The sequence below is a fragment of the Cupressus sempervirens genome, chromosome 4, assembly GCF_028749045.1.
Source record: "Cupressus sempervirens isolate cs-2001-9-10 chromosome 4, ASM2874904v1, whole genome shotgun sequence".
Classification (NCBI taxonomy): domain Eukaryota; kingdom Viridiplantae; phylum Streptophyta; class Pinopsida; order Cupressales; family Cupressaceae; genus Cupressus; species Cupressus sempervirens.
Window position 1 is genome coordinate 577,502,038 of NC_143121.1, and position 288,358 is coordinate 577,790,395.

Consider the following 288,358-nt stretch of genomic DNA (forward strand, 5'->3'; position numbering starts at 1 on the left):
CCAATAACTCTAGTCACAGAACAAGCCTGGATAGAGTTTTCTATATCTGATTTTAAGGACAAAGTCCTTTGTGATGTAGTTGAGATGGATGCCTCACACATCCTTTTAGGTAGGGCCTCAAAATTTTATGTTGATGTCGTACACCATTGTAGGAAGAACACCTACTCCATCACCAAAGATGGGAGGACCTTCGCTATGAAGCCCCTACCTGATAACAAATCTAAAAAAGATCCCACTATGATTATCATAGGAGAAAAAAGAGACGTTAAAAACCTTGAAGGAGTTTGATATGGAGCCATTTATTCTAATTTCAAAACCCAAGGATAACATCAAGTATGATCAAAAGGAGCCCATACCAAATGAGATTATCAAATTTTTGCAAAAGTACAAAGATGTCACTACTAGTGACTTGCCGATTAGCCTTCCTCCCATTAGGGACATTAGCCATCAAATATACTTTATACCAGGCTCATCCTTCCCTAATAAGGCACCATATAAGATGACACCATTGTAGCATGTAGAGATTACAACACAAGTTACTGAATTGTTGGAAAGAGGACTCATTCAAAAGAGTCTCAGTCTTTGTGCCGCACCTTCAGTGTTGGCCCCTAAAAAGGATGGAAAATGGAGGTTATGTATGGACAAAAAGGCTCTAAAAAAAATCACAATAAGATACAGGTTCCCCATGCCAAGGATTGAGGACCTATTGGATCAACTAGGAGGTGATTTCTACTTCACTTCAAGATAGACTTGAAGTCTGGATACCATCAAATCAGAATCAAGCCAAGAGATGAATGGAAGAAAACATTCAAGACAAGGTTTGTTTGAATGGTTAGTAACAACTTTTGGTTTAAGCAATGCCCCTAGTACTTTTATGAGGCTTATGAATGAGATGTTCATAGATTTTACTCTCAAATTTTTTGTAATTTACTTTGATGATATAACAATATTCAGCCATAGCAAGGAATACCATCTCAATCACGTGGAACAAGTAGTAAGAAGACTCCATTAGCACAAGTTGGTAATTAACTTGAAAAAATGTATGTTTATGAAAAAGGAACTTGTGTCCCTAGGATTTGTAATTTTACAAGGTACCCTCAAGATGGATCCTGAGAAGGTAGATACAATCATCAATTAGCCTCCACCAAAGAATCCAGGTGATGTGAGAAGCTTTCATGGGCTTTCAAATTTCTATAGGGATTTTATTAAAAATTTCAATCATCTATGTGCACCAATGTTGGAAACAATAAAAGGTGGGAATAAAACCAAGTTTGCATGGACAAAGGGAGCAAAGGATGCATTCCAATACTTGAAGAAAAAAGTCTCTTAGTATCCTATCTTGGTTCTCCCTAATTTCAACAAAGTCTTCACTGTGGAGACAGATGCAAGCAATTTGGCTGTAGTTGCCATCCTAAGCCAAGAAGGCAAACCAATTTCTTTCTTCTTAGAGACATTAAATGAGGCTAAAATAAAATACTCTACATATGACCTAGAGCTTTATGCCATGGTCCAAGCCCTCAAGAAATGGAGGCACTATCTAATTCCAAAGGAATTTGATGTCTATATGGACAATCATGCATTGAGTTTTCTAAATTCACAAGAAAAAATTTCACTCGGGCATCTTAAATGGGTAGAACAATTGTAGGCCTTTAACTTCAATGTTAAGCATAAAAAAGGTGTAGCAAACAAGATTGCTGATGCTCTAAGTAGGAGGATTGGTATTTTTGAAGAAATGCAACTTCAAAGTGTTGGAATTGAGTCTCTCAAACACTTGTACCCAGTGCACCCTGATTTTGTAGAGATATATTAGATTTGCACAAAGATGGAAGGCATATATCTTACTGATTATTTTGAATATCTAATTTAGAATTGGATTCTCTTCAAAGGAGCACAACTATGCATACCAAAGTGCTCAATGAGAGCAAATATAATAAGAGAAAAACATTGTGGTGGCCTAGGAGGTCACTTTGGCATTGACAAAATAACAGATATGGTGAAAAGAAGTTATTTTTGGCCTAAGATGAACAATGAAGTCAAGAAATTCATTGAATGCTATACCATTTTCCTACAAGCTAAGGGGATGACAAAAAATCAAGGGCTCTACCAACCCTTACCAATCCCTTCAAGGCCTTGGGAATCCATATCAATGGATTTTGTCATGGGACTGCCCAAAACCAAGCAAGGTTATGATAGTGTATTTGTCATAATGGATAGATTCAACAAGATGGTCCACTTTGTGGCATGCAAGAGCACAAATGATGCATCTCATATTGCCAATCTCTTCTTCAATGAAGTAGTTAGGATTGATGGCTTGTTCTAGATAATAGTATAAGATAGAGATGTGAAATTTCAAGGGGTTGGGTAGAAATCTAACATATAGTTCTACCTGTCACCCATAGACAAATGGGAAGATTGAGGTGGTGAAAAGGTCCCTAGGCAATCTCCTAAGATGCCTAACTAAACAATACTCTCAAAGTTGGGATACAATTATGCCCCAAGTAGAATTTGGCTTCAATGACTCTATTAATAGGTCAATAGGAAAAACACCATTTCAAGCAGTATATGGTCTACACCCCAAGGGACCATTGGATCTGATGGAACTTCCTTCTGATTTTGAAATTTGATGTAGAAATTAGTTGTAAAGTCAAAAGTTCTTCAATTTTGAAACTTCTATTGATTTGGCTGCCACATAGGATGTTGTATAGGTAGTTAATTTCAATTGGAATTGGTTTGAATGAAGTCCCTTCACTACTACATTTGGACTCGAATTGCAATGACCACCCACTGCCAAGTGATAATACCACAAGTTGGCTCCTATCAGATGGGCATCAGACTTTTGTGATTGCAAATTGTAATGGCAAGGGCATCTATTGCAATTATGATGGATAAAGTTATCATAACTTGGAACAAGGTAAGGGACATCCATGCTATTGGATAATCGTTGCTCCAATAGTATTGACATCAATGCTGTTGGAGCGATGATTATCCATCGGAACAAGCTGTCACTATTGTGATAGTGTGCTGAATTATAACAAATTTTTTTTTTTTTTGGATATAGCTATGATGCTCTAGGGAAGAAAGAGGAGGAGATGTTCTTGGATGTAACATGTTTCTTCATTGGAGAAAGAAGAAGTGTGACCATTGTAGCATGGGACACTAAGTTTTATGGAACACTTGGTTGGGGAACTCTTTTCAACAGATGTCTTGTTGAGAAGGATGAAGATGGTTGAATAAGAATGCACAATCACTTGAGTGACATGGGGAGGGACATTGCAAATGGACAGTTGCCATACTGCCTTTGGTATCCAAAGAAGGTTATTGAGGTGAAGTTGGATGAATTTCAATATTCTTCTAAGAAGCTAACACTCCTAGAGTATCTTAGTTTAGAAGGGTTCCATAACTATTAAAAACTAATCTAATACAAGGGACATAGATTTGACATGTCTCACAAATGTCTGTAAATCACTATTTGTAATCATTTCTCATACAGATGCCAAATGATATAAGTGTATCCTTTATAGTTGTAGCATCTGTGTGGATGCATATTTTTGTTATCAAATAAATTTATTTTGGTTATCATTCACATATAATTATGTATAGGGTTCTATTCTCAAAACTTTAAAGCTATTCGAATTACAATAGCATATTGAACTATGGCATCCTTCTGCATTTCTTGAAACCAATAGATTCACATAGTTAGTTGTCATGCAATCATAGGTTAATATTGAGCTTCACTTGGTTTTGAGAATATTTTAATATTCTCTACTAATCAAGGTGAACCACATGAACGTGGAAGCTCATTTGCCATTGCCCCCCCTCCCACCAACATCTAAATTCCTTGTGAACATCTAAAATTTATTCATTCTATTAATAAATTCCCTATTCACATCATATCATTGATTTGATAAACTTGTGAATGCCACTATGAATCGAGAATGCACGTGTAGCTACATTCTATATGCATGGAAAATAGGAAGAGCTGAAAAAAACAAACCACATTTACATTTATTTAATAGGTCTATGCAAACCTCTAACAAAAAATGCAATCCTGTTAGGTTTTTTCTAGCTCCACCTAATGTCATATGCATATGAATTGAGATTGCATATTGAACTGTGGCATCCTTTTGCATTGCCTGAAACCAAGAGATTCACATAGTTAGTTGTCATGCAATCATAGGTTAATGTTGAGCTTCACTTGGTTTCAAGAAAATAGTTTAATATTCTCTACTAATAAGGGCCAACCATGTGAAGGTGGAAGCTCATTTGGCCCCACCCCCCAACATCTAAATTCCCCGTTAACATCTAAAATCTTTAACAAATGATCGATCTTTAAAGTACAAAAAAAGGTTCCAGACCTACAAAAGTGACATCATTTTCCCATCTTCTGGTGCATGTCATTTTTATATCATATCCAAAATAAGATTCTACTATTGTAAATCGTGAATGCACATGCAACTATGTTCTATATGCATGGACAATAGGTAGAGCTGAAAAAATGTAACATGATTATATTTATTTAATAGGTCTATTAAGTTTTTAAAATTATAGACCATCATGAACAATGTTTGTGATGGTCTATAACTTAAAATACCTAATTAAAGACCTCAAAAAAATTGCAAACTTGTTATGTTTTTCAGCTCCACCTAATGTTGTATGCATATGAATTGAGATTGCATAATAAACTATGGTGTCCTTCTGCATTACCTAAAACCAAGAGATTCACATAGTTAGTTGTCATGCAACCATAGGTTAATGTTGAGCTTCACGTGGTTTTGAGAATAATTTAATATTCTCTACTAATCAGGGCCAATCATGTGAAGATGGAAGCTTATCCATGTTAACATCTAAAATCTTGAAGAAGGGATCAATCTTTAAAGTACCTGGAATGCCCTCATCACCTCTTGCTACTCTTGGGGGAAGTCCATCTTCATTTCTCACAAGCAATTCATCAGATGGGTACATCTAGGAATGTCCTCATTACGTCCTGCATAAAATGTATCCAATATTACAAAATGCCCCATAAGAAATAATAGTTCAAGTGAAATAAACACATGAAAAATGAGAGGGAAAAAGAGGAATCTACTTACCAATAGGCATTGCCATTGCATTTGTGGCCATATTACCTATTGAGTGAGTTTTATTATTATTTTGTTGTGTCAAGATCTCTCTATTCTCGACATAGTATATAAAACAATATATGTCGAGCATTAGAGACTTTAGATGTCGAGTAAGATAGTTTTGACATAGTTGTTTGTAATGGAACAAACTACTATGTAAACTATTTTTGAGCCAACTTAAAGATTGAATAATGATATTTTGGAGATAAAGATGAATCTTAATTTGGAATCCCTATAAATTGCATGCAACCAATCAAGAAAAGGGAAGGTTTAAGTGACAAAATGGATGAATCATAGCCATTGAGTCATACCTAAACCTAAGTCACTAAGTCTTTTTAAGGAGGACAAACCCTAAACTTCATATGTGCATGGAAGGAGTGAAGAGAGAAGTTTGCATGTGCAAAATAGAGCATTCATGGTGACTAAAGAATTGTGAATTATAATTATATTGTAGAATCAGTTAAAGGAGAACAGAGAAAGGGAATGGTATATAATAGTGAGACATCTGATCAAGAATACATTAGTATAGAGGTGATTTTTCATCAAGAAACCAAGTGCTAACCACAAGATCAATGCTAAGTCATTCTAGTAGGCGAATTAGTTAAATTTCTTAATAGAGTATTCCTAACAGGCTATATTGTAATCCTTTAATAGGGTGCTTACTTAATTGTGAGTTAAAATCCTTTAACAAGGCACACTTCTAACAAGGTGTTGAAATCCTTTAGCAGGGTAAGACCTAACAGTCTTTGTAAGCCTTTAATAGGGCAAACCTTTCATAGGGTAGATCATGTCTCATGATCAAACATTGTAACTTTCATTGGATGCACTTTATTACTACAGTAGTGAAGATTTGTGGGTGTCATCCCTACCCTAGTTTTATGTTCTAATTGGAGGATTTTTGGGTAATCATATCTAGTGTCATACATACATGTGAATGCTTACTTGTTTACATGATTTGGATGTACATGATTTACATGGTAGTTTAGTTTACTTATTGAATGTATGAGATGGATGTGTGGTGAATGTTTTATGGGTCAAAGTGTAAACTACAAATTCACCCACCCCATATGTTTATCTTTCCTACTATAATTATGACAATTGGTATCAGAGCCTTGTTCTCTAAAAGAGAAGATTTGCAGCTTTAAGGAAAGATCTTGAAAATGGAAGTCTACAAGTTGGGAAAGATTGTTGAGAGTTAGGGAATTGAAATACAACTCATTCTACATCAATTAGATGAAGCAAGAGAAGAATTAAAGAAATCTTTGAAGAGAAGGAAGGAAATTGCCATTGAGGAAAATGAGACACAATACAAAGAGATAGACACTACTAAGCTATTTTCTAATGAAGAATCCTATGAATTTGATGTAGTAGTTGTAGATATAATGGAAAAGAATAGAGCCCAAGCTAAGGAAATTAGAAATCTCAAGTTAGAGAAAGAATCACAAGCCATACTACTATGTTAGATGACTAAACAAAAGAATAAAGATATGTAAGACAAAGCCATGATTGAAGATGAGAAAAGAGTTTTGACCAATAGACTAGAAGAGAAATCATCAGAGCTAACCAAGATTTCCAACATGCAATTGGATACTTTGAGTCAAATGATGAATACCAACAATGAATTGAATGTCAAAGACATTGAGATTAGAACATTGAACTTGCAAAATGACCTAAAAAGGGAAAATGAATTTGCTAAAAGTTTCAATAAACCAAGTGAAACCATCAAATACTTTGAGCAATTATTGAGATCCCATAGATCCAATAATGATACACCATCAAATACTTTAAGCAATTATTGAGATCCCTTAGGTCCAATAATGATAAATTTGGACTAGGATACACAAGTACTAAAAAGGAGAGTCATCCAAAAGTGTTGAAGAAAGGAGAAAAAAGGTAAGAATTCTAATCCTACTTGTCATAATTGTGGTAAGAAAAGACATACTACTAAATTTTTGCAAGAGCAAGACTATAATTCAAAATGTCAAGAATAAGAGCATGGTTCATTGACATAAGTGCAACAAACAAGGACATCAGGAATATGAATGCAAAACTATGACCATGTAAACACAAAGATTTGAAGGATATTGTTATAACTGTTAGAAGTATGGACATAGAGCTTTTGAATGTAGATCCAAACCCATGTGGTCATCACATAGGAAAATAAAGGTAAAGAATAATGAAAACTCTTATAACTGGGATTGTAATACAAGATATAGCTGTCATTATTGTCAAAAGTATGGACATATTCCTGAGAATTGTATTAGGACACACTTCAAACGTGACTACAAAAGGTGGTTGAGTCAAAGCACATGTTTTAGCTATTTGAAGATTGGTCACATTAGTCGCTATTGTCCAAAGAGGTCAAAGGCACCAAGTTGTGATTTTGATAAAGGAAAAGGCAAGGCAAACATTGAAAATATCAGAAATAAAATGAAAAAGGCATGGAAGAAAAAGGAGGATTACAACACATCAAGTGCAAAAGGGATCACTTCACCCAATGGGTTAGGTGATCACACCTCATCAAACAAAGCAATTAAATGGTATGAGGGACTAATATTCATAAGTTATATCATACATCAGTTCCAAAAGAATTTAGTACTGAAAAGTCTACATAAGTATGAATAAAGATGCAAGATGTTATTAGGAATAAAAGAAAATTTTTAAGGTTTTCATATTATTGCCAAGCATGAAAAGTTTCCTATGATTGCCGAGTAAAATGCTAGAGGATGCCAAGCTAATAGACTGGCTAGTTGATGCCAAGCTTGTAATGGTTGCCAAATAATTGAAAAGACTAATGGATGTTGAGTAAGCCTAAAAGTTGTTGATGCTAAGCTTACAACTATGTAAGTGTATATGAGCAATGTTAGTATGCTAATATAAACCAAATTTAAATAAAGCTTCTACAAACTAAACAAAATTCATAAACTTCAAGATAGACTAAGATGAACTCTCAATTGAGAATATGAGCCATTAATGGACTCTCTCAATGAGAAGCTCTCTTGTTGAGTGGCTTTGTCTAAATAGATAGGATGTATGCTCAAGCTTATGCTTCAAAAAGGGCTTCAAATGGAGTTGAAATTTGGGTGTGAGTGTATGGTTTTGATGTAAAATGGCTTCTCAAAATGGCATTATGACTTTATTTCATGGATTGTGTTATTTTGAAAAGGGGAAGGATCCAATTTATAGGCAAGAGGCTTGAGGGATTGAGGACTAAGATGCAAGGATGGGAAAAAGCTCATGGAGGGCTCAGATTGCATGAGAGGAGAGCACATGGATTGTGCTTCCTTACAGCTAATTAGGGAGTGACACATGTCATAGGGTGAAAGGATGGAGGAAAGGGGAAGGATGAGTCAACAAAGGTGGCTCAAGGGATAAAATCTTCATAAAGACCCTCATAATGGCTTGTAAGAGCAATAAAAGGGCTTGGAAGAGTCATTTATGGCCTAGTGGGCTTCATAAAGTTTTATGGTTGGGATATTTTGAAGGAGATGAGAAGAATTTCGACTTGGGCTTGATTAGGAAGGTTTTAAGCTTGCTTAGGATTGTGCAAATGATTAGAGGATGGATTAGGATGGTTTAGGATTAGCTTAGGGATAGGCAAGTGGATGGCATTTAATGAGGGTGGGTGAAGGAGGAGATATTTGTTAACTTTGGCTTGGGTTAGTAAGTCTTAACCCATGTTTAGGGAATGTGACAAGGTTAGGAGGGGATTAGGATTAGGTTTAAAGACATCTTCTAGAAGACTCTAGACTTTGGATGAGGATAAAGACTTTCTAGAATAGTCTAGAACTTCCTAGGACGAGGATGAAGACTTTCTAGAAGAGTCTAGAACTTCTTAGGATGAGGATAAATTAGATTTTTAAGAAATAAATAAAGTTTTATTTATTTCAAGTGTTTGGGTTGAAGAGATATTTATTAAAACTTTTTTTAATAAACATGAGGATTAATATTTAATCTTAATTAAATATTTTGAGTTGGGATTAGGGGTAGGAGATGATGGGATTAGCCTTTAATCAAAATTAAAGAAGGATTAGAAGATTTTGGAAGAGGTTAGTGGTCTTAAGGAAATTGGCCAAGTTTTGGGCAAAAAATAAATTTTTTATTTATTTTGGAATTTTTGGTCAATTTATTAATTAAATAATTAATAAATAAGGAAATAATGTTTAAATAAGATTTAAACATTTTTGGGAGGGATTCCTTAATTAAATATTTTTAATTAAGATAAAGGGATTTAATGGCATAAAATAAATAAATAAATAAATTAATAAATGATGATGTCATCAGAAATTTTTCAGAAAATAAAAATACTTTATTTTCTAAAGGTTTTTAGGTGTCTACAGTAAGTACTTAGCTATCATGCCCAAAACTTACAAGGCAAAGAAAAAACACAACTACAAATTTTTTTTGACAACATTTAAATTATAAATCAAAGATTTTCAATGACTATGATAATTAGATAAGACATTCATATTGGCATAAGGTTAAGGTTAACTTAAGGGTAGGACTGATATGCCTAAGAGTGTAGGTATCGAGTTTCAAGGACATGCCGATCATTTATCGACCATCTTCTACAATCCACAATTGTCATGTACATCAATCTGGGAGGTAAGGAAACTTTACCTATACATCACTAGATAAAGAATGCTTCACTAAACCTGGCCATGATGTCAGAGTAAATCTTGTATGGTTTTTCATGAATTTGTCTTAACAACGATGAGTTCATTTATTGTCAGTAATGCCACAATTCACAATTTTCACCATAACTATAACATGGTAACGGTTGGGTTATTCCTCTATTTTCCATTGTTCATTAGATAAATTACGTATCCTTATTTTATTTTAATTATACGTTATAATCCTAATTGTGGGACACGGTAAAAGACTTTGACTCAATGACTTAAAAAGAAGATATCAATGACTTAAAAAGAAGATATATCTAGTTACTCAAATGACGGGTATACATATAATGTCCATACATACTTTTAAAGTTCTATTAGAAACATAGCTAGGACTCTACTCGAATATATCTATGTAAAATCCGAATGCAAGCAAAATTTACATATATAAGTATCATTACCACCATCTACTACTCCAACCTCTTGACTATTCAATGGATCCTCTAATCCCGCCATAATCTCATTTCTCAAACCACTATACCTGACATGCTTCTACTTTCTCCATCATAATAGCTAACCCATATCTTATTAAAGTATACTTAACCCCATTAATTAATTAAATTGTTGCATCACCCTAACTCTAGTATCGTCTTTTTTTTATCATTTCATTGACTCCTAACTAGTCACTTGTTTTACCACTATTATTATAATTATCATCATCTCATTTACTAATCACGTAAAGTTAGTTATCAATTAAATCCTTATTAGCCTACCTTTACATATATCTCATGTATAAAAATGCATGTCAATGATAAAGTGTGGTACTTAACTCTTTACACTCAAACATTTATGTCAATTATAAAGTATAACATTTAATTTATTATTAAATGATTCTCCTATACTAAATACATAATTTCCTAATTAATTCAACTCTAATCACACTAGCTACTAATTTAAGTTATCTAATCATGTAATTCCATGACTTGTAACATTTACCATACTTGCTTATTTTAATACTATTTCTAAATTTTAAAAACTAACTACATTAATTTTACACTCATAATATATAGTGCTAACCCCTAAATTACTACCTCTAATCACTCACTAATACTAACTATGCACTACGCCTTATACCAACTACCCTATACTAGCACTTTATACTACCTTTTTCCTTACCACACATTATTTCCAATCAACAATCCATCTTAAACCACGTGTCTACATACCCCTTGACTTTTCCCTACCTCTTTAACCCATGCGAATTTTATCCCTTGGCATGACTTTTTTTAAAATAAAACACCTCTTTACTCCTTTATACATGCTGCCCCGCCCCCCCCTTCCAAGATATGGGCTCCCTTAATTTTCAATTAACCAAGGTCATTTACTAGGGTGGGTGACTTTTAAGTGAAAAGGAGGAAGTCATTCCTAACTTTTGTCAAGTTTAGTCAGCACTATAAGTGCTTAGGAACTTTGGAAACTGTGGGGGAAGATGGTGATGTGGGACCCCTTTCCTCCCTCTTTCCCATACAATTTTCTTGAGCTTTGCACTCATAATGGCCACCTTTTCTTTATAGGTCAGCAAGCCCTTTAATTTGTTTATCATTTATATTTTGTTTATTATTTTATTTTCTTATGTCATTTTCAATAGCCTTGTTGACCCCTACTTGGGATTTGCTTCATTTAATATATATATATATTTAAATTGGTAATGTCCTATACCATGTAATTTCTCAAACTGACATCTATTATTATGAAGGTGATTTAATACTAGTATTTATGTTATATTGTAATTCAGATTTATATTATTTTACTGTGGAGTGAATATTATATTGAACTATATTGGGAGGGGTTTTTATTAGTTTTTGCCATACATTTTCCAGAACATAATTTGCACCTACAGGCCTTACTTTGGAGTTCTTGAGCTTTTGCTTCCTTTTTCTTCTAATTCCTCAAGTATATATATTGGATTGAGTTGATAATTTTATTTTTCTTTATGCTATCTATTTCATTTCTAACTTATAGTCTTAATGGTGTGTCTTATTGGTTGTCATGAAATTAATATCTCATTACATAGATTGTTTGATTCCAGTGCCCATACTATCTAATCCTAACAATTGCATTACCATATATTGATGTTGGTAGTCAAAAATTTCAAATACATGGATCATCCACATCTAACATTAGTTTATTATTGATATATATTAAATTAGATCTATTAAATGCTCATTCTATACCTACATATGATTCAAGATTGAACATATAATGCATCTAGTTATTTTCATGAGAATGGAGAATAATATGCTAACAAGGTGCTAGTTTCATTTACATCTTGCTAATGTCTACTATGATACTAAATCCATTTTCTCGATACATTCATATTCATGATAATAGATCTTCAACAAAAATACAATGGAATTCTCTCTACTATTTCTCTTTTAACATGCAACAAACTTATCACAATTGTACACAAGGTGGTAGACTCTTCTTGTCAACACTACATAATGTAAGATCTCTACACAAGATGACACACAATCCTTCTAGTGACAATGAATAGGAGCAATATCAACACTCTTACAATCATAAATAGAAACACATATCAAGATGGAGTTTGTTGCTCCATTATCAACCAACTACAACAGTATATCCTTCTCTTATGATATGAAATCTTTGTCACTTCCAAGTAAACAAGTGCATCAAAAACTTGCAAAGATCAAAATTATAGAACCATGGAGGCTCAACTCCCAACCTAGGCCTCAAGGAGGCCACCCACTGAGCTAGGGGAAACAAGTCTCAAATGAGAGACATTCAAACATCATCACAAGACAAGAACTAACATGAAAACAACATTTTAACAACACATTCACAATCCCCAACCAAGGTTTGCACAATGATTCACAAATGGAATCATAAACATTGGGTGAAGGTGGGATCTCCAAGGAGGAGAATGCCATATCCTTATGCATTAACCTTTTTTTTTATTGCAATTTCAATATGCCCAACAAGGCTTCCAAGAAACACATGCCATCCAAGGCTATCATTATTCACATTCCTGAACAAGGTTATCCATACTTGCTCCATTCATAGATTTTCACTTATACCTCCCCATAGAACAATAGAAAGGAAAATGGCTTTCAGTGGAGCCCATACTCCATGAAATCTATCATCTTTCCAAGAGAAGGACTTGTCAATTTCAATGTTGAGCCCAACTAACCCCTTCAACCCAAGGCTTCTCTTCCCTCCCAAGGGTGAGTGAAGCCTTCACACCCAACACAACACTCAATCCACAACCACAATCCAAGAAAACATAACCAAATGCAAATAGATTCAACATGCTCACTCACATACACAAACATTACAACATGCACCATATGAAAACACATATATCCTACAAGAAACACTCTTACAATTTCCATCTTCAACTTTCATGAGATGAGAGAAAACATGGCATGAAGCATTAACCTCTTTCCAAGCTAATGGTTAAGAATGGTGATGAAGAGCTTTCCTTCATTGGCTTCCAAGATTCTTCCCTCAAACCCTAAGAGTCTTTACAATTAGAGAGTGGGTGAAACACCACTAATTTTGGCACAAGATCCCTAAAAAGGCCTCCACTTCCATCCCCACCTACCCCTCTTACACCCTTGCACCTTTCTACCAATAGGAACTTAACCAAGTGGTGGGATGAGAAAAGAAGTCATGTGAGACTCTAATTTTCGAATTGTCTTGAAAATGACTAGTTTAGAGGGTCTCCTAAGTCCCCTAGGCCAACTTATGGTTATATTTAGACCCCCAACCTATACTAGTACCATGCGGGTGACTTATTTTCACCAAAATAACACTTGGGAACAACTTTTAGGCTCTTTAAAGTTCCTATCAAATTTAATTTGAATTGTATCATGAAGGTGACTCATCCTAACACTCTCTAAGGTTGGTTAACTTTATTTCATAATGAGATTAAGTTTAGGTTAAGTGACTTCATGCCCACAATCCCTATATGAAATTTCATTTACACATAGACAACACAAGTGTCAAATGACACACACACACATTAAAACACTTTACACATCACAACGACATGTCTCTAATTAATCATGATATTTAAACTTATAACACCCATGCACAATCACATTATGAAATAAACACAATACAATGAGGTTTTGAATCTTCCAAAGATTTACCTTGGCTTTACCATGTTTACATAGGTTTGAACCTTGTTTTCCTGAATAATTTCCATGGTTCAACTTTCCTGCATACTCAACTTAACCATCAGTAGCCCAATGAAATATTATAGAAATACATACAGATAAGTACAAAATGATCCAATATCATATAATTTGCATTAACATATACAATTAACTTTCATCAAATCATTTCCATAAAATATTCAAAACATTACAATATCAAAATATGTATATCAATGTTTATCTTTCTTAACATAATGAAATTACCCTTCTAACACTATTACAATACTTGTCTATCATAACCATGAAACACTGAAGTCATATCTATTACATCATTAAAACAAATAAATGGATCCTAGTATATTTCTTAAGTGGAGATCACTAATATGGGAACAAGTAACTAGTATCTTTTCAGTCAAATTAAACATCACAACATTCCTAGCAATATGCCTTTATTACATTACAAGGGTGTGTATATTCTAGGGTTAATCCGTCAAGCCAATAGAATGTTCCAAAATTATGTCATCATGATTTAAAAACAATCTATGAATGCAAGCATTTATGTTTTTTGTTGTTATACTCTACAACCATTGTAATTTCTTACAAGAGAAAATGTTAATTCATCTTTCCTAATTTGACTAGTGAATCATTCCATGAATCACTTGATTGGGTCCCTAGCTTGAACATATAGAGTTCCATTTCCATGTGATCTTATCTAGTCAACCTAATGCTATTGAATAGGTATTACATTTATAATAACCAAAATCAAATTTAGTCTCTAATAGGATCTCTTAAATCATCAAAAATATCAATCATAACCTAATTAACTCTTAGGTGGCCCATGATGTGATGGCAAGTGGGAGTGGAGAGAGTTTAGGTGGGAACCAAATTTTGAATTCCCCTGTACTTGGTGAGCAGTTTGGGGATTCCCCTGTCAAATTTGGGGATGGTGATTCTAGCGATGCTGATGATGGCAAGTTCCTGGCGGATGCAGGTGGGGGGCCCAAACAGAATAAAAAATGGTCTAGTTTGTTTGGGATTTGACCCACTGGAAAGTTTGCTTTCCCGTCACTCAAAGACATCTCTATGAAAGATAAAGGTAAGTTCTCTACTAAAATTCCTGATTAGATCATTGATAGAAATATCTCTTGTATGGATTCCACCTTGGTATGACGCTTCATTGGAGCATGATCTAATATTGAAGACGTGCGAGCTTTTGTTTAGAGAAAATGGTGTTTGAAGGGTCAAGTGGATATTTATGCTATGGCTAAAGGATGTCTTTCTTTTTGTTTCTCTTGTGATGAGGATAAGAGAGATATCCTGTGTAGTAGCCCTTGGATTATGGGGAAGCATACCCTGCTGTTACAAAAATGAGCCACTAATCTTTATTCTCTGGATGATTTAGCTATTCAAGCCCCTATGTGGGTATAGCTTCATGGTCTTCCTCTTGAGTTTTGGGTGGAAGATGTATTCAAGGGCATTGCTAATACTTTTGGGGAACTCCTTTCTTTAGATCCGGTGACTATTTCTAGGAGGAGACTAAACTATGCCACGTTTTGTGTTGGAGTTTCTCGTGGGGTGGATCTTCCAGAATCTATTGCTCTAAAATCTAAACTTGGTGTTTGGGACCAAAGGATTGTGTATGAATCTATCCCTTTTGCATACTTCCATTGCAAGAAAGCGGATCAACTAAGCAATGTATGTCTCTGAAAGGAAAAGCTAAGAATATTTATAAGAAGAGTAAGAAAATTTGGGTAAAGAAAGACCTTTCTAAAGAGGTGGTGGTGGAAGTTGAGGTGCCTGCTCCTCCATAGGACCAAGTCCAAATGGATAGCAGCCCTGTGGATGGAGCAGATGGTGCTCCCCACCAAGATCTTCCAATATAGAATGATCTCTCAAAGGATGTTGGAAGAATACAGACTTAAGAAGGAATGTTTGGATGGATACTGATATGAATGTTGGGGTGGATATTGATTTGGTTGTTCCCCCAAAGGAGCTTAATACTGACTCACCTTTGATGGTGACTGATGTGGCTTCCCCTTTTCAAGATCCTTTGGTGAATCCTAAGATTGTTTCTATAAAGAGGAATCAAGAAGCTATGGGGAGTCTTTCTATGAAGGATTAGATTCCTATTTTAGATGGATCTCAAAAGGAGACTTTAGCTTGGGTTCCTTTGCTGAAGGATAATTCCTTTGTCAATGGAGTTGTTGAGGATATTCTCACTATCTCCCATGTTGAGGAAGTAGTTTTGGAAAAGGAAAGTTCTGAGGCCTATTGGACAGTAGTAGAAAAATCCTCTAGGGGCAAGAAGAAAAATAATAAAAAAGAAGATGAGGACTCTACCCTAGTGAAAAACAATAAGAAGGGATCCAAAGCTGATTCTAAACCAATTAAGGGTAAGTTTGGTTCATCTAAGAATGGTGGAGCCATTATCAAGAATGGTGATGTTGGGTCTTCTCCATCTTTTGTTGGTAGACCTCTGAATCATCATAAAAGAATAGCTGAGGCTATAAAGAACATTGTAGATGGAAGTTAGAGAACCATCCTTGAATCTAAACATTTTGTTAAATTATAAAAGATCATTTCATGGAATATATGAGGGTTGAATAACCCTCACAAACATGATATTTTAAAAAATATGATTAGGGATAATAGACTTGACATTTTTGTTATTCAGAAAACTAAGATGCTCAAGGATAAGGTGGAAGGTCTTTCTATCTTTAAGGGAGGAAAGATTATTGGAAGTGATTCTGATGGAGCTTCAGGTGGTTTGGCAGTTTTTTGGATTAATAAATGGATTTAGGGGGAACTCATTTATCAAAGTAGAAATATGATGATTGTGCGTTTTGTTAATTCAAAAGACAACTTTAGTTGGGTCCTTACTAATGTTTATGCCCCCAACACCAAATGAGGGAGGAAGGCTCTATGGGAAGAAATTTCTAATTAGAGAAAGCTTTTTGCTAAGGATAAGTGGTTGGTGATAGGGGATTTTAATATTCCCTTAAAGGATTTTGAAAAATGGGGAGGCAATTAGACCAATCTGGACAATAGATTAGATCTTATGAACTTTATTGACTGCCATATGCTACATGATGTTGATTTACATGGTATTGAGTACACTTGGATGAATAGAAGAACTGGTAAGGATCTAATTCAGGTCAAATTGGATTGTGCTCTTATTAGCAGTGAGTGGATTTTGAATTATAAATGCTCACTCAATGCCCAGGTTTAGGTGGGTTTAGATCACTACCCTATCTTTTTTGCTGACCACTTTAATTTTAAGAAGAATTTTCCTTTCAAATTTGAAAAAATGTGGACCCTTCATCCTAATTTGGAGAGTCTCATTCAAGAGTGGTGGAACATTAATGTTGAGGTACAACTATGTTTAGAGTGGTAGCTAAATTGAAAAATGTTAAGAAACACACTAAAATCTAGAATAAATCCACCTTTGGTAACATTTTTGAGAACAAAAAAAAGATTGTGGAGGAGCTTAAAGACATTCAAGATAGGATTCAAGTTGATGGTTATGAGATGGTTTCTAGGGAAGAGGAGAGTGATAAGCTAGTTGAACTTCATGATCTTATTTCTAAGGAGAAAATGTTTTGGAGACAGCGATCCCGAAAGGTTTATCTTAAAGAAGGTGACAACAATACCATGTTCTTTCATATGAATACCTTGAAGAATAGGATGGCTAATAGAATCTCCAAAATTAAGATAGATGATGGTTTGATTGATAATTAAGAAATCATTAAAAGGGAGGCCATGGTTTTCTTTGGTAGCTTGCTACAACGTGACCCAGTCTTGATTTTAGAGAAGCAACAAATGTTCTTGGAGAATATTCCTTCTTGCATCTCTGAAGCCCAAAATTCTTTTCTTTCTTCCATTCCTTCTCTAGATGAGATTTCTAAGGTAGTTTTCTCTTTTACGGGTGATAAGGCCCCTAGTCCTGATGGGTTTCCACTCTTGTTCTTTAATAAATATTGGCATATCATTGGAACAGATGTTAGTAATGGTGTCAAGAAATTTTTTGGTTTGAGAAACCTCCTTAGAGACTTAAATGGAACCTTTATTGCCCTTATTCCTAAGAAGTTGGGTGCTGATAGTTTGGATCAATTTAGGCCTATCAGTTTGTGTAATATTTTTTATAAGATTATTTCTAAAGTTCTGGCTCTTAGAATTCTTTCTATTCTTCCGACTACCATTTCTAGACAAAACAATGGTTTTGTTCCAGGTAGACAGAGCTTGGACTCCATTATTTCCATTCATGAAAACATTCATTCTCTTGTGGTGTCTAAGAAGGAAGGGTTTCTTCTTAAGCTTGACCTTTCTAAAGCATATGATAGAGTTGACTGGAACTTCCTTCTTAGCGGGTTGGAAGCATTTGGCTTTAACAAGAGATTTAGGGATCTTATCTATATGTTAATTTCTTTGGCTTCATTAATGCTTGTTAATGACTCCCCTTCCTCCTTTTTTAAGGCTTCTAAGGGCCTGAGATAGGGAGACCCAATTTCTCCTATTCTTTTTATTATCTTGGTTGAATGCTTGGGAAGATATGTGAATAATATGGTTGTGAAAGGAGACTTTGTGGGTCTCAACCCTTCTTCCTCAGCTCTCATGTGCTCACATTAGCAATTTTTGGATGACTCTATTGTCATGGGGGAGGCTTCAGTGAGAAGTGATAGAAATATTAAGAAGGCTTTGATTGATTATGGGGATGCTATTGGTAAAACCATTAATTGGAATAAAAGTGTGATTTACTTTATCAATGTTAGTGAGGCTAGACAATTGAAGATTAAAAGGATTATTGGGTGTGAGAGTAGTTCCTTGCTAGGTACTTATCTGGGGTTACCTTTGGATTTATCTCCTCCTGATAGCTTCTAGAACTCTTTGATTGATAAGATCCATGTGAAACTTGCTGGCTGGAAGGGATCTCTCCTAAGTTAGGTTGGGAAGGTTATTGTTTTGAAATCTATCCTTCAAAGTGCTCCGCTTTATGCTTTGAGTGTCTTTAAAATCCTAAGAAAGTTTGTACTTGCTATTGAGAAAATACAGAAGACCTTCTTGTGGACTGGTATGGAGACTAAAAAGAGACTTCCTCTTATTGCTTGGGAGAATGTTTGCATTTCCAAGGGGAAGGGAGGGCTTGGGCTACAAAGGATTTCTACTATGAATGAACTCTTACTAGCTAAACATCTTTGGAGATGGCATAAGGAAGAGGGGGAATGGAGGAATATTTGGGTTGAGAAATATAACTGGGATAACTTTGATTTTCAACATTTCCTTTTTTCTGATGTTGATCAAGGGGGATCTTAGATACAGAAGAATGCTTAGAAATCTAAACATATCTTAAGGAAAGGAGTTAAATGGAAGGTAGGAACTGGATCGAAAGTCCTTTTCTGGGAAGATATATGGATTTTGGATTACCCCCTTTGTGAAGACCCTAGATGGAATGGGTTTATGGTGCAGTGCAAGAATTAGTTTGGTACTCTAGTTAGCGATTATTGGAAGGATGATCTGTGGGTAAATCTTCTTAGGGTGGATCTAAAATTGGCAAAGCTTGTTAAATTCTTAAATGCTTTTTGTTTGAACCATGAAGAGGATGTTCTAATTTGGAAAGCTGATCCTAGTGGTGTGTACTCTATTTCATCAGCCTACACTTATTCTTTTGAGGATCATGATGTACCTTGCTGGGCTACGACTTGGTTGAAAGGTATGATTCCTAAAGTTAATATATTTTTTTGGATTCTTCTACAAAATAAAATTTTAACTCTTGACAATCTTAAGAAGAGGGGGTTTTTCATTGTTAATCGATGTGTTCTTTGCAAGAATGACAGGGAGTCAGTGGATCATCTTATGCTCTACTGTTCCTTTACTAAGCAGGTTTGGGATAAAATTTGGAGTTTAATGAACATGGACTGGGTCTCTCATGCTACCATCTAGCTATTCTTCTCTTGTTGGAAAGTTCCTTCCAAGAATTCTTTGATAACTAAATTGTGGGATTTTATCCTTCCTTATCTTTGTTGGGGTATATGGAAGGAACGTAATGACAAGATCTTTAGAGGGGTGGAATCTAATCCAATTCAAGTTTTCCATAAAATCAAGGTCCTTTTGCATGAAAATATCAAAATATGTGGTATGGGATAGCAACCTTCTAATGAGTGGGAGGTTGGGGTGATTAATAATTGGAACATTAGGAATCTAATTTTGAAAACAAAGGATCCTAACCCAAGGGAAAGTGCAAGATGGGACTACCCTCCAATCCTCCAACAAACTAGTTTAAGATTAACTTTGATGCAGCCTCAAAAGGGAACCCAGACATCATTGGTTGTGGAGTGGTGATTAGAAATTCTAATGGTGGCTTTTTTGGTGGTATGGCTATACCTTTGGGGTGTCAAACCAATCATGTGGCTAAAGCCTTTGCTACACTTTATGGTCTTTTTTATGCCAAAGATTTGAATTTGAAGAACATTTGGATTGAAGGTGATTCCCTTAATATCATAAATCGCTTAAAGAAAATTAATCCACCTTCATGGACCATTAGCAATATTATTTCGAAGGCAAGTTATATTATGAATTCTTTCCAAAATTGCATAATATCCCATAATTATAGGGAAGCCAATGGTTTTGCCGATTGGGCTTTGAATGTGGCGTGTTGTAATGATCAAAAGATAGTATGGGAGTCATATGAGACTTTACTTGCTGATGGCCATGAGCATGTTAAGCATGAAAAATGGAAATCCTAGCAAAAATTCCTTAATAATGATGCTGTTAGTGAATTATGATTTTAACTCCTTTGAAGTGAGGTGGGAAATTATTGTTAGAAATTTGGGTAGTTTGCATGGATTATGGGTTGCTTCTTTCTATCCATGCTTAGGTGTTGGTGATCATAGAGTGTTTGGGGGTTTTTAGTGCGAGCAAACCACTGCATCTGTAGTAGGGATAATGGGGGGAAAGAGGAAATGGGTCAAACTGCCTAGCTGAGTAGAATGGAAGAATAAACCAGAGGTTTGGGATATCCTTAGGCATGGCAATTTTACTGGTTACATGGAGAGACTCAAAGGTAATAACCCTGCAATCACGCACCAGTTTGTTAAATCTTGGAAGGACGGTTTGGTGTTGGTCGAGAATCAGAGGATGGAGGTCACAGATGAGATCATCATGGAGGCTACTGGTTTGGATTTGGATGAGATGAATTTTTATAGGGAAAGGAAGATCTCAGATAGGGCGATTGATGACTTTGTTGAGACTGAATAGGAAATAAATTGTCTGGTTAAGATAGGTAATTCTTATTTTAACCCGACTTCTGTGTCTCGTCCGTGGTAGTTTTTGTTCTTTATTATTATGGAATATTTGACTTTGGATGGTAGATATACAAAATTGTATGGTTACCACTTTGTGCTGGTAAACCATTTTTGTCATGATATTAGGGTGAATTTTCCTTCCTATCTGTTGCAATCTCTTTCCATCTCTACCCAAGCCATCCAGCGTGACCTGATTGGAGAACATGTCTGCCATGAAGGTTTAATGGTATTGATTATGAATGTGCTCAGATAAAAAATAAATCCCAAAACCCAAAAATTTAAAAGGGGGTGATCAAGATAATGAAGGGATCATTCAAGAAAAGGGCTACGACTCTGATATGCAAGATGAGGCCGAAGGGGTTCTGGTTAGCCCAAAAAAAGGTTCAGGTGGCAGCACTAAAAAAAAGAAAAAGAATGTTGAGAAGGAAGATTCTGACCGGTAGAGGGAAAGTGATTATGTTGAAAAAATTTTTAGAGAGGATATCAAAAATAGGGGAGGTAGCAAAGGAAAGGGAAAGGGTTGTCATGATGAGAGGGCTTCTCCTCATTTCGATGATGAGCCCCTGGCTCAATGCTTGGAGAGAAGAAGGAAGTCTGTGTGGCGACAAGATAATAAAAATGTCAATAAGATGAATAAGGATGCTGACTATGCTAATGATGGAGAATAGGGGTCTAAATTTGAGGGGGTTGATTTTGCCGATGGTGGGCTAGGGTCCTCTAAAGACTTATTTGGTAACCCTGGCTCTATTCAGAAGGACATTGGCATCCTCAAGCATAAAATGGTGTTGTTGAACAAGGAAATGGATCAATTGAGAAAAATGGCCAAAGGGGAAAGAACCTTAGGAAAACACATTGATAGGCTCTCAGAGGTCATAGGAAATGCAGAAGAAGTGAACAATCTAATGTACAAGATCCCTGTGATGGAAGCTAAGCAGAGGGTCATGGACAAGGACATTAGTAGTATCTAGGGGAAGGTATCAAAACTTGAAACCAGGTTGGGTAACATGGATAAATGGTTTAAAAAATTGGTGGATAATATGATTAATTTCTTGAAGAAGAATGAGGTAGATAAAGGCTAGGATTTTCGCCCAGGGGCTGATTCTCAAGGACTTAGCAAGCATACTTGGGCCCATTTGAAGAAGATTGAGGAAACCAGTAAGAAAGATGAGGTGAAAATTGCTACTAAAACCATGCATTCTTTGGTGGACCAGGCTGTGAATTTGATTAATACTCCTTAGTTGGTCAGTTGCTGGGCTTTTGCTATCTTTTCCAGCACTGCCTTCTGTGACCTCTTTTTTATTTTCTGAGGTCTGTTTCATGTTGTTTTGGTTTCTTATCTTTGTTGTTCTTTTCTCCTACTGCTCTCTAGAACATTGTTGTTGTAAGGTTTTGGGTCCTTTAAAACCTATTTTTACTTAATCAAAACTCTTAATCATAGTTATTTCATCAAGATCTATAATAGGGTACTAGTGTGGGCCTTACATCCTCCCCCTAGCTATTGACTTCCTCCTAGAAGTCTTCTGTAATGGGCTTAACTTGATTTGACATAAGTGTCCCACTTAGGGGCCTTGCCTTAAGATCACCTCCATTCCTAAACATTTCATATATTTGAGGTTTGACTATATAAACTACTCATACAGGGATAATTCTTCTTAAAATTGATTAACTCACCATTTTATTTGATTGAGTATCATCCCAGTTAGTGCATCTGTCAATACCTTATATATATATATATATATATATATATATATATATATATATATATATATATATATATATATATATATATATATATATATATATATATATATATATATATATATATATATATATATATATATATATATATATATATTTGTGTAACTTCTTCCTAGACAGGTAGGGTGGCTGTCATTTATAACTAGAATGTTTAGGCTCATTGCAACATTCCCAGTCTCTTGGTGGTTAAGAGTGGTTTTATCATGAATAATGTATTTAATAGCTATTTTTGTATTTATACCTTTTTGGTTGTTAGGTTAGTCCTTTTCGTGGCATAGTTTCATTACCTTGTCAACCTGTTTAAACGGTGCCATTTTCCATTTATAGGCCAGTGTTACTTGTCTACCTATTTCCTCCTATGTTGTACCTTAGTTGACATACTTTCTTGATTTCCCCTCTCTCATTTGGTTATTCTTATTTTAGGGTTTGCTTTCTGTGTTGGTAGCTTGTGATCTTATATACTATATCTTGTTTGGGCAACTATTCATTTACCAATGTCATCATATCCTTCATTAGTTCTTATCGACTGTCTTGCTCCTTATTATTTTTCAAGTCAGTCACTTAACTTAGCACTGACAAGGTCAATGATGATAGTCCAAGATCAACTTATAAGTGAAGGGTTGATATCTTCTATTAAACTCCAAGAATTCATTGGTTTTAGTTTAACATCAAGATCCACTTACAAGTCCTCAATTGTAGACACTCAATGGTTATAGTGCTCTTTTGGTTAAATGTTAATTGAGAAATCTAGTCATTACACTATTGGTTTAGTATATCTATTAGATATTAGTCAAAATAGAATTTCATATCCTTCAGCTTCCGACCCTTATAGTTTTATCGTTTCCAGTGCCTTTACCTAAGATCCTTAGCATGGTGTGCTATTAGGGTCTATTCATTCGAGGGTTAAGGTATTACCATGTTTATAGGGTTGAATGAAATCGTATCTTATGTTAATGAAAAGGATGGTATTCAAATTTCCTCATGATGATTGTCAAGAATTCTCCCTGATATGACCAACTTATAAATCATAGTATAACACATTTATAGAAAAATGCCTCATAAAATAACTTAAAACAAAATAAAATCATAAGTGTGGCCACAATGGTAAATCTTTCGCTAAAATAATCAAGTCCCAAGGCGAAGGGGACCATATCAAGAAATCATCATAAATGAATTCCAAAAAATTACTCAAATATGCAAAAATAAAAAACAACAACAATTCATAACAATGCAAATTCTCAAAAGCATTGCGGTCGTACCGGGGTCTTATTGATGGAAAGAAAAGGAAGGGTTGTCCTATAGTTACATTGTAAATCAATGGTATGCAGAGATGATTCCCTTGTATTTATAGTCCTTTCTAATAATAGGTCAAGAGAGTGTTCCACACCCTATTGCTTATGGTTTATCGAGTCTTAGAAATTCATTCTTCAATTACCTATGTTTCCTTACCTACACACTTGTTTCTGTCAAGAATTGTCAGATGTAGTCTAGGGCTAGAGTTTCCTCTCAATTTACACTAGTGGCCCTTTGGATAAGGACAATATTATAATTGGTGTCACTTACCTAAAAATATAATGTAACAGGTTGCTATTAGAAAGATCGATGGGGGTACCTCTTATACCTCTGTCACCCCTTCTTTCAAGCATCATTTGGGTGTATCGATACTTTTACGAATGGTTCTATCATTCGATCTCATGTTAGCCTGAGATTCCTTAAGGTATTGTTGATATGGTGAGAATTATTTAGTCTTTTCAAGCTTCCATATCTTTCAAGCTATAGTGTAGTCTAAAAAAGACAATGATAATTGAGTGATAGTTTGTCACCAAGTTGCAAGTGTTGTTGAGTAAGGACAATTTTTTGAGCGAAAACTTGGCTTACAAGTTCCATTGGTTGATGTTGGAAAACCTTAATGTTTCTATGGATCACCCTAGCTGGTAAGTGTATATGGTCATGTTGCCCATCCAAATATGATGGTGTCGTAGGTGGTGAAGGGTTCTCTTTTTCTGTGGAAGTAAATATTGTAAATGAAATTGGTGAACCATGTTATATCTAGCATTATCTGTTTTTGGTATGTGTTGTTCTCTCTATTATTTGCATATTGTTCCTTATTGTTCCCCTGCTTGTTCAATAGGAGACTTATCTTTATCAGGCATCACTTCCAATGGGATTCTTCCTGTGTGATTTCTATCACTTCAACTATAGGGTTTATATCAAGATAATCAAGGTGTAAGATATTACCTTATTGTATAACATATTAATCCTTGCACCATTATACTACATCGTGGGGGTTTCTTGTCACAATTCTGTAAGTTGCCATTCTTATCATTCTCATTTACCTTGATTAAGAGCATTTTCCCCAAATGACCAAAGTTCACATTTTACAAGGGTTTTTGAGTTCTTACCAATACCGAAACATCATCAAGATGAGGTACTACTCATTTAGTCTTGAATGTTGGTATGGTTTAAGAAAAAATATTTTCACGTGTGCTGAATCAAGAATCATTAAGTCTCATAGCTATCGAGAGGGGGTTACATAGAGATCCTTTTAAATTTGAACTTCCACAAGGTCAAGATAATATCCTATCATATCTTAATCCTTAGTAGGTTTAAATTGTTACCATGACTAATTAGTGTTATCCGTCTAGGGTTTTCAATTCCATTGTCAAATAAGTAATAATATTTATTATGAGTCAATTTTCTAGGAGGCCTATCTCCTTTTGAATTATAATATTATGATAACTTACAATTATACATTCATTAGTGGACTGATTAACACCCAATGTTGTATAACCTAGGCTCTAATACCAGAATGTCATGCCCAAAACTTACAAGGAAAAAGAAGAAAAAGAAAGTACAATTTTTTTTGACAACATTTAAATTATACATCAAAGATTTTCAATGACTATGATAATCAGATAAGACATTCATATCGGCATAAGGTTAAGGTTAACTTAAGGGTAGGACTGATATGACTAAGAGTGTAGGTATTGAGTTTCAAGGACACACTGGTCATTGATTGACCGTCTTCTATGATCCAAAATTGTCCTATACATCAATCTAGGAGGTAAGGAAACTTTACCTATACATCATCAGATAACGAATGCTTCACTAAACTTGGCCATGATGTCGGGGTAAATCTTGTATGGTTCTTCCTAAATCTTTCTTAATGAGGATGAGTTCATTCATTGTTAGTAATGCCATTACTCACAATTTTCACCATAACTATAACTTGGTAAAGGTTGGGTTGTTCCTCTATTTTCCATTGTTCATCAGATAAAGTTCGTATCCTTATTTTATTTTAATTACACATTATAATCCTAATTGTGGGACATGGTAAAAGACTCTGACTCGATGACTTAAAAAGAAGATATATCTAGTTACTCAAATGATGGGTATACATATAATGTCCATACATACTTTTAAGGTTCTATTAGAAACATAGCTAGGACTCTACTCGAATATATCTATGTACAATCCGAATGCAAGCAAAATTTACATATATAAGTATCATCATAACCATCTACTATTCCAACCTCTTGACTATTCAATGGACCCTCTAATCCCACCATAATCTCATTTCTTAAACCACTATACTTGACATGCTTCTATTTTCTCCATCATAATAGCTAACCCATATCTTATTAAAGTATGTTTAACCCCATTAATTACTTAAATTGTTCCATCACCCTAACCCTAGTATCATCTTTTTATTATTATTTCATTGACTCCTAACTAGTCACTTGTTTTACCACTTCTATTATTATTACTTCTTTAATCACTATTATTATAATTATCATTATTATTATTATCATCATCTCATTTACTAATCATGTAAAGTTAGTTATCAATTAAATCCTTATTAGCCTACCTTTAAAATATATTTCATGTATAAAAATGTGTGTCGATGATAAAGTGTGGTACTTAACTCTTTACACTCAAACATTTATGTCAATTATAAAGTATAACATTTAATTTATTATTCAATGATTCTCCTACACTAAATACATAATTTCCTAATTAATTAAACTCTAATCACACTAGCTACTAATTTAAGTTATCTAATCAAGTCATTCCATGACTTGTAACATTTACCATACTTGCTTATTTTAATACTATTTATAAATTTTAAAAACTAACTACATTAATTTTACACTCATAATATATAGCCCTAACCCCTAAATTACTACCTCTAATCACTCACTAATACTAACTATGAACTACACCTTATACCACCTACCCTATACTAGCACTTTATACTACCTTTTTCCTTTCCACACATTATTTCCAATCAACAATCCATCTTAAACCACATGTCTACATACCCCTTGACTTTTCCCTACCTCTTTAATCCATGTGAATTTTACCCCTTGGCATGAATTTTTTTAAATAAAACACCTTTTTATTCCTTTATACGTGCCCCCCCTCCCTCCAAGATATGGGCTCCCTTAATTTTCAGCTAACCAAGGCCACTTACTAGAGTGGGTGGCTTTTAAGTGAAAAGGAGGAAGTCATTCCTGACTTTTTAAGGTTTAGTCAGCGCTATAAGCATTTAGGAACTTTGGAAAGCATGGGAGGTGGAAGATGGGGATGTGGGACCCCTTTCCTCCCTCTTTCCCATACAATTTTCTTGAGCTTTGCACTCATAATGGCCACCTTTAGGTCAGCAAGCCCTTTAATTTGTTTATCATTTATATTTTGTTTATTATTTTATTTTCTTATGTCCTTTTCAACAGCCTGATCGATCCCTACTTGGGATTTTCTTTATTTAATATATATATATATATATATATATATATATATATATATAAATTGGTAATGTCCTATACCATGTCATTTCTCAAACTGACCTCTATTATTATGAAGGTGATTTAATACTAGTATTTATGTTATATTATAATTTAGATTTATATTATTTTACTATGGAGTGAATATTATATTTAATTGTATTGGGAGGGGTTTTTATTAGTTTTTTGCCATACATTTTCTAGAAAATAATTTGCACCTACAAGCCTTACTTTGGAGTTCTTGAGCTTTTGCTTCCTTTTTCTTCTAATTCCTCAAGTATATATATTGGATTGAGTTGATAATTTTTTTTTCTTTATGCTATCTATTTCATTTCTAACTCATAGTCTTAAAGGTGTGTCTTATTGGTTGTCATGAAATTAATATCTCATTACATAGATTGTTTGATTCTAGGGCCCATACTATCTAATCCTAACAATTGCATTACTAAATATTGATGTTCGTAGTAAAAAATTTTAAATACATGGATCATCCACATCTAACCTTAATTTATTATTGATGTATATTAAATCAGATCTATTGAATGCTCATTCTATACCTACATATGATTCAAGATTGAACATATAATGCATGTAGTTATTTTCACGAGAATGGAGAACAATAGGATAACAAGGTGCTAGTTTCATTTACATCTTGCTAATGTCTACTATGATACTAAATCCATTTTCTCGATACATTCATATTCATGATAATAGATCTTCAACAACAATACAATGGAATTCTCTCTACTATTTCTCTTTTAACATGCAACAAACTTATCACAATTGTACACAAGGTGGTAGACTCTTCTTGTCAACACTACATAATATAAGATCTCTACACAAGATGATGCACAATCCTTCTAGTGACAATGAATAGGAGCAATATCAACACTCTTACAATAATAAATAGAAACACATATCAAGATGGAGTTTGCTACTCCATTATCAACCAACTAGAACAATATATCCTTCTCTTATGCTATGAAATATTCATGACTTTAGAGTAAAGAAGTGCATCAAAAACCTAAAAAGATCAAAATTATAGAACCATGGAGGCTCACCTTCCAACCTAGGCCTCAAGGAGGCCACCCGTTGAGCTAGGGGAAACAAGGCTCAAACAAGATACATTCAAACATCATCATAAGACAAGAACCAACATGAAAACAAAATTTTAATAGAACATTCATAGTCCCCAACCAAGGTTTGTACAATGATTCACAAATAGAATCATAAACATTGGGTGAAGGTGGGCTCTCCAAGGAGGAAAATAATTGAGAACCTAGAATATAGTGACTACAAGCTAATGAAGAAGTGGTCAACAAATAAGTCTAGAGTTAGTACACCCCACCTTGTCCAACTTCCTACAAACATAAGGTTACATATATTAGCCATTATTCCTATAAGATGTGTCATCAAAAAAATAAAACTAGTTTGAAAAAATTGTAAGTGCAATTTTCATAGAACAAATTGACAAAATAACAAAATATGATTTTCAAGTACCTCAATCTTCAACAAAGATGTTATGGTTGCATATGTATCAATTTGATTAGATTGTCCTTCAACCAAAAAATAAAACTCTTTCTTATATTATGTTGAATTTTGAAAGTTGGACATCACAATTGTGAATGCAATTATCACAAATGTGGCTTTGAAGTTTGTGAATGTCTAATACACGAACTGTATTGGGTTTGTGCTAGGTATATAAAGTTTTCTTGATTATCTTATTGTCATTGGTTTTTGGTATATAGAGTACCTGTGTTGTTCAAACAACATAAAATTGCATATGTGGTATTAGATCCTTATTTTTATAGAGCTCTTACTTTCACTTGGTGGTTGACAAGTTCTGTTTGTTTATTTTGTGATCATTTCTCCTCAAGTTATTTTGGTTATGGAAAACATAATAGGGCAGAAAATGGATGTTTTGTTTGGCAATTTCATTGATTTATTATGAAAAAATGACTACAAAAGCTACTCCTTTAGCTTTCACACTATGACAAAAACTTATGTGAATAACAATTGCACTTTTATTTTCAACTTCCTTTAGCCCATTGCTTGTGATGTTAACTTTCTATAAACAAATTTGGTTGTTCCACAACAATATATAGCTATCAGATCATTTATGGTTTATAATATATAAATAAGGCAATTGAAGATTGGTATATGGATTTTCCTATTGTTTCATGTTAGAGCTTACTAAATATTGTTTTATAGCCCCTAGTTTCTCAAGAAAGGCTATTCTTGAATATGACAAGTTCTGCAAGCCATGGTTCGTGTATTCCTTCAAGAAATCTATATAGTTGTTTTTCAAAATACATGTAATAGAACACATAAAACACACAAAAAATGTAATTCACATCATAATACTTTCAAACTTGACACTAAAAAAATAGAATGATCCATTGAATCTATAATAAAATGTATGTGCATTCTAGATCAAGTCATTTATGAGGATAGGTAAAAAAAAATGCTCAGCGGTGCTAAACATTTTACATGTGAAATCTATGCACTTTGAAAAGGTACTTGGTCTGTGTTGACCAAAGTAGACTATTGGTCTTTGAGCCCAAGATATTATTAATCATAGTGCATGAAAGTACAATCCATGAACATTTAGAGAGAGCATCCAAAGATTGTTGGGTAGTTGAGAGGATTTGGAAATTGTTTACAAAGATCATCCAAATATTATTAGATAATTTAGATGATTTCCATTGCTTAGTAATTCCAATGATGCATGCAAGAACATTTAACTAAGAAGCTGATGTAATTATATAGCTATTTCATTCAAATAGAGAAATCCTAGATGCTCATCATCATGGAAAAGTTCATCAGCTAGAGTGATAAGGTTTTTATTCTCTTCTTAGCAAGTGAAAAGGTTTTTCTTCTCTTATCAATAGCTAGCTTGTGATCGTTGTTATGGGTAGGGTTGAAATGAATGGCTACTTCATATGATATAACTCATATATATACTCTTACTTAGATATGTTCTAAGCCAAAAATGGGAAACTTTGCTATAAAGCGAGTACATGCCACCTCTACAATCTCCATGTTATCACCTAGTTCCTGTACATGATTTTTTTCTTCTACTACATTTATTTTTAATATTCACTTTAAGGATGCATGAGTTTAGTTCTATATTCCATTATTCTATAGTAGTATATAGATCAATGTAGTTTTAGAGCAGTATATGGATCAATATCCAGAGTAGGTTCTAGCTTCCTTTATTCTATAGTCATCTAGATTTACTTAATAATTTTTTATTTCTACTTTAATTTGATGTGTACAAAAATTTGATTATGTTCCTTTACAATTCTTGTTCCATTTTGTACGATTATTATTGAGTCTATTTATAATTTCAAAAGATCTTTAAGAAATGACAATAGATTGAATAACATTTTGAACATTTATGTTGATCAATGAGATCTAACTACTAGATGGCTTGTAGTGATTCATTATCTAGGTCTCATTGTTAACAAGATATCATTACTCATTATTTTGACAGTAAATACTATACAGTTTCAGAGGGTAGTGTCATTTTTTTTGCATGTTTTTATTGTGTGAAATCAAGGAAGTATAAGATTTCCTTTATGATTATTTTGTTGCCATTTTTCGGTCCACACCATAACCCTGTTTTGTACCTTAGAGTTGGTCAAGAATCAACAAGTTTTCCTAAAATGGCTTTATGAGTGGTGAATAGGTACTTTCTAAGTGGTATATACATTTACATTAAAAATGTAGAAGGGCAAATGCTAGAGGCCATTCTCAACCACATCAATATAAATGCCAGGATTCCCTTGTATTGAATGATTTCTCAATATAACCAAGTAAGAAAAATTCATTTCTTTGATCTCTAGAGTTGTTCTAGTCTATGGAGAGTGCTAACAGGGCTGACTTAAACATCACATACTTAAGAATGGTCATACTAATACCATGTACAAAAATCAATGCAGGATTGGAAGGAATGTTATGGAGTGAGAAATCTATTTAAATTGGTAGGGAAATGCAAGGTTTTCTTCTGCTTTAGTATCTCCATCGTATGGAGGAATCTATTGTTTTGACAATCTATCCTCTCTAAAATACTTAAACTTAAGTGCCTGTGATGCCCTCATGATAGTTCCAATAAGCATTGGCAAACTAGAGTGTCTAATTAATTTAGACCTAAGTAGATGTAACAATCTTAGTACACTTCCGGAGAGCATTCAAAACCTATCTGCTTTGCAAGTCTTGGATTTATCTGGTTGTGCTAAACTAGCCAACCTTTCACCCACCTTTGGCAGCTCAAATCTTTATCATAACTAGATATAAGAAATTGCATTGAGTTTACCTCTTTGCCAGATAACTTGGGCAATCTATCCACTTTGCAAATGCTTATTCTGAAGGGATGTGAGAAACTAGTTGAATTACCAAAAAGCTTTGGAGCTCTATCTGCTATGAAGTTATTAGAATTGGGTGGCTGTGCCAACTTAGAGAACCTTCTAGATTCATTTGGTCAACTCAAGTCTTTGAAATATCTCGATGTTGGTGGTTAACAAAATTTGAGGATGCTCAATGGTGGTTTTGAGGCCTTAAATTCACTCATCAAACTAGATGCACAATAATGTAAATCATTAAATGAAGAGGCAATGGACATCTTAGTAGAGATCAAAAGTTTGTTGTTCCTAAAGATACATGGATCACCATCATTGTTTCAATGGTGGACACAAATAGGAAAACACTACCATTTGATCATGGATCACACTTATGTGAGTATGAAAAAAACAAGATATGGTGTGGTTATGAATATTATTTTCCTTGTTTAAGCATTTAGCTTGAAAGACATTTTTGTGAATTTAATTGTTATTCTCATATTCCATTGTTGGTTCTATCAAGATGATGACAATGTAGAAATCTTGCATACTAGTGAGCACACTCTATTTTATGTTTGAGAGCCTATGAATAGTTTTGATGGATGGGAGGACGTAAAGGGAATGGGTTATTACTAGATTCTAGAGTTTGTTATGGGAAATACCAACATCATGAGTAAATGGGTACTAAATTTGTGCAGGATGGGCTAAAATAACAAGGCTTCCAGGCTTGAAAATGTTTTGCATATTGAAAGAACAAAATATTTAAGAAAGAATTCAAAAAATGGATTTTATAGCATGAATTCGAGACACTCATTTGAAAAATTGTTTAAGAAAAATTAAAGAAAGAGCTTCAACAACTTGTATATAGGGCAACCATTTTAGAAAATGTTTCATCCAAAAGCACAACCAAAAAACAAGGGCTCTTAAGGCTCTAAAAAATCTAAAATTCCTTCCTCAATTTTGTAGTAAGTTCGCAAGGAAATAAACCTCTTTGCCTTGGCCCTTGACTTGTACAAAAGTGAGCATAAAGTCATTCATCCATACGATTATACCCCAGCAAAACCATAAATAAAAACAAAGGACAAAATCAAAACATCTACAACATTACTTTTTAAAAAAAATTAATTTACTTTAGGTTGGTGTTTAAAATTGAATCATATATCAAACTTTGAAGAGCATGTCACTATCAAAAATGGAAAACACAGAATTGTAGACACAATAAATATTGAATAGATTCAATATTGAAAAGACTAGAACAAAAACATAACCAAATATTGTTGTATACATGACCAAAAATAATATAAACAATTGCATTTGCTACATATTTTTGTATAGTCTTCCTTAGTTGAGTGCCTATTTGGTTAGGACATGCACATATAAGATTTGCAAAATATTATGAAAATGGTGGTTGCCAGGAAGGTCCATGTGGCAATAGACCAATCATTACTCATGCTCACAAAATTTGCAAACTACATAGCCCATATCCAAGATGTCTTCATCTTATTTCATACCTTGTACAACTTGTTCAATATACAAAAATACATAGAAAAAGTTGGCATGCTACAACCATTAGACTACCAAATACACGTTAAGTCATAGTTGGTAAGAAATATCATTATTATAATACAAAAATGCATCAATCCTGCCCAATATAGATAATTCATAGAACAATCTCATCTATTGGTATCCCAGCTAAGGTCAGACTGGAACATACCTAATTATATTTTTACCTTAACAAGCTAAATAATTGGAAGGAACATCTTAATGAGTACTCCAACATTATATGACATCAATATGCTGATATTTGGTAAACAATGGAAAGAGGATACTAGAGATGAAAATATTCCTGAAAAACTAGGAATCATATGACTTTAGAAAAAATAAGAATGACTACTTGTTAAATTTTGATACATCAACTTAAACAACATATAACCACCTACGAACTAGTTATAAATTCAAGGCCTTCACTCTTAAAGAGAGGGCATAGAGCTGAAATCTAGTCTCTTATTTAGCAAAGTGATAAATTTGTTAACTTTCTTCTTCTTTAACAAGTACGAATTTTGCAACTATTTGTCATAAATAATTTTTAGTTTTCTTCGCTACTTTGCAACATCAGTTAGATAAAATATTTGGTTCTCAAGTAGAGAGGCTCTTGTGGAAACATGTACTTGACATAGAAAATTTTATGAAACCTCCTTGTTAGGATTTTTAGAAACAGATTCATATCTAAAACTGCCAACATTAATATCTCCAAGTGAAGTAACCTACCCTTCAAAAAGATATCAGATTTGGTAAAAGGCTATTGGATAATGTGAAAATTGCGAAGGGTTGTATCAACTCTAATAGTGAGGAACATTAGAGACAATCCATTTTTATTATTATAAAACATTGCCTTCCAAGTCTAGAACTAACCTACAATCATATCCAACATAGGGATTACTTGATGAAAACCCATTGCGCAAGCTATATACACGATTGTCCTAGCCTACATGGAGCATACTTATAATCCACTTGTATTTATGGTTCTAGCACTGAGCAAACAAAAATAAGGAATTCAATTAACGAAGGCTCTTAAGCTTGTACAGTCACAATGATGGAGATATTTGATTAATCCATATAAATACCCATTTGTAAAAGTCTCAAAATATAATGCATTCAATGCTCAATCACCCTTCATTATAAGTCCTCCACCACAGGTAACATAGTTCCATGCACATCAATCAAGGTCATTCATACATTTGCACTCAAGTGTAATTTAGATCCCTTATACAAAGTACACAAAAGATAATAGAACATTGCATGATCTCCCATTTAAGCCGATGATCATCTCTTGGAATAATCACACCTTGTCTATTGCAGAGTATGTGATCCTTAATCTAGTCATTCCACTTCAAATGTATTGATCTTACAACTGGCTTAAGATATATTGATTGGAATGTCCATTTATTATCCTATATTTGAGATAAGACTTTGGAAAATGAACCAATACTGATCCATATTTAGGTCTATGATGTTTTAAGCAATCATGGTCCATGCAGTCAATTTTTTACAACTTGTAATGGAAAATAGACTTTATCATGTTCACTACTGACAACCAGAAGACTTCAGACTATAATTTCATAACAAAGATCATTCCCAATATAGATCTCTTCAATCGTGAGTGTTGACACTCGATAATACTTTCAATATCTCTTTCGAGGAAAAACTCATTAGGGTAATATCCCACTTTCACAATAAAATTGACTATGCTGAAATTCAACGCTTTTTTCCAAGCATTTATCTTCCTACACATACTTATGGCTTGTAAATCACTCTTTGAACTATATAGAGCATTTTCATTTGTACCTTATATAAGCATATTGAAAACCAAGCAACGTGGCATTGCACTTTGCAAGCATTGCCAAATTATGTATACTATAGAGAAATTTTAGGATGTAAAAGGGATCCCTTGAAACATGTTTTGACTTCAAAAATCCAAAATTCCTTCCTTAATTTTGCAATAAGTTCATAGGGAAATAAAAGCAAAGCTGGCAAAGTTTTGAATGAATCTTTCTCACAACAATAAGATGCCCAAAGAGTTATTCAACATAAAATTTGCACAATTAGCAGCACCATTAGAAGGAAAGATCATCAAACTGAATATAATGAGCAACTCAAAATGCAAACTTCTTACCTCAAATGGCTCCCATGCATGCAGAGCACATCCAACCAACTCCTCCGCCAAAAAAGAAAATGTGATTGCCACTTTTTTTCTTTTTTGCTATTGAACCTGATTTGGTCAAAATTTTGACCAAATCAAGCAAAAAAAAAGAAAAAGAAGAAGAAGAATTCATAGGCCAATATGGCCTTTCGTTGAAAATTTAGGTTAAAAAAAAAGGGGAAATGTACTAGTGGGGTTTTTTTTTATGTCTAGTTCGGGGCTCCTACCTAAACCCATATTTTTTTCAAATTGTAATTTCTTAGTTTATGGACTTACATCCTGTTGGTTGTGGCTCTAGTCAAAAGTCCTTAGAATTCACCTTTTGGGAATTCCTGAATTCTTGTCAGCCTACTTCTTAGACTTTTTATTTTTCTATGATCTTAATTGTTCTTTTGATTGTATGAATTCAAACCCTATCCCACTTTATATAATCAAAACTCCACATAATAATTATAAAACAAATACTTTTATCATAAATCACAATTCATCTATTCACATATATCACACAAGAATCTAGCAAAATCCATCAGAGTAGGCAACCTAATTGAATCTAGGAATAATTTGTTTCATATAAAGACATCTCTTACTCTATTCATACGAAACAACAAAAATAATATAAGCTATACATGTCTTAAAATTAATATCATTGGATCACTTAATATACAAATTTTTTATTTCGTTTACTTTCCACTTGTCTCCATGAGAATGGCCACAATCCATGTAACGAGGCAGCCTTTAAAAAGAAAGTTGAAAAAACACCTCATCAATCTGTCACTACATTGTTTGGTTATCCATAAAGTTATAGTTATCAAAAGTAGAGAAATAATATATGCAACAAAGATTTATTTTTTAATTGACCTATACTTAAAGTGAATTTGTAGGTAGTCAACATTTCTGTAACACATATAAAACAAAGTGCAATTGATATGATTTGCTAAACCTTCCTGAACAAGATCAACTTAAGTAATGAATTATGCCCAGGTTCTTAATATCTTTATATGCACACACTTTGATTTACATCACTATATATGTTGCTTTTAAACTATTGAACAAATGACGACTCCAATAATACTAGTATTTATGTTTTTGGTTGTTTTACTATCAGAAGATAATGCGAAATAGTTTCTTTTCCAATAAGCAACCAACTGCAACGGATGAACTACTCAACCTTAATAACAGATTTTGCTTGTTGTATGCATTTGTTTTATTTTATTTTTGCCCTTTAATTCTTTTGGTGTAGCATAGAAGTTTCATGCATTACTCAAGTTAGTGATCTTTTCTCTTATATAAACAAGGAAAATTAGTACAAGGATGAAAACTCTTATAAGACTATATTATTTGAAACTCAGTGGGAATGATGACTAAGGTGGTGAAAAGTCCCCTACTCTTCCATTCATTATTCTTCTCTTTCTTCTAATGGATAAGTACTGAAAGCAAACATTTTTGCAGATTGGATTTATCTTGGCTCTTACTCTTATTGTTTTCCTTGTGGATTTGTGCTGGGCTGCCCACAAAATTTATGATACAAATGCAGCAAAGAAAGTAAAGGTAGTAGATGTCATGGCATTTGGTGCAGTTGGTGATGGCTCCAAAGATGATAGCCCGGTAGGTTCTTATTATCATATTATCATATTAAATTTAATCAATAGAAGAAATTAACATTCATAAGACCAAAGTTAGCTTATAGAATAACATTTTATAAAATGGTATCTAATCGATCTAGCTATTTTAGCTATCAAACTTATTGACTTTAGCTGATGTTTAATATTCACATGCTGAAGATCTCTATAATGATTTGAAGTCAAAGATAATAAGGTATCATTCTAAGTATCAGACTTTGGCCTATATAACAAGAGATCCCATCATTCTAACTCTCAAACTTCTAACTTTGTAACTGAAGATTAGGCTTTTGAAAGAGCTTGGAAGGCAGCATGCAAGTTGTCATCAAATGGAAAGATGGTGGTGACAAGTGGAAAGAAATTCCTAGTCAATCCAACCACATTCTCTGGGCCTTGCAAGTGGCCTGTTTCAGTCCATGTAAGGAGATACATTTATTATTATCTGTTTAATATCTCACCCATTGCTTACTTATGTTGTCACTAGTGCCTTTTTTGCAACAGATTCATGGAACAATAATTGCTCCACCACAAAAATCTGCTTGGAAAATGGCAGATACAAGCAAGTGGCTTGAATTTTCAGGAATCTCTGGCCTCACCATACGTGGTGGTGGAATTATTAACGGGCAAGGTCAGATTTGGTGGGAAAATTCTTGCAAAGTTAACAAGAAAAATGTAAGGCTTCTGTTTAGTTCAACTATGATAAAAATTAAATAGTACAATTTTAGTTTTGATATGTTTAAACAGTGGATTAGAAATCACTTTTTAGTGTCAAACATTTGTCTAAGTCATTTAGATTGCACTTTTAATCCAACACTGTATTATGATGTGCAGCCTTGCACGAAGGCGCCCACGGTGTGTTTTCTGACTTGAGATCAATCAACTTATTCTGCTTACTTGAAATCCAAAAATATTGCTTTCATTAAATTCTAGTCTAAGATTGGGTTGCTTTGTTCTTCCTTGCAGGCAATCCATATTAGCAGTTGCAGGAATGTTGTGGTGACAAATCTGCAATTTGTGAATAGCCAACAAATACATCTGGGCTTCTTCTCCTCCTCTGCACTCCATGTGGGTAGACTTACGATAAAAGCTCCAAAAGATAGCCCAAACACTGATGGTATTCATCTACAGGGTGTCACCAATGTCAAAGTTTATAATTGTGACATTGGAACAGGTAATTATGAATTAGGTTCATTGTAGGCGAGAGTCTAGTTGAAATTTACTCAAGATTAATACATAATAGTAAAGACTTTAATCGACCATTTATTTAAATTTTGTAAAGAAATATCATTATTTTTTCATTTTTGTGAACATCACTTAAATAAAATGAATGTTAAGTAGACAATTCATGAGTGAGACATTGATTCATATGAATCACTATTTATGAAATATAAACATTTCTAAGAGTAATATTTAAAATATTAAAATTGAAAAATCCCCAAATCAAATATGGATAAATTATCACTAGGGCTGATTGCTTGCAACTAGAACACCCAAAGAAAAATGGAAATCTTGAATTGAACTCCTGTATGGTCCATTAATAATTTAACAGATTTATCTGATATAACCAAATAAATGTACGTAATATATTTTTGTCAATGTTATTAGCGAATTTTCCCATATTTGAAGGAGCCTTGTGTGCTTGTTAATTGTATAATGCAGGTGACGATTGCATCTCCATTACATCTGGGACGTCCAATGTTGATATTCAAAACATAAGATGTGGACCAGGACATGGCATCAGGTATCTCTTTCTCATTTAATCTGCTTGAATTCCATTACAGTAATGACTACTGGTTCGTATGATAGCTTGTTTTGATATTGCAGCATCGGAAGCCTGGGATACGATGGAGAGAAAGCAAGTGTGCAAAATGTAAGAGTAAAAAACGTTGTGTTTGATGGAACAGAGAATGGAGCCAGAATCAAGACATGGCAGGTGAATTCACTCCCAATAATCTTCTTCCAATTTCTCATATGTTTAGTTTTTTTTCAAATGTTTTTGAAGTTTTTTTTGAGTAAGGATGAAAGTTCAAAATCTTTTTGATGTTTTCTTAAATTTTGAATCAAAGACTGAGAAGTATTCATTTTGTTGAAATTGTCTATTAGTCATAATGTAGATCTTATCTCTTGACGGATGTTTATACTTCACAAAGAGTTGATTCCTAAGCTAAAAATGTTCAATAATCAAAGTTGACTCATTTTTTCAAGTCTACTTTTCAACTTCTTATATACTCATCCATGATCATCTATCTTTAATAGAAAACAAAAAATCTATTATGAATCTATATAAAATTTCAATATTAGATTAAAACCTACTCAACTTGCTAAGCTTGTATCTACAGGGCGGTTCTGGGTATGCAAGACAGATCTCATTTTCAAACATCAAGGTTAATAACGTTGGTTATCCAATTATTATAGATCAAAATTATTGCGACTCTTCTAAACTCTGCAAGATGAAGGTAAAAGAAAGATTCTAGTTGTATAGTTAAAAATCATTTATAATCAATTGATTAAGAGTTGTATATAAGATAAATTTAAACAAAATATTAGAAGTTATTTCAAATTTTTATTTGTTTATTCAAATACTATAGATTCTTATAGAAAAATTAGTGAAGTTTGCAATGAACCACGTGAATAATTCAAATTTATCTATCTAGTTAATGTGGTTTTGTGTGCAGAAATCCGCAGTGCAAATTCAAACTGTTTCCTACCAAAACATCAGAGGGACATCGACAGAGAAACAAGCAGTGAAATTTGTATGTAGTAAGAATATGCCATGCAGACAAATTGTTATGAGAGATGTAGATATAAAATCAACGCTGTCATCAGCAACACAATCAGTGTGTGCGAATGCTTATGGCTTAGCTTTTGGACATGTCTACCCACCCAATTGCCTTGGGAGATTGTGATTCATTATTATATAGCCCCTCACTATCTTTTATGTATCTGTAAAACCCAAAATGTTTGGGATACACTAGGCCACGCAGAGTTGTTGTATTAGAAATAATGCTTGCCAGCTTACTAGTAGTTAGCTTTCATTCTTTGTTGAACATTAATGTTCCACCATTCTTTAATATATTTTTTTACCCTTAGTCTAAGGGCACTACGTTTAGTTTTAGTTTTTAAAACTATGACATCATGGTATGGCAAGCAAACAATTGGAAAATGGATGTGTGGAAGAACATTGAAAGATGGCTTGGTGAGTGAAGCGTAGTAGTTTGTGGGAAAAAGGCAAAACAAAACCAGAAAGTTTTTTTTATACAAAAGTAAATCAACTGTGTGGAAAGAGGTTATGGTAGGTGTAAAAATGTTCCAAAAGCTTTTGGTTAGGCTTCAAATATATACTCCACATTTAATGTGGAACAGATGTATTTGTTATTTCTAGTATATTTAGAGCTTTATTTTTCTTTAGAGGTCAAGTTTATTTTATTATGCTATGAATTTCATATTGATATGTAACCTGATAGAGAAGAGTGACGTTTAAAGGATATCTGAGAATTTTTTGAATTTGGAATTCTAAAAGTGGTAATGTAAGTCAGAGTGGTATAAATCAGTAAGGATTTTATTTTATTTTATTTCAAATTTAATTAAATGAAAATATATTATAATTTCATGTTTTATAAAAAAATGTTTTTGTTTTCGATGCGGAACAAAGACCTTTAAGTCTTTCAAAGAACAAGAAAAGTGTGATATAAGAAATAAAATGAAATTAATTTATAGACAAAGTATATGATATTTGAATAATGTCTATATTAGAGATTTGGAATGAAAGAAGTGGTTATCTAAAGACAAAAGTTGATTCATTGTGGAAAAATATCTAATAAAGAATTAGGAAGTTATAGTGTTGCATAAGATTTGGAACAACTATGCAAAATATAGTCAAAAGAAGTAGAGAGTTAAAATAGAAAATGAATATTAGGTGATAGCTATTTATTACATACATGACATATCATCGAGAAGGGTATACGAATTGTATTATTCTATTTCTTTTTAATTACTTTAACTATATTCAAAAAACATGTATATATAAGTTACAAAGGTCCATGCCATGGAGGCCAAGAGTGACTAGAAGCTTAAACTATCTATTGAAAGCTTATTAATCTTGTGTTTAGTTCTTCATCTTCTAACTATCCTAGATCTAAACTAGTTGCTAGTGTGTCTTTGATGAGCTAGGGAATGACTTGGCATAAAACAAACTTCATAAGTTCCTACATTAATTTCAACATTAACTACATTATCTAAAGGGTAAAAAGTGATACTTAGGATGATGTATGATGAAAATTTATGAATTTAACTTTTCAAAATTGTAGAGTGTTTATAAGAACTATGATTATAAAAGGTATGTCTACCTTTGTACAATGTGATATGTGCTATCATTGAAGTCTGTGATAAATTTTTTGGACATTTTAGGTTGGTGTTTTTACTTTAATGGATACTTAAGAGGTGGGGTTTTGTCAGAATTAACATCTCAATGCAAACAAGAGCCACAAAAATAGGCATTATAACTTGAACTTGGTTTGGTAAATCCTCTTCAATTAGTTGTCCTTTTTGAAAAAATACTTCTAATCATGTTCATTTTAGGAAGAAAGTGAAGAGCCTTGACTTTTAGATATAACTATTTAGTGAGTCATTTATCTTAACATGAAAGTTAACCCTTTCTAACAATTTTATATATAACCATAGAATAGTACTAAGTAAACATGATTTTCATAATTTAAGATATCTTTAATACATCGTATTTTTCTTCATTTAAAATTGAAGGTACATAATTGTTGCATACATATAGTTTTATGGAACAACTTTCCCCAAACATGGTGTAGTAGGTGTTGAACATAAATTCACTTTAAGAATTTGACCCATGTCTTGTTACCAAATGTGACAATTATATGAAGAATACTCCCAATAAATTAAATCCTAGAATAAAAAAGATATCTCGGATATGAGAAGTGATATTGGGTGGTGACACGCATAATTTGGGAGTCGTAGGAACAAAGACATCCCTATTTGTAGGAGTATCAATGAGACCTTTTGGCAACATTGATCTGTCATGCCCAAACTACGAGGGCAAAAACACACACACACATTTTCTTTTTTTATAGTTATTAAATAAAGTGCTTAAAGATGAAATGATTGAGATAACATTTTACGTACAGGTTCTCTACAAGATGTCTAAGATTATAACAAGAGGACAATTACATTATTAAGTTTTGACACTTTTGTTATAAGATTGATATCGATAACTTTTGTTCTTACATTAACTAAAACAATAAAAAAACAATTATTTAAATGGCAATGTAAAAGCATTCGAGTTTAGATTCATTGAAAGTATATAATCAAAATCAAGTAATCTTTTAACTAATCATTACGTTATGATTTTCTAAGTTGATCAACAACTAAATTAATTGTAAAACTAAACTAACTACATCTAACATAATCTAATCTTTAAATTAAAAGAAGAATTAACCAAATTTCATTGACAAAATAAAAAAATAAAACTATACGAAATTAAAGCTATTAAAATATAAATATAAATACTTATAATACTCTAAACAATAATAACTACCTATCATAAGCAATGACTAACTAAAATACTAACTTAACTCTAATTTAAAATTTTAATCACTAACATATTTTAATCATTAAATAAAACCCAAATTAAATTAACAAACTAACTACTAAAACAACTAATCTAACCTAACTAACATCTAAACTAACCCCTTAACATTCTAACAAAATTTATAGCAAACTTTTAATAACCACTTACTAACTTAAAATTAAATTCTAAAACATACAAAACTAAATTGCATTTAAAACAAACTAAATTTCTATCCATACCTTTTACAAATAAAAAAACAAACATGCATACATAACAACCATAAAAAATAATTAATAAAATAAAACTAAACTACACATACTGCCCTATTCCCTAAAGTTTCTAACCGACCCCCACTGCCCATACTGGCCTAGGCGCTATCTTAGGCAGCCCACGTGGGCCCTACACACATCGTTTTCCCCCCCCAAGATTGCGTAGGCCTACATTTAAGGCAAAAAGGGAAGTGGTGAATTGCTTTGTCCAAGGCATACGTATGTTACATGGGCTTAAATGCTATTTTTTTTTTTTGAAATGCCTTCACAAGTGGTTGTCACATCAGTCCACTTGGATGGCAACAATTGCCAAACCATATGCAAGCCCCAACTATGCGCTGACCTAGGAGTTATGGTAAAAGATAATTAGGTAAGTCTTTTAGATATTAACTTTTTAAAAAATATATATATTATTCAATTTTATGCACCAAGGAGGTTAACATAAGATTTCTTTTATTTCTTTATTCTCTTAGGAAGGAATCTATTCAAGAATATGCTCTGTGGTCTTGGAAGGAATGAAATTTTCTCCTCATGTATTTTCTAGAGAGTTTTTACTCCTAGGAGTGCATATATTTTTTTGAAGCAAAATTTTAACAAGGCATGGTCATGTTTTATTATGCATTTCATTTATGTTACTTAGGATTTAATCAAATCTATTATTAACATTTTTCCTTTATACAAGCATGCCAATGCAAGGGAGTACATTAGGTATAGTCTATTAGTCTCTTATTTAAACATGTATGTTTTATATTAATTCTTCAAGGACATGGTATGAGTTCTAAATTCTTATGATTTTTTTTTTTTTTTTTTTTGATTTCAAGAATACAACCTCTCAATCCAATAGATCATATTTTGAAGAACCTAGGAGGTGAATGATACTATACACATAATTGAAAAGGTGGTGGATTATTCTAATTCAAATTTGATTATAACCACTATGAAATTTATCAAGAAATGAAATATCTTTGATTTTGTAATATAGGGTTTGCTCTCGATTTGATCTCGTCCTAATACTTATACATCATATTTGAAAATTTCATTCTATCAATTTGTTCTTGCTAACAATTTAAAAACTTGAAATATCACAATTCATGACATTATCCGTTATTCTATTTTTCTTTTATGTGCAACCATATTAAATTTAATACACAATTAAATCACATGATAACCAAATATGCTCAACACCAATTTAATTGGCAAACCTGATTCAAAGGCTCGGCCGAAAAAGAATCAGGAAGAAAACCCGGCTTCATTGCCATTTACAATAAGGTTTAAAATACAATTTATAATAGGACCTCAATCCCAAATTTCAACAATTAAATCAAATTTTTCCTCATGATCAAAATCAAGGAATTTGCAATGTTTTCTGGATCTCATTTCAAGAACCATGGAGGAAACCAATATCTAATCGGGTGACAACCAAGCAGAACCAAAAGAAAATCAAACATGCATAATCATACATGGGTTACACAATAGGATTCAAAATGAATCAAGACTAGGGAAAGGTGGATTCTTCCAACAGGAGAAGTCAAGCACAACACCAATTTAAATGCCCAATCGGGGCTAATAACCAAGAACTCCCGTTCTTTCATTTAAACATGCCATACTCATACCAGGTTTGTGCTGACGGGTAGGGGCCCATAACACCCTACCCTTTATCCCTCTTCTCATCCTGAGAAGAGACTCTACATAGGTTGAAGTCCAACTAAACAGACCTTTCCCAAAATTGGTCACTTCTACCCTCTCCAAGGGTGAGTAATACCAAAACACCCATGCAAGGGAAAACTCAAAATTTCAAACATAAACAAGAAAGGAAAACAACCAAAATAACATGGTTATCAAATCTTCCCAACATACCCACAACCATACAAACAGTGAAACAACAACATGGTAGCATGAACATGAAACAAAACATAAAAACTGAATAAGGGAGATGAGAATTTCCTACCTTCACAAAGGGGTAATGGCAATGAACAAATTTGAGTAGAGTTTCCACTTCCTTCCTTCAATCTTGAAGAAATCTCCTCTAAATGTAGAGATTGGGTAACAACCAACTAGTCCAAGGAAGGCCTCTAAATAAGCCTCCAACTCAACCACCCAAAAGGAGCAATAACTATTTCCACCCACTAGCAACTCTAGAAACTCCTAACTCAACCTACACTATGGTTAAACCCTAAGTGGAGATGAGGTGAGGTAACTCAAGATAACCATGGTCAATTTTTGCACAAAGGCAAAAAGGGACTTTTTGAGTGACCTCAAAAGTCAAAAAAAGGGGCTTAGGGGTTGGAAAAGACCCCTAACCCATACCCATACCCTTTAGTTAGAATAATAACATGTTTAAAAGCCTTAGGAAAGAGGTTTAGAGTCAAATAAAATCTAAGAATAAAATAGGTCCATCTAACTACTCTAACTTGCAAATTAAGCACTAATTTGGATTAGGGATGACTAACCTCTATTAAAAACTTAATAGAAATCTGACACTAACTTAAACCAACTTGGTCCAAAGGTTAAACAATTAACCCTAAACAACACACCAAAGCACATAAACATTTTACGAGTGTCAAGCGACACTGAAAGAACATAATTACGAACATTAACATTCACTGAACAAAGAAGATACATACATATATCTCACAATACAATACATGAATTACGAACAACAAGGTTTCCAAAATTAGCACATAGAGATCAGTTATGTTCCTCCGTAGGGTTTTCTCGACTAAATATCTGCACACTCATTGCACACATCAGTAGTCCCGTAAAATCACATGTACATAAATGTATATGTATCAGAAATTTACATAAATTAAAACATACATCAATAAAGGTTTCTTCATCCTACATAATTCTTAACCATTTAAACTATCTTAAATCAAAATCTCAATCCTACATTTACTAATTTCATCAACATACATATACATGAACATTAAATGACAATCATCAAATATATCTGAAGTAACATCATACAACATGAAATAATAAGGTATGTTCTAAGCATCAGATAATGTCTCAACATCTCGAGTCGTGAATATCAAAAAAATAATAGTAATGCATCACTATGCTACGATGGGTCAGGGCGAGGCCTCACATGATCTCTAAATATTTTATGAAGACAATGATGAGAAATTGTTCTTCCTACTAAAGCCATCAATCATGAAGTCTAATGGCAACCTTGTCACCAACATTTTTGTTTAAAAAATCCACTTTATTATGGCTTCCTTGAATAATATGATTATTTATTGTATGTCATTGACTCATTTGTTGGATTCGAGACTATGTTTTGTACATTAGCTAGTTTTTACTAAATCTTTTTCTTATTCTTCCTTGATAGAACTTACTATGTAATGGTAGGCCCCTCTCATTAAATTGCAATCTTGATTAGCATTAATCTTGTGCATTGTGAAATGTGGAATAATGAAATAGAAATATTATATTGGAAATTTGGCTAGGTTAGATAGTATGATGTTGTCATTTATGGAAACATGTATTTAGTATAAAGTGAGCAAGATGTGAGGATACAATTTTGGCAAATAAACTTAGAAAATTACCTAAGTGTTATCCATTTTTCCTGTAAGAAGAGGAATATAATTGATTGGTGAGCTTCACTAAGAAGAGGTCAGCATGTGTGCTCTTGCATGGAGGTAGTACAACTTGTAAGGATGACATATACATGAGCTCAACACTATACGGTTAGTACATACATAGATATTTTGATTTTACAATGATAGTGTTCAGTAGATAGAACAAGGTAAAAGATAAGGAATCAAATATTTTATATTAAGGAATTATTTTGTTTAGATCAAAATAATTACTTAATTATTTAGGGACAACATCCTAGATATTAACCCTAAGTAGGAAAGATCTAATTTTATATTTTGGCAAGCATGTAAAGAGATGAATATCGACAGTTAAAGAAATAAGGTATACAGGAAAAGATTTTGAATATGAAGTTGTGTGAACTTAGAAGTGAATGTAATATTATATTTATAATGCAAATTATGATGTATGATCAGAGCAATGTGAATTGTGATAAAGTTTTGTGAAGAGTAGCAAAGGAAAATATCAGATATTAAAGATATCAAAAAATTATACAAAGGTTTTTGTATCTACTCTTTGTATACTGAATTTTATTGTATATTGCATGGTTGGGTAGTCAGCTCATCTTGCATAATTTGTATATTTGTAATAACAACTCCTAACAGGATTGAGGCTTCTACCAAGGCCTAGTCCTCTAACAAGGACCGATACACTATACAGATGTAATAGAGTCCTAGTATGGGCAATGTCTTTCACAAGATACTTTTGATTAGTGGATCATTTTGTGGGTACTGTACGCAAATGAAATGAGTAAACTTCTCTAAGTCCTCGTATCCAAGAGATCTCATAGATTGAGAAGCTTGGATGCCAGCCTAGAGCTTGGATGTCAACCTAGAGCTCCCTAGTCATGATGTGCAAGATGTGTAAAAGGGATGTTATGGTTGTCAAATGAGCTTAGGACTACAGTCCTTGCAAGGTGCACCATGAAACGGGAGATTCCAGAACAAGAGCAAGAGTGCAAATTTCAAAGAACCTACATGCAATGCAATACAAGTATGAACTAAGCTAAATGAGATGAAAATGAAACTAGCTAACAATAAATGAGAATGTTGTAATCTGTAATGCCCCGCCCGGAGATCCTTGGAAACAAGGATTCAAATCAAGCCAAGATATTTTTTTTTTTTACAAGTATGAATGCACATGATAACATCATACAGGGATCACAACGATCGCAACGGAAGACTTCAACACAATCCCGGCAACCAATGAATCTCTGAATGCCACTACCCAACTGACACACCCAAACAAAAGCCAACAACCACCACAACAAGATAAGGGCACAAGAAATGACCACTCATCAACAAAACACCAAGCTGGGGTAAAATACAGAATCCCGAAATTTGGCTAAGCCTGAAATCCTGAAGCCCTGAAAATTAGCTAAGTCTAAATTTCTGAAGCCCTGAAATTTCCTAGAATCCATAACTTATCACTGAGAGGTTTGAAACCTATCTCAAACGATTTGTCGCATATATTAAAATATATCTTAAGTATATGTTGACGTAATTATACGTCAACTTATACTTAAACGATATATTTTAAACCCCGAAGGACTACAATAAAAACCCAAAAATTGAATTCAAAAGAAACCTCCTGAATTCAAAATGCAACAACATAGGCTCGAAGAACGGCCAAAAGGGTATCCAAATCAACTCTCAAAAAGATCGGATCACGAAGAAAAGTGCCCGCTGATGGCACGCGCAGGTTTTTCACAAAAATCGTGCGACACTTTTCACTATGGGAGCACGATACTTCTCCTTAAGGCGTGCGACACTCTTCCAATGTCGTACGACATTTCTCAAGAAGGCATGCGACACTTTTCAGCATCGTACGACATTTCTCAAGAAGGTGTGCGACACTCTTCCAGTGTCGTACAACATTTCTCAAGAAGGCGTGCAACACTTTTCAACATCGTACGACATTTCTCAAGAAGGTGTGCGACACTCTTCCAGTGTCATATGACATTTCTCAAGAAGGCGTGCGATACTTTACAGTGTCGTACGACATAGTTTGCATGGGCGTGCGATACTTTTTAAAGTGTCGCACCATGCTGAACAAATGTCGCCCAATAGAAACACGAAAACACTCCCAGAAGCAAAAAGGACCAAAATTAGATCAAAAAACCTCCACACCAGGGAGTACCGGATCCACCAAGGCTTGAGGAATGAACACTCGAGTGCAAGAACAACACAGAATGAAGAACACCAAACCATCTAAACTACAGCAGCAAAGAACACACTAAAAAATAGCATTGCAGAGAACAAAAGCAACATCGCAATGTACATAAATACATCTCAAGAACAAAACAACCAAACTAAGTACGCGGTTCCTCCCAAGCATCAATAGCATCATAAGACCATCGTGGGTCCTAGCCATCCCCTGCGCGTAACATCCCAAGCCACCTACCAAATCGTCAGTACTGTCGTAATAGGGATGTCACTACTAAAACATGCATAATAACAACATAAGAAAATCTAACATGCTAGTGATAACGCATAAGATAATCCTACAGTAAATAACATCACCTATCACATGCTAAACAACAGTAAGCAACAGATATGCTAATACAACAATTTACAGCATCTAATCATATGCTAAACATCATAATAAGGGAATGTGTCAAATAAAATAACATCATCTAAACATGATATACAAGCATCCCAAAGAAAGCATAAATCACAAGAAAGCATACTCCGGAACCCGAAGTACCAAGTGAAGACATCCAGCAACGGTCGCACTAGGACAAAAGATCGTCTCTGTACACCGATCCCTAGCAGTGGTGAAGGTAGCTACGCCTCCCAACCACGTGGCACCCATAGGTGCACACCCGCTGTGCTGATGGAGAGAATGATCCAACCACAAACACACAAAAGCACAACATCTAAGGCTAACACTCACGCCAGACAGTATGATGGCTGAACCAAGAACCTAAGACAATGCAAGGAGTACAGGTCCTGGTCAGACACTCAAAAGGCTACTAAGTAGGGGCTGACATCATGGAGAGTCACTTGGCATCGAAAAGCCCAAGCTCGGATCTGTGTAGCTCAACTCCCTCAACGGAAGGCTAATACACTGTGTAGCTCAACTCCCTCAACGGAAGGCCAATACACAAAAGTACCATTTTATTAACTTAAGTTTTATTACCAGTCACACATTTTATTTAGTTATCACTTATATAAAACTTCCTCTGCCAACCGGGAAGTAGTCACCAGGTTACAGGATAGAAGCCCCCTCCATATGCTACCCTACCCTACCCATGCTCATCCTATGACAAGTGCCCGTGGGCATGCATACTCCCATCCCAACCCCAATGATCATAACTTCTGGCAAATCCATGGAAGATCGGGCCTCGCAAGTCACCCAACAAATGTACGCACACGTACTCGTGTGTGGCGCACCACCATCACGAAGATCATAACACAAAGACAGGAATGAGAACACAATGCAAAGAAAACACCCAACTAAAAGCAACACGGGAAGGACAGATTCTACACGAATCCCAAAGCCAATAAAACCATACATCATTAAATCACTCAATCAGCCTCAATCCGAGAATATGGATTCTACACGAATCTCAATGATGCAACAAGACCAAACATCATGAACTCACTCAACTGGCCTCAATCCGAGAGTATGGATTCTACACGAATCCTAACGTTCACAAACAAAAGCAAAGGTCCAAAAGAAACCAAAACAAGTGTAAAACCACTCAACCGAACACAATGTCGGGAGTACGGATGCAACACGCATCCCAATGCAACAAAAAGTGCAAAAGTGGTCTGACTTATATCCAAATGGATCATCAAGGTCCACGAACCACAATGTGCCAAGAAAACTCGAGAAAACAGGGCGGCACGCAAAATGAGGTAAAAACCCCAAAAATTTGGAAAACTTCAAAATTAAAACCCATTTGGCCTTTGGGTTCAAAAACCCCAAAAATTCAAAAATAAATAGAATCGGACACCGTATGCAAAAACGGCCAGCATAACGACGTAAAATTTCAAACCCTCATCCCAAAAAACAAGAAAATGTTCATACCCGCCCAATTGGGTAGAACTAACATACAGAAACGGAGGGGAACACTAGTTCTCAGCCTCCAAACAAACGGCTACCAAAAACAAAAGCTGAAACGGAGCAGAAACAATAAAATAGGAAAGCCCTACCTCATAGCCAAAAGGGCAAAACGGGAATCTGAACCATAAAATAAATATCCCGCAGAAGTAGTTGAAAATCACGGCAATCCAAGGTTTCCCTGAGTTGGATCCAACGAGCCCAACCTCGCGACGATCCCACGCCCGTAGCTCCCAGAATGAACAAAACAGTAAATCCTCATGAAGAGGATTTTGGGTTTTACTCTCCAACTTTCCAATTTGAAAGTGAGAAGTGAGGAATTAAATTCCTCTTTGGATATTTATTCACTTTTCGGGTGAATAATCGATTAGGGCATTTAACCAGCCAATCTAGTTAAACTCCGAATCGACCCAAACGAAAACAGGCTATTCCTATAAATAGGAATTCATCTATGGCAAAGCTGCCAGAAATTAAAATAAATCAATTAAAAAGCCCGAAAACCCAAAAACACATAAATCTCCTTAACAACTTCGCAACAATGCGAACCTCTAAATGCACAGGCACGCTTACAAGTCTAATCACATAATGCAAATGAGTTCGGATTTAATAATCACCAAAAGGTTTAATTTAAACATTTAATTAAGGATACGTCGACCATACAAGGGCGACATTGGCAAAATATGAATGGCTGAATCACTAACTCCAAGTGCCACTGCCAGGGATATAATCCTGCACACTAAACAACACGATCAAGTGCAATTGCATATAATAATATAGCCGAAGCAATAAATGCATTAAATCACCTAATTTAACCATTTATTTAATTATATTAAAATAATCTATTTACATCACTCACATTCGCATAAGGCATAGCAACGCAGGAATGAAGTAAATAACCATAGCATTAAATCCATCACATAACCAAATTAGAGGTATTTCCAAATACCAGATAACCAACTATCATCATAAAACACACTGTCATCTCAAAATGGCATCATCATGCAATATGATTAACTGAACAACATAGTAGTCTAAAATCCATGATACTGGAAATCAAAGTGTAGCATTTGACCCTCGGGTCCTCTCAAATGTAAACATAACATGAGTAACAATTATCTCTCTAATCAGAAATATAACAAGGTAAATGTCCACAACACATAACCAAGTAATCCAACAAGAACAATCCATTCTAATTACTTAAGCATTTAATAATGATTGATTACTCTACATTAAAAAGGCATTTAAAACACATAAGCAAACACAGTCATAAACATGACTAACCACTGCTAAAGGAACCTAGTCGAGTGCAACATGGTAAAAGAACATAGTGCAATCTCTGCACACATCTCAAGGTAATCACGGAACAACCTCATGATACCACATCGATCCTGGTAACCACTGGCACAAACCTCAGTGAACCAAAAATCACATCATAATCTCATAGATCAGTCAAAAGAATAAACAAAGCAACTGATAAAGAAACATAAATCCAAACACCTCAACGGTGTAGACCACTCAGGGTCACAATCATGATCCATCACAAAAAAAGATCAGCAAGGTTGCATCCATTAGGATGACTTGCAGAAGTCAAATGGGAGAGGCACTACATAATCCTTCTAATCAAACTAGATGAGATAAACTAAAGCATAAAAGGAAACTACATTATGCAAGTATGAACTATGATGTTATTGTTACCATTTTTCATCACTATGCAAAAAATGAGTAGAGGTGTTGACCCGTCTTTTCCATCTAAGGTGGTAGCCATAGTTCTCGTCCTTTTATTTGATTCATTAAAAGGCCATGCAAATTAGAGGAGTACGTGACAAGCCATGCATATATTTCATATCCCTAAGTTTTTCCCTTTACCTTTTCATGTCTAGCCTCGTGTCTTAAGTTACGATATTGTGACAAGATCCTTGGCATAGCTTTGCTACCCGTTAACCATAAACAGTTCATGATGGTGTGATGGAGTGAGGTGGTTTCATTTCCTTCTAAGTAGTTTCACTACAGTTATGACTATTTCTCTAGTCTAAGGCACGATTTAGTGATCAAAGGTTTTGTGGTCATCACAACTTCACAAGTAAAATGATGTGGTTATATTTTATGTTGTGATTGGGAAACAAAGGTTAAATGGTCTATTTATAGTTTTTTCCCAGCATCGTAGGGTTTGTATGAAGTTTAGATTTTAAGTTAAAGTAGTGCGACTGCTTGCCATTTGTCTTGATGGGTCTCCTTTATAGTGCTATGCAAGTTGCTAGGTTTTTTTTTTTAATCATCAAATCTTCCTAGATTGATGGTGGGCATATGCCCACTTTTTGAAATTGATCAAAGTTTAGTGAAAGCACAGATATGCCTGCATGATACGTCTACTGGTGGGCCCAATTTCAGCAGTAATTAAATTTTTTTCTATTGCCTAGTTGCATGAGTTTATGCCTAACCTGAGGTTGAGGTTCTAATGCTGTGATGCCTTTGTCGCATGGCCTGAAGGGTTAAGGATGAGTTATGATTTTACGCTGTGACTGGATGATTAGAGTTGAAGTATGCAATTCTCACCTAGTCGTGTTGGGTTAAAGTTTATCTTAGGTAAAGGCAGTGATAATGTGATTCTTCCTTGGTCACAAGGTTAAACGCTTAATCCCTGTTATGATCGTGAAGGTGCAAAGAAGTGACACCTTTCTTATGGGCCCCATTTTGTTTAAGAAGAATAGATGCATCTTCCCAATCATCAAATCTTTCCAGATTGACGGTGGGTGTATGCCCACATTTTGAAGTGGATCACGATTTAAAGTAAGCATGGATACACCAATTTAACATGCAGATAACGTGGTACCTATTTTAGTTTGTGGGCCATTAAAAAAAAGGATGTTTGAGTGAGTTGGCATATAGATGCATTCCAATTGGTCAAGGAGACTGACACAAATAGAAGAGAGCTTCAATATTTCAAGGTCGTTAGATGATGAAGCTATCAATGATCTATGTATGCCCACATTTTGAAGGTGACTGATGGTTAGTGAAAGCAAGGATACACCTCTTTTACATGTGTCCTAGAGGGCCTAGATGGTGAAGCTAGAGCAAGAAGCAAGAAAATCAGATAATGACACGTTGCATGCTCTGGATGGTTAAATGATCAAAGGAAAATGGTTGGGTAGTTTTGAATAAATACTTGGTTTGTATTTGATCAAATAAAATAATATATATGTTCATCCAATATATTAATTCGAAAAATAGTTGACATTCAAGCTTGTCGCATAGTCGCATTAGGTTTAGGTTAACCTTAGGTTGACATAGCGAAAGGGTAATGCCTTGTCACATGTCTGAAAGGGTTAATGGTTGAGTCAAGATATAATTTGTGAACCTTTGATCTCATACCATTTTAATTAACAATCAACATTCAAGCTTGGTGCAGTGTCATAGCTAGAATCTAGCGGTTACAGAAAATGTTTTGACGTTGCAATGCGGTCAATGTTTTTGCTTATCACATAATCGTAGTAAAAAATGATGTTAAAGGTTTAAAGGTGGTGATAGAGTGATTGAGTTTTTTTTGTAGCATTAGGGCCTTGCATGATTTCATGGATGGTTCATTTTAGATATCGAATGGATTTTGATCAATAAAGCTATTGTTTGATTCATTTGACAAAACAATTCAGTGGTAAGTCACAATAGTACAACTTTCATATTTTTCTCATAGCATCGTGTTGTCATTGGGTCACAAGGTGGGCCTGTTTCCAATTATCAAAGGAATATTGATCAAAAGAAAAAGAATGCATTCATTCAATAACAATTAGCCGAAGAGAAAACATTACGATCTTATAAAGTGTTCTATTTCATGAGATTGCAAGATGAAAGAATCAAGTTGAAGATGCTACAATAGGATCTAGACTTCCAATGCTATGAGGGTATGATGCCATAAAAAATTCTTTGATTGTGTGATTAGAAAGATTGAATGAAGGGGATACAATGTCACACTATTGTCAAGAGATCAAAAGGATGAAAGATGAATGCTATGATCTTACGCTGAGTCATAAGATCGTCATATTGTGACATTAGGAGATGGATTCATGAAGACAAGATGATACGCTTTGTATCATGAGTCACAAGATAATGGATTTCATGCTATGATGCTACGCCTTGTTGTAGGGTCATATGTTCACGTGATCGCCCAATTGTAGGATCATAAGTGTATAATGGCTTGTGAAAATTTGAAGTGTCAATGCTATGACATACAGTTTATCATCAGATCGAAGAGGAAGATTTGAGAGGTCGTGACCATATGATGACTGGTTGTTTCGTAAGATCATGGGTATGATGTTCAAAGGGTAATGTTTTGATCTTATGACAAGAGAGGTTTTGTGACATCGTGAGGGTTAAAGTATTAACTGTTAGAGCTATTAGGTGGTTAGCTAACCACAATTGTAGGATCACAAGGGGATAAAATATATGTTTCGATGGCATGATAATTGAGGTATTGTATGATTGTAGAAGCCATTTCCAAGGCTTGAGATGCTACAATAAGGGATCTAATTGCTGACAATCGTAAGATCATAAGGCCAATACTCCACTCCAAAGATGATATGAAGGGTTTCTTCTCCAGCATAAGATCATAACATTGTATCATCATAAAGTCAACTTGGTCATAACAAAATATAGCTACAAGGATGCAAAAGGTGGTGAACCTTGCCTATCAAATGATAACACATGGCTCTTACTAGATAGTCAGATGGCTTTTTGGAATTTGACCAAAGGTGGCAGAAATCAATTGTAGAAGGAAATATGAAGATTGGATTCCAGATAAATGAAAAGTAGTTAAGGCTTTTCATGATTAGAGGGAGTGGAAGGAACATAATCACTTAAAGGGTCCCTATAATAGATATCACCTGGTGAATATCTTAAACAATCTCCTTGATTTTACCCAAATATGGAAGAGGTAAAAATGTAATTTCCTAAAAATATTTGTATTCTTCCAATAGTTTTTTGACATGTGCCCCTCCCATCAAAAGCTTTCTGCAATCCTTCTCTTTTTAACAATTTCCAAGATGTAGAAAAGGGGCTAGCTAGTCAAATTCTTGGAGTTTTATTCAAAATTGATGTTGTCATGATCTCTTCAGAGTCCTTCATAGCTTTTTCTACACTCTTGCTCTACAGTCAGTCTATGGGGAATGTTGTGGAACTACCTTTGAAATCTAAATAAAGGAAGAGTTATGAGGTCGTTATTGTGTCTCTATTGCTCAAATCATTGATATCATATAACTCTTGTAATTTATTCTAAACCCTTGAGTCTATTTCTTAGTTTTATGTGCAAGTAGAGCTTGGATATGTTCACACAGGTTACATGTCATGAATTTGTGCTTTAACTCGAATAGTTAACTGTGAATGTTAGCATTCCCCTTAACATCTTGTCTGAAGTGCTTTCCTTCTTATGAAATACTTATGTATGAGTTTTTAGTGATTAATATTGTGCTTATTTCAACTATTCAGAAGTGTTTCATCGTGTCAGTCCAGAAATATCCTCATATTAATGATTGGTGTATCACCCCTTGTTACTTTCAACATTTACTTTCAAGCAATCCTTCTATCCCTTTTCCCCTCAAGTTTAATTTCAATTTGAAGAAGTAAATAGGTGAACATCATAAGGAACTAGCCTGTAACTGAAGATTCACTCCTAACCTTGGTACACCCAATACCTAGGAGTGTTTCCATGTTATGAAAAGTTGACTGAGTTAGAATCCAATTTAGGTGCAACTTCTCGAGATAACAATTTTGGCGTGCCTAGTGGGACACAAGTTGATGTTTCAGTTCTTTTCAAGCTTTATATGACTACTATTTGGTATGGAAAATAGTATTTTTTGCCTTTGGAGGCAAGATTCTAACACATTTGGAAACTCTAAAGAATATCAACTAGTTTTATGCAAATTAAGTGCTAGTGTGTGAAAAATCAGACCTGGTTTTTTTGGGTTTTCAAGGATTTTAGCAATATTCTAGATTATATAAATGTTTCAACATGTCTTCTTATCATGAAAATTTACCTTATCATCATTATTTCCATGAAGATCCTCATATCACATCCTACCAACCATGTCAAGAAACATATTCTACTAGTTATCTCCAACATCAACAAATACCCAACAAGTTCCATATGTTTACCACCCACCCATCTCTGCTCAAGCCTCATGGTAGTCTACCAATCAGCCCCTACAATTCTATGGGGACCACCCACTTCTATTGATCTATCTGCCAGCTTTTCGCCAACCAACCCGGGGAGCCTAGATGAATTGACAGCTAGTTAAAGTTGACCCTGCCCATAGGGCTCAGTCGGGAACCACTAGTTCATCATTGGGTCAACCCTACTTTCCATGGGGGAGGGTTGGGCTTCTCCAATCCTTTTCATGTGTCCAAATCAGAACTATAGAGTGAGTGAACTTAGAAGCTCAGAGTGAACCTATGATTCTCAATGAACTACTTGAAGGTGGCGACTGGTAGGGTGCTACCTTCGACTGGTGGCTGATTGTAGGTTAGTTTAGTGAGGTTGGGTTACCTGCCAGACTGAGGTTTAATCTTTTTCCTCATGCCCAGATGACATTTGGCTTAACTATAAAAATGAAGTGAGGAATATTGGCAGGCATCAAGAGCACATCATGTAGCAGGAAGAGTGGGCTTACCAAGCTGATCAAAATCAATGGGTGATGGATTGGTAGCAAAGGGAGCATGAAGAATATTTTGAAAAAGGAGATAGCTGCAAAGGAGGAGCAATTGAAATGGTTATTTTCTCAACTTCAAAAGATGGAGGCCCAATTCACTTGTGCCCCTAGTTTCAAACCTTAGTCTCATGAGTTGTTTAACTAGCCATAAAGGTGGAAGCCCTTAAAGAGGTAGAGAAGCCCTTGCAAGCAACTGTAATGTCAGAGCATTTAGAGAGAAAGTTTCCTAGCTTTAGGAAAACTTTTTTTTCTAGAACCCCATTCTAGGCTTCAAGCATGCTGACCCCCTACAACTTCCAAATAGGCATCCTATTTTTGAGATCCCAAGCTTTAAGGGTCATGGCATTGCAAAAGAAATAGAACGTCCCCTACATGAGGCTCTAAATGAGAAAATTTGGCCAAATCACTCCCTTAATCCTCAAGCCAAGTCTGAACCTGATAGTCATTGAGAAACCATGGTAGTCATCTTGGACCGATAATCTTTACTTTTAAATGCCAAACCTTTTCAAGGTTGTCCCATCAAAGTTGGCCCAAGATTAGAAGGCTAAAAGAGAAGATAATCTTGTTGACCCTATGCTAGTAGAACCAATTCTAGAGGCTCAAAAGCAAGGACAAAATGATGATGAGGTTGTTGTTTTTTATTCCTTGGCTATGCTCCTTGTATATTCAAAGCAAGAGGGTGAGAGGATGACAATTTTTGAAATTTGTGACTTCCCATTAGCTGTAGTAATAGAAGATCAAAAGGAGGATGTCATGGCTTGGATTGGTGGACTGCCATCTTTTGTTGAGCTAGGTGGGGAAGTTGCAGTTAAAGAGGTAGCTTCAGGAGACATAGAGACCAACCAATGTATGGAGGCCCTTTTTTACAACATTATTGAAGATTTCTATGAGAATATGGAATTCCATATGCCAAATGCTTGTTGTGTGGAAGAGGGTATTTTGATGCCTGAACATTTGCCTATTAAGGATAAAAGTCATACCATGGAGTCTATTGATGATAAAAACATTTAGCCTAGAAGCTATGATGATAGAAGATGATTCCCCCTTGACCATAGAGGAAGGGTTGATTGTGCAAGATACCCATAATGAAGAGCCATAAAGAGAAATAACTAGCATCCATGTTTCTATTTTCAATAGCAACATGAACTCCAAGTTTATGTTATCAAGAGGTTGCCTAGTCAGATGTTTGTCTTAGCTTGAGGCAAGTGAAACAACATTAGTTATATCAACACCCATGTCTAAGGATGCTAATGAAAAAGAACAAATACAATGTGTTGAGTCATTCGAAGAAATCTATTTGTTCTTTTTGCTTGATGAAGTAAGTATTAAAAATTTTGTGCTTCATAAAGTATTGCACCAGATGGTCAAATACTGTTTATTTTTCCATCTTTTAATATTTTCCAATATGCACGCTTACAATTGCAAACTAAGAAGGAAGGGAAAATATTTCAGCCAACCAGTGAATGGTTTTGTTTAGCATTCATTGCTGCTTGTTAGTCTAGGGTAGGTTATTTTTGTTTTCCCTAAGTGTTGTTTCAGCACAAGTTTGTTTAGTTTTAGTTTTTTCCAATTTCAATAAAGTTCCTGAGTTCCAAAGGGCTAAGCAAACAAAGTGTTGCATCAATGCGAGTATAGAAGCATCCTTATTCATAGCCATTTTTGTAGCTAGTCATGACCCAACTACATGTATATGAGCATGAGTGACTTGTTTCAAAACCCATTAGCATATCTATTTTGAATTTGTACCCGATAAATTACCCAAGGCCACTGGTTTGATATCTAGTAGGCAATCATTCAATAAAGGTTTGCAAAAGAGTTACCATTTTTCATCACTATGTAAAAAATGGGTAGACGTGTTGACTAGTATTTTCCATCTAAGGTGGTAGCCATAGTTCACGTCCTTTTATTTGATTTGTTAAAATGCCATGTAAATTAGAGGGGCACATGAAAAGCCATCATATATTTCATATCCCTAAGTTTTTCCCTTTACCTTTTTACATTTAACCTCCTGTCTTAAGTTGTAACATTGCAACAAGATCCTTGGTGCAGCTTTGCTACCTATTAATCATAAATAGTTCATGATGGTGTGATGGAGTGAGCTAGTTTCTTTTCCTTTTGTGTGGTTTCACTATGGTTAAGGCTATTTCTATGGTCTGAGGCGTGATTGAGCAATCAAAGTTTTTGTGGTCATCGCAACTTTGCAAGTTAAATGATGTAGTTACATTTTATGTTGTGAATGGGTGACAAGGGTTAAATGGTCTATTTGTAGTTTATTTGCAACATCATAGGGTTTGCATGAAGTTCAAATTTTAAGTTGTGGTGGTGCAACTGATTGCCATCTATCCCGACGGGTCCCCTTTACAATTCAACGCTATGTAGGTTGCTAATTTTTTTTAATCGTCAGATCTTCCTGGATTGATGATGGGTCTATGCCTCCTTTTTGAAATTGATCAAAGTTTAACAAAATCATGGATACACCTATATGCCACGTATACTAGTGGGCCCAGTTTCAACAATAATCAAAATTTGTTCTATCGCCTAGTCGCATGAATTTATGCCTAATTTGAGGTTAAGGTTCTAATGCAATGATGCCTTTGTTGCATGGATAGAAGGATTAAGGATGAGTTATGATTTTAAGTTGTGGCTGAGCGATCAGAGTTAAAGTATACAGTTGTCACCTAGTTGCATCGGGTTAAAGTTGATCTGAGGTAAAGGTGACGATAATGCAATTCTTCTTCGATCACATGGTCAAAAGGTTAAAGGCTTAATCCCTGGTTATGACTATGAAGGTGCAAAGGAGTGACACCTATTGTATGGGCCCCATTGTGTTTAAGAAGAATAGATGCATCTTCCTAGTTGTTAGATCTTCCTAGATCCGCGGTGGGCATATGCCAACATTTTTGAGTGGATCATAGTTTAAAGAAAGTGGGGATACACCAAGATGACACATAGACAAGGTGGGACATGTTTCAGTTGGTGGGCCACAAATGAAAGGATGTCAAAGTGAGTTGGCATACAAATGCACTCCAATTAGTCAAGGAGACTGACATAGATAGAAGAAAGCTTCAATATTCCAAGGCTGTCAAATGAAGAAGATCAATGATCTATGTATGCCCGCATTATGGAGGTGATCAACAGTTAATGAAAGTAGGGATACACCCTTTTGGCACATGTCCTAGAGGGCCTATATGGTGAAGCCAGAGTAGGAAGCAAGCAAATCAGATAATGACATATGACATGGTCTAGATGGTAGAATGATCAAAGGAAAATGGTCGGGCAATTTCAAATGAGTATTTGATTTGTATTTGATCAAATAAAATAATATATGTTCATCTTATCTATTCATTCATAGGACAGTTGACATTCAAGCCTATTGCATGGTCGCATTGCATTTAGGTTAACCTTAGGTTAATGTAGCAAAAGGGTGATTGCCTTGTTGCATGTCTGCAAGGGTTAATGATTGAGTCAAGATATAAGTTGCGAACCTACAATCTCATACCATTTTAGTCAACAATAAACATTCAAGCTTGGCATAGTGTTGCAGCTATAATCTAGTGGTTACAAGAAATATTATGAGGTTGCAACGTAGTCAATATTTTTGCTTGTCGCATAATCATAGTAAAAAATGATGTTAAAAGTTTAAAGGTGGTGATGGAGACATTGAGTTTTTTCGTAGCATTCAGGCCTTGCATGATCACATGGATGGTCAATTTAGGATATTGAATGAATTTTGATCGATAAAGCTAATTTTTGATTCATTCAATAGAATAGTTCAGTGGTAGGTCACAATAGTACAACTTTCATATTTTTCTCATAGCATTGTGTTGTTGTCGGGTCACAAGGTGGGCCCATTTCTAGTTATCGAAGGAATATTGATCGAAAGAAGAAGAATGTATTCATTCAATAACATTCAGTCAACGAGAAAAGCTTATGATCTTATGGAGTGTTTTTTGTCATGAGATTGCAAGATGAAAGAATCAAGCTAAAGATGCTATGATAGGATCTAGACATTCGATGCTATGAGGATACGATGCCACAAAAAATGCTTTAATCATGTGATTGAAAAGCTTGAATGAAGGGGCTACAATGTCATGCAATTTTTGAGAGATCAAAAGGATGAAAGATGAATGCTAGGATCTTATGCTAAGTTGTAAGATCATCATATCATGACATTGGGAGATGGATTCATGAAGACAAGATGATACACTTTGTATCATGAGATCACGAGAGAATGGATTTCATATTGCGATGCTACACCTTGTCATAGGGTCATATGTTTGTGTGATCACTTGATCATAGGATCGTAAGTGTATAATGGCTTGTGAAAAGTTGAAATGTCGATGCTACGACATATAGTTTGTCATTAAATTGAAGAGGAAGATTTGAGAGGCCATGACAATGCAATGAATGGTGGTGTCATAAGAATATGGGTATGTTGTTCAAAGGGTAATGTTTTGATCTTATGATAGGAAGGATTTTGTGACATCATGAAGGTTAAAGTATTAACTATTAGAGCTACGAGGTGGTTAGCTAGCCGTGATTGTAGGATCGCAAGGGGCTAAAGATATGATTTGATGGCATGACAACTGAGGTATCATATGATCATAGAAGCCATTTCCAAGGCTTGTGATGCTACAATAAGGGATCTAATTTTTGATGATCGTAAGATCACAAGGCCAATACTCCACTCCAAAGATGATACAAAGGGTTTCTTCTCCAACATATGATCATAACATTGTATCATCGTAAAGTCAACTTGGTCATAAAAAATATAGCTATGAGGATGCAAACTATGGTGAACCTTGCCTGTCAAATGATGACACGTGGCTCTTGCTAGAAAATCAGTTGGAATTTGACCAAAGGTGGTAGAAATTGATCACAAAAGGAAATGTGAAAATCATATTCTAGATAAAGCTAAAGCAGTTAAGGCTTTTCATGATTAGAGGGAGTGGAAGGAATAGAATTAGTTAAAGGGTTCCTGTAGAAGATATCACTTGGGGAATATCTTAAACAATATCCTTGGTTTTACCTAAATATGAAAGAGGTAAAAATGTAATTTTCTAAAAATATTTGTATTCTTCCAATAGTTTTTTGACATGTGCCCCTCCTATTAGAAGCTTGTTGTAATCCTTCTCTTTATAAGGATTTCCAAGATGTGGAAAAGGGGCTGGCTAGTTAAATTGTTGGAGTTTTTATGCAAAATTGATGTTTTCATGATCTCTCCTAAGTCCTTCATATATTTTTACACATTCTTTCTCTATAGTCACTTTGGAGGAATGTTGTGGAACTACCTTTGAAATCTAAATAAAGTAATAAGTTAGAGGTCCTTATTGTGTCTTTGTTTCTCAAATTACTAATATGATATAACTTTTGTGATTTATTCTGAACCCATGAGTTTTTGTCTCATTTTTATTTGCAAGTAGAACTTGGATATGTTCATACAGGTTATAAGTTGTGATTTTATGCTTTATCTCAAATAATTAACTGTGAATGTTGGCATTCCCCTTTATCTCAAATAATTAACTGTGAATGTTGGCATTCCCCTTAACATGTTGTTTGAAGTTCTTTCCTTCTTATGAAATACTTATGTATGAGTTTTTCAGTGATCAATATTGTGCTTATTTCAACTATTCAGAAGTATTTCATCATGTCAGTCCAACAATATCCTCATATTGATGTTTGGTGTATCACCTTAGTTTACCTTTCAACATATACTTTCAAGCAATCCTTCGATCCCTTTTCTCCTCAAGTTTAATTTATGTCCAAAGAAATAAATAGGTTAACATCATAGGAAATTGACCTATAATCCAAAGATTCACTCCTAACCTCGGTACACCCACTGCCTAGGAGTGTTTCCATGTTACTCAGAGTTGACTGAGTTAGAATCTAGTCTAGGTGCAACATGTAGAGATAACAGTTATCTTGTACAAGAGATGAGGTAATGTAACAAGTCTTAAAAATCTCCAAAGAGTACCTAGAATTCTTGCAACATAATGTTAGTACGAAAATGAGTGATTGTGAGATTAGGAGAGAGCTCTCCCTTTCAAAGAGTAACAAATGATGGAGATCATGAGGCAAGATGGATCTAATCAAGGGTGGAGATAAAAGTGGAGTGATCCATGTGCACAAGAATTTCCACCAATTGTAATCAAGAGTTGAATTTTGTGCCCCATGTGAGACAAAAAAAGCTTTTTATTTTTAAAGTGGGAATAATACTTAATGTGTGCACAACTTATGATAAGTGGGGAATGGGGTGTTAGGATTAACCACAGATAGAAATAACAATTACATAAAAATATAACCAATATTAGAAAATAATATATTGCATAAAAAAGAATACAAGACATAGATTTAATGTGGTTCACCCAGTCCCTGGGCTACATCCACCAATAACAAGTCCACTATTATTATTACCCAATGATTACAATCCACAATCCCTTACAACTCAATACCACCGCAAGAAGCTACAATATCATCATACATTATGAAATCCCTAACCCTAATCCATTTTATACAAGATTTTTGCTACTTATAAAATTAGGGCTAGAATAAGTTGTCCAATAGGAAAATAGCAGGTGACACATTTTACAATTGTAGAGTCATTTTTAGCTTAGTGGGTGTTTCCCCTTGACCCCTCACTATACTACAATAGGGAGGACACTTGGGGCACTACCCCTTGACCTAGGACCTTGCAAGGGGTGCTGCCTCTTAATCCTGTCTTGGGGGATTTGCCCCCAAACCCCCATAGAAATAATCTGGGGGAAAATTGCATCAAATAAACTTTTGAGTCGGATTAGGATCCACATCACAACAATCTCCCACTTGGAGACTGACTAGACTCCACAACAATAACCTCCCACTTGGAGACTAATCATAGCACTGCTAAACCTATAGCTCCCACTGAAATATCAAACCACCCTGGACTTTGTTGTTCTTTTATTCTGTTCAATATAGAAGACCAACCAAAGATGAAGAGGAGTTCAACTTCTCCCTTGTGATTGCCTTTGTAAATATATCTGCTAGATTATCATATGTTGTATCTTGTACAGATTTAACTAGCCATCATCCAAAGCTAAAAGAATGAAATGGTACTGCAACTATATGTGTTTTTTCTTTAAACGTAGAGCAAAATAATTTTCAAGATGAATGACACTTTGGCTATTTGTAAACAGATAATTATCCCACTACGAGTGTCCCAATTTTTTCATGAAGAACTGAAGCCATATTATGCCCTTGGCTACCTCTATAGCAACAACATACTCTACCTATGTAGTGGATAAAGCATTAATTTTTTGTAACTAAGAAATCCAACTCACTGATGTCCCACCAATAGTAAATACATAGCTTGTAGTACTCCACCTAGTATCAATATTTCCTACCAAATATGATTCAACATAGCCTTGTACATCAGTAGTAGATCCCCCAAAATGTAAACACTTACTAGAAGTTCCTCTCAAATATCTCAGAATTTATTTAACTTCATTCTAATGCTCAATCGCTGGATGACTCATATACCTACTAACAACTCCCACTGCATGTGCAATATCTAGCCTAGTACATACCATAACATACATTAAAAATTTTACAATTGAAGCATAAGGTACCTTGGGCATCTTAGCCTCCTCTTTTGGTATCTTTGGATACATCTCCTTAGTCAATTTTAAATGACCAGGTAAAGGTGTGCTAACAAATTTAACATTCTCAATAGAGAAACACTGCAACACCTCAATATAATTAGCCTAAGATAATGCCAATTTTATTTTCTTCCTATATCCACGAATATTCATACAAAGGGTTCATTTTTCTGCCCCCAAATCCTTCAGAAAAAATGAATGTGTTAACTATTCTTTTAACCCCTTAATCTGATTACACCTAGCTACAAGCATATCATCAACATATAAACATAAAATAATGTAGTTGTCATTATCTAACCTCTTGAAATAAACATAATGGTTAGAATGACACCAAGTGTAGCTCATGCATAAAACTATCAAATTTAAGATATCATTGTCAAGGTTCTTGTTTCAAGCCATATAAAATTTTCTTTAATCTTCACATTAAGCTCTCCTTACCTTTGACCTGAAATCCCTATGGTTGTGCCATATGTATATCTTCATCCAAATAATCATCAAGAAAAGTTGTTTCAACATCAAGTTGTTCTAAATGCAAATCTTCAGTAGCCATAATACTTAAAACAATATGAATAGAAGTTAGTTTAACAACAAGAGGAAATATCTCATCAAAATCAAAGCACTTTTTTGTGCAAATCCTTTTACCACAAACCTAGCCTTAAATATTTTCTTACCTCCATCCTCTTCTTTCAACCTGTAAACCCATTTATTCTTTAAATACCTTAGACCTATACAAAACTTGCATGAATCTCAAGTCTTGTTTTTCAAAAAGGAGTCCATTTCTTTTGTCATTGTTGACTCCCACTAAATCTTTGTATCTACCTACACAACTTCATCATAACATTCAGGTTCATTAGCACTTGTTAATAAAATAGAGTACAAAGAGGGAGAAAATCTATCTGGAGGTCTACTTAGCATTGTTGACCGTCTAACATTCACTAGGGTGTGTGGTATTTGTTGTTGTGATTGTTGTGAAGTATGAGGAACTACTGGAACATCATCATTTTGAGTATCATCCAACACTACATAATCATCTTCTTTCTTCTCATGTTTTGCAACATATATTTGTACAAAACTTTCTCATTGAATATGGTATCCCTACTTCTTATAATTTTATGGTTTTCAAAATCCCAAAGCCTATGACCAAATTCATCAATGGCATGGCCAAAAATACACATTTATTTGACTTAGCTTCCAAGTTGGTTCTATTTTTAGAATCTATATGTGCAAATACTTCACAACCAAAGGTTCTAAGAAAAGAATAACTCACCTTCTTACCAGTCCATGCTTCCTCTAGAATACCACATCCCAAAGGAGTAGAGGGACCTCTATTGATCAAATATAATAGAGTTGACAACCTCAGACCACATGTTTAAGGGCATCCCAATATGCAACCTCATGCTCCTTGCACACTCCATTATTGCCTTGTTCATGTGTTCAACCACTTCATTTTCCTATAGAGTCCTTGGAACAACTTTTTGTGTTTGAATACATTAGTGGATCAACAATATTTAAATTCACAACTACAATGCTCACCACCATTATCAGATCTGAGACATTTTAATCTTTTACCAGTCTCATTTTCAACTAAATATTTTTGTTTCTTAAAATTTTGAATTACATCATATTTATATTTAAGGAAATAAACACATACATTTTTAGTTACATCATCAATGAATGTAACATAATAATGAGAGCCACCAAGGGAAGATACCTAAGCTGGTCCTATACATTTGTATGCACAAGGCCTAATTTCTCATTTTTCTTTTCTTTCCCACTCTTCACAAAACTTAGTCTCTTTTTTCCCATACCTACAACTTTCATAGAAATCCATATTGATACATTTTAGACCTAGTAAAAATTTCTTTGAATGAATTAATTTCATACATTTCTCGCTCATGTGCCCAAGTATGTTGTGCGATAGTGTTGTATCAGAATCTACAACAAATATTTGTCCCTGCTTAACTACAAAAACTATTTTTTAACATTCATTTTTCTCTAAAACAATTAAAGTAGAAGGAATAGTGTGACCTATACAAAGATATAAGGTTCCTACTTTCACACCTTTTTCTACTACCAAGGAACCTTTAGAAAACTTCCAATTTTTGTCATTGAAAGTATTTACACAACCCTCATCACCTAGTTGCGCTGTTGAAATTAAATTCATACTTAGCCTTCGAACATGTCTTACCTACTGTAGTAGCCAATGATTCTAGTTTTATAACTTAATCTTAATTTTTCCCTTTCTAACAATCTAACAGGATTCATTATCCCCCAAATAAACAAGCCCAAAATTCCCTTGGACATAATCTAGGAAATAACCTCTATGGGAGTAGCTTGAAATGAAGCCCCTAAATCTAAAATCTATGAATCATCAACACTTTCTAAAGAAAGAAGAAAAAAATCCTCTTTAGATTTATTACTTAACACATTTTCCTCCTTGTTCTCTTCTTTTTTATCTCCTTCATTGTTCTTTTGAGTCCAATAATCTTTCTTTGTGTGCCCTAGTTTTCCATAGTACCAACAATTTTTTGGTCCTCTTGATTGAGACCTCTTCCCCTTTGATTTTCCTCTTGATTTCCCATGATTTCTAGAATTATTTCACCTCTTAGTCATTCTACCTCTACTTTGTGCATTCAAAACACTTATTGATGTAGATCCACCTGAGATTTTTCTACAAGTTTCCTCACTTAGAATAACATCAATTACAACATCAAATCTTTGGGTATTAGACCTAAAAAAAAAATTCTAACAACCATGAACAAGCCATTCTAGTTTTTAGGTGAAGAACACAAAATTAAGAGAGCCTTATTACTTCATCAAATTAACATTCATAAAAGATAACTAACTAGTAACTATATTAAGCTTATTTAAATGATCTGCAATAGATCCACATTTTTCCATCTTCATATTAAATAAACACTTCATGAGAAATATCGTTGTTGAAGCAGAGGGCTTTTTATATAGTTTTTTTAGGGTTTGCATCAACTCTTCAATCATCTTTTCTTTTGTAATATTAAACATCACCGATTGTGCCAGGCATAAACAAATGCTTCCAAGTGCCTTTATGTCAAGAATTTCCTAGTCCTCATCTATCATAATGGTTTGTTTCTTAGCTCTTCCTTGTAATGACCACTATAAATCCTTCTAATAAAGATATTCCTCCATCTGCATCTTCCATAACTAAAATTTCTACCCATTAAACTTCTCAACCTTCAACTGAACCTCATCTTCCATTGTTCCCATTCAACCATGAGATTCCCACTCAACCATGAGACCTTACTATAGAGGATAACTAAGAAAAAATGATCACACCTCACTCTAATACCACTTGTTAGGATTAACCATAGACATAAATAATAGTTACATGTAAATATAACCAATATTAGAAAAATAATAAATCACACAAAATAGAACACAAGACACAAAGATTTAACGTGGTTCACTCAATTCATGGGTTATGTCTATAAATAGAAAGTTGACTATTATTATTATGTAGTGATTATAATCTAGAATCCCTTACAACTCAATACCACTGCAAGAACCTACAATATCATCATACATTATGAAATCCCTAACCCTAATCCATTTTATACAATCTTTTTGCCACATAAAAGATTAGGTCTAGAATAAGTCATCACATAGGAAAATAACAACCGACACCTTTTAAATAGTAGACCCACTTTTGGCTTTGGGGGAAATGCCCTCGAAACCCCTATGGGAGCATTGCCCTTTGACCCCACCCTGTACTATAATAGGGAGCACACTTGGGGCACTACCCCAAAAAATCACAAGGGGTGCTTCCCCTTGACCCTATAGAAATAATCTATGGGGAAATTGTGTCGAATAAACCTCTAAATCTAATTAGTCTCCACATCACAACATGGGGTCTTTTATTTGATAAAAGGGGGAAATGTTCCTTTTAATTAAATAACAACTTAGGATATAGTGGTCAAACTATAGGATAAAATCAAATAAATAATTTTTTTGGAGATTTGATCAAAATAAGTGATTTAACAAATTTAGTAAAAATTCTTGAAAGGGGGATAATAGTCTAGGTGACCATTTTTGGGTGATTAAATTTTCCCATCTTTGACTAATGTATGATCGATTTGGGAACACAATAAGTCAAAGAGTGAAGAAGTCAAGCAAATAACAAAAACTTACTTCGAAGAACAAATTATAGAAAAAGATAGCATATCTTGAATGCGTAGTTTGTTAGTTGTAGTACTAAATACTGAGGGGGGAGAGAGAGAGAGAGAGAGAGAGAGAGAGAGAGAGAGAGAGAGAGAGAGAGAGAGAGAGAGAGAGAGAGAGAGAGAGAGAGAGAGAGAGAGAGAAGCAATATCAGAACCTGAGATGTACTAATATATTAGGAAAATAATTAGAAAGATCAAGAACAAATGGTAAGGTCAAGCATATGCTCCAAAGAAGTAATTTGCACCAATGATAGAATATTCCTACCTCCTTGGGATCAAAATTGAAATGAGGTAAAGGAGATGCATAAATGAGCTAGATTAATCAAATCAAGATAAATAAAGGTCCATGATGATAGATAAGTGAGTAAGACCAAATAGTGACCACCAAATAATGAATATATACCCCAGTTTGACTAAATTTGACCAAGGTAGATAAAGCATTAGAATTAGGTCAAAGCGAGAAGAAAGATGAAATGCGATAAAATGGGATGGATAAAGAGACTGGAAGAGAGTAGAAATGATGAAGGAATGAGGAAATGATGATTCCCTAATGAGATGCAAAGATTAGGCCTCAAAAGGTTAGCCAACTACGTAGAAGAACAAAGAAATTTTAAAATGTGATTTTGACCATCAAGATAAATTTGGCTTTCAATTTTGATCTTGAAAATGGATCCAAGATGTCAAAATTAGCTAGGGGTACAATTTTTGCACAAATCCAAGGAGTTCAAAAAATAGGTCAAAATGAGGTCAAAAGGTATCAAAGGGGCCCAATAGTTTTGAGAACTATCGCACGATGCTTCTAGTATTCAAAAAGTATTGTACACCTATTAGAAAAAGTATCATGTGATCCATACCCATTAGTCATATGATACCATGAGAAGCATCACATGAAGAGAAAGTATCACACAACTATTGGAGAAAGTATTGCATGATACTTATTCGGCCAGTTTGTCATGCTTAAACAAAATCTTCAACATTTCTCAGTTTGAATTATAATTTTTGCACTGAGATAATAGAGTAGAAATGTTAGTAGTCTCATTTTTGTTCTCATCATGACAAGTACTAACATACAGATGTGTTTTGCAGATGGTGTTTTTGATGCTACACATTAGGGCACCTAAGGTAGTGGGATTGAGATTGGTGCATCATCTAGATGAGGATCAAAGGAGGACACTTGTGACCATGGGATTCAAGTATTTGTTATGGTTGCCCCATATTTGAGCAAACCATGGTCTCTTGACCTCATTGGTAGAGAGATGACATTGTGACCATAACACTTTTCATTTGCCCACTGAAGAGGCTACTATCACATTGGAGGATGTGTACTACATCCTACAAGTACCATGTCATAGGGGACCGATAAGTGTGATGATTAATTCTATTTTTCTTTACTTCATCTCTTGGTCTTGAGTGGTAATATGAGCTTTATCTATCACAGATGTATTATGATTAGGCCCCAACAAAGGGGTGAATGACACTATTGAAGGACGTTACCATCTTGGATAGGCATTTGACCCAGGATAAGATTTTGATAGGGTACAAAGAGTAGTATCTGATGGTGTGTATTTTATGTTGTATGCTCCCTAGTGGCATAGGCATCAATCGAAGATAGAAGCTAGAAGGGCTTCCTGTGTAGATGGAGGAGATTAGTTATGGACATGATAGGGAGAATACAATGGATGACCTGGGGACCAACTATCCTAGCCAATATATATCATGAGTTGCATGAGATTGTAGGGCCCATTTGTCGTTGCACCAAAAGTAATGACTGTTAGTGAACATGGAACACCACATAATTAACTACCTGTGGGCAGGGGAGCACGTCGCATCACCCAACAATCTCCCCCTCGACGTGAATACCAGGTGCTTACCCGGGTCGGGAAGGCACCGGGGAGATTTGAACCCATGACCAAGCCAAAACCAGGCTCTCAATATGTCCAACCTGTCAGCATAGTCAACCACAATCCTCTGCCATGACTGTACTTGGTAACAACATCTCATCCCTTCTACATGAAGATAAAATCATGTGACTTAGGGCATAGACAACCCAAATCCAAGCCACCAATCTGAATATGCATCAATATTGAAAGATCAATGGGCAAAGACAACCCATAACCAAGCTATAAATGCAACTTGTAAGTATAGACCGCTTACAACACTGCACAACTTGTAGACCCAACAAGTCATCATGCATATCCAAACCAAACACTGATAACCATATCATCATGAGACCAATCTGAATATGAACTGAGTATACAATGACATCAAAACTTAAATCTCCAATGTCATAAACTCACAATGTTACCATAGTTAAAATATACCTATAAACTATTCAGATCAATATATCAACAAATAAATCATGCCAAACCTGCACCAAATCTGAACCAATTTGTAGAGCTCTCCAAGAGCTTTCCGTTGACTACTCGAAGTCCAAAATCCGACTCCGTATGCCCAAGTTATGCCCTAATCCGTGCTCAAAATAAATAACATCTGACTTTAGGGCTCTTAAAACCTGACAAAAATTTCAAAATCATAGAACCAAACCTACACCATCTTGTAGTGCTCTGAATTAGCTTTCCAAGGCCTATAAGAACTCTAAAATCCGATATTCTGAGAGAAAGTTATGGTCGTTTTACTAAGACAGTCTTTTTACAATTTTCAGTATGATTTTTCATTTTTTATTTTTTGAGTGACAAAAATTCCAACGGGATTTAATTTGACGGCCATCATCGGCTGAAACCAAAAAACTCTTTCATTTCCTCTGAACATGGCCAAACTAGGGCATATTATATATCAAATTTTATGGAAATGTTGACCCAGATCCAATGGTGAGGTCTATTTTTACCCAAGAGGTCATTTTTGCATGCTACCCCCCAAAACCCTCATTTAAATGAAACATCCGAAAAATCTTTTTTTCCAACAATTTCACATGCCCAAATCTTTTAACATCCCATCATAACAACAAATCCAAAACCCTTAGATCTGCAATAAATCATTCATATATCTTGCCCTTTTCTTTTATCCTCTCATGCATTCCCATGGATTCAATCTAGGGTTACAATAATAAAACCATAGCTCTGATACCACTTGTAGGGCCCATTTGCCGTTGCACCAAAAGCCATGATTGTTAGTGAACATGGAACACCACATAATTAACCACCTGTGGGCAGGGGAGCGCGTTGCATCACCCAACAGAGATTGTGTACCACAGTGGGAGGACATGGGCATTCAGTGTAGCACTAGCATATATTTGGCCATGGGATCATATTGCAGTGATCTGACCATGGGTGTAGCCACAAGAGAGAGAGTATCCATATATTTACAAGTACTTGAGATTCATCTCATAGCCACATAGTGAAGATGTGATGTATTATCGATGACTATTTGATGGGTTATCGATAGTTGAGTGGAGGCCATATAGGGGGTGTAAGGGCTGGCAGGAGGTAGGAAATGAGCTAGGGTACATGCTTTCTAGTTGACCATTGTTAGGGTGACATCCAGGGATTATGGAGCAGTTCATGATTAGTTGGATGTGGAGCTAATTTGGATGTAGGTAGAGGATCCCAATGGACACCACCACATATGTCAGATATTATGGGGAGGAGGATTTAAGATGGCTATTGATGTTAGATTATGGAGAAGCTCTGTAGGAGACATAGGGTTTGCAAAGAGAGGGGTGGGACTACCTCTCGAGGGTGTCAGATGTAGGGGTATCGCTAGACTATGCGTGAGAGATGAGGAGATGTCCTTTTCTAATGTTCACAATGCTAAATGGACTACTAGAGGAAGTAGGTAGAGGAGGGGATGATGGAGATGGAGGGGATGGCAATGGGGGAGAGGTGAGATGGAGAGGTGGTAGAGGGAGGGAGAGGTTCTAGGGGTGTGTCCAATAGCCAAACACAATCAAGGAGTAGGCCAGAGATGGAGGTGGTAGAGGAGGAGGAGGAAGAGCCAAAAAAGGGGGAGAGGATGATTAGATGAAGTCAAGTAGCTAGAGACTAAAGGTAGGAGAAACCTATTATGGGATTAGGAGAGGATCTATGAGAGTGGATCAAGGTTTTGGACTCTGAGGTCCAGCAGCTAAGGAACACCATAGTTTTCAGGGATTAGTAATTGTTGTATGCACCAGCAAAGACAAATAGACAGGAGCGGGCTCTATGTGAGGATCTAGTGGAAACAAGGAGATAGGCTAAGTTGTAGAGAGCCCAAGAAACCTACTATCGTGGGGTTTACATAGTCGTAGCGCCAACTGGATAATGAGTGCCTCTCTACTTAGAGAGGGTAGGGAGATCAGAGGGAGTGGTGTAGCCCTAGATAGGACTAAGGCACCCCCTCCACAACCACCGCATGCTAGACATGAGGGGAGGGATTCATTCATAGGTCTAGTTCTAGATCTAGGTTTTGATGTCCATGTGATATTTGATGTATCATTTTGAGAGACATGTATTCAGATTTTGGTCTCACATTCTACCTATACTAACTGACCATGATATTTATGAGATACTGGATTCAATATAACATTGTGTGCTTTTCCCTTTCTTTCTCATGTGATGGATATTCATGTATATGTCAACACTTTTCTTAATTTTTCCTTGTGATGTTGATATGGATGCTCATGTTTATGTTTATGCTCATCTTATGTTTATATGGTCATGGATGTATGGATGTATCTCTCTCATAGATGTTTAAATCTCATGGTATGATTTGAAAACATAACACTTGGATATATTAGATATGATGATAGGACTAACCCATTGTAATGACAGGAATCAAAGAAGCGTTAAATTGATAAGATCAATAAGGAGAGAAAGACATGATCAAGAAGAAGTGAAAGGACATGAACACATTTAGTTGACATGTCCATGAAAGATAAAGAGATAACTCTCTCAACATGAAAAAATGTAAAAGCTAAACTAGGATGAGTCTTAAGATGAAAACTAGTATGAAAAAGGTGCAATTTCAAGGGACACATAAGTAAACTCTAGTTTTCCATCATTAATCCTTATTAGGGACACTGGAAGATCATACAATCATCACTAGAATAACTGTGAGGATATGAATATGATCTACAATAGATTGAGGTGTGGGAACCCAACCTATGCATCAAAGACATAAAGGTCAAGATGACTAGTGTAGTTAGATTCCCTAAGTTTAATATAGAAAGATTAAACTTTTATAAAGGCAATAGTGCCAAGATAACCCCTGAGTGTGGTCTTGTGAAAAAAATACAAGGATGATATGTTGTAGATCTCAAATGTCAGGTAGGACAAGCATGAATTCTCACAACATTTATGATAAAAAAAAGCATACCCATAAGAAGAAAACAAGAGAAAAGATGCCACATGCCCCCATCCTCTAGTTCATGACATCCTTAGGAGAGAACAATCAGCAAAGGAACCATCGTAGACAACACACAAAGAAATTAAAGTCAACAAGTCTACTAAGTTTGATGTTCAAGTGCGTGTGTAAAAGTCACATGATCATATCTTTAGGGCTCGAACCTACTAGCTAGAAATATTGCAACATCCTAGACTGTAGCTAAGGTATCTAATAAGTGTTGAGAAACATTCAATGTCAAGGGAAGTGGTGAAAAAAAATGTTGGGCAAGTTTCCAAAAAAAACTATGCACAAAGAGACCTTGATAAGCTAAGAATTTTGTGTCCCCTAGACCTAGATGAGAGTTAGTTCCAAGCTAGGTAAGGCAAAGGGAAAAATTAAGTGAAAAGAGTGCAAAGCAATATTGATAGACATAGATGCAAGGGTCTCAAGTAGCACCTATTTCTAGGTTTTCACCATTTGAGAGATTTTTTAAAGGAATTTTAATAAAAAAATTGTGTTTTTGAGATATTTGAATTTTTTGGGGATACATCAAAGTGCCTAGTGCTAGGTTTTCACTAAGACAATCATTTTTCTAGGATTTTTTCTAATTTTTTGGATTTTTTTAGGATCATAAGATACGTACCAATTGCTGAGTAGCAAGAGCCTTAAGCATATAAATTTTTTAGATGAAGGATATTTATAGGATCAAGGAGTTGTTCTCCATTTGGGGTAGATAAGAAATATGCACCAGATCCAAAAGAAATCACAATAATGTAGGGACTCAGCCAGTTAGGTTCAAACTTCCCCTTTTGTTGATTTTTCAGGTTTACATAAAGAATAAGATCTCTAACTTGAAACTCTCTGGGATGAACTTTCTTATTATAGCTTGTAGACATATGTTTCTAGTAAGCTCTCATGTGACATAAAGAAGCCTTGCGATATTCTTCAAGTATTTCAAGTTCATGTATATGCATAGCCCTATAATCCTCATCAGTGGTCAACCCTTTCAAAGAGGCTCTCAAAGAAGGAATCTCAACCTCTAATTTCAAAATAACTTCAGAACCACAAATTAGTGCAAAGGGGGTAGCTCCAATAGGAGTGTGTATACTAGTTTGGTAAGCCCGTAGTGCAGTATTAATCTGTAGGTGTCAATCTCTCCTTGATTTGTGCACAGTTCTATGCAAAATTTTCAAAAAAATCTTATTGGATGCTTCAACTTGCCCATTTCCTTGGGGATAGTAAATGGAGGACCAGTTCTGTTTGATCTTGAATTTCTTACAATTTTGCTTAAGGTCCTTGTTTTTAAGTGGGGAATGAGGTCTTTTATTTAATAGTGGGCACCAAAAATATACACACAAGAGAGTGCACTTCTCTAAATCCTTCTACCCAAGGGATCTCATGGATTGAGAAGCTTGGATGCCATCCTAGAACTCCTTAGTCATGACATTCAAGAGGTGTAAAAGGGATGTTATGGATCTCAAATGATCTTATGAATGCAACCCTTTGCAAGGTGCACCATGAAATGGAAGATTCAAGAACAAGAGCAATAGAGAAAATGTCCAAGAACCTACACGCAATGCAATCCACCTATGAACTAAGCTAAATGAGATGTAAATTCAACTAGCTAACAAGACATGAGAGTGTGTTGCAAACCATCTAATTAAATTAGATGAGCTAAAACTAAAACATAAAAGGAAACTACACTTATGCAATTATGAACTATGATGGTATGATGCGCAAGAGATGAGGTAATGCAACAAGTCTTCAAAAGCTTCAAAGAGTGCCTAGAATTCCTATAGCATAACGTTAGTACAAAAATGAGTGATTGTGAGATAAGGAGAGAGATCTCCCTTTTAAAGAAAACAAGATGATGGAGGTGATGAGGAAAGAATGGTATAATCAAGGGTGGAGGATGAAAGTGGAGTGATCCATGTGCACAAGTGTTTTCACCAATCCTAATCAAGAGTCAACTTTTGTGCCCCATGTGAGATTTAAGAATAAATATAAATAAAGTGGGAATAATATTGTATGTGTGCACAACTTAGGATAAGTGGGGAATGGGGTCTTATATTTAATAAAAGGGGGACATGCTCCTTTTAATTAAATAATGACTTAGGATATAGTAGTCAAACTATAGGATAAAATATAATAAATTAATTTTTGGACATTTGATCAGAATAAGTGATTTAATAAATTTAGAAAAATTGCTAGAAATGGAGATAATAGTCTAGGTGACCATTTTTGGGTGATTATAGGTACTAGCCCCACTGAGGTTTTCCTTTGCCCAAGGTTTCCCTAGTTAAAAAAATGGTGTTATGAGTTTCATTACTTTATGGTTGTGCTTACTATTTGGCATACTTAATTTACTTTCATATGTAGGTTATAAGTTTGGTAAAGAAATCCAATTTTTGAGAAAGAAAAAGTATGTAAAATACTAATCCCCCCCCCCCACCTCAATATTTCCTATTTCTAACAATTGGCATCAGAACACATTTACTCAATGAAGGCCTAAAAACTTGAGTAAGATCTCTATGGATATGGAACAATTATAGAAGAACCTAAAAGAAGCTCTTGAGAAGATTGATACTCTTACTAAAGAAAGAGATACTTTGAAAGACAAGTATGATGATGCAAAACACTATGTTGGGAAGTTTGAAGATAACGTCAATTATCTTAAGTTTAAGAAAGATCCTAAAGATAAGATCAAGGAAAGTGATGAAGTTTCAAGACTGAAGAAAGAAAATGAGATCGTGAAGCATGAACTAAATATTACAAATTTAAAGTTGAGCTTGAAGGATGATGACAAGAAGATTGAGTTAGATTTCAAATCTAAAAATGAAGATCTCAAATCCAACCTTACTAAAGTGACATCTAAGCTTGAGTGTACAAAGTTACAGTAGGAGAATTAACTCATTCTAAGCTATGTCTTGAGAAGTTGTATTCTAGCAATGAACATCTTGATGAACAAATATTTATAACAAGACCTTCTTATGATAAGAACGGTATTATATATCTTGGAGACAATTCATCTAAGAAGTGTGAATCTAGAAAAGAACTAGATCCCATGATTTAACAACTTGAATATAATGAATATAACCAGAACAAGAGTGAGTCTAATCAATATGAAGATGTACCTAACAAGTTGAGCGAGTTAATCATCTTGAGAAAGTTGAATCACCTAAAGAAGTGAGGAAAGAATTATAAGGTATATATTATGCATGCAACAAATTTGGTCATATGAAAAGAGATTGTAGAGATAAGAAATTTAACCCTATTTTTGGTTATTGTTATAATTGTCATGGTTTTGATCATAAATTAGTTAATTGTAGAAAGCCTAAATTTGATGGTAATAATAATAATAGAATGTTTAGAGGTACTAACCCTACAACAAATGGAACTATTGGAGGAACCAATCTTGTATGGAATGGTATCATGTGTTATAACTGCAATAAATTTGGACATATTGCTAGAGATTGTTGACAACAGATTGGTCAGTCATGGCTTAGATATGGAAACAATGTTATAGTTTATTAGACTTCTAAAACCATGGGGCAAACAAAAATATATTGTAGGATGAACAATATGAGGATTCCTAAAAACATGAGAAATAACATGAGAAACCCAAATACTAGAAGGAATATGAACAACAACAAAAGAAATGAGAATGATTGTAATAGTCAAAAAGAAAATGTGAAAGATCTTGTAGGCAATCTTAATGAATTATTTGTTAAAGATAATGAACCAAAATTTCATATGTTTTTTTGGAAAGGAAATCAAGTGAAGCATTTGATAACAAGTTAAAGTAAGTGATAGTCGATAACCAATCATTATCCAATTGATCAACTTATTCTCTAAGCAAAACATTAGGAATTTAGGATTGAAAACTTAGTTAAAACCTTAGAAGTTTGGAGACTTGTGAAATTAGTATGAGGTAGAGAAGGATGAAATGAAAACATGGTTAAGTGTGCATAAGATTTAGGTTTCACATGTGAGTGAGAGAAGCAAAATAAGTTTACTGGTAACCTGAAACAAATTTTTTGTTGATTGCTTACTTACATAATTAAGTAGGCAACATAACAGGATTTAAGGGTCTAAATTGGATTGAAGTGTACCATTTGATCGTGTAAGAAGTTAAGGAGAAAATTAAGTGTAATTTTAAATATTCAAAGGCAAAATTAAAGAGTGTTCATTAAAAAACCCTATTTCTACAATAATTAAGTTATTTTACAAATTTTTGAAGGTTAAATTTATTAATTGTGTTCAATATTTATTTAGAAGATGGATAATTCTATGATTCATAGTGTTGATGATATTCCTAGACCTAATTTGAAGCTAAATCAAATTCAACCCTTGGAAGATGACCCTGTGATCACATTTTCACAAACTCCTATTGACATTTTATACTTAGAGGACACCAATAGTAACACTAGGTGCAAACTTGAAACATTAGGAGATGGAAACATTGCAAAGGATGACATTATCTATAATCAAGATATGACTTTTAAGGAAGGTTGTGAACACTTGGAACAAAATGAGCTACTAAATTCTATCTTTTACTATGAGTTTGAGAATGAATAATGGAACAAGATTATTCTGAGTAGGATTCATGATGATAAAATATGGATGGGAGGAAATGTTGTGGAAATATCAACCAATTTGATACATGAATTTTTTGGCCATTTGGGCAATGAGGGCTCTATTCCTTTAAAAGAGAAGAATGTAAAGAAGGTTTTTCTTGAAAACACCCAGTCAACCTAGAATAGATGAGAAATCATAATTAGTAAGATTAAGCAAGATGATGTGAGACATGTGAGTAGGATTATGGCAATAAAGATATGTTCAAGCTCCAAGGAAGATGACATGGCAACAAGTTTTGTATGTGCATCACACAAACTTTGTGTGGAAAGATCAAATGTGATTCTCTATGAGATAATGAGAGTGCAATTAATTGAGAACTTGGTGAAGATTAAGAAAGTGATAAACAACCAATTTAGGTTTGAATCCTTAACCACCCACATGTTATTTCACCTGTCAAAAAGATTCCCATTCATGCCTATTTATGAATTTATAAGTAGTGACAAGTGTACAATGGAGAAGATAACCAATCTACACAAGAGACACTCAATTGATCAGTTTCATAGAAATGCAAACCTAATTATGAAAACATTTTAGAATGTGATAAAGAAAAGAGTTAGAATCCCACCATTTGTTGTAAGCAAGCACAAAGATGAGATTTTTTATGATTCACATAGAATTCACATTCATCAAAGGAGTAGAACCAAAAATGTTATATGTAGACCCTCAAGGATATGAGGTAATAGAGGATGAAGTTTGATAGCCCTTATTTCCACTATGTCAAAATTTTGAAAATGTCTTGAAAGTTTTATGCAGTTAGGGTTTGTTATTAAGTGGTTATCAAATTTCCAATAGAACTCCCAACCTGATAGGTTTCTCCCTAGTCATATTCAAAAAATTTTCCTTAAAATATGATCTTGCAATATCCTAAGAATCATGCCCTTTACCCTATCATTGAGAAATTTCCTTAATCTACGATTAGATTTGCCCTTTACCCTAGGTTTTATGTTCAAGTGGGAAATCACATGTGATTTTCATATTTTTCATCTTTTGTTACAATCTTACGAATAGGTATTTAGTGTCTAGTCATAAGTTTAAGTTTTCATTCTCCCTATGTTACAAAACAAAGGTTTTCTCATGATCGTAAAGGTAAAATTTTGGTCTCCAGATGTTATGCTATCGAATGTAATCATAACATCGTAGAAGTATATTATGAAGGTTTTGATCTTACGCTCATCCCAATTGCATATTGTCGTAAGTATCTTATGGTGAGTAATATTGATATGATCTTATGATAAATGAAAAATCATATAAGTGTAAACGTTTTTAAATAGACCGCTGACCATACAAAATCAAAGAGATCGTAAGATCATAAACATAAAGTGTTAAGGTTGTAAAGTGTTCCAATCTTACAAAGTGGCACCAAGTGCATAGGTGTAAAGAAATTGAACACATGTCAATAAACTCTTCCAAAGATACAAAGGATAGAGGATTGTAAGATCACAACAGAAAACCATGAAATCTCTCAAGGCTACAAAGCAAGAGATTGTCAAGCAAGAAAAGGAAATATTAGATGCTATGAGAAGTTGTGATCATAAGATCATAAACACTAAAATACATGTTGATGATGCTAAGAAAAGGTTTATAAAATGCTTAGCATAAGTTTGTGGCTCTAAAGAAGATATTGCATTCAATGTTTTGATCTTACAATAAGTTGTTACTCGTAAGATTGTAAGAAATTTAAAAGGCCTCTTCACAGATACAAAACATGATTGATCATAAGATCATAAAGATCAAAATTCCTCCTTAAGAGGATATGAAGGGCTTGAAATTCTAAGTGAATCATAAGATTAGAAACACAAAAATAAGACATGAAAATGCTTTTTTCACTTTTCTGAGTTGGAAAATGACATAAGTTCTTGACCAAAGAAAATTGAAGAAAGTATAGAAAATGAAAACATGGATAGTTATGTTGACGCTCTATTGAGGTGACAAAAAAAATTGAGTTTAAGGCTCATGCATGCAAGAAATCAATGCATAGAAATGGTTGATGAAGTACGCATAGCATAAAGACATTTTCTAGGCAAATAATAGATTATCATTTGTAGAAAAAGAAGTTTTCAAGAAGTTGCATAGTTCAGTATGAAGAATTTAGAGTTTTTAGTGCCAATTCTATAGCTTCCTGATTTTGATTCTTAGTCAAAATGTTGGATAAAGAGGTGGAAGAGATCCAGGCTACATACATGGAGATTTCTGAGTCATCTACTTCTAAGGGAGGAAAATTTGGCAAAGAAAGCCAAGTAAGTTCGTAGACAAATGGATAAAGATGTTCCCAGACTCCTCAAATGCCATCTCTACAAATAACCATGAATTCAGAGACCTGTATTCATTCTATAGAGATGCTACTTTCCCTGGTGTTAATGGGCATGAATTATTCAAATACTTCTGTAACAATAGGTTTAAGTATGTCATCCATGGAAAAAGAATTTTGCCAAGCTCATCTTCCCAGAAGTATTTGTAGATGTTGACTTGGTGAAGGCCTTGATTAATTCCTACAATCTAGTGACTAAATCATTCCATAGGAATTATGGGACCATTTTGTGCACACTAGATTGTGTTTTTTTCATTGAAGATTTTGGATTAGATGATCAAATAAGCGATCCACTAGACCTGGATGAACTTCAAGGAAAGTTTGAAAGGAATATCAAGGCCTACATTGGGAAAACTATAATGCAACAATCTCAATGGACCTCAAGAAGGTTGTGGATTACCCAAAGAAAGTAGATAAGATGATGCCCCTAGAAAAATTCAAGAACTATTTGTAAAGACTATGTATGGTGTTCATCAGGTGGTGGGTAAAGATGGGCCTGATATGGTGTATGATTAGTATACATTGTGGCTAGAGATGTAAGGGATGCATATCATGGTGGTGAGTATGATTATGTAGATTATATCCTAGAGAAGATGAAAGAAACTATTGATCTAGCACAGAAAGGAGAACTGGGGAATTTCAAGTTCCACCATTATTCATTGTTGATGCACTTGATTTTATACAAGAATGTGGGGTATATTAGCCCAGATTTTATTGATCAAACATCTAATGCCAATGGAGAGCTACCAATTCAACTGTGGACATGGGTATGGAACAGATTCTATCACTATTTTGACTTTGTTTCAATTTTATTAATTTTAGCTTTGTAATCATGAAGATGTTGGACCCTAGTTTCTTTAGGGCTCCTGAGGTATTAAAAGGTATTTTGAGACTAGCCTTTATACCTAATAATAATAAGTTAGACCATAATTGGGGTGATATATTCTTGTTCCCAACCTTTTCCGTCATGAGAGCCTATGGTTTCCCCCAGCCACCCCATATCCTGCCAAAATATACACGTCCTAGATTGGCCATCATTGAATTCATGTGGCAACTATTTATGGTCAATAGGGAATGCCTAGGGCCAAAAGTGCATAAGGGCACATTTTTGTGTAGGTTTTTTAGAACAGGGGACTTTTCAATTGGAAAAGAATGTTTGGACCAAATTCATGCTTTTTGCCACCATTATAATTTGTCAATTGTTCCTTATAGAATGTACGATCCAAAGGGCTATATGAGGAACACCTTAAAATAAATTAGGGGTTATGTGTTTCCAAACACTAGGGAGTCACCCTAAGAGGACTTAACTTAAAATATTTTAGCTGAGGGGGAAGCTATAGATAAACTAGCTAAATTTGATGATGTCCTAAGGGTTGAGAATGAGCTGAAAAGAACAGATCCCAACTTCAAAGGCTTCTACCTAGATGTCCCCTATCCATGCAAGCTTAGAAAGATGGTGGATGATTATACAAAGATCATGACATATATGCCTATAGGATCCATAGGAGAAGAGGAAAGGTTAAAGCCCGACTCCACTAAGCCAGATGTCACCTTGGAAATAGAAGAGGAAGAACTTGTTGAGGCATCATGGGTTACCAAGGGTAATAAAAGGTAGAAAGTGATCCATATACCTGAAAAGGTAAAGCAGAGGACACTTTAACTCATGCTTGGAAGAAATCAATATTTTTTTGACCTAATGAAAAGTTACTTACAAGACAAGGTGAATGTAGTAGATAATTCTCTGACTGACCTTGAGCTGGCAGTAGCTAGACTGGATGATAGAATTATCCAGGCACAATAGTTCATGGAGGATGATTATTTCCTCAAATCTTTTGAATTCAAGAGCTTCCTTTATTAGGTAAAGTAGAGTGAACTAGTGTTGAAGCTAAAACCAAGAGAATCTGAAGAGAAGATACAAGAATTGTTTGATAAGCTACATGCCTATGACCCAGAGAGTGTAATAATGACTCTTGTAGAGACAAGGGACTTAGTTCAAAGAAGTGGTATGCTTCTAGTGCCTTGATGGGATCTAGAATGAGCTTTCATGCTTGAATAGATAAGAAGATAAGAAAATATTATTTCCTATGAAGCATTTGGAGCTGGTCCTTTAGAGAGGGGATCAGGCTTCAACATTGATTCAAAATCCCTAGCAGTGTGGAGCATGGCTCCTAAAACTAATAAGCCCAAACTAGTGGATGTCCAAAACACTACTCAGGGAAAAATGATAGTTTGGACCTTGTAGAGCACATCTGGTGCAGAACTATACAAGGCCATAAAAAATTTATCATTCATGAATGAGGCCAAGGTAGAGGAGATAGAGACAAAACTTAATAGAAATTTCCATGACTACATAGACATCAGGAAGCTCTATGAAGAGGAGCATGGAAAAAGTTTTCTATAAATAGAGGATAGAAGAACTACAAGCAAAGGCTTAGGGGCTAGAGGTCAATGTTGCATCCTTAAAGGAGAAACTAAATACTGAAGATAAGAACAGGGCATAGGACAACAATGAACAACAACAAGGGTCACACTAGAAGTTTCAATTTAGACCACAGAGATGGAACAAGAGGAGACAAAACCAAGAAGGATGAGCACTGATGTTCAATCTCCACAACAAGGTGGTGAGATAAGGACAAGTGTCCTGAAAGGCATAACAAGCCATAGAGTCAATACTCTAAAGAAAAATTTTGAATGGGCACGTAGCCTTTATACTTCTTTACAGAGTGCAGAGCATGTTTGCAATGAAGCACTCTCATGGCTATTAACCAACTTCAATTAATGGGGGTCGCATATATAGTTTCTAGAAAGATTAATCATGCTAATGGAAAAGAAGCCAGGTTTACCTAACAAGATCATCATAGTAAAAGAAGGCCTGGAGATAGTAAAAGAATTATAGGGCTTCTTCACTGGAAAATTGCAAATAATACAAGGTAAAATGAAGGTCTTCTCAAAAGGGATTAAACTGTGTATCCCACCAATTTTGGATGTTGTTAAAAAATTGAAGGACAGGCAAGAATGGTTAGATTCTTTCAATTTAGTATTAACACAAGCAGGAATAACATTAGTTTTTAAGGACAAAAGTGATATTCCCTATAATGATTTAATTGATTCATTGTTTAAGGTTGAAATAGACTTGAATATTTTTTTTAGTAGAATCAAAGGCCATTATAGATGCTAGGTGGAGCAAGGTAGTAAAATACTTGGATGAAGTCAAAGGCACTAAATGGACCACTAAAAGGGAATTTCACATATGGGAGACAGTTGGAGAGATAAAGGCTTTACCAATGGGAAGCACTTAAAGAGCTACAACGAGATGGTAGAAAAGACAAAATAGAGATTAAGGGAAACGATAGTGATAGGTTGTTAAGAGTACAAAAAATTTCATGCTGAAGACACTTGAGAAAAGTGTCACCTGCCAGTTTCACAACTCTTTCCCCAATTTTTTTTGAATACAAAGAATGTTTTGTAAAGTAACAATGTAAAATATATATTTGCATTTTTTTTCAATTAAAATTTTGACATGTGTCCTCCCATCTGAATCTTGTTGCAATTCTTTTGTATAAAAGGATTTCTAAGATGTCGAGTGGTGGTCCGAGTCCTATATAGTTTTTAGAAGTCTATAATATTTGTAGTCGGTCCCATCTTTTGTGAAAATTGTATGTTATTTTCAAATTTGCACTCTAAGAATACTATGAATATTGAATGACATAAATTATCATGTCTTGAGTTATATTTTGAGTCTTACATCAATAATATATTATTCTTGAGGAATATTAATACAAGGAGGAAGTTCAGAATATCTGTGTCTCTGAGTTTTGTCTCCATTTTCATGTGCTTGTTATTTTGAGATTGAATGAGCAAAGTTCTTTCAATTTAATGTAGTTGGGATAGTTTGTATATTAGTTCATTGTTGCTCTTAATTCAAAGAATTAAGTAAATGCTTCCATGAACTGATAGGGTTTCTAGGCATATGGGAGGGATATCCTAAGAATAGAGTTTAGGGTTAACAAATGACAAATTTAAATGCAATTCAATTAAATAGGTCATTATTTACTGGTATAACTTTTTATGGAAATGGATAAGACATTGGTCACAAGTTGTGATGTAAATTGATAGAACCATTTAATTGTACAATACATTAAAATCAATTCAATTGTTTAATTTCTATAATAAGAACTATATTGTTGGTTATTCCCTTGTTGTAATAACTTTCTTTGAGTTTATAGTTAGCTTCTGTAACACAAAAAGTTGATTACAATATCAAGAAGATTGCTGATCATTTTTCTACTATAAGGGATATAATATTAGATGAAAAATATTAGTGAATAAGTAATAAATCCCTAGGTGCACCCGCTTTGGCCCTGTAGAGCTTAAAGTCTAGAGAGTCCCTTGTGTTTTGTTGAAGTTGGTCCAGATATGAGTGAATTCTTGCTGAGTCCTAGAGATAGCTAATCCCTGGGCATCTACCTTAATTCTATATCTTGGTGATGGTTTAGAACATGTAGTTTAAAACATGAAAAAAGTTGAAGGATATCTAAAAGAAATCCTAAAATAAGATAAGGATGAAGAGTTTCACAGAATTGGAACCTATGATGAGATTATGCAGATGAATTATCCCACAAAAATTGAAAATTCATCTAAAAGAAAAGTTGATAATTTGATAAGGAAGAGTATGGAGGAATCCCAAATGACTCTGCAAGAGATTAGTGCAGTAAAATAGGTAGTGTCTAGTATGAAGAATTTTGGACAAGAAGACATAATGTTTGTGTTGTCTTTAGGAATAGGAGGACCACCACCATCAACCTGAGCATTAGTAGGAGTGATAGTAGTAGTGTCATTAATGAAAACTCCTATAATGCCATATGCAATAGTTGAACAAGTGCAACTATAGGTTACACCAATCACTCCACCTTCTCAGTCTAGTGAGGAAGAAGAAAAAGTAAAGGTAGTGGAGGTGAAAAGAAAGTCAAGAAGATTAACAAAAGTGAAACAAGAACCTATAGAGGATCCAAGAAAAAAGAGAGTGAAAGAAATGGCAGCTAGACATGGTAAGAGACTTAAACTATTGATGACTTATGAAGGGACAAATAAAATGAGAGGATAGGTTGACATCCTTGAAGTCACATACCAAAGAGAGAAAGAAAAGAGCAAAGAAGTTAGTGCCAACAAAGGAAGTAAACTATGGAAGCCAATGGTTGAGACATTAACTAGCACAATTATAAACAGCGGTAACTTTTTATAGTTAAATAAGTTATATGATCTACATAGTACTTTTGAGAAGTTTTAACTTGAAAATGTTGTGATAAGATACTTGATATTGAGTGGAAAGAAATTTTTAGACATACAAAATCTTATTCCAAAAGATTTGTATGAGAGGCTTATTACAAGAAGAAAAGAATAGCAGAAGAAGACTAGAAAATTAGAGAAAATCAAATAAGAAAACTTTACAAAGTTACTAGTGACAAGAACTTGCAAAGTTTAGTAAGAAGTCTTCAACCCTATCTAAGGAGCAATACACAAGCTATTCTAATCATGGGAGGAATCTATGAGAAAGTAAACATAGAAATAGAGACCATAGTTGTAAAAATGATGACATGACATAAATTAGAAACAAAACCATTAAAAACACCAATCCACATACCTTCAATAAAAGATATGCCACAAGAAATGATTGGCACAGATTTTATGCAAGTGGATAGCACCAACATAATAGTGGACACAATTGAAGACCTATTCAAGGATTATGATCCTAACATTGTTGATAATTTGGTAAAATACCCAAGCTCTAATGAATAAGAAGAGAAAAAGAATGAAGAACTAGAAAAGAAAAAATTGGGATAAATAGAAGGAAGATGGAAGAAGAAAAGAAGCTAGAAGACAGAAAGAAGAGAGAAGAAGAAAAGAAGAATAAAAAAGAAGAAAAAGAAGAGGAAGAAAAGAAGAGAAAGAAGGAAGAAGAAGGAAAAGAAGAAGAAGAAGAAGAAGAAGAAAAAGCCAACAAATAGACAAAGCCAAGTGATCCTAGTTCCTCTCAGTCAACACTTGAATCTACTTTGGTGAATTTGTCAGAAAATAAGTTAGATGATGATGATCAAGTTGAATTGATCTCATCATTGAGAAAGATCATTAAGAAAAATAAAAAGTTGAAGTCTACAAAGCTCGTTGATAGAAGTCTCAAAGAATCTACAAAGTACTACATCTGTCAAGATCAATGAAGTAGACCCACAGATGATAGAAACATAGGTTATAAAGGCTTTCGATAATGATTTTACTCATTTATCTGGGGCAACAACTAAGGCACAAACCTTGCATGATGCAAAAATGTTCAGAATAGTTTGTTAAAACATCAGAGGAGATCTAAAAAATCTTGATGAGAAGATCAAGAAATTGAGGAAATATTTGGTAGAAGGAAAGGAAGTGTATGGTAAATGTGCCCCTTCACGCACATTTATCAAGGATATTTTAGATGGATTGAATGCTAAACTAGAAGAGTTAAAGGCTCTTGTAAATAAGTTTAAAAAATCCTATTGTGTAAATGGTAGACTTGGAGAACAAAATCAGCAAAATACATGATGAAATTGGGCTTTTAGACCTATACAAGGAAAGGAGATTGAAAATATTTTCACTGTTAAGGGAGCACCTTACACTAAAAATTGACCTTGTACAAAGAAATTTGGAGGAATGTCTATCAACCAAGGAAACTTATGAAAAGTGTTCTTATATCGACTTGGAGGCAGTAGAGATTGCTTCATATGAACTATGTGTACTACTTAACATTTTAGATGCAGTAAAGGACAAATGGGATATGTAGTTTTCCATTTTTAACACAAACTTTGTTGATTGCATCTTGCAAATATTTAGTTAGTGTCCATGAAGGTACAAGCATCAATACATTTTTGACTTGTATATAATTTTTGACACCTTTATCATTGATGTCAAAGGGGGAGTAGTATAGAAATTGTAATAGAGCGAAGGATTATAATCAAAGGGGTAGTTATATTTTAACTAGGAGATATAAGGAAAAGATGGTATAAATAATGATGATCCACAAAATTTGAAAATTTTGTAATTGCTGTGTAACTGATGTTACAAGTTTTGAAGTTTTGGTTTTGTGACTTAGCCAATTTCCCATATGTTGCCATCAATGCCAAAGGGGGAGATTGTTGGGAATTTGGCTAGGTTAGACAGTATGATGTTATCATTTATGGTAGCATATATTTGGTATAAAGTGAGCAAGATGTGAGGATACAAATTTGGTAGATACACTTAGAAAATTGTCTAAGTGTTATCTAGTTTTCCTGTCAACAGAAGAACATAATTGATTGGTGAGCTTCATTGAGAAGAGATCAACATGTGCAATCTTACATAGAGGTAGTAAAATGTGTAAGAACAATGTATGCATGAGTGCAACACTGTATGGTCAGTACAGACACTAATATATGATATCTCAATTTTACAGTGACAATGTTGAGCAAAAAGAACATGGTAAAAGACAAGGAATTGAACATTTTCTTTAAGGAATTTATTTTATCAAAATAATTACTTAATTAATTAGGGATGACATCCTAGATTTTAACCCTAAGTGGGAAAGATCTACTTTTTTATTTTGGCAAGCATGTAAAGGGATAAAGGCTGACAGTTAAAGAAATAAGGTATAAAGGAAAAGATTTTGAATATGAAGTTGTGTGAACTTAGAAGTGAATGTAATATTAAATTTTGTAACATGAATTTTGATGTATGATTAGACACGTGCAAATTATGATAAAGTTTTGTAAAGAGTAGCAAAGGCAAATATTAGATATTGAAGATATCAACAGAATATATAGAGGTTTTTGTATCTACTCTTTGCATACTGAATTTCATTGTATATTGCATGTTTGGGTAGTGGACTCATCTTGCATACTTTGTATATTTGTAATAGAAAATCCTAACATGGTTGAGGATTCTAACAAGGACAGAGACATTGTAATAATGTAAACACTCCTAACAGGATCAATATCTTTCACAAGATACTTTTGATTAGTGGATCATTTTGTGGGTACCATAGGCATACCCATCATGGTATTCCCTTGGCCAGGGTTTCCCTAGTTGAAAAAATATGGTGTTATGAGTTTCATTAATTTATGGTTGTATGTACTATTCAACATAATTAGTTTACTTTCATATATATATAAGTTATGGGTTTGTTAAAGATATCCAGTTTTGGGCAAAAGTTTGTGAAGTACTGATTAACACCCCCCCACCCCACAGTATTTCCTATTTATAACATATTAATACCATGAAACTACTAAATTTTACATTAAATGATCAATTAAATATAGCACGAGCTTGATGCATCAAAAAATAATGAATCATCTTAGCTTCACAAAACCTCATAATGATCCATTAGTTTTGTATGTGCTTGGTTATTTTAGATATTTCAATTGATCGTCAAAATAACTGATCCCCATAAATTATTATCATTATTTGGACATTGGTTTTAACCCTATAATTTCAAATTACATTATTAATTTTTTTGTACAAAATACGCTCTTTGCCATAACTTATTTAAACCCAAAATTAATAGCCACTACATCTTCATATGTACAACAAACCATCTTTCTACTTTTGATGTTATCATTAATGTTCCTCCACCTCTCCATCTATTCATAACTGTTAGAAGATAATCTATTGTAATAAGTTATTAATGTGCTTTTAATGGAGTCCAGAGTTAGCCCTCTGAGCTTTCTCTTTGATTTTACCATGAGCCAACACCCTCTTGTTTCTTTTTAATTTTTTTTTTTTAAATAACCTAGTGAAATAAAAAGGAATGTATAGTGTACATGGTTTCCTCCCAAAAAAATTTGATTCATTATGGGTTAAAAGATACTGTATAGATGAATTTCACATGATATCAATCAATAATGTCGAAGGATGTTTGAAAGAATCAATCAAATAGAATGATTGAGAGGACAAGAGGAATTTACACATGTGATGTATCTCTATGAAGAGATAAATCATTGAATTACCTGATTACATGGATGACTAAAAGGGATTTGATTCATGAGTTTATTGGAAGTGACTCTGAATGAACCATTGCGATGAATTTGCATGAATAATTATCAATAAAACTAAATTTTTTAAATAAAAAAAATCATGTGCATCTAATTGAATATCAAAAATATATACATTTTATTTATTTTAAGAAAAATAAATTGTATAAGTTGAATTGATCTATTTTAGTGTAGAGGAGATATTAGCTAATTAATTAATTAATCAATTAATGAAAAAAAGATGATATAGTGAGAAAAAAATGTGTTAGTTATTTTTAGGCATCTAAATATTTTCCTTATTTTTGAGATAATACAATGTTTGAATTATCTTAGAGAAATAACAATAGTACCAAAAAATAGATAGTAAAATGCCTCAGTGTAGTAAGGAAAGGTGGTTTAAGGTGCCCACTTGAGAGATTGACCAAGAAAAGTTTTGGATAGACTCTTGATAGGAAGGATAGTTGAGTTTTAGTGGATTCCTTAAGAGATTGACCAAGAAAAGTTTTGGAAAAACTATTGATAGGGAGGATAGTTGAGTTTTAGTGGACTAGGTCTAACATGCAAAATCTAACTACTAGATAATAATATGTAACAAATGAGTCCCATGGATTATTTTATTTTCTTGTAGCTAACATTAACAAAAAAAACTACTTTCTTGTTCACGTCAACATGATAGTCATCAAGTAAAATAAAATGCATTATATTTTTTAAAGTACCTTGACATTAAAATGAATCAATTGTTGCTTGGTATAAAAGGAATAACTTAATACCTAAATTAATGAACAAAGGTTAAGAACCTAAAAACTAAAAGAATTTTTTTTTTTTTTTCTCTTTCTACAACTTCTCTTGATTCTCATCCATATATGAGAGGGAGAGAATCATCAAAGTTTTTTCCTCCCAACTATTGACCTTTCAACCAACCTTGTACCACTAGTTCAAGTGATTGATGGTTACTACACCATAAGGACCACAACCAAGATTTTTATTTTCATGCACTAAATTGTATGTTATTAATATCACCACTAAACTCATATAAGATTCCAAGTGACTCTTCTAGTCTTTTGACCTATAGTGTCTCTTTGGGTTTAGGGAGTATGGAGCAATAATCTTCATACACCTTACTAGTGACCAAGCATTCATTTGATAGTGCTTCATAGTGGAGAATCCATCATTTTCCATTGCATGTCCAACATTACTCGAGGAAACATTGCACTAAGAAGGAATCAATGTCTCATTCAAGATTATGTCCTTTAAGACATCATGGAATAAGAAGACAAGTTGTAACAAAATCAAAAGAAAACATTTAGATTTCTAAAGGTATGGAAGAATTTTAGCAACATTGGGTAGGTGCACCAAGTTGCTAGTCAATTAAGTAGCCACATGATGAACAAATAAAATTGGACAAAACTCATGAGTGTTATTTAAATTTGAATTTCACGCTCGAGCTATGGCTTGGGTGGTCCATATGATTTTTCCTTACCTTTCCTCTAATATATTATTCTTGTTGAAGGTATCTACCGCTCTTCTTCCACACTGGTCAATTCAATATGAGTTGAGCATTTAGGTTCTTCAATAGCAACAACTTTTGTGCTAGATTCTACACCACCAAATTTTTTAGTTCGCATACTTATCATTCCTTTTGAATTTCTTTGTATCACGAGTTTATTTAATTCCATCTGGATCTTAGAAAATATTTCTTCATATTTTCTAAACCTTGGAGCAATGACATCAATAGGTTTAGAAAATAACACTTTTGCATATAATATCACTTGATTCTCATCTATTTCATAACTCGTGGATGGTAAGTAAGATCTTGGTTGAACGATTTTTAGATAACAAGTGCCAATGTCTACAAGAAAACATATCTCATCTTCGTATTGCCTAACCATATTGGCAGAATCCTTTCTATTTTGTGCATCTTGGACTGAAAATATTTGAAATATCCCCAAATGCACTATGAAAATTGTCTCCTAGCTCTCTAATGAACTCACTTATTTGTACAATCAGTAGTTTATTAGCTAGCCATTATGATACACCTTTTCCAGCAAATAAATTTTGTATATAGAAAAATATACATACCAAGATTGATCCAAACTTGAATGGTTGTTTCTCGTCCCTCTTCACTTTGTCTCTCTTTGTTAAGAGTTGAATCCTAAACATATCACATGAGTCACACACCACATATCCCTTCACCATTTGGTAGGCCATATGAATTTATCCACCGAGTATGTCATTCAAATGAATAGATTAATAAGCTATGAAACCAATCACCGTAGTTGCATACCTTACTTCCATGCCTCCTATATCACTAATTCTCATGTCTCGAGAATAAGATTTAGCTTTCGTTAGACATGTAACCAAATCTAGAAAAACCATTCCTAAGGTAGATAACTCACTAGTATTACATGATCCAATGACTATGTGAATGATTTCCTTATGATTTCCTTAGTAATTTTCTGTGGCATATCCAACCACAAAAGTTCCTCATGAACTCTTCTCAATATATATCAAACTCATTAGTGATGAAAATTGTTTAGTATCGATAAGTAGAAGATATTTTTCCATAGCAAGTCAAATTGTGATATTACTATCAGGATTTAACTGTGTAATTTTTGGATCAAACTCATTGACTTTATGAGTGAAACATGGGTCAATGAGTTTGACTAGAAAACTACCAAGTTAAATCTTGATAGCAATATCATATTTGTTTAGTATGTAAATAGTATATGCAAAACCCTTCATTTTCAAATGTCAGTGCTTGGTCTTAACCAAATCAAGTTTTTTTTAAAGCTTCCTATCTTCCTTTTTGATATAATCTACGCCTAGTTATTCAATATTTTAATGAATGTATGATCAAATATTTTTGACCAATAAAACTCTAGAGGTTTCAAAGATAGGGCTCCTATCATATCATTTTCACTCTCCTTCATAGGATATAGCTTAAATATAGGTTGAGGCTTCTCAATCACGTAAACTTGGATATGAGTATCCACTATTTTGTGACGTATTATTTAATATGGATACAAAATTTGAGACCTCATCACTATTCATAGAAATGACTCCACCTTTTAGTTCATAATTCAAACTCTACATGGTATCAAATGTTTTGTTTGTATATGATTGCTTCACAAGTGCACTCGACAAAAAAAAGTGACAAATGAACTCAACTTCCCCTGCTTTATTCTTGAAACTACTCATTATACCTCTTCTAATGATAAATGATACTTTCTATTGGTTAGTATTGTTTGTTGTTATACCCTTTTCTTTACTAGTTAAAGTGTAAACCTTTATGATACAATCTCTTGAAAATTATTTATCACCTTGACAACTCATTGTACTTTGTTCCAAACATAAAATTACATCTCATTATGCAAATTTATATGACTTCTTATAAAATCTCACTTGCATCCTAATCACTCCCTAATTTAAGTCTAATATCACTCTAATCATTTGCATAATCCTAAGTTAGAGGATTAAGAAATCCACACCCAAGCCCAAGTCAACTTCTGTCACATCCTCCCACTCCTCAATCAAATACATTTATTGTCAACCTTCAATGCACGTATACATCCCTTACACCTTTATCCCCCTTACATCCCACAAAATGATCATATTCCCTCTGAATTTCAATCCTCTCTCCTTGTGAAACTTATTGCATTAAGATTCATTTGAGAAAGCTCTCTCTCTCTCTCTCTCTCTCTCTCTCTCTCTCTCTCTCTCTCTCTCTCTCTCTCTCTCTCTCTCTCTCTCTCTCTCTCCTGAAGATTAAATCTAAACTTTCCATTCAACCTCCCATTTTCCTATAAGTTAAACCCTTCTCCCTTCACAATTCATCCACCTTCATATGAAAAATATATCTATGAGCTTGTCTCAAGATTAAATCTAAAATGTCTAAAATTGCATTATAGTCACCTCCAATGATATAATTCCATGCCTTATTATTCTTGTAGAAAGACTTTATATCTTTCCATAAATAATTTTTTCCTAGTGCACTCTTTGGATCGTATACATTGATTAGACAAACTTACAAATTGCTTTTAATACTTTTAATGCAACACAACATCTAATTTATCCTTTTTAAGATTATTTCAGCATTGATTTTTATTTGATCCCATCTAACTACTAATCTTCTCAAAGCTTCGGCTGCTTGTGACCCCTACTTGCCAAATTCCAAATTTATTTTGAAAGCTATTTATTTTTTCATTATGCAATTTAGTTTCTTGAATGAGAGCTAATTTAGATTCTAATAGACTTAAAGCATGTGTTAATAAAAATTGTTTATTAGGGGCATTTAAGCCCATTATTCTATGCTATAATTTTTATTGTGTCAAGGAAAGGAACTACCCCTTCCCTAATTGTAATATAGTTATTGACTTATTTTGGGTCTCATCTTTCCCATCCATCTTCCTCAGGGTAACTAATGTTTTCTCGTCTCTCTTCTTTTGTTCTTTACCATAATTAATATTGTCCATTCCTAATAATGTTGTAGAAATCTCTAAGCATTCCTTAGAGAAATAATTGTTTTTCATGACTTGATCCATTTTCTAGTATTTTTTATTTTCTTCTAAATCTCCAATGATCTTATTTTTATCTAATTAGATAAAATCCATTTTCTATCCTATGCCTCTACATCTGCATCTTCTAAATCATTTTCTACATTCATGCTTTTTGCAACACCTTCCTCATTAATTTCCTCATTATCTACATTGTCTAGGTCATGTTGGATCCCCATCATGTTGCAAGCTACTACAAACTCTATAGGAATTTGACCAAATTACTTGGGAGAGATTACATGTTTTGGAGAACCTTCAATGCTCCCAATATTGCAATCTAAATTGTTGTTGGGACATTGTTGTGTTCTTGTAGCACATGCCATTTTGATAATTCCTCTCTTAGCTCTTCACGTTTTCTTATAATATCTTCTAACAAGCCTCCTAATGATCCCAAATTTGATTCCAATTTCTTTACAAATGCTTCATCCTTATTATTTTCATGTGTAGTGCAATTAGAATCTGGATCAAAGATAATCCCTATGTGTACTTGATTTTGTGTTGGAACAATTATTGGTGCTTTCTTAATGCCTTTATGATCTAAACATTCATTACCTGAGTCTATGTATTCTTCTACCTATCTATCCACAACCATATTGAGGATTTAATTGAAATCTCTTTTATTATTGGATCTAATGTAGTGTGTAACCTTATTAGAGGTTTAAATTTGGGCTCAACCTAGGCCAGGTTTTATGAACTAGTGATTGATCTACCCCCAAGAACTATTTTGTGGTGACCTTTAAACATCACACACTAAGGGAAGAAGTAAGCTTGGAAAAAAAAAAGCCGACTTTGACTATTTAACACTTTTGGTCTAGGAATTAAGCTTAGTGTGTGATGTTTAAGTCATTCCCTATTTTGTTGGTGCTAGTGGCAAATATGGTAAAAATTTAGAGCTTTGAATTTTTCTCCCTTTTTGGGGAATTCTTCTACATGCCTTTCACCTCTCTACCACTTTCTAACTTAAACTGTGAGGATTTTCCTCTAGGTTTCCTTGCCACCCTTTTCCCTCATGAATTCCCACCACAAATTTCAAAATAATACTTGCTAGGAGTTGTATGTTCTAGAATTGATTATGATTTCGTTTAATCTGATGTGGATGGATCCTTCTTCAAACCTCTTCATTTTCATGCCCTCTTGGTTGGTGATATGTGTTGTTTCTAATGCCTTGAGGTGGAAACTTGAGGGATCCAAATCTGCCTCCCTGTAAATTCAATATTATGAACCAATTTCCTTAGATTGTAGGAGTGTTACCCTGTCACCACAAAAGCTTCCCTGGATTGTTCAATTTTTATAGTTATGCAAATTTCCTCAGATAGAGTGACCCATCTTTTTAAATTATTTTTTATTATAAATTGATTTATATAACGAATTAGATATTATTAAATATTTTTACAGTAGGATTAAAATGGTTAGTTAAATTCATTCTCCATAAGGTCTTCAAACCAAAACACAACATAAAAATGAGGGTATTACAAAAGCATCCATGCTCTGCTAAAAAGTACAATATATTTGATATATCATACATAGAAAAGGTATAAATATAATATTTTTTCCAATATATTTATTTTCTATTGTATGCCTAATAAATATTTAATTGAACATTCAATTTACTTTGCAGGATACATAATAACAAAGAAATTAGACTAGAAAAATTACCCCTTTCATTATGCAACAAATTTTTTTCTCATAATCATTCTTTTAATCAATATTCAATAAATTGAATTAAAATAATCTATTTTCTAAAAGTAAAATAACTAAGAATAAATCCAAATTATTGACAATTTTTTCTTGACAAAAACTAGGTGTACTTGAGCTCTAATCTCGCAACAAGAGCTCTTGACATTACAAAATAGATTAATAGTTTCCTAGATGTCACCGATATTTTTCATGGTACATTAAAAAGATGACCTCAAGTTTTTTTACATTATAAAAAAAAGGTTAAAGACTTACCTAAATGTGACCCACATCTGATCTAGAAATATGACCCCAATCCTTATGATCTAGAGTACAAGGAATTGCTCCAATAAAAATAAGCTTGGATCTTATCAATCAGGTAAAGAAAATCAATTAAGACTACATACCTAAGATCACAACGTGTATTGTTATTAATAGAGGTAGAGGTAAAGGATGTGGGTCTTTGGTTTGATTGACACTCAGAATTGTAATTATCCAAGGAAACCATTGTTCTTCTATGTTAGAGAAACAAAAAAGATACAACTATAGTTTTCTTCCTTATCTAACTAAAAATAATAAGTTTACTTTCATTGTTTATTGTTGTCTTAATTTTTTATTTATAAATGCTATAGATATTGTAGAGGTGAAGGATGTAGATATGTGGTTTGATTTACACTTATAATTGTAATTATACAATGAAAACATTGTTCTTATCTGTGTTAAAAAACCAAAAGGATAAGACTGCAATTTTCTTCTTTATCAAATTAGAAATGACATATTTACTTCAATAGATTGTTGTCTTTAATGAATGATTTTTTATAAAAATGTTCTCTCTCAACATCTTACATCTTACATGTATGAATTTTATTTATAAAATATATAGGTGTGCTAGTTTATAACCACTTAGCTTGCAAAATGATTTGAGCCATCTACTTGCTCAACAATTAAAAGTGTACATAGAGGACGTAGTTGTTGGGATTGATAATCCGCTTCCTCCTCACAACCGCCCAACTGTATGCTCATGTTAGGTGGCAGTTAAGTATAGTAGCACTCAATTTTCAGAAATTGGATATTATGTTTCTACACCAATAAGTTCATCCAAGAGTCGAGGCATCTCATAAAGCACTAATTCTAAGGTCATTTTATTCTATTTTTCATTTTCTTGATCCATTCACAATTGAATTTCCTTGTATTTTTATTATCTTCAATCCATCCATTGTGTTGGAATCAAGTTTGCTAAAACATTCAACATCCATGTTAATGGTCCTCTTTTTTTGACTGAATGTTAATTAAAACTAGAAATGAAAGTTACATACATTAATATGTTGCTTTATTGCTTCACAGTAAAAATCTAGTATATATTTGAATATAATCACCTCCTTCAAGATAGTGAGAATTCTTTTCCTATGCCATCCATGATGCACATGAGGGTGTTGTTTCTGTATCTCCTCTATAAAGCTCCCATTCTCTACAATATTTGCATCTGGAATTGATTCAAATCTCACATCGTTTCATATGCCAATGTTAGTGAGTGTCTTTCCCATGCCTTCTATAGCAAGGAATTTGGCCTATGTTAAAACATTGTAGGGGTTGTGGTGTGATGACCCATTTTCTAGTTGCTTATTTTAGGTTTTTATTTTCTTGTTTTCTTTCAAATTAGTTCTTTTTCTTAATTTTTTCTCTATTTTGTAAACGTGTGCACTAGTAAATGGTTGTCAATAATCATATATTCTTTTAGGTAATAATAACCTTAGTCATTATGATTAAGATATTTTTAATATTTAATTAATTCATATTATGTAGTCTATGTTTATATATTATATCTCATATTAATATTATCATTACACATACACACATATAATATTTAAATACATTAGATATATAATATTAATTTATATGTTTTCATTTTTTTATTCCATCCTTAGATCCATTCATTATATATTAGACATATCTTCACTCTTACATCATTATATTAATAATGTAGATCATATAACCGATCAAAATAATAATGTAAATATAATAATTGTATTATCCGTTTGTTTGATCTATTATTAATAATGGTAATACTTTACTTTTATTATTGTTATATATATTATAGAATTATTATATAAGAGTGTGTGTGGGTGGGTGTGTGTGTGTGTTCTAACTTCAGCCTAGTTAAGTTTAATTTTCAAGTTATATTCATGTAAGGGCTACACGAAGAATACTTATCCATTTTTTATCTTTGGTGCCCAATTGAAAAGGTTTATTTAATCTAAAGACAATCTTGGGCCTCATGGCCCATATATATATATAGTGAATAATAATATATATTTATTATGCTATTTTTGGATTTAAATATATTTAATAATAATATGTATTGAGACTATTTCATATATTTAATAATTATTATATAATTAGGGTTCTAAGTGGAGGACATGACATGTGGATACTCCTCGAACATGCCTTCATGTACTTACATGTGATGCATCTAAATCAAAACCTCGAGATGTTAAGCTCTCTTTTTCACCCCATTCAATGGCTTATGGTTCAATATCTATTGATGTTGATTTCCCTAGTCTTTTCAATACCTAATGATTTCCTTACTCTAAGATTCTTCACATTTCTCTTATGTAAGTTATAAGGCTACATTTCATTGATTGTTGGTACTATGAAGTCTAGCACTGTAGGCTTTGAAAGCCGAAAGGATTCAAATTGTCTTCTTTGGGACGGGGCCTTTTGTGGCATTGTTCCCTAAATATTTTGGGGATGGTATTTGAAACTAGTTAAAATTTGACCAAGGACTTGTAAGTTTCCATTGAGCTGACAAAAATCTCTCCTATGCAATTACTACTACTATCAAGAAGGATATTACTTTACATCTAATTACCAAGTTTCATATGCTAGCATTGTTGGTCCTGGAATTCATCATCGTCCTTAGAAAGTTAAATTGCACACCCTTCACTATGCAATATGTGCAATGTTCTCCTATGTTTTTTTGTGTTCAAGATGTAGAGAATTAAAAACATCATTTGATAAAGGGTTTGGTTTACAAATTCAAGAATTTTTAGGTTTCCTTGCTTAATCTTCATAACTAGGTTTTTCACTCTTTGAGGCCTATCATTGAACGAAAGATAGAGATCTTTTCCCTTGCACAGACATATTATTTCATTGTGCATTTTGATTCTTCTAATAGAAAGGATTTGATGCTCGATGATGGGGTGGTTGTGAGGAAAACACTCTCCCTCAACTAAGACTCATGTTTGATTTTGTTTTTGTTTTTGTTTGTTTGTTTTTTTTTCGTTTTTTGGTTTCTTTTGAATCTTCTTAATATAACAACACATGTGAATTTTCCTATCAAGAAACTCTATAACATATTTCTTTAAGGTTTATTCTATGACCTCTCATATTGGTCCCTCTACTTTTACCCATTATTTTAGTGGACATTGACATCTCCAAGGCTTTTCATTGGGATGTGGTTTTGAGGATAGAACTTGCACTTGATTACTTGACAATATAGGCCTTCCCTTTCTGTGCAAACAATATTTTTCCATTGGCCACCTAGTTGTTGATTGTCCACTCTCTCGATGGAAGGGTGCAAAGACATGGTTGAAAAATGCTCATCAAGATCACTTCATTGTTTGTGCCTCCAACAATCTAGTTGATGGCCCTCTCAATATGATTTGTCATCTGAGGTTTCTGTTCTCAAGTACCTAATGCAACTCGAGCACATCCTACTACATCAACTCCCATTGGAGAATTCCATTCACCTTCTTCTCCAGTCAATCGATCTGTTATGGCAGTTTGACATTCAACTTGTCTGCCTTGGTGTTCCATTATTGGGTAAAAGCATAGATCTGTGTCACCATTTCTGATACAAAAACCTGTTTTGGTCAAATCTCATTTCTCTATCAAAACTCAATTTTAAAAAAAAACTAAAAATACCCTTTTATAGATCGCAAATTCAATATCATCATTATATAAATTTTTGAGTGTTTTGATTAGTTATAATATGTTATAATTTCAAAATATTATAAGTCGATATTTCAACATTTCAGAAGATGGTCTCTCAAAAAATGAAAAAAAATAGTAAATCATATCAAAAAAATAAATAAATTATATATATCACTAGAGGAGAGAATCCTCTTCACGAATATGTAATTTTTTTTCAAGAAGGTATAGATTTGATAGGGAAGTTTTGATAGGAGGAAAAAACTGTTGGATTCTGACAAGGTCGAACTTGAGTACTTATAACAAAAAAAAAATATGTCAAAAATAATTATTTCTTTTTTTGTTCACTAGCTATACATGTCATCTATAAAATATTTTCAAATTATAACAAAAAAAGATGATTTGCACATACTTGTTTGACGGGAACTACATCCTATATTTTTTATAGTTAAAAAAGGGACTTCAAAATAAAATAAAATGAATAAATTTTCAGTCAAAAAATTTATAAAAATTATAGGCATAAAATTCATACAATTCTACACATTTCATTAGTTTACAGCATCTTCATATTTTAAACACAAATACCATTTTTTTTTTCATTAATGTTGAACTGTCACATTCTGATATCACATTTCTTTATAAAAGGTGACACAGGTTTGTGTTTTTACCCTATTCCTTCAATGCACATTAATGGGGCCTTTGTATAATTCCCACCCATTTCTTCTAATTTTGTGGACTTGAATGATAATATTTCATGGACTATTGTGCAAAGACAGAAGAAAGGTCTTCCAAAATGCATCTATCGATCTCACACAAGAGTGAAGGGTGTGGAATTGAATAGGATTGGGGTTGGAATTGATTAATCTATCCCCAAGGTCCCATACTTTTGCATTGATTGTTATTGTGTGGGGTAGCCGTGCTGCAACAATATTGCTTTTATTTATCTTGTGGGGTTGTTTAAATTGTTCCACATCTCATGGTATTTTGTCTTCTTTCTAGCTACGCCATTATAGAAAGATTTGAGCCCTTTCAATCCCACTTTATCAAAATCCACATCATCTTCAATAAATCCTGTAACCAATTATTATTTTTGTTTCATGAAATTTGTAAATGTAATAATCCATAGTAGAACTTAAATTTTATTACATTTTTCAATATCCACTACTAGTATACCTCTAGATTATTTTAATAGATTGTTGACCCCATTTTTTAAACTTGGATATTTAAAACTTCGAGAAAGTATGATGGCTTTATAAAATCCATTCATAAAAATTTCTATCAGTAAGACCTGTCCAAGGACCTCACAAAATTACAAATACTCTCAATACAAAGAATATTGATTTTTGTTGACTTCTCAATAATTTATTAGAATTGACTTGAGGTTTATCAAGAAGTCAATTAAGTCTATATATCCAAAAGTCGGTTGATGTTAGTTGTCTAAATTTGTTAAATTGTCAATAGAGTAGTGCCACAAGATTAAAATTTCTATGTTAACAGTAATTCTTCATATCTAGTTTAATAAAGAAACATAATTTGGAGATTTTAAATAAAATATCGACAGGGAATAATGTATGTCAGTTTATAGTTATCGATGTTTTTCTTGATAAGCACACCTTACCAAATGAGGAAAATAAAATTTTATGTCAGTGATTCACTCCAGTTTCTATAGTTTTGGGAAAAGCCGACAAGTCCAAGGTAGCAGTTACTATAAGCCAAACGAAAATAGTTAACTACCCATGAACCGCAAGAAAGAACTATCAAGTAAGGGCATGCATTTCATCACACGGATGGTGAAGGCCTTATCGGATGAAAACCGGAAATGATGCACCCATACAATTTCACAAAATGCAATTGTCATCAAAGAAATGTCATGTCAAGGGATAAAAGAGAATGGTTGTGGAATGCGGGAGACCTTAAACAACATATTGACATCCATTCGAAAATTCAAACCATGGAAAGTTGACGAGGAATATTATTTATGAAGAAGAAATTTATTATAGGGAAGGTTTTGTTGTCAGTGGATTGAAAAAGTTGTGAAATTTGCTTAAGTTTTTCAAACCTCCAGCCATCAGTTACAAAAGGGAGCTTTCAATCTTTTTGAGTATGCCAAATTCTGTCATAAATATTCTCTAAAACAAAGTTTTCCTTTACATGCTCGGCGAAAATAATGAGTTCTCAAAGCGGCCTAAAAGCCCAATAAAATGTATACGAGTGATACATTTGGATAAATTGTCCAACTTTTTGAAAAAGGCGATGAGCACAAAGTGAAGGAGGTTCGACGAAGTTTCGAATGTTTCTATTCAAACTGATACTCGTCACTTATCGAGAATCCCATGAATTTTAGCAAGTTAAATACTTGATGATAGGTCTAAGTGGCATATATAAAAGTAACGAGTTGCTCAAAAAATTTTAAGCTTTTTCGAGCGTCGGCAAGGAAGTATTCTTTTAAAAGTTGTTGAAGTACTCTTAGAAGCGAATGCAACATTTAATCGAGATAATGAACAAATTATCAAAGTTTGCACAACCTTTGATAAAGTACAATGACTTGTATGCAAAGGTGATAATATGTTATAAAGAGGTGATGGGCAGATGACAAATGGTTATAATAACTGCTCCACCAGCTCCCCTGCTTTATAGCAGAAGCCTAGCTATTTTCTTGTAAGAATGTGAATACATATGTGATGCGGGTTGTCCAATGAAAACTTACACAAGACACCATTGTTGGAGGATATGCATAAAGTAGACTTGTCAATAATGAAAACTTACACAAGACGCCATTGCTGGAGTATATATATAAAATAGACTAGTCAATAAATTTACACAAATATCATTGTTTCGGCTGTCATAGCATAATATAATGAATCGTCTAGAATTATTCGAGCTGAATCTGTGGTTGTAAGAATGCCTCTAGAATGTGAAATCATACAAAATGGATACAAATAGTTATTGAAGCACCAATGTCTCAGGAAACTTTGAAATGTACTTAGTTCAATAAGTGGGAGAGACGTTGAGAGGATGTGTTCATAGAATGGTCAATTCTATAATATTATGCAAGTATATAAAAGCCGCCACCTTTGCCAATTTCCTTTGTGCCCACGCTCCGTAAAGAGTCGTGAAGCAGCCATGAATATCCACTAAAAAATGAAATCTAGTATGTTTCAATTGAAAAGTGACTGAGGAAATCTATATGTACAGAAAATGTGGAATCATATACACTTCACCAAAGATGTTTGATAGAAGGCCTCATAGAGATACTGTTCGCAAGTCATGTAATGGAATCATAGACAAAGATCCCAAATTATTTGTCAAAACACCTCCGAATGCCATAATGTGAGTCATCTCACAAGAGTAAAATCAAACAATGGATAACGTGATCAAATCGGATTTAGGGTAGCTCTTGTGATCTTTGAGTTACTAAAACACTCTCAGTACATGCTAAGGAGCCCTTAGTCATTGCCAAATGCACGGAATGGATTTTTCGTTTTCATCTAATGTGTACGGCAGATGAAAATCTGAATTTCTACGACCTTGGGTGGTTTCCTTCCTACCCACATCCCAAGATAAAAGCTTTCAACTTGCAGAGAAACATGTAAAAGACACAAAGTGTTACATAAAATTTGTCAAAGACAAGAGACCAATCAATGTGCCAAATTGTTCGATGTAATGCATCAAATGGAATTTCAAAGGAATAAATGAACTAAATGCACAACATCCGGCAAAATGGACTACTTAAAAAATATTTAGGAACTTCTAAAGAAACACACTTGGCAAGTTAGTCCACAACAAATTAGGAACTTGAGAATAGACATGACACCATAAAAGAATACATGGTTAAAAGCTGAGGTTTGGTAAATGTTCTGATCGACATGCAAGGAATGTGAACTCGGCCTAATTATCAAATTCTTTTTTAAAAAATGATGTCAAAAACTCCCAATGAAATTGAAGATATGTTTGCTGATTACATAAGAAAAAAGTTTATCATGGAATGTCACCAATTTGACCATCATTTCAGAAGTACTACATGTAATCATTTAGAAAATGTTGTAAACTTGCATGAGATTGAGAGACTAAGTGTTTGTGAAAGGAAATAGTATATTACAATGTATATCTTCAAAGTTCAAGTTGTTCATGATTGCAAGAAGATGTTCTCACCTCTAGTTTACTAATGACTTTCTCTTTCTCTAAATGTTATACATCTCGATTTCTCATTTGTAGAAGTGACTCATGTTACCTATTGTATTGAAAGTTATTTAGGCTCTGTCATTGTAAAAGATGGGTCAATCCTAACTTATTTTGTAAATGGTAGTTACTCTAGAAGTCACTTAGGTAGTTTTTCTAAGGAGTTGTCTCAAGTAGGCGGTTATTTAAGTGGTTACAAGTTGGTTGTCAAAGAGAGTCTATAAATTCAAGATCATTTGTAATGTAAAATGGGGGAGGAGCTTTTTGGACCAAGGGGAAACTGTGCAGAATTTTCTTTCGAGACTTTTGGATTGTTTTCCATGCATAAAGTGTCTATGAATTTGTACATCTTCAAATATATAATTTAAGAATGCATTTAGTCATAAGTCTCAAACGTGTTCATGATTTGATATTAGTAAGTTTTTGTATGTCAGTTTGGCAGTTTTATGATCTTTCTAATTTATGTAATTGGTTTGGCAAAATGCATTCATTTCCTAGTATCTTGATGTGAATGTATTAGAATATCTTATCTTTTCTTGTGTCAAGGTTTGTTATTCTTATTATATCATCATTACATTTGTACTTAAACCCCTTTGCAATCATATAATTTGTGAATCTTAACTAGTATTTGTATGCCTACTATTTGAGGTATCTATTTTCTTTAGTTCTATTTTGTCTCCTTTTGTACTTTCTAGTGAAAAGTACACAAATCTCATAAACCCCAATCATACAAGGGAGCTGCCCATCTCAGTGCAGAGGAAGGTTGCAGTTTGATAGTGATCAAGCTCTGATCTATCCAACTGTTGGTGTGGTTGTCACTGATCCTCAGGCGAATAAGGTCATTTTCAAAGAAACACTCGCAGTGACAAATCTGTTTGCCAGCATAGATTAACATAAGCAAAAATACTAAAAGCATGAGAACTCCGGCATAATATCCAACCTTTTGTCAACTAGTATATAAATATCAAACTCAATATTTCAAGCTACTGTACAATATGCAAGGACATAATTCTTTATTGCGAGTGCAATCATTTTAAATTCTTTCTGTACAAGTTATTCCCAAACTTAAGAAGTATAATAAAATCGGATTGATTATTGTACCCTGGATCGTATCATAATCTAATGCAAAATTCCATCCACTCCTGCCAAGAGAAGATGTGGTATGAATGTTACAGATAAAAAATAGCCTGGCACTTGGGCAACTTCCTTGGAAGCTCAAAAATTCCTCGAGAGGACCTTGATCATTTGACAGGTTCAATGTGTAAACACAGAAGAACTTATAAAATACAATGAAATCTACTCAGACTATTTATATAGAAAGTTTGTACTAGCATTCTCAGCCACCTGAATCCCACCGATCCAATATAACGTCAATGTGGGGAATCCTTTTTGTCAGGGCAGATGCCATGCATTGAAATGAGAAATGGCCAAAATTCTCTGGGTATTATGCTTCATCTAATTGAGCAAACTTCACCTGTGGAAAGTAATAATGCATGTTAATAACAATCATCAAATACGTTTTTATTGTCAAAAAAAAACCATATAAAACTGGAAACTTCTTATGGCTTTACATCCTCTATCCCTTTGAGTAATCATGATCATATTCAGATAATATTTTTTCTCAATCTATACAAATTCATGAAAAGCTCTATTTTTGGAAAGCATGATGATAGCCCTCACTAAGAGAGCTTATTTCAAGAGACTGCAGCAATTGCAAATGAAACATCTTGGCTGCTGCTTCAATTTGCTTCCAGTTAGTTATGTAAAAGAAACTAGAATATGAAGAGCCCAACATAATTACCAAGATGGTACTTCAGATAAGAAAACCTTACAAGATATGGAAGGCTAGTGAAGCGTTCAGAGTGGAAACACTTACAATACCAGAGAAACCCCAACAAAAGATATAAAAAGAAAAACTACAAATCTTTGGAAAAAGTAAACAAGTTCAGTTTTCATTCCTTTCTCCATCTATTATTTTCTCATTGTGTATACATGCTTTCATAATCTGAAAATTGGGTCAACGTTCTGGACCATGGGGTCAAAGTTGCCACTTTCAATCAACAAGATGCCTAGAAGCCTTGGAGACATCAGTTTGGTTTGTTTTGTTGTCAAATAGTCTGTACTTCTGTGTGAGGTGTGATTGTGGTGATCCAGAGCATTGCATACATGTCTTGTACTAGCAGTGCAGATGATAGAATGGAGCTGAAAAGGAAGTTTGATGAAACAACCTTGCACGGACCACAAAATCATCTCAACTGTAGCAATTGTGAAATCACTTGCTGGCTCCTACCAAAAACAGCAATTTCATTGGAACCATACCATTTTTTGAAATTGATCCTGGTAGAAGTGGTAAATTCATCATTGTGCAGACGGAGCATGGAATGTTGAGGGTTATTGACGTTGCAAATGGATTTTCTGATGTTAGATCTTCCTTTTGAGGCCAAGGATTTTGGAGTGTACATAAGCATGTTGCAGGTGTGAGGAGCTCATTTTGATCTCTATCACGGTTCCATTTCACTCTAGAGGCTTTGTAAACATCTACTTTGGTCTGTCAATAGTGGAATGAAAAGCCTAATGCTCACTCTCAATGAAAAGTTTTTCCCCATTTAGGGTTTCTCCAAGGTAACTTTGTTATTGTTACATCCCAATTTTTGGCCAAATTTTAAATGCTCCTCTATAATGTTCGTTAAATTTTCAAGTTCATCGAAGACGATGAAACACAAGGGGAATGGTATATTACATCCCAATTTTTGACCCAACTTAAAATGTTCATATAGCTTCACGTGAATTCAGTTGATAGTTAAAATTTGTTATAATCATGTGAAATGGTAAGATGGTTAATCATTATCATTTCATATGAAGATGACATGCTAGTTAACTGTTATGATGATATTTTAAATTGTTTTGGGAAGTTGGTTATTTATTATGAATTCATAAGAATTGAAAAGACGATTAGTCGTTATGATCGTATATGATTAATAACTTGTTACGGTAATATGATTTAATTGTGAAAAATTTCCTTGTAGGGAGCACATCAAAGGGGTGGAAGCATTGTCTGAAAAGAATTGGGCACAGGGGCATCACCATTACTGGGCAAATAGGTATTAATCTTCAATCACCATGGCTAAGGGTAAACGACTAGACAAACAAGAGTGTACGTTAAACAATACCATGAGCTACTTGGACAACATATAAAACATTTATATATTTAAATATAATCAAAATTCGTACCTTTGATGATTTATGTTGGCATCCTCATCTTTTCATTATATATATATATGCACATATGTATAAATGTATGATGTCACCATGGTATTAAATTATCCAAGCTCGTCTCTAGTAACAAACGTATATATATATACATCAAGAGGGTAATGAGGATAAAATAAATTCTTCAAATTATGCATGTATATAGATATGCGCATCCTAATAGACATAACCTTGGGCACAATAATAGTATGATGACACCATTCGAAAATTATATATATATATATATATATCTTTTAATAAGGAGTCCTTCGAACCCTTTCTTTTAAAATTGTAAGTCTCTATGAGGGACAATGAGTACACTTGGTGATATTCCTTCTTTTGAATCGGTACACCAAGAAGCCAATAATCTTTTCTTGCAACTTGCATCAAGAGCAATGGTTTTAATTGAAGCCTTCTCTATTGTTTTACATTTAAGCTCGATTGTGAATTAAAATATGACTATTAAATAGTTCATTTGATCAAGCTTACCAAGTTATCTGACCATGTTCAAGTCTGAAATTGAATGAATATGTCATGTTTATGTTTTCACTTTCAAATCAACTTGTATTGTAATTCAGAAATATAATCCTCTAATTTTTCTTGAGAGAAGTCCTTGAGTCTCAAATGTTAGTCTTTCATTTATGTGAATAATGAATATGAGTGTATCTTCTAACTATATGTTATTACCATAGTTAGCAATGGAAAGAGAAGGGATGATACAATGGTATTTGATGCCCTAAATGATACAATGGTATTTGATGTCCTAAATGATATAATGTTATTTGATGCCCTAGATGATATAGTGGAATTTGAAGGTATTCGTCATCACGATAAAGTGGTATAGTTATTTGTTCCTAAGCGGTATATATGGACTAACCTGGGTTTTGCAGAAGCATACCTAGACGGATTTCGGTTTTGAATTCTACGGTATGTAGATTTTAAATTCCTTATTAAATTCATTGATGATGTCTTCAATTGTTAGTTATGAAATTTTCCGTTTAACTGATGGTAACCATTAATCTCATTCAAATGAACATAACTGATATAACTGTCTTCCTATGAATATGAAGTAATAATTGTATTTCCTTGATATGCTAATTGTTAGTTAAGACCCAAGAAAGATGGATGTAAAAGTTATCTTTGAGTGAATGTTTATTTTTTGTGATCCACATATCTTATATTTTATTTATTGTGTTGTGTAATAGATATGAACATGATAAACTGTAATTGTTCCTTTCAGAAGTGAATGTGTGTGTAAAGTTTATGCAAATTCTGTGTGATCAAACTGAAATAATACCTTCTCCAATGCTTGCTGAAGATTATCTTTATTCAGACTTGTATAAGAGATGTCAATAATGAAATTATTATTTTGAACTCTTTTATTTCTAGAAGTGATCGAATATGGCAGACTTGCTTAAAGGAGCAGACTTGATATTCTTTGTGTGTCCTTTAACTACAATCACACCCTACATAAATACCATACCAAAAGGGCATGTCCCTTTAAGGGACATGACCCTATCTAGATCGGCCTAGAATGCTTTCTTGTGATTGTTGCCCAATCAAGGTATTGAAGATGTAAATAGACTTTTCTAAAACCAATTAAGGTTAACACAATGATTTCAAGAAGGGATGTCGATCATGCCTAGAAAGAGTAATATAAATCTTAGGCATTCATAAGGTATTTCAAGAATGCTAAGGTCTGTGCAATCTGCACAGTCAGATCAGTATGTGATCAGAGTTACGGATTTAACACTCTCTTAACTAGATAATCATACTTAAAGATAACATATCTAGCAGCATCAATTAAGATGAATAAGCATAAATTGATACCCTATATCTATTTGAATCTTCTTAGCATGTGGTATCATCGAACACATGATACTTATGTCATATTATTGTATCTGTGATATGACTTATCACTAATACTAGTGATAACAGTATTGCAAATAATACAATATATAGGATAAAATCCGAAGAATGATTAAATTATTTATTTATCCAAGTTGTGACTCATAGGTACTGGCAATCCTATATCACAACATGATCCTGAGTTAAGATCTACCAAAACACAGGATAAAGTTTGAAGAATAAATTCTTCCTTTATCCAAGTTGTGATTCATAGGCATAAAAATGTATGTCACAAATAATCATGAACTCATCTAGATCTGATAATAGTTCTCTACTGTTCAGCACATTATCTAAGAGATCGTCATCTCTCATAATGTCTTTCATACAAGTGTTCATTATCTCAGAGATCATCAGCTCTTAAATAATACAAACGGGGGAGCCCATAACAATCAATGGCCTGACAATAAAATTATTTTATTAATAATTTAAAGAATACAAAAAAATTATAATTCAACCATACCAAGTCTTTTTTTGAAGTGATCTATCTTCACTCGAGAGAGAGGTTTGGTAAGAATATCTGTTGTCTGATCTGCAGTAAAAATGTATTCTAATTTTATAGTATTTTTGTCTACCATATCTCTAACATAATGGTAAGAAATTTCAATATGCTTGGACCTGTCATGGAAAACTAGATTCAGAGAAAGTTTGATGGAACTCTGATTATCAGAATGAATAATCATAGGATTCATGGCTTGACCAAATAATCCCACAAGTAACTTTCTAAGCCAAACTGCTTCCCGCGAGACCATCGCTATTGCAATGTATTCGGCTTCTGTGGAACTTTGTGTTATTGAAAACTATTTCTGCATATCCATGATATCATTGCTGATCCTAAAGTACTTTTTCTATCCTTAACACTTCCACCCTAATCTGAGTCTATGAATCCATGAAAATCCAAGTCAACTTTCTCATATTTGAGCCCAAGGTTAAGAGTGCCTTGTAAGTATCTCATAATGTGTTTGACTGCAACTAGGTGAATCTCCTTTGGCTCACACATAAACTGACTTAAAGCATTAACAACATAGCAAATATCAGATCTTGTATTTATCAAGTACAAAAGGGACCCAATCATCTGTCTGTAGAGAGTAGAATCTATGGAAAGTGATTATGTTGCTACTTCTTTAAGTTTCTGTAGATTAGTCTCCATTAGAGAAGACATAGACTTGCAATTCCACATTCCAAATCTCTTCAAGATATCTAATTTATAATTTTCTTGATTAAGTATAATGCTGTCAGAATTTTGCCATACTTCCAGCCCTAGGAAGTAATGAAGAGGTAACAAATCTTTCATCTCAAATTCTCAAATTAGATCTTTCTCGCATTGATCTATGAGATGATCATCACCTGTTATTAGTAAATCATCAACATAAAGTATCAAAATTACCATATCATCTTTATCCTTTTTATAATGTAGATTTGGATCAACTTCATTCTTGGAGAATCCTAAGCCAGTCAGATACTTATCAATTCTTTCATACCAAGCCCTCGGAGCCTGTTTAAGCCCATAGAGAGCTTTCTTCAGCTTGCAAACAAAAATTTTAGAGTCATGAGTTTCAAATCGTTCAAGTTGCTCCAAATATACCTCTTCTGTAATCTTTCCATTTAGAAATGTTGTTTTTACATCCATCTGATGTACTTTCCATCCCTTTGATGCTGCAATAACTAGGACTGCTCTTACAGAGGTGTATCTGGCAACAGGAGCAAATGTCTCTTCATAATCAATCCCTCCTTTCTGAGAGAATCCCTTGGCTACAAATCCGGCTTTATTTTTTTCAATGCTACCATCAGCAACATGCTTTATTTTAAATATCCACTTGGAAGAAACAACAGATTTTCCTTCAAGTCTTAGAACAATTTCTCAAATATCATTCTTCATAATGGATTGGTATTCTTCTATCATGGCACACCCTTCCAAGCTCTATGTTTAATAGCATTTGACACATTGGTTGGTTCTGATTTAGACAAATCATTCATGTTTGCTACATAACTAGAAAATCTGTTGGGTCTTTTTCTTCCTCTGATTGTTCTAGATGGTGCAGCGAAGTCTTGTGCTTCCTCTACTATCTTAATGGCCCAAAGTGGTCTTTTCTTAGAATTTTGTGTTTCTTCAAGATTGAGATTTTGAATTTCATCTTCAATTTCTTCAATGTTCTCCCTCTGAGACTCATATTCAATATTTTCTTCAGAACTAGGTAAGGGAGAGGGAACTTAGGGCTCTTTTGAATGCTAAATCTTCTTCAAAAATTACATCTCTACTAAGTTCAATATTTTTCTGACCAGGTATGAAAACCCTATTTGCTTTAGATATTTCACTATACCCTACAAAAATACCTTTCCTCTCGGAGGGTTCTAACTTAGTTCTCTTTTCTTTTGGAACATGTATGTATACTAGGCACCCAAAAATCCTAAGATAACTTATATTAAGTTTCACCTTAGTAAAGACTTCTTCAAAAGTTTTATCTCTTAGGTAGGAGTGAGGACTTCTGTTTTGAATATGGACAGCAGTACAAGAGGCTTCTGCCTAAAGATAATATTCTAGATTTTGATCAAATATCATATCTCTTGCAACTTCTATAATTGTCCTATTCTTCCTTTCTGCTACCCCGTTTTGTTGTGGGTTATAAGGAACGGTATACTCCCTCTTAATTCCTATTTTTTTACAAAACTCTTTAAACAAATCTGAGGCATATTCCCCTTCATTATCAGTCCTAAGATTTCTAATTTTATGTCCTGATAAGTTTTCAGTTAAGGTTTTATATTCTTTAAATATCTTAAAGATTTTTTCTAATTCTTTACATTTTAAGAAGTAAATCCAAACTTTCCTAGAGAAATCATCTATAAAAAGTATATAGTACCAGAGTCCTCCAAGAGAAGGAACAAACATAGGTCCACATAAATTTGAGTGGATTAATTCCAAAACATTGTTAGTTTTTCTAGTGCTATCATGAAATGGACTTTTGGTGTTCTTACCTAGAGCGTGTCCTCTGCATACACTTGACTGATCTTTATTTAACTTAGGTACACTAGTAACCATCTTCTCCATAGTAGATAAGGTTTTGAAATTTAGATGTCCTAATCTTCTGTTCATATTTTGTTTATATCAGCAGCTTCATGAATTAAGGCTTGAATGGGTCGACTGGGTTTTGAATTTAATTCATACAAGTACCCCTTTCTTTGACTAATCAATTTTGCTTTCTTAAATGAGGAGTTCTTAACCCATGTCATTACTTTATTGTCCATGAATGCAACATTATGTCCATCATCTTCAAGTGTTGTAACCGAGAAAAGATTCCTTTTTATTCCTGGTATATAGAGTACTCCTTTGAGAAGAAAAGAACTACCTAACTTTAGTTTCAAGGTGCAATTTCCAATTCCTTTGACGAAATGTGTTGAATTATCACCTATGGTGACTTCACCATTAATTTTTTCTAATATAAAGTCTAGTGCTTCTCTGTATCCTGTAATATGTCGAGATGATCCACTACCAACCACGAATGCCATACTTGAGACTTCATTTGATAGTGCCAAATACAATACACGATTGCCGGGATCATAGTTATCTTCTTCCCTAGTAATGTTTGTACAGTTCACTTGCTGTTTCGAATTCTCAGGGCAATTAGATCTATAGTGTCCAAACTTTTCGCATTTGAAGCATTTTATTTTGGATAAATCTTTCTTAGGTTTGTCATTCTTTTGATTACCCTTTTTCTTCTTGAAGTGTTTCTTCTTGCCTTTATAGGAATTTGTGTTAAGAACATGAAGTTCTTCAACTTCCCCCTTTCTTAAGTTTTATGGATTCTTCCTGAAGACAATCTCCCTTAAGTCTATTGAAGTCAAGAAGATTGTCTCTGGCACTTACTCCTTGTGCGGATGTTTCCCATGAATCTGGTAATCAATCTATAGCCATCACTGTTAGTTTTGTGTCATTAATTATGGTTCCTATACTTGCAACTTCATCTCTTAGACTAGCAACCCTAAGGAAGTAAGAATTCTATATGATTTAGTTGCCTTTTTAGTGTGAGAACACTAGTTGCATTGTTAACGTCATATGCATTTAATAATGCATTCATCATATCAAATGTTGTTTGATGTTTCGTTAGCATGGGTATTATTTCATTTTTCACTCCATCTAATATGATCTGTATGGCTTTCCTGTTTCCTTTACTCCAGATAGTTTTATGAGGTTTAGCAACAGGTTGTTTGGATGTTGAATCAACAAATTGTTTTACATCATTTTCTTCAAGAATCATCATGATTCCGAATTTCCAAGCATCAAAGTGTTCTTTCCCATCAAACCTGACCTCGGGTTTGATTGTATATGCCATTGAAGATAGAAGAATGATGCTAGATATATATCAAGTCTGATAAAGCCTAGGTTCGATTACTGTAGTTCTGATACCATGTAAAGTTTCTGCAAATTCTATATGATCAAACTGAAATAAGACTTTCTCCAATGCTTGCTGAAGATTATCTTTATTCAGACTTGTATAAGAGATGTCAATAATGAAATTATTATTCTGAAATCTTTTATTTCTAGAAGTGATCAAATAGGGCAGACTTGATATTCTTTGTGTGTCCTTTCACTACAATCACACCCTACATTAATACCATACCAAAAGGGCATGTCCCTTGAAGGGACATGACCCTATCTAGGTCGGCCTAGAATGCTTTCTCATGATCCCCACCCAATCAAGGTATTGAAGATGTAAATAGACTTAACTAAAACTAGTTAAGGTTAACAGAATTGTTTCAAGAAGGGACGTCGATCATGCCTAGAAAGAGCAATATAAATCTTAGGAATTCATAAGGTATTTCAAGAATGCTAAGGTCTGTGCGATCTGCACGGTCAGATCAGTATGTGATCAGAGTTATGGATTTAATAGTGTTAAGTTGTTTGTAAGGCTGACAAACAAAAATCTTCAAGTTAATGAGTGTTAAGAGAGTATCTCTGTCACTATACCAATCAAGTGGGCATCATAGCAGGTTGTAGAGGACTTTACTAGTGTTTGACAGATTATGCCATCAAATAGACCAAGTGGAAGGGATAATTTAATCATTTTTGACTGAAATTAAAACTAAAAAGTGGAGAAATCTAGCTAGGTCAATGGCAAGAGAAAAGGATGATGGAGAAGCTCAGAAGATGAGGATAGAGAATAATGTTGCATTAATCCCCATCACATAGGGTGAGATTGATAGGTTGGAGAGCATCAATCTTGCATTGACAAAGATTTTAGGAATCTAAAGAATATTTGAAGGAACCTGAGAATACACAGCTATTTGACGGTAAAAAAGGGGTTTGAAGTCGGAACAATAAGTTTCACAAAAAGATGTGTATTTTAGTCTCCAAATGTTGTTCCCTCATTCCAATTGCATTTGTAAGAATTAAGCCATCCAGACATGCTTTCACATAGTATTTAAATAATGCTCATTCTTTAGAGCATCAGAAGGTACCATCAATCCCAAAGGATTATGTTGGGGCACTTACTTTAGGCAAAGACAAGGACAGAGTGTTAAAGGATACACCAGTGAGTTTAGGAAAAGAGCAGTTCAGTTGGGGAAATTATTCCAACGGATTCTGGCAATTGACAATATGTTCAGGGGAAAAGCCATTTTCTTTAATCAAGTAACAGCATTATATAACATGCAGAAATAGCAACCAGATGTATTACTGCATAAGATAAGTCTAGCCCTACCCTCAGCACAGCAGAAACGCCTTTCATCAATATATTCAGCATCCAAGCCTATCATCCACGCACCAACAGATATATCCTCATGTGCATATGTTTTCAAATAGGCACTGCAAAATAGTAGGTCAATTGCAGAATATATTAGCATTCTTGTATCAAGTGTGTTTGAAATCCAAACCAATAAAAAAATGTGCTTTACCAGACTCAGCAGTGCATGTTCAACTTGGTTTCACTCGGTCAAACTTAACAAGCAACAAGTTGTGTCCACTTTAACGTTATAATAATATACCAATGACAAAGCTTCCTAAATATAAGCTTGTTTCTAACCTAATTGTTCTTGGAGATGAGAAAATGAGTGTTAAAATAAATTTAATAGAACACAAATTCCATGATGATAATTTTCACAAGGCAAGATAAAGAGTGTACTGGCTTAGCTTACCTGTTGCTGTTAATATGACGTGCAATATCCCTAGAAAGAACATAAAATGAAGCAGCTGCATGACGCAAATACCTGTGAAGCACAAATATCACCATTTCTACATAAATTTATCAACAATGTAAAGATAAATAACAATTCAGTAACTAGCAAAAATTCAATCAAAAATCAATTATAGGCATAGGATATTATTAGTCAATGGCCAAGAACAAGCCCAATAAACCAATTGGGAATGCTTAACAATTAATCAAGCGATTTTTCAAGCAATGACCTGCACCCTGAAAGAACACTTTAAGCTTCTAAACCCTCCTCTTGTCAGGACACACTTGATGATAGTGCTTATAAGAAGACATAAGTTTCTCCTCAAATAATGAAAAATAGCAAAAAAATTGAGTCAAGTGGAGCCCATAAGAGCACCAAATTAATTTCAAAGCAGCAGCAGTTGTTTGATTCCAGTTGCAATTATAAATTGCAGGGAGCCTATGATGGCCATAGTATGATTCAACATGACCAGTTTGAATACCGTCCAACTTGTGATGCTAGGATCATCTAGTGCATTATATTTCCAACAGATGGAGACACAAGACATCCAATTGAGTCTCTAGTGGATGAAGGGTCATATCTCTGAATCCCATCCTATCAATCTGACAAAGGATTCTGAAAGGGCCCTTGCTAATATAGGAGCCCAACCGTAGCAATGTTGGATGGGGAATATCTCCCTGGTTCAATCATCATTTATGGAAACAACAATTTTTTTGAGCCAGCCAAGCCAGAAGAGAAGAAACATTAAGTAATGGGTGAGGAGAGGATGGAACAATGAACAAGACAAATAGGAGAGGAGCATCTTCTTCCCCCGATGCCTAGCAACTTTGAGAAAGCTACACAACCACTGCCTCTACAATGCCCATAGGCAGGCAAAATTTATTGTAAGATAACGATGGCTGCATATATATTAGAAAATATTTTGAGGAACAACATTCCTGAAATCCAAAAATATCATAATAGTCAAAACAGTTGAGCCAAATCCAAAGTCTGACAATGCATTGAAATTTGACTAGACATTCACAAGATGCTTTCGAGTTTCAACCCCTTTTCTGACGGTTGGACATCTAACATGATTTGTCAAGCCATTCATACCATCAACAACTTTCTAAATATTTGCCCTATTTCCAGACGATCAATGACTGTATAATGTGCCCTTCCGACGAGTAGCGGGAAAGACCCTTTTAGTCTATTTAATTCCCACATGCTGATTTTGATGTATCAGAGAATAAATTTACTTAAGTTTTCCACTAAAGTCTACTGAAAACTTTAATCAAGTTAGTATTAAGATAATATCTTATACTTTCTATAATAGTCAACTACTTGTCTGTAGTCCGTCTTTCAGTCTAGATAGGAATGTTTCCTATCCCATCTCTTTTTTCTTTAGTCCAGATAGGAATGTTTCCTATCCTGTCTCTAGTTTTGTTTCTAATTCCGTCTTCAGTCTACGTTGTTTCTTTTAGAAACAACGTCCTTGTAATTCTTTATAAGGAACACATTTGTTCCTCTGTTAATTAATCAATCATCCGGAAATCCGTTAATCTGCCAACTCTTCTTGAATCTTGTAACATGGTATCAGAGCCATGATAAGGAATTTTTCGAAAAATTTATAATTTCTTTTGAAATTATCTGCACACCACAACAGTCGTCTCTTTTTTGCAGCCTCCTGGTCTGCAAAATCTGTGCCTGTATCCTTGGGAAAGCTCGCAATTTTTTCCTGCAAATCGCGTCCAAATCACACGCGTTTGAAGCAACTCGCGTCCATATATTTTCTAGCTCATTTGACAGCAAAATCGCGATTGTAGGGTCAAGGATTAGTTCGTTTTGTTTGCATTCTTCATCATTTGCGCTCTCCTTGGAAAAAATCTGCCATTTTTATCAAGAAATCTGAAGTTTTTTCAAGCCTTTTTCAGCCAGGGCCGGTTTTTTTTAAAACCCTAATTTTTGGGGTCAAAAAAATATTTTGTTTGCAAATTCTTGTTGGGTTTTTCGAGAGCTCAACTGGGTTGTCATCCGTTTTTTCTGGGTGCCTTGATTTTTGTGCCTCAATTTTTGAGCCAGCGGGTCCAGAAAACGACAGCAGATTCCTTCTAGGTTTTTCGAGCTCTCTTCAGGGTCATTCTCTGATTCTTCTGGGTCTTTTGTATTTTTTCCTCGAAGAATGTGCCTTCACAGATTTTCACAATTTTTCATTGGAAAACGTGCCATGGCATCTCTGACAAATATTTTGCTCGAACATAATTCCAAATTCAATGGTCGCAATTATGGAACCTAGAAGCAGCGCATCATCGCGATCTTTGAATATCGAAACACCGATCAACTTGTTCTGGGTGTTAGGCAGCGTCCGACTTCTCCGGGTCCTGATCAAGGTGAAGCTGCATTTTTTGCCTTCTGAATTTGTTTCTGTTTTTCTGGGTTTGTTGATTTTCTCCTCAAAAATCATTTCAAGTTGTCTGTAATACGCAAGGTTGTGTGAGATTCTGGGTTTGTTGATTTTCTCCTCAAAAATCATTTCAAGTTGTCTGTAATACGCAAGGTTGTGTGAGATTCTGAGTTTTACCGTTTTTTCCACAAAACCGAAGTTTTGTAAATGCAACTTATTTTGAGTCATAGCACTCTTCTGGCAAAGCTTCTTGGTTTCAGCATTTTGTAGATCCAGGGAGGGTCTCAATTATCACAGAATGTTCCGACATCCGTACGTTGACCATTAAAAAACGTGCCATGGCATCTCTGACAAATATTTTGCTCGAACATAATTCCAAATTCAATGGTCGCAATTATGGAACCTGGAAGCAGCGCATCATCGCAATCTTCGAATATCGAAACACCGATCAACTTGTTCTGGGTGTTAGGCAGCGTCCGACTTCTCCGGGTCCTGATCAAGGCGAAGCTGCATTTTTCGCCTTCTGAATCTATTTCTATTTTTTTTGGGTTTGTTGATTTTCTCCTCAAAAATCATTTCAAGTTGTCTATAATACGCAAGGTTGCGTGAGATTCTGGGTTTGTTGATTTTCTCCTCAAAAATCATTTCAAGTTGTCTATAATACGCAAGGTTGCGTGAGATTCTGGGTTTGTTGATTTTCTCCTCAAAAATCATTTCAAGTTCTCTGTAATACGCAAGGTTGTGTGAGATTCTGGGTTTGTTGATTTTCTCCTCAAAAATCATTTCAAGTTGTCTGTAATACGCAAGGTTGCGTGAGATTCTGGGTTTGTTGATTTTCTCCTCAAAAATCATTTCAAGTTGTCTGTAATACGCAAGGTTGTGTGAGATTCTAGGTTTTACCCTTTTTTCCACAAAAACGAAGTTTTGTAATTGCAACTTATTTTGAGTCATAGCACTCGTCTGGCAAAGCTTCTTGGTTTCAGCATTCTGTAGATCCAGGGAGGGTCTCAGTTATCACATAATGTTCTGACATCCGTACGTTGACCATTAAGGGAGGGTATTAAGATAATATCTTATACTTTCTATAATAGTCAACTACTTGTCTGTAGTCCGTCTTTCAGTCTAGATAGGAATGTTTCCTATCCCGTCTCTTTTTTCTTCAGTCCAGATAGGAATGTTTCCTATCCTGTCTCTAGTTTTGTTTCTAATTCCGTCTTCAGTCTACGTTGTTTCTTTTAGAAACAACATCCTTGTAATTCTTTATAAGGAACACATTTGTTCCTCTGTTAATTAATCAATCATCCGGAAATCCGTTAATCTGCCAACTCTTCTTGAATCTTGTAACAGTTAGTGGAGCAACTTCAAATGAAAATTAAAAGCATATATTGTAGGCTAATTTTGGGGTATAAAGGAATAAATTTAATTAATTAATTAACATTCTCCAATAAACTTCATGTTTTGTAAAACATTATTTCAGCTAGGCTAACAAAGTGACCTAGGTGAAAAAAAAATATTAAAAGCTACTTTATTAATGCGATTTATATAAGCAAGTCTTAGCTAAGCCAAATAGAAGCTGCAATAATTAAACACAAACAATATAGTGCAGCTTTTTCATTCAATACATATTACTTATATATAGGATTCCATATCCTATATTATAGGAAACCTCCACCAACAACTCTTAGATAGATTGAATTGTTTCAAAAACTAATTACACAAACATTCATACCACTAATACATTAATGTATTTAACAAACCTAATAAATTATTGATTTATGCATCATATGATGCAATATTTCCAACACCCCCATATTGCATCATTGTCCAAATGGGGATTGTGGACCAAAAATAATCGATGACTACATTCAGTAGTTCATCATAAGGTATGAGTAGGAATATACACATCTACTCATAACAAGCAATAGTGGAGCTAGTCTCACTATACTTTCATCCAAGGATAGGGACTAACACAACTATCCAAGATCAAGATTACTAATAGGGACATCCACTTCTGCTTGCAACTATTCTGATTAGGGACACATCCAATCATAATCACCAACTCTTATGATTGGTGACAGGCACATCCAATCATTTCCATCATCTTGTGAATGGTGACAAAAACATCAAATCACTTACATTATCTTGTAAATGGGGACAAATTCATTCATTCACAAATAGCTAACAATTGTAACTGGGGGCAAACACATACAGTCACAACTACAAACTTTTGATCTCATTTAGAAAATATATTCCTCCTCACTATTTTGTGTGGAGGGTTTCCACTGGCCACCTTAAAAAGACATTCTCCATCATCATTTGGAGCCAATGCCTTATTTGTATTTAACTTGCCATTAAAGGAGACCCTTGGTACACTGAGCGCAATTCATAACAAAATGTCAGTTCTTGCAATAGTAGCACAAAATTCTATTCTTGAAGAGATGACTTCCCTTTAATGTAGAAGAACTAGTGTAATGTCCCTTTTTCTAGTCATTATTTCTAGAGGCATCATTAGCACTTTTCACCATGGTCCCATGGGCTAACCAGGACTTTGCAGGGATTAGTGTGAGATTCAACACTGGAATCTGCAATTTCAGGCAGCAAGGAGCTGAGATAGTAGGGTTTGCAAATACTCTCTATTTATTGTAGGTCAACAAGGATCTGTCTTTCTGGTTTTTCAGTGTTGGACTTGGAGCGCCTTGTCGAGCCTTTTCTGACAAGCTATCACACATGCTTCTCAGAGTCTGACTCGTTATTTATTTTAATGCCTGAGGATTACATAGTTTTAATAAAGTTTGAAGTGCATCTTCATAAGTCACTTTATTATTATATGATTATATTATTCTCTTAAGTGGAAAAGGGACAAATCAAAAGGAAAAGAGAATAGAAATGAAGAGACGAGCAAGGAAAGAGGAAGAGTCACCAAATTATGCTTTAAAAAGGGAGGAAGAGCTCATTTCAAGATGCTTGGATATTGTTTTTGTTTTGAGTTTTCCTCCTCCAGAAATTTGTGAAGTGTTCAGCTTCATGTTCAGAACCCGAGGACAGAAACCTTCAGGCTTGCCAGATCAGACGTCAACCCGGTTCAAAATTAGAGGTGGACTCCCGTCAGAGCTCACATTTGGTGTTACAAGTTCTTTTCTACGCATCTCCAATCTGACTTTTCAAAGATTGGATTTTTCTATGCATGTTGTTGTATTGTTGAGTTATAATACCATAGCAAATTGAAGTTGTTTAAACCCCAGAATCTTTATGAGCATTTGCTGGTTTATATTGCAGGTTTTATTTGCAAAAAGATATCTCAATGGTATCAGAGTAGTGCATTCTGCCAGCCTGTGAGGTTTCACAAGTAACAAGTAATAAAGTATTTGTACATGTCTGCAGATATTTCCATGTTGGTTACAAGATATATGTTTTGTCTCTGTAGAAGTAGTGTTGGGAGGCCAACTTTGTTGTTTCAGAGGAAATAATTTTGGTGATTGAATTAAGTTCTAAGAATTAAATAAAGAACAACTTTATTGACATTAGTAGCAAGCAAAGGCGGATATTTAATTACCAATAAGTGGAGCTATCTTTTACCGCCAGTGATTTTCGAAAGTTCTATGAATCAACCAAAAATATTCATATTCCATGTGTTTAATATTATGTTTCAGCTTAAATAAAAGTATTTTTGATTGATATATATATATATATATGGGTCCAAACTATAGTCAAATAGGCCAAGTCAAAGCTTCATTTGGCTTGAATACAATCGTGGTGGAAGAATATTTATCGTAGGAAACTTATGAGTTGGTATTTATTTAAATACATTTATTCCAACCTCAATACTAGATATGTTGTGGGAATTTATATCTCTAGTTCCTAATATTTGCTAGATGCGTCTGTGAGAAATAATATCCGGAGCCAGCAAAGACTTTGGTATTTCTAAAATTTTGAAGAGAAGATTTTTTAATAGTGTAGGACCCGAGTTATATGAAGGAAATATTATTATTTGGCATCGGTTATTCCTGTTGGTTCCCAAAACCGTAGATTGGAAATCCAAGAGCCTACCACTTCGCCAATAGGACTTCTCAATCAGTTTTGGCCAACGAACGAAAATTGCCTTGATTCACCGGCACTTCAGGCTCCGCTACACCTAAGCGGATAAACCTTCTCCTTGAACTTGATCACTTGGTTCAGAGCTTTTCTATAGTGAATTTAAGCTTTGGAGTTCTCTGACTGGCAAGGTCGTCGAACTCGATCAAAATGAAACTGGATGTTGAGTACTTGATAATTAAATGTTTTGTATAAAGTTTGTCAATAATGGATCTGATGTTTGTAGAAGGAATATATAGATTTTCTGGCTTCAATAATAAAAGACCAGTACCTTTGCTCATTTGGGCAATAGAGTCAACTTCAGTGAATTATCACATACAACTTTATAATGCTTTACACACTTTACTGCCAACAATTAAATAATCAAGACGCGACAGATCAAATATTTATGCAATCCTAAATTAGTCCATATTGAATTTTAACTCCTCTGATAGGGAGACAAACTGGACACAGAAGCGGAGACAATTAAATATTTCACACTATCTGTGATGATCAAATTTAAATGCTAGATGACCATGTCCACTTATCTGACACTTAAATTGTATACATAATTCAAAAAAAATTATAAAAGATGATTCACCTGTAGTTTAAATTTCCATGTCTTCAATAATAAGCAAAAAACATTTTATTTTATTATAAAAATTAAAATAATAGAATTTATTACAAAATCATAATATAGCCCTTATCCCTCCATACAAATAATATAAAAATACTTCTTTGAGAATGTAGATGTGTATGTCCGAATATTGAATCTTCTCTTTTACAAATAACTTGTCCCTTATTTATATCTTAGATATAAGGAGACGTGACTTTTACAATGAAGTCATAAATTAATTACACTCTTTCATCTTTAATAATTATAATTTAATTTATGGTTATTAGCTTTCTGTCTATTGTGATTTTTAACACAACTCTTCATAACCGATGATTATAATTTCCTCCTTTAATGTATAATCACTTTATTTCATTTTATTTATCGGATCTGTTTAGATCAGATATAAGGAAACTATTATTATATATTCATAAATTTACTTGCACCCACGATATATGTTTTTCAAGCTCCGACGGTTCCTCAAAGGATGACTTCGATCAAAATGTTGGACTTTCCTTCCTGCCGTTATTTCCATCGCACATCTCAGTCGTTGTTCAACATATTCTTGTGCCGTCAATCTCCATCGCTATGTACATTTCGCCGCTGAGAAGCGAATAGGGAAGTTGGTTGATGAGAAAGAGTTTAAAATAGTGAACCAGTTGTTTCAGACGCTCCTGTACAGTGACGTCTAATACCTGCGGGCCTTTATCTGACAAGGAAATTTCCATATTCGAAGGTGTATCTGTTGCTTCCTGTCTCAATCATTTCCAGATTTATCTTCATTCCTTTATTTCGTGACTGTGGGCGAATTATACAGGCTGCTTGCAGTAATGCCAAAGCTTTAGAAGACTCCGATTTGTCCATATGTGATTGACTCTCCCCAATCACCAAATCATGATTCTGAGACTTTCCCATGCATGTTTCTATGTTTGATGGATTTCAAAATCATCGTTATTCTTAGATTTCCCAAACATCTTGTTACAACTTTGTTCTTAGAAGATCATCAGGCATATCATATAAATTTAGTCTGTGCTGGCTTGACGTCTTTGATTTCCTTATGAAAGTTCCCAATGCCTGTGTGTTCACTGAAATTTTATATATTTATTTGAATCAAGGTTTCTTCGATTAAGAATTTGCATACAATTCCAAATCTGTGAGATCTCCAAGAGGGAAATGGGTTTTTTGATGCACCACTTTGTCAGATCAAACTTCATGCTTATGCCCCACAGGATGACAAACTTTCAATCAGAAATCCCTCTATGTTTAATCGGAAATAAGCAGATCCATCATGAAATTTTAAAAGCTTATCTAACTCGGCCACAATCAATATATTGGTATCAACATGGGCATGAGCCAAAGAAGCATTGAGTAATGATGGATGAGCTACGCATATTAGAAAAACATTGGCAAGTATACTATTTATGGAATTCATCTCTGCGATTAGAGCAGGAGCAGCTTGCCCATTTTCTGCCAATCAGAGATACAAGTTCACCAATTTCCAATAATTCATCATTAAAATGATCACAATCTAGACATCTGAAATACATGTGGTAGACCCTCTGCATCTTCATCTATAATTAGAATGGACTGTTTAAGAAACTGATAATAGGTTTTCATATCAGTGCACATGCTGCTTTGTTATACAGGGAGCAACTGGTAATATGTATGCTCTGTCCAGACTTACTGTAACAACACCAATTTGTTTTTCATCATCTAGTGACGTTGCTATGTGAGACAGTAAGCAAAATAGTAATATCTTATTCCAGAATTATTCATTAATGGATAACTGTTCAGAGGTTTTTCTCTCATAAGAAATTGTTGTTGTCCTCTCAGTAATATGCAAGTTTGACTCCATCTTAATATTTTCATCTTTCCATCACTCTTATAGGTGACAAGACTTCATCAAGATTCCAGCATGGCAACAAATTTGGGCTCCATCAATTCCTATACCCGGTTGCATGACAAATAGGATTATACAGAAAATATTATAAGAGCCGATGTTCAAATATTTGGCATTTGATTATTAATAATTTTAAGGCTCTAAGCGGTGGCTTCATTATTTATGGCAAAACATTTTTGAATAAAGTTGGGTTCTATTAATATTTCATGAGCAGTACCTTGGACTGAATGAAATTTTGTGCAAATATTTGAATATTGAGCATTCTTTGCGATTTTTCCAGGTGTTATTGTGAATGATCAAACTCAGAGATTCGAGTGTTACCAACAGATGACGCTAATCACGTGGCTCCAGGCAGATAGTGTTTCCCAAGGCTAGTGCATTCATAGAAGGCAAAAGGTGGTTACAGAAACAGCGATGAGTTACAAAATTGATTAAGGAATTCTGAAATATCCATATTTCCAATTAAAGGCATTAGTATTGAGTGTCCTAAGTAATTTCTGAAGTGGAATATGGTTGACACCAATATTGGGGAAACCATGGCATGGTAATATATGAAGGGAGGGAATTAATTAATCCATACATTGCGGCTTATTGCAGAAGTTTTCAAAAGATTAAATATTGCCACGAATATATGCGAAGGATAATATTAGAAAACAAGCCCATATTTTGTCGTGATTATTCGCATTAATAGTCGGCATTATTATCATGAAGACATATTTTGTTGGGGTATATGAAATATTGTTAAGAACTAAATCTATCATAATCCCAAGGAAATATTTTGCAAGGTTCATATATTTGAACGGGAAGAAATTTGCAGATAAGGAAGCTTCCAGCATTTTTTCAAAGCTTCTTGGTTGAAGCAAAGACTTGGTTTTGGAATTATCTCGTATGCTAATGACTGGAGCAATCAGACTGGAGAAAGGAAAGTTTACTGTTTTTCACTTGCAGACGATCTCTTTGTAGTGAGCAGAGAATCCTCTAGCTTTTGAGGGAATTGAGCTAGATTAGTCTCTTCCCAGATATTCCTTCCAAATATTGTGAGTTCTGAATTAAGCTCTTCCAACTTTGAGGTCCTATTTGTAACAAAGCTGTGACCAGAATTCACCTAACAAAGGAGTTCATCTTGCATTTGAGGTTGTTAATTTGGGAAGGCAGATTGGTGGCAAACAGAGAAAACATCTTACAATGGAAAAGCAATCTTTTCTCAAAAGAATATAACAACACTTTTAATCATGACCGGCTAAGGGACTTGCAGAAAGAAAAGGAAGTAGGAAATTGGCTCTAAATAATTAGTTTGCAACTAGGATCCATGAAGTCTCTAGATTCTCTTCTTCCCAAATTGGAAGAATTGGAGACATGTTTATCCAAAGTAGACCAGGCAGATTGTAGGCTTCTTACTTGGGGTTTGCATCCCTCAATGCTTGCTTTGGTCCAGCACAAATCTATGGAACATCTACATAGAGATGTTAGGCTTGCAGTGGCTTCATGTCTCAATAAGATTACTTGGATAACATTTCCTATAGCAGCTTATAGTCATGACGTATTCATGAAAGTGTTGTAGCTAATTGTAAAGAGCTTTTAGGGGTTACATGATGACAAAAGGTCTTCCTTTGTTAAGTAGGTTAAGATCTTAGAAATTATGACAAAGGTTATATCATTCACTATTATGATTGAACTTGAATGTAATGATCTAATTCTTCACATATTCCAATGCTTCTTGGCTGAAATAAGTAAGCATCACTCAGATAATGTGAAGGTTTGCATCCATACCGTTATATCCTTAATCCTAGATGAAAATGATGATATATGTAAACAGTTGCAATCATAATTGTTGGCCATTTGGAGGAAGGAGCATGTGGTATCACCAATTGCTTAGGAGTTCTTAAAAAAATTGATTGAGCACAAAATTGAAAGTTTGAGGAGCACATCTAAATATGAATTTATCTCAATGCATTTACAGGTTATAGAAACACCTAGGGAAAGTAAAAACCAAATTGGAAGAGCCGATTTTTTTTACATGCCAACAAACTTGGACACTAAATCATGTTTGTAAGCATTTAAATGAAGATAAGACAGACAAGGAAATTCAAGCCAACAATGAAGAAGATATAATTCTAACAACTTTGCCCTTACAAAACACAAATGTTGGTACGAGTTATGGAACTCTCTATATTGGTGACTTGGAGGTGGTTACATAGAGGTATCATGAAATGATGGTCTTATTCAAGGAGAGAGAGTGTCGGAGACTTCACATGATGAAAATTTGTTTGAAAATGATGACATGACAGCTACCTTGCCATTGCATACAAATCAATCAAACAAAGAGTTTGAAGCCCACAATGACATTGATGACATCCTTGTGAGTGATGAATTGTATGTTTTTTATGAGGACAACTCACTTAATTAGAGGAACAATAAAAAAACAAAATTTCAAGATGACAATGTTTAGGATGACCAACTAGAAAATGCATGCCATAGTGACAATGATTCTTTAAAAATTCAGCTGAAAGTTGATGACAATATGATTGTTGAAGCCTTTATGTGTTATGATGATACTCACAGGACCATTGAGGATCTCTATAGGAAGGCTCAAAAGGGAAAGATGCAGAAGGGAATGGAAAATGATTCTTATGTTGCCGATTTTGCTGGTAGTCAAAGCAGCCTTAGAATTTATAAAATCAGATTATTTAGGTTTGTTTTCAAACAAGGATTATATTTCAAAGGTTGCTAAATTTTTTGCTGGTCAATTAAGGCAAAAAAGGATGAGCTTAATATGCTCGACAGGGAGCTCAAGGGTGCTCAAGAGGCCTTGGATAATACACAAGTTGCTCTTTATGAAGCAGAAAGTCTGATTGTTGTCACCAATCAATCTAGGGAACAAGAGGATAAAGAAAGGCATGAATTTTTCCAAGAACCGATTAAGAAACTGGATAGTATTCAACAGATCTATGACTTGGATAGCTGCCCCAAGAGATCGAGTTACAGAATTATGAATCACATTTAGCTGGTAGATAATTCTTTGTTTGAAGTAGATGCTGATTGGATATTTGATAACCCACTTTTTGAATTGGATGAGGAAGGTCCCACCTATTCACATGACGAGGATGAGATTGATTGCAAAATTTTGAACTGATATGCATGTAATGGTGATGGTACTACTTGGTCATAGGACTACAGTGATGGGGTGATTTATGGAATTAGTAGTGTTGCTCTCAGCTAAGATATTGTTTTAGATTCTAGTTTATACATGAATTGGATGGATTTTATGCTTCAGTAGCTGGCTAAATCTAGGTTGAGGACTCATGGGAGTTATAATTTGATCACACGGGATGGATTCTTAGTCCTTTCTTTACTCATGACACCTACGCACTCAGGTGTATTTCAAATTGATGACAGTAGTAATGGCCTCTCCACACCTTTGATGTTGACTTCAGCTAAAGCAGTTTGATTCCTACAGAAATAGTTTAGGATGAGCAGTTATGATTTACAGTATGCCTATGTTGAGTGGTGTGCTTTTCCATTGGAGATCACTCACAGATGGAGAATTGTTTAATGTTGATACCCCCTTGGGACATTTCTATCTCCTCATATATCCTAGTATCAACATGATTGATGCATTACTTCAATGGTATATTGATGAGTGGCTTCACAATTCGAGATACATTTCTTATATCGGAGTAGCACAATGGATTAATGTTGCAGTTTTCCTAAGGTTGATGTGAGGTCTGGGTATTCTGGTCATAGAACTACAAATGTTGATTGCTTGAGGGTAAGCAATCTTTGGAAAGGGAGGACTGTAATATATCCCCTTTTTCTAGCCATTATTTCCTGATGCGTTGTTAGCCCTTTTCACCATGGTCACGTTGGCTAACCAGGACTTCTCAAGAATCGGTGTCAGATTTCACATTGGGATCTTCAATTCGGGCAAATTGGAGTTAAGATAGCAGGGTTTGTCAGATAATTACTATTTATAGTAAGTTAGCAGGGATCTGCATTTATGGTTTTCAGTGTTGGACTTGGAGCACCTCGCCAATCCTTTTCCAATAAGCTATCACACATGCTTCTCAAAGTTTGTCTGGTATTTATTTTAATGCCTAAGGATTAAATGGTTTTAATAAAGTGACCATTAAAATTTAGGTGCATCTTAGTAAGTCACTTTATTATTATATGGTTATATTGTTCTCTTAAGTAGAAAAAGGAAAAAGGAAAAGAGAATAGAAATGAAGAGACAGGCAAGGGAAGGGGAAGAGTCACCAAGTTATGCTTAAAAGAGGGAGGAAGAGCTCATTTCAAGATACTTGGATATTGTTTTTGCCTTGAGTTTTTCTCTTGGAGAAATTTGTGAAGTGTTCAGCTTCATGTTTAGAATATGAGGACGGAAACCTTTAGTCTCATCGGATCAGATGCCAACCCAATTCAGCATTAGAGGTGGATTCATATCAAATTCACATTTGCTGTTAAAAGTTCTTTTCTATGTATTTCCAAGTTGGCTGTTGTTGTCTCTAAGATTAGATGTTTCTATGCATGCTGTTGTATTGCTGGATTTTTACACAATAGCAAATTAAGTTGTTTAAAACCAATTATCTTAATGAGTTTTTGCTGGTTTATACTGCTGGTTTTATTTGGAAAAAGATCTATGCTATTTTCTAAAATTTGTTTGTGAGAAAGTTTGGGTAAAATATCCAACGGGATATTTCAACTAGATTTAGAGGAACAGTTTTAAGCCTATTTTTTAAATACATCACATTTTCCTCAGTCGTTGAGTTAGTTTTCTTAGATCCTCCATCAATCAAAGTAGATACTATTTCATCCAAGGTAGCATCTACTTTGTTGCAATAACTAGGAGGCATGATATTTAACAAAATAGTCTTTGAATCATCATAATCTACTTAAGCATTTATCCCAATCAGTTGCTTTAGCTGGGTGCAAAAATTACTGATCTGTTGAACAATGTTATCACCTTCCAACATTTTTAGCCCAAACAATTTCTTCTTAAAACTCATCTTTGCACTCATTTCTTTTGATCCAAACAGATCATACCATCTATCCCACACTTCCTTTCAAGCATTTGTTAAGTTGATATCGTGTAAGTATGCATCTGACAATGCAAGACCAATCAAAGCTATTGCTCTTCAATCTTTCCCAATCCATCTTGTGCTTTCATCGACATCAATTGGCCTTGTTACTCCACTTACTAAATCTCAAAAATCCTTTTCAATAAGCATCAGATGTGATCTAATCTGCCATGTAGGAAATTTTGAATCCTCAAATTTTTCTATCAATATACTATTTCTCCAATTTAAGAAATACTACAACTCCCACCCATAATCTAAATAAGGTTAAAGTTGGTGGACTCCAAGAATTGTACACCTTGACTTTTACAAAATTTTCAAATAGCCTCTACAAATTTTTACACATTTTTAAATTTTGATAGGCTACTTTTGTTGACACAATAATAGTGACTCGTAAAATATGAACCCTAGTCTAAATAGAAATAAACAGACTTTAACTTGGACACAAAAATCCCAATCTTAGATATGATAAGGCAATATTATTAATGTCCAATAAAAGGCCAATCAAAGGGTCCAAGGGACTGCTGAAATAAACTAGTAGGACAACAAAAAACAAGAGCACTATTTATCGTACTAGGTAAACAGTTTATTAATGCATACAGACAATAGCCAAGAATATGTAACACAATAGTACTCCTTTTATTATTCGCATATATGCTGAAGAGATTACATAGTGCTTCCAATGATGATTACAACCATGATCGCGGATGGTGTACATATACCTTACTGAAGAACCTTCCCGAAGAGGCTCGTCGGCTACATAACAAGAACCTTCCTGAAGGGGCCCATCCGCTACATAACAATTACCGACTACATGCTAATCTACCCGTCGACTGTTTTATAATTTTACCGACAACAAGCACCAAATAGTGTCTAGGGAAAAAGATAAAACAAAACAACAAGAGCAAGAGCAAGAGCCATCAAACCAAGACAACCCCACAAGTTTCTCTGAACAACTGGAAAAAAATCCAGAATCGATGGATAAGCCCTAAGAGAAGAGATCGCATGCTGCCCTTGAGGGCCTTTAGGAGTGTTGGAAGAAGGTCGTTGCCAAGTGAAGGATTTGTGAGGTCTCACATCCCTAGGAGACCCAAAAGGGTGATCACACAACCACTTGGTGCTACGAGTAGGGAGGACCACCGTAAAGAATGAGGTGATGAGTTGATCGGAGTGTGGTCTCAAGGGGAACAACCATTGAAAGGTGAGATCTCAAAGCCTCCATCCCTCTTGGAGATAGAGCATGAGACACCTTTGATCTGTATATCTAAAAAAGGAAGAGATTGAACCTCCCTAAATAGGCAGTAGTATCTCCCCCTTATCTCATAGTAGATGAGGCAATTAAAAATGAAGTGGGTCTCTATCTCAATTAACCCCATTTCACAGAGCTAGCAAATCCTATCCTTCTTATCCAAATAGTGGTCAATTTAAATGCAGAGCTTATGTGAGCCCACACTAAATGAACCAAAAGACATGCAAAGCGCACGAGACCAGCATGAGGCAAATACAAGGGGCGAACAAAGATCCCATCCTGTAACTTGAGTAAGTGTTCCATATAGTATGTTATCCTCGGGCGAAGCCCTCCAAGCACTAACCCAAGTAGTGAGAATATATTGCATGTAGATATCCATCCTAACATGCCTGTTCAACTCTTGTTGGGATGGCAAGAGATGAGAGGGGACATCCACAATCAAACTAGGAGGATGCATACTCAAGGAAGGTGAGGCAATCCAAAGGAAGGAGTTGTTTGCAGTGCATGGTGAAAAAGGTCCTAGTCATCTTTGTCAAAACAAAGGAAGAAGTGGGAAGGAGGAGGCAAAGAAAGGGATGGGGGCATCAAGGGCAACGGAGGGGGGAACAGGAGTAAGATTCAGGAGGTTGTGGTCAATGAGGGGAAGGTGGTTGATAGTGGAACTATTGATGGAGGGAATGAGAGACTAACATGAAAAGGTGTAGTCCACCACACTCCCCCCCCACATACACACAAGAGGCTAAGGGGGTTGGGAAGGCCATTAGGATCATCAAGTCCAAAGACTCACATAACTTGGGAAAGCAGTTGTATCTCGTAATGGGGCTTGAAGAGTCATCTAAGGACTTCAGAAAGCTAAGTGGGACTAGATTCGACAAAGTACATACTAGATCCAACACCGGGTCATGGAGGGGAGTCTGCAAGTCCCTAGTATGTGCATTTAAGTCACCTACAATAATAATGTCTCCCAAAGAAAAAAACCTACTGATGTTGTCATACAGGTCCACAAATAGGTCACCCTTTGACACATTGTGTATAGCGTAGAAAGAGGCAATTGATGAAAAGTAACAAATGGTGATGAAAAGTTTCCTAGGACGAGAGACCACCTGGCAAGCACAAACCCACATCAATCTAGCAATATTGCTTGAGTGAACCCACAAAAGATGCACTATGAAACCGATTGTTGACCTGGAAAGCCACTCTGCTAGAACCTCTGACACCCCCTGAACTCTGAACTTTGTCTACGCAAACCGATAACTAGTGAAAACCAGTGATGCTAGGAAGTGGCCGACCAAGGCTCTCATGGGTCTTAGTGACAATTTGAAGATCCACTGTACCTATCACATCGAGAAGAGAACCTGCTATAGACCAAAATATCCCTTTACTATTCCAACAACTTACATGCAAGGAATTAACACTACATTCTATCATGCCCAACCGCTCCCATGACTGTCATTTAGTGGTTGTAGTGGTTGGCTTACCCACCCAACCAAGGAAAAATTGTCACGAACCACTACCCTAAGGTTCCTAATCACAACCCACTTGTCCCAATGAGCTGCTGCCACAATAGCTCGAGCATCCTTAAGTTTTGTTATCTACGATTTAGCGAGGTCCTCAACGAAATATATCTTCAAAGGTAGAGGAAAATGTTTCTTTCGTGCTTTGAGTATGTGAAGTCTATTTGAGGAATTGTGAAATTGTAGGAACAACATGGAATCGTATCCAACCCAAGCTCTCGAGAGATATATCAGGAAGCTCAAGCTAATCGCAAAGAAATGCATAAGCCACACCCAATGGCTTAGGGGTGATGGATTGGAGGCCACGAACCTTCAAGTTGAACTCTCTAGCTCTTCAAGCTATCTCATCCACAAGTTTGGAGTGGACAAGTGCTTCCACCCTTGCAAGAGGAGAGGTGGTCTCCCTACTATTACAAACCGCTGCCCACAACTTCATCTAGGATTTCGTTTCTGTTCTCAAAGAGATTTGCTTACTATACAATTCGTGTTTCTTTTCCTTTGTGTTTGATTTTTGAGACGTTCATAGTGTGAGTATATTAATTATTTGCAACCCGCAATTGCAGTTATGGCAAAGGAAACTGTGGTAGAGGCTTCAATGATCAGAGTTCAATTTAATTCAAGTTGTTTAAAATTAGCATAGTCCTTCCATGGAACACAGTCAACAAATAGGGAAGTGAACTTTTCAACTAGGGAAATCATTGTGTTTTTGATGTTTTGCTTTTCAGACTAAATACCACACACGTGATCCACCAGCTCAGAAAGTGGAGCATCTTCATTGTGTTTGTGTTGATACATTTGTAATGGGGTCGATGCCAGCCCCATGTGTCCAGAATCTCTATCCATTAAGTGGCAAAGAGCATATACAGCAGCATGAAAATATCTATTGTCTCAGAAGCAACAGTCCTCTAATTTGGAGCAGCTGAATGCATATTGCCAAACCCATAGCAACCTAAGATTGAGAAAATTGTTGTCACAGAAGCAAAACCTACTGCCACGGAAGCAACAAATTTGAAACACAAAAAACAACAGGCATAACACGAGAAACAACCAGAAAGCACAGCCCCCAAGCAATAATGGGATCCACAAAAAGTAATAAGTCCCACTACCTACACCGCATGAGCATATTGCAGAGGTAGAGACACTCCACACACATATTGCAATGATAGGAACGAAAGGTTGCAAGAGCAAGAACAAGAGAAGTTAGCAAAAAATGGGGAGCACAACTGTGTTGAGAGTTACACCAGCCATAGCAGCTAAGCCAATCGACCAAACAAGCAAACAAGCACACCCAAGAAGTATTTGCAAGAGAAGAATAAGAGGGTTGAGTGTGAGCAATGCAAAGCATGAACAATGCGAAGGGAGCAAGAGGGGCCTAGGGAGCCGAAGATAGAGATCATACCCTGTGCTAGCAAGCCAAAAGAACTAAATGAAGCACGCAGGGAAAACACAAGGAAAAAGACAGCCCTGAAACAAACCTCGACCTATAAAAGGAAAACAATATGATAAACTAAACCCTATTGACACTTAGAAGATCAATAAAAAGGAAAACTATAGATTAAGAAAAATCATACCTCAAGAGAGTCAAATTACCAATGAAAAAAATCTTGAAACTAAATGCTTCTAACCTCTCACGAATAATATATTACTCCCTTTGAGCCAATCCTTTTATGATTCATTGATTTTCCAATAGCATAGCAACTTGGAATCTGCTACAAAAGATGCATTGGTTTCCCAAACCTATAGGCTACTACTTTGGGCTTTTGAGATACTATTATCATGCTTTGTAAGAGGAAGTAGCATGTAGGGCATCACAACTCCACAACCAAATCAATGATCAAGTATCAATGGCTTCTGATGTCACTACTCTGTATCTCAACACAGCTACTTTGCAGCAATTACAAGCAAATAATTAAATTGGACAATGCTATTTTGACTGTTGTCCTACAAGCCTGGATGCATTGCATTGCAAGGTGGTGGCCCTCATTCAATTTGACCATCTCAATGAGATTTCCACCGTCCTTCATGCGTCCTCCCATTTTTCCACTAATCTCAAATTTCACATGATGTATTGCCTATAACAGTCAAAAGTTTAAAATGTTCAGAGAGAACCAAACCCACAAACTTCACTTAGCAGACAGCCATGCACAAAACGAATCCTTCCAGACAGTGGCGACATGTCAACACTCCAAACAAAGAATGCAGATCTTCAAATCATGAAACACCTCCTCTCTTTATTTCTTTCAGCTCCTTTAGCAACTTGCTCTAAATACCATATAAGCAAATTTTAGCTGAGCAAACAGAACCTGCAATAACTAAACACAAATCACATGTTTCTTCTGCTTTTTCATTCAATAAACACACACGCACACGCGCGCACACACATATAAATATAGAGTTCTATATCCTATACTGTAGGAAACCTCCTTCAACGACTCCTAAATGTATTGAGTTGTTTCAACAACTCATTGCAAACAAACATTCGTCCCACTAATACAATAACCTATATAACAAACTATAATAAACCTATCAAATTACAAATTATTGTTTTATGCATCTTGTGATGCACTATTTCCAACACTTTATTAAAGTGGTAAATTGAAAAGCCCTTTCAGAATGATCTAAGGGAAAATACCAAAAACTCATTTGGTTTGAGTGTTTATTGTAATATCCCTTGCCAATTCTAACCTCAAAATGTTGATTAGAGGCTCAAGGAATATCGTCAAACACTTTCACACCACTTTATTTTCTATTTCAATGTTTCAGTCTGATAATGATTGCTTGAAATCATGTCAAATGTGATTTAAATCCTTTCAAATGGTCACTAACACGTCTAGGCAAAGAACCATAATGCAAATGCAATTCTTTTTGTCTTTTGAATGCATATAGATGACCCACCCAATGTATATATGCACAGCTAGACACTAATATAAACAGTCGGAATGGAAATAAAATATGAGAGAGACAATTATTAACATTGAAACTCCTTGTGACTACAATGATATTACAAAGCAATGAGATTACTTATAAACTGAAATGACAAGCAAAAGGCCAAGACTACTTGCTTACAATGATGTCTCCAATGCAAGTACCAAATTGATATATAATAGCGCAAAACTATTAATGAATTGATGATGAATAGGCATCTATATCACCATTGGCATTTAAACAAACAGTTGCATGTAACTAGAAATTACATGGCAGCAGCATAATTAAATATTTTATTGATAATTCACATGCCAAATACTTGCAAGATATAGCATGTAATTCCCAGGACTTATAACGGAAAATTAAAGAACCTGGTATACAAACGCCTGCTCCAAATGATAGTCTCCACTCTGTAATGTTTATAATATGCCAATTTAACACGTCCCTGCTGTATAATGGCAACCAATAGGAATCTCCAGGTCTTCTGTAGATATACCTTCCAATCCTTCAAACCCTAAGTTGATTCTTCGCCTAGATGAAGCCCCCCCTATGGCAATGATTTGGTTGATCTCCCACAACCTCAAAACTGTATAAACAATGAAGTGTTTTGTTCTTCATTGTAGAAAAGGGCTAGAACCCTTGTGTATTTCTACACTCAGCTCTCATATCAAAAGGCACAAGTCAACTATCATTCATCCTGAAAAAACATTTGCATTTTGAGTCCTTTTATATTGTCAAACTCCTCAATAGCATTAAAATCCACTTTAAGGTTTTTTAATAATAACTTTAAATTATCTTCCTTGAAATTGGTACTTCATATTATTCGTCATATGCACTTCATAATTCGACTTTATGATATTAAATCCCCTTAAACTATATAGTCATATTTAGTCAATATAATCTTCCCTTCAAATAATTAATTTGGTGCCACATCTCATTGTGAAGCTGGGTGATATCTTCGGCTTATTAGTGTATTGGATATTTGACAAGTTTGTGGGATGTGTGACTATGTTAGTGCTGGGTGTTTATCAAACTGATGGGTGTTTATCAAACTGATGGGAAAAACCTCGTTGTGGCCATGACTCTTACTATGCATAGTGTGATGAATAATTCTTTTATGGCATGAGATTGTTAGAGCTGGTTGGAATGCACTGATTAACCATTTGTGGCAATTGGGAAGTTCTCATCTTAGATGAAATCGTTATAGCTACAATGTGGGATCCTTTGGCTGGGTGTTGGATGTCAAAGCTGGTGAAAACGGATCATATGCTGGCATGACAACCCTTAATACTTCTTGGCATGTGGAATTTCGAGCTGAAATGCCCCTGGTGCAGATCTGAATACATTTCTGCTTTGCCTTTAGTGTGGCTATTATATTAGTGTGTAGCACATCAAAGAAAACGAATATTGCTGTTCTTAAGATTAGAACCATATACATACTACTACTCTGTAATCTGTCAATGTTTCAGATTTGTATCGAATGAAAATGATACTATTTTCAGCAGCATTGTCTATTTCCTGTTTGTTAACAAAAGCCAAATGGTTATAGAAGGTTCATATTGTAATGTCACTAATTTTTTAGACCCTCGGTGGAGTTCTTGGCCTTTCATTCTCCGAAGGCTAAGTGGAGAAATAAGGAGAAAGAAATTAAATTAAAGTCAATAAATAAATAAATAAATCTAAAGGTGACTTTATATTTATTTTAATTTAATTTTCTACAAGTATGACTAATTATTGTATTGGAAAGGGGGAAGCTTCTAGAGAGTGCATTTTCTAGAAGCACAACTAACTATTGTATTGGAAAGGGGCAAGTTTCTAGAGAGTACTGTTGTCGGTAAAATTATAAAACAGCCAACGGGTAGATTAGCATGTAGTCGGTGATTGTTATGTAGGTGATGGGCCCCTTCGAGAGGGTTCTTGTTTGTCCAGGCCCCTTCGGGAAGGTTCTTCGGTAAGGTATAATATGTACACCATCCGAGATCATGGTTGTAATCATCATTGGAAGCACTATGTAATCTCTTCGGCATATATGTGAATAATAAAAGGAGTACTGTTGTGTTACATGTTCTTGTCTATTGTCTGTATGCATTAATAAACCGTTTACCCCGTACGGTAAATATTTGGCGTCATTGCCCAATGGACCTAGAACGAAGGCAAAGGAATGAAGACTAATGTCGAATCGGCTTAACAAGGATAGGAATAAGATAAAGGAAAAAAATGAAATACGCACCGTACAAGAAATTTTAATTTTGGCACAACAGGCCGAGCGCAGACAAAGGTTTCAACAGATTGTTGACGAACACCGAAGCACCAAGGAATTGTTGGAAGAGACTCGACAATTGTTGAACTTGGTGGAAGAAACAAGGGAGGAATTTCTTAGCCTGTATATGCCGAGGGAAGAGAATCCAGACGGAAGGAAATTAACTCGCACAACTTGGAGTGCCGAGGGAGCATGAGCGTGGAGCGAACTCTTCATCCACGATACACTTTCGGAATAGACAACTTTGCTTGAGGAAAACCCTTTTTCACCAAGTAAGGTGGCTGTTGAAAATAAGATAACTGTCCGAAACAGCGCGGGTGTGTAGAACGACACAGGTACGCAAGTACCTCCAATTCAAATAGTAATGGCTGGACCAAAGGAAAAATTGCCAAAGTTTGATGGTGATGGAACGGCCGATCCAATCAGACACTGTAAGACATGCAAAGCAATTTGGATGGCAAATGGCGTAACCAACACGAATGAATGGGTTTGACAATTTCGAGCAACCCTAAGGGGTGTAGCAGTTGATTGGTTTGCCAACGTCAATCCCCAAAAATTAACTACATGGGTGGGAGTTAAAAAGGAGTTTATCACTGAGTTTCAATTGCTGCAAAACGACAATGAGATCCTAGTAGAAATATACACCACAAAGCAGGGGAAAAATGAAACAGTCCGTGTATATGCCAGAAAACTAAAAGAATTAATAAATAAAAAGGAAAATAAGCCGGCAGATAGGCTAAAAAAGAGATGGTTCATTGAAGGACTATGCCCGGAGTTGAGGAAGAAAATGAAGATTGTGCCGCCATCATCATACACCGAAGCGTACAATCGGACGATGGACCTAGAGAGTGAACAAAAAACGACAAAGAAGAAGAAAAGTAACTCATTTAACTCAGATGACTCGTCTTCGGAAGGAGATAGCAATGGTGACGAAAAGAACAATAAGAAAGTCTGAGCTCTCCAGAAGGATGTGATTAGAATGATGAAGTAATTTAAGAATATGTAGAAAGTGACGAAGGAAAATGAGTTATGGTGTACAGAATGCAAGGCAGAAGGTCACACGAAAGGATCCTGCTCGAAAAACCAGTTCTATGATATCTGCCAAATTATGGGACATTCCACAAAGGAATGCCCCTTCAATATGAAAAGAAGAGAGCATCAACAAGTGCTCCTGACACAGGAGACTTCTACGTCAGGAGGAAGCGAAAACACCAGCAATGACGATGCCACTTTGGGTGGGTACAAAAATAATAGAAGAGGGCAAAACAACAATACCAACAATAATAATGGGAGTCGCAACCGAATTCAGTATGATGCAAACGGTCGCCCGATGGTTCAATGCCGAGCATGCAATTTGTGGGGCCACTTTGCACGAAACTGTACATCAACAAATGCACCAAAGTTGCTATGCAAATGGTGCGGTCCCAGAGATCATGAAGATGCCAAGTCCCCGAAATCAGGAGTGAATTTGATCAGCATCGGTGCGGACAAAGAAGTCTTGGCAATCACCCGTAAACAAGCAAAGTTGTACCCTGACCCGATGGAAGAAAAGAAGAGATTGGAAGAAGCGCAGGTGGAAATTGAAAAAGCAACACAAGTAGAGAAATCTCAATTGAAGGACACTACCAGTACCTCAACGAGGAACTGCGCAGAACAAAACATCATAAGGCAAATATTACAAATTGAAATACCAATCAAGTTAAAGGATCTAATCCTCACAATGCCTCAACTAAGGACAACACTCGTGAACATAGCCCCGACTACTAAACTACCAGGAGAACATGGAAGGGAAAAGGAAAGCGGAGCAAGTGCAGCGGACCCAATGCTGCTAGCCCTCACATCCGGACGGCATCCGGCAATTGTAGAGATGGGCATATTAGGAACAGTCCTTTTAGACACAATTGTGGACAGGGGATCAGGGGTAAACATCCTACCAAAAGATACTAGAAGAAGTTGGGACAGCTGACATTGTGGCCACCTACGTTCCAATTACTAATGGCGAACCAACACGGCATTAAACCTCTCGGCATCCTGATGGCACAACCAGTGACTATTGGAACACAATTGTTCCTACTCAATTTCGTCGTCATCTCGCTGAAGAGGAGAGGATATGACGCCATTCTGGACCAAGGATGGCTCGTACAAGCAAAGGTTAAGCATAACTAGAAGAAGACTACACTATCACTAGAAAGCAAAGGACGAAAATTCATTATTGATTTACACACACAAATGGTGGGTGACAAAGCCCTATCATCTAATTCCGAAGAAGATGAAGGAAAGCAACGAATGGAACCAGATCAGGAGGAAGTCCTACGATTGGAAGGTGGATTGACAGATGATAATTTGGATTCGGTGAACGGATTATTTCACTGGTAGATGGAGGATTATGAACTATTCCAGAACTACAACATACTAATGATAGAGGAAGGGCACAACAGATACGGATTTTCAAAAGAATTCAACGAAATAAAAGAAGAGGACGCACCACTGGATGAAACACCTGCACATATATTCGGTGAGGGGAAGCCGATAAATATGACAAAGCTACAGTAAAAACAATGAATTTGGGAGATGAGGCCGAACCAAAAAACATACTGGTGGGGGATAACTGGAATCTAGTACTAAAAGCAGCGGCATTCAAAATATTTTTGGAATACAAAGATGTATTTGCTTGGACATATAAGGATTTGAAAGGAGTTCCGCCAACATTGTGTGTCCACCGCATTCCGTTGGTCAAAGGTGAGGTACCTATACGGAAGCGACCTTACAGAATGAATAAAAATTAACGTGGCACGAGTTACAGAAGAAATTAACCGAATGCTAGAGGCCGATATTATTTTTAAGGTTCAAAAAAGTGAGTGGGTGTCACCCATAGTCATATCCCTAAAAAAGGATACCACCCAAATCAGGATATGTGTCGACTTCAGATGTCTCAATGCAGTAACAATCAAGGACCCCTTCCTGATACCCTTCACAGACAGTATATTGGAGGAAGTAGCTGGACATGAGATTTATTCATTTATGGACGGGTTCTCGAGATATAATCAAATTTGTATAGCAGAAGAGGACAAACTTAAAACGACATTTGTGGTAGAAGGCGGGGTGTATGCATACAACCAAATGCCATTTGGCCTGTGCAATGCACCTGCTACGTTCCAAAGAATCATGCTGCACATATTCAACAAAATGTCTGTCGAAAATTTCAAAGCATTCTTGGATGACTGGTTTGTATTCAGCACCGAAGAAAAACATCTGCCGGCATTAATGGAATGCATGGAAAGATGTCGAAGGGCGCAACTAGCCTTAAATCCAAAGAAATGTTGATTCATGGTTCCACAGGGAAAATTACTGGGACATATAGTTTGTAAGGAGGGATTGAAAACAGATCCAGACAAAGTCAGAGTAACAATGGAAATGCAACCATCTACCAATGTAACGGAGGTAAAGTCATTCCTGGGACACATAGGATATTATAGAAGATTCATCAAGAACTACGCCAGAGTATCATACCCACTGGACAAATTGACATGCAAAGGGGAACCGTTCAAATGGGAGAAGGAACAGAATGAGTCATTTGAAGGGTTGAAGGTACGATTGGTCACAGCACCTATATTGGTGTATCCAAATTGGAACAAGGAATTTCATGTTCACGTTGACACATTCAATAACGCAATAGGAGAAACTTTGCGCAGACAGGTAACCACGGGTTAGACCACCCAATATATTTTGCCAGCCGACTACTATCAAAAGCAGAATAAAACTACAGTACAACAGAACGAGAAGCCTTAGGAATGGTCTACGCAATGTAGAAGTTCTGACATTACCTGTTGGCGACACCATTCGTGTTTTATGTAAACCATCAGGCTTTGTTGTATTTGGTGAATAAACCTATCATCCAAGGCAGAATCAATCGATGGCTACTTTTGTTGCAAGAATTCACCTTCAATATCATTGTATAGCCCAGGAAGAATCATGTCAACGTAGACCAACTATCGTGAATTAAAACAGGTGAACCGACAGACAGAGTGAATGATGATTTCCCTGATGCGCAGTTATTTCAAATTGCGGTACTACCAAAATGGTACACGAGTATTAGGGAGTACCTATCCACGAGACAGCCACCGAAGGAGATGCCACAAAATGAAAGGCGAAAATTAGCAATAAAGAGCCATACATTTCAATTGATTAATGGAGTACTGTACAAATGGGGCCTGATTAGATCTTGCGACGATGTATGTTAGAGGAGGAAATACCGCGAGTGTTGAAAGAAGCACATGAGGGTCCAATGGGAGGACATATGGGACCTGATACCACAGTGTGAAAAATATTGCTGGCAGCACTGTGGTGGCCAATAGTGTACAACACACGTGAATGGGTCATTGGGTGTGGCATTTGCCAAAGGGCTGGAGAGCCACTAAAGAGAGACTTTATGCTGCTTAACCCCTCACATGCACAGGAATTATTCGAACGATGGGGATTGGATTTCGTGGGACCTCTAAAAGTAAGCCGAATGCACCGATGCCGATATATAGTCGTAGCTATAGAATACTTAACGAAGTGGGTGGAAGCACTAGCTCTACCAGATAACTCAGCAGTTAGTACAGCAAAATTCATATATGAACAAATAATCACTCAGTATGGGATTCCACTTCAGATAACGAGTGATCGTGGAGGGCATTTTGTCAATCACGTCATTAAACTGTTAGTGTTAACAACGGAATTCAAGATATATCACTCCCTATCGAGCCGATACTACCCAAGAGTAAACAGACAGGCTGAGGCTACGAACAAGATCTTGGTAGCAATCATTCATAAGTCATGTGCGGTTGAAGGTGAAGACTGGGAGGAAAAATTGCCCTCTGCCCTTTGGGCATACCGCACGGCATACAAAGTGACAACGGGACACGCACCATTCTAGTTGATGTTTGGACAGGAGGCAATGGTACCAGCAGAATTTATGATACCGAGTCTGAGGATCGCGCTGGAGAATAAGTTAGGCAACATGGAAAGCCTAAGGGAAAGATTGTATAATTTGAACAAACTCGAGGAGAAGCAGCTATTGGCACAATGGGCTACGGAGGTGACGCAGAACAGGCGCAAAGCGTGGCATGATAAACACCTGAAACTAAACAAGTTCCAACCAGGACAGCTAGTGTTGAAGTATGACGGAGGGAACGAAATCAAACCGGGAAAGTTTGAAGTCAAATGGGGCAGGCCATACCAAATCCGGGAAGTAGGCAATAACAAAGCAATAAAGCTATGGACATTGGATGGGCAAGAAATTCCAAAAATAGTGAATAGTTCCAAGTTAAAAATATATCACGCGCAACTTGCTCTGTCATCAACGAGGAGCAGTAAAATTCAGCAAAAAAAAAAAAAAAAATTGAAAATTTTTTTTAAAATGAAGTTATTAAAGCACACCGTACGGTGTTTTAAGTTTTCCCACCGTATGGTGTTTCATGTGCCCCCACCGTACGGTGTCTGAAATACCATATGGCAAAAATAAAAGACGAATACTTAAACCATATGGTGAATTAAAGCATAGCATGTGTTCATAAAACTACCGTACAGAGTAAACAATTTATTAATGCATACAGACAATAGACAAGAACATGTAACATAACAATACTCCTTTTATTATTCGCATATATGCCGAAGAGATTACATAGTGCTTCCAATGATGATTACAACCATGATCTCAGATGGTGTACATATACCTTACCGAAGAACCTTCGCAAAGGGACCCGTCGGCTACATAACAAGAACCTTCCCGAAGGGGCCAGTTGGCTACATAAGAATTACCGACTACATGCTAATCTACCCGTCAGCTGGTTTATAATTTTACCGACAACAAGTACAATTATTGATATTTTATTTTCTTCTAAAAGGGTGATGGAAAAGAATAAATAGAGGTGAGAGCTTCATTGTTAGGCATCCATTATTTTCTTATTTGATTTCTTTGAGCTCTAAGCAAAGGTTTCAGCATTTGCCACTGGAGATCAAAGTTCTTTTGTGTGCATCCATTTGAGCTGCTGAAATACCCAGTGAATTTGGTATTGGGAGGACATCATACAGGGGTTATATTCAAGCATATTGGTGAAAGATCTTCCCAAGGGTTGTAGCTACTAGAGAAGACAAATCAGTCTTTTCATTGTGCCAAATTTGTGGCCTAGGGCCAGATTGTGGAGTACAATTGGAGGAATAAGTCAAATACTGTAATAGTGTCATCCCTGCTACAGTGACTCGCTACATGTACAATCCAAATTTCTTGAGCAGTTTCCAAGTTCCTATCCATTTCATTTTGCATTGCATGGATAATACATTTGAATATCTTAGGGCATGTTTAAGAATTTAGAAATCATTTGTAATCTAATTTATATTAGAGTTTTACATCAGAATTTGTAGCCCTAATGTCTTATTGGTGTAGATGCATATTTTCTCATTTGTAACGAGTGTTATATGTTTCAAAAAAATGCAAAAACATTTGCATCTTCATTGTCAGATGTTATGGAGTTCTTTGCAAGCATATTTATTAAAAGTTTGGCATTTAGAAAGCAATCAGAATTTAGATCTGCAATATATCCCTTGTGTGCAAAGTGTTTGACAAAATTTTCAGGTTAAGAAATCAGAAAACTAAAATCAGAATTGCAAGGCATATTACATTGGTATCAGAGCTAAATCCTACCATCCTAAGGGTTTAGCAATCGCATGCAACCATCTGAGGTTGGCTCTCATAGTTTTCACACTTCTAGGAAAGCTTTGTCAAACAGGGAAGAGGAATTTGACAGGCAATTGGACACCATGGGTGACAAGCAAGAAAGTAGCCCACCAAGAGATAATAGGAATGACGATCAAAAAACAAGGGAGTTTTTTAGAGCAATGGTTACAGGATAGGAACGGATGGCTTAGGCTTTGCAGGCACTCACCGCCACGGTTCAACGCATGAACCCATAGGACAATCAGGAGCAAGGGGATAATAGGAGTGCAGTGTGGTCGCCTAGAGCTCATAGGACGCACTCCAGGACAGTAGATAGGCCTACTCGTCCTACCTTCATTAGAGATGAGCCTGAGATAGCACCTACAGAAGAAGCAGGAGAGGAGATTTTCGCAAATATCCTCATGGCTGCAAATGACGAATGGGATTTATTAGCTCTACAGGTGCAAGGGAGGATGACATTTGAACAGTTTGTTAACCTAAGGAGAGAGCATTACCAAACAGCGAGACAGGATAGGAGACCTCGTGGCGAGGATAATGAACTAAAGCACGCTACAAGGAAGCTTTCCTTGACTACGTTTGACGGTAGTGGCAAAATGATAGCGCAAGCTTGGATTCACAAGCTTGATACCTTCTTAGCACTAAGACCTATGACAAAAGTGGAGGCAATAAAATATGCCACGATACATTTAGAGGGAGCTGCACATGATTGGTGGTACCATGGGATGGTTACCCTTTAGCATAACCAGGTGATTTCATATCAAGACTTTGTGGATAGGTTGGTAGAGAGGTTTGATAAGAAGGATCCAGAAGTCTACTTCAGGGAGTTGGCACAATTGAGATAGATAGTTAGATTGGAGTATTTCATTAGTGACTTTCAAAGGCTATCTGTTATGGTGCCATATATCTTAGATAGGAGATTGGTTGTTTTGTTCATTGAAGGATTATCCAAACCACTGAAGGGTTGGGTAAAAGCCTTTGATTCATTCTATTTGCAAGGAGCAATTAAGAAGGCTAGAAGTATGGAACAAGCAGCCCCAATAAATAAATTCTAGTCAAAGGGTGCATCATCTAGCAAAGACAACAAACCATTCTTCAAGAAACCTGAGAGGAATGAAACAAAGGCTGAAAATAAAGATAAATCATTTGCTCCTTTGGATAGAGAGACATTGAATGATTTAAGGAAGAAAAAACTTTGTTTTTATTGCAGGGTTATGTGAGCTTATTATGAGGTTTCTGATTCTGAAAATTCAGACCAGCAATCTGAAAATGGGGAATCAATTGAAAAAAAATTAAGGCACAAATGATGAAAAGTTGAACAAAATGGCTACATGTGATGAGAAGACTAAGGGAAGACTTAAGGAGGCCCATCTCACTAGTGTACAACAAGAGGGCTCATTCAGGATGAGAGGGGTATTGGCTGGTCAACGAGTTATCACTTTGCTTGATACAAGTGCTATTCACAATTTATTGATTCCAGGTTGGTTGAAAGGCGTGGGATACTGACAGAGTAGTTTGAGGGTCTGCGAGTAAGGGTAGCTAATGGCTATATCCTCAAATGTGATAGGAAGATTACAGGTCTGTCCCTAAAAATCAACAACTTTGATTTCAAAGTAGATTTTTATGTTGTTAACATGGGTGATACAGATTTGGTTTTGGGTATGACTTCGTTACATGATATTGGGGAGTTCACTCTCAATTTGAAAGATATAGAGATGAAGTTTCAATCAGATGGGAAGACCCATATACTTAAGGCCATTCGTGACAGTGGGTTTAGGATGATGTTGTGCAAATGCATGTAGAGCTTGTTGAGACATGACCAGGTTGAGTGGGCAGCCCGTTGCACTTTAATGCCATCACGCGGGGAGGAAAAATTAGAATATCACCCAAATATACAGGAACTAAGAATCAAGCACTACAAGGTTTTCAGTGAAATACCACCAGGTAGACCTCTAGATGAGGTATTGAGCATTTTATTGAGTTAAAGGAGGGTGCTAAATGCACCATGATCACACTCTACAGGCATCCAAAGAGATTGAAGGATGAGATTGAGAAGCCCATCAAGGAACTACTTGCTATGGGACATATTAGACTACGTAAGTCGCCTTTCGCTTCTTCTATGGTTTTGGTGAAGAAGGATGGAACTCTTAGGATGTGCATAGATTATAGGGTCTTGAACAAGAAGACTGTCAAAAACACGCACCCCATCCCATGGATTGATGAGTTATTAGATGAGCTACATGGAGCATGTTTCTTCTGCAAAATTGATTTGAGATCAGGCTATCATCAAATCTAAGTCAGAGCACAGGATATAGAGAAGACAACATTCAGGTGTTATTGTGGCCATTTTGAGTTTGTAGTTATGCCATTTGGGCTAACTAATGCTCCAGCTACTTTTCAATTCACAATGAATAGGGTCTTTCAGCATTAGCTGAGGAAATTTGTGTTAGTCTTCTTTGATGACATCCTGGTGTATAGTAGGACATGGGATGAGCATGTTTGGCACTTAAACACTGTGTTGAGCATTCTGAACAAGGAGTCCTTGTATGGAAAGGAGTCCAAATGTGATTTGGGATTATCAGAGTTATTATATCTAGGTCACATTATCAGTGCTCAGGGAGTACGCATGGATCCTGAAATGATATTGTGCTATTATTGAGTGGCCTACTTCAGTGAACTTGACACAGTTGAGAGGATTCTTGGGGTTGTGTGGATTCTACAGGAGGTTTGTTAGTGAATATTTCAGGCATGCAGCACACTTGACGAACTTAATGAGAAAGGGGGTTTTCTTATGGACTCTTGAGGCATAACAGTGTTTTGATAAATTCAAGGAACTGATAACTTCTTGTCCAGTGCTAGCATTACCAGATTTCAGCAAACCTTTTGAGCTGCATTGTGATGCATCTGGTGAAGGTGTTGAAGTGGTGCTTATGCCGGACAAGCACTCGATTACTTATTAGAGTAGGAAGCTCAGGGGGTCTAAGAGGAGCTTCAACATTTATGATAAGGAGATGTTGGTCATAATACATGCTTTGGCCAAATTCAAACAATATTTAGTAGGTAGCAAATTCAGCATAAAAACCAACCACAATAGCCTAAAACATTTCTTGGGGCAGCGAGATCTTAATGACAGGCAGCAAAAATGGGTAAGTACATTACAAGTGGATGTTTATATGGTATGCATTATGATAATGCAAGTGCACATACCTTATAAACACTTTAAGTACATGGTGAATGGTATGCAAATTGATGTTCAGGAGGCCATTACACAAAGTACTTGGTGAATGTCGAATAAGTTGACTTCAGGAGGCCATTACTCAAAGGCACCTAGTTAATGTCGAATGAGTTGACATTCGCTTTTGTTATATTACATTGAGGTATTATATGGTTATGTGTTTATCCTCCCTAGCTAAGAGGGAGTCTTAGTGTTTTGTAGCTTCGGTCTGATAAACTCTAGTGAAGATATGTATATATACATATTTAATATATACAAGATGTACATAAATATATATATACATATATTTTTATTTTATTTTAATATATTAGAGAGAGATAATATATGATTTGTATATATATAATTATAATGATTAACATTGTGAATAGACATGTCTATTCATAACTCATTCTCCATATAAATATATTGATAGCTGCACTTGAGAAACATTAACCAACGTGGAAATGCAATTATACTTGCAATGATCCTATTATTCCAACTGTGAGTTATAGTATTAGTTGATAGTGGAGACACAAATTTACATATACAACTTTGGTGGTAACTAACTGACAACTTTGAGGGTTTTAACATGGCAGTAGCAAATGCCTTGTCTATGGCATGTAATAAATGGGCTCCTTTGTTGAGTCTCGGCTTAAGCAATTATATAGTCACAAATGATTTCTATATTGTGGGTATTGGAGATGCCAATGCAATTTTGAGTGCCCAGTGATTGCACACATTAGGGAAGTCCTAAAAAAAATCCAAACCATGGAAATATAATTTAGAATTGATGGAAGAAAAGTGATCTTAGCAGGGGTATGTAAAATGGTGCACCCAAGATCTCAACTGCTAAGAGGATGGAAAGTATCTTTAGACATGGTGATATTGCTTGGCAAGCCTACTGCTTGATTTCTTCTAAAGCCCCCTTGGATGGTGATGGACAACATCAAGTGGATATCCAATCTGTCTTGAACAATCATAATATGATTTTCGATGACATTCCTCCTAGGAGACCACCGGACAAGGGTTTTGAGCATGTGATTGATTCTAAGGAGGGCACTAAGCCTATTTTTAGTACCCTTAATTATGTTAAGAGAATTGAGAAATAATTTAGGATCTACAAGATTATGAGACACGTCAGACCTATCTCAAGTAGCTTTGCTTATTTAATGGTCCTCATGAAGAAGGATGGGACCATCCAGATGTGCATTGACTACCATGGACTTGACAATCTATTTTTCATCGATTGATCCTTATTCAGGATACCTCTAATAATGTAGACTGCTAAGTAAGACTCGACTTACTAGTGAAGCATGGGAACATCCCTAGGTTGTGTGTACTCTGTAAAAGAGATGAACCTCTAGTGAAGGTTGGCTTCCTATTTGCTAGGAGAAGGGTAAGAAATGTGCTTGAAACTGCAAACCTACAATTAACAGGTGCTAGGCTGAAAGCTAAAAACTCGATCTGCTTCTTAACTCACAAAATTACTCAACTAATGATGTTATATTAGCTCACAACTCAATTACACATGCTTGCAATAACAAGTAACATGAAAGGTTTAAGTTTTCTGATGTTTATAAGAAGGAAAACAATGTTCTTTTCACAAATTTGATACACCAAAATGACCACACATTCATTGACCTGCACCATAACATGCCAGTCTTTCAACTCAACAGTGAAGCAATTTGTAAAAATGAAGGAAAAACACAATATTCTTATCAGATCACTCACACAAAAAACTGGAACAAAAGATAATTAAGGAAAAAGGCTTATTTATTGAGAAATAGGAGTTGTTTGCATTTCAAGACATAAATGCTTTACAAATTAATTGAGGAAGAAGAGGACTTATAAACAAGAGGAGGCTTCAACAATTTGAAATTTGAGTTTCGGCTCCATTTGGCTCAATGCTCCAGCTGTTTGACTTGATTGAAGCAGACTAGATGAGTCATCTGGAAGTGCAGATGACGTGGCTGCCAAATCACTGCAACTGCTCCTCGAAAACAGGGCCAAAGACATTTGAACTTCAAGATCATCTTCAAGAGTTACGCATACTTGGATATCTAGTAACAAGAGGTCAAAAACTGAATGAAATATGAGAATGATTGACTCAAAACTCTTTTTGACCCATGCACTTGCCATGTGGCCCCTTAACTGAATGCTGAACTGTCACATTTGCCACAATATCCCTCCTATTAAGTCATCAAATCGATGATACTTGAAAATTTGAATGACACTAGGATTGGTGGTGTCATCATGTGTTCCTTGTCATAACATCTTGGCACTTCTTTTGACCCGTTAGAATGTGAATCACTGTCTTTCCTTTAAGATTTTACTTTACTGTTTACTGCTAGAACAGTCACTACTTTCATAATAATCTCATTGCACTGTGCATTGGATTCACTGTCTCTGGAATTCCACCTTTCATGCCATTGTCCTGGATTGGTTGCCACAATAACAGTCAATCACTGTTCTTTTTTCCTCATTGAAGGCACTTCATATTTGAATATCATTGTCTAAGCACTAAGTGTCTTGGTCTCTTGGTCTGCCCACTATGATGGCAGCCTTAAATTGTGTCATCTTCTTGTTGACTAACCCTCTTACAAGGTCATGACCATGTCCACCTTCACTGTCATTAAATACACATGATCATCATCAATGTCTTCATACACCACAGTGATGAACTTTTTACTGTTATCAGCATTACCAGATTGCTGTTATAACCAGTTGTGATTACTTTTACAATGTACCTATGTTGTTCTTGACAGTCCTAATCTCAGTCTCAGACATGCCTGTCATAACTCTCTCACAACTCTGAGATCTCTGACATTCAGCATGTATATACTCTGTCTTCCATGTATACAGCACGACCCCATTCATGTAACACTTCCCTTGTGATTATTTCCATGTTTCATGGAATTGCCAAGCTCCCTTCTTAGCATCCAACACAATCTCTCATGACCACAATACCATCAGAACAGAGTTAGGGAGCAGGGCATACACATAACAGCTTTCAAGTGTCATCACGAGTGCTATGATGTCCTGTCACACCCTTTGGATTAACTAGTGCTCCTATAGTCTTGCATGAACAACATATTCATTGACAGCTATATAAGTTCCTTCTGGTAATCTTTGATGGTATTCTTATTTACAGCAAGAGATGAAGGATCATCTCAAGACTTTTATCCACAAAGAGCATTTCATTTTCTATGAGAACATGAATCCTTGGGATGCAAAAAGATTGTGCTCCATCTACAGTATGAGGATGCTTGCCATCACGCATGTGTTGGCAAAGTCCAAGAAGTATTTGGCAGGATGAAAGTTGTTGTCAAAAAAGATCAAACAATTTGAAAAAATTCTTTAAGTAGAAGCATTTGTATGAGCTACAACAAAAGTGGGTCATACAAACTCAAGCATATGATTTCTAACACAAAGCATGTGAAGGGAAAGAGGGATATTGTTGCAAATGCTGTTTCAAAGATACCTACTATTGCTCCTTGGTAGATATTTCAGCTAACTAGAAAGCTCACCTTTAGTTGAAAATTAGAAGAATACATTTCCAAGCAATGCTATCTACTACAAAGGCAGGATTTATTTGGTGCCTAAATTGAAGCTGAAAGGGAAAATTTTGAGGGTCAAGATCCTAAGGCAAAGGATTGGATCAAGAGAGTCAAGATGCCCTTAATTCACCAAAGGATAATATTTATGATGCATAAAAACAATAGAAGATTTCTACAAATAGGCATAGATTTCAGAGCATTTTTTAGGTGGGAGATTTAGTTCTCTTGTGTCTATAGACTTAAAAACAATCTTCCCTGAAGAAAAGTAGCACTAAGAAGTTGAAGCCTTGCTTCTATTGGCCTTACTGGATTCCATGAACGGTAGGTGAAAGAGTTGATATGAGTTAAATCGACTTGAAAATAAAAATATGAATATAGTGTTCCAAATTCTCTTCTTCAAAACGGCACTTGGCCAGCATACCACTTCATGACCAAAGCTCCCACCATTGTATGATGAGGGCAGATTGGTTATGGTTACTGAAGTTACTCTTGATGTCGGACAGGGGATGTTGAGAGGCAAGAAGGTCAAGGAATATCTCATAAAAAGGTGGGATTTTCCCTTGGAGGGTGCTACTTATAAAGGTGAACAAACTATGTAGCATTTAATGCTTTGGTGGCTAGGCACAAGTAATATCAAGAAGTGGGATTGTAGTGTCTCCTTCTAAAGAGTAGTAAGAAAGACCCTTTTAGCCTATTTGATTCCCAAAGGCCTATTTAAAGTTTTCCAATTAGCTTATCAAATTAATATAATAAAGTGGCCTAAGCGAAAATTTATAGAATATTAAAAGTCACTTTAGTAATGTACCTAAATGAATTATTTAAGAAGGCAGCTGAAAAGCACTTCAAGAATGTTCTAACAAAAATATAAAAACAAAACTTGGGACCTCATTTGATATGCTTATTTAGTTTCTCTACTGTGGATTCAGAGCTTCTTGTGCAAGCAAAACCCTTGGATAGGAATATCTCATAAAGTGGCGGGATTTTCCCTTGGAGGGTGCTACTTATAAAGGTGAACAAACTGTGCAGCATTTAAAGCTTTGGTGGCTAGGCACAAGTAATATCAAGAAGTGGGATTGTAGTGTCTCCTTCTCAAGAGTAGTAAGAAAGACCCTTTTAGCCTATTTGATTCCCAAAGGCCTATTTAAAGTTTTCCAATTAGCTTATCAAATTAATATAATAAAGTGGCCTAAGTGAAAATTTATAGAATATTAAAAGTCACTTTATTAATGTACCTAAATGAATCATTTAAGAAGGCAGCTGAAAAGCCCTTCAAGAATGTTCTAACAAAAATATAAAAACGAAACTTGGGACCTCATTTGATATGCTTATTTAGTTTCTCTACTATGGATTCAGAGCTTCTTGTGCAAGCAAAACCCTTGGATAGAAACCCTACAGGAAATCAGTTTTAATAGTGAAAGATCTACCCTTCAAATATGTGTAGTCCTAAATTGTAAGCAACTATAATTAGATTCTCTATTATGCCCTATATCGTGTTCTTAAGATTTCGTGTTCGTTATGCTTAATCCAGCCCCACACCGCCTAAATTCCCGTCTTTCTTTCCATCTTTCCGACTCTTAGTTCAAACTTCATCTTTTCGCAGGAAAGGAAGACCACCTTCTCAGAAAGAGGGCACCAAAATTGTCCTCTTGCCTATATTTCTTTTCAAAATTAAAATTGGGAGCCCCATCTAATTGAATTAGCAGGATTTCTAAATTCCTATTGGCCTCCAATTTTTGAGCTCCAAAATGTTTTGAGAAATATAAAAGCAACCTACTTCTCATTTGGACATAAGACAAGATACCATTATTAGTTTTGATTAGATTTAAGAATATTTTAAGGTTCAAAGTTTACTATTATATATATATATATATATATATATATATATATATAATTGCAGTTTATAACTCATTGTAATAGCATTTAATAATTTCTATGTATTCACAAAGGTGTATGACTCCCTTTTATATCTTATAAGAGTGGGGGATGAAACTTTTCATCTTCACCCTTCCAAGTCAAATCAGGTGACTCTTCATAGGGCGGAAAAACTAATCATAGGTTCAAAGCCCGATAACGATGACAGAATATTAAGTATGAAATGAAGGTTTAACAAGTAATCAAGTTAAGGTGCCTGATGCACATGAATAAAGCATCATGCTTGGTCAAAGTAAATCGCATCAAGTTAGAAACTAAGCTTGGTCCAAAACAGCTGATAGTACTACGTGCTATCCATGACCTGGCACTGATTGGCCATGGTGGGTCTAAGCTTTATGATAGGTAAGAACATTTTAAAATGTGTTAGATAATATAAATAGTATGGGGAAACATTTATATTAATGTATTATTCTATATTAGGACATCAATATATATTTCTAATAAAATCAATTTTAATGAAATGTTATCCTACATAATCTATAGACATTAACACTCCCTCTTAGCTAGGGAGGATAAGAAGATTCATACACAATATGAATAACAAATTACCTCAACATAATATTAAAAAGATGTCAACTCATTTGACATTCTAGAATGACAACTCATTTGGCATTCTGGATTATTGAATGTCGACTTATTCGACATTTGAATGTCAACTCATTTGACATTCACTACGTGCCTTTGAGTAATGGCCTCTCGAATGTTGAGTTGCAAGATATTCACCAAGTACTATGCGTAATAGCCTCGTGAATATCAATTTGCATAATATTCACCATGTACTCAAAATGTTCACAAGGTATGTGCGCGCACATTCTCATAATGCTTAACCATGCAAAGTATGATCTATCATGATCTGCATAGACATCGTAAGATATCTACCATAATAGAAAAATTAAGTTATTGTAAGATTGTCACCTTTCAATAACTTTTGCACATTCAAGTGATAATCATTCAAAAGTTGTCACTTCCTCATGATGTACACAGGACCCATAAAAATAAACTTTTATTAAGGAGTAATTCATTTGTACAATAATAAAATATCTTGTGACTCTTCTCAGTAATTACAACATACCAAGTTTACCTCGAAAGTAATCCACTTTTATTTGCTAGAGGCTTTGGTACAGACAATAAGGAACTCCCTCTTAATCTGAAATTTCACAAATTTTAGATTTGAAGTTCTTTAGAATAGATCTTTCTCTGAATCCAGGTTTAAATTATTAACTTCAGCAAAGGAAGCTTGATGTTTGAGTCTATTAGGACATCTTGTTGCAATCTGACCATATTTGTCGCATCTAAAACATTGTACATTAGAAATATCTTTATGTTTCTTAAATGGTTGTTTATCATTCTCCCCTCTTTTCCTTTTTATGTTTGCGGTCACAGCTTGAATGTCTTCATTTGTGGACTTAATGTCAATTCCTCTAGTTTTTTTATTACACTCTTCTTGAATGCAGTCAATTTTTAGTCGATCGGATTTGGGGGGTTAGGGAAGAGCACCTATTCCTAGCCTAAATTTTTCCCATGGAAAAGGAAACCCATTAATGATACCATAATTAACTCTTTGCTATCATAGTTGTGACCAGCTGTTAATAGTTGGTTTATTAACTTTGTTATCCTCATAAAGTATGAGGTGATGGTCTCTCCTTTCTTCATCTTTATACTATTGAGTTGATTTTTCAAAGTGAGAATCCTGCTGGTGTTGTTGATCTCGAACATTTCTTCTAGAGCTTTGAACATATCTTACATAGAGTCTAATTTTGTGATAAATGGTAGTAGATGATCTTCTACTCCATCTACTAAAAATTCCATTGCTTTGGTGTTGTCAGTTTCCCATTCATCTGTCTTCTTATTTTTAGGAGGATTTTCCACAATCATTGTTAACTTTTGTTTTCTTAGTATCATCATCATACACAATTTCCAAGCTTCAAAATTTGAAGCACCTTCGAGTCTATCTTCAATCCTATTCTAATTATCATTTTGATAAGTAGGGTTTAAGAATGTTTGAGTGCACTGAATAAATAAATCTAATCCGGATCATCTCATACACTAGCTCTGATACCATATTAGTTTTGATTACATTTATAGAATATTTTAAGGTTCAAAAATTACTATTATTATATATAATTTCAGTTTATAACTCCTTGTAATAACATTTAATAATTTCTATGTATTCACAAGTTGTATGACTCCTTTTTATATCTTATAAAAGTGGGGGATGAGACTTTTCATCTTCACCCTTGCAAGTCAAATGAGGTAACTCTTCATTGGGCGGAAAAACTAATCAGAGGTTCGAAGCCTAATAACGATGATAGGACATTAAGTATGAAATAAAGGTTTAACAAGCAATCAAGTTCAGGTGTCCAATGCACGTGAATAAAGCATCATGCCTAGTCAAAGTAAATTGCATCGGGTTAGAAACTAAGCTTGGTCCAATACAGCCGATAGTAGTACATGCTATCCATGACTTGATGCCGATTGACCATGGTGGGTCTGAGCTTTAAGATAGTTAAGAACATTTTAAGATGTGTTAGATAATATAAATAGTATAGGGACAACATGTATATTAATGTATTATTCTATATTATAACATCAGTATATATTTCTAATTAAAATCAATTTTGTTGAAATGTTATCCTACATAAGCTATAAACATTAACAACCATGATCAAAATTTTCCAGCAATTTTGCATCCAAACATTCTCAAGCAAGACTTCAAACATCCAAAGCATCTTTGAAGGCAATCGTCTCTATTGTAGTAGGCTTCTCTCCCATGATGAAAAAATAGAAGAGACCATAATCAAGCAAGAAGATCTTTTAGTCAATCTACATGCATTCATCCATCCATTCTTCAAAGCAAGAGTCAATCAAGCATAACATTGAAAATCAGCGAAAGAATCGCAGATCTATGCATTTTTGAAGCACGTTCTTGATCCTTTTCTAAACTCCAAAATTTAAAGACTACATACAGACACAGTCAAGCAATAAACAAGCATCTTCGTAGGCATCACAATCTCAATATCGTTTTATGGAGGTATATGCATTTACAAAGTTGATCTAATATTTACTTTACATTAGCAAGCATTCGTTTCATGCAATTTCATTTTTGTTTCAAGGTTGATTCCTCCACCAAGCTTTGACAAAGGCAAAACCCATTTCTACCCAATACTTTTCCTCATTTTATATGTGTAGGAATAGGTGGTGTTTGCACCTATTTGGATCTAGAAAGTACATGACCCAACAAGTTTGTAAATGAGTTTAGTCAAAAGCATCTGGAACAAGACACAAAAAACACCCTCTTCCTAGCAAAAAGACACCCAAACTGCCCTCTTCCCTACAAAACAATATCAAACTGAAATTACAAGTCAGTGATGTTCTCAAGTCTCTATTCTTGAAACCTGTACGGAGTTATCTATTTTCTGTCAAACTATACATTCTACAACTTGTCATTTTTTCTTAGTTTGTCTTCTATCTTGTATTCGTCAATCACTTTTCACTAATCAATTCGCACATTTCCACAAATGTGAAGGATTGTTGCCCCTGCTTAGCACTTAAGTCCTACTTGAGCCTAATGTTTTATCTTCCTTTTGAATGTGCAATAAAAAATAGGTTAGGTGTTGCACTTGGGAACCACTCTAGAACTCCTTGTTTTCTACCTAACCACCTTTTTCTTTATTGTGCATTTTGGTGAATCCAACTTAAAGCAAGTCTATTTGTATTTTGGTATTTAGATCTCTTTTGTATGCATTCTATGTATCTAGGCTCACCTTCATTGCACATTTTGGTGAACCCAACTTTTAACAATTTCATTATGATTTTGGTACTCAGATCTCATTTGTATGCATTCTATGTATCTAGGCTTGCCTTTACTGTACATTTTGGTGAACTTGACTTATAAGAGGGAAAAACCACGGAGCGAATGGTACCCACAATTCATCACTGCAGTAATAAGGTGCCCGATAAAAGCTTACATCAATGTCATCTTCGGAATGACTTACACGCTATTAAGAGTGATTAATATCCTGACAAGAGTATTGAAAGTCCTAGCAAAGACTACTCTGTTAAGAGATTTTATCCCACTTGTACAGCGTTCACCTTGCTAAAGGATTTACAATAAGTTCCTAAATAGAACTCATAAGTCCGGTTAAAGACTACCCGGTTAAGGGATTTCACAATCTTGTTGGTAAATTTTTAGGAATAAAGAAACAAGAAATTTGACCTGTAGATGCTTTCTCCAAAATCTTATCATAACATGTTTCTTTCTTCCTCCATTCTACTATTCACTTGTTCTCTGAGCTTCATTTGTCTTCTTCTATGCTTTTGTATTACTAATCACCATCCCCATCTTTTCTTAATCTCTCTTTTTATACTTGCTTTCCCTAATTGTGTGCCTTCCCTAATTAGTGTTCCACACCACTTCCTTGTGCATCTTCCATAGGCCGTTTATGTCATTCTTGACTCCAATCTTTTCTTTTTCTTTCACCGATAAAACCTTTCGATAGCTAACTCGATAACTAGTCCTTTATTCCGATAACCTTCTCTTTGTTCTGATAACTCCTTACTCTATTCTGATAGAATCTTTGATTTATCTTCTCTTCTTGATTTCTTCACTTGATGTTGTTTGCCAACAATGACAACCTTAATTAAAATCATCTTCAATAACCCATAGAGGGTTTTGTAAAGTAACAATCCCCCCCTTTGGCATTGATGGTAAAACCTTTTTTATCATCATTATTATTGCTCTCCCTTTGATTGTGTTTCTCCCCCTTTTTTGTACTCTTCCATTCTTCATTTTCTCTTCGTTGGCTTCTCCAGTCTCTTCTTCTTCACTCTTTACTTCTCCCTTCTCTACTTCTCCCCCTTTGACAGCAATGTCCAAGGCAAACAAAACTATATCCTTTTAAGATGCTAACTAATTTTCGGCTCCCTCTCAAATATTTCTATACCTATTCTTTACATTGTCCAAAATTATTTTCCATTGCTCCTTCAATTTATTTATTGCCACGATATGGCTCTTAACATTCATTCCTTTGTCGATAATGTCTTCATTGTCATCTTTTTCTAGAGTACTCAAAAGGGTAGTTGTTGCTTGCATCTGTGTTTGCATTAGATCCATATGTAGATATATCATACAAGATTCCTCAATTGATGTATCACCTCCTGTAAATATCTTCTTTGAAATTTCAGCTACTTCAATCAATGACTCCTCTAAAGGCTTCCAATTTCTCTGATAGTGTTCCTGTGACTTCCGCTAGCTTGTCCATTTGTTCACCAATATATGGACTTCATCGTACCTTTTCTCTAAACTAGGCATTAAGATTCTAACCATTTCTTATTGTATCCACAAATGTATTTAGTTGTTGTTTACTTGATGTAGTTTTGTCAACTCTAATTTCCAAGAGTAATCTTGAGAATATTTGAACAATTTTCTTTATGATTTTGATCCTTTGTTTCTCCTCGCTTGTCTATTGCTGTCTTTTCTTTGTATTTCTCTACTTATAATATCTGCTCCTCGTAATGCATCTCGGTGGGGTCTTTCTTCAAAATTGCAAATTCAAGACTTTCATCTAAGTCTTCCACTTCATTATCAGATTTTAAATCTCTTTTCTTCTTGTGTTGTTTCAATCAGTGTCATACTCTACAAAGTCTTTGCAACTTGTTCTTCTTCAGATTCTCGAACTTGTTTCTTGACTTGTTTTGCATTTGTTACCTTTTCCTCAATTATTCTTGTTTCTGATGTTTCACTGACACATGTTCCTTATCGGTAGCCTGAGCTTATTGTTCTATTTCTATATATGCAATTGTAACTTACTATATATCTCGTTCCTCGAGTTGTTCACTTTCCTCTTTACCTGTATCGTCATCAGATTCGCCCTGGATTTCAATGGGTTGACTTTCTTGTCCTTCATCAAACCTTATCAAGGTGTCATTTCTTGTCAAATCTATGTGTTCTTGTTCTATTTTCTCATTCGATACATTTATGTCACCAATTGTACTGATTTCTCTAGTGACTTCTCTGAATCACATATTATTTTCCAGATCTTCATTCCTTCATCTTCTACTTCTTCCTATAGTCCTACCAGTGTCTTGGTTGTCCTGTACTTTGTAGCAAATCTATTTTCATTTGCCTTCATTAGTAGATCAATTTCTTCCACACTTATTCCTGGCTTTATAAGTATTAGGTTTCTTTCTCTGCTTTGTCTCTCTTGTTCGGTAGCTTCATCCTATCTTACTTTGATATTGTTAAGTGGTTCTTTGGGAACATTGCACCTGAGCTCATTTGGGAACCTTCTGAACTTGTAGAAATGTGATATGATAGCATCTTCTATTAGTTTCTTATCTGCTTCTGGCCATGATCTATACTTGATTGTATTTATATGTTCGATAGTTCCATATTCCCTTATTCCTTTTCCTAAATCTGTAGCTGTCTTTGGAATTCTTATTCTTGGTTGCTCTTTCTCAGCTTCATTGTTCTATCTTTGAGTTCTATATTCGGGAACCTTCTGAATCTGTAGAAATGTGATATGATAGCATTCTCTATTAGTTTATTATCTGCTTCTGGCCATGACCTATACTTGATTGCATTTATATGTTCGATAGTTCCATATTCCCTTATTCCTTTTCCTAAATCTGTAGCTGTCTTTGGAATTCTTATTCTTGGTTGCCCTTTCTCAGCTTCATTGTTCTATCTTCGAGTTCTTGTGCTTGTCCCTGTTGTAGATTGACTTCTTGTGTTTCTCCTTGTGGTTTGTGTTGTTTTGGATCCTGTCTTCTTTGCCAGTGTCTATTCTTCTTCAGCATCTTTATCAGGAGTATCTTTCTGTTTTGACAACTTGGTTTTAATCTTTGCATATGTTTTGTAGCAATTGATTTATGTCTTCTCATTGTACTACTTCTTTCTCCTTTTGATTTCTTTTCTTCTGATATAATTCTTCTGTAAACATCATCATAAGTTCTAAACCAATTAGCTTCCATATCCATAGGTTGTTCCAATAGCTATTCAATGCTTGTTAATAATTCATCCTTGTTTGTTTCATATCCAAAAGCTTGTAACCATAATGTTCGAGGTTCTATAGCTTTGATTATACATGAATGTGTGCTAACTAGAAAGCATATATCATTCTTATATTTTTCAACAATGTGAGGTGGTATCTGATATCTTCCATACATTCTTGCTTGAAATTCTTTGAAATAACATCACATTACAGTATTATAACTTCATAACTTCTTCCCAATTGTTCAATATACTTATTAATTTGATGTATGACAAGTTCACCTACTGTCCAATTTAATCTAGTGATGCCTGGAATATAGTTATGTACGTAGAAAAATATATATACCAATAACGCTCCAAACTTCAATCCTTGTTTCATGACTTCCTTAGATTCATCATCAATTGATCCCTCATCATTTCTGCTAAATCATATCTATTTCCTTTAGTAACGATCTTATGTGCAACCTGTAATGCTCCTCCTGATATGTTATCTATCTCATTTGCCTAATAGATCTTGTAGCCAATAACCATTGATGCAAATTTCATTTGTTAGTCCACAATGTTGCTCACAGCAAAAGTTTTTTGATCTTGTATTTATCCTTCAATTTTTGTTTTAGGATCCTGATTCTTTATTCATTTTCTTTCGTTTGCCAATAATCCTGTGACTGCATAAATAACTTCCCTTGTAATCTCAATTTGCCTGTCTCCTCTTAGGCAGATATAGTCTCCATGTATTTGACTTAATACACATTTGATCCATTCAGCTCCAAAATTCTTTGGTATGAGCACAATATGTGTCAGTCCTTTTGTTTCAAGATGTCCAAACTCGTCACTCGACATTTCTTCTTCTTTATATAGGTCTTTGTAGGTTGTACTTATTTCTTCATCACCAATCTCAATCTGTTTGTTTTGAATGTATGACCTAACATTCTCTGTCAATACAACTCAATTTGGTATCCAAGATAATGCTCTAGCGCCATTTACTTATGTAGCTTTCAGAGAATCTACCTAATACTCAAGTTCGTCTTCCTGTGTTCTGTCAATTAATACAGTTCTCACAGCCATGATAACCTTTTCACACTTCTTCGGAGATTTCAAACATTTAGGGTTTATTGCTCACTTGACTCACCAAAATCCTTTTTGTGAAATGGATTAGTGCAGGTGAATGATAATATTCGCTCACACTTGTTTTTGCAATAACTTTTCAGAATGTGACCACTATGATAGGTGTCGTTATATATAGAGGCAAGGTGCCCAACGACTATTGCACTAAACATTTATTGCAGGTAGACACTGTTTCTTTTGTACCAATAGTAACACAAGTTCATCGATAGTAATCGATTACTAATATTCTCCAATACTTCTTGTCAATCTTTTCATTCTAACTTCCATTGCATCCATTTATGATAATAGTTTTGTGTGGCTCTTATATCCTAGGGATTGATTGATAATTTCAATGAAATTTTGGGTCCCTAAGCAATTACTTGCTTGGTGGATGAATTCCCTAAGCCATCTGACACAATGTTAGATCCCAGATTTTTGCTTAATTTAAAAAAATCTCCTAGCCATTAAGACTTAATGTTAAAAAAATCTCCTAGCCATTAAGAATTAATGTGATGTTTGTTGGTCCATAAAGTTGTTGAGATATTTGATCATGTGAAATGGAATTTATGGTTGTTTGTTATTATTTCACATGAAATGTTAGTTAATTGTTATACTTGAATTTCATATGATATGTTAGTTAATCGTTATGCATGGAATTAAAAATGAATATTATGGAAATTGGAAAATGATTATGTAATTTTTTGAAATTTAATTAATATTTGGAAATCATGGAAATATATTATTATTACGGGGTCTTTCTTCCTTTTGCAAGAGCACAATGAAGGGGGCAAGTATTGCCAAAATGGGAGTTAGGAATGGGACACCAAACCCATTGTCGGATCATCAAGTATGAAATCTAACCACCTTGATCAAAGGATAAAACAACTAGACAAGCAAGAATGTACAAAGGATGACCATGAGCTAACTAGTTGAATTATAACATTAAAATTTATATAAAGAAAAGATTACCTTCATATGTGGATGATCTTTGTATATCTTGCAATTTATATCATGTCTTAGTATAATAATACTGCATCTATACTCATATTTGTGAGGGTATAAAAAATTACATATGTATATACATATATACATATATGTATGTATGTATGCACGTGTAATCTCTAATAAAGCACAAGTGGATTGTCTTGCAAAGATAATGGAGTCTCTACACGATTGGAGTGTCTACACGATCAAGGAAACCCCGTAAACATTCAAAGGAATAATGCATGAGGTAAAACCTCATCAAATCTAAGCCATGCAGCTTAAAAGATGCAGAAGAAAGGGGTGTGAAATCTTTGCCGTTAAGATAGAAAACTTGAGGGAACTCCTAGAAACCACTTATCAAGATGACTACATCTTTGAAGATGAGGAAATTGGAGAAAAACTATATGAGTCCTTCAATGAAAAGTATCCATATCATAAGAATTTTTAGGATGTATTTCTAGAAGAACTTCTCGGCCTACCTCTATCTAGAGTATTTGATTTCACTATGGATTTAGTATCCAGGGCAGAACCCATATCAAGAGCGCCCTATTGAATGACCACTACCGAATTAATGGAATTACAAGTGCAATTGCAAGACCTACCGGATAAGAAACTCATTCGACCAAGTGTCTCACCTTGGGGAGCTCCAATGTTGTTTGTCAAGAAGGATGGAACTATGATGCTATGCATAGACTATAAGATGCTTAACAAGGTCACCATCAAGATTAGATACCCACTTCCCAGAATTGACAATCTATTCAATCAAATGAGGGGAGCAACTCTAAATTATGAATGCCAATGTGGTAATGTTACTATCGATATAGGATCTGATCAAGATTCTGCTCCTGAGCATGCTAATGATGACACTATTGTGACTGGTAGGGTAATTGTTAGGTTGATCCCATGGAGTAAAATTACTCATCATAATCTAAACTCTATGGCATCACCTTCAATTTGGGTAATGATTTTGAATGTGTTGAGTTAGACCCAAAATGTTAATCTGATAAGCCCATGAGTAGGTGTACATTGTTAGTCTCTTAAACCTTAAGCCAAATCTGCAATTTCCGTTGTGTGAGACAACCTATGTACCTTAAAATAAAATTTAAAAAAATTAGTTGCGTCTTGCCCTATAATATCTGGGCATGACAGCAACAATATTTTCCAAGATCAACTTAAGATTGGGTTATCACCAACTTCGAATCAAGGAAGAGGACATTCACAAAACTGCCTTCAGAACCCGTTATGGTCACTATGAGTTCACAGTATTACCCTTCGAGTTAACCAACGCCCCAACAACCTTCATGAATCTCATGAATAGTATTTTCTAGAATTGTTTGTACAAATTTTCCATCATTCTCCCAATATGAGGAAGAACACCAGAGACTCTAGAGATAGTCTTGCAAAGGCTACAGGAACATAAGCTATATGGGAAACTATCCAAGTGTTCTTTTTATCAGAAGGAAATTCAATATCTAGGACATATTATATCAGCCCAAGGAGTAGTCGTCGACCCTGCCAAGATCAAGGCAATCAAAGAATGGTCAGTGCCTAAGAATGTGTCAAAGGTCAAGAGCTTCATGGGTTTAGTAGGATTTTACAGGAAGTTTGTCAGGGATTTCTCCAGGATTACACACCCCACCACCTCACTTCAAATGAAAAGGAAGAATTTTATCTGGACTGAAAAATGTCAAGCACCCTTCAAATACTTGAAGGATAAATTAACTACCACACTAATACTTAGGGTACCTAACCCAGAAGGCCAATTTGTAGTTATAGCAGATACATCAGGAGAATAATTGGGAGGCGTATTGATGCAAGAAGATCAAGTTATTGCCTATGAATCCAAAAAATTGAAAAACTGTGAACAAAATTATGCACCGCATGACTTGGAATAAGCGGCCATTGTTCATGCTCTACAGATGTGGAGGCACTATCTAACTGGAAAGCCTTTCGAACTTCACTCAGATCATCATGGACTGAAATACATATCTACTCAGCCTAACATCAATGCTCGTCAAAGAAGATGGTTAGAGTTTCCAGCAAATTATGAGTTCAAGATCGGTTATGTCAAGGGTAAAGAAAATAAGGTAGCGAGACGCTCTAAGTCAACGAAGGCATATATCAGCTATGGTGGCAATAAATACTAGGCTCGAAGAGCAAGTACTACAGTGTCCGCCAAGAGAGGACCTTTATAACGAGATTAGTCAAGCAATCCAACGGGATCCTCAAGACCCCAGATATGGAGGATACCAACTAGAAGAGATGGACTCTTGAGATATAAAGGTAGAATGTATATACCCAAGGATCCAGAAATTCCAAGGATGATCTTAGGAGATATTCATGCTGCTCCATATTTGGGACACCCTGGGGTGACTAAGATGTTGGCTGATATGAAATCCTTGTACTTTTGGAAAGGGATGAAGAGAGAAATAGCAGAAAATGTGGCAGGATGCCTCGAATGTCAGAGGGAAAGCGATTCATGTTATTATAGAAAGCTTATAAAAGACCACGGACTGTTTGGTTAGACTGGTAAAAACAACAGCGAATGCATAGAGCAAATACTCAGCAGAGTTGAACAAACAAACAAAGAGTAATCATGCATTTTATTATCTCATAAAATAACCAAGATCAGGTGTGTTGTGTATAACATATTAGAGAGACGATGTATGAAATGTGCAAGAGCCTAATAGTTAAAAAATAATGATATTAAAAGTTTGATGTTCCAATGAAGCATTTCAAGGCCACAATGAACCAAACAGCATCAATTAGTATTGGCAATCATTATTAGATAAACAATTATAAAAAATGGCAATCAATATATTATGATTAATGATTAACAGGAACAATAACCATTAATTTTGGAAGGGTGTGATTATGAATTTGGTAGCCAGCAGTGATTCTATCATCTCTTGCTATGTGTGCAATATGAAGAGGGATTATATTCTCCAAAAGGCATGTATTAAGAAAATATCAATTCAGAAATAGAATTATTAAGAGTATACCATTAGACGTATGAGTTGTAAAGAGGATATTAAAAATAATGTAATTTGTTTTAAAGAAATAAGTTATGAGAAGGCATGGCTTCTCTTAAAGAGATGTCTATTTTAAAGAGTTATGTCTCTTTAGAATCAAGAAACATATAAAACATATATAGGTGAGCAGCGGTGAGAAGAATTATAGAAAAGAGGAAGAAGTCAGCAGTCAATGAGAAAATCAAAGAGAAAATGAATAGATGTTTTATGCAGCTTTTGGTAGACTGGATGTTGTAACTGAAGCGCGGACTTATTGTACTCATTTTTTAAATTAATGCAACAGCCCTGTTTTTCTTGTTCATGGTGAAAGTTGAAGTTCAAATATTTCGTTCAGATTAACCCCCTCTGATTTTTTATTTTAATATCAATTGCTACTAATGGTGAAGAAATTGATTTCAATACATGTCTTTGATTATCAGAATTCGCATATGAAATGTTGTCTATGTGAATTTTGTCTAATTGGTTTTCCCAAAGAAATTAAATTGAATTAGACTAGGGTTTGTTTGGCCAATTAAATCTTAAATTCATAAATTAGTGGATGGTATAGCGTTGTCTCTCAATGTTGTATATAAGGATCTCGAGAAAGTTTGTCTCTGTTTGCCCAAGGCTGGATAAGGAACTGGTCTACAATTTATTTGTAAAAGTGGATTGATGTTTGAGGCCCTGTAGTTCAATATTCTGCCATATCCATAACTCATAAACACTATTTCTTTCATTCAAAAATATTCATCATACAATTAAATACCTCAAAGCATCCATATGACTATTACTTTGATCGAGTTATAAAAATTTGCCAACTTAAGATCTCACAAAATTTAAATTTTATATAGAAAAGCTTTAAACCAAGGGATAAAGGTTTGAGGTGAAGGTGCACCTGCCTAGGTCAAGGGAAGTGAATCAAAAGGTTATTCCCATTCGTTGGCCAACATTGGCTGAGTAATCCTATTAGAGAATTGGTAGAACTCTTGGATTTCCAATATGTGGTTTTGGGAACCAACACTGTGGATATATCGCTTGTAGATCCATCTGAACGTGTTCGTTCAACTCCATCTGGGTAGGGAGGACATGAGTAGGGGCATCCAATAAATACAGGAGTGGAGGAAGACAGTCAATCATAATGCCAATAGAACCAAGAACAGCCGAAGCTTGAGCATACCAGCAACGGTCCCAACCAATAGGATCAATCATTGCAATTGCCTCTGAGGATCGATACGCCAAGAAAGAATACTTGTTCCGACCCCCAGCAAAATCAGCAAACCCTCGAAGCCAGTGAAGGAACCTGGTCAGGTTGAAGATGGTCCCAAGCATGAAAGGGTAACCACCAAACTCGGCCAAAGCAATACTAGTGGGGGTAGTCCGATGGCACTTGATGATGCACCAATGGAGGAACACACTCAACAGACATCCAATCAGAAGCAAGAAGGGAGGGGGGGCCATACCACAAAACCATAAAGAACAATCGGTCTCATGGCTTAAGTATGTCAATAGTCAAATGTATTATGAATAATTAATCTAATTTAAATGCATATTGATGCATGTTAATCATTGGGAATTGACAGCCTCTTAGTAGGTTACGTTATGGAGACTAAGAAAATAGCCATTTGCAAGCGTAATACAAACCCTAGTTGGATTTTTAAGGTAAATCAAGTCCCAATAGGGGACATTACACATTGTCAGGAAAATATTGCTTTCTAGCATATTAATCTTCAGAAACAACAAAATTTGTATGTTTACAAAAGATGTAATCAAACTAGTTGGTAAAAGAGTTGATATGGAAGACTGTAGGATTTAAAAAGAAATGAAGCAAGAATTATAAAACTAACAAGCTACTTGAACAATAATAACCAGCAGGAATTACAAGATGTATAGCGCTCACAAATTAATATGATGGTTGACCACTTTCCAATAAGATTGATGGAGAATCCATAGGATGGATGAAGGCCATCTCAGGCTGACTAATAATCAGATATATATCAGGCTGACTAATAATCAGATATATATATATATATATTACCACTGGAAATGTTGGTAAGTAGCATATGTAGTTAGATGTTTCTGTAACATATGTAGTTTGAAATATATCAGCAGATTTAGTCAGTCAACCCGATTTCTGACAAGTTTTTGGCTGATTGCTGACAATTCCCATTAAACCCCAATTATTGGTCGAAAGATTAGGATCCCTGGGTTAATTTCTGACATTTTTGGCAGTAATTTTTTTTATTTTCCCCTAAACTAGTTTTCCTCGGACTAACTCTTTAGTTTCTCAGTTTATTCTCAGGAAAGACTTTTGCTACTCTGGTTATCTAGAACAAAGAACTTTGCTCTATCCACATTCACTGCTATAATCTCAACTTCATATGCATGGATGGCAACTTTGCATGTGATATATTTGAAAAATAATCCTCTATGACAATTTGCCTCAGAAGCATGCCAAGCATGCAAGACGAAATAGATGCATTTTCTTGTGGCAAGGATAATGGCAAATGAACAAAACTACAAACAAGATAGAAAATTCAGAAATAATATTCTTTATGTTGTTCAAAAAGACCCAAGTTAACATGCATTCGCTGTGACAGTTCATATACACAACCATTTCCCCAACTTGAAGAAAGCCACTCTAAAAGACAGTCATCATGGATTTGTCAGACCCCGTCTATTATAATTTTTATAAACAAAGTAAAATTGTAAAATAAAAAAACAAGCCATGAAGATCAGCCTAGAGTAACTTACGATTTCTCATCTCCAAATTTCCACCAGTCAGGTTCAAACCACTGTTGGCCCCTGCATAACAAGGAACAACAACAACCATAGATGAGGTTGTATTGAAACATCTCAAACGACGCGACTGAAGTCCTACTGATCAATAATCATAATTATAAGAAACATTGCATCAATCACAGAACAGTTGAAACTTCAAATTATGCAAGAGTGGAAAAAAAACACAAATGAAAATAACATCAAATCAGTTTACGTTCCTTCATAAGGATTGCGAGGAAACCTGTACAAACTGTTGATTACAGCTACACAGAATTTTATCACTACGTATTATTCTTCTATCTCGTGCCTATCATTAATCCATTTAGCAAAAATCTTTTCTTCAAAAACATTATTATCTCTTGTAAGAGATGAATTAGAAGAAGTTACTAACCTAAAAATGCAACATGTGCCTGTAATGAAAAAAGACTAAGCACTTGTTTTGTATAGCATGTAGGTAATAGGGCCTCAAAATAAATGAAACTATTGCAAAGATATCCCTGCAATGAAAACCTATAGTGGCAAACGGAAATGAACAGGGAACAAACCGCATATTCAAGTCATCAACAAAAGAATGTGGAACACTACATCAGAAGGTCACGTGATTTCTTGGATAAAACTCAATTGTAATCAGGTTATTGAATCATATATTGCAGGAAAATTGGCATAGACTACGCTTGACATGAAATGTAGTATTAATGCACATTAAGATGGGCTAAGATGAAGACTGCTATGACATGCAATGCAGAAAATGTAGAAAAGAAGCACTTTAAGATTTTACAGTAGTGATCTATAACCACTTCAAAAAACTGGAATTGCAATGTCTTCAGCAATAAAAACTAGAATTGCAATATGTCTAGCAATATATATATATATATATAGTATAAAGCTAAGAAAAAAAGCATTAAACACAAGATAGAATGGTGATGTAAATTTCATTTAATAGTCATGCAAATAATCAATGCAGTTACATACTAAAATTTACAGTAAACCTTTGCCAAAACGACCAAGGAAAGATAGGTAAAGCCATTACAGTCCTTATACAACTGTGCCTTATATGACTCATCTTGATTGTAATTACCAAAAGCTAAGACCTTACTCTTCACTGATCACGTCCCCAGATTTCATACATCCCATATATAACCGTCGTTTGTCTCGGAGACCAGCAAGAATTTTCACAAACACATCTGCATATCAAACATGTAAACAACATAGGATTTACAAAAACTAACAAGGCTATACGGCTAAGGACATAAAATGCGAAGATCCATTATATAGGAATCTCTATTCAATCTTTTATTTTCCATTCACATAGTTCCATACATTTAAAAGGAAAAAACATAAGAGTTACCTAGGTTTAGATAGATATTATCCTCAACCCTGACATAGAAATCAGCATCCCAATACTCTACCACAGAACTAAAAAAGAGCTTTGCTTTCTGAGGTAACTCCTCTGTGGCTTCTTCATGGTTTTCCTACAAGTTACAAGAATTTGTAGTAGAACATCAATGTCTTCTACAAATATCCAATAAGATAATGACAAGCAAGTGTTAAAATACATCTAAATTACCATTATTAAGTATATAAGACCTACAAATATCTAATAGAGTTCAAACAAACATCTATTGCCATGCGGAATAAATGAATTTCTAAAGAAATATTACCAAGTGTGTTATTGAATCAGAAATAAAAGTACAGAGCATTTCTTTAATAAAGAAGTAATATTACTAGAACATATTGCAAAGACATTTTGAAGTACAATGAGGCCCTACAATGAATTACAAGAGACATTAATGTTTGCGGGTGACAATTAAAAACAAAAAAATGTATACACATATGTAGGGTATCTTAAATGAGGTGCATTATAACAAAAACATTCAATCAAGGTATTGATTTTTATGTCCTCGATGTCTAGGGTAGTGTTGTGTACCCTTTTCAGAAATAGAAACATGGAAAAGGCTTCAAGCCAACACCAACTTTTTGTAGGTTAAAAGATTAAGCATGGGAAATTACTAATAATAATCATAGATGGAAAAGCCGCCGATTACTTGGCGAGCCGAGTATTTTGGCATGGCAAGTAAATCGCCCAAAAACTCGGCTACAATCCAAAAACTCGCCGATTAATCAGTGAGTTTTAACAAAAACTTAGCGACTTTTCGTTCAAAACTCGCGGTTCAGGAAACCTACGCCCAATGACTGCTAAATAGGTTTAAATTCATTGTTTTTTGCATTGTTTCTTTCAATTGTGTGGAGGGAAGAAGGTTTTAGCTGATTGCAAATGATTCAAGGCAGATTTGAGTGGGGATTTTAGAGGATTCCAACCGGATCTAGAAGAGAAATTTCTTTCCAAGTATGTTCATCTTATCATTGTTTGAAAACTTTTTATAGTTTTAAGCAAAGTTTCTATTGTTTTTGTTATTGTTTGTAAATAATTTCAAATCATTTTAAATCATTTTAACTCTATGCTTGAACTTTGAATCATTTGAAAGTTGAAACCCTAGTTGTTCTAAACTTCTAGCTTCTAAGTTCTAAGTTGAGTAAGTTCTAACTTTGTTTATTCATTTTTCTATAAATTTATGTGTAGGGCAGCGGTCAAGCATTAAGAAAACATGACAAACCCGCAAGAAGAGTGGCCACAAACACCATGCCTCATTTGGATATATAGGAACTCGGCCTAAAAATGCAAGAGATAAGGCATGGCAATATGCCTATGAAGCTCCAAATGATGTTGGGAAGGTGATATGCATTCCCTGTGAGAGAATTATTTCTGGAAGCGTAAACCGGCTCAAATACCACCTTGCACGCATAAAGAAACATGACTCAAATCCTTGTCTCAAGGTAACAGATGAAGAAAAAAGATTCATCAATGCCCTACTTGCAGCTGCTGAAGAGAAAAAATTGAATAGGGAGAGAGCGAAATTAGCTATGAGGGCAGCCATAGCTGAATCTGAAGGAGCTCCTTTTGATATTCAAGAAGAAGAAGAAGCACTTGAGAACATACCAAGATCTCTTTGTGGCCCATAGATCCGCAAACAAAATATCTCTTTTACTGGTTCCACTTCTACATCTCCTACTTCTTCATCACCATCCACATCAGGGATAGGGGGTTATTTTGTGCCCAGAAACACACCTGGAGCACAACCATCATTAGAGGGCACTGCATGGTTTAAAGAGGTGCATGAGCAAACTGATATTGCAGCATTTGATTTTTGGTTTTTCAACAATATCTCAATGAATGCCACTGATAGTCCCTATTAGGTCAATATGGTGAATGCAATGACAATATCAGGTAAAGGGTACAAGCCGCCTAATCGCAAGGATATAAGTGGAAGGTTAGTATTTTACTATTTAGTAATTGTAAATAATTGTGATTCACTTTAGTTCATTGTTATATTTTAAATCTTAATTGTTATAACTTATTTCCTATTTTTTACTAACACTTACACTTTATTTAATATTACACCTAAATTTTGTAGGTTGCTTGACAACGCGGTTGGTAGGGCAACATTATTGATAGAAGACCAAAAGAAAGAGTGGAAGAAGTATGGCTGCACCATTTTATCTGATGGGTGGACAAATGGAAGAAGTAGAACCATTATTAATTTCTTGGTTGCTTGCAAAGATGATGTGGTGTTTTGGAAATCTATTGATGCCTCCAACAAAGTGAAAAATGCAGCCACATTGGCTTTAATGTTGGAGAATGTTGTCATGGAGGTGGGAATAGAGAATGTGGTGCAAATAATCACAGATAATGCAGCAGCATATGTGGCAGCAAGTAAATTTAATTTTTTATATTCGAATCAATATGAATCATGAATGTAATGCTATGGTATTATTCAATTTAGATTTGATATAATTTGTAAATACTAAATATGGAAAGTTTGTAACTAATTATTAATTTTTTGCTAATCTTTTAGGTAGAATCCTCCAAGAGAGACATCCCGCACTTTTTTGGTCACCTTGTGCAGCACACGTCCTTGACCTTCTTTTGGAGGACATAGGAAAACTTGATTGGGTGAGTCTAGTTGTGGAAGATGCTAGGAGAGTCAACAAATATATCTATAATCACCCATGGGTTCTCAGTTTGATGAGAAAAGCCACTAAAGGCAAAGATTTGATGAGACTTGCTATGACAAGGTTTGCAACGGTCTTCTTGATGTTGCAAAGTATTCTTGACCACATATTGGCTTTGAAACAAATGTTTGTGTGTGCTGATTGGGTTGCTTCAGCTTACTCAAAGAAGCCTGAAGGAGAGGCTATGGCACGGATAGCCTTTGATGATAGCTTTTTTGCAAAGGCTAAGGAGATTGTAGAGGTAACTTCAAGAATCAAAACATTATATTTTTAGTTTATTCAAATTTCATTATTAATTCATAACCTACTATGTTATTAACTAATTTGTATTTTTCAAATTTCAAATGTAGATGTCTCTGCCCCTGGTTCTAGTCTTGCGCATATGTGATGGGCAGCAATCCCCAATGGGAGGTCTTTATGAGGCCATGGATAGGGCGAAAGAGGTTGTTAGAAGTTACCATCATGGGGACAGTCTCAGATTTGACTCCATTTGGGAAATAATTGATAGGAGGTGGAACAATACACTCCACCAACCCATTCATGCAGCAGGCTACTTCCTCAACCCCAAATTCAAGTACTATGATAATTGATTGTCCTTGAAGTTGGGATTTTACTAAGACTTTATTTTACTTTACTTTTGAAGGTTGTGTAGTAAGACTTGATATCATTTTCTATTTGTTTTAGGGCTAATGATTCCTACTCAGATCCTAATGGAGAGGTCATGGAAGGTCTCTCTAAATGCATTGAGAGAATGATATCTAGTGAAGCGGAGAGAGACCTTATTATGACCGAACGACAAATCTATGTGGAATCAAGGGGTCCTTTGTTCTCTTCTATGCTAGCAAAGAGAGCAAGACCCACTCAAACAAAAGGTAAAGCGTCAAAATTTAAAACTTTTGCTAATTGATAAGTTGTGCTTCTGATTATCTTTTTTTATTGCTTTATGACTTTTTGTATTTTGTTTTGCAGATTCTTGGTGGGCAAGTTGGGGTGGCAATACCCCCAATTTAAGGAAATTTGCTCTCAGAGTCCTATTCCAACCTTGTAGCTCATCCCATTGTGAGTGCAATTGGAGCTTATTTGAGGCCATCCACACAAAGAAAAGAAACAAAATGACTCAAAAACGGCTTAATGACCTTGTTTATGTGCACTATAATCTTAAGTTGCGCATAAAAAAGGCACAGATCTTAGAACTACTTGGTCCACTTGATCTAGATGAGATAGATCCTTATTCTAATTAGACAGCACAGGAGCCAGGTCCATTGTTTACACCAGATGAGATCACTGATTTGGAGAGGCAGGCCATGGAGTGGGAGGCTGACACTGATTTTCAGTTTACAATGGATGACATTGAGGATGAGGACGAGGACGATGATGATTCAGGCTCAGAGGATGAGGCATTACCATTAGGAGGAGATGCATCCTCTTCCAGGACGCTAAGCCAATCAGTAGGCATGTCGAGTGAGGGGGCACAGCCACAGAGTTCATAGTCAGGCAACTCACGCCCTATCCCAGTGCGGGGCACTTCTTCTAGGACTAGACCCCCTCGCTTTCCTACCAGTGCAAGTGGAAAGAGGAAGATGTGATTGTATTGATGTATTTAGACTTTTAGTATTTACTTCTAGTTTGACAGATTGAAACTATTTACTATTTGGCTTCCTACCATGAGCATTTTGCATGAGAATGCAATTTTGTACGCACTATGCATTTATATATATCTAAACTCTGCTTGTTTCTTTTGTATTGTCTTTAATTAACTTATTACATGCATCTTCTCATTAAATTTTGCAAAATGAATGTATTTTTAATTAAATTTCAGCGGTCTTTAAGGTTCCCGAGTTTTTTTTTTAAAATCGCCGAGTTTTTCCCGATTAAACTTGCGGGGCTTGGTGAGTTTTTGCCTTTGGCGAGTTTTCCAACTATGATAATAACATGGTTACCAGGAGACCCGTCTCCCCCCTAAAAGTGGCGTCTCGGAGACCGAGACGCGTCTCGGAGACTTTTCGCGTCTCCGGAGACCTCAAAAAAGGTTGGAGACTTCATGACGAAGTCTCTTGAAGTCTCCCCGTCTCCTAATCCAAAAAGTGAAGTCTCCCCGAAGTCTCCTGATAAAATATAAATGATATTAAATAATTTTATATATTTTAGCCCTCATTTAAATGTTTTTAATGCAAAAATCTAAGGTACTACATGAATTCCGTAAAACTGCTTGGTGATGTACGTCACCTACAGGAACACAATACAAGTCTAAGACAACATATTGGAAGCTGTACAGGATTGCAGTAAAGATCCCAAATCACATAAATTTATGCGGCTAAGGAATTAGGGTGCAAAAACTGTTGTTAGTGCATTAGAAGATAGTATTACGTATGTTACAAAAATCTGATATGCAAATGCTTGATAATAGTATTATTCCTCATGAAAACCAAGCATCTATTTGCTGATAAAAACTCAGCGATAACAGTGATAGACTAGAGGTTTTATGTATGTTAACATGAATGTATTTGGTCCCATATTTTTGTTTTTTCAAGAGGATATCATGTTTCAGTTTGATGTATAAGTCGTATTTGTTATTCGTACCTGTTTATCTGCTGTTGGCAATATCCTAGTACCAATATAGGAATCTTTGTTAGTTGAATCTGTGTAACTGGAAAAAAAACACTATTACAAAATGATTTACTCCCTTTTAAACTAAGCAATCCTAACTCTTAGTTAGAAAATAGAAATCCTAAGTGTGTCTCTATGCATGCATCAATGTTGAATAATTCAATAATTTTCACAAATTTTTTGTAGCAATGCCAATTTGTCAGGTTTTAAAATCTATTTCAGTAATGTACTTCTGTATCTGACCGCTTATTATTATTATAATCTTTGACAATTTGACTCTATAAATCTATTTTAATTTTTAATGTGACAACACTAGTATTATTAATTTGTTATTTACTTTAGTCTTTTAGTCTTATGGTATTACTATTTTGAAATTTTGAAATTTTGTATTTACTTTTAGTATTAGACTCTTTAAGTTTAAACTATTAAAAATTTATTTTAAAAAAAATAAAAAATTGCCGTCTCCAAGTACCCCCGTCTCCTATTTGAAAAATTGCCGTACCGGTACCAGTACCAGTACCGGAGACCTCAAAGTCTCCCCGTCTCCCGGTGACCTTGGATAATAATATTTAAGGTAGGCCTACTATTCCTATCTTAAGGCGATCTTAATATTATTACTAGAATAAATATTTTAATTGCTACTATTAAAATAAAAAGCATTTTTAATCGTCCATATTAAAATAAAATAAAAGATATATTTAAATACATGAAATTAAATTATTTTTAAAAAAAACTAGCATTTGAAAAATTGAAGTTATGGGCCTCTTTTGAAGTGTTACATAAACGAGGCACTTGGATTCTTTTGAGCATCATATCTTGTTTTCACTTAACAAAATCCAACTTTCAAGAAGTTGGGCATTTCATTCAAATTCACAGCCAAGGACAAAAATACCTTGGTTGTTTGGAGATTTTAGAGGATGAAAATACTCTTGGATTTTTATTCTCAAATTTAAGGACAAAAACACTGATCTACATCATTGGTAATTCCACCCAAGGATTGCAAGTAAGTCATTTTTGCTGAATTTCAGATTTGGAGCAACTAGGTTTGCATGCAAATCGGAATTATGATTTTGGACAGATTCCAGTGCTTATTTTTGGAGATTTCAGAGTTTATTGTTTGCTGATAAACACAATTTCAAGTTAGATACAGTACACCATATTATCTGGAAATTGGTAGCATCATCTATTGCTAATTTCACATATCACATGTTATTTATTGCTGGGCATCTATCATTTATTTGTGATTTGGGAATCACCAGCCATACAAGGATTTTGTGCAGCATGTAGTTGACATTTTAGTTGCCAATTACCACCGCATATCAGTGCCATAGTTGCTGGATGGAGCATCACACACAATACAGTTACTTGAAGAGGCTTATGTACCTTTTTTGGAGAACTTGCACAACATTTAATGATGCAATCATTTGTTTTGGAATGCTATCATTGTGGAGGTCAGAACTTCCAAGGATTTGAGTTGCACATTTGATTTACAAGGGTCTTGGCGTATTGTATTAGTGCAGATCAGCTAGGTTTTCACATCTATATTTGGCATTTGGTAATTGTTTCAGCTCACACCTGTTTGAAAACCATCTAATTCCTAAAGTTCTCTGATTGAGGGCATTACAGATGCAAATAAAATTATAATAGAAAACCCTCTTCTAGTGTTGGATTGGCTGCTGATTGTTGCATACTGCAAATCCAAATCTCAAAATCTAGGCAAGCACTGAAGCAAGAAATTCCAAACAATCAAAGAGTGCCAATCACATTCCATCAATCCTATTCCTATCCTAAGTTGCAAATTTTGCATTAAATTCCAGTTCAGATTGACAATTTTTTCACAGGTTCTAAACCACTAGGTTTTGCCATACCATAAACTATATAATAAGCTTGGAAATTGCATGGACATCCAATCAAGGAAGTGGAAATGGCATGGAGATCCAATCAAAGAGTGTGGTCTTTCAGTGATCCAAGGGCACGGAAGAAAAAGCAAGCAGGGTGTGTCCCACTCAGGGTATAAGGCACACTTGAGATTATACTTACCAAGGCTTCATCATGAGTATTTGCTTGTAATGTCCCTTTTTCGGGAGCATCATCTTTCAAAGGATTAGCCTATTTCCTGACTCTCATAGGCTAATGGAGTTGTTCAAAGGGTCTTGTTGGCAGAATTGGAGACTTATTCCCACTCTAGATGTCGGGAATGGTCAAGATTGTTCTTCATTTGAGTTAGGAGTCTAGGAATGTACACTTACTATTTTTTGTAAGTGTCTATTTGGCTAACTCAACGTTTCTATCTTTAGCAGGGAACCTCGACAATTTACTAGTATGGAGTTATGGTAACATTGATGAAGCTTCAAGTTTGGGACTTAAATTATGGTCAAAGCTATTAATGACAAGGGCACCCGGACTCATGGTAAGCATAGTGATTGACTCATTTGTCAAATGGCTCAATTTAGTACACTTACTATTTATAGTAAGTAATCTATCCCACATTTCTATCCGTGGCAAGGCACCTCGACCGACCTTAGTTGTAGTGATGACCTTTAGCACCTTTGTTGATCGGGCATATAGGGATTTACTAATTATAGTACATCAAAAGTTGATACAGATTAAGACACCCTGGTTAGCAATGAACGCAGGGGGTTACATCCTAGTTTTGACATAATCGAGACATAATGAGTATATTTGGAGTAATGGCAGTTTAATTATTCTTATTTTTAGGACATTTTAATTAATAAATAAGTAATACTTTATATGTCCTCTTTTTAGCAGGCTTTGAGGGCACAGTTATGTTAGCTCATCATTGCGACCCTTGTGAACTAACGATTTGATTTCGGGCAATTTGTTACTCCTAAATGCATTTGAATGTTGTCATTAGTGCCAAACATATTGAAGGGTATAGTCGGTGAATATAGAGCAGAGAGATCGATAAACCCTCTCACCGAGCAATAAGCATTCAAATACCGGACAACTTGTGTTACCGAGGTAACTACAAGTCAAGCAAAATGGACACCGAGCATAGCAGTTACAGAGTAGTGTAGGGATACCGACTGTAGTTATGACCATGCAAGACTATCATCGAAGGACAGCATTATTGAGCAAATGAATCAGTGTTTACGGAGTGACTCAAGATACACATCAAAGTTTGTAAAGGCACAAAAGTTTGAGTTTGAATCGTATCGAGCTAGGAAACGGTTTATCAAGATCAAGGCAAAGATTAGGTAAGGTTTATTGGGAATGATGCATGGCTTTATGGATCGCAAGGCACAAGGGTAAGCCAATGAAAAAATTGCTCAATGTTCTTTACGATAAGGATGAATGAGGATTGTTGATTTATTTAATTGAGCATTCCAAAAGATTCTAAACCCTAATTAGGTCACATATAATGGAAGCCATTGGATCTCTACATATAGATGGTTCAAGAACAATTTAAAAGTTCTTGGAGGAATGGAAGTTTGAAGATCAAGCTAAGCAAAAGGAGAGCAAAGCTACCAAGCAAAGAATAAGAGTAGATTGGGTGAAATCCATCACAAGAAGTTGATATATTAGTAAGTTGCATATTATCATATCACGTTACTATTACTTTCTTATCATTGTAGTAGAGAATCTCCAAACAGAGTGGACCTAACAGTCTTATTGTAAAATCTCCTAACCGAGTATACACTTGAAGAGTGTTGTCAAAATCATTTCACGAGGTAGAATTTAATAGGTCTTATGTATTACTCCTAACATGGTAAGTCACCAAAAGTGACATTATTGCATGCTCTAACCGAGTAATCGTTATGCTACAGTAGTGAAGATTTTGTGGGTGCCATCCCCACCGCAATTTTCCCTCTAACCGGGGGTTTTTGCGTGACCAAATGATTGTGTCAAATGTGTTAATGATTTGTTATGGTGTTACTGTTATAGCTATTAAATTTGGAAAATGTTATTATGAACATGCATGTAAACCAATTTCAGTAATCAAGAGGGTAAAAAGATTATTAAGGGATAAAAGTTTTAAGAAATACTAATTCACCCTCTCTCAGCATCTTACCTTCCCATAACTTTCCAACAATTGGTATCAGAGCAATATCTCTTGTTACGGAGTTTAACCACTTGAAAAAAGATCCGAAGAGATGGAAAGGTATAGGCTTGATAAGATGATTGAGAATTTGAGGTTGGAACTAAAGATTTCCCTAGGTCAGAACGGTGAGATGAAAGAGAAATTGAAGCAATCACTAAGCAAAAGAAAAGAATTAGCACATCAATGGAATGACACAATATCAGGAAGAAGAATTTGAAGAACTATCAGAGGGTAGTATGTCTGATGAATTCGTAGCTGCAATATCAGATCTGATGGAAAAGAACCAAACCCTAACCGAGCAAGTAAAATCAATGAAGAAAGAACAAGAAGCTCAATAGGTGAGAATGTTCGAAATCCTAGAATAGAAGAGGCAAGTTGAAGGTGACAAGAGAATGGCAAAGGAAGATAAAAGACACATGACTACAAGACTTGATGAGAAAGATGTTGAAATACAAAGGTTGACACAACCACTTTGACATGGTAAATCAGCTACTTGGTGCTAATAATGAGATTGGTAGAAAGATGGAAGAGATTATTGGATTAAGGTCAGAAAATGAACAACTGAAGAATGAGCTGAAGACTGAAAAAGAAACCAATGAAAGGCTAAAGAGATCTGAGGAAATATAAGAAAATTGGATGAACAGTTAAGAAGTTAGAGAAGACCGAGAGACACTACTAGACTAGGCTATACCAAGCACTCTACAACCGAGCAAGGAGAGACATCAAAACAAGTTGAACAAAAGAATGTATATGCAAATCCAAAACTGAAGAAGCCGACATGTTATCATTGTGGAAAATTGGGTCACACAACAAATGTTTGCAATAGCAAGGTCGGTAAGACTACTGTTACTCTTAAATTTGATGGATATTGTTATAACTGCAATAAGTATGGTCATCAAGCATTTGAGTGCAGCTCAAAGTTTAATAAGATTCCTACGCAATGCAAGTTTGAAGGTTATTGTTATACATGCAATAAATATGGACACAAGTCAGCAGATTACAAATCGCATAAGAAGCAACACTGAACACTGAGCAGACAAGGTAACACGGTCAACTAGGATTACAATACATGGACTACATGTACAACAAGTGGAAGATATGGACACATTGCAGCTAACTGCATGAGGGTGCACATGAGAGGAAGATCTGGAACTTGGAAGAACTCGGGCATGGCATGTTTTCATTGTCATCAAGTCGATCATCTAAGCAAGAACTGTAGATACCAAGTATCAACGCCTAATGAAGAAGACACCAAAGGAAAGAGCAAGGTTGACATTGATGAAATCCGAAACCATATCCGCATGACATGGAAAAAGAAGACGAAAGATAGTGGGACATCAAATGTATCAGTCGGTGACACCTCATCCTCCGGATTAGGTGAATCCACAACCTCAAACTAATTCAACAAAGTTGTGTATGGGAACTGCATTTGAATTGTTAAATCATGTATTAGTTCCTTAGAATCATGGAATGATATCCAAATTAGCATATGTCAAATGCATTAGGATAACTCCTAAAAAGTTAAAGGTCAAAATGGTAGGTGAGCTCAACCGAGCAAGATAGTTAGTCGGTGATAATGTAATGTTAACTGAACAATGTTTTGAAGTCGATAAAGGAGGTTGATCGGTATGCAACTAAGTTGGTCAATATGCACCCTACCTAACCCTAAAGTTATTTTAGTTATAAAAAGGGCATTTGATAGTTCATTTGATACCTTGCATTCACGAGCATTTCAAAGTGAATTTGAGCAATTGAATTCGAAGCTAGATGTAATGCCCCACCCGGAGATCCTTGGAACAAGGATTCAATTCAAGCCAAGATTTTTTTTTTTACAAGTATGAATGCACATGACAACATCATACAAGGATCACAAAGATTGCAACGGAAGTGCAGTTCTTGGTGCTTCCTCGCGTGAGATTGTGCACTTCCTCGCGCGATATTGGAGACCAGTGCACTTCCTCGCACAAGAAATAGGGAGCAATTAGGCTTGGCTAAGGAAGTTTTGGAAGTTGGTTGACACCTTATTGGATTTCACACCTTTCCAGTTCAAAACAGTCTTTCTAAGGGGTTTAAAATATATTGTTTGAGTATAAGTTAAGATATATTTTAATATATGCAACAAATTTTTTGAGATAGGTTTTAGACCTCTCTAAGATAAGATAAAGATTCTAGGAAATTTTAGGGCTTCAAAAATTCAGACAGCCAAATTTCAGGGCTTCAAGATTTCAAACTTAGCCAAATTTCAGGGTTCTGCATTTATACCCCAACTTGGTGTTTTGTTGATGAGTGGCCGTTTTGTCGAGCCCTCATCATGTGCGTGGTCGTTGTTGGCCTCTATTTGCGTCTGTCTGTTTGGTAGTGGCATTCAGAGATTCATTGGTTGCCAGGATTGTGGCAAAATCTTTCGTTGCGATCTTTGTGATCCCTGTATGATGTTGTCATGTGCATTCATACTTGTAAAAAAAATATCTTCGCTTGAATTGAATCCTTGTTCCAAGGATCTCCGGGCGAGGCATTACACTAGAACCAGCAAATTTATCAGAGATTTGAGCTACCAAAGTGATTTGGTGAAAGATTTGTGTGCAACCAAACTAGTATCTTCTTTATCAATCAAAACCCTAGTTTTATGAATTACAAAAATGGCGTCCATCTCTGCACCAGTAAAGGCATCGAGGGTCAGCAAAGTGAAATTGGTGAGAAATGAAGATTGTGAAGAGACGAACTACAAGCATAACTCCAATTAATAAGCTTCCTCAACACAACATCATTTTATAACATTTAAATATAATAATGTTAACTTTAATAATTAATTAATAAATAGGAGCCCATACAATAAATAGACACAACCACTGCAAGTGATGACCGTTAGCACCACCATTTGCACTACCAAATATGGCAACTACCCGAATTAGACTTACTAAAAACAGTATGTCCTCAACTAAGACCCTTGAATCTCCCTGTAAACTCACAAGGATCGCTATAATGAACTGACTCAATCAAATGCAAAGACTCGCCAAAAAAGGGGACATTACATGTAACATTTTTGCTTATAACAAAAATATTAAATGTTAAACTAGTAATGACTAAGTCGAAACATAATAGCGGACATTACAGACTATTACTAAGAAACCTTGATTGGTTATTTATAGCAAGTCTTACAATTTGTAAGTTATTATATTATATTATTACACCTAAATGGAATGCATGGTTATTACTTTGACCACACTTGGTCGTAGAGGTCAAACTAGTCAAGCAAAAATTACATTGTATTTGTGGAGGGGTAACACTTGGAAGCAACACTTTGCCTTGTTTTGGGATAACGATTATGAGCCAATGGTTTCGAAAAGCCATTTTTGGTTTCCTTGGCACGTGTGTGTGTGAATTATGTTTTATGCAAAATTGTGTTGTTGGAATTTCCATGGAATCATATGAAGGCATTAATATTGTATTGGAACAATTGCTATTGATTAGTACATTGGGTGCAATGCTTTGAAGGTTGAGTTTTTTTGTTTACCTTCTATTCTTGTTCTTATTCTTTGTGATTTTAACATGTTGAAACACTAATGGGATTTGCACTATAGTGCTCATTAAGGGTTTTTTTTTTTTTTTGTTGGGGGAGGGGGGGGGCGGCGGCGAGTGGGTGTTCATCCACTTCTTGTGATATTCCTACTAGGATTCAACTATGTAATTTTCAAGTCAAACTCATTGACCCGTGTTTCATGAGAAGTAGTTCACAAGAACCCATCTCTCATGAGAATGAATGGAATTCTCAGCATTCATTGAATCTAGGTGATTCATCCACTCTTCTCAATAGTTCATGTCATCTTGTTGTTGGCTGTCCCAGTATTGACTTTTCATCACCTTCTCCAAGTTGTTTTCCAAGAAAGTGATTAGTGCACTCGAACTATCCATTCTCACCTCTTTATTCCACTCCCAAGAGGAGATTATTTGGTTGCAAAGAAGCAGTTCTTTGTTCTCCAAATACCTAGTCATTGTCGTACATATTTCCACAATTCCAAGCATTAGAAATCTGTTCTGATACCAAAATGATACCTAAGACCTCAAATTGTCTGTAGAAATTATAAATTAACCAGCCTCACATTCAAACTATTGTTTTACTTAAAATTACTCAAATGACAATTCAAGAGGATTGAATGTTGTACAACCAGAAAAAATAAAATATTGAAACATTTAGAATTTCAACACCACTGAAATTTTATGGTAGAGAAGCCTAAGGCGGGAAATCTAGTTGGTAGCTACAACTGCACATCTACACAACCTTATTAAATCAAAAAACAATCAAGTACAGGTTTAGATGTAAAAATTAATTTCTAATATGCTCAACATCAAATCAATCATTTCATCCAAGGAGTTCTGCTTGTTTAAAAGCTTGAGTTCCTATTGTGGACACCCAAGTTCAAATCTCAAAGGGGCACCTGATGTGCAATTCTAAGTTGTCTCTTTCTGTTCCACAGTTGGCGTCTGGTGTGGTGGTTCTAAAGAAGCTAAAATTAGTCTCATTGTGCTTGCAAGAGCTAGTGTAGGTGCAGAATATTTGTAAACAATAGCAATATATGAAAAAAACAGTCAATCCCTTTTGGTATCTACAGCTGAATTACTCCCTATTTGATCACTGCGACACTCACACAAGCCTCCAATCACGTGTTTTGCCATCTTCAATTCCTATAAGCTCTTAAAGATCCTTAGATCTATCTGTACACTAAAGGATCTTCTTGCCAGGCATTTCAGAAGACACTTATTCTAGTCAATCTATAGTCTTGGTTTTCCAATCAGGACAAAATCGCCCAATTCAACAGACAGGAGGTTGCAAGACCATTTAACAGAACCAGCAGCTCCATTCTGCTGTTTCCTGGGGTGCTTTTCAACAAGTGCAATTTACAACTTCACTCTGTTGACAAAATTTTTTACATATCATAGAAGGCTTGTTTTAGCAATTGCATTCAACTTGCTGAGAAGAGTGCATGGATTCATTGGAAATAGCAACAAGTCTTCACAAAGCCAATCTTTGTGACTATGAAGAGCATCTTTCCTAATGCAGAGTAAATAATTAGATTGACTAGGGTCCGCACTTGCACACAATGTTTCAAAGATACTTAGTATTACTGGACATCTTACTTACAAGAACTAGAAAATCATTTGTTTCCTGCATTTCGGCATTGATTTTTCTGTCCAGGCTATCTCCCCTATTTGCACTGCCAGATCCAAAAGAAGAATATGAAAGTAAGGATACTATAACAAATCAAATAAAAAATTCAAGCTCTATTTCAAGTGACAACACTGTGTCCTTTTAACATGGACTGTTATGTGATCAAATATCATTTACAGGCATCTTGTTTTATGAATCCAACAGCAAGAGATAAAAGCCTTGATGCAAGAGAATTGCCTAACTGTTGTCTGCAAGATGGGCAAGAAATGTACCTTCGCCCCACCACAAAGCGAATAACTATTCCTTTTTCTTCTAATGTCTTCAAAGCTTGACCTACATAGAAAAATTTTAATGTTTACTGTTAAAATTAAATGTTGCATTTTAACTACATTATATAGTGGTCAGTATCCACTTCAGAAAATGCAATATGTGCTCCCTGTGCAGCCATACATAAATGCTCTGATTCTAATGCATGACCACAAGTACATTTTGGTTTCTACTTGCAAGGGCATCAGAGCTTTACCTGTTGGTAGCCAGGTGTTCCTTATTCTATTTCTATTTAAATGGCTGCCAAAGCCAGTCTGAATGCCTATGACAGCTAACAATCTTTTTTCAGGGTTTGTGTTCCAAGTTGGGTGCTTGTGGAGGTAACCTTGACTCCTAGCCAAAGCTAGCTCCATCTCTGCATCTGCAATTTTCTTTCCTAAATCTCTGGCAAACACCAAAAAAAACTCCTGTGATAACTTTGATAATTTGATGTGAATATCTAATTCAAAGATGCTGTGGGTGGTATGGAAGGGAAAATGCTTATCTAAAATGTATATTAATTGTCACTCTTAACTTTTTATGACAAAGGTCAGCATTATTTACCAATAAAAAGACACAAAGTTCCACACATACATACTTGCATCTGAGATTCATCAGCTGCTCATCTACAGTAATTATCCTTGTTACCTAAGAAAAACAGAGAAAAATACTGTCCAATTATCTGCAGATGAATTGAAAATCAAATTGACTAACAAATAAACATGCATGAAATGATGAATAAAATTGTTCCAATTAGTACGCTAATCATAAAATAAGCAAGGATCTTGTAAATCTGATTTACCTTTGCTGACATGAAGCACACACAGCAAAACAAAAAGCTCTGCTAGACAGGAATTGGAGAGAAAACAAACCTGTTCATTATTTTGCTGAAGAAGACTAGCAAGTAATTTTCTCATCTCTGCATCTTGCCACAATCTGATGGCAAAAGACCTCAAGTTGTTACAGATGATTTTAATTCAATAATTAGATATTTGATTCCAAAACAACTAAATTTCTATGCATTTAATCATTAGTTCTGGTTCTATAACTAGAGCTCTGTTAATGATTTAAATTTTAAATTTTGAAAAGAACAACTGAACTGGTCCACGAAAATTCTTTGATGTAGAAGTAGAAGAAGAAGAACCACGGACTTGTGATCCATGGTACCAATAACTATACATGAACTGGAGTTATCAAACTCCCTAGATGTTTCTTTCAGAGCAGCATAAGATGAGGAAGCACATTAGGAGGTAACAATGATAAAAAACAAAGCAAATTGAAAAAGAAAATGAAGTAGCATATACCCTTTCAAAAATCTTTTAAAATCCAAAAAAAATCAATAAGATCCAGTAGCTGATTGTTAGAATATGAATTCCCGCTTATCAGGCCTGATTTGTGTGACAGTTTGCAACTGGTTGTAAAGATGAGGAATGTGTTTTTATATTTCAAAGTCATGTGGACAAGTTGGCCATAGGAAAAGTAACTGTTTTCCCCTCCTAAGAGGCCTATTTAAGCAAACAAACTTTGTGTTTCTGCTCACTCATTCATTCACGTGAAATTTATTATACTAGTGTTTTTTGTTGTCTTTAGACACTGCCAGAATCTCTATTTGTTTCTCTTTGGACAGGTTATCTTTTCTTTGGCCTTGCTTGTAGATCTTATTGTGAATGTTTGGTGATTCTGATATGGTATTAGATCCAAGGATTTAACCTTAAGTTCAAAGGCCACCATGCCTTGTGGGAGCTATCACAAATTTACCAAGCAAAGTATTGCATTACAAATGATCACCTATGATATTGAATACGTGGGAAAGCTGAGTTGTTCTAATAGTTTCATACCTCAAAAGTCTGAATAAAATTGGGACAGTCATGTCATCTTGAATCAAGGGGTTTCTATTGCATGAGGAAAGGATCTTAAGAGAGTAATAGACACTGAATGTTCAAGATCTCACAAATGTACGCTGTTCCTTCTAAAATTAAGGGATCTTTTCACATTTTCACAAAAGATGATTTGGAGACATTAAAAAACCTCAAGGAAAAAATAACCACTAGGCTACTAGCAGTTAGGATTTGGCAGGCAGCCACATGTGAGAAGAATGTGCAAAGATGGAGAAATGTTTTCTTGTGCAACCCTAAATGGGACCATACATCGAACTTGGGATCAAGAGATGAAGTTTGCCTTGATGGACGAAGGTCTATGGAAAGTTAAAGCCTCATAAGGTGACACCAAAATGAAGAGAAAATTCTTGAATACATCAACTGTAAGGACAAAGCGAAAGCAACGATAGTAAGTAATGTGGCAGTTGAGATTCAATTCCAAGTGTCCAAAGGAAGTATAATATTTTATACAAATGATCTTTGATGCACCTGAAGATACCCAAGAATACAAACTTGACAGTAAGTTAATCCAACTTGATCCTATACTGTTTGACAAGCTACGACAATTCTCTAATAAAAATCAAAAGCATTAAGCAAATGTTAATTATCAAAATAAGAATCATCAACTCATTTAGATTTTGATAGAATGTCTCAAGTCACCCTACAAATCTTGTCTTTCTTCCTTCATTTCAAATAAGGTGATTTTAAAATCCCAGGTTTACTTGGACGATTTGAGTAATTTCCCCATTTCACACTCATGGCAATCATGGTCCGTCTCTCTAATCTGCAGCTATTTAGTGAATAGACTGTCAGGTAGGAATTGCATAGTTGGGATTGTAAATACTTTTTGTTTGGACTAGAATCTAGTTAATTGATTGAGGAAAGACTTTGACAATTAACTGTTTGAAACTACCTTGACTGAGGGAGTGATATATTAGTTAACTACCTGATTCAGGAAGCTATTTTGTCAGTTGACTTGCCCAGTTACCATAAACATCTGAGGGATGCCTACAAAATGATTCAGGTGCACTGAGACAGAAAAGCTCGAGTTGCGTAAAGGGTTGGGTGAAGGATGCACTTGAAACTGGAAAAAGATAAAATTTCTCTCTTTTCCTCATCTGGACATTAGTTTCAGCAGCTACGTCTTGGAGACAAAACTCTTCATAATTATTAGGGTAAAAACCTCTAATAAGTAGTACAGCATTCAAGCAAACATTTGGAACGCCAATAGTATACAGTTCTGCATGTGGGTGTCTTATGAATCTCAATTTGCTTATGCATTGTTTTATAGAATATAGAATATACAAATAGTTATTGTTGTACTATTTCTAGGTATTCCTTGAATTGTTTTTGCTCATTCAGTATAGGTTATTACAGTTGTATCAAACTTGAGCCTCAGAATCAAGGAGTGAATTTTATGAATTATAACAAAAGGAAAGAGGGTGGATCTTTTTCAAGAAACACTAATTAAAATTTCAAGTAGCCAATATAAAATGGTCCAGCAACTAGAAAAAAAGTTGACACTTCAGAGTAACACACTAAACTGCAAATAGCCAAGCAGTGGTTAGTCCCATTTTTAAGCCTGAAACACCCACGTTTCTTTAAAAAGACAAAGAAACTGAACCTGAGGCAAACACTACAGAATAGATAGACACAACCTTTGTGTAATGTCCCCCTGTTGGGACCTTATTTATCTTACATTTCTCAATTAGGGTTTGGATTGTAATGTTCCTTGATAGGATTAATTGTTCGTCTATTAGATTAACTTTAAGTTATCTTTAACACTCATATCCAACCTTATTGTTGAAGATTGCAGCTGCAACATATATCTTTTTCTCTGATTTTGCTATATGTTGAAATTTGGACAATACCTCTGTATTGCATCAACAGCTAGAGAAGATATTTATGTTAATATTTCCGTCATATTAAGTGAGAAAAATGTGGAATTCAATGTGTGTTAGGTGTCACACTCTAAATATTTGACATTTTATTAATGAAGAGACATGCAACATGTAAAGAGTCATGCATGTGGAAATATGAAGAGACCATCGGTTGTGATATGAAGAGTTTCTCAATTCTATATATATAAGTGATTGCTTTGTATGGAGACATGGCATCAAAGGGAAAGCATTGTACTCGAACATTTTTATTAATAATAGATAATTTTTTTCTAGTATGGATGGGTTTTTCCCTTCAAGTTGAAGGGTTATCCCAAGATAAGAAATTGTGTCTTTTGTACCTGTTGTCCTGCATTTTGTCATCACAAAATGCTGGTAACAATATGAAACTTTTTCAAACTAGTTTCGCGTTTCTCTAAGTTTAATTTGATAGTCAAGTGTTTAATGTTGATCGATCAATCAACTTCAATTCATATATCAAATAGTTTTACTGAAGACCTTCGTCAAGTCTTTTTCGTTTTGCTTTCGGTCGAGCCTTTACTTGATTTTTGAAGCCTTCATCGTCCTTTTCTTTGCTTTTGAGTTTGTGATTGTTGGTTTTTAGTCCGTTGGTTTCACTCATGTCATGGCTTTCGGTTTTCCTTTCAATTTGGTCTAACCTAGAGCTTAATCGGAATTATCAGTCAAGAGATATGGTCATTTTAGTGCCCAAAAAGTGGACCTTTTTGATGCAACAGCACGAATTAAAAATATCATGTTATATTTCTAATTTGACATTCACTTTTTGAAAAATATAACTTGAATTCACTTTATGTTATGTTTTTTAGTTACTTTATCTTTTAAATTTTCACTTAAAGTAACTATAGTGCACTTTATGTTATATTTTTAAGTTGAGTTACTTTTTGATTTTTCACTTAAGTGACTATATTAATTATATTATTCAGTTTAATTTTTAGCATTTAAATCAAATGCTCTAGTTAATGGTATTTACATGTTATATAATTAATATGATATGTAAATATAATTTATGTCCCACTTAAGTAATATTTTAATGAATTTAAATTTACATGTGCTTATTTAATCACTTGAATTCATCAAAAGTAGACATTTTATATGTCATTACATGTAAAATCCATCAAAAGTATGCTTTTTACATGCCATTGCATATAATTTTCAACTCAAAAGTATTAATCTATCAAAAGTGGACATTTTATATGCAATTAATTGTAAAATCCATCAAAAGTGGACATTTTACACGTCACTACATATAAAGTTCAACTTGGAATTATAAGTGGACCTTTTTGATGTCATTACATCAAAAGGCTATCAAAAGTGGACCTTTTTGATGTCATTGCATCAAAAGATAAGTTTTTATGTCTTTGCATCCAAAATGTGAGATGTAACTTCAAATGTGCATTGCCCTCCAAAAGGTGCGATTTTGATCACTTGCATATTTTAAAACATGCTATGCACTCAAAAAGGTTCGATTTTAACTAAAAGCATGTTTCAAAATGTGTATTGCCCTCCAAAAGGTCCGATTTTGAAAGAATGCATGCATTTGCCTTTCAAAAACCCAATTTTGATCATTGAGAGAGATTTTCTTAAGGGTTTTGCATGAGATCTTCCCCAATAGGGTCGTTTTTGCTTAGCCATTCCAACATTGAAAATGAATTTATCCTACTAAAAAACATTTTTTCCAAACTCCTTCCAAGGGCACGTTTTTTGAAAAATCTTCAAATAAATTCATTTTGAGTGATTTAAATCACGTTTTATGCAAGGAAAAGAGGCATCTTGGCATATTCAGTCATCGGCAATACATCAAGGGTCACATTTTTGCATTTGGAAGTGAAAAACGACTCATATTATGCCATTTATGAATCACGTTTTCGCTAAAACGCCCAGAAAATTGGGGTTTTAATCCACTTTTATGCGTTTTGAAGCCACTTTTTTACATTTGGATCCACGTAGATGCATTTGGGGAAGTCGTTGCATTTGCAAGTCAAAAATGACTTTAAAACATGCATTTTTTGGCCACGTTTTTGCAAAAACGACCCAGATTTTTGCATTAAAAAGTCATGTTTTTGTTCATTAAACTCAAAAAATGGCATATCAGCCCATACATTTGGATCAAGAGGAGTTGTTTTTGAGTTTTAATGTGTGCTCGTCTTTGGAAACCACATTTTTGGCATTCTCATATCAAATTCGACCATTGGACGTCCATTACATGCAAGTACGGAAAAAAGTCAAAAAGTTGTTTTAAAATCCGGATTTGAGGGAGAATTGCTCTTCAAGTCTATAAAACTTGCTATTTTGGCTCTTTAACCTCCAAGTAAGTGGACATTTTCAAACTTGCTCATCAATTCATGCTATTTTCATGCAGATTATTGCTTGATGATTGCCACTTGTCAAATCAATGCCATGGAAAGTGCATTTTTTCCTTTAAAAATGAAGAAATTGTTTTTTTCTTGTTTTGGTTTTTCCCCAATTTCCAAATTCGAATTTGTGTGTTGAAGTGCATTGCATCTTGACATGTTTGAGTCACTCTCCAAAGGTATGTTTTCTTTTTTATTTTTGTGTTTTTGAGCTTGCTTGTTGGTTTTCTCCACTTTGGAAAAGTCACAAGTTCTTTCCCAAGAACTTGTTGCTGCTTCACTTCATGCGAAGGCAGCATTACATTCCACTTCCATTTTCCATGTTGCAACACTTCACATCTCATTCGATAAATGCGATTACATGTTTTCCATCTCATTCACCATCCGCACATGCATGTAATCCAATTTTCTATTTCCATCCCTCCATATAGGTTCGCGCCTTCATGAGAAATTACATATTTCCGCATCTTTCCATTCTTTCCATCTCATCTGTCATTCACACTTGCATGTAAAGTGCATCCTCCATCCACATTCGCATGTCATATCACTTTCTATTCCTCATTACATGTTGCATTTACATGTAAACCATTTTTCGTGCAATGACATCTTGAAAGCCCAAGTCACTTTTTCAAAGTCAAAATTTCTCTTTTGCACACATTCCCATGCACCAAGCACTTTACTTCAAAAAAAAAAAGTTAAGTGTTGATGGAAAGTTATTCTAAGTTTACATCCGGACACCATCGAGAAGGTTTTCAAAGTGTCAGAGACTCCAGTTTGTGTTGATCTACAAAGGAGAATTCATGACCACTTGAACGAGAAAAGCTTGATCACATTAAGTTTTCATAGGACAACAGACAATTCAGCAAAGAGAATCAAGCTATCGAAAGATTAACACCATGATTATCAAGGTGAATGCAATGGCACAATATACAGGAACTATCGATCCTGTGATCATCCAGAATTGCATTATCGAGTACAAGGCCATTCATAATTGTTTCCTTCTCTTTTGTCTCCTTTCTTCTTCTTTCATATTTGTAGTTGGAGAGGATGCATTGCATGAAAAAATGTAATTACATGTAATGCGAGTTGCATGTACATGAAAAGATGTAATGCAAGTTGCACGTGCAGATGCATGTAACCCTATATTTTATCTTTTAGTTACACTAGGTCAAAGTTGGTTGAGTTGCTCCCACTTTTTCCTCCACCTGTTTTTCAACTCCTGTGCAAGCATAACTTTGATTGTGTTGTACGAATTTGGGAGAAAAGTGAATAAAAGAGGCAATTGGATTTGAAGCTTTGACTGGAAGCAATTGTGATAGAGTAAAGTAGAAGCTTTGACTGTAATTTGTGCCTATTTTCTTAATTCATGTTATTATTGTGTGTTCAATAAAAGAGCATTGTGATTTAAGAAGCAATCAGAGCCGAAGCTTTGACTGGGAGCAGTTGTGGAAATATATAACTAGAAGCTTTGTATGTAGCTTATACTTCTTTTTTAATTCACAAAATAGTTAAGTTATTCTTACTTTTAGGAGTCTTTGTGCCCTAATTGTAAAGTTTTTCCATATATAAGTACGACCGGACTTAGAGCCAAACCAGTACATTTTCAGCTAGCCTTTGAGTTAGTGAAGGTTTATAGGTATCACTGTTTCTAGCTCTAGATAGAAGTGTAGTTAGAGATTCACCCTGCCCATTACTCGCTCCACGAGTAAGTGGATTCTTTCTTGAAAGATAAGAAGAAAGAATATTGGTAACACCCATTTTACAAAATCTCTCGACTTCTTACTTACCTTGAGTTGATCCAAGGAATAGTGAGAAGGGGGAGCCTTCCTTTTAAGGTAGGAGAGCCTCTGTCTCACACACTGTGGCTGGTCATCCTATTTTGTGACTGGATTTTTACCCAAAATTGTCGATTGTAAAATATTTACCCAGCAGTACCTATTTTGTTCTTTTATTTATCGTTGTTTATCATTTTCTATGGGCAAAACATTAACATGGTATCAGAGTCAAGTTTGAAAATAGCAATTAGAGAAGTTTCTCTTGCTCTCTAGTCTGTGTATTTATTGTACATTGCATAAGTATTTTGTAGGCAATCTATATGTCATGACTAGTGTAGCAGCGTTATAGATCTTTGACCTCTCAAATCTAAACAAACTTTGATGGTTCACTTTCTACCTATGTTGTGTTTCAAGTTTTTGGATGTGTCCGTACTTGTCCATCACAGCAGTTTATCTTCTCCAGAGTTGTTCATTATTCTCCAAGTCTTGAGGCTTCATATCTCTGATCATTTTGGACTGTGCTCCATTTGAATTTTATATTTGTGCTAATATGTTTCTCTAGCTTTCGTGAATTCCTCTTATGTTCATATATATGTTTCCTAGTCCTTCATATTGCTGTCATTGGATATTATGCCTCATATCGTGAATGCTGAATATTTGACTTGGCATTTTTTTAACAGTGGATATATTTTTTCTTTATCTTCTAGTTTAGTTTGTGTGTCACTTGACATTTATATTGCCATCATGTCAATTCCTTTCCTTCAAATTGTCATTTCATCTTTTCTTTCCCATGACGGAAGTTTGTGTCCTCTTGTCTCTGTCAGCAAATATATTGCCTTCCTGTGTAATGTCCCAAATTTTGAGTTGAAGCAGAATTGATGGATTCAATCTATCATTGGGTCCTTGTAGGCTGATAGTGGTGTTTAGAGGACCTTTTTGTAGACTTACTAGGCTCTTTGGTGGCTAATGGTGAGTTTTGGCTATGTTTTGTGGGACTTACTATTTATAGTAAGTCAACAGATGGTTCTAATGAGCTAAAATGAGTTAGAGGAGTTGAGTGATGCTCTTAGTTTTTATTTTTGGCTCCAAAAATCTTGGAGGTAGCATCTATTTTTAGTAAGTCACCCCATCACGTTCATTCATCGTCTCTCTTTATCAGAATCACTCATCTTTTGTCAGAATTCAATTTTGATGCTTCTACAGTCATTTTCGCAAGAGGGGTGAATTATGATTATTTTTAATTAAATACACTAAAGTTGTTATTTTTATTTGCATTGTATATTGATCACCTTAGTGTCATAGCTCGTTGGAACCATATTGAGAAGTTTTAAATCTTGGGCACACGAAACAATGGCCTTGTGTGTCAGAATATCATGATATTGATGAAAAAAAAAATTGGAGGCAAAGGGAGGTATAAAGCATAAGACATTAAAGTGATAAAGGTGCACATGAAGACTCTTGGTGTTTAGTGTGAAGAAGCCTTTGCATTGAAATGTTATAAATATAATGTCTTGCAAGAATCGAATCATGCTATTGCTTATGATTTTTATTGTGCATTTCATAACTTGGTGTTGGGAGAAGAGATTATAACAAGGGTTTCAACATTGTTAGAGAATTTTGAATTCTTCACCATTTCAGCACTTTGAGTCTATGAAACACCAGGTGCATTGTGCTCTATCTGTTGAGTATTGGTCTGAGATTTATCTGAGAATTGAATGGTGTTGTCGTATACCATTCAATTAATTATCTGGCTGCATTTTGGAGAGGAATTGCAATTAGTTTCATAGCATTGAATCTGCTGCAAGGCTTCTGCGAATCGGTAGGAATACGGACAGCTACCACAGGGAATTATACTTCTGCAGTTAAAGTTTGTGTTTGATGCATCTGGAGTATGTATTAAGAGTCTGAGATCAGAATCACAGAGGCAGCATTGAATTTCCAGCAGCTACATCCAATATACCTAATTACTCTAGCAGACTGATTAATTAGCCTACATACACTAGACTAATAATCTGTATATAATAGATTGTGCTTCATCCCCTGCATTGGGGCCTCACATAGACAGAGCCTAAAGGGAGGGGGCTAATGCCAAAAACTAAAAGAGCTGATTGAGCCCAAGAGACAAAAATATCTGGGACAGCTTTACTTGTGTTCCAATCTCCCTCCCATCTGGCCTTCATCTTCCCTCACGGGCCACACCATGCCAGAGATAAATGACCTACCAATGTTTCAACTAGAACTGTTGGGGTGGGATAGAAGAGAACAGATTGAAGGTCCCAATAGCTCAATGGTATTATAATTGATTTGAAAAATAATTGTACTGGTTGCAATTATGGACAGATTTCAACAATAATACAGGTTTCAGACTGATATTTCATGTGATTTGTAATTCAGGGATTCAAAATATTTTGGGCAGTCAATTAAATTAGGGTATCTCTTGAAAAATCATGTATTAAAAGTAGTAAATTATATAGATAGATAGATAGATATGGTTATTTGTGAAATTTCTTTTGTATTGTTCATACCCGACATTGTAGATAATTTTGGTTCAATTACTCGAGACATTTTTTTTAAATATATCTTAAAAATTTAAAATCCATTATTGAACATGACATGCTAAGTTTTAGCCAAGTCCAGGTCTTGTAGCATTGATCTCAATCATCATGCACACTAATCTAGTATTTCCCCTCTTTTACTCTAACTAAATCTCACACTACTAGGCTTCTTGCAATCAAAGCATTAGGTCTAATTTCTTTGTGTTGGACTAACCACCAACGTTCCTCTTTAGTATTCGTGACATGGCTTAACTGCCTCCTATGTTCTATAAGCAGTGTAACCCGAGTGCGCGCACCCAGGGTCAAAACCCTGGTGCACTTGGTTCGCATAAGCACTCGGTGCGGGTGCATCATGCACCCAAGTACCTCCACCACGAGTTTTTCTGCCGCCACACCGATTGAGCACCCGAGTGGGACGTGGTGCTCGAGTGCTTCCCGGGTGCGCGGGTGCTTCCTGAGTGCTCGCAAGGTGCTTCTTGGGTGCTTGCAGGGTGCTCCGAGAAGAGGCAGGAAAAAGTCAAAAAAAAAAAAGTGTTTTTGCATTTATTTTTGTTTTTGTTTTTTAGGCATGCTAACACTAATTGGGTGTGGGTCCCATGTGGTCTATTTAAAGGTTTAATAAGACCAATAGACCTCATTTTCATTTCACCATTTCATTTCATTGTTTTGGAGCAGCAAGGAGCTAAGTGAGAAAGAGAGTTTGGAGGAGCTTATGAGAGATTAGTGGGTGGTTTTGCAAGGGACTGCAAGATCAAGAGGAGCAAGAGGAGCAAGAAGGTTTGATTTGCCAAGTGTCTCCTCAAGTTCAAGGTAGAGTTTTTTTATTTTACTTTTTTTGGTTTTAAAAATAAATTTTTAATTTTTAAATCTAGTATTTAGCTTTACTTTCAAGTTTCAACTTAAATTTTTGAATGTTTCATTCTTGAATCTTATTGATAGTTGATAGTTCTTAGTTCTATGATTTTTATTTATCTATATTAATTTTTAATTTTTTTCATTGTTCTTAAAATAAAAATATGGCAATATGGCATATGCTGAAACGTATTTACTATTTACTATTTAGCTTCCTTTTTTAATATTTTAAATTTTTAAATAGTAAATGCTAAAATTAAGTAGTAAAGTTTTAAGTTTTAACTTATTTTTACTTGGGCTGAAATGTATCATGATCATTTTTATAATTTTAATTTCATTTTGTGAAATGCAGTTTATAAATGGCATCTAGATCCGGCCAAAGTGCAGAAGACATGGAAATTAATGAGGCAAGTGCATCTGCTTATGAGCCTAAACCTGAGCCTGAAGGAAATGATCATGAGGTTGTTGTAGGTGGTCAATCTGAGCCTGAGGAAGAGCCTCCTTATGTTGCACCAGGGGTGCCTTCTATTGATTGCCCTTCAGAGATTTTGACAAAGTATGCTAGGGGTCCTTATGATCCAAAGTCCCCTCTAAAACAGTTTGCTATGAAAATTACATGCCCTACACCTTCAAGTGGTGGCACACGTAAATGGAAGTGCAATATATGTAGCGCAAAATAGTTTGGCAGCATTACAAGAGTTAATTCACACCCTTTTTTTTGGAGTGGCTATGGTGTGAACCCATGCATATTCTTATCAAATCTTGAGAATGTCAAATACAGAATTGAAGTGAACAAATTATGGGGCATTCCTGATGATAGTGATGTTCCAGTGCCTAGATCTTTGTCTGCTAGGCAATAGGTACAGAATATACAGTAGTTACAGGCGCAGCGAGATACATCTACTCGTATCTTGCATCAGAGAGTAGGGAATATGTCACCTACACCATCATTTTCCTCATCTACACACAGTTCAGCAAGGGACAGCGGTAGGGGGAAACGGAAAGCAACTACAAGTCGTAGTGGTAGTAACCCCATTGCTCATTTATTTAACATGCATGCAAGGGACCGATTAGACGATGTTGTTGGTGATTTCTTCTTTGCCAATGGCATCTCTACACATGTGGCTCGATCTCCCTATTTTGTGAGGATGATGTCCATGGCAGTGAACGAGAGAGAGCCATCATATGTGTCACCAGGTGACCACAAGCTAATGACCACAGTGTGGGATAGAGCCTATGACAAGGTTGGGATCTTGATGGAGTAGATGAAAGCATGTTGGATGGAGTTAGGCTGCAACATTGTCATGTATGGGTGGACAGACATTAGTCATCGTCCACTCATCAACATTATGGTTACATGCACCGAGGGCCCATACTTTTTGAAGGTAGTTGATTGTTCAGGGCATCTAAAAATGTTGATTTTCAGTTTCATGTGCTTAGGGAAGCCATGGACGAGGTTGGGCCACAAAATGTGGTCCAAGTTGTGACAGATGCAGAACATGTGTGCAAAGCTGCAGGGAGGCTTGTTGAGGCAGCCAATAGGCATATTTGGTGCACTCCATGTTGTGTGCATGCCATGAACGTTGCAGTAAAAGACGTGGGGAAAATAGAGTGGATTAGAAAGGTGGTTAATGATGGGAAAGAGGTGCAGATGTTTATCTGCAATCACCATACATCACATGCACTTTTCAAGGGCTTCACAAAGAAGCAATTCCTGAAACCAGTTGAGACCAGGTACGCATCATATTATATTCTCTTGGAGAGAATGATTGAGTTGTAAGAGCCATTACAACTCATGGTTATCACACAAGAATGGAATCGATGGCCTGAGTCCAGAACAGAGCAGGGGAAGAGGGTAAAGGAGACAGTGAAGAGTGATAAGTTTTGGAGTGACGCAAAATACATAGTCTCCATCATTACTCCAGTGTTTCAGGTGATTAGATATGGAGATATAGATTCACCTAGCCTTGGAGAGGTTTATGAGTGCATTGATTTCATGCTTGGGCAGATGAGGGTTGTTGTGCATGAGAGAGACCCCACTCTAGTATTCTATACGGAGCACATTGAGCCTATCATTCACTGTAGGTGGGAGAAGTTGAACGCGCCTTTGCACATAGCTGCCTATCCATTGAACTCGAAGTGGTACATACCTAAGCCTGGTAGAGTCACACCACTTCGAGATGATGAGGTGAAGAATGGGTTCTTTCGATGCATTGCCAAAATGTATGATATTGAAACTACTAGTGAGATTCGCACCGAGTGGTCCGAATTTGCTAGTCTTTCAAGTAATCCTTAAATCTTGATTCAGTGCTCTAAACTCTTTATAATTATAAGTTCTTTTAATAATTAATTGTTACTTTACTTATAACTTTATTTAAGTTATTGATAATTTTAATATTATGTTGTAAACTTTAAAACTTGTAACTTGTAGGATACTCCGATATTGCAAAGGTGGATCTCAAAACCATGGCACAAAAGAATCCCATTTTGTGGTGGAAATGTCATGGGTCACAAAAGTTAAAGATCACCTCACTAGCCATCCAACTGCTTTCTCAAGTTTGTAATACTAATAACTAATTCCAGCCCCTTATAATCTTAACTTGAAGAGTTTTACTTTGCTGATTTTAATTTATGATTCATTGATTCAATAATTATTAATCATTGATTTACTATTTATCATTTGTTACAAATTGTATGAACATTTGTTTGTAACTTGTAAGTTGTAACTTTCAACTTTGTTATCTCAGGTGTCTAGCTCCTCAGCTGCAAAAAAGAATTGGTCCACCTATAGCTTCATTCACTCTGTTAAGAGGAACAGACTTACCTCTACGAGAGCGGAGAAGTTGGTTGTTGTACATGGTTACTTGCGGATCAAAGATCGCAAGACACGCAAGTACAAGGAGAGCCCTACAGCATGATGGGATGTGGAGCAAGAGGATCTAGCTCAGATTGATGAGGATGCTGATGCAGAAGCCAATGTAGGGCTAGGTGGTGTTCCTTTAGAGGATCGAGATCTTACCAACGAGGAGTCTAGTAGTTCCAGTGATGAGGACTTCGGCATAGGGGATGATTAGAGAGCACTTGAGATGATTCCATTCCCATTATTGACATTTTGTCATTTTGTTGATTGTACTCACTTTGATATGGCTATGATACATTATTATTATTTCCCTATTCCATGCTATTCGGCTCATTGTCATCATGAGCATCTTTATGATATATGACATTCATAGAATCATATTTGAAGAATGAATTTTGAATCTTGCATCTTGAACTAAGTTAATTTGTTAAATGGTCATTAGTAATGGTTATAAAGTTTCAAGTTTGAACATATGGTTGTGCATCGCATTTCAATTTTCTCTATTCATTGTATTCAACTATATTTGGTATGTTAATGTTATATAATCTATTGAAGTATCATTTCATAATTAGCATTTTCAGTCATATATATTATATATATACTATGCAACCCCCTCCCCCCAACCCCCCCTCCGCTCCCCCATTGCCACACCCCCGCCATCCCCAAATTGAGGCTATTTTTTTACCACACCCGAAACTCGTCCTGATGTCCCCCCGCACTGCCACACCCCCGTGTCAGGGTAACACTGTCTATAAGTCTAGTGGTTGTATCAGGCATTGATAGATCAATCTTTTGGTGCAACGGCAACCCTAGCTTATAACAAGTGGTATCAAAGTTTGGTCATAGATTTGAATCTCCTCGAGTAATGCTAAAAGGAGGATTCTTCAACTAACTGTCAATGTTCCCCTTCAAGATTTGTGACATGGCTTAACCGCCTCTTATGTTCTATAAGTCTAGTGGTTATATTGGGCAATGAGAGATAGATCTTTTGGTGCAATGGAAACCCTAGCTTGTAACACCTCATACCCCTCATTTATTTGCAATCAATCACATTCACCCATTACAACATTTCCACAATGGCTAAACCAAGAATCTTGGAACTTCCTACAAAACCAATTGTCATCCTCATTTCCTAAAGTTAACAAGTAAATTCATTATTGCCCTTCTTTGCGATCTCTTCATATGGGTGGCCCGCACAGCCCATTCTAAAAGTCTTTTTATGGATAGTCATAAGGTTACGTGCACTACTAAGCATATCACCACGAAAAGCATTGTGAAGATAATTATTTAGGATACAACTCTTTTACAATAGTTTCCAAATGTAAGTACATCCATCTCTTTCAAGTCTCAACTACATTTTAGTCTTCTTCTTTGGTTCAACCAGAAATTACCAAAACCAATGATGAACTTCATTTTTTTATTTCCATTTTTCCATTGAAAATATATTATGATCTTAACCAGCCTTTTACACAACTCCAAGACATATCCATCTTTCTCATTCCATTGCTTGGTTGCAACAAATCATAATCGTAACCAAGCTTTCACAAAATTTTAAGACATAATTTTTGTATAGTTATGCATCTCCTCCAATTTCACTCCATACCATTTGTTCCTTCTTAAGCATTAAGCAACATCACATTGAGGGATTCATGTGTCTTATGACCAAACCTATGCACTACACTACAATTTTCTCAGTACATAGATATTTTTTATGCAGATTAGTAAAATATAGTAATAAAATGTTCATATAAGGATCCTTTTGGCTTACATAAAGAATTTCAATTTGTATGATAGCTTATTCCAAATGCTCCAATTCTTCTCATTTAACATTTAGATTCTACCCATTTGAGCAATCCATCATAATCTGTGTTCAACATGCACTACATATTCCACAAAATCTAATTACCTCTTAGCCCATCTTGAGAGCTAAAAGGTAATTTGGTGCAGGAGCACACCTTGGCTAACATCTCCATGTCTAGTTATTGTGGCTTGTACTTGACTCTAGCCAAGCCAAGAAGAGTAGATTAGTTTGTTTTAAGACCTTAGAAGGTTATTTGCTCTATGGGCTAAGTGAGTTAGTCACTAGGACAAAAGTCACACAAATAGCCAATATTAGTTGCCGATTAATTTTCTTAGTGTTAGGAATTAAAGTTAAGGTTAGAGTCTTAAATGTGTTCTAAACAAACACTGACAGTACAAAGATGCCATAGGGTCATTAATGGTCTTGGATCTTCGAAATGTTGGAGGTTAGTAGTCCTAAGAAATAGGATGATGGCAATTAAGAAAGATGCCAAATGTTGTCAAGAAGTTGTCATGACAACATTTGCAATTATTGCAAATGTTGAATGCAACTCAGTTACTTTGGATTCCCTTATGGATAGGGAGTGGGAGTTCAGCAAACAAGCCCTAGAATCATGGAGATGGCATCTACTATTAGCCAAGACTCGAATCTCGAGAGATATTGAAGCATTGTAATAGTTTTGAGTACACAATAGAGCTTTGCAACAGTGTTACAAAAAATATCTCAAGTTTTAGTAGTGATAGTGCCTTGAAATGGATTGAAAGTCTCGATCTGGTTGTTGATTAGTGTTCTTTGATTAGTTTTGAGAATTTCTCATTTGATAGGCAAGTTGATTGGTGTAGTTATTGAGTGTTGAATAAATTGCTTTTGTTCTAGTCCTCTTACTGATTCTGTGCTGACCAGTCTGTACATTTATGGCTCCCCCATGAAATCTAGCCATGGGAAACACCTAAGGGTAGAGGGAAATGTTAGGGGAATCATTAGTGTATATATGTTTATGATTAGGAGTCATGACAGTTTGGGAAGCTATTTTTACTACTAAGCCCTAGGCGAGCAGACAGAGCCCAGTTAGAGGTTTAGGATAGAAGAAAGAGAAGATTTATTGCAGGGTAAAGAGGTGTTGTACGGAAGAAGTACAATTCCAGGTGGCATTTCAGCATATCCTAATATGCTGTGAGGATTGAGCCTATACCAATCCATTAGACCAAGATTGGAACAAGATTTCTACAAGATTACAGTCAGTCCTAAAAACTAGGCCTATTAGCCCTATTTGCCCTAGTTCATAGGAAGCCAATGTACGGAGGTTGTCAAACCCTAAAACCTACAGAATCTCTTAGGAAATCCAAAAGGGTACTCAAGTTTGGAATTAGTTTTCCGAGTTGTTTGGGAAGTTTTGGCAAGAAAGTGGGAGAAGTCATTGTCAAGGGCTAATTGGAATTAGGCCTAATAAGGCTTCCTAGAGACTAAGTCTTAAAATCGATAGGGAAGAGACTTGAAGATTCTTCCAGATGGATCCAAGTGGAACCAAATGGAATGTTTTCATGATGATAGATACCCTTGCAATAAAAAGTGGAGTTTGTAAGAAAGTAGTACTTAGAGCTTTCTAAGTGAAGGTGAAGGATTCTATTATCTAAGGTTGTTAGTCTTTCAAGGTTAAGCACAAAAGTTGAGAACTCTTTGAGAAGAGTTAGAAATGGACTTAGTTAATCACCTAAGCCAATTAGGACCTAGAGGAGACTAGGTTCCTAGAAGAGATAAGCTAGGTCTCTTAGTAGCAGTGCAAGCAAGCCTTGGAACACTCACACCATATTGGTACTAGAGCAAAGTATTGATCAGGCTTGTGGTGGATGTTGCAGCCTGCTGAATCCGTGGGGGAAAATACACCAATTGGATCAGTAGAAGACAAAACCATGGTGACTAACGTTGAGTTAGCCAAGAAGTTTGAGGAACAAGAAGAAGATAACAAGTTGCTACTGGAAAGACTAGCTCAAATGGAGCAACTCTTGGGTGAAGTCCAAGACAAAGCTTTTAAGGTCAAGGACAAAATTGATCAGCAGGAAGAAAAAGAAGCAAGGGAAAAGGAATTGGAGTTGGAGGAGGGAGCACCAACACCTAACCCTGTTCTTACTAAAGAGCCATTCTTAAAAGAATTGAAGGCATTGAGTGGCAAGTCTTTAGAAGGTGTGCCACTTTTTAGTGGACAAATGGATCCAGATTCAATTGTGGATTGGATTGATAGCATTGAGAACCATTTGGAATGTGATGGTATCTCTGAGGCACAAAAAGTTATGGTGGCCAAGTCTAGGCTAAGAGGTTCAACTTTTACTTGGTGGAAGTTTGTGCAAATTGAGAGAGAAAAGGATAGAAAAGGTCCTATAATTACAAGGAAAGGCATGGTAACCAAGGTGAAGCAGACATACCTTCCTGATGACTATGAAGTTCAGCTTCATAGGAGGAGACAAAATCTTAGACAAAAAGATTAAGATGTCCAAGCATACACCGAGGAGTTTCAAAAGCTATGTTTGAGATCTAAGGTGGTCGAAGAGGAAAGCATCAAGCTTGCAAGGTACTTGAATGGCCTTAAGTGGTCTATTCAAAAAGAAATGAGTTTAGTGAACTTCAAAACCATTCGCCAATGTTATCAAATGGCCTTAAAAATAGATGAGAAAAGTAAAAGAAAACAAGAAACTTCCAAAGGTAAAGGTAAAGGCAAAGATAGTAAAGGTCAAAGAGGTGGCTATGGTGGGAGAAGTTCTGAATCAAGGACTCAAGGAGACATGAAATTCAGTGAACGGCAAGAAGGAAGCTCAAGTAGAGGTGGTAGAGGAAGAAATTTTGGCTCTAGAGGAAGGAATGGTGAACAAGGAGGAAGGGGCAATAACTTTGCCAATATGAAGTGCTGCCATTGCAATCAAATGGGGCACTGTAATAAACCTTGCTTATTCTGATCAGAAAATTTAAACTTGTGCTGATGGAATTTTGTCAAACAGTTGACGTGCAACCTAGATATTACACACTAATGCCACTGTAACATTACTGCTGACTACTAGCAGAATTTCAAGGAATACTCGGACCTGGATAGCAAGGAAAATAGCTAAGCAAATACCAAATAAAGAAGAGAGTAGGGTTGGTGGCGAGAACACTGGCAATATAGATTAAAGAATCACAGTAAACTCACAAGATAATTCTGATCATATATATATATATATATATATATATATATATATATGTTAAATTCCTACCTGCATTAAATCTGATTGTGTACATATAACCAACAACATGCCACTATTCATAACAAATCATGAAACGTTCAGTAAGTATAAATCTGCAGTATGATCAACACAAATTAACACTACAAAGAGCCTAGGCTCTGTGCGTGAGGGAACTTGCTGCCTGCAGATTTCCTTGTCTGAAGCTCTTGTCCCTTTCACACTTTTACCAATGGCTGACCCGGTCTTCCTGTATGGATGTGTGGGTTCTAAATATCGTTGCCAAGGCTCTGCTGCTCACGTGATCATGTATCACCCAATCTCCAGTTCGGTTATACTGTCTGCAGATGACAGTGAACTAAAACCCCGCAGATGCTATTCCATGGCTGATATAACAGTTGTATAAACTCCCAATGTCCTGTACTGAGAAACAGCAATGACTCAGACTCTTGACGTCTTAGGGAATCCAAACTGAAAGCTGACTAATTCTGGTGTCCCAATCGTATGGTGAGATGCAAAAGATGATTGCTCTCCTCAGTATGAATAACATCTCCAAATGTTAGGGAGGTCAGTAGACTTACTTCGAAAACTGGAACTGACTGAAGTCTGGTTTCTCTAATCTGTTTTGAACACAATTTTCACTAAGAGGCTGGGGCTACGTCCAACTCCTAAAACATTCCGAGGGGGTCCTCAAGAATAACCAGTCACATTTAAGCAACCATTTTCATTTGTATAATAATATATATTCATGGTTCTAATCCCAATGTAAAAACCTTCTTTTACAACCTCGAGTTGTGGAGAGATACAGACATCTTATCAATGTGGGATAAAAGACTATTTCATCTTTTAGTCACTTAAGTAACTTTATAACTTTATAACATTAAAATATTTAAATAAATCACTTAAGTCACTTGAACTTTAATATTTCTTGAAATACATGTCTGATTGTCGTGCCATCTGAAATAGGAATCTCTCCTCATAATTCCCCATGTGACCAAATACACTTTCTAAAAACAGAAAGGGTCCATCTCTATTACCCCTGACTTACTATACATGGTAAGTATGGCAATTGAGGTCCAAATGACATCGGACGAAGGCCAAAACCATAAATCGCTGAATGTTGGGGATGAATCTATCCTCAGAACATCCTCTAACCATCCTCATTAGCCTACGAGGATCCAATATTAGGCTAATCCCTAAAATTCTGATGCTGGCAACCAATCCAGGACATTACAGGCACCCTGTCTATAGATGCCCAAAAAAAGGTAGTTCATCACAAGGAAGTGACAAGAGAACTAACCTAGTCCAAGATGAGTCTAATACAGCAGAGAAGCATGCTGAGGTACCATTGAATTCAGAAGAAGGGGAGAACCTCATGATGAGGAGAACTTTGATCAAGGAGCCAATGAAAGAAGAGCCAAGCCAAAAAAGGTCCTTGTTTGGGGTAACATGCAACATGATGGGTAAAGTGTGTAGAGTCATCACTGACTCACGGTCTACCGATAATATTGTGTCAGAGGAAGTAGTCAGCAAGCTAAAATTGACAAGAATACCCCACACCAATTCTTATAAGGTCACATGGCTCAATAAAGGCCAACATGTGTTGGTAAATGAACAAGCATGGGTGGAGTTCTCAATTGGAAGGTACAACAATAAAGTTTTGTGCGATGTGTTACCTATGGATGCATGTCACTTGCTCCTAGGTAGACCATGGCAATCTGATCGCCAAGCTATCCATGATGGAGGAAAGAACTCCTATATTTTTAAGAAAGATAATGTGACTTTTAAAATTCAATAACTGTTGGAAAATGTACTTATGATGAGTGAAAAGGAGTTCTTACAAACCATGGAAGAGAGTGAAGGTGTAGGCTTTGCATTGGTGCTAAGACCAAGAGAGGGAAATGAAGACAAGGAAACTAAGAAGGTAGAGTTACCGAAGGAGATTCAAGGTATGTTGCAGACTTACCAAGGTATTGTAAGTGATGGACAACCATCAGCCTTACCCCCTAAAAGAGCCATAAGCCATAGGATAGACCTTATCCCAAGAGCTACCCTACCTAACAAAGCAGCCTACAAGATGACCCCTCAACAAAATGAGGAAATAGCAAGACAAATACAAGAACTCCTAAACCAAGGCCTAATTAAAAACAGTATTAGTCCATGTGCCGTACCCACTGTACTTGCACCGAAGAAAGGAAGAACCTAGAGACTTTGCACTAATTCAAGGGCTATCAATAGGATAACCATAAGGTATAGTTTCCCTATCCCTAGAATTGAAGACCTAATGGATTGCCTAAGTGAAGCTAAATACTACAGCAAGATAGACTTGAAAAGTGCCTATCACCAAATAAGAATACCTGAAGGAGATGAATGGAAAACAGTCTTCAAGACCAATGAAGGGTTGTATGAATGGCTTGTCATGCCATTTGGATTATGCAATACCCCCTTCCACATTCATGAGGCTTGTGAATGAATTTCTCAAAGACTAAATAGGCAAGTTTGTAGTTGTACATCTAGATGATATACTAATCTATAGCAAGACAAGGAGTGAGCACCTAGATAATCTTGACATTGTTTTCAAGAAGCTACATGATGAGAAATTGATGATCAACTTGGAGAAGTGTGACTTCATTAAAATAGCGCTAGTGTACCTTGGGTTTGTCTTATCACATGGCAAACTGAAAACAGACAAGAGCAAAGTGGAGGCTATCATAAATTGGCCTACTCCAAGGACAGCAACAGAGGTAAGAAGTTTTCATGGCCTTGCACAATGATATAGGAAATTCATAAGGCAGTTTAGTGCAATTTGTGCTCCTATGTTAGATACTATCAAGGGGGGAATGAAAACTAAGTTTGTATGTAATGAGCAAGCTAACAAAAGCCTTGAGTTGTTAAAGGAGAAGACTGCTACACAACCTATTTTAGTTTTGCCAAGCTTTGAGAAGCTATTCACCATAGAGTGTAATGCAAGAAATGTGACTGTTGGAGCTGTTCTAAGTCAAGAGGGTAGACCAGTGGCTTTTCATTCAGAAAAGTTAAGTGAAGCCAAGAAGAAGAACTCTTCTTATGAACTTGAAATGTATACATTGGTCCAAGCTCTAAGGAAATGGAGGCACTACTTGCTTCCCAAGGAATTCATTGTGTATTCAGACAATCAAGCACTTAGTTTCTTGAATTCACAAGAGAAGTCGAGTCACAAGCACATGAAGTGGGTTGAGTACCTACAAGCTTATGCTTTTAATATCAAGCACAAGAAAGGTATCTTCAATAAAGTGGCAAATGCATTGTCTAGAAGAGCTCTCACAATCCAAGAAATACAGTTGAAGAGCATGGGAATAGATCATTTCAAGGATCTATATGGTGATGATAAGGATTTTGTAGACATTTATAAGGTATGTGTTGAATACAAGAATCATTTTCATAGTAGATATGCTGAGTATACATTGCAAAGTGATCTTTTGTTTAAAGGAATCAGTTATGTGTCCCTAGAGGCTCTATTAGAGAGAATTTGATATAAGAAAAGCATAATGGTGCTTTGAGTGGTCATTTTGGGATCACTAAGACCCAAGAACTTGTTTCAAGGTTCTATTATTGGCCAAGGACGAATCTTGATGTTGGGAGGTATGTGGAAAGTTGTGTTATATGTCAAAAAGCCAAGGGCACTTCTTCAAATGCAGGCCTTTACCAACCACTACCTATTCCTACTAGGCCATGGGAATGCTTGAGTATCGATTTTGTAGTTGGGTTACCCAAGACAAGACAAGGCATGGATAGTGTTTATGTGGTTGTGGACAGATTCAGTAAAATGGCTCACTTTGTACCATGCAAGACCACTAATGATGCTAGTCAAATAGCCTCTCTCTTCTTCAAAGAGATAGTGAGAATCGATGGGTTATCTATCAGCATTGTATCAGATAGAGGCACTAAATTCATAAGTCATTTTTGGAAGACTCTTTGGCAAAGGTTAGGCAGTAACTTGTCCTTTGGATCGGCCTACCATCCCCAAACTGATGGTTAGACCGAGGTTGTCAATAGAAGCCTTGGAAATCTACTAAGGTGCTTGACCAAAGAGTATGGTCAACAATGGGGTCAGTTGATTGGGCAAGCTGAATATGCCTACAATGACACTATCAATAGATCAACAGGGAAGAGTCCATTTGAAATAGTGTATGGACTACATCCTAGAGGTGTTTATGAATTGAGAGATTCGAAGGATGGAGTGAAAGTAAGTGGATATGCTGATGACTTTGCATATGCTATGCAAGAGATACATGAAACAATGAGGAAAACCTTGAAAGAGAATACCATGAAACACAAAGCCAAGGTGGATAAAAGTAGAAGGACAATTCAATTTGATGTTAGTGACTTGGTTATGGTGCATCTTAACAAGTTAAGACTTCAAAAGGGAGTCCCTCACAAGTTGCAGATGAGGAGGATAGGTCCCTGTCCTATTTTGGCTAAGTATGGTGATGATGCATTTAGAGTTGAGCTGCCAGAAGACAGTAGACTGTCTCCTATTTTTAACATTGCAACTTAGTCCATTACAAAGGACCACAACAAGATATGGATCGAAGTCTTTATGAAGTGATCAGATATGTGGAAGATCTACAATTACCTACTGCTACGGCCACAGGATTGGACAGTGTATTGGACACTACAGTCTACAAACAAACTAAACATAAAGCCTACAAGGAACATTTGATAAAGAAGCATGGACAGATGGATGTTGATGCAGTATGGATAAAGGAGTCAGAGTTCAAGAAGATGGGGATTGATCTAAACATCATCAATCCAAGGGTGGATTGAACTTTTTATTTTGCGGAGGATGGTGCAGGAGCACACCTACGCTAACATCTCCATGTCTAGTTATTGCGGCTTGTACTTGACTCTAGCCAAGCCAAGAAGAGTAGATTAGTTTGTTTTAAGACCTTAGAAGGTCATTTGCTATGTGGGCTAAGTGAGTTAATCACTAGGACTAAGGTCACACAAATAGTCAATGTTAGTTGCTGATAAATTTTCTTATTGTTACGAATTAAAGTTGAGGTTAGAGTCTTAAATGTGTTCTAAACACAAAATGATAGTGTAAAGATGCCATAGGGTCATTAATGGTCTTGGATCCTCGAAATGTTAGAGGTTAGTAGTCCTAAGAAATAGGCTGATGGCAACTAAGAAAGATGCCAAATGTTGTCAAGAAGTTGTCATGACAACATTGGCAATTATTGCAAATGTTGAATGCAACTCAGTTACTTTGGATTCCCTTATAGATAGGGAGTGGGAGTTCAGCAAACAGGCCCTAGAATCATGGAGATGGCATCTACTATTAGCCAAGACTCGAATCTTGAGAGATATTAAAGCATTGTAATAGTTTTGAGTAGATAATAGAGCTCTACAACAGTGTTACAGAAAATATCTCGAGTTTTAGTAGTGACAATGCCTTGAAATGGATTGAAAGTCTCTATCTGGTGGTTGATTAGTGTTCTTTGATTAGTTTTGAGGGTTTTTCATTTAAATAGGCAGGTTGATTGGAGTAGTTATTGAGTGTTGAATAAATTGTTTTTGTTCTAGTGAGCTTGCTGGTTCTATGCTGACCAGTCTATACATTTATGGCTCCCCCATGAAATCTAGCCATGGGAAACACCTAAGGGTAGATGGAAATGTTAGGGGAGTCATTAGTGTATACATGTTTAGGATTAGGAGTCATGAAAGTCTGGGAAGCTATTTTTACTACTAACCCCTAGGCGAGCAGACAGAGCCCAATTAGAGGTTTAGGATAGAAGAAAGAGAAGATTTCTTGCAGGGTAAAGAGGTGTTGTATGGCAAAAGTACAATTCCAGGTGGGATTTCAGCATATCCTAATGTGCTGTGAGGATTGAACCTATACCAATCCATTAGACCAAGATTGGAAAAGGATTTCTACAAGATTACAGTCAGTCCTAAAAACTAGGCCTATTAGCCCTATTTGCCCTAGTTCATAGGAAGCCAACAATCTCACATACCAAGTTATAAGAACTATACCAATCTCCATGATGTCGGTTAAATGGAGATTATGTTAATCTCATACCAACACTATAATCTCGTCTAGCCATTCATATGGTGTTGTACTAATCTCTCACACTGGCATGGTAGCTATTCATATGAGGTTGTACTAACCTCTTGCATTGGCACTATGAGGTTCCATTTATCCCATCTTATCCATTCATATAGAGACAACCTCAAACCCTACATTGGCACTATGAGAGGTTTAATTTATTACTTCTTATATTCAATTAATAAAGATAACAATAAATATCATTATGTGAATTTTCATTACTAAATATGCATAAACCTTTAAATATCATTGAAAATGAATATAAATTTTAAATGGAATTACACTATAAATAAAAACACACACACATATAAAGAAAACTTTGAATATACAACATACCTTATATACATACCTTTATGATTCCTTTACCACCTTTTAGAGTTAACTTTCTTCTCACATTATATAAATGCCAAGAGGTGTGTGATTATATCTCTTTTGTTACCTTGTTCTATTTTCTCTATTTGATACAATACTAATTTATATATCTTGTTTTACTTGTCATCTATGTCCTTCTGAAAAGTCAAGACTCTTCATAATTACAATCCTTTCAAAAAATCACAACCTTTTATAATCACATTCCTTTCAAAAAGTAACAATACTTTATAATTACAACAGTTTTGAAGAGTCACAACCATTCATAACTATAACCATTTCAAAGAGTCACATCCTTCCAATCTCATTGATACCTTTTGAGAAAGTTACTTCCTTATTTCCTTTACATTACTTTCCTCTTCTATTATTCCTTCTTTTTTACTCCTCACCTTATTCAACTTCTTCCCTCCTTTTTAAAATTAACTCTCCTCCCTTTTATATCTCACACACGTCTCTTTATTACATATCTCTTGACTTTTCTATATTATTTATTTACTTACTTATTTTGTGTTTATTATCATTTATCATTAAATCCTTTTTAGAAAGGTAACATACTTTCCACAATATTTTCTCTTGTATTTAATTTTATTTATTTAATCATTTTATTACTAAATATTATTTTATTGATAGATAAATTATATGTATTTAATTGTTATTTCTTACTTTCTAATGACTTTACTAATATTATTTATTTAATAATATTGTATTGTCTACATGTTATTAAAAATTTATCTTACAATGGGGACATGATATAAAGAAAAAGTACAAAATTTATCTTAAAAATAATAAATTATAAAATTAAAATTTGACAAAATTAGAATCTAGCTAAGTTTAATGAATGGTCAAAAGGTATCAAATGAATAGTTGTGACTCCTTCAAACATGGGATATTAAAGGGAAAAGAGAACTTCATTTGAACAGGAGAGAGAGAAAGGAAGAGAACTTTATGGACTGTTTGTATTCAGTTCTCAGATTGTTAAAAACTCCTTTTCATTGTTATGAAAACCATAACAACTGTTTGTTGTTGTTCCTCTTACAATGTGCTTGTAAATCCTTCTAAAACTGTATAATCTCTGTTCTGACCTATTAATCCTCTTGTTCTCAACCTGTCATGTGTAATCTCATTAACAAAACAGTAAAAATCCCCTTTTCTTTTCATTTTATGTTATTATAAGAGTCAGTGACGGTATGTGCTAATGAAGGACAGTATTAAACACATGCTTAGGGTTTAAGGATAGAGCAAACAATAATAATCCCTAATCATTAAGTTCTAAATCATGTTCAAGGCTTGAAATCATAAGAATGATTACTTTGTTGACAAAGTTCCATTATACATTATGCCTTGACCAAAGTTATTGAACTGAAGATAGAGTTGTTAAGATTCTTCATGAACCCTTGCTTCAAACATAAATTTTGGACTTCCCAACTAGATTAGCTTTCAAATCAATGCCTCATAACTCTTGCTTTGATGCATTGATAATACACTTGGATCCATAAAAATCTTACCCTTGAAGTTTATAGTATCACTTGACTTCAGATGTCACAAAGATTATCATACTTTATTTGTAAATGTCTCCATATTGGGATTTTACATAGTGGTTTATGAATCAGATCCCATGCTTATCAATCAAACAAGCCTTGAAACATTACTTAGATATCAAACAACTCCTAATGACTTGAACACTTTATAAGGGCTATTTCATATCAACACTGTTATTTATTATCAACATATCAACCTTTGACAAATCACTCAACTGCTATTGTCATCTGTGATTACCACGACAATATACACCATCTATATATATACTTTGACATGATGAACAATCAAATGTGCCCATTCCATACCTTGAACCAGAGTTCCCAAACTCAGATGACTCAGCTACAACTGAGCAATGACTCAGCAAAATGAAAAAACCCATGATATTATATACTATATATATATATATACCATGACCCGAGCCGAGTTATAAGAACTTGGCCAGATCTGCTCGGCTTGGCAACCTAGACTACCTACACAACTCACGGAAAGTCATGGAACTCTGCTTTGAATTGTTGTTGTGGGCTAAGCTATCAAACCTTATCATCCATCACACCTTGCAATATATATCAATGCACTTTCTTGTCAAGAATGTGCCGGGAACCTATGCTTTTTGACATCAATGCCATCAAGCCAACAACTTCATCTTGGGATAGAGAAAACATATAAATCAATCAATCACTCATATTGAATGAACACTAAAAAAAATCGTATATACAGCATAGCAAAGAGGGGGAGAGGTGATGGATCCTTTACTAGGTACACCACCTCATGAAGATGTTTATAGACTGCATGAGGCCAAGGGGGCCAAAGTTTCCACTATTGGACCTAAAATTGATGGTCAATTTAGGGGCATCCTATTGCAGACTCCTACCCATTGTTGGCATAATCGTCGACTACTCTGTGATTAGCCAAAAATCACTGAGTTTTTCCCAATGGTGAGTTTTTCCTGGAAAAAATTGCCTCCCTACAAAAACTTGCCGATTAATGGCGAAGTATTTGGCGATTTTTTAACAAAAACTCACAAGTTTTTACCTTTGACTTGCCCTCGCACATAGACCAACGATATAGGCAAAAAATCATTTTTTCCATTACCAATTTTCATTTCAGCATTTCGAGGTTTCACAGTCACGCAGCTCATGCCCACTCCCAGTACGAGGCATCTCTTCGAGGACTAGACCCCCTCTCTTTTCTGCTAGTAGAGCTGGGAAAAGGAAGATGTGATTGCATTGATGTATTTAGTATTTACTTCTAGTTTGACAGAAACTACTTACTATTTTGCTTCCCACCATCAGCATTACACATGAGAATGTGATTTTGCACCCACTATGTATTTATATATATCTAAACTCTACTTGTTTCTTTTGTGTTCTCTTTAATTAACTCATTAAATGCATCATCTCATTGAAATTTGCAAAAAATAATGTCTTTTCACTTAAATTTTAGCAGTCTTTTTAGGCTCCCGAGATTTCTCGAGTTTTTTGCTAAAATTGGTCAGTTTTTTCCGGAATAAAATTTTGGGGCCTTGGAGAGTTGTTGTCGAGTGAGAGTTTTCCAACTATGCTCCTACCAACCCCTTAGTGATCAATTGTTGAAGGAATTAGATAGGATCCTCAATCATAAGAGGAAAAGAGGGTGACATGATAGAGGAGAATGGCGCACATGCCTCACTAGGTACACCACCTCACAAGAATGGTTACGGGCTACATGAGGTCAAGTGGGATAGAGTTTCTACTCTTGGGCCTAAGGTAGAGGATATGTGGGTCACTTAATTAGGTCTCCCATCTAAACCCTCATTATGATTTAACTCCCACATAACCATTTAGATTTGTTATGTAAACTTACATTTCCTAACCCTAGAATTGGATGTAGTGGCTGTGATCTCCTCTTATTCTAAGTAAGGATTATATCTCTAACTATATTATGGTCTTTATTTCGTTTGGGTCTATGAATTTAGAGCAAAGTACAAGGTGATCCAGGAATGGGACACTACAATGAAGAGCTATATCCATTAAAGAAAATGGGACTATAAAGAAGATCAATCAAGGAAAAGAGGGCATGAACTTGCGAAGGCATATAATATATATTTTAGTTTAACCTCTGAATTATTCAGAAACCTGAGAGTGAAACCCCTCAAAAATCAGTAGTTTGTGGACGAAAACATTAATTTTATTGTCAAGTTAGTGGATGAAAACCCCTAACCTAGACAGAAATTTAACAATATTTCCAGACATTTATACAAGTCACGAAGCTGCAAATTGGAAGAAAGATTACAGCAGAATATGTGTTTAATATTTTCATTGTATCAAAGCTTTAAATCCAAAATTTATAATTATCAAAATTATGAATTTAAAGCTAAATAAACATTAATAATTAAGTATGCCGGTATTATTCTGAGTCTAGAATACTCATTTATGGCAAAATAAAGAAATTTTCAGAAAGGAGCATTGCAAATGGTATCCCAGCTATGACTCTGCCAGCCTGCTGAAAAAAGCTAACATGTTGGATGCATTCCAGTCAAATAGACTTGAAAGTCAACAAGGAAGATAGAGATGTGAGGCCCAATACAATATTTTTCAGCCAAACTTCTTACAAAAAGAAGAGGGCATAGATTTTGTTCAATAATTATTGATGAAAATATGGAATGAGAAAAAAAAAGATACAAACTTGAGGCCCCCAAAATCTTTGACCAATATCAAAGGTTGCCAAATGGTTTCAACTATTGTTCCCTTTGATGGGTACTTTGAGGCACTCAAGAACCATTATCCTGACAAAGGAGGTCTATATGAATACATATGGAAAATGGCAAAGGGGGAGATCAAAGAACAAGACCTAAAGAATCAATTTTGATAGTAAAATAAGTTCAAATCAAAAGGAGAATCACAGAACTTGATAAATTGAAGCAGGAAGGGCAAGAACTGGAGCCACAACTATATGAATACATATGGAAAATGGCAAAGGAGGAGATCAAAGAACAAGACCTAAAGAATCAATTTTGATAGTAAAATAAGTTCAAATCAAAATGAGAATCACAGAACTTGATAAATTGAAGCAGGAAGGGCAAGAACTAGAGCCACAAGAAAATAAGCACGCCAATGAGCAAGATCAAGAGGATCATAGAAACAAGTTGAAGATAAAGAGTTTTTGCTGAGAGAATATGTTTTATCAGTTTCTAATGATGGCATGTACCACTAAAATATCAACAAAGGGAAGACAAAAGGGATTCCACTTGTTGGACTAGAATTCAGGTTCAAGGAAGACTCACCAAATCATGCACTATCTTTCAAACACCATATGGTAAGCCGTTGATTAGTTTCAGAAGAGCATTCAGGACAAATATACATTTGAGGACAGATTGGTTAGCCCAATTCAGAAGTTGTGACTCAAAAAAATTGAAAGTGCTGAGGATACCTCAACAAATTCTGTTTTGGCAAATGAGAATGAGCATTTTAATCATAGCCTAAGGCATGAAAATATTTCAGGCTTAGTGCTTCCTATGTTTGAGACCACGTAAAACATGCAAAGAGAGTTGATAAGAAAGGGGTACGACTTATGACATAGGGCACGTGGACTCTTTGTTTCAAGTTCCAAACTATTTTTGGCTCCCACTAGTGATCTATGAACTTGTTACCATAGAGTGACAGTAGTCAACCAGTGAAGGGCTAAGTTTTTAGACTAGAAACAAAAAAATAAAAAATAAAGGATGCAAGAATAATTATAAAGAAAGAAAAGGGAAACGTAAGATTGAAATTTAGAAAGGAATGAAAGAGGATCATCTCCAGAAGTGAAGATAACCTGAGTAAAGAGGAACATATTTAAATTAGAAGCTACCATGAACTAAGCCTTAAAAATTGTTTGATTGACTAAAGGCGGGTATGAAAAAGAGCATGAAGAAATGCTACAAAGAATTGCAAGAGTGAAAGATAAGAAAATGTTGAGAAACAAGGATGGTGAAAGTCAATAAACAGCAGCAAAAATGTATATGATAGCATACAGAGCTGGAGAAGAAATTAATAAAATTACAGAACAAGTTTAAATGATTTCAAGAATTTATGAACTAGTGTGCAGAAGATTGTGCTAATCAAGAGAATAATTTTCACTGAGCTTAAAGGAGACAGACATTAATATGGAGCTTCTTAATGAGCAGTTGTAAGCTTTTGAAATATTGCCTTTTCTCCTCATTATTTTTGCTCAGTGTCTGAGGTTCTACAAGTATTGTCAGTTTGACTAGTATGGCTTGATTTGGTTAATGGTGCAAATTTATTCAATTCAGTAAATTGTGTGGTTTCTAGGATTATCTTGGTCTGCTTCTCGTTGAACCATGGAGGAAATGACTGTTCTGATGAACCTGGTCTTTATTTGATGTTTCTTACAGTTGGACCATAGTTAATGAAGCTCTGAAAGAGCCCATAACTTCATGAAGTTTGTAAGAGTATTTTTCTCCAGTAATTGCAATTTTTCTTTTCAATAACATTAAAAGTGAGAAATAAGTTGACCCATAAATCCAACAGACATATGGCAAGACTTTAAAATAACAATTATGGCATATATTTGAGCCTGACCCATCTTCATCAATATCAAAAATGTAGTCCAAGCTTGCCCTCCATCACGTTAAGAGCAGCTCAATAACCACAGCTAAGATTGAAAATCCCAAAAGAAATCCAGAGTGGGACAAAAAACATCATGTTATCTAAAAGTGAAGGCAAGTACAACATCACAAATATTTGGAAGATGGAGAAAGAAGAAGCTCAATTTTCTCTCTTTTATAAGGACAAAAACAAATATGTTCAATGTTAAAATCAAGTTTACTATTTAAAAGCTAAAAATGGTATTGAATGACCTGTAGAAATCTGAAAACATCAGAGAAATAACTCTATGAACATAGAAAAGCGATACAATGAATTGACTCGAAAGATTTTAAGGACATCCATGAGACTAAACAGTTTAAAGGACCGTGGAATCGCAGCTCCTCAGAATTGAATGTAACAATAAAATTGATCGTCAAAAATATGTCATATTTAAAAACCAATTAGAAAACACAAAAAAAAAATTCATGTGCCAAAAGATGATTCCAAAACAACTAAATCTACAACAAGAATAATAGAAAATCTCCTGTCTGTGACAGATGGTCAACCCAAATTTCACGTTTTGAAAATATATTTTATTTTTAGTAAAGATCCACTTAAGCAATTAAAACCAAATCACAAAAGCTTGTCCACATTTTCTAGACTATAAAGTATCAACAATGAAGTACACTTCAACATTGCAATAAGGAGGCCCATAATCTGAGTACATGTCAGGAAAATGTTTTCACGTGTAGCCATAGGCCAATATGACAGCACAGTGTGAAGAGCATGGCACAAAGGTTGTGGACTATGAAGTATTGTAACGAGGTTGTGAAGTATGTGAGGGAGGCACATTTTCGAATTGCATGCAGATTGTGGTTTATTAAATCAAAGTGCAAATTGAGGTCTGATGTCACCATATGCCGGGCATTCCTTGACAAAGTGGTGCTCCGTCTCTACCACCCCCATATTACAAAATAAACAAGTTCTACCTGACCACTCTACTTTTGGAACTTGCCATCTACCAGTTGCACACCGCAGCTGGTGTGAACTAGTTCTGAGTTGCGGAATCAGCATTTTTGCTCTCCAATTAATAGGTGCTCTTATATAGGCCTTTTCATCATGACTAGATTTGGGGTTAAATTCTTTAGTGTAGTACGATTTTTCCCCCCCTTTTGTCTTTGCCCAAATGATATTGCAAAATTTTTCCATGGCAGACTTCTTTATTTCTTTAATACCATCTAGGCAAGTATGGATGCTGATATCCCATTTTCGCATCCACTTGTCATTTTGCTTCATCCATGTGCCCTTCCACCTGCCAAGTTTTTCATCCATGACTAGCTTGGGTCAGCAATGTTTTTCCAAACCTTGAGTTTTCTTCAAGTAGTTTAGCAGCTGGAGCAATGCTACGGCTTCTAATGGAAAAGAAGCCACCTCGGCCAATAAGATCTCATAGGGCACCATGGTCTTGACTCTAAGATTGCATGTAATAAAGTGTTTTTGAATTCTTTCTACCTATTGCCATTTCTGTTCAGACATACTGCTGCCCCAAACTTCACATCCGTATAGAATAACCAGAGTGACCAGCAGATGGGATACACAATCATATGGCAATGCAAGTCTACAATTGTGTCATAAATATTCTTTCACAAGACAATAAGGCAGGCAGCCCATGGTATAGAAAACATGTCAAGTGGCTAAGAAATGGGTGAGGTAGTGAAGTATTGAAAATGACATACACTTGGAAGCATCTGACCTAGATAATTACACAACTATCAAGAGGGAATGCAACAATCTTCTTCTATAAGACTACACTGCAAAAAGACTTCAAATACTCAGTGTGGAACCCTAAATCAAAAAACGTTCCTTCCCCTCATATTACACTGAGTTGAACTATTTGTGTCCCAAAAAGGAAAAGGAAAATCAAAATTGAGAAAAACTCAAAATAGTTCATTTCATCAAAGAATTTAACCCAAACTGGGCTCATGAGGAGACAGCATACATAGGAGCCAATATCAAATGGAAAGCTAAAATGCTCATAGTGCAACTTATGACGAGCTCTCATCATTTAAGATGCAAAATGGGTAGATGGACTATACCCAAGGAAGAATGGGAAGACAGAATATGTCTTTTTTGCAATATAGGAGTGGTGGAGACCGAGCAACACTTTCTCATGGAATGCCCTGCATACAATGACATCCACTCCAGCTATCGGGATATACTAGAAACAAGCAATTTAGGTGCTCTTTTTGAGGAAACGCAGCTGAACAGCACAGCAAATTTAATGGTCAACAATCATCGTCGAAGGGCGGACTTAAAGAAGCAGCTCCAAAAGGCCTAATGTTCTCGTGTGCTTTATCTTGTGGGGGTGCTTGTCTTTTGTCTAGTGGGTCCCATATGACGTTATTAAAATCATTCATTTATTCATTCATCCTTCAAAACTCTTTAAGACAAGAATGACCCAAAATGTTAATATCCATAAAAAACCGAAGAAATTGGAAAAAAGGAATGGATAATGATTGGTTGATACCATGAGCCCAGGTTTTATTCCCACTATCTCCTGAGCACCTTGTAGTAGCCATAGGAGCACGTCAAGGTAGGATTCAAAATTATGGACTGCGAGGAGTTAAGGATCAAATGTAATCATATTAAATACTCCCCCATTTTTTCTATGAGATCTATCCTGATAATATCTAGGCCAACCTTTGTCGGATGGGCCGAGCTGAATAAGTAAATCAAATGGACTCTTAAAGTGGAGCCCCAGGTTCAAACTCAAGGAAATGCGATACAGCATTGAATTTGATGAAACAGTGTGCAAGGCCTCAGTAGCTTTAACGGAAGAGATCCCACTCGGGGGAGCGTCTAAGTTCAATCAATAAACAATATTAAAGAAATAATCAGAAATTATCAATTAAAATTAATACAATTCAATAAATATCTGTAAAAATGTGGAATGGGATAAAACCAATTTGTAAAAGACTATACCGACTAACTTAACAAAGCCCAGGTCCAAATCCACGGCAGGCACAATAAATCGTTGAAAGCGGTTGATGACCGTGGCAAATTTAACAAACCAAATAGAAACAAAAACTATTAAAAGCCGGCCAAATTAACAAAACCCTCACTAGAAGCACCTTAAGTCTGCCAAATTCAAATCGTTTATGTTAAGCACATTTTTAAGGAAGCATAACTTCTTCCGAGTTTTCGTAAAATTATTTTCAAAATCCATACAAAAACAGATATAGCGATGGTTAAATATACCCGAATAGAACAATACCAAAAATTTGAAACATTTAAATCAAGAAACAAAACCGTACCTTCCGGCGATGTAAAACCAGGCAAGGCAAGAGACCAAAACCATCAACAAGGTACTCAAAATGCCTCGGCCCGATTCTGCCTGATATGCTTTTAATTTGTGTCTGTATTTTATCCCATTGCTGTTATTCTCCCTCATCATCATCATCCAAACTTTTGATTTTAAATCTCCGGCGACTTTAATTCTAGCAGCAAATTTTCCCCTGAATGTGCCGTTGCCTCGCGGTTCAGATTATATAAGAATTGAGCTGAATATTTCAGCAAAAGTTCGGTGGATTTGTACGTTACTTCATTCATTGCCAATAATGTTTTCCGGCAGTAATTGTCTGTCTCCTCATTTATATTATTTGTAAGGAAATTTGTAATATGTTTCAGCTGGGAGAACTTGAAGATTTACAGAAGCTTCTGCTGTGCTTCAGGCTTCTCGAAAACAGAAAATTCATTGTGTGACGGAATTTCCGTTAAAAAGATCGCGTTTTGCTTTTGACTTTAATTTAACCTTCCCAGTTGTTCAAATAAATAATATAAAATAAGGCAAGGGTCTTCTGATTTTCCTTTGCAAAGCTGACTCCTCATTTGAAACTCAGGACACTGTAATTTAGTCCGCAACCTTAAAACGTGCTATTAAAAGAAACCATGTAATTTCGTTTTCATTTTGAACTAATATTTGTAGGGTTACATAAGAGGTCATTGGAAGAGATGGAGTATTAGAAATGTTGAGATGTTTTAAAAATCTTTAAGAGAATAAATTTATAGGTGACTATTAACTAATGTTTTTTTTGGTGTATATTAATGTAGCATTATATAATTTGTTGTTATTTCATTTAATTGTAAGTATTTTTTATAAAGACTAATAATTTTAAAATTATAACTAGTACTTTAATGTTACAATATTTAAAATATTAAGAATTTAAAAAAAAAATCAAATATTGAATCATCTTCTTTAATGTTTATGTAATAATAAGCATGTACAAGAGAAAGTCAAAGTAGACATGTAGAAAGAACAACTACAGTCAAAAAAGAAAATATAGTGTAAAGGAAGTTAAACCTACATGTGACTACCATCAATTGATATGATGAAGACAAGTGAAAATATCCTAACAATAATATGCATGCATGGCATGTTGGATATGGAACATTTAGATTAAATATGCAAATACTCTCAAAGCTAAATTTTTAACAATTACTTTGAACAAAGGATAGCAAAAATAAAATATTACTTGATCAAAATTTCAATGAAAAGTCCATAATAGATTAAGAAAAAGAAGAAAAACAAAGTAAAGTTGAGCATATAGAGAGTTTGGGTTCATGGATGTCGTTTAAAAATTTCATTTCAATGTTTTGAAATGTGTCAAATTCCTTCCAACAAATTTTTATGATACTATTAAAGCACATAAATTAGTAACTTGTATGTTGAGATGTATTTTAAGACAAGTTATATTAATTCATAATTAAGCATTTGAACATTTTATAAAGATGATACTTAGATATTAGTATATGTTTAAATATTTTTGAAAATAGTAGCAACAAGAGGGTGTTGGCTCGTGGTATAATAGCATTAACAATATCTAGAACACAAAGAACATTGAACTGAATGGCAAACCTTAATCACCTAGATCCAATGAGTGCTAAGTGTTCCATTTATTCTCATGAGAGATGGATTCCTGTTGAATCACTACTCATGAAACATGGGTCAATGAGTTTGACTCGAAATCACACAGTTAAATCCTGATATTCACATCACAATTTGACTTGCTGTGGAAATTATCTCCTACTTATCAATTGATGAGCTTAAGGGGCTTTCTAATGAATGGTTCATAAGGCACAACACTTGGTGAAGGTTTTGCAAATGGGGTTGCAAGCTTTGGGTTTACCTATGGAGGAAACTTTGTAGTTAAGCGCGCTTAGGCTGGAGTAGTACTGGGATGGGTGACCTCCCGGGAAGTCTCGGTGCTTCACCCCTGTGAGCATCATCTAGATCCAATGAGTGCTAAGTGTTCCATTTATTCTCATGAGAGATGGATTCATGTTGAATCACTACTCATGAAACATGGGTCAATGAGTTTGACTCGAAATCACACAGTTAAATCCTGATATTCACATCACAATTTGACTTGCTGTGGAAATTATCTCCTACTTATCAATTGATGAGCTTAAGGGGCTTTCTAATGAATGGTTCATAAGGCACAACACTTGGTGAAGGTTTTGCAAATGGGGTTGCAAGCTTTGGGTTTAACTATGGAGGAAACTTTGTAGTTAAGCGCGCTCAGGTTGGAGTAGCATTGGGATGGGTGACCTCCCGGGAAGTCCCGGTGCTTCACCCCTGTGAGCATCACCTAGATCCAATGAGTGCTAAGTGTTCCATTTATTCTCATGAGAGATGGATTCATGTTGAATCACTACTCATGAAACATGGGTCAATGAGTTTGACTCGAAATCACACAGTTAAATCCTGATATTCACATCACAATTTGACTTGTTGTGGAAATTATCTCCTACTTATCAAACCTTAATCTGTCAAAAATCAACTTAAGAAAAGCATAATACCACCACTTATCGTCAAAACAAAAGTCCATATAAGTAAGCATATATAGTAGTACTAAAACTAGAATTAAAATAGCATAACGAGCTACATAGGGCTATAAACAAAGTTCGCCATAATAGTCTTAGCAAAAACATGAAAACCATAAGTATGATAATACAAAATTTTTAACAATTACTTTGAACAAAAGATAGCAAGAATAAAATATTACTTAATCAAAATTTCAAATGAGAAATCCATGACAAGCAAAGGAAAAGAAGAAAAAGAAAGTAAAGAATGATTGTTTCGTATGAATTTGTTGTCATAATCAAATTCAAATTGGGGTCATATAGAGTCATATAGAGTTTTTTGGATTTCTAAATGTCATTTAAAAATTTTCATTAAATGTTTTAGGTGTAGAAACTACTCAATTTTTAATTTAATTTAGAATTGAAGTATCATCAAATTCCTTATAACAATTTTTTTATGATTTTATTAAATCAAGTAAATTAGTAACTTGTATGTTGAGATTTATTTTTAGACAAGTTTTAATTCATTATTAAACATTGAACACTATATATAATGATGATACTTAGATATTAGTATATATTTATATGTTATTTTGCATTTGTATAATTGTTTACAAAGATTTGACAAGGGATAAGCTTCCCACCTTAAAACTAAACAATAATAAATATTTCATTTAGATGAAGATTAAAGATACTAAGGTGGGCATAGTTTTGTCAAATAGATTTTATGTTACAGTCTAAAACTACAAGCACAAGTTCAATGAGATTTCAGATCAATTTAATCATTTAAAAGTAATTCAAGATATCAATAAAAAGTTTATAAATTTAGAGTATTCATCTAATTTTATATGAGACAAATCTAAAAAACCATCAAGTTAATTTATAATAAGATAATGAAACTTCATACTTTAAATATTTTCTCTATTAAGTTTCATGCTAATAAGACTATTTCATATGTACATTTTAAATTCAACAACATTTATCAATTCTATTAAATTTGCACTTATTAAAACCAATCATTTTTAAAATTTAAATTAAAACATCAAATATTATTTTACTTGAAAACTATTCAGTTATGAAAAATATCTCTTACCAATTAATTATCAAATAAGTTTTTAACATTTAACAATAGCATCTTTATCCAATTTAATACTAGTATTTTATTTACACTCATAGTATTTATCAATATCTTTTATTAGCTATATTAGTTATAACTCATGTTATATAAGATTATTTGTGTTGATTATTATTATTTACTTAAGTGACATATTTGAATAGATTTATTTATTTTCATTTTAGACTAAAAGATTAAGAAATGCGATTGAGATTTTTTTTTAATAATAAAAATGGTAATTTTTTGTTTAGTGAAGTACATGAGTGGTGGAATATTCAAAGACATGTAAGCACATCCATTGGCTTTTCAATAAGCTTTGGCAACCAAAACCCTTGGTCTACTGGTGAAGTAGAATGGCTCACAAAGAGCCCACCAAGGATCAAGTCTTGTTGACTATAAAGGCCCAACATCATAAGGGATGAGGCCAGGATTGTGTCGTAGGTGATTTTGATGGCATAGATGCCCCTCGGTCTTTGGCTCTAAGTTGAAGAAGTGCATGTGTGGGCCTGTATCAGGTTCCTAAACCATCCAACAACAACAACATTAAGTATCATTTACATGTGCTCTCCTTGTGTCATAAATAGTGAACTTTAAACAAACATCTACTTTTTTAAATGGCAGATAACTTATATTTTTAAATTAAATTAGGATTATGTAATAAGTTTTATAATGTTAAAATTATTGAAATATAAAAGTTTAGATAATATTATTCTAATAGAGCACTTTATAATATGTCAATTCTTTAAATAGATAATATAGAATATGGAAAAAAATATAATTTTGTCAAAAGAAATATTTACATTTTCAACAAATTTGATATTTGAATTAAAAAATAAACTTTTCATTCATAGTAGATAGAGTAGTCATATACAAACTACTTGATCATGAACAAGAATCACAAGACACTTCAAATTATGTTTTACTAAAACTATCATGCAACCATGAAATGGTCCAAGGTAACTAGACAAATGTATATTTTTCAAATAAAGAAAAAGTGATAACAACCAACTACAAAACTACTACAAAATTGCTAATGTTTTAAGTACCTCTACAACACCCCTAGGATCAAATGAAAGACAAAGATAACTTCCATACAAGAATGACAAGACAACAAGATGTGTTGCAAGAGCATCCTAGTTGTAAGAGCAATCTTGCATCAACCAAAAACATTTCATTTCAGTTGTTTGAATAAGAGTTGTCTTAATGCAGAGTTGTTTTCTATAGAGGTTTGGTACTTAGTAAGTCAATCATATGAGCTTGGAATGCCAATATTTCAGAGGGGGATGTTCACCTTGGACATATCAGCCTACCAATTGAGGCTTAGTGCCATATCATGCGTACTCGTGGATTTATTGTGGATTTTTGGTTTACAATTTTGGTATATAAACTTTAGGCTCACCATTGAGATCATAAACGTGCCTAGATGAGGCCCAAAAACTTGATGACTAAGTGCTTGTGCTGATGGGAACCTATAGATTAGAAGTTAAGGATTTTGGAGAGTGGCTATAATAGCCAATCGGAGCAACAGTTTGAGAGTTATGGCCTTCCAAAGTTGGGTCAACCAAAACTTCCAAAATAAATGTCAAAAGTGTATTTGGTCGACTATATATGTATTGTTAGGGTTTCTCAGCCCTAGGTATTAAATTTGGGTGTCTAAAATCTTCCTGGGTAGCGTAAAATTGACTATTTGAGAAATGCTCAAATAGTATCTAGGACAACTACGGGTCATAGTTCACAACTTTGTCTTGCAGATTACTATAATGAAGGCACCCATGTGGGTTAGCATGTTGTAATTCTGAATTATGTAATTTTGCAGTTGCGGCGATAATAAGAAGCCCATATTTTGTTCTCACAATTTTTTGTTACTTCTTTGTTCCTGTTATGTGTTGAATGTATTAAGGGGAGCACCCTTTATCAAGTGGTATCAGAGTTGTAGTTCCTTACTATGTGGATAGATCGCCAACTGTGAGGCAATTTACACTAGGACCATGGTTTGGACTAAGGGTGTAGATAGGTCACCGATTGTGAGGCAACTTGCACTAGGGTTTCAGTGAAAGCAACAAAAAAAAAAATTGCCTCCATGAAGAGAGCATAGTGGAAGAACTGTAGGTGCTACACCTGAGGGTTTTAGAGACCTCTGGAGGCAAATGCAAGCATTGCAAGAACAAATGCAGAAAGGAATGAATCATGTCATAGGAGATGAGGAAGGTGAGGATGAAAGAAAAAAAGGAAACATAGATCAAGTGGTAGAAGATGAAGTTTTGAACTCAGAAGAGGAAATGCTTTTTAAGGCCATTGCTAAGATTTGGGAAATACCTAACTTTGATGTTCCCACAATTTTGAGAAATCTTAACCTAGAGGAATTGATATCAATGAATTGGAAGAGTACTTTGAGTACGAAGATATTGAGGATTCTAATAGGGTCAAGTTTGTGAAGGAAAAACTGAAGGGACATTTGAAGATCTAGTGGTAGGAGATTAAGTTGGAGCGAAATAGAAGAGGAAAGGAAAAAATCACTAGATGGGACTAGATGATAGCTAAATCAAAGAGACAATTCATTCTTTTGGATTATGAGCTTGATCTATTGAATAAAATGCAAGGGTTGAAGTAAGTAGGAAGATCTGATCAAGAGTATACTGAAGAGTTCTAGTGAGCTCTCATTAGAATCGGCCATGCAAAAGCTGATAAGGAGAAAGTTGCTCATTATCTTAATGGTTAAGACCAAGCATTCAAGAGGAGTTGAGTCTGGTTCAACTGGCTAGTATTCTGGAGGCATACTAGTATGCCCTAAAAGTTGAGGAGAATCTGAGCAAAAATGTTGATAACAAGAATAATGGAAGAGGTTGTGATGGAAGATCGGACAGACGATCTTATGGAGGCTAAAATGATGATCAAAGGAACAAGGGTGAGGTGAGTGGTAGCAGCCAAAATTAGAGGGGAAATAATTCCAATCATTTCCATGATCAAAATAATAGAGATCAAAGAGGAAGAGGCAGAGGGAAAGGATCTGGAAGAGGAGGTTTCCATGGAAAATGCTTTCACTATGGAGAAGAAGGGCATAGAGCATTTGAATGTTCCCAACACCAAGGAAGGACAGATTGGAGAATAGAAGGCTAGGCTAGAGTTGTGCATGTTCTTGAAGATTCCAAATCATCCCATTCCGAAGATGTTGAAAGAGGAGAAGTCCTGATTAATAGGAGAGTCTTGTTGAGTGGAGAGAGTGAACCTAATTAAAGGAGTTTGTTTTGCACCAGGTGAAAATATGAAGATAAGTATTGTGATGTGATCAGTTATGGTGGAAGCATTGATAATTTGGTGTCATAAAAGATGGTTAGAAAGTTGAAGCTGAAGAGGCTGAAATACTGGCGTCCATACTATATTGGTTGGGTGCAAGATGACAACAAGGTCATGGTCAATGAGCAATTCTTGGTGAAGTTCAAGATTTGAAGCTACCAGGATGATGTGTTATCATACCTATGCACATATGTCATATATTGTTGGGTAGGTCGTGGCAGTTTGATAAATATGGTGTACATGATGGGTGAGCAAATACCTACATTGTGACAAAGGATGGAGTGAAACATAAGTTGAAGCCATTGAAGGAGAAAGAAGAAAATGTATGTAGTGTTGCTAGAATATGTTTTGTTGATGGAAAGGAGTTCTCCAAGGTCTGAAACATGAGCATATGTGTGTTTTTGTAGTCCCAAAAGATGGTAAAGAAGAAGTAGAGGAGATATCTACAGAAGTTGCAAATTTATTAGGAGGGTTTCCTGATATTGTGTTAGGTAATATACCTGATGGATTACCCCCAATGAGGAAGATCAGTCACCAGATGGATTTTATTCTAGGAGCCATTTTCCAAAGAAGGCAGGGCATAAAATGACACCAGCAGAAAGTGAAGAGTTGAATAGACAAGTTCATGAGTTATTGTAGAAGGGGTTGATTCGAGAGAGCCTAAGTCCATGTGTTATACCAATAGTATTAGCACCAAAGAAGAATGGAAAATGGAGGATTTGCATAGATTCACAAGTTATCAATAAGATCACAATCAAGTATACATTTCCATTGCCAAGGATGGATGATATTATGTACTGTTTGAATGGAGTTGTGTATTTCACAGAGATAGATTTGAAGAGTGGATACATTAGATTCACATTAGAGAAGGCGATGAATGGAAAACTACTTTCAAGACAAGGGAAGGATTGTACAAGTGGTTAGTCATGCCTTTTGGGCTAACCAATGCACTAATAACTTTCTTGCAGCTCATGAATGAGATACTAAAGGAGTTCCTGGGTAAGTTTGTCATTGTTTACCTAGATGATATATTGATCTTTAGTAAGACATTGGAGGAGCATTTGATGCATATTTAAAAGGCTTTTGATAAGTTGAGGGAAGATAAGTTATTGATAAACCTAAAGAAGTGCAATTTTTTGAAGGAGTTCATGTACCTAGGATTTGTAGTCTCAATAGATGGTTTGAAAATGGAATTAGAGAAAGTGAAGGTTATACTTCAATGGCCTACTCTAAAGAGTGCTATAGAGGTAAGATATTTTCATGGACTGGCTAGTTTTGCCAGAAAGTTCATAAGTGATGCGGCGAGTATCTGTGAGTACCCCTATTGGAGGTAATATAGATCCTTGCAAATACCACACAATAGAAACACAACAACAATGCAAGATCTGATGCCAAATGCAACTCTTTATTCATAAATATAATTGTTTACATGCAATATGCCCAACTGTAAGACCTTTTGAGCTAGGGCCAAATACAACAACAATTACAAAGTGGTCTTGCAAGATCCAACTCACAACACTAAACCCAGCTAGTCCAGATCCACACTCTGGAATAAAACCCCAAGGAAATCTTAACTTGTGCTTGCAATCCCTCCAAGAAATCTCCTAGTTTACTAAGCCTCGACTACTAGCCCTTCAAATTTTGCATCCCCTTCTCCAAGATGGATCACAATGACTAAAAGACTCCACAAGACCCCCTACTTATACCCAACTAAGCCACAAGTTAGCACAGTTCATTACAAATTAAATTAAAACCCTTACATTAAATATATGTTGAGTCACAAGTCAGCTACAACACAAATTAAATACCCAAAGTTGGCTACAACATGAATTAAATGCCAAAATTTGAATCACAAACAAATCAACACCTATGGGAACCAAGATCAAATCGAGCGTTAGGGAAACCAAGCCAAGTATCAGCCAAACCACAAGCATTGTCAAGTTCTAGTGCATGTCGAGCACTCCAGTGAATGTCCAGCAACCCACACCTACTAAGCATAATAAGTGTCAAGCAATAGAAGATGTTGAGTTCCAACAATGACTAAGCCCCTTCAATGATCGAGATCCTTGGCCAAAACTACATCCATCAACGACTAGACACTACTCCTTTGATGACCGAGTCCACAACTCCAAAGCCAAAAACCTCCAACATGTAGGATTTCTAAAAACCTTAGGATGGTCCCACATCAATAAGAGGTTTTAGTAGTATTTATGGACCCTTGAATGAAATAATAAGAGGGGATAGGAAAGAATTTAACTGGACTATGGGAGCAGATAAGAATTTTAATATGTTGAAACAGAAAGTTACAAAGCAACCTATTTTACCACTTCTAGATTTTAACAAGGTATTCCAAGTAGATTGTGACGGTAGTGGGATAGCAATAGGAGTTTTTTTTAGCCAAGAAAGTAGACCTTTTGCTTATTTTAGTGAGAAGTTGAATGATGCCAAAAGAAAATATTTTGCTTATGATAAGAAATTTAATGCTATAATTCAAGCATTGAAGAAGTGGAGACACTATATTCATCCTAGGGGGTTTGTTTTGTATACTGATCATCAAGCCTTACGATATTTGAATAGTCAAGGAAAATATAACCAAAGGCATTTGAGGTAGGTTGATTTTTTGCAAAGTTATACATTTATTTTAAAATGCAGGAGTGGGAAGTCTAACAGAGTTACAAATGCTCTTAGTAGAAGAAAAGTTTTGCTAACAAAGATACATATTGAGGTGGTTGGGTTCAAGGAACTCAAGAATTTGTATCTAGAGGATCCTGATTTTGGTGAAGCATGGAAGGCTTATACAGAACCTATAAAGCTTTACAAGATGAAGTGGTTGGATTTCATAATCCAAGATGGTGTGAAGTTCAAAGGAAGTCAATTGTGTATTCCCAGAAATTCTATGAGAGAGAATTTCATCAAGGAGAAGCATAGTGGAAGATTGGTTGAACACTTTGGTAGAGATAAAACCAATGCTTTGGTTGCTCAAAACTATTATTGTCCATAGTTGTAGCAAGATGTGAAGAAGTTTGTGCAAAGTATGTTAGATGACAAAATGAGTGAAGAAAAATATGGGGTTGTATCAACCATTACCTATACCAGAGAAGCCATGGGAGGATGTCAGCATGGAATTCATTCTTGGGTTACCAAGGACTCAGTGATGGCATGATTCTATTTTTTTGGTGGTTGACGGGTTTTCAAAGATGGCACATTTTATTCCCTCCAAGAAGACTAGTGATGTTGATCATGTGGATAGTTTGTTTTTTCAAAGAAGTAGTGAGACTACATGGTCTTCCAAAGAGTATAGTTTCAGATCAAGATACCCATTCATTGGGTATTTATGGTGTACATTTTGGAGGATATTGAAGACATATTTGAAGTTCAGTTCATCACATCACCACAGACTAATGGGCAAATAGAAGTTTTCAATCATAGTTTGGGAGACTTGTTGAGATGTTTGGTTGAAGATAAACCAAAAGGACACATATAATAATTCTATCAATAGGAGTACTAGTAAATTACCAATCTAGATTGTATATGAGAGCAGTCTTAGAAATGCTTATGAATTGAGGTCATTGGATAAAGGAGAGATAAGTAGTGCTAAAGTAGAAGAATTTGTTGAACATTTGAAGAATATCCATGAGGAGGTGAGGAAGCACATTACAAAGATGAATACATAGTACAAGGCTAAGGAAGATGTGAGAATGAGGTATAAGGAATTTCATATTGGAGATGAATGTCATGGTTCATTTGGTAAAGGAGTGTTTTCTAGTGAGTACATATAATAAGTTGAAAATGAAGAAGTTTGGACCATGCAAGGTAATGAAAAGGCATGATTTTGGAAATGCCTATAAAGTGGAGTTGCTTGTTGAACTCAATATTTCACCAATATTTAACATTTTAGATTTGACAGAGTATTATGAAGGAGGTGATGGAGATGAAGCTGTAGAACTGTAGTGGAGTATTCTAGTAGCTAGTTTAGCTACAAAGGAAATTGAGAAAATATTCAATAGTCATGTTGGAAAAAGTACAAGGAACAAAACTTATGAAGAATACCTGGTTAAATGGAAAGGGATTCTAGTAGAGGATTCATCATGGCTAGCAAGGGAGGACGTTAACCATCTTGGTTTTCCTCTAAATACCTGAGACATGATGGGGTCGCTTCTCAAATTACCCCAGATGTCTGATGCGGGAGCATCCTAGGTATAAGAGAAATCTTGCATCAACCAAAAATATTTCATTTCAGTTATTTAAATAAAGGTTATCTCAATGTAGATTTGTTGTTTGTGGAGTTTCTTTACTTAGTAAGTCACTCATACGAGCTCGAAATGTCCTAATTTATGAGGTGGATGTTCATCTTGGATATATCAACATACTAGTAGAGGATCAGTGTCATATCATGTGTATTCATAAACCTTATTTTGGATTTTTGGTTTGCTATTTTGGTATATAAACTTTAGGCTCATTGTTGAAGTCCTAAACATGCCTATATAAGGCTTGAAAACTCAACGAATGGGTGCTTGCGTGCATTTGAGCCTATAAATTAGAAGTCAAAAATTTTGAAAAGTGGTTATAATAACCAATAAGAGCAATAGTTCAAGAGTTATGGCCTCCTAAAGTTGGGCTGACCAAAACTTCCAAAATAAATGTCAAAGGTGTATTTGGTCGACTGTATATGTATTCGTAGGGTCTGTTGACCCTAGGTATTGAGTTTGAGTTTCTAGAATCTTCCCAGGCAACACAAAATTTCCTATTTAAGAAATGTGTGAACATTATCTAGGACAACTCTGAGGGATAATTCACAACTTTTTCTTGCAAATTACTATAATGAAGATGCCTATGTAGGTTAGCATATTATAATTCTAAATTTTGTAATTTCACATTTGTGACGATCATAAGAAGCCCATATTTTGTTCTCACAAATTGTTGTTACTTCTTTGTTCATGTTATGTGTTGAAGGTATTAAGGGAAGCACCCTTCATCAAGATGCAAGAATGATATTATTGCTAATAGATAATAACTAGATTACAATATCATAAATGATTTACAATGTAGTTGTGGTTTCTTATATAGGCAAGGCAAATACAAGGCTATGGTGAGGACTACTTAAGTTATCACCTACACAAGGTGGAATCACATGTTTACCAAAGGTGGATCATCCTCCATTATGCAATGAAGTATGTGCAACATGTAGAGGATGATAATATGATATGTGCACTAAAGGTGGATCTCACACATAAAGTGGAATGTGATAGCAACTATCACCACCTAAAGCAGAATTTCTCCTACACATGTGCTAATATAGGTGCAATCTGCAAACTACTGTACAATAGTTTATCCTGAGTAAGCTTAAGTAAAGTGTAATCAGTGACTATTTAATGATGCAAACACCCCCTCCTTAAGTGAAACTTATGGAAATGCACTGAAACTCACAATGAAAGATAGGTCTCGACTATTAGGTCATTTTAGGTGCACATGTACAATGCAAGTGCAATGTAATAAGATCCATGTGGGATAAAACTCCCCTAAAAAAGAGATATGAAAAAAAAAGATGTATGGATTGAGACCCTTTTAAGGGCTACATAAATCATGATATATAATCATTATCCCTCCTTAGGAAGGAAAGAGAGACAACTAGGGGGCATAATGGACAACGTTCTATAAAAATGATGAGTACTTGAAGATAAAACATAGTCCAATGCCTACAAACAATATTTCTCCCCTTGAGAAGAAGATAGACTAATAACAAATCCAAGAATGCTTCTATTTTGGATAGGAACTAGGAAGTGAAATACAAATGAAGTGTGATGATGTTGTCTCTTAAATATGTTCATGTGTCGCCATGTCTTTGGATAATAAATATGCCATAAAGTAATCATGAACATGCCCATACATAGTAGAAGGTGACAAGAAATGAATCCATGGTAATAGAATTTGAATAAGCTCCAAAGAAAAAGATGAAGTGATAACACTATGCGATGAATAACATCAAATATGAATATTGCTTCTAAAAACTAAATGCAAGCCTCCAAGCTCAAAGAATCCATCACATAACTATGATGAACCTGAACAAAGAAATGTGACATATCAAGTGAAGGAAGAAACTTGTGAATGCTAATCTCTCAAGAAAGTGAAGATAATTCTCCAATTGTGATGAAGCTATCATCAAATAGAAGAGAAATCCCCTCAAATGTGTCTCCCAAATTAGATTTGTGAGACCAAATGAGGAACCAACATCATTAACATAGGAATCCCAACAAAAAGACAAATATATATCTCTTGTAATTCTCACTAGAGTCACCAACAAGAGATGAATGTGTGATCCAAACTAGAGAAGTAGGAGTTGAGAGTGGAGTCATTAGATCATCTTTACTCTCAAGTGGCATAATATTAAATATTCTCTAAAGTTTCATCATTATAGGTAATTTTATTTGCAGCAAGACCATCTCAGAATGGAGAAGCATGTAGATATCTAAAATGCTCCCAAATAATGGTCCAATCTATGCATGGTTAATAAATATTATTGATCTTGGAGTCAATGTCATGACAAAAATCCAAACCAAGACTGAAACCAAGAAATCCTCTAATATGACCTGTTTTATCTTTCCATATTATGTTCTTCCACTACTCATTTTCTTGAAAATGATTACATAAAAATGAAGGAAGAGATTAGGCCATACACAATGTGTGATGATTCATTTTTCCCATGACTCATAATTACCCCTAGTCAAAGTTATTATAGCAAGATGTGTTACATATCCCCTAATTACATGAATGAAATATTTCTCAATCACAAATTGAGATCAATAATGAATTACCCCCAAGAATATGCTTTAAAAAAAAGGTAGAAGTGGAATTACAATCTCAATGATTACAACTAGCTTTATAGTAACATAAAAAACCTTAATTTTGATGGTTAAAAGATTGTCTTATTTAGGGTTGTAAACATGAATGTGTTGAAATAAATTAGCCAGGCTTGCCAAATAAGATCTTGTATGTCTATCCATAAGGTGCACAATTGCATCGGTGTGGCATTAATGTTTTGAATTGTAAAGTGATCATGTGTATGATGTAGATCTGATGTAGCATACCTTTTCTTTCCACATGGAGGACTGATTTTAGGATGCATGGATCACACAATAGAGGGTTGTGAAGAGGTGACATGATTTCCACTTATAGATGGTAGGATGTGGCTAGTCTATCATAAGTGTTGCTGTAGGTGGATGTTGGAATTTTTAGTCCCACATTCGTTGAATTAGAATGAGACCTTTATTATTTGTATTGAAACTAGACACATTATGGTATTGACTATGAAGTCATCATTAGTAAGAATTACTAGAGGTATGTTGGGGCCAATGCTCTAATTATCATTGAGTGTTTAGATAGGATTAGAGATGATATTTTACTATTGTCTGATTTACCCTAACTATTCCTAAATCTAATTAAAAAACTTGTGTATCCTATGAAAAAAATAACAAGTTAGGGAAATCCTCCAAAATAATATCTTGCTAAAGAAAAAAATAATAAACTGCAAAAAAAATTAAAGACCTAGAAAAATATATTTTAATCAAATCATATTGGGATGGTAGGTCAGGTCATATAACTCAGTCTACTAAATTTTTTGCCTCAGATTTGATTTTTTCCTAATATAGGAAAATAGATAGTCACTTTTGTTAATGTTACTGAATATTGTTGGATATTTCTATTAATCTCATTATGGTTTTGACAAAGTAGTGACAAAACACTTAGTCATTACTCAATAGACAATAGCGCAAGCCAAGTGCATAGTGTATGCCAAGCATAAGCCTCCGGATAATACATGTCGAGTAATATGATAGTGTCGAACACTAGTATGAGTCAAGTAGTTAGTATGTGTCGAGTCACTCGGGTGCTAAGCAAACAAAAGGAGCTGAGCAAACAGAATGTGCTGAGTGATTCAAGTGTCGAGCAAGAGTGAATGTTGAGCCATTTAGAAGTTGAGTATCAATATATAGAGCACATCAACAACTATTGATGTTGAGTTACTAGTCTTTGACATAGATGTTTATTATGGCACAAACTTCTATGTAAACCATTTATGGCTGACATGAACATGAATTTTTTATATTAAGAAATAAGGACACAGTCACATTACAAAACCCTATGCTAATACATGTAGCCAATCAAATAAAGGGAAGAGTTAGGTGGTAATAAGGATCAACCACAACCATATATTTTAACCTAGCCCATCTCCATAATGCCAACAAAAAGAGGTAAACCCTAAAGAATATTATGCATGCAAGTAATTTGTGAAGAGAAGCATTACATGTACAAGGAGAGGAATGCTAAGTGCATAAAGAGCATTTTAGATGGAAATGATGGCTAAGTTATGGAACTACGATGCAAAATCAGTCTAAGGAGACAAATACAAGTAGTGAAAGGACAAAGAAGATAGATCTAATCAGGAGGATTAAGACTTAACCAGTAAAGAGGAGATTTGACATCAAGCAACAAGGTGCTAACTGAAGGATCAGGTGTTGAATCATTCTAACAAGTGGTATAAAATTAATCTCTTAATAGAGTAGCCTTAATGGGATTTTATAAATCTCCTAACATAGTGCTTACTTAGTTGTGAGTTAAAATCCTTTAATCAAGGTGAGACCAACAATCTTGTAAGCCTATAATAGGACAAACCTTTCATAGGGTAAATCATAGTTTATGATCAAAACTTTGTAGCCATAATAGGCCACATTTTACAACTATAGTAGTAAACATTTGTGGGTGTCATCCCCATCCCTGTTTTACCTTCTCCTTGGAGGGTTTCTGGGTAACCAAAATCTTATGTGTTATGTGTTGATTTATTTCATGCTTTGGATGTGATGACTGGCTACTTATTTTAGTTTACATGTTAAGTTATGAGATGGATGTATGGGAAAGTATGTTAAGATGAGGTCACTTTATCTAATGGATTAGGTGATCACATCACCTCTACTAGGTAATCAAAGGTATATGTGGAACTGACATATGAAATGATACATTTTGCATCAGTTCTAAGCATTCAAGTAATGAAAAGGATCTATTAGCATATATTAAGATCCACTAGAACAAAGATATATTTTACTATTATTTTATATTTTGCGTTGTTGTCAAGTATTGGAAGTATTGCAATAAGTGTTGAGTAATGAGGTACTATAGAGCTATCGAGCTAGCTATGATAGTTGAGTTAATTGAAAACCCTATAGTGACCGAGCTTACAATTGTATATGCACTAAGCATTAATTGTGAGGTTTTCAAGGCTATATATTCAATTTTTCAAGTCATTTGCATTTAATAGAGATCAAAGATGATTTGAGCAAGATATTCTAGCGAATGCATACCAGATTCAACTGCTACACAATATTTTTACATCGATTTGAAAGGTATTTCACTTGTGTCGAGTTATACTATTTTGCATTTTGCAAACCCTAGCAAATGAAATATGGTAGCGAGTTCATTGACAAGAGTAAGGAAGGAAGCTAAAGATATTACCAATGTACAGTTGATCAGTAATGATGTTCAATAACCACCATTTTGCACTATTATGGAGATTGCATACAAAGGAGATCCATTTGGTGCATTATCAACCATTGCGACAAGGTTTTAATGATTTAGGATGTGAGATGTTGTTATACATGCAAGGTTGGAGAAGTTGGTGATTTAGAAATCAAATAGACTTATCAAAAAATTTGTGAGAACGATATTTTGAAATAAGAAAACATGATTGTAGAGCGAAACGCGTTAACGAATGCCCTAGATTTTTCATACATTTTCAAATTGAATGGATAAACATCATATTGAGTTGAGTACATGATAATCAACTATGGTTGGATAATGGACCTATTATAATATCAAAGAGGATCATTCACAGAGTGAGAGGGTATCCTACCCTAGACAGCCGAAGACATCGAGGAGTGATGCAAAAGAAGTAATTGAGAATAATACTGGAGTCATATGGAACAAGAGGGGAATATCATTCGATACAATTGAAGAACCTATTATTGTGTTCGCAGTGAGAGTGATAGCACCCATATTCTACCAATTAAGCTAACTCAACAGTGTGCCATGCATTTTCATTGACCTAGGTTACAAGATCATGAAGAAAGATCATTCTTATGACCAAGCTGAGTTGTAGCTTCAACAACTTTTAGAAAACCTAGAAGCTATTTGAAAGGAAAAGAGTTCTTCATGAAAGTTTGGTTCGCTCCTTGTTTGTACATTCTTTTATGTACAAAATACATTTCCTACATTTGGCAAGGTAGTATAGAAGTCTAGTCGGCTCGTTACCCAATAGATAGGTGAATTCATTAAGCAATTAAGAGAGAATTTTGATTCAATTATGACTAGTTATTTTGAAGATTTCATGAAGTCTATAAAGAAAAGGTTAAGAATTCTTGTATCTCTAGAGGAGCAACATTATAATGATGTTTGTTTCCTAATAGATGTCGACTATACTTATGTTCAAGCAATAATTCCAAGGATTAGATGCTTGAGACCACTACCATATGAGATAAATGTTGATGAGGCTTCAAAAATACTACATTGTTGGCAGAAGAGACTGATAATGGTGCTAAATCCTTTGGGAATTATGATGAAGAAAAATCAAGAATGATTATAAAATTGCAAACTGCCACTGTCATCATGAAGAAGAACAAAATGGTGAAGAAATTGAAGGAAAGGTTTGGTAAAGGTGAAGAAGAAGTAGCAGAAGAAGATGATGATGATGAAGGTCAAGGACCCATACAACTTACACAAGGACAAGGTGAAGATCAAGCTTTAGAGGGCGAAGAGGAAGTCGAGCCTAAACCTAAGAAAATTGAGAAGAAGAGGAAGGCACCATAGAAGAAGTTTGAGAAACCAAAGAACATGGCAAAGAAGGAACAACAAAAGCTAGCTACACCTTTGATAAGTTCAAGCACAAGGGTTGCCACTATACAAGCCAAGAAAGCACAATTGAAAAAAGAGAAAAAGAAGGATGATACAATAAAGTCAAGCATGCCTTCTAAGAGATTGAAGGGAAGTTTGAAACTTTAGGATGAATTAGATGAGGAAAGGACTGAATCAACTGACAATAGTAAATTCAAAGTGGTAAGCCACAATCCTTCATCAGATATTGAAAACTTTTGTGACAACATAAAGAGTAATGCAAATTTGTTAGATTTTCAACATGTTGATTTTGAAAAGTTAGATAATGGAGATAAGAACAATATCGAAGAGGCTATTTATGATATGATGACCACATTTAAAACCACTCCATTACAGATTGCTAACTCATTACCAAAAAACTTATATGAAAGAGTTGAGTAGAAATGGAAGTTCAATATGGAGACTAGAAAACAAATTAGGGAGGCTACTTTAGCTCAAGTGATGCTTGAATTTGATAAGAAAGAGATTTAAAAGGTTGTAGAGAAACACAAAGAGAAGTAGAGTTGAAGAGATGGTAACCTAGAGAAAAATACTTTCAAAAATAATATATGGGTTGACCACACAATTAGTGGGAACAATGGAAGAGAACAAAGGAGTAGAGGTAGAGAAAACTAAAACAAAATAGGTTGAGATTTCTCAGGATGACACAGTTGAGGAAGATGCACATGATGTTGATGTGTCGAGCACCAGTCCTATGCATGGTGAAAAAGAGATTCAGTAGGACTCAGTGACCATTGAGGACATACTTGACACTTCTACATAGAATGTTAATCCATTTAGTGAGGAAGATTTGAAGACACTGCAATAGTAATCCACCACTATTGCTCTACCATGTAAAAATCCTATATTGGTAAGAACTGAAGAATCTCAAAAGGTTGATATTGCATTCACTGAGACACAACAAGACACATCTATTGTGCCCCCACATGTTGCAAATGTTAAAGAGAAGGAACCCCATGAACAAGAAAAATATCAAAGTGTAACCCTGGAACAACAAGGTGAGCTTAATCAAGCAAAATTTTCAATGCTTATTCTTGTCATTGAGATGAAGGAGCAGGAGGTAGATACCCAAGCTACATTGCTACCAAGTGTAGAAAGCTCAGGGTTCCCAACATTTTTTGCAATTGAAAATAAGGGGAATGAAGAGAAAGAGGATAAGGAAGAGAATCATACACTCACCTCATTGAAACTTATTAAAGATTAGATAGAGGTTGAATAAGAGGAACATGATAAGATGACTTCTGAGACTGAGGAATAGGTAGCTATATTGACATTGGTCACTTTACTAGTCATTACACCTCCTCCTAGCAGCGAGCCTCTTTAGAGGCTGAGTACTCAAGCTACACCATTATAGATATCAAGATCGAGTACCAGTACTCATAAGAGTGATGAGACTACATCATTTGAGGATGTGAGTCTATATGAGGTGATTTTTCCTTCACAATTTGATCCTACAACAATCACACTTGAAGAAATGGTTGTTCTTAATGAGGCTTGCCATAAGAAATCAAGGCAAGAAATCTTAAGAAGGGAGCATAAGAAAAAGTAGGTTCTACATAATATTAGAGATATTTTTGTAGATGCTTTTGATATTTCAGATTCATTTTCCAATAAGCCTATCTTAGAGAAACTTGTACATATAGTTGATAAGATTAAGGATGAAGATACAGAGTCAAATGTAAAGCTATTGAAATGGTCTGAAAGGAAATTTCATACTAAGGTTATGGACAAGATGTCTAGTGCCATTGCACTAAGACAAGTTGATTTATCAACAAATATGGAGAGTGTGAAGCAAGTTCTGGACAATATTTTCTCTATGTATAGGAAATTATGTGATGTTAATATCTTTACCAAAGAGACTTAACAATGAATTGACTAGCTGCAAGGAGATTTGTAATTAATAAGTAATACATTGAGGCAATCTCCTAGCACTAGTCAAATTCATTTCCAGAGATTACTACTGACACAGAGTAGGCTTGTTGAGTTGCAAGCAAAGGATACAAATATTGGATCAACTTTGATAAGTATTCAATCTATGTTGACTTGCACAAACACTATTGAACAACGATTCTCATCTTTCTATACAAGAAGGTCTAGTAGATATGGTAGGGAATCTAGAAACATAGATTCAATCTTTAGATGTTGCCAGTAATAATTGAGATTGTACTTTGGGAATCATAATGGAACTTCACAAGACATTTTTGGACAAATACACTATCAGTGTAGCACCCAAATGACATAAGTGTTAGAAAGGGGGATTTTGAAGATTTTAAAGGTTTTGCATAATTTTGTCAAGGAAGATATCTACTCAGAAGGAATTCTAGATCTAAAATGAAGTATTTACTCAGGGGGAGTAATAAGGTATGGGAGACAACAATATTTTTGCAAATTTTGAGATTTTGAGATTTTGTATAGGTGTTAGATAGAGATGATATATTGTCTGAATTATGCATACAATAAGATTGTATATGCCATGAAAAAGTGTTTTTTCCACTTATGTCAAAGGGGGCGATTGTTAATCTCATTATGATTTTAACAAAGCAGTGACGAAACACTTAGTCATTATTCCATAGAGAACAGTGCAAGCCAAGTGCATAGTGTATGCCAAGCATAAGCCTCCAGACAATACATGCCAAGTAATATGACAAATAGTGCCAAGCACTAGTGCAAAGAAGTCAGTGCATACTGAGTCACTCAGGTGCTAACCAAACAAAAGGAGTCAAGCAAATAGAGTGTGTCGAGTGATTCAGGTACCGAGCAAGAGTGAGTGTCGAGCCATTCACAAGCTGAGTATCAGTATATAGAGCATAATGAAGGTTGAGCATTAGGGTCTATTGATGTAAAGTTACCAGTCTTTGACATAGATGTTTGTTATGATAAAAAATTCTATGTAAACCATTTTTGGCTGACATGAACATGAATTTTTGATATTAAGAAGTAAGGATCTAGTCATATTAAAAATCCTTATGCTAATACATGCAAACAATCAGATAAAGGGGAGAGTTAGGCGGCAATAAGGATCAACCACAACTGTTGATTTTAACCTATCCCATCTCCATAATGCCTACAAAAAGAGGTAAGCCCTAAAGAACATTATGCATGTGAGGAAGTTGCAAAGAGAAGCACTACATGTGCAAGGAGAGGAATGCTAAGAGTATAGAGATAATTTCAAGATGGAAATGATGGCTAACTTATGGAACTACAATGTAGAATCAGTCAGAAAAATAGAGACAAGCAATGAAAGGATAGAGAAGATAGATATGATAAGGAGGACAAGACATAACCAGTAAAGAGGAGATCTAACATCAAGCAACAAGGTTCTAGTCGAAGGATATGATGTTGAATCATTCTAACAAGTGATACAAAGTAAATATCTTAGCAGAGTAGTCTTAACAGGATTTTGTAAATCTCCTAATAGATTACTTACTCAGTTGTGAGTTAAAATCCTTTAATCAAGGTGAGACCTAACAGTCTTGTAAGCCTTTAACAGGGAAAATCTTTCGCAGGGTAGATCATAGTTTATGATCAAAAGTTTGTAGCCATAATAGGCCATACTTTACAACAGTTGTAGTGAAGACTTGTAGGTGTCATCCCCACCCCAGTTTTATCTTCTCCTTGGAGGTTTTATGGGTAACCAAAATCTTATGTATTATGTGTTGATTTATTTCATTCTTTGGATGTGATGAATGGTTACTCATTTAAGTTATGAGATGGATGTATGGTGAAATGTTTTAGAGGTAAAAGTTTTAAGTGTTGATTCACCCCACCCACCCCCGCTCCCCCCACGACCCCCCCCCCCCCCCCAAAAAAAAAAAAAATTACTTTCCCATTGTTAATTCCAAGAGTTTCTACTATGTTAAGATGACATTAATGTTTTTTCATTAATATCAACATATTATTTATTGCTGCATATAGTGCATTGTTATGTTGTTTTTGAATAGTTTGGGTATTGCAGTGAAGACCTACAAATGCTATTCTTATTAGAAAATTTGAGTTGGTTGTAGTTGAATCCTATTAACTTATAGAGGTTTGTGTAGTTATTTGTATGTGTTTGGTGAAGTTTTTAGTTACTAGCTTTATAATGTTCTTGAGTGCAGAGATTGAGTATTTGGTTTTGTATGAATTTGTTTTGAATATTTACATCTTCTAATGCTAGCATTATTTGTTGTGATGTGGAACCTAATCAAAATTAGAGGTTTATTTTGTGAAATTTCTCTCCAGATTATTTATATGGGGGTTTGGAGGCAACACCCCCATGACAGGGTCAAGGGGCAATGCCCCTGTGGGGTCTTAGGGCAGTGCCCCAAGTCCCTATCATAGTACAGGGTGGGGTTGAGACAAAAATATCCTTATATTGACTATTTTTCTATTATTCTAGCCCTAATTTTGTAAGTGGCAAAAAGCTTGTATAAAAAGGATCGGGGTTAGGGATTTTCATAATGTGTGATGCAAAAATTGGCTTTTGCAATGGTATTGAGTTGTAAGGGATTATGAATTATAATCAGGTTGTAATCACTGGATCATAATAATATTAGACTTGCTATTGGTGGACATAGACTAGGGATTGGGTGAACCACATTAAATCTTGGTGTCTTGTGTTCTCTTTTATGTGATCTACTATTTTCTGGTATTAGTTATATTTGCATATAATTGATATTTCTATCTGAGGTTAAATCTAACAAGTGGTATCAGAGCTAGACAGTCATCATTTTTTTTAGCCAGACTATCATTGTTTTTTTTTTAGTGATCCTCTCTAGGAAGGTATCACGATTGAGTGAGTCTCACAGTGAGTGGGAGCTATGGTGGACGAGGGTAAGCTAAAGTGGAGAAGTTTAATGGGAAGAACTTTTAGTTATGGAAGATGCTAACAAAAGACTATCTTTATCAAAAGGATTTATGGAAGTCGTTGGAAGGAAGATCCAAGAAACAAGGAACTATGTTAGATGACGACTGGGAGATTTTAGATAGAAAGACACTTGGAAGCATTCGATTATGCTTGGCAACATTAGTTACATTTAACATTACAAAAGTGAAGATGATAGAAGAGTTGATGAAAACCCTAGCAAAATTGTATGAAAGGCCCTCCGCTTCAAACAAGGTATTCCTCATGAAGCATTTATTTAATATAAAAATGGCAGAAGGTGGATCTGTTGCAGATCATTTAAATGAGTTTAATACTATTTCTAGTTAGTTATCTTATGTGGGCATTAATTTTCATGAAGAAATTAGGGCTCTCTTGATTTTATGTTCTTTTCCTGAAAGCTGGAATGGCTTGGTAATGGCTGTGAGTAATTCTATTTGTGGATCTAAGACCCTACAATTTGATGATGTGATCGATGTTATTTTGAGTGAGGAAACTCGTAGGAAATCCTCAAGTGGATCTACATCAAGAAGTGTTTTAAATGGACAAAGCAGAGGTAGAACAATTGAGAGAGGAAATATTTATGGAAATCATGGGAAATCAAGAGGAAAGTCAAAGGGGAAGAGGTCTCAATCCAAAGGACCGAGAGATTGTTGATACTGTGGTAAAATAGGGTATAAGAAGAAAGATTGTTGGACTCAAAAGAACAATGAAGGAGATAAACCAAAAGGGAACAAGGAGGCAAATGTGGTAAGTAAAAAATCTAAAGAGGATTCTTTGCTTCTACCTTTAGAAAGTGTTGATGATTCATGGGTTTTAGATTCTGGTGCTTCATTTCATGCTAAACCTCATGGAGGTTATTTCATTGATTATGGCCAAGGGGATTTTGGGCTTTGTTTATTTGGGGGATAATGAACCCTGTCAAATTGTTGGAAAGGGAAAAGTTAAAATTAAGTTGCGAAATGGGAATCATTGGCTATTACATGAGGTAAGACATGTTTCAAGGCTGAGTAGGAATTTGATTTTTGTAGGGAAACTCAGTGATGAGGGTTGTGTAGTTAATTTTAATGATAAAAATTGGAAGGTTTCAAAAGGCTCCCTTGTAGTAGAAAAAGGTGTGAAAGTAGGCACCTTATATATTTTTACAAGTTATATTGTTCCTTCTACTTTGATTGTTTTAGAGAAAAATGAATGCTCAGGAACAGTTGCTACAGTTGAGCAGGGAGAACAAATAGTTATTGTAGATTCTGATACAATGCCATGGCACTACAGAATTGGGCACATGAGTGAGAAAGGTATGAAAGTACTTCATTCAAAGAAATTTTTACCATGTCTTAGATGTGCTAATATGGATTTCTGTGGAAGTTATGTGTATGGAAAACAGAAGAGAGTGACTTTTTTGAAGACTGGGAAGGAAATAAAAGTGAGAAATCAAAGCTTGTGCATACAGATGTATGAGGACTAGCTGAGGTATCTTCCCTTGGTATCTCTCATTATTATGTTACATTTATTGATGATGCAACTAGAAAAGTATGGGTTTATTTCCTTAGACAAAAATTTGATGTATTTCAAACTTTTAAAAAATGGGAATGCTTGGTTGAAAATGAGACTAGAAAGAAATTAAAATGTCTCAGATCTGATAATGGTGGTGAGTATTGTAGTCATGAATTTGAAGATTATTGCTCTGCTAATGGTAGTCATAGATAGAAAACTGTTCTAAGGACTCCACAGGAAAATGAAGTGGCTAAAAGCATGAACAAGACTATAATGGAGTGTGCAAGAAGCATGAGGTTGCATGTTGGTTTGCCCTTGAACGTGTAGGTGGAGGCTATAAATAATACTATATATTTTATTAATAGAGGTTTCTCTACTCCTTTGGGCTATGGTAATCTAGAGGAAGCATGGATTGGTAAGAAGGTGAGTTATTCTTTTCTCAGAACCTTCAGTTGTGAAGCTTTTGCTCATATAGATTCTGAAAATAGAACCAAGCTAGAAGCAAAGTTAAAGAAATGTGTGTTTGTTGGATATGGCACTAATAAATTTGGTTATAGGCTTTGGGATTTTGAAAATCATAATCACATCTCTATGGTAAATCTTCAATAACTACTTGGTCACCTTGCTACTCCTCAACACTCAACTCCACTAAATTCACCTTCATCTTCACATGTGAACTTCTAACTCATAACCAACATAAAATTGGGTCTTAAACCCTTATTTTATAGCTATCTAATGAAGCTTCTAGATCATGATCAATGATCACAATTCATTCCTCTTGGCACTTGACCTTTCCAATTTTCTAATTGGCTAATCACATAACCTAGGGATTAATGATCCGCAATTATAGGCATAATTACCTATTGACCTTATGGTCAAAACCATTTTTCAATTAGTGCCAAAACACTTAGTCATCTAATTTGTTACACTGTTACCAAGTTGTTGCAGTCTCAACCAAACTTCATAGTGTAAATTGAGTTGTTGTAGTGTTAACCAAGTAGAAAGTAAGTGTTAACCAAGAAGAGCAAAAAGGTAGTGTCAACCAAGCAGATATTAAGTGTTAACTGAGAAGAGCATAAAGAAAGTGTCAACCAAGCTAGCTATGTTAACCAAGCAAAGCTAAAGTAGTGTTGACCAAGCTACAATGTCAACCGAGCTCCATAGTGTCAACCAAGCTCTATAGTTTCAACCGAGTTCTATAGTGTTTGTCAATTCATCATTGTTAACTGAGTCCATGCCTACTCCTAAGTGATCAATGTGGATCAAGAACCAATGTCAACTAAGTGCCTAAGTTTATTTAGTTCACTATGTTGCTGAGTATCAGTATATCACTCAAGTGGTCTTCATAAACTAAGTATCAACATTGAGCCAACCTGGTGAAGATTATTGAATATGGTATTGTAGCCAACTCTAGAAGGTAATTATTTGGATTGATATAAATGTAAGATATCTTTGTTGGTGTAAATAGGTATTTACTATTTACACTTTACTTAAGTTTACTTAGGTTAATGCATATTTATTAGTTAGTCACCTAGGAGTATGCATACTCTATTGAGTTGTCATGTTGACAACACTAGAGTTCGCATCTCTTTTATGCACATGGTGTCAACAACATAGGAGTTAGTGTCTAATTAAGCACATGGTGTCTACAACATCTCTACATCAGATACACCTTGTCATACTTATCCTCTCATCTATAATGAAGGATAAGATGTGTGCTTAGTTGTCATGATGCTTATCTTATCTCCTATTTCCTTCTAGAACCATTCTAGATGCATCTTGAGAGGCCTTTATATAAAGGCACTCCTAGTGTGTATTGTACAATAGAGAGCATTCTCATTATTATATTGATCATACTTGGGTCCATATTTGTGCTTGTGTTTGAGCCTCTTGATCTTGGGAGGATATTACTCTAACAAAAATTCTAACGTGGTATCAGAGCTGAGGGAGATTCTTGTCACATAGCCATTGGAGACCTTGTTGCTTCATCTCTCAAAGTGACCCAATTTAGAATAGAGCATTTGTAGCAATTGTGAGCATCTAGAGCCGAAGTAGAAATTGCCATTGCATTTGGACTGATGATTCGTGAAAATTGACTATAAATTTGCCTACCTAAGCCAAAGTCAACTTTGAGGCAATTTTTTTTTGAAAATTAGAACCCGAAGGTCCGATTTGCAACACCGGTATGGTCATTTTCAGATTTGCTTAATTAAATTTTTGGATCTATAATTTAATTCCACTTTTTATTTTCAGAGTATTTTTTTGAATTTTTTTTACCCCAGTTGGGCGTGTAGAGAATTTTTTTTGCACAGGCACTGGGTAGTCACACCTCGCCCCTGTGTAGGATATTCCATCGACGACATTCAAAGTAGAATATTTAATCGACGACATTCAAAGTAGATTATTTAATCGGCGACATTCAAATTAGATCAAGCACTGCTCAAAACATTGAGAAACTCATTCCAATGGAATCCTACTACCTAGCCAAATCCATAGCACACCAACCACACACAACATTACCGGTCGAGCATCTCATCTTTGTTTGTTATCAGTAGGCATCAAGGTTTTATACATATCTTTCCCAAGCGCACAATGCATGTGGGATAAAACCCACATTACCAACACTGGAAAGACCTCTCAGCGACCTGTTTTGAGTTTTACGGTGCCCATTGAGCATGCAACTTTAGTGACATCTCACATCATTCCTTATGTCATACAAGATTATTTCTAGCGATAGTCGATTTGCAAGCATTCCCATCGGTCATCTGTTTGCTCGAGCTCCGACAACTTAATATCTTTGGTGACAAACTTTTAAAAAAACCCTTGGTCATCCTCCTTTTCTAGACCCCAACAATGTTGTGAACTATTCAACAAGTTTTTTTTTACACGTGACAAAGTCTGCTTCACTAGAAACATAGTCTATTCATACACATCAGCTAAAGATCCCTCCATGTCATAGGTGGCAGACACATCAAATTTTTGTGCACATTTCGCACCCGTCCATACATTTTCATACATGTTGACATTAACATGACATCACTAGAGGAGCTCGAGCTTGTTGACATTATCATTTCCTAAGTTTAAAATTTATGGTTATTTGACCGTCATCCAGAGGTATTTTTGAATTGATGTGATGGTCATTTGACTATCGGATTTAACATTGTGTTTTCCTCTCCAAACCCCTCTTCAAATGCAGTTTTGATTTGATAGCCTAACTTTGAGAGGCCATATCTCAGACATTCAGACTCCAAATCATGTGCATTTTTTTTTTTCTAGTTTTGGTGTATGGATTTGTCAAAAATAGCATTTTTTGGTGATTGCACTTGTCCAATCCAGCCTTTTGCAACTTCAAACACACTGTACGGGCTCATCTGGACTCCTTTTCAGGTTCCATTTTTTTTTTAAGTATATATTTTTTCATCTACTTTCTAGATCTTCCATCAAATTATAGGCTTGTGTGGAAAAAAATACCACTTTCAGAAATAAGTATTGTATTGCTTCAAACTTGTTGCATTTCTGAGCTACATTGTAAAATTCTAGATTTGTACTTATCAAGAGGTTGTAATCAACAAAATTAGAAGCCCACTTTGTCCATTTTGACAAGTGGCTCATTGTAACCGCACTACATATAAAGTGCCAAAATCATTCTTTTGGGGGGGATTTTTTAATTGAGTGAAAAAGGGGGGTGTACTGTGTATTGTGTCTCCTTGATATTGTGCTCATGCATTATGGGTTCTTTTTCAAAGTTAAGTCCACACAATTATGCTACTTGGAAAGAAAAAATTAAGGAACCATTGGTAGAAAAAGATTTACTGAATTATGAATTGGTGCAGCAAAGAAACCCCTTGCTAATGCTAATGAAGCTCAAAAAGAAGACTGGGAATCCAAACAAGAGATGGCTCTAGGAACCTTGTTGAAAAATTTCTTAGATCTCATCGAGTATCACATTAGGAAGCTTACAAATCCAATAGAGGTATTGGCTAAACTTGAAGCTTCGTATGGAAGATTAGATGAAGACATGGCCTAAATCATTGAGGATAAACTTTTGAAGTTAGATCCTAGGAATTTTGACACCATCAAAGACTATCTTACCCAAGTAGACATGTAGAGGGCACAACTTAAGGATTGTGGTGAACCCATGAAGGATGCAAAGATGATTAAATAGATCATTACTCATCTTCCACCTAAATATGCTCCTTTTGATTCCAGTTATAATACTCACAAACTAACGATGGGTAGTGCCTAGATTAAGTCTTCATTCGAGAAATTTTCAAAAATTCTAGTCTTAGAACATGACGATTTAGTGAGTATGGGAACACTCTAGTCCTCCAAGATCGAAGCGTTGATAGCTAATGAAGGGAATTTGAGTGGTAAAAACTCCAAAAAGAAATAGAAGCAGTCGAAGGCTAAGCCACAAGATGACACACAACAATCCTCCTCAAAATAACAATCTTCTTCACAACAAGGTAAGTCCTCTTCCAAAAATAATCAGAAGGGGAACAATTCCAACAAAAGGAGAAGAAAACTTGTTCCTATTGTAAGAAGAATGGTCATGATGAACATGAGTGCAAGGATAACCAGATTGATGAATTGGTCAACCTAATCAGGAAACACAAAATTGATGTACCTAATGCCTATAAGGATAAGGGATCTTCAACCACTTCAAAAGGTAAGGGACAAGCTTTGGTTGCAAGTACAAATTATGCTAAGGAATGGGTTCTTGATTAAGGAGAAACACATCATATGGGTGCTTCAAAGGAGCACTTCTCCTCTTTGAAACCATCAAATGTACCTTACATCTATGTGGGAAATGATACTCAAGTGGACGTAGAAGGGAAAGGGAATGTTTAGTTAGAAAATGGAGTCTTTAAGGATGTTCTACATGTTCCTAATCTTAGCACCAAACTTCTCTCCATCTATCAAATTAGTCACTATGGATGTGGCAACAAAGTGGAGTTCCTCCCTGATATAGTTGTGGTGAAAAATCTCAAAGATGATTCTATAGTGGCGGTTGGAAAGGCTAATCACAAGACAAGACTTTATTCTTTCTCACATTTTGTGCCAAAGTCCACTTCCCTTGCCTTGTTGACTCATCCAAATACACAAAGTAAACTATGGCATGAGCAATGTGGACATCACAATTATCCCTACCTTCAACAACTCAGCAACAAGGATATGGTTGTTGGTCTACCTCAAGTAAAATATTTAGAGGGTGGATGTCCAAGTTGTGAAGCATGCAAGCATCCCAAAGAGAAATATGACAAGGGGAAGTCTTGGAAGGCAATTGCTATTCTTGAATTGGTTCATAGTGATGTAGCTGGCCCATTTCTAGTACCATCTTTTTGTAAGGCCCACTATGTTCTAACCTTTATTGATGAATTTTCATGATACACTTGGGTCTTTTTTCTTGCTCATAAGAGTGAAGTATTTGACAAGTTTATCACCTTCAAAGCTCAAGTTGAGAAAAAATCAGGGAAAGCCATCAAGATTCTATGAACATATAATGGTAGGGAATATGTCAACTCCAAGCTTATAGACTTTTTCACTCATGAGGGTATCAATCTTCAACATTCAGTTGCATACATGCCACAATAGAATGGTGTCACTGAAAGGAAGAATAGAACCCTTAAGGAAATGACCACTTGTATGCTTCAACATAAGTCTCTAGATCAAGTGTTTTGGGAAAAAGCCATGTGTTGTGCTAGTTACATCCAAAACAGAAATCCCCATAAGGCCTTAGATGGAATTACACCTTTTGAGGCATGGTGTGGTAGAAAACCAAGTGTAAAGAACTTCAAAGTTTTTGGTTGTCCAACATGGGCAAGGATACCTCCACAAAAGCAAAAGGCATTAGAACCACAAAGAAAACCATGTATATTTGTTGGATATCCTGACCATCTTAAGGCATACAAAATCATGGATCCAGAGACTCATGAAATCTTTTACGAGAGGAGTGTTCACTTTAAAGAAACTTTTCCAAGTTTGGCTTCTTCAACTCCGCCTTCCTCCTCCTTCATAGATAGTGATGATAGTGATTCGAAAGATGAGATTCCTCTAACTCTGACTCGTAGGACAACACCTTCATAGGTTCCATAAACTGTCAAGGACATTCCTTCTTCTTCCACTAAACCTCGTTGGGCACAACAAACCCTTGATTCAGCAGGTTCATTGGTGTGGAATCCTTTAGACACTCGTAGGACTAGGTCACGACACAGATCATTTCCACATGCTTACATTGCCATTGCTTTAGATCCACAGTCATTTAAGGAAGCATTCAGGATTCCAGAATGGGACAAGGCTATGGAGGAAGAATATAACTCCTTGATGAAAAACAACACTTGGGACTTAGTTCCCCTTCCTAAGGGAAGAAATGTGGTTAAATGTAAGTGGATCTATAAAACCAAATTTGTAGCAGATGGAAATGTTGATAAGCATAATGCTAGACTAGTATCCAAGGGTTTCTCATAGGTTCTAGGTATTGACTATACAAATACTTTTGCACCAGTCACCAAGATGAACTCCATTCGCCTGATACTAGCTATTTTTGTAGCTCATGGTTGGGTTGTACACTAAATGGATGTAAAGAGTGCCTTTTTAAATGGTGATCTTCATGAGGAGATTTATATGGAGCAACCACAAGGGTTTTTACAAGATTATACTATGGTTTGCATATTGAAGAAGTCTATCTATGGTCTTAAGCAAGATCGGTAGGATTGGTATGCTAAGATGGATTCCTTCCTACTCTTAGCAAGATTAACCAGGTGTCATTCTGATTCAAATGTCTGCATTCTTTAGAGGGATGACTCACACTTGATACTCGTGCTTTATGTAGATAACTTGATCATTAGGGGGAGCACTTCATCCATCATTGCCGGTGTCAAGACCTCTTTGTAGGATATATTTTCTATGATAGACTTGGGTTTGCTACATTACTTCCTTGATATTGAGATCACATAGTCTTCAATAGGGATCACACTTTCTTAGCCCAAGTTTTCTCTTGACTTGCTTTCTCAGTTTCACATGAGTGATTGAAAGCCTGCTCCTACTCCCTTTCTTTCAGGTGTCAAGCTAGAGGCCAAGTGGACAACTCCACTTGTTGATGCTACGTTGTATAGAGAGTTAGTTGGGAGCCTTATCTACTTGGCACATACACACCCTGATATATTTTTGTAGTTGGCATGGTTTCATGAACTTCATTGGACAACTGCCAAGCATATCTTGCACTATATATAGGGTACACATACACATGGGATTCACTATGCAACAGATACAAGACTTCAACTAGTTGGATATACAGACTTAGACTATGCTAGGGATATTGATTCTTGCAAGTCTACTTTAGGTTACATGTTTCACCTTGGTTCTAGCCCTATTTGTTGGTAGAGTAAGAAGTGAAACATTGTTGCTCTTTCTTCCACTAAGGCTGAGTATCAAGGAGCTGTCAATGTAGCTACATAGGCTCTTTGGTTACAACAAATCCTAGAGGAGTTTGGATTTGATGTACCTAAGCCTATAGTTATTCATTGTGACAATCAAAGTGCTATTGAGATCTCTAAGCATCCAGTTCAACATTAGTATACCAAGCACATTGAGGTTCATATGCACTACATTAGAGAGATGATACATGAGTAGATCATTACATTACAATATTGTCCTACAACAAAGTAGGTCATTGATATCTTCATCAAACCCTTCATCGAGGTTAAGTACACTCATTTGTGAGATCTTTTGGGGGTGTGGGATGTTGCAGAAAGGGGAGTCCCTTGACTTCTCTCTTCTTTCTTCTTTTGGGAGGAATCTTTTCTCTCTCATCTTCTTTATTGTACATATCTCTCTCTTTGGAGGAGGGTTTTTCCCATGAGGTTGTCCCTCTTTCTTTTTTTTATGAAAGATTTCATTACATCACATTGTATATAGAGCATTTCTTTTGTACATGTGTACCTAAAATGGCCTTGTAGCTGGGACCCATCATGCATTCATGAGCTTAAGTGCATTCCCCTAAGTTGCACTTAAGGGGGGGTGTTGGTATAAATAGGTATTTACTATTTACACTTTACTTAAGTTACTTAGGTTAATGCATATTTATTAGTTAGTCACCTAGGAGTATGCATACTCCAGTGAGTTGTCATGTTGACAACACTAGAGTTTGCACCTCTTTTATACACATGGTGTCTACAACATAAGAGTTAGTGTCTAATCAAGCACATGGTATCTACAACATCTCTACATGAGATAAACCTTGTCATACTTATCCTCTCATCTACAATGAAGGATAAGTTGTGTGCTTAGTTGTCATGATGCTTATCTTATCTCTTGGTTCCTTCTAGAACCATTCTAGATGCATCTTGAGAGGCCTTTATATACAAGCACTCCTAGTGTGTTGTATAATAGAGAGCATTCTCATTATTATATTGATCATACTTTGGCCCATATTTGTGCTTGTGTTTGAGCATCTTGGTCTTGGGAGAATATTGCTCTAAGGCAAATTCTTATAATCTTTTCATATCCAAATGAGAGTTTGTAACAAGAAAGGGCATAAGTATGAATGTGAATTAGAAAAGTAAAGGCTAAAAGTAGTATAAGGAAAATTAGAGTCTCACCATCATGTTAAGGTGATCATTCTACATCAAGGAATCTCATTCAACAAACCAAGTTGCAAAGAAGAGGTCAACTATTGATTCATCCTAATAGGTGGATCAATCAAATCCTCTAACAAGATGGACATAATAGTCTTATGTAGAATCTCCTAACTGAGTACATACTTCATTTTATTGTATAAATCCTTTTATAAGGTGGACTGAACAATCCTCATTTCTCCTAACAAGGAAGATCACTAGAAATGATCAATTGTAAGCCTTAACAAGCCAACTTTATACTATAGTCCTAAAGCTTGTGGTTATCATCCCCACAACAGTTTTACCTTCTATTTGGAAGGTTTCTGGGTTACCAATTATTGTGTCAAGTGTTATGAATGTTTTATTTCTTTTAGTCTTTCATGCTTGCAATTCGATCAGAATAGATTGTGAAGGATTAATTGGTAAATTGAAGTAAAAAAAAATATTGATTCCTGATTCACCCCTCCCCTCTTAGTTACCTAGCCTATTCTACATTTCCAACAATTGGTATAAGAGCTAATTTCTCACATCAAAAGTTTAGTAGCTTGAGAAAAGATCAAAGGCTATGGAAGTGTACATACTAGAGAAAACTATTGAAAATAAAAAGTTGGATATTAGATAAAGTTTATGCAGCAATAAAAGATCTACTTGAAAAGAATCTCATTCTACATGAAGAAGTTAGAAAAGTGAAAAGAGAGAAAGAAATTCAGTCACTTAGAATGTGAGAAAACATGGAACAAAAAGACATGGAAAATGAAGAGAAAATATTGTTAACTAAAAGGATAAAAGAAAAGGATAATGAAATTCATCACCTATCTCTTCAATGAGCAAATTTGATAAATCAACTTAATTGTGCAAATCAAGAAATTATAAACTTGAGGATATATAAAGAAAGATTATAGAATGAGCTCAGTATAGAAAGGCAAACCAATGGAAGGATGATGAAATCTCAAGAAAGCATGAATCAATTGAATGAGAAAACTTAATTTAGACACAAAAGTAAAGCATGAGTAGGCTATATAGATGAAGGTGAATCATCACAGTAAGGAGCTCAAAAGAATAAAAGGCCTACATTTAATCATTGTGGAAAGATAGGGCATAAATCAAAAAAGTGTTGGAGCAATGGTGAATCCAAATTTAGTGGAAAATGTTACAGTTGTAACAAAAAAGGACATATAGAATGTGAATGCATAGAGAAAACCAAGTTTGAAGGAAAATGTTTCAATTGCAACAAACAAGAGCACAAATCTTCAAAATGCAAAACCAAGAAATGGAATCCAGTAGAACAAATTGTAAAAGCTATCTTTGGTTGGGACTATAAATGGTACAGATGTCACTTGTGTGGTGAGTATGGACATACTAGAGGAAATTGCATAAAAACTCACATGAAGAAGAGAGACCCTGTAAAGAGATGTTTTATATACAAAGAACTTGGACATCTAGCTAGAAATTGAATAAATTGAGCTACAGTTGAAGATAAAAAGAAAGAAAAGACTTAGAATATTAGAAGTCAAATGAGGCAACAATGGATAAATAAATCTCCAGAGAATACAAGTCAAACTAATTATCCATGGAGATCACTAGAACTATGACTCAAAAGAAATATCCTATATCAGTTCCAATCAAGAAAGCAAGAAGATCTAAATCAACATTTTAGATGCATTGGGATCATCAAGTTAAATGACAGCTTCAGCCACGTATCTTAGACCTAACTAAGCAAGGTTGGGTTACATAACCAAGAAAAGTTGGGTTGCATGAACTAACCAAGTTTAGAGTTCCTATCGAGCTTAGATAGCATATACCAAGCTTGAGATCTAACCGAGTGTGTGCCTATTGAGTTGAAGATCAAAGGTATTTGTCAAGTTGAAGACTTAGCTGAGCATTTCATGCATGCTAAGTTTAATAGGTTGCCATTGAGCTATCCATCTTACAATGCATTTATGGTGACTTAAAGACAAGATTGTGATTAAAAGAAAGAATTGAAAGGTTTCATTTTTCATCATGAAATTCAAAGCAAATAGAGTAGAGAAATCCTGAGCCCCCAAGAAATTTAGAGTGAGTTTGTCAAAGTTCATTCCTTTCATCACTAAGCACTAGGGCATCCTCAAGTAGCAACAAGGTGAAGAAGGGATCTGAGATCTTGGTAAGGAACATTGAACATGAAGTCCCAAAGTCAAGCTTTATCCTGCAATTATAGAGGAACTAGATCTAGTTGGTGTGTATTCACAAATTCCACCAAAGTTACTATTAATACATAATATTATATCCTTTTATCATTGTTCAATTCAAAAATTGGGAACATTATAGCTAAATCAAGCGTATGACACATTGTATGTGGATAGAAACCTAAAACTCAAGCATAAACACCTAGAAGTCAAGGGTTTAACCCAAATTTTGCATATGCCAATCAATTTCCAAATTAAGTGGATTAGGTTCATCCTAAGCCATGTTCACAACATACAATCCTAGCTTGACCAACCCATCAAGATCACAAAGAAAATGATTTACAAGGTTACCAGGTTTCTCATGGTTGACAAAGCCAAGATAACTAAAACTCTAGGTTAGGTTGAGCTAGCAAAGGAGACTCTTGTTGAGTGGAATGGTAGAGGAATGAAGGTAAAAGGTGTCACTAACATGGACACTAAGTTTGGTATTCATGTGATTGCACACAAGATATACAGTTCTAGCTAACCAAACATTGTCCCCTGTGAAGCTGTGGACTCAACATTCAAGGTAGTTAAGCACAATCTTTATTTTGACCTCATTGAGTTGCAGCTAAGCCAGTTGAGCAAGAACATGGATAGCATCCAAGCATCCAAGATAAATCTGTGTAAGTTTGGTTCACTTTTGGCATGTTTATTCTTTTATGTTTAGAATTTTTTTTTCCTTCCAAGGGCAATTTAGTATGGATGAAGGTTTGACCTATTGCATATCAAATCAATGAATTTATAGTTGAAATGGGAGACAATTTTGAGGACATCATGGATGCATACTTTGAAACCTTTAAGGAAAGGATACAGAGTAGGTTCATAACACCTAAGCAACTAGTGGATGTTTATGAACAAGACATATATTTCCTTGTAGATTGTGACAAGGCACACATTTAGGTAGTTAGACCTAGAGTTGCATGGATAAGACCTCTTGGCTATGAGGTCAATATTGATTATACTAAGGACATCATTGAGGCTCTTGTAAATCAGCCTATGGACCCTAAAGCACCTTATTTTGGAACATTTGGTAAAGAAAAAACTAGGATTTCTCTTGAAATCAAGATTACTTAGATTTTGAAGAGAGGAAAGAAGAAGGTGGAAAATATTCAGAAGGAGAATGTGAAATATGGTTCCCCTCTTCTTATCACATAAGGTAAGGGTGATTACATTGAATAAGAAGAAGAAGAGGAACATGAAGAACAAGAAGAAAAAGAAGAAGAACTTCCTAAGAAAAAGTGGAAAGTAATAACAAAAAGAGTTACAAGGTCCTCACCTTCTTTTTTCACCAGAAGACCCACCAAGTCAAGGAAGAAGCTTAGACTTCAAGATGATGAAGAAGAGTAGCAAGTAACATTCAAAAGGCCAACTCCTACCTTTGAAGAGATGGGACAGACTCAAAGCAGGTGGAGGTATGGAAGACTTCAAATTTATTAAGTATGAGACAAAAAGTAAAGAAGAGAAGATGAAAATAGAATAATCCTTAGTGGAAAAGATGGCTAAATGGATATACTCTCTAAGTGAACTAGGAGGAAAAGTCCTTGAAAATCTACTTAAGGTAGTTGTACATTATTGGAGTAATGTAGTAATGGTTTCCAAGGATACCTAGGAACAAACCTTTAGGAAGGTTATGCCAAATCTTTCAAACAAGAAAATAAAGGAAGCATTGAAAAGACATGAACAACAATTAGCTTCTAAGTTCAATGCATTCCTAATTTTGTCAAAAGATGTTGAATCTATTGTAAAATCCATTTATGGATTAAATGTTATAAATCTACTAAGGAAGTTGTGCAAGTAGATGATGTGGATGATGATGAAGAGGAATAGGATGATCAAATAGTCAGTGAGGATCTACCTGATATTTAGAACATTGAATATTTTGATCCAGAAAAAATTACAACAGAGATAATGACCTCCCTCCCTAGCTCTCCAAGAAAACCCTTAGTGATATCTAGCTCAGAGAAGGCTACAACTGACTCACAAATAATTGATTTAAACATTGTTCAACCTAGCACTCAATTGACTATTGGAGCTATCTTACTGAGTATAGAGATGGGTATTGTTATCACTGCTCCATCTATCAAGAAGCAGGATCCACTCATCATAGTACCAAGCCAAATTGAGTCATAGCAAGGCATTGTAACTACTCTTACTATTGTTTTTGTTTCTCAAATCAATAATGTTGTTTATGTTGCAAGTGATTCCACAGTAAGTGCGATGACAGTTAAGTCAAGCCTCAATCTAGCACTGAGTATTTGAGTAAAGGTAAGGAAATCATTCCTTCACCTAAGGAAAAAGGAAAAGAGATAGAAGTTTCCAATGATGAAATTGATCTAGAAGAAGAAATAATAATTTCAGGTTGGAATCTCTCCAATCTTACTCCTGATTATGATGTAAACTCTTGGAGAACTTTGGAAGAAAAGGGTCAGACAATTGAAACTAAGAGTAGAGAGCAAGAAAAGAAATCAAGTGCTAGAAGATATCAAAAGTATACTTATTGATGCATTTATTATTGAAATTGATGATAAGAAATTTGTTTTGGACCAGCTTGTTGACATAGCTCACAAGTTCAATGAAGATTTGAATGGTCAAGAGAAACTGTTGCAGAGGGTAGAAAGAAAATTTGATAACAAAGTTTTGGAAAAGGTGGCACAAAAGATTGCCATTGATCAAGTGGAACTATCCATTACTCTTATGTCTTTTGAAAGCACTATAATTAATGATGTTTCCTTGTTTGTAAAATTAAGTGATACTACAAACTTTACTAAGAAAATCAAGAACAAGTTGTCAAAAATTGATATTGATCTAAAGGAAAGTGTAAACCAATTGTCACTTGGCCCTACCACTGTCTCAACACATTTCATCAAGATTAGATATTTGATAGACTTACAGGCCGAATTATTAAGAGAAGCAAGATTCATGGCTACATTGTTAGACATTCAAAGTATGATATTTGCAAGTATGGATATGAATAGGGTGAAAATGTGTCCACCTAAATGAATAGAGGAAAATAAGGATGATAGAAATAAATATGTGTGAAAGGTAACATAGGTTCTATCCTCAACCCACATTCCCAAGAGGAATTATCCAAATTGATTAACCACAAGGAAGTGATCAATGCACAAATGAATCAAACAATGGAGAATATGATGAAAGGAGGAAATCCTATAATCTACTATAGAAAGTAAGTACTTGAAAACTTGAATAAATAAAAGAAAAATACTAACCCCAAAGTACAAGAAATCTAGAAAATGCCCATTTTTGATGTTTGTGTATAGTTTCAAGAAATTTTGCAACTCAATTCTAGACAAAAAACGCCGAGATGAAAAAAACCCATAAAACTTTTGTCCTTCCAAAGGTATATCAACCTTGACCCAGATAGTGGGGTACAATCTTAGCCTGGGGTACAATTATACCCCAAAAATTTGACCTTGACCTTCACTACTCCGATGAAATTTCTGTTCACGAATCTCACATGTCTGGTGAAAAGGGTATCCAAATCTACACTTTAATTTGATGTCTTACACCTGTCCCTATAAGAAAAATGATTTTTTTGTTTGGATGAGGGGTTTTCCTTGGTTAAACCCTGGTTTGGAATCAACCTTAATAAGGGAATTGAAATAGAGAATGCTAGCAAGTAGTAGAAGTAATCTAACAATAAAGCTATGATATTTAATAGATATGTAATTGTATTTGAAATGTAAGCAAGTATGTTAATATGAAAGCTTGAACATAACATTAACAAATGTAAATCAAAACCTCCATGATTGTATGATTGGAATCCACCTTGAGAGAAGAATGAATTGATCTAGAAGATGAACAAAGGATCTTGAAGGAAGATTACACCACCATGATGGATAGATCTAGGGTTTTGAATGATGAATCTTGAATTCTTGAACCAAATCCCTTCAAAGGCTTGAATGCTTTAATACTTGTTCTTCAATGGAAAACTTGAATTCTTGAATGGTATAATGTGGATTCTTTAGAGAAAAATTTGATAGATAATGGATCATCCAATATCACAATGTGCCTTCCAGAAAAGTAGATAATATATAGATGTCAAAATGAGAGAAGGATTCCTTATATAGTGATCTAGGGCACAAACATCTAAAGAATGTTGATATTGGAGAATTAAATCCCAATTAACCTTAACCCCTAGACATGGGCCTAGATTAAATGAAATTTAAGATGTACCACTTTGAAACTTGAAACAACCAACTTGAAAGTGGAAAAATGAAACTTTATGAAGCTCAATATCCCAACACTTTGGGAAACTAAAAATAGGACCTGGGGTTAGGGATGAAGTCAACCCTACCCTAGGTTAGGATCAAGGTCATCCTTGACCTAGGTCAGGTTCAAGTTTGACCTTCACCTTTGGATTGTCCTTGACCCAAAAAGTCAAAGTCCTCAATTTCATAGAGAAAATTGTTAGAAATAGGCTAGAAATAGAGAGAGAGAGAGAGAGAGAGAGAGAGAGAGAAGCAAAATAGGGGGAAAACAACCATATCCATGCAAATACCCATTCAAGGTTCTTGACATGACCCCAAACCACTTACTTAGAGGGCTAAATTATCTTAACATGGAAGTGCTTCCCTTTTGCGATGATACATTAAGCCCCCACTTTAGTAAGAGTATGGATTCAATGAAAACTCTTGGTAAAGGAGAAGAAAGAAGAGATCCAAATGGATTCACAACGAGACAAAATAACACTTAGCTAGGGACACAACCCTCCAGGCTAAGGATTCTAACTCAACATACATGCACAAGGGTGTGAAATAAAAAGAAAACCAAACAACATTAAAGAAGGGTTAGTACTAAACAAACCCAAATTAACTATCACAAGAAATTTTTCTAAGAAATATTTCTCATGCTAATACCATATTTGGAAAGTTATCATAAAAACATAAATAATTTCAGAAGAAAGACAAAAGAAACACTATAAATAACATAGCTTCACAATCTAGTGCTATTAGTATAAAATTGAAAAGAAAGAAAAGAAAAAGTGATTACCTTGCCTAGTAAGATGCCCACCTTACCATGAATCACCAAGAGAGAGGGAGAGCCCAACAGGTGGTCAAACCTGATAGTTCACCTCAAAACTGTGCTTGAAATTGTAATGCATCTTCTGGTAGCTTCTAGAATACCGATAGATCCACCTTCTTATATCACTATGAATATGAAATGTGTGTCTCCTCAAGATTTAACAACTTATGTGCATTACCTTAAGAAGATTTAACATATTGAAAATGTGTCTCTTCAGGATTTAGCAACTTATATGTGTGTCACCTTCCAAGATTTAGCATGTTGAAAATTGAAAAATGCATGTCTCTTAAGGATTTAGAAACTTATGTATGTTACACTTAAAGGATTTAGGATATTAAATTTTGAAAAATGTGTGTCTCTTTAGGATTTAGGAACTTATGTGTGTAACCCTTAGAGGATTTAGCATATAAAATAAAATAAAAAATCTAGTACAATGGAGACCCTATATATGCCCCCTCCTTATTGTGGATGTCTACTAGATATGATAAGAGGAAGAGGATGCCTACTTCACAATGTAAGGAGATATCATGTTAACAACAATGTACACTTTTTTCTTAGCAAAGGGTATTGACCCATACATCCAAGAGCATAGATAATTGTGAAAAGAATATATCATTTTTGAAAAAAAAAGGATCCTGAAAGAAAAAGATCTTATCAACAAGACCCCCACCATAAAGGAGTTTATTTAGGTAAAATATCATCTTTCAAAGATAAACCAAATGGGAACAAAGATTCAATTACTAAGCTTGCCATAAAGAAGAGGAAAAGGAATCTTTGGAATGAGGTAATTCTAACACCAAAGAAAGGGTAAGAGTTTATAAAGAACATAATTTGCAACATAAAGAAGAGGTGATGACCTAGGACAGCAACCTCTCATAAAAGATTATCCATAGTCAAAACATCTATCAATATGAAGAAATAATAATGCATAAAAATAAGTACCACTAAGCTAAGGAAAGCAGTTCCCTAGACAAAGAAAAAGAAGGAAAAACCTTGCCCCCGAGGGAAGAAGAAAAGGGATACCTTTGCAAAACAAATTTATTAGAAAATATATCTTGAGAAAAAAGCATAATACAAAATCATAGAAAAATAGGAGGAAAGAATACCAATTAAGCCCAATATAAGGCCTAATAGATCCTGAGAGAATAGATGAAAATATGCCTCTTGCTGCCCAATCTAAACCAAGAGGAGAAGAGATCAATATTATATTAGGAGGGGAATCCCCTATATCAAAATTATGAAGAAATTCTAAAACTGCACGAGAGTGAGATATAATTCCTAAAGCAGCTCATTCATGAACATATAATTTGAAATGTTTACAATCAGCAAGTGTGTATTATGATAATGAAAAGGACATCGATACTTGGATAAGGCATCTTTCGGTATAGTTTAAAGATTTCTTTTTTGGAATTCATTAATTCAACATACACCTTTTCATCCACCTCTTGACAAATATCAGGGTTATCCAAGGTAGGTGTAGGGAGAAGATTGTGAAGAGGAGGATGATGATTAACATCACCTACCTTATCTTGCGATTTTGAACAACCAACACCATGAAAATCTAGTTTAGGTGGTATATGAACTAGATACTTAATATCATGCTCATTAACTCCAAGTCCTAAACATCTATAACCTTGTTTAGTTATCATATTATATCTTGTAGTGTACATATCAAGTAAAGTGTCTACATGAGGTGATTGTTTATCATGCTCATGAGTAAATGTTGTATAAGGTGGAATAATAAGTTTTGAAGAAGTGTCCTTACCCTTTCATTTAATATCATCATGAACCAGAGGAGAATGTAATCAAATAAATCTTGCACATCTTTATCCTAAACTATAGCTTGAATGTCATCATATAAGTATGTGAACAACAAGGATTAGTAGATGGAGAATTAGATATCAGATTAGGAAGATTAGGAGATAGTGTATCATCTACAAAATCCTTCACATTATCCAAAAGAATAATAATTCTACCATATGAATCTTCACGTAGGGTTCACCAAAATGAATAGAGTGAAAATGTGCTCACCTAAATAAATAGAGGAAAATCTGAATGATAGAAAGAAATATGTGTGCAAGGGAATTTAGGATATATCCTTAACCCAGATTCCCAAAAGGAATGATCCAAATTGATTAACCACAAGGAAGTGATCAATGCACAAATGAATCAAACAATGAAGAATATGAAGAAAGGAGGAAATCCTATAATCTACTATAGAAAGTAAGTACTTGAAACCTTGAATAAATGAAAGAAAAATACTAAGTTCAAAGTAGAGAAAATCTGGAAAATGTCAATTTTTGATATTTGTGTACAGTTTTAGGAAATTTTGCAACATATTTTTGGAATGGAAATGTCGAGACGAAGAAAACCCAGAAAAAAATTATCTTTATGAAGGTAGGTCAACCTTGACCTAGATAGTGTGGCACAACCTTACCCTAGGGCACAGTTGTACCCCCAAAAGTTGACATTTACCTACAACGCTCTAACAAAATTAATGTTTGTGAATCTCACAAGTTTGGCAAAAAGGGTATCCAAATATGCACTTTAATTCTTTGTCCTACACCTGTACCTATAAGAAAAATGGTTTTGTTGTTTGGATGAGGGATTTTCCTTGGTCAAACCCTAGTTTGGAATCAACCTTAATAATGGAATTGAAATAGAGAATGCTAGCAAGTAGTAGTAGTAAATCTAACAATGAAGCTATGATATTCAATAAATATACAATTGTATTTGAAATGTTAAAAAGTATGTTCTTATGAAAGCTTGAACATAACATTAAAAATGTATATTAAAACCTCCATGATTGTATGCTCGGAATCCACCTTGAGAGAAGAATGAATTGATCTAGAAGATGAACAAAGGATCTTGAAGGAAGATCACACCACCATGATGGATAGATCCAGGGTTTTGAATGATGAATCTTGAATGCTTGAACCAAATCCCTTTAAAGGTTTAAATGCTTTAATCCTTGCTCCTCAATGGAAAAATTAAATGCTTGAATGGTAGAAGGTGGATGCTTGAGAGAAAACTTGGATAGATAATAGCTCATCTGATATCAGAATGTGCCTTCCAGAAAAGTAGATAATAGATATATGTCAAAATGAGAGAAGAAGGCTTCCTTATATAGTGATCTAGAGCACAAACTTATAGAGAAGGTTGACATTGGAGAATTAAATCCCAATTAACCTTAACCCCTAGAAATGGATCTATATTAAATGCAATTTAAGAGTGTACCATTCCAAAACTTAAAACCACTGACTCAAAAGCAGGAAAATGAATCTTTCTAAAGCCTAATATCCTAAAACTCCAAGAAATTGAAAATTGGACCTAAGGTTAGGGACAAGGTCGATCCTACCCTAGGTTAGGGTTGAGGTTGTCCTTGACCTATGTCAAGGCTAAGGTCAACCTTGACCTAGAAAGTCAAAGTCCTCAGTTTCATAGGGAAAATTGTTAGAAATAGGCTCGAAATAAAGAGAGAGAAAAACAAGCAAAATAGGGGGAAAATAACCAAATCCATGCAAAAACCCATTCAAGGTTCTTGACATGACCCCAAACCACTTACTCAGAGGGCTAAAATCTCTTAACAGATAAGTGCTTCCATTTTAAGATAATATAGGATGTAATATAGAAACACATTGTTCGTGCAAAGACATTAATAAGGGGAGTTTTGACATATCATTTTTGAGCATTCACATTTTTTGGTATAATAAGTATTTTTGTTGCTAATAACCTATATCTGAGGTCTTAGGCCCAACCCATCATGTGCAACGACTGAGTGAGTGATGCTAGTTCCTAATGCCAAAGGGGGAGATTGTTGAACTTATGGTCAAAATAATTTTCCAATTAGTGCCAAAAACCTTAGTCATCTAGTTGGTTACATTGCTATCAAGCTTCATAGTGTAAACCAAGATATTGTAGTGTCACCCAAACTTGACAGTGTAAATCAAGTTGTTGCAGTGTCAACCAAGTAGAAAGTGTTAATCGAGCAAAGCAAAAAGGCAGTGTCAACCAAGAAGAAAGTAAGTGTTAACCAAGTAGAGTAGAAAGACAGTGTCAACCAAGTTGGTCATGTTAATTGAGTAGAGCTAAAGTAGTATTGGCTGAGATGTAGTGTCAACTAAGCTCTATAGTGTCAATCAAGTTCTACAATGTTTGCTGAGTCATCAACGTTAAATTATTTCATGCCTACTCCCGAGAGATCAATTTGGATTGAGCACTAGTGTCAACCGAGTGCCAGACTTGCCAAGTGTCAATATAACACCTGAGAATCTTCAAAACTAGAGTATCAACATTGAGCCGACCTGGTGAAGATTTTTGAATATGGTATTATAGCTAAATCCATAAGGTAATTATTTGGATTGATATAAATGTAATATATCTTTTCATATCCAAATGAGAGTGTGTAACAAGAAAGTGCATAAGTATGAATGTGAATTAGAAGAGTAAAGGATACAAAAGGTATAAGGAAAAGTAGAGTCTCATCCATCACATTAAGCAAATCATTCTAAATCAAGGAATCTCATTCAATAAACCAAGTTATAAAGTAGAGATCAATTACTAATTTATCCTAACAAGTGCATTAGTAAAATCCTCTAACAAGGTGGACTTAATAGTCTTATGCAGACTCTCCTAATTGAGTACATACTTCATTATATTGTATAAATCCTTTTGTAAGGTAGACCTAACAGTCTGTATTTCTCCTAATAGGGTAGATCACTAGAAGTGATCAATTATAAGCCTTAACAGGCCAACTTTATATTGTAGTAATAAAGCTTGTGGGTATCATCTTGACCCCATTTTTACTTTCTATTTGGAAGGTTTTCTAGTTACCAATTATTTTGTCAAGTGTTATGAGTGTTTTATTACTTTTAGTCTTTCATGCATGCAGTTAGATCAAAATAGGTTGTAAAGGACTAATTGATGAATTGAAGTAAAATTTTTATTGGTTCTTGATTCACCCCTCCCCTCTCAGTCACCTAGCCTACTCTACATTTCCAACATTACCTTCATCATTGACTCCTTGATTAGATGAACACACTTCCAACTCAATAAAATGGTTTACACATGATCTTATGTCATTCCAAACTTAAATACAATGAACTATCTTACTTGACTTATATGACTTTTGGTACTCAACACTTCTTGTTCTATTATGTTGTCACTCAACATGAAAATCACTCAAGTATAACTGCTTTTTACTTGATGTATTTCTCGGCACATGTTACCTCCTGAATCACTTGGAAACTATTGAAATACTCAAAAATGCTTATACATGCTCGTAAACTATATTTTCCTTGACACCGACTAAACTTCTTTACTTTTCTACTAAATATCTTGGCATGTATAGTGGTTCAGTCATGATGACTAACCAATATTTCCTAGCTAACAGCTAAGTATTTTTCACTAATTGAAAATAGTATGATTGCCTTTAGGGTCAAAAATCTACCCCTTTAGCATTATTGGAAAAAAACCTTATCATTATCAATAAATTCTCATAACTTCAAAATTGTAACTCCCCCTTTGAATATACTCCATACCTTGGCTTAATAACTATATACATGACTATGTTCCTATTGGAAATTCATTCAACACTCCCCTCAGGATTTGTGACAAGGGCTTGACCACCTCTTGTGTACTATAAGTTGAGTAGTTGTATCAGGCATTGATAGATTGGTTTTTTGATGCAATAGAAACCCCACTAACAAGTGGTATCAGAGCTTAGTCATTGGTTCGAATCCTCAGACCATCAGGTAAGACTGAGAGAGAGATTGTTAGAAATTTATTCTGTGCTCCCCTCAGGATTCATGACAAGGACTTAATTGCCTCCTATGTACTATAATTTGAGTAATTGTATCGAGCATTGATATATTAGTCTTTTGGTGCAATGAAAACACCACTCTAATAGTTCCCTCTTATACAAAATTTTCTCCTACTCCTAATTTGATTTCTTCTTTGTATATTTCCCCCTTTTTTCATGTTTTCCTTCTAATAGTAAATTGAGGTTTGGGAATTAAACCATGCTGAGTCAAAAATGGTTTATACCATTGTAAGATGAGATCCATAGTGGCATTCCAATCGGCCTTAAGTGTTTCAAGAATATGGCACCCAATTTCTAATCTTGTTGCTAAACTGACCATATTATTTGCAATGGATAAATTTGATTGCTTTGAATCAGATCCTTAGCCTTTTGCAAATGTCTTTTCATGACCTCCAAATGAGGTGTAAACAAAGTTTGAATTACTAAATCTTTGCTCTGGTCCTACCTGTAACACCCCAAAATTGGCTCATTGCCATGAGAACCAATTCTGGTCTATTTTGGTAAACCCTAAAGTCTAATTTCATTAAGCAATTCTCATTCTAAGTTTTGCTACTTAACTTAATTGTCAAATGCAGAAAACCCTAATCTGCATTAATCATGCTATTTATTTAATTCCTAAAGTATTGACTCAAATTAGCCAATTAAACCTATTAATTAAGATTTAATTTAATTTAAAGTACTTATACTTTAATTAAATTAAATTATCTCCTAAGGCTAATGTACTAAGGGATTAAAATTATTTAATTTAATAATTATGCTCACTTTTATTAATTGAATGTGATAATTCAATTAAATGAAAAAGGAATTTATGAGGTCATATCTCATTTTATTAAATTAAATAACTTTCCAAATTCTCCTCTTCAGTTCAAGAATGAGAATTCCAAGTTATCTATCTCTCGAATTAGAATTGACTTAATTCACTCATTCTCACACCTAGGTGAATTTCAATTGATTGTTCATTACACTCAGGATCTGAGTTAGTTAACTACACCTATACTAGGAATTTTCCACTTTGATTGAATCTTAGCTTTAATCCTTACCATTGATTTGAGTTGATTAGAACCGTTAGTGGATTTCGGGAATTGTATTTAAGAGACTCCTAATTCCTTATTACAAAGGTTGGAATTTGAATTGCATTAAATTGCCATCAAAGTGATTACTCATTTAAGTTCTAGCTTTCATACTTGGCTTAACATTTTAAATATCATTTTAGATTAAAGATACATCCATTTAGTTTAATGCCTTTTATTTCTTATTAAAATATATTGTATAACATCTAGATTAACTACATAATCATATACTTGCATAAAACCCTTTGTACTAAAAGGTCTGGTTGCTTGCCTCTCAGTCTTGGAGCAAATAGGCAAAATCCTTCTAGTTAGAAGGTAACAAGTCAATTTGTCGGACATCTTGGATAAACAACTCAATGTTTATTCTAGGATGATTTTGTAGGTAAGGATCGTGTTGAAGTGTTTGTGAGGTTTAAAGGCCCATAATCCACATAGACATTTCTAGCACCCCATAGTGGGCGCTAGAAATGTATATGTGAAATGTGACCTCTGGTTCTCAGACACACTTCAACATGGTCTTTACCTACAAAATCATTTTAGAATAAATATTGAGTTGTTTATCCAAGAGGTCCAACAAAATGACTTGTTGCCTTCTAACTAGAAGGATTTTACCTATTTTCTCTTAGATTGAGAAGTAGGAAACTAGACCTTTTCGTACGAAGGGTTTCTATGCGACTATATGACTATGCATTTAATCTAAATGATGTGAAATTTAATCTAATAACCAATAAAAATCAATTAAACTAGATGAATGCATTTTTAATCTAAAATGATATTAAAATGCTAAGAAAATATGAGTTATAATCAAACAAGTATTCAATTTGATAGAAGTTTGATACAATTCAAATTCTAACCTCCTTTTTTTTGAAATGAGGAATTTAGAGCTTCTTAAAAAGAATCCAAGAATTGATCAATGGTCAACATCAATTTGGATGGATGGTCGAGATTAGAAATGATATTCAGTTAGAATGGAAAGTTTCCTTATGAAAAAGAGGTGAACTGATTTCTTTTGAGTGGAATAAGGAGTTAACTGATTTTATTCTTTTTATGATTTCAGTCAACTGAGAGTTTCCATTTTTGAATTGAAGAGGGAATATTGGAGAAGATATTTGATTTAAGGAAATTAAATATGACCTCATAATTGAGTATTTTAAATAGAATAATTAAATTCAACAATTAGAATGAGAATATTTAATTAAATCAAATTTATTTAATTCCTCATGTATATTAGCTAAAAGGGGTGAATTTAATTAAATTAAAGTACTAGGACTTACAATTAAATTTTTTCAATTAAAAGATTGATTTAGCCAATTCAATGAATATTTAGGAATTAATTAAAGTAAGTGATTAATATAGATTAATGATTTTCTGCATTTGACACTTAGGTCGAGTAGAGATTATCAGTATTAGAATTGCCTAGTAAAATAGGACTTAGGATTGATTAAAATAGACTAGAATTGGTTGTCATGACAATGAGTAAATTTTGGGGTATTACACTAGCTTCTTCTTTTAGCAACTGAAATTGATTGCCTTGCAAAAATATTGATTTAGTAAAATAAATTGAACTTGTAGTTGTGTCCAATGTCAGTTTATCTCCATTCTTCTTCAAATCAACTTCAATCTTATGTATCTAATCTCTTGTTTCTTTGTAAATAAATGAATACAACAAAGCTTCATAAGTAATGTATTTACATTTTGTATAGCTTTCTCAAGATCATTCACAAGGGAAGACAGTTCAACCTATTTTACTACAGTCTCTATTGTAACTTTGTACATTACCTTATTCTCAAACTTTATCTCTGACCTTTGCATTAGCTTTTCTCTTGTACCAATGGTAGGGTCATTCAATTGATCCATAATCTAAACCAATTATTCAATGATTGGGGCTTGTTCATTGAGGCTCTCAACATCAATAGTTTTAAGGAATATATCCTTTATCTCATTCCATAATTTCTTAAGTTGATGTTGTCTCCTCATTTCATCTTGCTTAGTATTCCTTGCAAATATCTCAGTCAAAGTTTTCAATTGATCAAGAGTCAAATTATTTGTATCCCAATTAGGGATCTCTATCACTTTGTCAAAGGTAATAGCCTTACCTTGAATTCCCACTAGATATTTTATTTTATTTTTATGTATCCTCTTCCTCTACGAATCTGGGGTGTTGGAGTTCTGAACAGTCACTTGGCCTGACCTTCCTCTTGGCTTTGTCCTTAACTAACTAAGAAAATGGGAATTATGGGAATAATAGGTGTAGTTTCTACCTATTGAATGGACTCTTGTGCATCAATGTTTGGATAGTATTTCACTTCCACAATCAAAAGATTGGAATCCAGTAATTTCTCATGAGCTAGAAATTGTATAGACTTAGTATGTACCAGGTCTTCATTCTCCTTCCTTGGCTCAGCTATGATTGTTGCTTCACTTAGGATAGTTATGTTAGGGCTCATGGTTGGTTCATCATCAATAACCACTATCTTAGTTTTCCTTTAACTAAGTTGTGCCAAATTGTGATATGTATCAACAAGGGTACCTTGATCATCATCAATATTTTCAGTGTTGTCTAACTCCACATGTTCCTATTCATCTTTTTGTGCTTCTACCCTTTGTTCATCGTCATGAATTAATCCATATACTCTCTTCCAAATCAGTTTTATTTCCTCTGCAACATTTCCAATTTTTTTTTTACAATTAGGAAATCTCCCCTTTTAGGAAAAATTCATTACTGAACTTCATTGATTTGGTATTTTGTGTCTTATTCAGGTCAGGTATAACTTGGGAAAGTGTACCCTCTCTGATTTACCTCTTAGTTGTTAGTGAAAATTCTATTTTCTATCTACTCTATCATAGATCTCATTGTATCATATTCCCTAACTCTAATGGTGTGCACTTAAAGTATTCCATCATGTCTAACACAACTTGTTCAACTTTATTCTTATCCTCCTTATTCAATTCATCAAACTTAATAAAATGGAATCTAGACAAACCTACACTTCCCCTAATATTTTTGATAACCTCATCTATATTTTGGGGTTTCTTATGTACAACCACTTTGAACTAGCTTGTATACTTAGATTCGGTCCTTTCTTCATCATCATCTTCCTTAGTAATGATAAGCCTTCTCCTCAACTTCTGCACTAATTTTCTCAACTCATCTATGTATGGAGTGTATTTCCTCTTTATTGAGATATTTCCTTGTGTTTGTCTCATGACTTCCATTTCTCCCTTCTTCAGTGAAATAGCTACTACAATAGTAGCTACCTTGGTTCACTATCTGGTCAATCTTTATTTTTCAAGTGTAGGATTAGACTCCCTCTTCTTTCTTTTAGTTCTATGCGGCTCAGCCACAACTATCTCTTTGCCTTTAACCCTTGCCTCTTCTTCTTCTTATTGTCATCCTTCTTCTTTATGTCTTCCTTCTTCATCTTCATCTTCTTCTTCTTTATCATTGACATGTCTTCTCCTTTTCCTTCAGTAATCTATAGGGGTCTCTCCTATTTGACATCTTCACCCATAATTCTTTCTAGGTTCCTTATCATCCTTTTTCTCTTCCTATTTAGCTTAGGAACCTTTGTTTCTATCTTATCTTAACCTTTATAGTTATATATGTGTCGAATGGCTCAAATTCTTCATCTATTGGTTCATCCATCAATGTTTTGATTGTTGCAACTACCTCATCAATGTTGATTTCATAACCTTGTGACTTCATCCATGCAATTATAGGTTTGACTTCTTGGATGTAGGTCTGATTAATATCTACTAGAAAAAAAATCATTGTATTTTTCAACTAAATAATTAAGGATACTAGGAATTTCCTTCATTTTATGCTTGAATTCATCAAAGTATCTATTAGGATTAAACCACAGATAGAAATAAAAACTACATGAAAATATAATCAATAACAAAAAATAATAGAACACACAGAAATGAACACAAGGCACCAAGATTTAACATGGTTCACCCAATCCCTAGGCTATGCCCACCAAACAACAACTCTGATCTTATTACAATCTAGTGATTACAACCTAATTACAATCTGTAATCCCTTACAGCTCAATACGGCCACAAGAAGCAATTTTGCATCACAACATAATGAAAAATACCTAACTAAACCCTTTTATACAAGTATTTTATGCCATTTTAGGGTTACAACATGTCGACCATATGTTGGCCATATGTCAAAGATATGTCGGCCATATGTTGGTCCAAAGAATTTATGAAGTATGTACAGTACTTTCCTGATCAGTCACCGCAACCTAACAACATCTGTCCATCATAATTTATAAATTATCTCCCAACTGATAGATATTTCATTTATTTATTGGGTGACCAACTTATTCTTATTCTAAGTTAGATTTCCTTTATTTGGAGAATAATTTTCTATATAGAAAAATATACAAACCAACAAAGAACCAAACTTACACATTGTCATAGTATTTGCCTTGATTACATCTTTTATTTGGCATCAAATGGTTTTCAATTTGTCCATTGTAGGGTATCCAGTCACTTTGTGAAAAAATTGTTTTGTGATTTGTGCTGGTCCACCTTTAAGCCATAACTTCATTTCATGCACACAACTTAGAAAAATCTTTATCCACTCAACTTTGAATACCTTTGGAAAGTCTATGGCATGGATGAGTCTAGCCTCAGGAATGCATTTGTGCTCCTCCTTCAACTTCCAATCAATGCACAATCTCTCATATGCATTCCTCAGTTCAAAATCACCTATTTCATCAACCTTGCATGCATAGCATAAGGTAACATCATGGATCATTATAATCCTAGGCAAGATGGATGATAGTGCACCAGATGCATCATCCATCATTGTGATCTCTGGATATGCCTTAAAAGTTTGGTGGTTTCACCGCTTTATTATGTATTAATTGTATACCACTAACCTTTAATGCCTCACCTTTTCAATTATTGAACTCGATGTCATTTCTTCTTTTAGGGTTTCAAAATTGAACTCTTCTTTGTTCAGTATACCCATACCCTCCAAATCACTCATAATTTGTTGACAACACATTGTAAGATGTTTGCATGGATTTCTCAACTTTTCTCTCAAATTTCTCTTACTCTACTCTACTCTACTTAGGAATAATAAATGAAAGATGTTCAAAATGATTGAAAATTTTCATTGTAAGGGTAAAAATTCAATTTTGGGGCCTCATAAATGCTTCATACATATAGTAGGTATATGATAGTTGTCTCGCTTTTCACTAAAAAGATTGGAAAACATACTTTACACTTCCTTCAACTGAACTAGTACCACAACTTGGTCAATACTAACATTTAAACTTGGTCGCTTAACACTTTTAGGGCTCTAATATTGACACTTGACAATAACTAGCCCATTAACTTGGTATTCATTCTCACTACTCAGCTCACACCTCAAATCTATCCTTATGCATCTTAACTTATGCTAATTTGAACTTTTGTGCATTCAATATTAGGAACCGATGTACGATTTAGAAATTTGAAATACAATTCCATATATACCTTTTGTCTTAGTTTGCGATATTGGAATCACCTAATCCATTAGATTGGGTGATCAGAACTGCTTCATTTGAATTGTTGCTATCTTTATATTTCTTCTTCCAGATTTGATTCATTTGATTCCTTACTTATTTAGTGTGAACATTTTCTTCTATATTGTTCACTTCTTCATTTAGTGTTGTAACTTAGTTCCTATACTCTCTTCTTAGGTGACCAACCTTCTGACATTGAAAGAATACTAGACCAAAATTCCTCCAATTTCTAGATCTTCCTCTCAAATGTGTCTTTACTTTCTACATAACTAACAAGAGATCCAAGTATTGTAATCCCTACCTATTGCATTACCTTGTTTAGGTACATTTCGTTGATTCTTGGACATCCAAATGGTTTTTTCCTTAGATCTATAATCTTGTACCTTATGACCATACTTTTTACAATTATAGCAATATCCTTTAAATCTAGATGAAACTGGTAAATTTGATCTACACTCATTTTCCTCATGTCCATGTTTTTTGCAATTAAAATAATATCCATTGAATTTGGGCTTGGAATTGGAATTACCATTCTCACTCCTATAGGTATTTATTGTGTATCCTATTTTACTATAGTGATAGCATGTAGGATTGTTTCTCTTTGCCTTTGCATTATTTTGTTCGCTATTTTTTGATGATTCTCCTTGCTTGGTTGATGATATGAACTTGGTATAGCCTAATAAAGTAGTGCCATGGGTTCTTCTCTATTTCTTCAACTACTCATCAAGTTTTTTCATGACATCTTTGGATCTTTTCATCCTCTTAATGATTTCTTCTCATATCTCAATTCATTCCTTAGTTAATTGTTTGTAGATCTCGTATTGTCAATCTCACCCACCTTCCTAGAAACTTCATGGTTGGCACTAAGTAACTGATTGACCATTTCATATTGATTTTGTGTCATCTTCTATACTTCATTAATCTTTTCATCAAGTGTTGTAGTCATTTCTCTCTTATCTTCATTAGTCATTTCTTTGTCTTCTTCATCTTTCTTCTTTTGTCTGGTCATTTCACATAATCTTGCTGATTGAATTTCATGTTCTCTATTTAGTACTCTTATCACCTCATTTAGAGTTTTGTTCATTTCTAGTAGAATTTCTATTACTATATAAATCTTACTAGATATGACATCATATAGATCTTCTTTTCTTTCCTCTTAATATTGTCTATGATTTTTTGGGAATTTCATCTCCTTCCTTCTTTCCAAGGATTTGTTCAATTCCTCCTTTGCAGTATTAAGTTGTTGTAATGCAAGCTAAAAATCAAGCTTCTAATTCTAATTTACCTTTCCCAGTTTGTGGGCTTCCATCTCAAATATCTTTGACTCTCAAGTCTTCAAACTTCTGCTGATACCAATCATTAGAAATATAATAGTAAACTCAGATATTGTGTGGGGGGAGTGAATCAAAATCTCTATAAAATTTTACCACTTCAAATATAAACCACATATATTTAATTCACCATACACATCAATAACCATTGATAACATGAAATATCAGATCTAGTATCTAGTTACATTAATGAAAACACATAAACATGTACTCAACACATAACATAATATATGTTCTTGTAAAAACTCTCTAGGGTGAAGGTAAACCTGTAGTGGGGATGAAACCCACAACATCTTCACTACTGCAACAATAAAATGTGCTTTTTAGGGATAGAAATTTTGATCACTTCTTATGATGTACCATATGAGGGGTTTTCCTTGTTAAGAGCTTAAAAAATTGTTAACTCTACCTTGATTAAAGGGTTTAAACTACAAAATTAAGTGAGTACTCTGTCAAGAGATTTACAAAGGCCTATTTGGACCACTCGGTTAATATATTTATCCTGGTACACATGTTATGATGTAATAATACCTTGATCCTTCAGTTTGCACTCAATTTTGATAATAGATATCCTCTTTTTAGTATGTAATCACCCTTATGTGATAAACCTTCAATAACTACTCTGCACTACTTGGTTGCCTTTCTACTCCTCAACATTCAACTCCACTGAATTCACCTTCAGCTTCACAATTGAACTTCTAATTTGCAACCAACATAAAATTAGGTCATAAACTCTTCTTTTACAACTATCTAATGAAGCTTCTAGATCATGATCAATGATCATAATTCATTCCTTTTGTTGCTTGACCTTTCCATTTTTTTGATTGGCTAATCATATAACATAGGGATTAATGATCCACAATTATAGGTGTAATTACCTTCGTCATTGACTCCTTAATTAGAAAAACACACTTGTAACTTGATAAAATGGTTTACATATGAGCTTGTGTCATTCCAAAGTTAACTACAACACACTTTCTTACCCAGCTTATATGACTTTTGGCACTCAACACTTCTTTTTCTATCATGTTGTCACTCGGCAATAACTAATTTTTACCTTATATATTTCTCGTCACATGTTGCCTTCTGAAGCACTTGACAACTATTGAAATACTCAGTGATGGTTTTATGTGCTTAGTAACTATATTTGCCCCTTGGCACCAACTAAACTTCTTTACTTTTCTACTAAATATCTCAGCCTGTATAGTGGTTCGGTCACAGTAATGATCGACGAACATTTCCTCGTTGAAGGTTAAGAGCTTTACACTAATTGGAAATATCATGATTGTATTTAGGGTAAATAATCATGAAGTGGAAATGGTGTCTTTAACTAAATAGTTAGATAAAATCTCTAGTATTGATACTAGATATACTTTAAAAGGAGGTGGAAAAAGGTAATTTCGTGCTCAATATTTTGATATTTATAAGGGCTTGCTAAATGGACCAAATGATTAAAAGATATTTCATAGAAGAAAAACAAGTTCACTTAATGGGAAATTTAATCATCTTTTGACTAAATTGTAATGTTATAAATGTAGTCAATTTGATCATATTGAAATATTTTGTCAAGATTATTTCAAAAGAAAACTAATAGTGTCTCTAAAAGAAAAATTAAGGAGACGTAAGAAGATTGAAATGGATTCTCACTCATGCATTTTCTCTAAAAGTGAAGATGTATGGATGTTCTCATAATCTATAAAAAAATATATAACGAGATAAATTTGATGGTGGTACAATTTGGTTTGGTGATAATAAATTCTTCCACATCAAAGGATTAAGGTCAGTCCAGCTTGATTACAACACTTTTGTTAAGAATGTATACTATGTTGAAAGAATGGTTCACAATTTACTGAGTGTTAGTTAAATTTGTGAACAAAGTTTCATAATTATTTTTACAGCCACTAGATGTTAAATTTTGAAAAATATTTCAATTTTTATTAGAAGTAAAAGTGAAAGTAATATATATAGTTTACAAGAAGTGATATCCAAAGAGATTAAAAAAATTGCATGGTAAGTAAAATTTGATAGTATTATAAGAAATTCATTGCAATAAATTACTATGCATAGCTAGTAGATGTAAAGAATGAAATCAAGCTTTAAAAGAGGATTGACAAACTTTAACTTAGTTTGGCTAAATGTCTAATTACAACTAATATATTATTGGGTAAAATTGCATTGTTGAAAAGAGATTGTTTTGAAGTGATGAACCTATAATGAAACAATCATTATTTTGTCAATGATGTCAAACCTAATGCTTGCTAGTGAGACAAATTCTTTTTGGTCTGAATGTTATCATGTGGTTGATTGATAAATAGGATTTGAAAAGAGGAGATAACAAGATCCCTTAGAGAAAGGTTGAGTTATTTAATGTATAAAAGGAGCACTAAGACCAAGTAAGACATTGATACTATAGTGTATTGTTTATCTACTTAAAGTCTGAAAATAAATATTACTTAACTTAAGACTGGAAGAAGATAAAGTAAGAAAATGGTCTACCAAGCCTTGTCGAGTAGTCAATACAAGCTGAGCAGAAATCAAGAGAATTTGAGTGAAAATCAATAGGTGTTGAGAAAAGAAGACAAATAGTGCAAGCCAAGTGAATGTTAGTATATGCCAAGTAAAGTTTGATTGGTGCCGAGTATCAGTAAACTTTAGTGTTTTCCAACTGAACTAGTGTTGGCTAAGTGACAAAATAGTATAATGTCGAGTGACACTAAATAGTATTAAATTGAAGATTTGACAAATTTGAGCTGACTAATTTGATTTCTTGAATTATGTGAAGTGTCTGGAAGATGATTATGATGAGATGGTGGTAGAGAATTCAAGATAAACCATTTTGAGGAAAATTCAAGGAAGATTGTAGAGGAAGTTTCTAGAGGAACCAAATGAAAAAGTGGGTAGACTCATTGAATCCTACCTAACCCTAAAATGTATGATTGTGGTTAAGCAGAAAAAGATATAAATTCTCTATTTATTGAGATAATTGGTCAGAAGAAAGGGTTATCATGTGTGAGAACCTAAGGAAGACAGGGAATCTAGGGTTTTGCTTCATCTAGTGGTTAAACAAAAGAGACTGTAGTTGGCATACAAAGCAAGAAGGCTTAAGGAGATCAATGCTTCAAGGGTAAACAAGCTATTAGAGCTTAAGAATATGAATGCCAAGAAAAATGGAGGACTAAAATAGAGATTTGTAATCTGCAAGTGAATTGTAAGTTTTATCAGATCAATTTCCACCGTTACTTTCTAATAATTGTACCAGTGTGGATAAAATCTTTTGGATTAAGGTTGACCTAATAGTCATTTGTAGATTGTTTAACTAGGTGACATTCTAATAGAATGATCTAAAGTCCTCTAAAAAAGCTCACTCCTAATAGGGTGATTGAAATCCTTTAACAAGGTCACATTTAATAGTGTGTATTGTAACCTTTAATCAGCTTGGCCTTTCACAGGGCATTACTTCAGAAGAGTTAGAATTAGTAGCATGTTACTGATAGTTTTTCCCAAATTGGGTTTACACATAAAATTTTTGTGTCAAATTGCATGAATGTGCTTATGGTATTTCATGTTTTGATGCAGGAGCATCCTGGGTTGCCTTTTAATCTTGCACTTTGGTTCCTTTCTAGTAGTTTCTACCAAGTTATAGTTGTTGCCAAGCACCAATTTTTAGTTGATGTTGAGTGATCTTTGGTTGCCAAGTTCATTTGGTAGCCAAGTGATCCTTTGGGTGCTGAGAAATTTCTTTGGTTGCTGAGTTCCTTTGGTTGCTGAGTGATCCTTTGGGTGCCGAGCGATTTTTTTTGGTTGCCGAGTTCCTTTGGTTGCCAAGTGAATTCTTTGGATGTTGAGTTTAGAATTACTACTGAGTGATTCCTTTGGGTGCCGAGTTTGTATGGATGTCGGGTGCCAGTATTTTTTGAAGCCTTCATTGGCAGAGTTGTCTATGTTTGGTTCCAGTTTGGACCAAATTTGCTTGTATTTAATTTTGGTATAGGTAGTTAATATTGGTTGTGAGCCAACTTATGGCTTTCTATGTTCTAGAATGATTTGTAAGTCATTTTGGCAAGTATATATAGAATGTTTAGGCTTAGAGTTAAGGGTAGTTAGGGGGAATTCTGAAGCAGAACGTGAAAGTCTGAAAGATTGTTGTATATGTGTCTAGCTCTAACCCAGAAAGCCTTATAGTTGGGCATGTATGCTGATCCTTTGAAGAATCAATAAAGTATTTTTTTTTCTTCTCCTCTCTATGGTTGTTGTTCTCTTATTGGTTACCACTGTGTTAAACTCTTGTAGGGTGGTTTGGGTAGGGTGTGCCTTAGGCCTTGGCTCTTCCTACTCTCTCCTTGTGTCAAGTGGTATCAGAGCTTGTAGTTAATCCTTGTGGTTATTGGATCATGTAGAACCCTATTTCAGATTTGGTTGTAGGGTGGCAGATCTATGGATTTGACCTATAACTTGTAGAGGGTTATTATCTTGTAGGAACTTGATTGGTAAAGATGGTTCAAGGTAGAGGAAATGCTGATAATATAATATTGGATACATTAAGACAAATTGTAGCTAGATTGGATGCTATGGAGACAACCTAGAGGAGAGGAGCACATCTTGATGATGTAAGTGATGATGAAGTAGTAGCACCAAACCCTAATCCTGAACCTAAAGAAGATCAAGATGAAGCAAGGTTGTTGAGAGTTTTGTTTAGGGAAAATTCACAGCCTGTTGTGGAAGTTACTCCCTATGATGGAAAATTGGACACCAATGTTGTGTTGGATTAGATCTCGGATATGGAGTTCTTTGAGTATGAAAACACTCCTAATAATAGGAAAGTGAAAATTGTAGTTACTAGGTTGAAAGAACATGCCTCACTATGGTAGGAACATTTACAACTAATAGATAGAGAAGAGGAAAGGAGAAGATCAGAACTTGGCCGAAGATGGTGAACAAGGTGAAGAAAAAATTCCTTCCTGCTAATTACTAGGTTAGCTTACTGAGAAAGATGCAAATTTTGAGGCAAAAAGACATGACTGTGAAGGAGTATATTGAGGAATTGTATAGATTGAACATCAAATCTAGACATGTGGATGATGATGTGGAGAAGATTGCAAGGTATCTGAATCAATTGGGACTTGGGATTCAAATGAAATAAGTTTTATAAAATTGGAAAGTGTGGAAGAAGCATATCAATATGCCTTGAAAGCTAAGGAGATCTTGAAAAAGAAGCATGAACAAAGACAAAGAGCTAGAGGTGGTAGATTCCAGAGAGGCAGTGGTAGATCTTATGGAAAAAATAGTAGATTTGATAATTTTGTGCAATATAAGGGAAAATCTAAATGGAAGAATGATGACAAAGACAAGACCAAGTGGAAAGGTGGTAGTTCATACCAAGGAGGTATTAGATCTTACAAAGGAAGAGGTAATTCTTATTCTAGAGGTGGTTATCTTCTGAAAGTAGGCAAGGTAACATAAATGTTGTGATTCAAGAGGACATTAAGAGTTCACCAAGTAGACTTGAGGCTGGAGAAAATTTGATAGTGAGAACAACCTTGTGTAATAAAGGAAGTGATGAGGAACCTGTCCTTAGGAGAAGTGTTTTCAAGACTAGATGTAAGATGGCTGGAAAATGCTACAAGGTGATCATTGATAGTAGAATTTCAAAAAATTTGGCATCAGAAGAGTTGGTTACAAAGTTGCATTTGCAAAGGCTAAAGCATCTGAAACCTAATCATGTTTCATGGATCAAAGATGAGCATAAGATATTGGTAAGTGAGCAATGCCTTGTGAAGTTCAAAATTGGACATTACTTTGATGAAGTTTTCTATGATATTATGCCCATGGATTGTTGTCATATTTTGTTGGGTAGACCTTGGCAGTATGATAGATATGATGTACATTATGGAAGATTGAATCAATATACTCTTTGGGTAAATGGCAAGAAACAAACATTGCTGCCTTTAATTGAAAGTCTAGATGAGGTCAGTTGTACTGCAATAAAAGTTTGCATGGTTAATGGAAAACAATTTGAAAAAGAAGTGAAGAAGAATCAAGTCTATTTTTCCATAATTCCTAGAGGACTGAGTATTGGTAGTAATGACTAAGTAGCAAAAGTTGGTAATGACCGAGTGACAATAGCTTGTGGTAGCCGAGTACCAGAATAAATTGTAGAATTATTTAATGAGTACAAAGATATTGTTGCTGAAGATGTTCCTGATGGTTTACCACCAGTAAGAAGTATAAGTCATCATATGGATATGATTTCTGGAGCTAGTTTTCTAAACAAAGCACCATATAGATTGACACCTACAGAGAATGAGGAACTTAACAAACAAGTGCATGAGTTGTTGCAAAAAGGCTCGATTAGAGAAAGTTTGAGTCCATGTGTTCTACTTGCTATACTAGAACCTCAAAAGAATTGAGAATGGAGAATGTGTACTGATTCCAAAGCTATTAACAAAATCATAGTGAAATGTAGTTCCCTATGCCAAGGATGGATGGCATAATGAATTGTTTGAGTGGAGCACAATATTTTACCAAGATTGATTTGAAGAGTGGCTATCATCATATCAGAATCACAGAAGGTGATGAACAGAAAATTGCTTTCAAGACAAAAGATGGTTTGTATGAATGGTTGGTTATGCCTTTTGGTTTGACTAATGCACCTAGTACTTTCATGAGATTGATGAATGAAGTTCTGAAAAGATTATTGGGTAAGTTTGTGATTGTTTATTTGGATGACATTTTGATATTCAATAGGACTAAGGAAGAACATCTTGAGCACATTAGACAAGTATTACAGAGGTTTAAAGAGGAAAATTTGTTGACTAATCTAAAAAAGTGTTCTTTTATGCAAGAGGAGATTGTGTATTTGAGATTTTTGATTTCAACTGATGGTTTGAAGATGGATCTTAAGAAGGTTAAAGAAATTTTGGAATGGCCTACACTTAAGAATGTGGGTGAGGTAAGATCATTTAATGGTTTGGCTAGTTTTTACAGAAAGTTCATAAGGAATTTCAGTTTGATTTGTAATGCTATGATTGAGACAATGAGAGGAGATAAAAAGGAATTTAAGTGGACACATGGAGTTGATAAGAGTTTTGAGACTTTGAAACAAAAGTTTTCTAAATTACCTATATTAGCTTTGCTTGATTTCAACAAGGTATTTCAAGTTGAATGTGATGCAAGTGGTAATGCAACAGGAGCTATATAAAGTCAAGACAGTAAACCCATTGCTTTCTTTAGTGAAAATTTAAATGATGCTAAAAAGAAGTATTCTGTGTATGATCAAGAATTTTATGCTATTGTCCAAGCATTGAAGAAATGGAGACATTATTTGATTCCTAAGTACTGATCATAAAGCTTTATAATACTTGGGAAGTCAATATAAATTGAATCAAAGACATATGAAGTGGGTTGAGTACTTGTAGAATTCTACATTTGTGATCAAACATAAGAGTGTAATTACTACTAGAGTTATTGATGCATTGAGTAAAAGATGTTCTTTTTTGACTAAAATGAAGGTTGAAGTTCTTGGTTTTGACGAAATGAAAGAATTGTATGATGTTGATCTTGATTTTTCTAAGGCATGGAGAGAGTGCAGAGCACCAAACCTGACATATCACATAAATAAGTATGATGAGTATTTCATTCTAGAAGGTATGTTGTTCAAAGGTATTCAATTGTGTATTCCTAAAAGTTCTACAAGGTTGAATTTGATCGAGGAAAAGTATAGTGGTGGCTTGGGTGGACATTTTGGAACTGATAAGGCATTGAGTTTGCTGAAAGAGAAGTAATATTGGCCACAAATGTATAAAGATGTTCAAAAATTTGTAAAGAGTTATGGAGTTTGTCAACTTGGAAAAGGAATGAGTCAAAATACTAGTTTGTATACACCTATTGCTGTTCCTGAGAAACCTTGGAGTGACATTAGTATGGATTTTGTCCTTGGATTGCCTAAAATAGTGAAGGGGTATGATTCTATATTTGTTGTAGTGGACAAATTTTCTAAAATGGCTCATTTCATACCATGTAAGAAGACATCAGATGCTGAGCATGTTGCTAAACTTTTCTTTAAAGAGATTGTGAGATTGCATGGATTACCACTAAGTATTATTTTTGACAAAGACAGTAAGTTTTTTGGTTATTTTTGGAAGACTTTGTGGAAGAAGATGGGTATTGAATTGAAGTTTAGTTCTACATTCCAACCACAAATAGATGAGTAGTCAAAGGTTGTGAATAGAAGCTTGGGTAATTTGTTGAGATGTTTAGTTGGAGATAAGACAAGTAAGTGGGAGATGGTATTGGCACAAGCTAAGTTTGCATATAATATTTTAGTGAACAAGAGCACAGGGAAGACACCTTTTGAGATTGTTACTAGAATGAATCCTAGAGGAGTATCAAATTTGAGAGATGTTGCTAGTGAAGAAAAGAGAAGTCTTGCAGGAGAAAAAATTGTTGATTTTATAAGTCTTTGCATAAGGAAGTGAAGTTGAGGTTGAAACAAAGCAATCATTAATACAAGGAGAATGCTGATAAGTCTAGAAGATATCATGATTTTCAAGAGGGTGATGAGGTGATGGTTCATCTAAAGAAAGGAAGATTTCCAATTGGAACATGTAGCAAGTTAAGAATGAAGAAGTTTGGACCTTGTAAAATCTTGAAGAAGTTTGACAGTGGTAATGCTTATGAAGTTGAGTTACTTGATGACATGGATATATCTCCCACATTCAATGTTGCTGATTTGTATAAGTACCATGAGTCAGGTGATGAAATTATTGTAACATAAGATTATCCTAAGAAATAGATAGAAGAAGTTGAATAGATATTGGATCAGAGCATTGGTAAGAGCACAATGGGAAAAGATTATTATGAATATCTAGTGATGTGGAAGAACAGACCAGTTGAAGATGTTACATGGATTTCTCAATCTGAGTTGGATTTAGCTTAGGTTGTGACACTTGCATGATTTAGGAGAATCATTTCTTCATTTCTTCCAACCCTGGTTGTTTGATGCAGGAGCATCCTGGGTTGCCTTGTAATCCTGCATTTTGGTTCCTTTTTGGCAGTTTCTATCGAGTTATAATTATTGCCAAGCACCAGTTTTCAGTTGATGCTGAGTGATCTTTGGTTGCTGATTTCCTTTGGTAGCCGAGTGATCCTTTGGGTGCTGAGTGATTTCTTTGGTTGCCGAGTTCCTTTGGTTGCTGAGTAATCCTTTGGGTGTCGAGCAATTTTCTTTGGTTGCTAAGTTCCTTTCGTTGCTGAGTGAATTCTTTAGATGTCAAGTTTGGATTTACTGATGAGTGATTCCTTTGGGTGCTGAGTTCATATGGATGTGGAGTGCCAATATTTTGTGAAGCCTTCATTGGCCAAGTTATCTTTGTCTGGTTCCAGTTTGGGTCAACTTTTCTTGTATTTAATTTTGGTATAGATAATTCATATTGGTTGTGAACTAACTTTGGCTTTCAATGTTCTACAATGATCTGTAAGCCATTTTGGCAAGTATATATAAAATGTTTAGGCTTAGAGTTAAGGTCAGTTAGGGGGAATTCTGGAGTAGAATGCGAAAGTCTGAAAGATTGTTGTATATGTGCCTAGCCATAACCTAGAAGGCCTTACAACTAGGCATGTATGTTGATCCTTTGAAGAATCAATAAAGTATTTTTTTTGCTTCTCCCTACTGTGGTTGTTGTTCTCTTGTTGGTCTTTATTGTGTTAAACTCTTGTAGGGTGGTTTAGGTAGCTGGTTGTGCCTTAGGCCCTGGCTCTTCCTACTCTCTCCTTGCATCATGTTTACACTTCTACAAAGTAATTTTGACCTAGGACAATAACTTACTAAGTTAATGTATTGTATGATCTAATGGATGCATGCATGTTAAGGTTTTATGGTTAAGGATTTGATTAGCACTACATTTTTTTATTTGTACATCTAGACCTTGGATAACTAATTCACCCCCTTCTTAGTTATTCTAAAGAATTCTAGCAATTGGTATCAGAGAGTTGTTTCTTAAGAGGAAATAGTTTGAAGGTACTAAGAGCTAAAGATGAAGGTGTATAAAAAGGAGGTATCCAAACTGAACAAGGAAAACTTTCATGCATGGAATTTTTTTATGAAGCTATACTTAGGAGGTCTTGTAGACCATGCATAATCTACCATTGCCATTTAGCATGTTGATCCTATTGGAGCCCTAACTATTGGTGATTTGAAAGAGAAGAAATAACACAATTAGGCAATGTTGGAGATTGCCTCTGCCCTAAGTTACTCAGAGTTTGATGATATAAAAGATTGTACTCAAACAAAACAAAGCTACCAAATATCAAGTTATTCTAAGGAAAAAAATTACAAAGAAATATATTTAATATGACAAGAACATTTCTCCTTTAATAGCAAAACTAGTCAAGTCTATTAAAAATTCTATTTTTCTTAAAAAATATGCAACTCGAAAAATAATTTGTTGTTTGGATTCTAATCAAGGAACAAAATGGTCCATAGTTATGTAATTTCATGTACAGATTGTGTCAAAGGACTTAATCCTTCAATCCTTAGGTACACTTACATGTTTTAAAGGATATTAGGAAGTTCTTGAATTCTAAAAGGTTTTTATTATAGTTTTATAAAAGGTTTATGTTAAGATGATCTTTTTATTTGAAACCATTATGATGACATTTTTTAATCCTCTAATAATAATTATTTCTTTCATTTTAATATTTTCTTACAAAGGAAGACATTAATAAAATATGAATTCTTATCTATTTGTTTTAAGATTTTTTTCTTGTATAATCAAGATGCTAATAACTATCCTAATATATTTACTCAAATGCATCATTAGATTCATCTAAAATATCAATCTGAGGGAAATTTTTTTTTTTCTTTTTTCATTCTATCAACTTAAAGGTTATATTTTTGTAGGTTGTGGTTGATCCAAACAAGATCACATATATTAAATGGTTTATAGTTTTGTATGACATAGAAAATAGAGACTTTTTGATTCTTCAATACTAAGATGTAGTCATATTGCAAATGATTTACATCTTTAACATTTTATATTACCTTGATATGACATATTGTTGGTAGGGATTTTATGTTTTTATGTTTTTTGTCCTCGATATCTTTCTTGGATTGTGCACATTATTATGATTGTAGGTCACAAATTACCAATTTGATAGTTCTTTGAGCATTACAAGAGGTAATTTACTTAGAATATAATATGACATAATATTAAATTTATTTCTTATTATATTTATGAATTAAAAATTTGGGTTATTAAAGCATTAAGTCGTTGATTTGAGAAGTTTGATTCACATTTATATGATATTTATTACTCAATTAATATGCATTTATGGTCTCGCATGTCATTCTTCAACTCATTATTATTCACTTGTTGTAGAAAGGGGTAGAAGAATGAACTATAGTATTTCTTCCCCCCAAGGACAAACAAAGATTTTGTTGATTCTTGGGTCTTCATTGTCCTTAATGAAAAAGTCCTAACCAGTTTTGAGTATGTAAAATTGATAGTAAAGTATGTAACATTGATAATGAATTGCATTTTTTGTTTAGTGTAATTGATAATGAATAATTTGGATCAAATGGTTACTCTATTAAAATAAAAGTATTTGGTTACATCATCTTAGAAATATATCTCAAACTCATCAAATAAAAAAAGACTTGCAACTATTGTTTTAACTTCTAAGATATTCACTTACTTTTGAGATGTTTATTGTTACTATCACAATTACTATTTTTCCTTACATTCACTTCTTTATCTTCTATAGAATCTACACTATATTAATATCAAAAAATTATGAATAGAGTTGATATAAATATCAATTTCTTAAACAATAATTTAATGGAACTAGCCTTTCCTCTGATCTATTCAACTATACCAATTAAAGCATCTCAAAAACTCTTTTCTTTTCATATTACAAGTTTTATTGTCAAGGTTCTTATCATGAATCAACTAGAATCTCGAATCCCAAAGTCCTTTCACAATCAGCATATGAAAAATAAGAACAAAATAAAGTTTCATATTGTTAATTAAAACACATACTTAGAATAATATTATCAACAATTCCATTTGTCAACTTCTCCAATCATAAATATTTGCAATCTTGATCTTTATCCAAATTATTTCATTGATATTTTAAATCTTTATATCAATAAAAGTTTGTTTTATAATCCTTCATACATTCTCTCTCTTTATCAACGTTGTAGAAATGGCTTTTGCAATAGGTTACAAAACTGCAAACTTCTTTTATAATTCTATTTTTTTGGATGGTAAATTGGTTGTGTATTCATGTAGCTAAGAACTAGACCTATAATGTCATTTATCTCCAATGAAAAAATAGCTATCAATGTAAAAAAAAAAAAAATTTAGCCATATCAAATATGGTCTATTTACCAAATAGAATTAATTCATCGCCATTTTTTTTATTCCAATTTTTTGATGATATTTTTATTCTATTATGGGTGAATGAGAATAATAAGGCTAACCTCATAAAGGAACTTGAAATCTATTATAATGCATTAGGTAGTAAAATCATCTTATCCAAATCCATTCATCAGGGATGTGACTTGGCACCTCCAAATTAGTACAGTAAGTTGTTCATCCTTTGGGGAGGCCCTAACCATATATATAGGTACCTTGGCATTTATTTTTTTGTTAATCCTTAAATGAAAGAAATGTAGGAATGAATAAGATCTAAGATTAAAAGAAAGTTTGGTAAATGGAATAATAGGTATCTATCTTTGATAGGAAGAGAAAAAGGGTGTCAAAAGATTTTTTCATCTTATTCCATTCATTATTCCTTCATTTCACTTTTCAATTATGATTGGATTAACTACATCCAGAAAACTATTAGGGATAACTCATGGTCTAATGGGAAAGGAGTTACGAAGAGACATGTTGTTAACTAAGAATGGTGTACAAGGAGTGAAGAGTTAGGGGATTTGGATTTGAAGGATTTTAGGGTGTAAGGAATCAACCTTACTTCTAAATGGGTGGTTAAATCTACTCAGTCTAAAGAACCTTGCAATATGTGTTGGAATTCTTTAGAATAACTGAGAGAGGGGGTGAATCAGTTATTCAAGGTCCAAATGTATAAATAAACTTTCTCTTAGCTTACTAAACCCATAAAACATTCATACTCATGCATGTGTCCATAGGATAATGCAGTTACTAAAAACTTGTAGAATACCATCAAATCAACTTGCAGAAATGTAAAGCATGAAACATAACAAATTCATCAACATACTTGACATAATGATTTACATGGAAACCCAATTTGGGAAAAACCACCTGTAACATGCTACTCTTTTCAATCTTTTGAAGTGATGCCCTATGAAAGGCTAGCCCTATTAAAGGTTACAACACACTATTAAATGTGATCTGGTTAAAGGATTTCAATCACCCTATTAGGAGTGAGCCTTGTTAGAGGAATTTAGGCCGTTCACTTGGAATGCCACCCAGTTAAAGGATTTACAAATGACTGTTAGGTCAACCTTAATCCAAAGTATTTACCCTAGACTGATACGATTGTTAGAGAGTAATAGTAGAGCTTTGATTTGATACAACTTACAACTTCTTTTGTAGATTATAGGTCATTTTTTAGTCCTCAATTCTACTTAGCCTTCATACATTGTAGTTCTAATAGCTTATTCACCTTCAAGCATTCATCTTCTTAAACCTTCTTGCTTAGCATGCCAATGTAGTCACCTTTTAGGTCACTTGATGAAGTAGAGTCCTTGACTTCATGTCTTCTTTTAATTCTGCATCTAACTCTCTTACTTTATGACTAGCTATTCCTATAAATAGGAAATTAAGATACTTTTTTGCTTATTTTGCATCATCCATTTTAGGGTTCAAATAGATTAGGTAGGGTACAATGTATCTACCATATTACATCTTTCTTCTAAAAAGTTCTCCTAGAATCCTCTTTGAATTCACCTAAAAATGGTTTACATTGAATTCTGTGCCACCAACTCATCATCCTTATCTTGCACCTAGTTCATAGATTCCAAGAAAACAAACTTGTTAGCTTAGATTTAGCGAATCTTCTATCTTTTAAATAATGCAATAGCTCAACATTATCAACCTTCTGATGCTCGACACATACTGCATTGCTTGGTATTAACCGTCAAATCGTTCAACATCAATGAAAGTTTACTAATGCTCAACATCAACTAAACTTTACTTGAAATCAACTATTTTTCTCGACATCCACTATAATTTTCTTTTACTGGGCTCCAACTGACTTTCTTCTTGGCTTGTATTGATTTTTCTTAGCACCTACTATCCACTCGATCAAGCTTGGAAGACAAACTTCATGTAACTTGTTCTTCTAAAATTTTTAAGTGTAACCAACCTTTGTAACCTTAAGTGGATTATCAATACATCATGTCATCACTGTCTTAACTGATCCTTTTACTTCATTACATAATCATAACTCAACCTTTCCTCTAGCTGCTATTGTTACCTCTTATTGATCAAATATTCTTTGTTAATTAACTAAGTGATAATACTTGAATCTTATAA

The 288,358-nt window shown here is 34.9% G+C and overlaps 3 protein-coding genes across 4 annotated transcripts; 2 read left to right on the top strand and 1 right to left on the bottom strand.

Annotated features, from left to right (window-relative positions):
• The first annotated feature begins 37,354 nt into the window (after nucleotides 1-37,354).
• LOC149562516 (polygalacturonase-like) lies at nucleotides 37,355-40,319 on the top strand. Its single transcript, XM_089823891.1, has 9 exons — nucleotides 37,355-37,399; nucleotides 37,700-37,831; nucleotides 37,915-38,085; nucleotides 38,245-38,265; nucleotides 38,377-38,584; nucleotides 39,073-39,154; nucleotides 39,238-39,346; nucleotides 39,753-39,869; nucleotides 40,089-40,319. The coding sequence occupies exons 1-9, from the start codon at nucleotides 37,355-37,357 to the stop codon at nucleotides 40,317-40,319; spliced, it is 1,116 nt and encodes a 371-aa protein (XP_089680017.1).
• Nucleotides 40,320-106,089: 65,770 nt separating this feature from the next.
• LOC149562517 (hydroxyproline O-galactosyltransferase HPGT2-like) lies at nucleotides 106,090-220,579 on the bottom strand. Of its 2 annotated transcripts, none has more exons than XR_016363956.1 (12): nucleotides 219,982-220,491; nucleotides 185,780-185,843; nucleotides 185,506-185,555; nucleotides 185,125-185,312; nucleotides 184,874-184,934; nucleotides 184,575-184,647; nucleotides 170,042-170,165; nucleotides 169,790-169,877; nucleotides 168,667-168,717; nucleotides 116,382-116,478; nucleotides 115,949-116,052; nucleotides 106,090-106,572 (listed from the first exon to the last, which is right to left on the bottom strand). XR_016363956.1 is itself a non-coding variant. In XM_089825998.1 (12 exons), the coding sequence occupies exons 1-12, from the start codon at nucleotides 220,125-220,127 to the stop codon at nucleotides 106,550-106,552; spliced, it is 1,044 nt and encodes a 347-aa protein (XP_089682124.1). In that variant the 5' UTR covers nucleotides 220,128-220,579; the 3' UTR covers nucleotides 106,090-106,549. The 2 variants fall into 2 exon arrangements, 1 of the variants encoding a protein (XP_089682124.1); XM_089825998.1 differs by having other exon boundaries at nucleotides 116,382-116,453; nucleotides 219,982-220,579.
• Nucleotides 172,064-174,213, top strand: LOC149562518 (uncharacterized). The gene is made up of 2 exons (XM_089823892.1): nucleotides 172,064-172,465; nucleotides 172,608-174,213. Exons 1-2 carry the CDS (start codon nucleotides 172,381-172,383, stop codon nucleotides 173,036-173,038), a joined length of 516 nt encoding a protein of 171 aa, XP_089680018.1. The 5' UTR covers nucleotides 172,064-172,380; the 3' UTR covers nucleotides 173,039-174,213.
• Nucleotides 220,580-288,358: the final 67,779 nt, after the last annotated feature.

Coding starts and splice junctions, on each gene's coding strand:
- LOC149562516 (XM_089823891.1), top strand. CDS start 37,355: ATGGCATTTGGTGCAGTTGGTGATGGCTCCAAAGATGATAGCCCG. Junction 38,585..39,072: donor TAATTGTGACATTGGAACAG/GTAATTATGAAT, acceptor TGTATAATGCAG/GTGACGATTGCATCTCCATT. Junction 39,155..39,237: donor GGACCAGGACATGGCATCAG/GTATCTCTTTCT, acceptor TTGATATTGCAG/CATCGGAAGCCTGGGATACG.
- LOC149562517 (XM_089825998.1), bottom strand. CDS start 220,127: ATGATGATGATGAGGGAGAATAACAGCAATGGGATAAAATACAGACAC. Junction 185,556..185,779: donor TTCAGCAAAATAATGAACAG/GTTTGTTTTCTC, acceptor TGTTTTTCTTAG/GTAACAAGGATAATTACTGT. Junction 184,935..185,124: donor GAACACCTGGCTACCAACAG/GTAAAGCTCTGA, acceptor TTTTCTATGTAG/GTCAAGCTTTGAAGACATTA.
- LOC149562518 (XM_089823892.1), top strand. CDS start 172,381: ATGTTGGAGAATGTTGTCATGGAGGTGGGAATAGAGAATGTGGTGCAA. Junction 172,466..172,607: donor AGCAGCATATGTGGCAGCAA/GTAAATTTAATT, acceptor CTAATCTTTTAG/GTAGAATCCTCCAAGAGAGA.